This window comes from Lissotriton vulgaris, unplaced genomic scaffold, assembly GCF_964263255.1.
Source record: "Lissotriton vulgaris unplaced genomic scaffold, aLisVul1.2 SCAFFOLD_1003, whole genome shotgun sequence".
Taxonomy (NCBI): Eukaryota; Metazoa; Chordata; class Amphibia; order Caudata; family Salamandridae; genus Lissotriton; species Lissotriton vulgaris.
In genome coordinates, this window is record NW_028249514.1 from 1 (window position 1) to 288,358 (window position 288,358).

The 288,358-nt window shown below is 46.3% G+C and overlaps 1 protein-coding gene across 1 annotated transcript; it reads right to left on the reverse strand.

Annotated features, from left to right (window-relative positions):
- Positions 1 to 2,610: 2,610 nt before the first annotated feature.
- On the reverse strand, positions 2,611 to 152,036 carry LOC147663555 (E3 ubiquitin-protein ligase TRIM39-like; the record flags this gene model as incomplete). Its single annotated transcript, XM_086950362.1, has 6 exons — positions 151,608 to 152,036; positions 104,108 to 104,203; positions 100,262 to 100,492; positions 73,807 to 73,829; positions 61,073 to 61,182; positions 2,611 to 2,637 (listed from the first exon to the last, which is right to left on the reverse strand). Coding segments are annotated over exons 1-6 (901 nt in total), but the record flags the coding sequence as incomplete, so codon positions are not given.
- Between the last annotated feature and the right edge of the window lie 136,322 nt (positions 152,037 to 288,358).

Genomic DNA, 288,358 nt, shown 5'->3' on the forward strand with positions numbered 1-288,358 from the left:
TTCCCAAAAAAAGTGCAGATCTCAGCAGTGGCACAATCAATCAATCAATCAAAGACATTTATAGAGTGCACTACCTACCCGTAGGGTCTCAAGGCGCTTGGGGGGGGTTTGCCGCTACTGCTCGAACAGCCAGGTCTTGAGCTTCTTCCTGAAGGAGAGGTGGTCTTGGGTCAGGCGCAGGTTGGCCGGGAGGGAGTTCCAGGTCTTGGCGGCCAGGTAGGAGAAGGACCTTCCTCCTGTAGTGGCTCTGCGGATGCGTGGGACGGCGGCGAGGGCGTGGCTGGCAGATCGGAGGTGGCGTTTGGGAGCGTAGAAGTTGATGCGGTTGTTGAGGTAGCTCGGGCCTTGATCGTGGAGAGCTTTGTGTGCGTGGGTAAGGAGGCGGAAGGTGATTCTCTTGTTGACCGGGAGCCAGTGCAGGTCTCTTAGGTGTCCGGAGATGTGGCTGTGTCGTGGGATGTCGAGGATGAGTCTGGCTGAGGCGTTCTGGATGCGCTGAAGTCTCTTCTGGATCTTGGCGGTGGTTCCGGCGTAGAGTGCGTTGCCGTAGTCCAGTCGGCTGGTGACGAGGGCCTGGGTGACGGTCTTCCTGGTCTCTGTGGGGATCCACCAGAAGATCTTCCGAAGCATGCGCAGGATGTTGAAGCACGACGAGGAGACGGCGTTGACTTGCCTGGTCATGGAGAGGGAGGAGTCCAGGATGAAACCCAGGTTGCGTGCGTGGTCCGTCGGTTTGGGTGCGGTGCCCAGGGCGGGGGGCCACCAGGAGTCGTCCCAGGCGGAGGGCGAGGAGCCCAGGATGAGGACCTCCGTCTTATCTGAGTTCAGTTTCAGGCGGCTCGTCGTCATCCACTCGGCTACCTCTTTCATCCCTTCGTGCAGGTTGGCTCTGGCGGCGGCGGGGTCGTTGGTCAGGGAGAGGATCAGCTGGGTGTCGTCGGCGTAGGAGATTATGTTGAGGTTGTGTTGGCGTGCGATGGCCGCGAGGGGGCTCATGTAGACGTTGAAGAGAGTAGGGCTCAGCGAGGATCCTTGAGGGACGCCGCAGATGACTTCGGTGGCCTCTGACTTGTACAGTGGAAGGCGGACTCTTTGTGTTCTTCCGTCGAGGAAGGAGACGATCCATTCCAGTGCCTTCTCCTGGATTCCGACGTTGCTGAGGCGCTGCACTAGGGTGCGGTGGCAGACCGTGTCGAAAGCCGCGGAGAGGTCTAGGAGGATGAGGGCCGCTGTTTCTCCATTGTCCATCAGGGCTCGGATGTCGTCAGTGGCGGCGATGAGGGCGGTCTCGGTGCTGTGGTTGGCACGGAATCCGGACTGCGATGGGTCGAGGGATCCATTCGTCTCGAGGAAGGCGGCCAGCTGTTTGTTGACGGTCTTTTCGATGACTTTGGCTGGAAACGGGAGTAGAGAGATGGGGCGGTAATTCTTGAGTTCGGTGGGGTCTGCTGTAGGTTTCTTGAGTAGAGCGCTGAGTTCGGCGTGCTTCCAGCTCTCGGGGAAGGTGGCGGTGTCGAATGAGGTGTTGATGATGTCCCGCAGGTGGGGTGCGATGACAGCGTCGGCTTTGTTGAAGACGTGGTGAGGGCAGGGGTCGGTCGGAGATCCGGAGTGGATGGAGTTCATCATGTGGACGGTGTCTTCGGTGTTGACCGGGGTCCAGGCGCGGAACGTGGTGGTGGGTGGTGTTGCTGCGGTCGTGGCGTGCGTCGGTTGCGTGCTGAAGCTGTTGTGTATGTCCGCGATCTTGTTGTGGAAGTAGGAGCACAGGCCACAGTAGTGCTGCAGAACCCAGCAGCAGTGATTTTTACTTCTGAAGAACTCCTCTATGTTCTGATATGCTGTACTGCCAAACCAGGAACACCCCCAGAACATGCAGAAAGAGCCCCTCTGTCTAACACAGGCTTCTCCAACTAACAGCTCGTGAGCTACTTACAGCTCTCCAGCAACCTATAAGTAGCTCTCCTGGGTGCAGCCCAGTCAAATAAATTAGAACCTTTTAGTTCTATCTCATTAACAAATGTATGCCAAAATTAACAAGCATGCAATTGAGACGAAAATGTGTGTATTTTCAGAACTCATTAGCTGATCTTTGGAGAATATGGCTGCATTTCTAAAATATATTTAAAGCTGATATTTGAGTGATAAAAAATCAATCAGTGTTGGGAGACTTATTACTAATATAATTTACTTGGTGCTCAGGGAATTGCAGCTATGGATTTTGGGTATTACCCACGTACAGGCACTCCACAGTGACACAATATTCTTTCATTACTGGGAGCTACTATGCCTGATGCACTGAAGTGATCACTGCTGGTAATCTTTGCATATGGGGGCACTAATGTGATCTTGCCTGATGTGGCAACTATTACATCTCTAATGCTTGTAGCTCAGGAGGATTTTCATTGAACGCGCTCATCTCAGAAGAGGTTGAAGACCCCTGGTCTAACAGCCGAGACTCTCCAACATGGTGCACATTGTAAATATATGAATGATATCAAAATAATGTGAGCACAGACTCTTAGGTGCAGTTCATTGCAAATACTTGTAGAACATGAAAAAATGATACATAATTAAGGAGTGAGGACTCAAAGGACAGTCTTTAGTTACCTGCAAAACCGCGAGCCCATCTCCAATCTAGAAGAGAAACACAAGAAGGAAAAAAGTATATCAAAAGAGGCAGAAAATACACAAATACAAATCTACAATCAGGGTCTAAAATTAAAAGTCATATTTTTATTGGAAATGTTTGAAATAGAATTTACTAAAAAAGGCAAAATTTCTTATCCCTAACCCATACTCCACCCCCAATGCTAACTGTTCAGCATCCCCTTAGTCAAATCCTAATCACATTCGAGATCCATAAACATAGCCTAGCCTCACTCTGTTTAATACCCCACCCTAAATCCATTCCTTACCATAACCGTACCCTAATTCCTTACCACATAACCATTAACCCAGCCCAAATGTTATCCTAACCATCACCCTTATCACCTAACTCTTAACCTTACGTTGGTCCTAACCCGAACTATTAAGCACAACCCTTCCCTAACCCCATATCATTCCCCAGAATGAACCCTTAACTTAACCCTCCACAATCCATTCAAAAATCACTTACAGTACATTTTTGTACTATTATACAAACTATTTTATTTATACATTAATCTGTTTCATTTGTTAAAAATTAAAATACATCCCCACAAAGGTGGTTTCCTTCTGAAATGTTAAAGATATGTAGCCGAACAATCAGCACAAGTGACATCTATGACATTAGTCCTTGGAAAGCACGCCTCTTACACAAAGGACGACAATGTACCCACAACTAACATGCCCAGGAAAGGAATGTCTTCATTTATTATAAGTATTGTATAGTACTGTTTGATACTTTACTAATACTTCACAGGTGATAGTGTACAAATAATTAAAGTGACAAGGAAGACTGAAATGCAATCTAAAGGGTGGATCTTGTGTCTAATGTTCCTCAATTGAAACTCTTGGTCTGTGATCAGTTCTGTTAGAAATCAAGTCTGAATAGTTCTCTTTTCAAGAGCTTCCTGAACTGTAAATATTGGGAGATGGCCTTCCAACCTAGGCTGCATCCGCTTGAACCACTGTTGACGGATAAGGTCGGCTGATGATAAGCAGAGGTTTCTGCGGGGGTGGAGTGTACGGGCAATTCCTGAAGGTACTCCGGACCTTTGCCCAAGTGGGCATAGGTCGTGGGACTGAGAACATTGTATACCACATTACAAAAAATGTAACCATCTTGCTTCTCTCAAGAGCACCTAGACGTGTTCACTATATGAATAAACAAACATTAACCAAGGTTTCTTTTTATGTTATGTATCCTGGAAAGGATGCTAGTTATATGTTTTTTAGAAATCCTTCGGTACATAAACTCCCAAGTATATGAAACACTTAGTGTCTAGGTTGGCCACAAATGGTCTTTACCCCCTGTGTCACTGCATGCAGCTACACATTACTGCATTACACGTTCCTAGTCCAGCTCACATTAGGTCTAACAAAAGATGCCAAAGAAAACTAGACACTAGCTGCCTTTCAGTGATACTTGTTGGTGCAGCACTGGAGGGTAAGGAAAGCTTCTTAAACTTCCTCAGAGTGTAAGTAAAATGTTACTTACCTTCAACAATGATATTTTTTTGAGATGCTCTATCTACCTGAACATTCCTCACCCCATGAATCTCCCCCAGGCGCCAGACCAAATTCAGGAAATTTGCCACAGCTCTCCCGCAGTGACCAGTGGTGTGATGGATCCAAGCCAGCTCTGGCTCCTCCTCGCTATATACCTCGCACCCAGATCTGATATTATGAAGCTACTATGCTCTCTCACATTAGTTCTCAGCCTTTTTTCCCAGGCTCCTAGAGGCAGCGATAGGTCTAACCAGCTAAAAGAAATCCCCTAAGGTGCAGATAGGCCTAGTGGGCTAAAAGAAATCCTTAAAGGCACAGATATGTTTGATGAGCTAAAAGAAACCTTTAGTGGCGCAGATAGGCCTGACACGCTAAAAGAAATCAGTTAGAGGCAGAGATAGGCCTGAAGAGATAAAAGAAATCCCTTAGAGGTAGAGATAGGCTTGACTAGCTAAAAGGAATAACACAGACGCAGCCTGACGAGCTAAAACAAATGCAGTGCACAATACTAAATCTGTTACTATGAAGCCAGCATAGTATCCAATCATCAGAGGGGCCAGTGTGTGGGTCAGTAAGAAATCAGCAGGTAGGAACAGTAGGCAACAGAAAGATTGTTACAGTGACTGAACAGGAGGGAAAAATTAACATATGGACATCATGCCTGAAGCCTATCTGCCAAGTGCTATACATATTTTTATGAATACGTTACAAGAAGTACAAATGGAGAAATGTGCAGGTCAGACAGTCATAGAGAGAAATATAGGACAACAAAAGCAGTAAGGTAGTTGGACTACGACACCATCTCTGAGGGAAATAGTGGAAAGAGACGGAAAAAAACAGGAATGCGTCCATTACTTACTGATACTGGCATTACTCCTAGTCCTACTCCCTCACCTTCCTTCTTAACACGCGAGGCCCTCTACCCCACGACCCACCCCCAGCCTATAAAATACACCCCGCCCCCAACACCACCTCTCGTACGTAAACAAGCTAAGTCTGGAACTCAGTTGGACGGCACCGGGAGGGACCTAGAAGGAAGGCGAGGGAGTAGGACTAGGAGTAATGCCATTATCAGTGAGTAATGAATGCATTACCTCCCGTCCCTCCCTCGCCCTCCTTCTTAACACATGAGGAAATAGTAAGCAAAAACAGAGACAGACAACTGAGTGAATAAGAACACTAGCCCAAATCACAATACAAACCCTCTATTCTCTCACAGAGGACAAGACCCTGTGGCCCAGGACATTATCCAAACGTTCCAGACCAGCAATCAGATAGTCCCGGACAAAAGTGGTAGGAAAGGACCAAGTCGCCGCCCTACAGATTTCCACCACTGAGGTACCCTGCAATTTAGTCCCAGTAGCCGCCATACTGCACGTAGAGTGCCCCGTCACACCCCCAGGATGATAAGCCCCCTTTCACCTCAAAAGGACCACAGACGGAATACAATGACTCAAAGTAGCCATGGGCGTCTTCTCACCTTTCTTAGCTGGACCAAACTTCACAAAGCGTCCCCCTTCCGGATAAAAGGCACTGAAAAAAATCGAGGCATCAGGTCCCTCATCCTGCAAATTGCGCCAGGAACCTCTAAACGCCTAAATGCCCGCCCGCTGCACCCGCAGCGAAGCCACAGACAGACCAAACTGAGGCCCATCCTGCATGAACTGCATAACCAAAAAGAGGTCAGTTTCAGTAGGATCAACCTCCTTTTGAATTTACCAGGCTGAAAAAGCACTCCAATGCTGACATAAGAGAGAAGCGTAGACGACCTACAAGAAGCCTGCAACTTCACAGCCCCGCGCTCAACTGCCATGCCGTCAAGTGCAACTTCCTTAAGGTGCCCGGAAAAATCAATGGAGACAGGACCATAGGAAGGACCCACTCCTGGTCGCAATTCAACAAGCCCAGAAGAGGAAACCAAATCGAATTAAGCCACCTGGGCACTATCAACACCACCTGCACCCGTTCCCTACAGACCCGAAGCAGAAAAGCACAGACCAGATGGAACAGAGGGAAAGCCTAGAGTTGGCCCTGAGGCCAAGGACAGGTCAAGTCATTGACTCCCCGACCCAGAGAACAAAACTGCCCCACCTTGGCATTCCCCGGGACCGCAAACGGGTCTACCACCGGGAGGCCCTAACAAACCACCAACTGGCTGAACAAACTGGGAAGCAGAGAGAAATCCTTGGATAAGGGAATGTCCCTGCTCAACGGATCGGCACAAACAATCTCAACGCCCCAAATGTACAGAGCAGACAGCCCCAGAACCCAGCCCACAAGAAAATCTCTCTCTCCACTAAGGCCAAATTCTCAGCAGCAAAGGCTTTCTTATGGCCCAAGGCCACTTTCTCTTCGGTGGCATCGGCTGGGGTACAAACCTCCGGCTGAATGGCAGTCTTACCCATCAGAGTAGCCAGAATGGAGTCCAACTGCACAGTGTGGGGCACAGGGCCCTCCCCCTCCAATAGGTATAGTTTCTGGAGAAAGCGAGGGACTGGCCATATCATCTCTCTCCATTCTCTCATCGCCATCTCTCGAACCAGGCCCTAAAAAGGCACGCCATACAGAGAGAGCTTCACATACTGTGAAAAAAGAACACCTACGTCCTCACCTTGGTGGAAAGAAGGAAACCCTATGTTGTCGCGTACATGAGCTAAAACATCCCACATCTCATCCCTGGAGACATATTTTTCTCCAAAGGTGGTAGAACGCTCCTCCCCATCCGAAGGGGACAACTCCACTCCGGGATCCACTGTCCAAGGCTGGGAAGGACCAACAGGCAATTCAGGATGAGCCTGCAGGGCTTTGGAGATGGCCGCCTCATGCCCTGAACCTCCTCCCTGGAAATGAACGGCACGTCACTCCCATCATGGCCTTGCACCCAAGGCCTTTTCAAGGGTACTACAGACCCATCTGATGAGGAAGAGGAGGATGACACCACATTGTTCCGCTTAAACATCCTCTTGCAACCCATGGTAGCAGAATAACCTCACACAAACACAGCGGCCCAGAAATAGCCAAAGGGAAATACACCGTCAAACCAATTGGGCCATGTGGAAATTGAAGAAATTGATGTACATAAACAGCATTCATTTCCCTTCTTCTCCCACTCCTCTCCCTGTGAGCACCATGAATACCGTAAATTATTGACCGTATCACTCTGCCAGTAAGAGCCCATACCCCTATGCATATGTACAGCCATTCTAGGCACCATGGCCTTTTACCCATTGGAATCCCCGGCTTCCCTCCTGCGCGTATCTTAAACCCCCTCTCTCATGCATAGACCATGAAACCCTCTCCCTCTGCGCGACCCTGCTGTGAAAGGCAACTCTCCTGCTTGACCCGCACAAAACCCCCCCCCCATTCCCTCTTGAAGAGGCATCCTTCGCCTTAGCTGACATACCCCTCCCCAGCTGCACCTGAATGCCCCCGCTTTCTCATGTACGGGTCATACGATCTCTCTCTCTCTATGTGACTCTGTCCCCGTGTCCACCCTGGCTCCCCCTCCCTTCTCCTCACATGGGCAAGCCGTAAACCTTCTTCTTCTGCAAGACCCTGTCCTTGAGAGCCACGGCCGCGCCTGACCAACACCTCCTTTCCTTCCATGAATGCCCCTCTGTTGACATGCCTTCCCTCCGCGCTCGATTGTCCACACAGCATGAATACCACTCCTTTGATGACCCCTTCCCCCGAGTCCGGCTGACCACACATGTCCGAGGCCATCGCCTAAGCCAGGAGATACCATTTACTGCCCTTATTGTATGAAGTCACTCCTCTTCAAAGGACCCACTATTGATCCTAGCCACCCCACCCCCTGGGCTATGATCAGGCGCACACATCCTAAACAGTTGACGGAACACTCAGCTGCGTGATTGCCCTCCCCATTTATCAGCAGGTCAAGGGTCCCTATTGTGAACATATGTGGGGTAGGATTGACACGAGGATTATAGGGATGTCTTTTCCTTTGCGTCACACTGTCCTGATTGTACTATCAAATGTTTTGTAAGGTATAAAAGAAAGAGTCTCAGCTCACTTGTTAGAGCACCTCCTGAAAGACACCGTGTTTCGTGTCCGAAATGACTGGCTCTCCTCATGAGAATTAAACTCTGTTCTTGATTCCTGCTTCCAGCGCCCGTCTCTTTATTTGGTAACTATTCAACATGGGAACTAAGAGGCGGTTTGCGCCAGCGGCCTGGGCATCGGTAGTAATCTGGGCTCCTGTTTCACAATTGGCGTCCCAACGCGGGGTCCATCAGTGACATAAGGTTCGGTAAGAGAGATCCAGACGAAGAAGTGAACATCTAAAATGATCGGAGTATACCTGCCTTGAGAGGGCCCTAGCCCGGCTGCCGATCAAAAGAACTTCACCAATTCTGAACGGACCTCTCTTGAGTGACCTATTGTCCTGACTGGAATCCCACAGGAATGCTACATGGAGTAAGAGAACGATCGGGCGCTGGAGGAGGAAGTCGAAGAACTGTCCGTATGGTCCGGTCCGGGTAAGATTAAGTAGGGTGTTTTTACGCCTGATTGGTAGGGTGGTTCTATCCACCTGATTGATTGATTGATTGTATTGGAATCGGTATTTGTATACTGATATTGTTGGTATTGGCTCATTTAGCTTTGAAGGCTACTTGACATATTGGTTCTCTTCTGGAGAACGAGACATTCTCTGTTTGCAAACAGCGGCGAATAGGAACGTCGTCCCTCTTTGCAGATCGAGAAGGGTAGGTAATGCAGACTTTTGTCCCCGTTGTAATCCGTCATGCCTACTTTTCTCCCCACTGATTGTTTGAAATCGATTAATAATCGATTGTTGCTCTTTGAGATCTTCCCTGTCTACAAACTGAGACAAGTAGAAATATTCTGTCTTCCTTTCTGGATAGCGAAGGGCAGGTAATGCAGACGTTTGTCCCCGTTGTAATCCGTCATGCCTGTTTTTCTCCCCACTGATTGGTTGGTTGCCTGGACATTGTTGTTCCAGGAATTGTTTCGTTTGAGGTATTTTCTACTTGCAAACAACGTGGAATAGAAATATTCTGTCTAGTCTTTGCAAGTAGTAAAGGGTAGGTTATGCCCCTTTGTGAATTCGTCAGTCCTACCCACTCCCCACTGTTTGGTTATTTGGGGGGTAGCTCGCATGGTCCGCCCAGGAGACTACCCTTGTGGAGGACATATGCTCCCCGCTCATGGGCCATTTAGTGGAAGTAGCAATCATGGGGGACGGGATGCACTCCTGTATTTCACACTTTCCTCATTGTAATCCAAAACTTTTTCCATTTCCATCTTTTTGCGTGCAGACTTCTTAAGTGTGATGCCCAACCACACTTTATTGAACATGACACCATTTTGAAGCGCTTTTTCGCACCCATCCGTCGCACAGCATTTCCAAGCCTCTTCTGGCAATTTATCCAACAGTTATACCATCATTTTTTACATCTTCTCATCCTTATCACATTATCCATTCATACTAATTTCATGTATTTGCATATTTCCTCAAACTGCAACTCTCCACATTTGTAATGTGAAGAGTTGCAGCCACGAGAAAGAGGAACAGATTGTTTTAAATAGTTCAGCGCAGTGACCCCTGAAGAAGTGCATATAATGCACGAAATGCATTTGGTTTTTTACAAATAAACACTGCCTGAACGAAGAATGTTTTACTCGTGTTTTTACCAAGAGGTCCGGATGGACACGGTGACAACATAAGAAACCTGGAAAATGACTTTAACATCCCGTTTGAGGAAATATGCAAATACATGAAATTAGTATGAATGGATAATGTGATAAGGATGAGAAGATGTAAAAAATGATGGTATAACTGTTGGATAAATTGCCAGAAGAGGCTTGGAAATGCTGTGCGACGGATGGGTGCGAAAAAGCGCTTCAAAATGGTGCCATTTAGTGGAAGTAGACCATCTGGTCCGTCCAGGAGGCTACCCTAGTAAGTGGAAGTACATCGCTCGGTCTGTCCAGGATGATACCCTAATGAAGGAATATATGTTCCCCTTTTGATCGATAATCTCGTTCCACCCCGGACCATTTATTGGAGGGAACTCGTCTGGTCCGTCCAGAAGTACCCCCTAGTGAAAAGGACACATAAAAATATGAAGTGATCACCGTTCCCTACTAACAGAAAGCTTTAGCTCGAAACACGCTAAGGAAGAGAAAGAAAAATAAAAAGAAAAATCAGGCTAAGTCAGTAACCCCCTGATGAGCTTTCGACTTCACTAAAAATAAGAAACATTAGAAACAGTTCGTAATAAGAAATATAAAATGGCGAAAAGTTTGACAGCAAAAATAGCCACAAGGTAGCTAGGCTCTACTGCCTATTCCTGCTCCAAACATGTCTGCCTCATTGCCCGCCACGCCCAAATAACGGTCACATGAAATAGAAACAATTCAATAGGTACCTACCCCCATTCCGGAAGCTCCCGAAGTGCAACAGGTCCGCGGTTACGCCCATCCGGAAGGCGAGGCCTCGAGGCACAAGCGGCTCGCCTGGCCGCGGTCAGTAGGAGATGATGTTGGGCAGGCGGTCCAAAGAATGACAGGGACCTCTCCATCCCTCCTCTTCTGCCGCCCTGCAGGCCGCGGGGAGAGAGGGGGCTGTCTTGCCTCGGCCACCGACCACCCCTCTCTCTCACCCGATCCAGCTTTCGTCGAAGGCCGAAGCCAAAGCGAGGATGGCGGCATTTCTTTGTGCTATAATGGCCGCAACTACACCCAACGCCTGACAGTTGCAAGTAGTCCCGCCACATGCCATCGCCTGGATAGTTACAGGTAGTCCCGCCACATGCCGACGTCTGGACAAGCGCAAGTAGCCCCGCCACATGTCCACCCCTGGAGAGTTGGAGGTAGTCCCGCCACCTGTCAAAAAGGAAGGGGGGGGGCTGTCTTGCCTCAGCCGCCGACCACCCCCCCCCATCTTCAATAGCCAGCACGGCCAATATCGAAGCGACGGAGCCGAGGAACGGCGCGGGGTCGCTGGAAGGGGGAGGTGACGCGAACGAGCCTCCCCCACCTCCCTCCAGGTGGAGGCTTCCAGCGACACCCCAATGCTCTTACTTAAAGAGGGTCAACATCAAAAAGCGCTCTTTTGCCCAGGACGGGCACGCACCCCATGCCTTCTCTCCTCAACCTTGAAGATTCTATGAGAGCCGGGGGGCACCCCGATCCCTCCGCATGGGCGCCCCCGCCCCCCTCACTGGGAACCACGACATCGGTGCAACTCCTGCCGGCGCCAGCCTCGGATGGGAAATGGCTAAAATGCAGCCACGGCACAGACTTGTTCAGTTCCGGTGGAACACCAGAATGACCCGGTAGGAAAATTGTTGCCGCCCTCCCCACTCTTTGACTAATGGTCCATATTGTTAGAACTGTTAACCACCTGATTCAAAACTTTTTGAACTTCCAACGGAAGGTTCTGGTCCAACCACGAGTCATTGGAGATATTCTGACTGTGCTGGAACTCGCCTGACCCCACCCAAAATGGCGCCGACACAAAATGAGACTTTTTGAATAAACTTTGTTGCACCCTGACCACGCAGCTTTTTGCCCCGAGATATGTATGTAGTTTTCTTGGATAATGAAAGTAGATACGAAGGATATTGAGTATGTGCTTGGACAATGAACTGACTTAGGGTGGGTACTGATTATGATTTGGAAAATGAATTGGTGTAATTTAGGTAATGAATGAACATTGGATAATGAATTTATGAATTTATTAAAGATGAATTACTGACATGCATCATGCTTGCTCTGTAGGGAAGTTTAATACGATTTTATTGCACTGCTGCACTTTATGCAATGAACTGCCACCAACTTCGTTCTTCTTATGTGCAGTTTCAATCTGCTTCGTAGCCGGCCCACCGAGTTGTAGGCCTGTATTTGTACCTCAACACTTTTTATTAAAAGTATTTTGAAAAAGAAAGCATGGTTGTAGCAGTTGCATTAATGAGTTTTGGATGTCTTACTACTGTGAGCAAAGAATAAGTATGATGAAAGATGTAGATCAAAAAGGATCAGATATTTAGCAGCTACATTATGTGTCACAGGCAGCCAGAAAAGTGTTTTAGACACCCTTAAAACAACACCACAGAAATGCCACCTGACCGTCACCCTTGCACCCGACAAAGAGGGTTACGACCAAGTAACTCATGTAGATACGCAGATCGTCAATGATTATCTATCTGACCACTGGTCCCTCTGGGCTTAAACGCCGAGATGGTAAAGAAATGCAGTACGTGGAGATAGGTCGAGTATGTGGTAGGTAAAAACATTTTCGGACTACTGCATGCTGATGTACTTTGAATGCTGCCCCCCACCCCTTCTTTCTCCTCCCTTCTGCAGGTCACGTCAGAACGTCGGCTGAAGTATGGGAGAGCGATGGTCGAACCACCGACGAAAAGGGAAGGAGGGAATATGTGCATAGTCCTTATAACGATAAGTTTTTAAAAGACGTCGACTTAAACATGACTGTTCCTCCTTAGAACATAGCGACTGGGAGGATGGACTGACATAGAAACTGGACAGGTACTGAATGACGAAAAATTGACTAGAAATGACGCGTTAAATAATGTAACTGGACGTTTGACTAGGTAGGGAAAGGACAAAGAAAAATATACGGGTAAGGGTTACCACGGCACCACCCGTCTGGGAAGTTAGAAATGTTGCTGATGTTCAAAATGCACTGCCCCCTTTCTCACACTCTTATAGATATAGCCAAGCTGTCCGACTGTTCTCCCGATCAATACTTGCCGTTGCCTCAGCCTGGAGAACTTCCCACCAAAGGAAGGAACTGAAAAATGGTTTAAGATCCAACCATGGGTAAATAGCACGACCAGGTTAATTTCTGATCGACCAACCGAGGTGTAAGTATTGGCAATTGAGAACGCTCGCAGACATAACAAGCGAGAAGGAAAAGGAGGGAAGGGTAGAAAGAGCTAAGCACATAGATAAATAGGATAGTAAAAGATACGTAGGATATAATATGGATTTTGTTGGCCACCTGTTGTTTTCTGTTTTGTCGTGAATGTCTTATATATGTGTAGTACATGTGCTGTCTTCCCTGTCTGAGTGTGTGTGTATGTAATGTACGGATTTATGTCTTCCCTCTGCCTGTATTTACGTGTTACCTGACCTTTGCTGTTCTGTGTTGTGAGCGCACTAAATGACCTATTTTCGTACACGTCTCTCTCTCTCTCTCTCTCTCTCTCTCTCTATCTCTCTCTCTCTCTCTACATGTCATACGTGTACCGAATGGCTCGTTTAGATTGCGGACGACTCTCACTCTCTATGAGAGTCTCCCTATCTTCTCTCCCTCTTTGTGGTAAAATTGTGCCCCACCGGCACCAGTCTGATTTGATACATATTGAACGCGAAGGTGTTCAGCGAAATTGACCGAAACTAAAATGATTGTATCTCGCCATATTACTGCCTCTCCTTTCTGCAAAATGAATGAACTTGAATTGGCTGAGAAGGAAAGGACAGGTAAGACGACTAAAGTCCCCCAAATCTGGCCATTTATAGGGGAACTGTATGTCAATGGCACCTTATGTCTGTTCTTCAGAGACGAACGCCAACGTCTAGATTGACCCCCAATGCCCAGGTTGCCCCCCGCCCCTTTTTGCACCCAAGCGCGAGCGCCCGAAGCATCCCCGCCCCATTTTGATAGACCCCAGTTGCTGTCCCGGATATAAACATGGTGACCATGAGTAACTGTTGACCCTCGAGAAAACCTTGTTTTGCCTGACTCTCGATGATGGCACCCCCGCCCTGTTTGACAAGGTTAGCCAGCCTTGAAGGGAAATGTTAGACTGTTAAGACTCAGGTTAGAAAGACGAGTCTCCCTGGAGGCTCCGAAATGTTGAGTTTGATGACATACGCAGTCAATAAGAGTCTGACTTTCCTCCATATGTGACCTGTGTAGACAATGAATAAAGCTTGGCTTGAATTCAGTAGGAATGCCGACATATGCACTGCTTGGTAAATGAACGTCTGACTGTGACCAATGAGCGTATCTCCCAAATGCGTAGAATTGAGGGAGGAATTCACATGCGTAGATATCTTCTTCTGCCATTTCTCTAAAACCTTGTCTTGTACCTATTCAAAGATTCACGATCACCGAAGGAGATGGGTCAGATGTGACGTACAGCCTGACTGCAGATCTTGGGACACGTGTGACCTCGACCAAAGGTGGAGCTGCAGAGCAACAAGATACGGGACGAGACCGCAATTTCAACGTGGAAAATGAAAAATGACGGGTCGCCTTGAAGCCCTCCGTCTGCTAACCCACGTGTGCCTGGAGTCTCCGTCCCCCTTCTTTGGGCCCGATTGATGGGCCTGCCTGCTTGTTATCCTCTGCTCCCTTGGTCCCTTTTGTGTGTCCCAGGAACTCTGACCCAACTCCGCCCTCTCTCCTATCGACTATTTGAACCACACTCACCCTCTTTTCCACGTGACTTTTTTGCCAAAAGGAAGAACTGCATTCATATGGGAATAGGGTGTTGCCACGGAAAATATAGGTGCCGAGCATAAGGCGCCGCCAAACGGATTGTTTAGGGAACAGGACTGTGGTCTAACAGCAGAGGACTGACCGCACCCTGCAACGCGTAAGGATAGAACCGAGCTGGACCTATAGCTCCACCGCCGGTGCTCAACAGCGCCAACGAAAGTACACGGACTAGAGCCTACCAGTGATGGCTCACTGATAAAAAGACACTGTGACGAAGAAATCTTGTGTATTGAACTGAATTCCGCTCCCAACTACCTGGTCAAAACTGTTCATTGGTCACATTTTTAAGTCAGAAACCTTTATGCTGTGTAGTGCGCTTAATTGTCAGGAACTCAACGAAAAGCAATTTCCTATGTGCTGCATTCTGCCCATCACCTCAACTGTCTATGATTGTACGCCAAATGTTAGTATCGACAAAATGCTAATTCATCAACGATGCCTGTCTACCTGTAACCCCATCAATTACAAAAATGACTGCTGTAATGTAAAAAGGGGCGACTGTGGAAATTGAAGAAATTGATGTACATAAACAGCATTCATTTCCCTTCTTCTCCCACTCTTCTCCCTGTGAGCACCATGAATACCGTAAATTATTGACCGTATCACTCTGCCAGTAAGAGCCCATACCCCTATGCATATGTACAGCCATTCTAGGCACCATGGCCTTTTACCCATTGGAATCCCCGGCTTCCCTCCTGCGCGTATCTTAAACCCCCTCTCTCATGCATAGACCATGAAACCCTCTCCCTCTGCGCGACCCTGCTGTGAAAGGCAACTCTCCTGCTTGACCCGCACAAAACCCCCCCCCCATTCCCTCTTGAAGAGGCATCCTTCGCCTTAGCTGACATAGCCCTCCCCAGCTGCACCTGACTGCCCCCGCTCTCTCATGTACGGGTCATACGATCTCTCTCTCTCTATGTGACTCTGTCCCCGTGTCCACCCTGGCTCCCCCTCCCTTCTCCTCACATGGGCAAGCCGTAAACCTTCTTCTTCTGCAAGACCCTGTCCTTGAGAGCCACGGCCGCGCCTGACCAACACCTCCTTTCCTTCCATGAATGCCCCTCTGTTGACAAGCCTTCCCTCCGCGCTCGATTGTCCACACAGCATGAATACCACTCCTTTGATGACCCCTTCCCCGAGTCCGGCTGACCACACATGTCCGAGGCCATCGCCTAAGCCAGGAGATACCATTTACTGCCCTTATTGTATGAAGTCACTCCTCTTCAAAAGACCCACTATTGATCCTAGCCACCCCACCCCCTGGGCTATGATCAGGCGCACACATCCTAAACAGTTGACGGAACACTCAGCTGCGTGATTGCCCTCCCCTCTTATCAGCAGGTCAAGGGTCCCTATTGTGAACATATGTGGGGTAGGATTGACACGAGGATTATAGGGATGTCTTTTCCTTTGCGTCACACTGTCCTGATTGTACTATCAAATGTTTTGTAAGGTATAAAAGAAAGAGTCTCAGCTCACTTGTTAGAGCACCTCCTGAAAGACACCGTGTTTCGTGTCCGAAATGACTGGCTCTCCTCATGAGAATTAAACTCTGTTCTTGATTCCTGCTTCCAGCGCCCGTCTCTTTATTTGGTAACTATTCAACATGGGAACTAAGAGGCGGTTTGCGCCAGCGGCCTGGGCATCGGTAGTAATCTGGGCTCCTGTTTCACAGCCAAGCCACGATTCCCCCATCCAACCAGTACATTTTTTTCTCTCAAATAAATACATTAAAAAATGGGAACCAACCCGTCCTACCAACTCTCCAAGATGCTCCAGTTCTAGTCGATCCGGCCGCACCGCGACTGTGACCCGGAAATACAGCCCCATCCACACATGGACAGATGGACTCCATCACAGCGTCCATAAACCTGCCAGTGTTGCCAGATTGGGCCATTTCCCGCACATTTGGGCGACATTTTTCCCAATTGTGCGGGAAAAAACCCATGTCTGGCGGGGGGCTACTTTTTGGGCTGGTATTAAGCTTGTGCGAGCTGTTTTCTGGCTTGGGCTGGCCCCGACCGCGATGAGGTTGTGGTGTGTGCCTATCACAGTAGCGCAGAAGGTCCGGTGACAAATAAGCCCGCAGCCCGCGCGGACATCAGAGCAGCACAATGCTAATCATTGGAGGAGAACCCAAGACCACACCCACACTCGTTTGAATTGTGAAGTGCAGCCAAGATACACCTTGCTGGGTAGTATCAATGTGAGTCCCCAGGGCTGTCAATCTTGTAGCGCGCGAAAGCGCTACCAATGATTGACAGCCCTGCGCTGCATGTTCCTCAAAATGCGGGCTGGGGTGACACATGCGCTCTCTCTCGGAGTTTTGGCGCATGTCGGGGCAACACTTCAGTCGGTGCTCTCCAATTTCCTGGAGTCCCATGAGATCTTACATGACTCCCAGTCGGGCTTCCGTTCACATCGCAGCACCGAGACCGCGCTCCTTGAGGTTTCTGAAACCATTAAAGGGGTGTTGGATACCGGGGGCAAAGTCATGCTGGTGTTGTTGGACTTGTCGGCGGCTTTCGACACCGTCCCCCATGAGGGCCTGCTCGCAAGACTCTTTGAGATTGGTCTGCGGGGGACGGTGCTCAAATGGTTTTCTTCTTTTTTGGCCGGCCGCCGGCAAACGATCTGGACATCATCTGACACCGCCGTAATGCCGCCTCTGGGAGTCGGGGTCCCTCAGGGCTCTATATTGAGCCCGACCCTTTTTAACATCTTTATGTCCCCTTTGGCGGCGGTGGCGGAGTCATTTGGTGCCCGGATCGTGTCGTATGCCGACGACACCCAGCTCCTCTTCTCTTGCGAGAGAGGGGCTGACTTTGACGGGGAGAGTATCCAGAATTGCCTTGGGGCTGTGTTCGCATGGTTCCAACTGAACAGCCTCAAGTGCAATTCCGATAAATCGGAGGTACTCTTCTTCGGGTGCGATACGGAGCCGAGCTGGCAGGCCTGGTGGCCTATCGACATGTTCCCTCCGTCCGGCTCTTCTCCCATGGCTAAAAAAATGGGGGTTAAGATGGACAAGGGGCTGACGATGAAAGCCCAGATCTTGGGGGTAACCGGCACTTGCTTTGGCCTGTTAAAAATGCTGCGGAGGTTCTTGCCTCTCTTGTCCGAGGAGCACAGGAGGCTGACGGTGCAGGCTCTGATTGGCTCCAGGTTGGATTATGCCAACATTCTTTACCTGGGCCTGCCAGAGTATCTGCTACAAAGGCTTCAAGTTGTACAGAACGCGGCGGCCAGGGCCATCTTCGGCCTAAGTAGACGGGCTAGCGCCTCTGGGTTGTTGGTGACGTTACACTGGCTACCCATCCGCAAACGGATTGCCTTTAAGGCTCTGACCTTGGCCTACAAAGCGCTCCATGCTGTGGGAGCTAAACATCTCCAAAAGAGACTGACCTTTTACCATCCGACTCGCTCGCTGAGGTCAGAATCTCTACTTTTGGCGGCTGTTCCGCGTGTGAAGAAGGCTCGCCTTGGGGGCCGCTCTTTCAGTCTGTTGGCCCCACAGATGTGGAATGCACTACCGCTCCCTTTGCGGGGGGCGTCTACTCTCCTTGATTTTAGAGAGGTCTCAAAACCTGGCTGTTTTCCCAATAGGTCTGCCAGCAGTTTCGCTTTCTTCTGTTTATCTTTTAACCTCTTTTAGCTGTGTTGTGTTATTCTGAAATCTGTTGCCCTTTCCTAAAAGCGCCGGGACACTCTTTTTGAGTAACCGTTGCGCTATACAAAAGAATAAATAACATAACATAACATAACATAACATAACATAACAACCCTGGATGACTGCAACGAGGCACAGGGTTGGAGGCACAAGCTGACGTGGAAAACCGGGCTTCCCGACCTCTGCAGCTGGACATAGGGCAGTGCTCGGCTGAGGGATACATCGGGCAAGATGAGCAGTGTCCCATGCTAGTGCACGGACACTTCGCACTGCCTCCTTTTGTGTCCTTTGACTGTGCGTCTGGGCACCTCAGGCACCGCGCTGCTGGTCATCAACAACCCTAACGCTGAACCTGTGGATGTTCAGTGGGAGCGTGTACCAGAGGAGCGAGACTTCAGTCTGGAAGAGCGCAGGTAAGAGCACACCAGCACAACGCCGGGCGGTGCTCTGCACGGTACGTCCTTGCTGCACATCTAGTTGTCACAGGATGACTTCCCAACTGGTTCTCAGGACTCCAACACAGACTTCTCGGGTGCTGCGTCACTGTTTTGAAACTCGCTAACAGCAGACCTGAGAGCAAAACCCACTCCAGCATCCTTACAAAAACACAAAAAATCCCATCTATTCGAGCTGTGTTTGTCTAAGGATACCAGCCGTTCACTGCCAAATTCTAATACTTGGGGCTCTTCTCTTCTCCTCCAATGAATACCTGCCTGTTGATTATTACTTTACGATTCAGAAGTTGTCCTTTTCATTGTGCTTAATGATAAAACTGGTCACCATGTTAATCTATCCTAGGATGATGTTAGTGTTCACTATATACTTAATTGTTCCATATATAACTTTTGATGCTTTGCGCTATATAAAAATTGACAAATACATTACTAATTATTTTAAGCATTAGAGTACCTATGCAAAATGACTGAAAAACACACAGTTAAAAGTTCAGTTATGGTTCTGGCTCCAGTGCGTTAAACCCATCAGGGGTAACAACAAGTGCTATATGAATGCAAACCTTTCTTCCCCTTTTTCCCCCTGCTATCCTTCTCACTACAAATAACTGACTAATATCCAGCACTGAAATTACTTTCACATTTCACCATATTAAATTACCACTAATCCTTTAAGGGCTTCCGGAGTAGAGTGCTTTAACACCCCAACAGGGGTAACAAGCGCTATATAAATACAAACCTTTTTTCCTCATCTATCCTTCTGCTATCCTTCTGAATCCAAATAACTGACTAACCTATCCACCACTTAAAATGTACTTGCATGTTTAACTATACTAATTCACCACTAATCCTCTATGGGTCCCTGAGTATTGTGCTACTCGCCGAAAAAGCGCTTCAACGCCTCGTCAGGGGTAGTAAACACTATATAAATGCAATTACAATTACAATCCCTTATCATAGATACCCTGTCGGATGCCTCTCATATCCCTGCCAAAGAGACCCTTACTTAAGCATCTCTCTTCCTCACACTCTGTCATTGCTAGATTCCCTTCTCCAAGAGTCATCCTCCTCTTCCAACGTCCCCTACTGTTTGTTAGTTCTAGTGTTGATCCATGCTTGAAATGGTCCACAAAGTGATGAATGAAATGCTTGAATTAATCCAGTCACTCGTTTTTTTGCTTACTGTGCCACCTCAGTTTTGACCCGACCATATGCAAATCCATGTTTCACACTGATCCTCATGGGAACAGTCCAGCCCAAACTGTCTGGCCAGTTCCTCCTTGAACCCGAACCCAAGCAACCTAGGAGGCGTCTCAGCCTAGTTAGGGCTCTTCAGCCGGGTATTGCGTGATTCAAGTGAGCCTGGGTTGAGCATCATACCTTTTAGTTAGCAAATATTGGAAGTCTTGTGATATACTGTTGATTTATTGTTCCATACACATGTGGCAGGTTTATGTATGCCTATGTCTGGCACTGCTGGGCTTACAGTATGCCAAGGTGTGGTATTTGAATTTTTCTAGTTTTTACGGTTTCTGTCCACTTGAAATGGGCAATATGATGGTGGACAATCTATTTGTTGTTTGCACTTAGGCATACAGATTTTGTAATGCAATTACAAGATGAAAATGGCAACTTAAAAAAACAGTAATAATATAATCTGCTGTCTGATTCACTCACACCAGCAGTTGGAAAAACTGAACACATTAAGCTCTTTGATTTTTCTGGAACAGTGTCAAAATAAATTTGAAACGATTATCAGTTTCTTCTTACATATCCAGAGTATGTATATTTATATGTTTTGGTAATCATACACTACTGTCTCTAGAGGCAAATACACTTCATAAATAATATTGTAAAGTGTAAGAAATTGGGTTATTAGTTGAGAGCAGTGAAAGTCCCACTCAAATAATAAACACAGTCCCTGTCCGGGTGAACCACAAAAGGCAATTAATACATTTGTGATTATCCCACTGGTAGATTGGCATAAAAGCCATCAGGCTTAACTTGAAAGCAATGTGTAAAATAATTATGCAGCACTCCAGCAGTAATAAAGTGAAACACAATTCCAATTCCAAATCGATTTACAAAATGGAGCGAATTTGAATTAATAAAATGACAAAATCCAATTAGAACCTATGATGGGTCTATGGTTCACATAACAAAGTCACAGTGAGGACTGGTCTTTAAAATGAGTAGCGTTAAGGCAGGTGCCCAGTTAATCTCCCTCTTTCTGTATATTCAATAGAATATATATTTGTCCTTAAAATTGTTTCTGATGACAATTTGTGCTTAATTTGAGACTTGCTAATTTGGGCTGAAATTGGTCTGATTGGGCTTATTTTGGACTTATATTTGAGCGGCTTTGGGCTTGGGGCGGGTCTAAAAACATGGCAACACTGACACCTGCGCTGCTCCCCCTTGAGAACGACGAGACCCAGGAAGCAACTGCATCGCTGGAGGACTGCCGCCCACTGTTCCGCAGAGGCGAAGACCCGCATCTTGAAGACTTCCCGGGACCGCCACGGAGAGGAAACCAGAAGGTAAGTCTCACTAATGGAGACAAAAAAAGAACATGAGGTGGTGGGGGGTGTTTTTTATAGGCTGGGGGGTGTGTCGGGGGGAGGCAGAAGGCCTCACGTGTTAAGAAGGAAGGCGAGGGAGGGACGGGAGGTAATGATGCTAAACCAGCCTATTCAGCTTTTCTATCATGCACCAGCATCCCTGTCTGCCAATCTCATATTGTTGTTTCAAATTCTTGCCGTCCCAATACAACTCTCTTCCACAAGGAGAGGTGCATGGTATGTAGGGGAGTTAAAAAAAAATTGAAAACCTATCCCAAATTGAGAAACAATCAACCAATAATAATAGGAAACAAAATAACATGTAAGAGGATGTGGCCCAACAGCAGGGGCAGTCGACCTCCAATCTTGGGAACTGGATTCAAGTCTCGGCAAGGACGCGCAACGTCATGTGATTCTGGGCAAATCACTTAATCTCCCCGTGCCTAATAAAAATGAATGTGTCCTCATGTAACGCAACTGGTGCTCGTGTAAAGCGCTCCGATGGCTTCGGGTCAAGTTTGCACAATATAAAACTCTTTAAAAAAAAAAACATATAAAGCTGCATTTGAATCAAACTACAGGTCCAGGAGCAAGTCTCTGTACTTACTCTGCCTAACGTTACAGTGACTGGCAGCCGCCATCAATTAGCATTTCCAGGTTTCACAGAGGAAAGACCAGAAGTCATAATAATATCTTTAGAGAGACCAGATGTTAGAAATCTGAAGCAAGCCCAGAACAGACAAGCAGCTTGACACAGAACCAATTGGAAATGACACTGTGCATCCCCTGCTACAGCCAGACAGAATATGCGGAAGAATAAAACAAGTAGTACTGGGAACGCAATGAAAGAGCAGCACTAAACTTAGAAGTGGAATTATCTGCCTGATTGTAGGATTTAACATCGAATAGAAACCCTGGGTAAAAACCGGGACTTTAAATGGGACCTAAGAATACTAACTGTTAATACAAGGGTACCCTCAAGAAGGCGGCACAGCACACGATGCCCGGGGAAAAAAAGTACAAGGAATAAGCTGAAACTCAACCAGCCCAAGCAGAATTGATCTACAACAGGAACTCGCATCAGAATTAGAAGGCGGCTGGTGAGGACAGTGTCCTTAGCATCACCACAAGCAACTGCAGATTCACTAGATCAGTGCAAATGAAAAGTTGAACCCAGATGGGCCTCTGAGGCTGTTCAGACAGTCACAAAATATGTCACTGCCCACAGGCAGTGAAATGCGGAGTAGGGACAGCTTTCTAAATGATTAACAGTTCATCTCTTATTCCCAGTTCTCCAACTTCCAGCAGCCGGCCCATGCATCCTCCATAATTGATGCATAGGAGAAGCCAGCCATATACACCAGGAATGAATATGGGCATGCCCGGCCTCCTATCGTAATCGCTCAGCTCTTGATTTGAAAGGATGAGAGCCCTTGGAGGGTCAGCCTTGGCACCCCTCAGTGCACATTAGGCACAAAAACCTAGAAGAGATGCAGGGGAGCCGGTGGACCTGGCTGAGTCCACTGTGCCATTACCAGAGCTAAGGATGCGTTCAGCAGCTCCAAAACGATCGCACTCTCAAATGAACAGGAACTATCATCTGGTCAAGGAGCATAGGAGGAGCAGACCAACAGGAATATAGCATTTCAAAAGGGGAGGGCCATACCTCCGGAGAAAACCAGTTTCCCCGACAGAGCAGTTCAAGAAGAATAATGGAGTTGTTTTCTAGGTAGATGTAAGTAGTAAATAGGGAGACCTTTACTCATCAACTAACAGTGACGGTTACCGTGCCCGTAAATTACGTAGAAATGAAGTAGATGAGTGTGAGAACCCTCCCCGGAACTGACATAGGTGGCTTGGTCACCTGTGTTGTGAGATTATGTGTGCACATATAGAGGCTTGTGTTAGGTTCATAGCATCATGTGATTAGGGTTGTGTAAAATTGGAGACATAGAAGTGTGCGCAAAACTGTCTGAATCAAAGAAGGGCATGGCAGGGTATGTTCACGCCAGGACAAAATGAGCTGCGACTGATGTGTCACATCACGAGGAGTTGAGAAATGATCAGGCAACCACAGACCCCAGCCTCTTGGATGACCATCCCAAAAGGGGTGGTTAAATGTGACATTTAAAAAAGAAAAGTAGAAGAGTCTATTCTTTAGAGGTAGAGAGGTAATTTTTAAATGGAATTAAAAACAGATGCTGCTGATGCAAACTACCCTAGAGGTGAAGTCAATCTCGATTAGCAGATGGTTGAGTATAAACATCTCATCCATAGAAGCATCATAAAGTCATGAAATGTAATTAAGCACAGATGCAGAGTCAAACTCCCCCCCCCCCCCGCCCAAAAAAGAGGAGACAATCCTGACTAGCAGAAGGCAAAGGATAAATTGCCCACAACAGGAAGTGCCCTAGACCATGAAAGTACATTAAATACAGATACTGCTGCTAACTTCCTCAGAGGTGATGTCAATCATGATCAGCAAAGGGTTAAGTATAATCATCTCACACAAGGAAGAGTCTTAAAGTCATGAAATGTAATTAAACGCAGATGCTGAGTCAAACTTCAAACCGCCACCCCCTGCCCCCCCAAAAGAGGTGACAATCCTGACTAGTAGATCCCAAAGGATAAGTTGTCCACAACAGGAAGCGCCCTAAGCTAAGAAATGAAAAGTTGCACACAGAGGTAAGCGCTTCAATGGTTGTGAAGTTAAACCCCCAAACCAAAGCACTATCGCCTATTAAGAGCCCACCCTCCACAAGGAGAGGCCTGTGCATAATTAGCATACCATACAAAGTATAAAAAAACAACCACATGACTCAAGCCTTTAACACATACAAAAGCCACCCCTTTTGGAACTATGTATTGTGGATTACGTTGCACAGAACTGACCACAGGCCCCTGAGGAGATACAGAATGGCACTGAATAACAAGGCCCAATGTGCTGCTGTAAACCAGCTTGTGTTGCAGGTAAATAACTAAGGGTTGGAGCTGTTGTATATTTACAAGGCTTTAAAAGTGTTTTAGAGCATTGGGGAAAGCATTTAATGTGAAAAGTGCTACTTTTTTTAGGTCTCGCCTACACAGCGCGCATGTGTTGCATAGGAAAAAGACCTCTTGGAATCGATTCCGTTTTGCAGTCAAAAACGTGCACACATTGCATTGCTTTGAATGGCAACACGTGCACGTTTGGCGATTTCCTTGCTGGAGCGAGCTTTCACACCATCTGTTTGTAATTAACAGATGGTTCCTGCTCGCTCCCGCAAGGGAAACAGGCGCAGGCCCCCTCCTCTCTCCCCTCCCCCTGCTGCCTCCTCTCATCAAACTTGCTGTGTGCATTACTATGAATGATCGCCATGTATTATGTTCGCATGTTTACTCAAACAATTCCTTTTAACGTCATCCTGCCTCTTTAACACAGCAGAGCACGCAGCGTCTATTTAACCTTTCATTTTTTGACTAACTTAACTAACACTGATGGCGCAGCAGCGCGATTGTCAGCAGCAATCCAGTAAGGGTCCCCAAGCTCTCGCGGCTACACATTTTCTCACTGTGCATTTAACTTTAAATATCAAATGTCACACTCGGATATGTTGCACACTGTTGCTAAGGAATATTTGGAAAGTGGAGAGTGACTGTCTCTCGGCATAAGCTCACGCAGTCTTTCAAGCATAGAACGGCATGATTCTGCTCAACACACTCACAGCTTTTGTGCACGTATAACTCAGGTCGTGCGGCTGCGCTTGTCTTTCAGTGCTTGAATCATCGTGTGGTGATAATTTTGTGGAAATACCACACACACTGATCTTTTAAGCGCACGGACACCTAACATGAAATTAAAAGCTTGGTGACGGCATTCTAGTCAGTTAAATGATGTTTTAGGAAAATTACAGTATGCATAGTCCATTTTGTCTCCCCTGACACTGAAAAATAAGCCTTGCCTTGTTTGCGGGCCCCTTCGTTCCAGCCTGTCATTCCATGCGTGCCCCCTCCTGCAACAAAAATCCACAACGTCTGCCCCCCACCCCGCACACTGGAGCGCCATAGTCTCAGCACTGCCTTTCTCCACTGCATGCTCCGTCGTGTAGCAAGAGCCTCAGACCTGCCTCGCTCACCAGTGCAGTAGGGAAAAATAGCTGGCAACTCTACATATCGGGAACATTTTCTACTCATTACTGATCTCATTCTTATGGTGAAGGATAGCATTTCCCACAATGACAGGCCTTTGAGGCTAGGGATGATTCTAATATGGCCAGTGACGTTAGGGTAGTTTCTAATATGGAATGACTACCAGCGGCGAATGGTCTGTCAGGGATAAAAAGTTAAGGGGGTGTTAGGAGGAGGCAGCTATCAGCGGAAAAGGTGCAGAGCTTTATTTGTAAAATAAAAAATGCACTGAGGTTTTGGTGTTAACCTGGTCTGTAAGTGAGAGTACAAGTATTTTCCATAGTTCCAACCTGTACATTTTTATCATAACTGCGGTGCATATTTTTTACTTTTTTATTGCATTGGCACCGAATTCAAAAGGGTTTGTTGTGTCAGTGCTAGCTTTGCTGAGCTGCAGCCCTCTGAGACACGCTGCCACATCTTTTTTTTGGATCAAATTTGTTTTTATTGGGTTCAGCCAAGCAATACAGTACAGTATGTAATTCAATATGACCCTTCACTCCATTCCCCTTCTGTTGCAGCTCATATACCCCAGAGTCCTGGGCTTTGGGGACGGCTGTCTGGTGTCCATGTAAGCTCGTATGATGGGAACCCGAATAAACATTGCAAGCTAGAACCTCTATATCCATGTCCCTCCCTTGGCCCTCCCTAACCCCAACTGCCCCTTTTCTCCCGTTCCCATCCACCCCCCACCCCCCTCCCGTCGGGGTGTCCAACCTTAGCCCGTGCCTGAGGGGATCCAGTCTAGGCCTTTTGTGTCTCCTCTTTTGTCCTATTGTGGAAGTCATCTGAGAGTCTGAGAACCCTTAGGTATTTAGGGCATGTGAGCTCGGTAAATTCCTGGGTGAGCAGGTTGAGTATTGGCTGCCATATTTCTTTGAATGTGTCGGATGTTTGTGTGAGTGAAGCTTGGATCCTCTCCATCCCCATTATGTACCATAGTCGATGCAGCCACCCTGTGTGTGTGGGTTTCCTGGACATTCCCCATAAGGAGAGGATGTGTTGTGTTGCAGCTCCTAATGCCAGTCCCATCTGTTTTCCTCTGATGGATTTGAGTGGGAACATGAGTCTGTTGGGGAGGCCGAGGATCGTGTATGCCGGGAAACGGGGAAGTTCCATCTCAAAATGTGCGTCTATGTCTTTGAGTACTCCCTCCCAGTATTCCTGCACTTCCACGCATTCCCACAGTATGTGTATCATGGTCCCTGTTTGTTCGCACCCTCTCCAACATGTGGGATCTCTCCGCGGGTTACCTTGATGTAGGCGTTCCGGTGTCAGGTGCCAGTAATAGGCCACTTTCACCTCTGATTCTTTGCTGGCTGTGTTTCTAGCAGTATGGTGTGCCCGGTAATATATGACCTGCCACTCCTTGTCGGAGAGCGTTCGTCCTAATTCTATGTCAGGACCGGAGGCTTCAGATTATGCTATATCTTCCTTCGCTTTATTAACATAAAGAAACCACAGCAGCTCAGGAAAAGATATAATAAGAACACAAGATGCTTTAAACATAAAGCATTGACGTAATGTTCAACAAAAAATCAACAACAACTCCCAAGAGTCTCTTTGCTTATAATAATAGTCCACAGTCCTTTGTCTCTGTCCATCGTCCCTATATAACCGGACTTCCCATCATCTTCCTCCTCTTTCTTCGCTGCTCCCGCAGCCAGATAAGTGCTTTTCTATTTTGTCTTCTTTTATTGTGATTGACTGTCTTGCGGTCTTTGGGGACTCCTTGCATGGTTTATTCCCTTTCAGAGTCCCTTGTTGCGGGAACGTTCTGTCGTTCCTACGCGACTTTATTCCCACTTGTGTGCGGTGTGTACATAGACCGCAAGGGGGCGGCCTGTCGCCTCGCCGACCCTCCGGCGCGCCTCCGCAGTACGAGGAGCCGCGCCGTGGGGTCTGCTTGCGCGTGGGCCGATCCTCGCGTACCCCTCTGACACCTGGTGATCCGGGTCTGTACTTTCACAATTTTGACGCCCTCTGGGGTCTGTATAGCGGTTTTGACCGCGTGAATCGCCTTCGGGCGAGATCTGTGCACCTCTTTAACAGTGTGTGGCCTAGCGCGCTTGAGGGGTACGTAGACCCGGTCCCGGCGAGGAGGGTCTGCGCGCTTGGGGGTTGGTGCAGCCCACCTGCCACGTCAGCTGGCCCAAAACGTGATCGCAGCCGCTGGGCCTGCCCACATTCGAGAACTTTCTCGGTTGCCGCCCTCTTGGGTGCCCCGCATTTGCCCCTTGGTTCCGAGATGGAAGGGGAGTACGAGGAGGAGGCCTGCCCCTATCTGCAGGATGATGAGTTTTACCAAGCGGTGGACAACTCCATCTATCGTTGTGTGACGGAGGTGGTAGGGCCCATGGAGGACCGCCTTTCGGCCCGCATCGTGGAGGAGTGTGCGAAGCTGGCAGCGGCGCAGGTGCCGCCGTCCCCCGAACTCCCGGGGACGTCCGGCGGGCTGCCGCCCGCTCCGAAGAGACCCCGAGGTGAAGGGCCTTCATTGGAGGCCCAAGGCGTGGATAAGGGCGCTTTCGAGCGTCTTCGTGACGCCTTCCTGGCCAAGGCGACGGCGGTGCCTCCGACGCCCTTGGTGGAACCTGGCACTTCGGGCGGCCTGTCGACGGCGCCCGCCTCCCCGATCTACGACTCTCCGGACACGGATGACGACGGGGAGTCGACCCGTTCTTGGCTCCCGGTGCCTTCAGGGAAGGAGATGCCCCGAGATGAGTCGGGCATGCTGGACCCGGACGAGATCGTCCACCCCCGATCCGCGGCCTGGGCCCCGGGGGAGACGGTGGCGAAGTTTGTCGCGGGCAGGTTGCGCAAGCCCCTGGAGAAGGAGGCGAGGGGTTGCCTGCGCGGGGAATGCCCTCGGCCTACTTTGGAGGGGAAAGTGGCCATGACACCAGAATTGGACCCCAAGATGGCCACCTTCCTGGCGAAATTCATGAAGGACCCCAGGAAGGGGATCGACCGGTCCTGGCGGGCCTGCCAGGACAAGCTGTTGGATGCGGTCGGGCCCGCCACGAAGATCCTCGATATGGCGGAGGAAGCTCGAGCGAATGGCACCGCCATTTCACCGGAGGTGCTCTCCAACTGGGCCCAGAGGGTGATCGTATTCTTGGGCAACGCCAACTGTGCTCTGTCCACGGAGCGGCGGCGGTCGCTCCTTATCAAGCTGGACCCGAAGCTGGGGGACCTGGCCTCGTCGGAGGCAGGTGCCGTGGCCCAGGGTGGCCTCTTCGGTGAGCCTTTTATCCGCGAGCTTGGAAAGTTCGTGAACACGTTCACGTCGCTGGACAAGGCCCAGTCCAGCATCAAGAGGGTGTTCCACCAGCGTTTTTCTGGAGGGGCCGGTCGTGGCAGGGGCCGCGCGATCGGCCGTGGTCAGCAGACCAACAACCGTGGACAAGGCTCCGGAAGAGGTCAGTACCAGACCTCGGCCAACTACACCAATTTCTACCCCACGAGGGGACAGCGCTATGGTGGCAGAGGATTCAAGAAGAACTCCGGACAAGGAAATGCCCCCGGTGAGTGTACTTTGCTTGGATCAAGTTCCGATTGGGGGGCGGCTGGCAAGCTTTTACGGGGAGTGGGAATTGCTCACTGCCGATGCTTGGGTTTTGCAAACTGTGAGAGGTTTCCATATAGAGTTTCACGACCAACCAACTCAGGTGGGGCCCCCGCGCCCGATGGTTTTCTCAGAATCCGACGCGCGATTGATAGACGGGGAGGTCTCAGACTTGCTGCGCAAAGGAGCCATCTGTCTATCAACGCGCCACCCACATGGGTTCCTCAGCAACGTCTTCCTGGTAGACAAGACGGATGGGGGCAAGAGGCCTGTGATCAATCTCAAGGAATTCAATGGGTGGTTGGTCTACCGTCACTTCAAGATGGAGGGGATCCACCTCCTTCGGGACGTGCTCCTCCCTCGGGATTGGATGGTGCGACTGGATCTCAAGGATACCTACTTGGTCGTTCCCATCCACCCCCCTCATCGTCGTTTCCTACAATTCCTGTGGGACGGCAAGGTGTTCGAATTCACCGCCCTGCCGTTCGGTCTTTCTTCGGCCCCGTGGTGCTTCACGAAGGTCCTTCACCCGGTGGTGGAGTTTCTCAGAAGCCAGGGGGTCCGTATGATAGTATACCTAGACGACATCCTCCTCATGGGACAGTGCCCAGAGGTGCTGGCAGGACAGCTGCGTCAGGCTGTCGGCCTGCTTCAGAGACTGGGGTTCGTTGTCAACGGCTCCAAGTCGGTCTTGGTTCCCACTCAGCAGATCACCTTTTTAGGTTTCGTGGTGGACTCGGTACAGGCGGTCTTGAGCCTACCGGGTCGGAAGGTCGCAAAGATACGACACCTGCTTCGGCAGACGATCGCGAGGGATCGTACGTCACTGCGCCATGTCGCCAAGGTGGTGGGTCTTCTATCGTCCTCCATCCAGGCGATTTTCCCAGGCCCGCTGCACTACAGGGCTCTTCAGCGCCTGAAGGCGCAGCATTTGCGCCGTGGGATGTGTTACGACCAGTGGGTTCCCCTCACGGACGAAGTGAAGGAGGAGATGTCATGGTGGCTGTCTCACATGGAGGCATGGAATGGGCGAGCGATCTTCGGGTCGGCTCCGGACTTGATCATAGAGTCCGACGCAAGCAGGTCGGGCTGGGGCGCCCGGTGCGGGGATTTTTCCACCGGCGGCGCCTGGTCGTCCGCAGAACAACAATTGCATGTCAATTGTTTGGAGCTCCTTGCGGGCTCCTTCGCGGTTCGCTGTTGGACCAAGGATTCGGTCAAGGCTTGTGTCCTGCTACGGATGGACAATATTTCGGCGGTCCGATATGTGAACCACCTGGGAGGTCCTCGGTCCCGCGCTTTGGCGGATCTAGCAAAGGACTTCTGGGATTATTGCCTGTCTCGTCACATTGCGGTGACGGCAGAGTATCTGCCAGGCCAGTCCAATCAAGTAGCGGATTGGCACTCTCGACATCTCAGGGATGCCAGCCAGTGGAAACTGGATCCGGGAGTCTTCCGGTGGCTACTTTCCCTTTGGGGCCCCTTCTCGGTGGACCTCTTCGCGTCCCGTCTCGACCACCAGCTGCCGCGGTTCTACAGCTGGAGGCCGGACCCTCTGGCGGAGGCCACGGACGCGTTCTTACAGGATTGGAGTCGGGAACAACCGTTTGCGTTACCCCCGTTCTCCATGATCATGCGAACGGCGGCTCAAATACGCCGCCAGGGTGCGGACCTGGTGTTGGTTACACTGCTGTGGAGGTCTCAAGTATGGTTTCCGGTTCTTCTGGAACTTTCCTGGGATTTTCCAATCCTACTCCCCCTGTTTCCTCTGCTCCTGACGAGCCCGGATCAGGAACCTCACCCTCTTGTCGTGCAGAACACTCTCCGCCTCGTGGCGTGGAGGCTCTCAGGAGACGCTGGACGCTCCCGGGCCTTTCGGGGTCAGCTGAGCACTTGCTCTCCAAAGCATGGGCCGATAGTACGACGAAGCGTTACAGATCCGCTTGGCTTAAGTGGATGCGTTGGTGTTTACGAAGGGATCTGGATCCCGTGGTCGCAGGCCTCGTTCCCGTGCTGAATTTCCTAGCGCATTTGGCCGACAAGGGTCTAGCGTATAGGACGATCAATGCTATTCGATCGGCGATTTCTGCTGGCCATGATAACATCGATGGCCATCCGGTAGGGGAACATCCTTTTGTGTGCCGGCTTCTGCGAGCTGTTCGCCTCGCGCTGCCGCCAGAGCCCAGGTACTCCGTCCTTTGGGACGTCAATTTGGTTCTGAATTTGTTCCTGTCGTGGCCGGCCAATTCCTATCTGTCTCTTAAAGAGCTGTCGGCGAAGTTAGCCATGTTGTTATGTCTTGTCTCTTGTAGGCGCGTCTCGGACGTGCGCGCGCTGGATGTTTCTGCACGCATTTTTTCCCCGGATGGGGTTACCTTTACGGTGGGCCGACGCACTAAGACGTCGTCGCGTTCCATTTCTTATCCAGCCTTTACTGACACTCCTAAGTTGTGTGTCGTGCAATGCCTCAAAGCTTATGAGGACCTGACCTTGGATCTGCGCCCTCCGGGCGAGCGTCAGTTGTTGATTGCCCTGCGGAAGCCACACAAAGCTGTCTCTTCCCCCACTATTGCTCGGTGGGTGCGTTGGGTCATGCAGGAAGCGGGCATCAATACTTCTCTCTTTGGAGCACACTCCGCCAGGGGAGCCATGGCCTCTAAGGCATTCTCGGTGGGTGCTCGTCTGGAGGACCTTATGCGAGCTGCGGACTGGTCCTCGGATTCCACCTTCAAGAGGTTTTATTTTAAGCCGGTGGTGGATTTGGCTCAGTTGGTGGTAAGTAAGCTTTAAACTAGCATAATCTGAAGCCTCCGGTCCTGACATAGAATCGAAATTTGCCTAGCTTACGTAACGGTAAGTTTCAATTCTATTAAGGACACGGAGGCGAGGATTATCCCACCCGGACTACGGTGGTGTCTCTACCCACCCGTATGGCAGTAAGTAAAGCGTTTTCCTTTACGTTGTCAGTACTGTGTTGTTCTCTGCATGCTCCTCGCCTTGTTGTTGCATTTCCTGGGCCACCTCGCTGATGCTGTTCCTTTTTTGGCAGGCAACGACTGTGCTAAACAGGACCAATGAGGCTTAAGCGTGATCTGCGCGAAGAAAGAGCAGGAAGATGATGGGAAGTCCGGTTATATAGGGACGATGGACAGAGACAAAGGACTGTGGACTATTATTATAAGCAAAGAGACTCTTGGGAGTTGTTGTTGATTTTTTGTTGAACATTACGTCAATGCTTTATGTTTAAAGCATCTTGTGTTCTTATTATATCTTTTCCTGAGCTGCTGTGGTTTCTTTATGTTAATAAAGCGAAGGAAGATATAGCATAATCCTCGCCTCCGTGTCCTTAATAGAATTGAAACTTACCGTTACGTAAGCTAGGCAAATTTCGATTCCTTCTCCCACCTCTTCTGACCCGCTGATCTTGTTGTGGGCGGAGGGGGGGCTAGTAGTTTGTATAGTTCTGTAATGGCCTTTGAGTCTTTGGATTTAGTGAGGAGCCATTTTCTCATATGGGGTGAGGGGGCGGCGTACGAGGGGTTCTACGTCTTTATGTGTGAGCCAGTGCCTCAACTGAAAATACTGAAATCGGTGCTGCCTGTCAAGTCCATATGTCTCCTTCATCGTGTCTAATGTCATAAAGCCCTGCAGGTCGAATAAGTGTCCTGCGGAACAGCATTCAATTTGCCGCCATTGGGGAAAGGAGCCGGGGAGCACCCTAGGGGGAAACGCCGGGTTGTCCAGCAGGGGCGTCATTGGTGATGGAAAGGATGTCAGACCTTTAGGGAACGCTAACGCGTCCCATACCTGGAGAAGTGTTTTAGTGATGGGCGACTTTTTAAGGTAGGCTGGTCTGTCTGCCCGTGCCAGAAAGGGGACTCTCCACAGCGGCGTACCCGCCATTGCCCTGTCTTGGAAAAGCCAGCGCTTTTCGGAGAGTGGTCCGGACCATTCCAGAAGATATCTCATCTGTGCAGCTTGAAAATAGCGCTTCATGTCAGGCACCCCCAGTCCACCCTCCTCCGTCGTTCTAGTGACCAAGTCGCGTCGGAGTCTGGAGCGTTTATTAGCCCAGATGAACCGTAGTATGGTATCCTGCCAATTTTCTAAGCATGCCCAGGGGGGGAGTGACCAGGATGGTCAAGAACAGGTAGAGCACTTTTGGTAACAGGGTCATTTTGACTGCGGAAACTCGGCCCAACCACGAGAGCGGTTGTTGTTGCCATCTTGATATATCTCCCTGTATGCGTGTCAGGAGTTTGGAGTAGTTGAGTTCAACCGTCTGGGCTGTGGAGGGAGTTAATTCAATTCCTTGATATGGCAGTGCAGTTTGCACAGCCAGCCCCCATATGTGGAGTGTTCCTCTGTGGGCCTGGCGGGTGTTGCTGCCCAGGGGGAGAATAACGGACTTTCCAATGTTCATCTTAAATCCAGAGACCGCCCCAAATCGCTCCATCTCTGTCAGGTATAGACATTCTGGGGTTATCTACCGCGACTAGAATGTCGTCTGCATAGAGACTAATGGTCTGCTTCTCCCCTCCGAATTTGATGCCTGTGATGTCTCTGTTATTCCGAATGTGTTGGGCAAATGGCTCTATATAGAGGGCGAACAGCAGTGGCGATAGCGGGCAACCCTACCGGGTGCCCCGCTGAATTTCGAATGGCTTGCAACATGTCCCATTGACTTTGATCGTCGCCTGGGGAGACGCGTAGCAGCAAGCTACCCAGGCTCGGAACCTATCCCCTAGGCCGAATCTCGCCAGGGTGTTATCCATATATTGCCAATCCGCTTTTTCAGAGTCAACTGACAACACAGCCGCATCCAAGCATTGAAGTGTGCCTTATCTATTATGTGCATCAGGCGTTTAGTATTGTCCGCACTCTGCCTGGTGGGTACAAAGCCCGCCTGGTCCGATTCTATAACTCCCGGCAAGCGGGGGCCGAGTCGTGCAGCCAAGATCCCGGTGAACAGAGTATCTGACAGAGAGAGTATCTGAATTAAGCAGAACACTCCTACCCAGACAACAGATCAGGGCTTGATCCATCAAGACGGCTGTAATGTCAGAAACCGGTCCCCGGAAGCTTGTTTCCTTTCCAGTAAAAGAATTGGCTGGTAGTTTTGTCTGCCCTGTTCCCATGATGCACTGGGCCAGGGACAGACTCATTTGCATGTAGCCAGGTTCTGAGCTGCGATGGTGTAGTTAGCTAAAAAACGGTGATGGATCAAGCCCTGATCTGTTGACTGGGTAGGAGTGTTCTGCTTAAATCAGAGACTCTGTCCATCACCACCCCCTTTTCTGAATCGTTTTGTCCACCATAAGCGTGGAAGGGTATGCTCAGATGTGAGTCCCTTGCTCACTGCACCATCAGGATTCAAGCAAGCCGGGCCGAAGACGGCTGTAATGCCAGAAACCGGTCCCCGGAAGCTTGTTTCCTTTCCAGTAAAAGAATTGGCTTGGTAGTTTGGTTTTCCCTGTTCCCATGATGCACTGGGCCAGGGACAGACTAATTTGCATGTAGCCAGGTTCTGAGCTGGGATGGTGCAGTGAGCTAAAAAACGGTGATGGATCAAGCCCTGATCTGTTGACTGGGTAGGAGTGTTCTGCTTAATTCAGAGACTCTGTCCATCACCACCCCCTTTTCTGAATCGCTACTAGGATGGCCACCCCTGCCTTTTTCTCAGTTGTGGAGGAGTAGTATTGGTGCGGGAAGGCCCTGGATTTCATATGATGCCAGTCTTTAGCCAGCAAATGTGTCTCTTGGAGAAGACACATATCCGCCCCAGAATGTTCCAAGAAAGAGATGATCGCCCTCCTTTTAACTGGGTTGTTTAGCCCCTTTACGTTAAGGGTGAGAATCTGGATGAGTTCCTCAGCCATTGGGAGATGTATGCACTACCCGCTGAAGTCTTGACTTAGCTCTGCCCCATACATTCTTGTTTACCGCCTGATCAAACCGAACACACCGAGTCCCCCGTCCCCCTTCCACCCACCCCTCCCCCCCATGCCCCAACCCCAACTTTGAAACCCCAACTGGTGAACATTGTCCCAGGCCTCTCCAACAGCAGTCCAGGCCTGTGGTATATTGTCTGTAGGCTGTGGGGTTTTAGGTTTAAATCTATAATAACTGATAAAACCCCACTGAAAGAAAAATAGCCCTCACCGGTGAAAAGATATAAACACTGAAAAAACACCTGCACAACCACAAACTAAATGCCATTCAAAGAAAGGAAACAGAAAGTGAAAGAGTCCTTTTGCTCTTACTGAAGGGGTCAATAAAATGTAACTTTGTTGTACAAGCTAGCAGTAAGAATCACTGGCTAACATTATTCTACTTGAGTTTTGTTCTTTAGGGAGAATCAGGACATATCAATCCCACATTTGATATTTTGGCTGCATTTGATTCTTTCACTGATAGGTAAAATGGCTAGTTTCATAAAAATCTTTCCTAATGTGTCATCACATTTACCCACAGAGAATGGGTAAAAACCCTTAATACATTAGACCATAGTTTCTAGTGGGTCAGTATTGATAGTAGATGAATTGCCAACACCTCAAGGTATAGTGACAAGTATATATATCACCAAGCATCTGGGATAGTGATGAAAACGTGACACCAGACTTTTGGAAAACATGGAACGCAGTGTCACTTGTTACTGCTCTGCAAAAAAGGTTCTTTCCAAGTTCAACAAAGATTGGAGTGATATTGTTTGTATTTGTAGTGATTCAGCTACGTATATAAAAAATGTGTGTGATTACCTGTCAAAATTGATACCCGAGCTGAAGTGATTCCCTGTAGGAGATCCTTGCCACTTGTTACATGGTATGCTGAAAGCATCTTTACAATCTTCTGAGTTAATGAGGGATGCTATTGACTTTTTAGTCCCTCTGGTGCACTGTTTTCCTATGCCCAGGAACTAAAATGCAAATATTTATCATTTCGTGCTTTATGTGGCATCAAAGAAAGAGTCATCCCAACTGTGTCCCTTAGCTGACGGTTCTCAGCCCAAGGGGCTATGAATGCTGAGAGGGCCTTTTCACAGAAGTTTACATGGGAAGGAAAGCGTGAGCCCACATGACCAAAGTCTCACCTAAGAAGTATTGTATGGTGTACTACAATAAGATGAATTTGCAAAAATCTCTTTGGACCTCATATACACTATACGTACAGTGTCTATATACCATGTTCAATCAGTGCAGAAAGAAAGCAATGATAAAAGCAAAAGTTCCATAAACACCGGAAAAACATTTTTTCTGTTGTTTTGAGTCCCGTGAAAATGTGTAACCACTGATAACTGTTTTTTAAGATATTGAAAACACTGAAAAATCCCCACCAGAATTTACCAAAAATAGAAACTGAAAACAGGACAGCCTAATTGTCTGATAGTGGGAAAGCGTGTCCATGGCGAGCCCGAAGCCCCCGGTCCCGCCCCCCCGGCAATGCTACTGAGAGGCGAATATGCACCCCTACTCTGATGTGCTCATGATCCAGCATTGGTGTCTTTGGAGACCTCCAGTATAGCTGCTTCATGTTCGTGCGCCAGGGTCTCGGGATCCGGCCTGAACTCTTTCTTGGGTGAGCGTCTGCGTCTCACTTGTTGCCATTCGTCGCTCATCTGTTGTGAGGTGTTTGGGTGGGAGGACCATCGTCCTGAATCATCGTCTGGAGCGTCCCCTTCATGGGGGATGCCCAGAACTTTGCACGTGTCCCATAGTGATCTGAGCTGGTGGAGGGCCCCTTTCCACTTGAAAATCAGTCTAAAAGGGTGGCCCCAGGCGTGCGGGACCCCATTGTCCCTTAGGAAGTTAGTTTCCACCTTGAATGTCCGCCGCTTCTGCAGTGTAATCGCAGACAGGTCCTGGAATAGCTCAGGCGTGTGATCTCGAAAGTTAATGGGTCGCTTTTGACGTGCTGCCTTCAAGATGCGTTCCTTGAGGGGGTAATCCGGTAGAAAAGCCAAAATGTCTGGTGGAGGGGCAGGTGATCGGCGTGCTAGGCCCACCCTGCGGGCTCTATCAATTTGAATGTCAAAGTCCTCGCCTTCTCCCAGTATCTTGCGGAACAGATCTTGCAAGTACGCCGTGATGTCCCCCCCTTCTGCTTTGGATGGCAGGTTTCGGACCCGTATGTTTCGTCTGGAGCGTTTCTCCAGGTCTTCTGTGTGTACCTGTAGGTCCGTTTGCTGTTCATGGAGCCTGATGATTTCTTGTTGCAGGAGTTCCACCTCCCCACTCCTGGACTGCTCCGAGTTTTCGACTGCCGCTACCCTTTCCCCCATGTCATCTATGTCTCGCCGTAGTTCTTTATAGCATCCTGCCATATCCTGCCTTAGCGTTTGAATGTCCTCTCTCAGAGACGCGAATAGGTTTTCCATGAACGATTTCGTTGCGGGAGCTTCTCCTTCGTCCATGTCTTTGTCTTGTGGTTGAGTCAGTAGCGTTGGTTTGCCAGGGCTTTTCTCCCTCTTGTGTGATCTTTAAGGGGCATTTCGGGGATGGTGCGCCCTCCTCTACGATTCGTGGAGGACATGTTTGGCGGTCTTCTGTTTTAGGGCAGCTCCGCCGTCCTCGATGACCTTCAGCAGGTCTGCGAATGAGCAGCAGAATCGATGCAAATGGCGGCTGCTCGTTGGATATGTGGCTCTGGACCCGTTGGTTCTCGGCGTGTGCTCAGCAGCAGGATCTTGTATCTAAATGCTATGCCCCAGCCGTTCGGGTCATTTTGGGTCTGACTGCCGCCTCTCTGCCGTGTCCCTGTCGCGGTGCCGTGTCGGCCCCGGCCCCAACGGGGGTGTTCTGTGTTATGTCGGGGGTCTGTGTGGGGGATACACTTTGAATCGGTTTGCTGTCGTGGCCGATCGTGCGGCCTCTCTCATGTGTAGTATCACCTGCCTACCGGCCTCTGCTGCGCCACACTATGTCCTTGCAAGTACCTTGTCGGGGTATACTCGGCCTCCCTCTGGCCGCGCTGTCTTAGTGTTTACCGCCGGGGGCTCGGTGTGTGCCCCCCGAAGCCGGTCTCTTGGCGCCCCGCTCTCCCTTCTTCGTCTGCCGCCCAGCAGCGCTGGTTAGGCCACCCAGGCCTTCGATCTCGTCTCCGGTTCACTGCGCAGCCTAGGCATTCCTCGCACCCCAAAGGCACCTTCCCCCCTCGTGGGGGCCACGCCGCCGCACCGTCAACCGCCGGGAGCTCGGTGTATGCCTCCTGTTTCTGTCCGCCGAGCCCATGGGCCTGTCGCTTACAGTGCCGCTAAATTTCTCCTGCACCCGCCCTGCAATCTCAATCTTCGGCCGCCTGGGCCTCCGCCGCCTCCTACTGCCCGCCTCTGTCTCGCCATCCGGGCCTCCACCACCAGGCCCCGCGGTGTGCCGCTATAGCTGGGCGGACCCTGTCCGCTCCGGGGGCTCGTTGGCCGCCCCCCGAGTTGCCTCCCACACGTGCTTTGGCAGCCCGCACCTCACCTCGTTTTCCCTGGATCGGCGACGGGCTGCAGCGGTTGTCTCGTTCCGGGCCTCTGGCAGTGCGTCTCGCCACCGGGCGCTGTCCTCCGCTCCGCTGGCCACCGGGATGGTTGTCTCGGATCTCTAGCCCTGGTCTTTGCTTAGCCCCTGCAGCCTGCCCGGGCCACTGCTCTCTGGCCCGGCCTCCGGCTGGCAGCGATGCGGGTTTCCGGCTGCTCTTGTGGCCGCGTGGGAATGCCTGTACTTTTCTCCTCCGGCTGCCGATGACGGCGGTCGGCGTCCGCGGGACTGTTTCTCTGCCCTCGACTCTTGCAATTCTGGTCAGGGTCGAAGCCGGATCGCCTCCCGCAGCTTATGATCGCCTGCAGATGTGGGAAAGTGCATCGAAAATATCACCGTGGGGGTTTGGGACGAGAAGCCTCTGCCGGTTGAAACTGCTCAGGCCGCCATCTTGGCCACGCCTCCCACGCTGCCACATCTTGAGTGCACTTGTGTTGGGCGCTCAGCTGCCCGTTCCCTAAAGAGCCCGAGTGACAATGGCCTATTGTCTGCCCAGCTGTGAAGCAGCAGCCGGGAACGCGTCTACTCTCAGCCTGGAGGATACTGGAGCATCAACTCTTTGTGGGTTGGTCTACTCTATTCCTTTGAAAGGCAGATCCTCATCAGGGGCAGCGTTTCTATGACTGTGGCCATCACCACTGCTACACACCACAACACATATGTAAAAAATGAAATGCCGGGGTCTCTCGTCAGGGAGCAGCATGCACTAGTTCATTTATCCTGTTAGCGCCACCTAAAACAGAACCAACTTCTAAACATGAACGCAGGAAGAGGATGTGGCGTTATGGGCAGAGCAGCAGACTTCAGAGCTGAGGAGCCTCGTCTCAACATCCTGTCATTCTAGGCAAATCACCTAATCTCCCTGTAAATTAATTTGTCCTTAACTGGTGCTCATGAAAAAGCACAGGGTTCTGAGCACCAGAAACCACTGGCTCAAATTAAGCACTGCTCCCCCTACACACACAGCTCAGTCACATCGGTGTGCATGCCTGTACACTTGTGACCACTGAAGGCGATTATTGGTGGTACTGAGGGTGATTAATGGTGGAATATGACTACTGTACTGCAGTTGTAAACAGCACTGAACATGTGTCAATGTACAATAAAAAATGTAGCTTTTAGGTCTGGTAGAAACAGCGTGGGCTGCCCAGCCAGCCTCATATAATAAACAAGCATTGGCATGGCCAATAGGTATCGCCTTTGGCACCTTATAAGTGTTTAGCCATGCAACAGTTGTTGAACGAAGGATATTGTGCTGGATAACTAAACACTTATAAGGTCCCAAAGGCGAGACCTATTGGCTATGCCAATGCTTGTTTTTCAGGCTTATGTTTTAAAGCACAGTGGTTCGGAATTCAATGTGAATTAAAGGGTGACGGTTTTGGGGTGCCACATGGCTATAGTCTTATAGTTTTAAAAGCTATTCAATGCAATGTGGGACTGCATTTAATGTGCCTAATGATAACGTTTTAAGGGCCCTACAGGGTTGCAACCCTAAGGCTTTTAAAGGGATGTTTAACACACGGAGTCTGGATTTAAGGGTAGTAATGAGGATGGCTTTGGAGAATAAAACATGGTTGTAAGTTAGGGCCAGATGTAGGTGGCCAAATACCGGTCGGTAACACCGAAATTTGGTAAATTTCAGCGTTACTGACCAGTATTTAGCCATTCCTAATGTAGGTAAGGAATCGCTAAATAAGGAATCGGTAAATACTGATTCGTTACTACCGATTCCTTATTGCTCTTGCATTTGAGGAATCGTTAATACCAATTCCTTAAATGCAATGTAGGAAGCACATTAAAGAGTGCTTTTGAGCCTTAAGAATTCAGTAATTACCACCAACTTCAAGTTGGTGGTAATAACCGATTTCCTTTCAAAAAGCACTTTTTTGATTTTTTTAAAGTGCCATGTGGCACACATCCATGCCCATAGGGCATGGATGTGCGCCACATGTGCACACAGGCACATTTCAGGGGTGCACCAGGGTGTCCTTTGGACACCCTGGCACCCTTGAAATACCTCCCGATATTACCGATTATCGCTAATACTGAATGTCTTCACATTCATTCCTATGGGCCTCCAAGCCCATAGAAATGAATGGGTAGGTATTCCATATTACCGAATCTCAATTACCGATTTGGTAATAAAGAATATTAAGGATTCAGTATTTTTTACCGAATCTTTACCTACATCGGAAATACCGATTTCTTAATAGCGAATCGGTAAAATTCGCTATTAAGAAATCGGTATATCACATTTACCTACATCTGGCCCTTAGTGTTTTAAAGGTACTTAAAGCACTGTGGGTTTTGCATGGAATTGGATAATGGGAATGCTTTTGAGGATGTACGAGGCGGCAACCGAAGACTTTTTAAAAGCAGGTATAATGCATTAAAGGTTTTCATTGAGTCAATATTGGTGCCTGTTTTAGGGCCGTGTATGGCTGCGGTCTTAAGATTTCTAAAGTACATTTTACGCGCTGGCTGATTAATGCAGGAAGGAATGTATTTAGGGTAAATAATAAGAGGGGTGTTTAGCGGTGTCACAACCCTGTAACATAAGGTTTTTACAGTTCCTACAAACCTTTCACCTTGCGGTATGTGGTTTTCTAATGGGCCAGAGAGTGGAAAAATGCTAAATAAATTTCAAAATAAAAACAACAAGTGCCTCCACTCACCCATATGTGTCCTTTGTAGGGTCTAGCAGCTGAGGATCATTTGTGGTATGATTCTCCGGGGTGGTTCGTGGATCCTGGCAGTCCCATTCTAACTAACCCAGAGCACCCTTGTCCCTGGTTCTGTCGAAGGGTTTTTCTCTAGGGTTTTTGTGCCTGTCATAGTGCTTGAGCCACGAACGCCAATGCGCCAAAGCTGGTCCTCTGGGGCCTGTTGTGTGGGCTGGGCCTTGGATGGGGCACAGTGGTCCAAAGCTCTGGGGCGGTTGTATCAGGGTCAGGTGTGGGGCTTGTGCTCCCTATTGATATAAATAAGCCCCTAGAGCTCGCATACCCAGTGCAGTGCTTTGGGGCTAAGGGCCGTTGCAGGCTGGCTGTTGGACCCCCTTGGGGTCAAGATGGTGGGTAAAATGGGTGCGGTCAGTCCTCATTGTCACTATGTCCCCGCAAGAGCTCTTCGGTCTGCAGGGTCTAATTTGGCCATTGTTCCCCGTTTTAAAAAGTCCAGAATGGGTGGACGCTCTTTTTCGGTGATGGCGGCTACTCTATGGAACTCTTTGCCTGCCTCCCTTCGTTCCATCCACGACTTGTTTCAGTTCAGGAAACAATTAAAAACCCACTTATTCTCTGCTGTATAGCACTGTGCTGGGTCTTCTCTGTTGTGTTATGTCTTCTATCTCCAAAAGCGCCGGGACGCCTCTTGGCTGCGGCATCTGCGCGCTATACAAAAAGTTATAACATAACATAACATAACATTGTCCTCAGCGAAGGCCGGCCTCAGCAGCCATGGCATTGCGATAATACCCCCAGAGTCTACGGCGTGAAGCTGGCGTGTACACCCCCAGAGCTCACTACCACAAGGCTGGGGTCTCTGTGGCGCGTGCGCCATGTTCCGGTGTGGGGCTTGAAGGCCGATGGATTTCATTAGAGCTCCGCTGCATTCCGTTCCTGGTGCTCTGGGGTCATGGTCCGATGTGGGACCATCGGCCCTCAGCTGATGCAGCCAACCCAGAGCCCACTTCCACAGTACTGGGGCTCTGGGTAGTGTCCTGCTATGGCGGTGGTAATGTGTGCTGTTGGCCCGCAGTGTGAAACTGCTATGGTTGTCCCCAGAACCCTCATACCCATACCCATACCGGGGTTCTGGGAGCCGTCCGTGCATTCGGTGCAGGCTGTGCTGGAACCAGAGCTGCTGGTTCTCGCCCCAGGGACCGTGTACATAGTGCGTGGCTCCGGGACCTATGCAGACTGGATCGCTGGGCCCTACAGAGGTCATGCTGGTGGAGCAATGGCTGCAGGATAGGCTAACACAGTCATTGCGAAGGCAGGACCGTCCTCCTTGTGATGTCATCACTGGGGACACCCCCAAAGTCACAGGGGAGATGCCCTGCCTTCTCAACATTGTGGGAAAGCTCCCAGTACACATACATTTTTTGGTAGGCTCGGGGAGGTTAAGGGGTGAGCCCTAAATCACTGGATGCTGAGCCGTCGCCAAAAGATTGAACCTGGTTCCACTGCTCCAAGGTCGGCAGATCTAACGCGGAGACTACAGGAACTCTATGCAGGGATTCCCCACATAAGGAGTTGGTATTTTCTTTTATAGACATGGGCATCGTTAACAGAGCCCTTGGCTGTAAAATTATAATCTGGGTCCAGAGTGCATGCAGCCCCAATAGGGAAAGGGAGAGCACTTCTAGTGTTTTAGAGCTCCTCTATGCAACACACACACGCAGGATTGTGTCTTCCAGTGGATCCGTCTTTGTATGTGTATTTATTTTTCTTTTCTAAAAGCACACGAGGCGACCTACCTTACCACCATCAGTTTTGCCTATATGTCTTATGCATAGATTGTATGCCCTGCAGCCCACACTGTGTATATAATGTAATTGAGGCCAAGATTCCTGTTTTTCAGAGAGATATCATTTTGTCACTTGCACTTTATAAGTTAAAATCCCTGACATACAACACCGAATTATTAACTCTACTCAACGAATCACATGCGCCCTGCATGGTGTAGATTAGATCATCGATTAATATTATATAAAGGTGCAATATTGTTAGAAATCAATGCTTATTATTAAAGAGTACCCCACAACGAAGGTGTTCAGATGTCGTCTCTGAGTCTGTGCTTCACAGACTTTAACGATGTTGTTTACCCGTAGGGATGACAGGTTGTTCTAACAACTTGTAGACCTAGGACTTATTGAACATTTTCTAGACGCTGATTTACATTTGTCACAGGTATGGGTTATTGTCTCTATGTAATATGTATGTGTTGCAAAATGCCCCAACACATCCTGAGGCTGTATGAGTGTCATTATATAACTATTTAAATACAAAAATGAAAGATATTGGTAGTTGAAATGTCTCTTATGTATAACCGGGGCCACAACTATTTACAAACTGTGTATGTCCTTGTAGACATGGTTCTAGGCAATATGTATTAGGATTTTCTAAGGTGAATGTAACAAGCTGTGATGCTTTGTTTATTAGAGTTAATTTTGAAAACAACACTGCTTGATCTACCCCACTGGACCTCCCAGAAAGAACTATCAGCGATGAAGAATTGGCTGCATATCAGCAAGGTATAGGTATTTAGAGTTCTATAGTTCTGAGCCGTTCTGGTTACCAGGGTGTCTCAGAACCTCAGCTTTTCTATTTGTATTCTCATGTATGAGTGGTTTTACAGGTTATGACAACAGCTCCTGGAAGGTCAAGACATGCAGCTCAGCGTAGAACATAATACTGTTCTTAGAAATAAATTAAAAAAAGGCCCCGCTCTAAGCGATGTGTAAGCCTGACGCTGGGATAGTCCAACACCCCATAGACGAACTGAAGGAGGACTCCTCAGAAGGACTGCTAAGGGCTTGTTTTATATTGTAAATGTGATTTGTTTTCCCGTTTTCAGCAAGAGGCATCGCCGCGAGTAAAAGAAGGGCTGCTAAAAAAGAAGGCTTCAGCGTCTAAACAGGGACCGGTGACGAAGAAAGGAGCTGTGAAAAGACCTCTAATAGGTGTGTGTTTTTTAAACCGGTGTCAAAAAGAACTTGAAGGTTTTATTCTCTAAAACAGAAGTAAGGGTTTATAAAACTGTGTGTAGAGGTTATTGTGCCAGGGGGCTGTCTGTGGTTAGTGTAATCAGTTGTACAGGATTCTTATTTTTTTAGATGCATACTTTTACGTTAAAATCCTAGAAGTCCCTCGAAAGCGCTCTGGAGAAGGTCAGTGTAAGGCTAAGAGGACGACAGCCCTTTTAAGCGGCATCACGAAGATCGTGTAGAACATCGAGCCTACAGCAAAATGTGTTAATAGGTGTGTATGCCAGGACAATCTATGCTTTGACTATGTACACAGACCCCAGAGGTCCAACACTACCATGACTTTTCAAGTCAAGCCACCATCCATCATGTTGAACACTCCTACAGGAATGCTAATTCTGCAAGGTTTTGGAGACCCTGGAGGCTGCCTGCTTACAGCCCTAGACAGGCCACGGCAGAGTTTGTGTAAAAGCGATGCTGCGGATCTGAAGCAGCTCCAGACCTCAAAAGTGAATTACCTCTCAAATAAAAACCTCAAGAAGAAATAAGTGGTCCTAGAACCCCAAACCGTTCATTTAGACTGTAGAAAACGAGCGTATAATCCTATCGATGCCCAGGCCGCTGGCGCAAACCGCCTCTTAGTTCCCATGTTGAATAATTACCAAATAAAGAGACGGGCGCTGGTAGCAGGAATCAAGAACAGAGTTTATTTCTCATGAGGAGAGCCAGTCATTTCGGACACGAAACACAGTGTCTTTCGGGAGGTGCTCTAACAAGTGAGCTGAGACTCTTGTTTTTATACCTTACAGAACACTCGATAACACAATCAGGACTGTATGACGCAAAAGAAAGACATCCCTATAATCCTCGTGGTGATCCTATAATTCTCGTGGTGATCCTACCCACATACATTCACAATGGGGACCCTTGACCTGCTGATAAGAGGGGAGGGCAATCACGCAGCTGAGTGTTTCGTAGGATGTGTACGCCTGATCATAGCCCAGGGGGTGGGGTGGCTAAGACCAATAGAGGATCCTTTGAAGAGGAGTGACTTCATACAATAAGGGCAGTAAATGGTATCTCCTGGCTCAGGCGATGGCCTCGGACATGTGTGGTCAGCCGGACTCGGGGGAAAGGGTCATCAAAGGAGTGGTATTCATGCCGCGTGGACAATCGAGCGCGGAGGGAAGGCTTGTCAACAGAGGGGCATTCATGGAAGGGAAGGAGGTGTTGGTCAGGCGCGGCCGTGACTCTCAAGGACAGGGTCTTGCAGAAGAAGAAGAAGGTTTATGACTTGCTCATGTGAGGAGAAGGGAGGGGTAGCCAGGGTGGACACAGGGACAGAGTCACGCAGAGAGAGAGAGAGAGAGAGAGAGAGAGATCTTATGACCCGTATATGAGAGAGCGGGGGCAGTCAGGTGCAGCTGGGGAGGGCTACGTCAGCTAAGGCGAAGGATGCCTTTTCAAGAAGGAATGGGGGGGTTTTGTGCGAGTCAAGTGGGAGAGTTGCCTTTCACAGCAGGGTCGCGCAGAGGGAGAGGGTTTCATGGTCTATGCATGAGAGAGGGGGGGGGGGTTAAGATACGCGCAGGAGGGAAACCGGGGATCTCAATGGGTAAAAGGCCATGGTGCCTAAACTGGCTGTACATACGTATAGGGGTAGGGGCTCTCACTGGCAGAGTGATACGGCCAATAGTTTACAGTATTCATGGTGCTCACAGGGAGAGGAGTGGGAGAAGAAGGGGAATGAATGCTGTCTATGTACATCAATTTCTTCAACTTTCACAGTCGCCCCTTTTTACATAGCAGCAGTCATATTTGCAATTGATGGGTTTACAGGTAGACAGGCATCGTTGATGAATTAGCATTTTGTCGATACTAACATTTGGCGTACAATCATAGACAGTTAAGGTGATGGGCAGAACGCAGTACATAGAAAATTGCTTTTTCATTGAGTTCCTAGCAATTAAACGCACTACATAGCAAAAATCTTTCTGACTTAAAAAATGTGACCAATGAACAGTTTTGACCAGGTAGTTGAGAGCGGAATTCAGTCCAATACACAATATTTCTTCGCCACAGTGTCTTTTTGTCAGTGAGCCATCACTGGTAGGCTCTAGTCCGAGTACTTTCGTTGGCGCTGTTGAGCACCGGCGGTGGAGCTATAGGTCCAGCTCTGTTCTTATCCTTACGCGTTGCAGGGTGCGGTCAGTCCTCTGCTGTTAGACCACAGTCCTGTTCCCTAAACAATCCGGTTGGTGGCGCCTTATGCTCGGCACCCATAGTTCTATGGCAGCACCCTATTCCCAGTGGAATGCGGTTCTTTCCCTTTGGCAAAAAGTCACGTGGAAAAGAGGGTGAGTGTCGTTCAAATAGTCGATAGGTGAGAGGGCGGAGTTGGGTCAGAGTTCCCGGGACACACAAAAGGGACCAAGGGAGCAAAGGATAACAAGCAGGCAGGCCCATCAATCAGGCCCAAGGAAGGGGGACGGAGACTCCAGGCACACGTGGGTTAGCAGGCGGGGGGCTTCGAGGCGGCCCACCGTTTTTCATTTTCCACGTTGAAATTGCGGTCTCGTCCCGTATCCTGTTGCTCTGCGGCTCCACCTTTGGTCGAGGTCACACGAGTCCCAAGATCCGCAGTCAGGCTGTACGTCACATCTGACCCATCTCCTTCGGTGATCGTGAATCTTTGAATAGGTACAAGACAAGGTTTCAGTGAAATGGCAAAAGAAGATATCTACGCATGTGAATTCCTCCCTCAATTCTACGCATTTGGGAGATACGCTTATTGGTCACAGTCAGAGGTCCATTACCAAGCAGTGCATGTGTCAGTATTCCTACTGGGTTCATGGCAGGTCTATTCATCGTCTTATTTATAAATCAAGTGAGGTAAATGAGATTCCCATCAACTGTGCATTACATCATATTCAGCATAACAGAGCATTTCCCATCAGGACTGGCTAACCTTTTCGAACAGGGCGGGGGTGCCATTATCGAGAGTCAGGCAAAGCAGGGTTTTCTCGGGGGTCAACAGCTACTCATGGTCATCATATTTATATTCGGGACAGCAATTGGGGTTTATCAAAAATGGGGCGGGGATGCTTCGGGCGCTTGCACTTGGGTGCAAAAAGGGGGGTGGGGCAATCTGGGCATTGGGGGTTCAATCTAGACGTTGGCGTTCGTCTCTGAAGAACAGACATAAGGTGCCATTGACATACAGTTCCCCTATAAATGGCCAGATTTGGGGGACTTTAGTCGTCTTACCTGTCCTTTCCTTCTCAGCCAATTCAGGTTCATTCATTTTGCAGAAAGGAGAGGCAGTAATATGGCGAGATACAATCATTTTAGTTTCGGTCAATTTCGCTGAACACCTTCGCGTTCAATATGTATCAAATCAGACTGGTGCCGGTGGGGCACAATTTTACCAAAAAGAGGGAGAGAACATAGGGAGACTCTCATAGAGAGTGAGAGTCGTCCGCAATCTAAATGAGCCATTCGGTACACGTATGACATGTAGGGAGAGAGAGAGAGAGAGAGAGAGATAGAGAGAGAGAGAGAGAGAGAGAGAGAGAGAGAGAGAGAGAGAGAGAGAGAGAGAGAGAGAGAGAGAGAGAGAGAGACGTGTACAAAAATAGGTCATTTAGTGCGCTCACAACACGGAACAGCAAAGGTCAGGTGACACGCAGATACAGACAGAGGGAAGACATAAATTCGTACATTACACACACACAAACTCAGACAGGGAAGACGGCACATGTATTACACATATACAAGACATTCACGACAAGACAGGAAACAATTGTTAGCCTACAGGATCTGTTTTTATATATATATCCTACGTATCTTTACTATCCTATTTTATCTACGTGCTTAGTTCTTTCTACCCTTCCCCCCTTTCCCTTTTTGCTTGTCACGCCTGCGAGCGTTCCCAATTACCAATACTCACACCTCGGTTGGTCGATCAGTAATTAACCTGGTCGTGCTAGTTACCCATGGCTGGATCTTAAACCATTTTCAGTTCCTTCCTTTGGTGGGAAGTTCTCCAGGCTGAGGCAACGGCAAGTATTGATCGGGAGAACAGTCGGACAGCTTGGCTATATCTATAAGAGTGTGAGAAAGGGGGTAGTGCATTTTGAACATCAGCAACATTTCTAACTTCCTAGACGGGTGGCGCCGTGGCAACCCTTACCCGTATAATTTTTCTTTGTCCTTTCCCTACCTAGTCAAACGTCCAGTTACATTATTTAACACGTCATTTCCAGTCAATTTTTCGTCATTCAGTACCTGTCCAGTTTCTATGTCAGTCCATCCTCTCAGTCGCTATGTCCTAAGGAGGAACAGTCATGTTAGGTCTACGTCATTTAAAAATTTATCGTTATAACGACTACACACATATTCCCTCTTTCCCTTTTTTCGTCGGTGGTCCGATCGTCGCTCTTCCACACTTCAGCCGACGTTCTGACGTGACCTGCAGAAGGGAGGAAAAGAAGGGGTGGGGGGGGCAGCATTCAAAGCACATCATCATGCAGTAGTTCGAAAATGTTTTTACCTACCACATACTCGCCCTATCTCCTCGTACTGCATTCCCTTGCCATCTCGGCGTTTAAGCCCAGAGGGACCAGTGGTGTCAGATAGATAATCATTGACGATCTGCGTATCTACATGAGCTACTTGGTCGTAACCCTCTTTATCGGGTGCAAGGGTGTCAGTCAGGTGGCATTTCTGTGGTGTCATTTTAAGGGTGTCTGAAACACTTTTCCGGCTGCTTGTGGCACATAATGTAGCTGCTAAATATCTGATCCCTTGTGATCTACATCCTTCATCATACTTACTCTTCGCTCACAGTAGTAAGGCATCCAAAACTCATTAATGCAGCTGCTACGACCATGCTTTCTTCTTCAAAATACTTTTAATAAACGAAATTGGTGGCAGTTCATTACATAAAGTGCAGCAGTGCAATAAAATCGTATTAAAAATTCCTTACAGAGCAAGCATGATGCATGTCAAGAATTCATTTTTAATTAATTCATAAATTCATTATCCAATACTCATTCTTTATCTAAATTACACCAATTCATTTTCCAAACCATAATCAGTACCCACCCTAAGTCAATTCATTATCCAAGCACATACTCAACGTCCTTCATATCTACTTTCATTATCCAAAAACTGCATATAGATCTCGGGGCAACAAGCTGCGCAATCAGGGTGCAACAAAGTTTATTCAAATACGTTTCATTTTGTGGCAGCGCCATTTTGGGTGGGGTCAGGCAAGTTCCAGCACAGTCAGAGTGTCTCTAGTCTCGTATGGTTGGCCCAGAACTTTCCGTTGGCAGTTCAAAAAGTTTTGTGTTATGTGGTTAACAGTCTAACAAATATGGACCATGAGTCAAAGAGTGGGGAGGGCGGCAACAATTTTCCTACCGGGTCATCCTGGCGTTCCTCCGGAACTGAACAAGTCCGTGCCGCGGCTGCATTTTAGCCATTTCCAATCCGAGGCTGGTGCCAGCAGGAGTTGCACCGGAGTCGTGGTTCCCAGTGAAGGGGGCGGGGGCACCCATGCGGAGGGATCGGGGCCCCCCGGCTCTTATAGAATCTTCAAGGATGAGGGGAGAAGGCATGGAACGTGTGCCCGTCCTGGGCAGAGGACCGCTTTATGATGTTGACCCTCTTTAAGTAAGAGCATTGGGGTGTCGCTGGAAGCCTCCACCTGGAGGGAGGTGGGGGAGGCTCGTTCGCGTCACCTCCCCCTTCCAGCGACCCCGCGCCGTTCCTCGGCTCCGTCGCTTCGATATTGGCCGTGCTGGCTATTGAAGATGGGGGGGGTGGTCGTTGGCTGAGGCAAGACAGCCCCCCCTTTTCTCTTGACATGTGGCGGGACTATCTGGAACTGTCCAGGCGTCGACATGTGGCGGCACTACCTGTAACTATCCAAGAATTTGACGTGTGGCGGGACTACTTGATTTGCCGCCATTCTCGCCTTTGGCTTCGGCCTTCTTCGTGGGTCGGACCAGGCGAGAGACAGAAGGGGGGGCGTGGTCGGTGGCTGAGGCAAGACAGCCCCCCCCCCCCCGTGGCCTGCAGGGCAGCGGAAGAGGAGAGAAGGAGAGGACTCTGCCATTCTTTGGACCGCCTGCCCAACATCATCTCCTCCCGACCGTGGTCAGGCGAGCCCCTCGTGCCTCGAGGCCTCGCCTTCCGGATGGGCGTAACCGCGGACCTGTTGCACTTCGGGAGCTTCCGGAATGGGGGTAGGTACCTATTGGATTGTTTCTATTTCATGTGACCGTTATTTGGGCGTGGCGGGCAATGAGGCAGACATGTTGGGAGCAGGAACAGGCAGTAGAGCCTAGCTACCTCGTGGCTATTTTTTGCTGTCAAAACGTTTCGCCATTTCATATTTCTTATTACGAACTATTTCTAATGTTTCTTATTTTTAGTGAAGTCAAAAGCTCATCAGGGGGTTACTGACTTAGCCTGATTTCTTTTTATTTTTCTTTCTCTTCCTTAGCGTGTTTCGAGCTAAAGTTTTCTGTTAGTAGGGAACGGTGATCACTTCATATTTTTTATGTGTCCTTTTCACTAGGGGGTACTTCTGGACGGACCAGACGAGTTCCCTCCAATAAATGGTCCGGGGTGGAACGAGATTATCGATCAAAAAGGGGAACATATATTCCTTCATTAGGGTATCATCCTGGACGGACCGAGCGATGTACTTCCATTTACTAGGGTAGCCTCCTGGACGGACCAGATGGTCTACTTCCACTAAATGGCCCATGAGCGGGGAGCATATGTCCTCCATAAGGGTAGTCTCCTGGGCGGACCATGCGAGCTACCCCCCAAACAGTGGGGAGTGGGTAGGACTGACGAATTCACAAAGGGGCATAACCTACCCTTTACTACTTGCAAAGACTAGATAGAATATTCCTATTCCACGTTGTTTGCAAGTAGAAAATACCTCAAACGAAACAATTCCTGGAACAACAATGTCCAGGCAACCAACCAATCAGTGGGGAGAAAAACAGGCATGACGGATTACAACGGGGACAAATGTCTGCATTACCTGCCCTTCGCTATCCAAAAAGGAAGACAGAATATTTCTACTCGCCTCAGTTTGTAGACAGGGAAAATCTCAAAGAACAACAATCGATTATTAATCGACTTCAAACAATTCTCAAAGAACAACAATCGATTTTTAATCGACTACAAACAATTCAGTGGGGAGAAAAGTAGGCACGACGGATTAATACCGGGGACAAAAGTCTGCATTACCTACCCTTCTCTATCTGCAAAGAGGGACGACGTTCCTATTCGCCGCTGTTTGCAAACAGAGAATGTCTCGTTCTCAGAAGAGAACCAATATGTCAAGTAGCCTTTAAAGCTAAATGAACCAATACCAACAATTTCGGTATACAAATACCGATTTTCAATACAAACAATCAATCAATCAGGTGGATAGAACCACCCTACCAATCAGGCGTAAGAACGCCCTACTTAATCTTACCCGGACCGGACCATACGGACAGTTCTTTGAGTTCCTTCTCCAGCGCCCGATCGTTCTCTTACTCCATGTAGCATTCCTGTGGGATTCCAGTCAGGACAATAGGTCACTCAAGAGAGGTCCGTTCAGAATTGGTGAAGTTCTGTCTATCGGCAGCCGGGCGAGGGCCCTCTCAAGGCAGGCATGCCCCGATCATTTAGATGTTCACTTCTTCGTCTGGATCTCTCTTACCGAACCCTATGTCACTGATGGACCCCGCGTTGGGACGCCAATTGTAGAAAACGAGCGTATAATCCTATCGATGCCCAGGCCGCTGGCGCAAACCGCCTCTTAGTTCCCATGTTGAATAATTACCAAATAAAGAGACGGGCGCTGGTAGCAGGAATCAAGAACAGAGTTTATTTCTCATGAGGAGAGCCAGTCATTTCGGACACGAAACACAGTGTCTTTCGGGAGGTGCTCTAACAAGTGAGCTGAGACTCTTGTTTTTATACCTTACAGAACACTCGATAACACAATCAGGACTGTATGACGCAAAAGAAAGACATCCCTATAATCCTCGTGGTGATCCTATAATCCTCGTGGTGATCCTACCCACATACATTCACAATGGGGACCCTTGACCTGCTGATAAGAGGGGAGGGCAATCACGCAGCTGAGTGTTTCGTAGGATGTGTACGCCTGATCATAGCCCAGGGGGTGGGGTGGCTAAGACCAATAGAGGATCCTTTGAAGAGGAGTGACTTCATACAATAAGGGCAGTAAATGGTATCTCCTGGCTCAGGCGATGGCCTCGGACATGTGTGGTCAGCCGGACTCGGGGGAAAGGGTCATCAAAGGAGTGGTATTCATGCCGCGTGGACAATCGAGCGCGGAGGGAAGGCTTGTCAACAGAGGGGCATTCATGGAAGGGAAGGAGGTGTTGGTCAGGCGCGGCCGTGACTCTCAAGGACAGGGTCTTGCAGAAGAAGAAGAAGGTTTATGACTTGCTCATGTGAGGAGAAGGGAGGGGTAGCCAGGGTGGACACAGGGACAGAGTCACGCAGAGAGAGAGAGAGAGAGAGAGAGAGAGAGAGATCTTATGACCCGTATATGAGAGAGCGGGGGCAGTCAGGTGCAGCTGGGGAGGGCTACGTCAGCTAAGGCGAAGGATGCCTTTTCAAGAAGGAATGGGGGGGTTTTGTGCGAGTCAAGTGGGAGAGTTGCCTTTCACAGCAGGGTCGCGCAGAGGGAGAGGGTTTCATGGTCTATGCATGAGAGAGAGGGGGGGGGGGGGGGGTTAAGATACGCGCAGGAGGGAAACCGGGGATCTCAATGGGTAAAAGGCCATGGTGCCTAAACTGGCTGTACATACGTATAGGGGTAGGGGCTCTCACTGGCAGAGTGATACGGCCAATAGTTTACAGTATTCATGGTGCTCACAGGGAGAGGAGTGGGAGAAGAAGGGGAATGAATGCTGTCTATGTACATCAATTTCTTCAACTTTCACAAGACCTCTCCTTAAAAAAGGTTGTTAAACCGCAGAATGTACCCATTACACCCCAGATCTCTAAATGTCCAACAGCTACGGCGTCTAATGTAGAAGCTCTGAAGCCACTCCAGACCCCAAAAGTAAATCATCTCTCAAGAAAAAAACCTTAAGAAGCAGCACATGGTATGCACCGTAAATGACACTAGATGGCACCGTAAGCAAGGCCGTTACACCACAGCCACCTTCCAATACCCAGAAGGACTCTATAGGTTCAAAGAATGTGATGGCCTTTGTAAATCCCACAACCAGCTATAAACACTCCTAACAGGCTTAGAGACTCCCTGATTGTAAATGATCAACCCTTTGAAGTCCCTTACTCTGAGTGCATAGGGCTTCTCAAGGCCTGGGCAGGGTTGGTCGACAGTATCTATAGACCCACAGAAGCCGTGCACACTGGCCCTTCTAATGTGGACAATAGAGGGGGGGGCATCTGTTAGACACACACCTGACTTCAATCCCGACGATTCCTACAAAGCTGACGCACTTGATTATTTCGACCAGCATTTAAACTCCCCGTACCCATGTCACATATATTGCCTCCAGGAGCGTATGGCCCAACCAGCCCTGCGGACAGTGTAAACCACCCATCACCCGCATCAACACACCCCTATAGCAATACAGGTTGGAAAGGATGTCAAAATCAAAAGTTTGGATGTCATATCGAGTAAAGATCCGTCCTCATGAGTCCCATGGGTGTTCACATTGGGACCATCTTTCTTTGATCCAGTCATGCCCCATAATGCAGAATGGGGTTGAGGAGAGTTGTAAGAGAGCAAACCAGGGGGTGCTTCTGGGTGATATACACCCCATCCCTGTGTTCATCCCTAATGCCAACAATATGACTCTCTAGGCGTGAAAGCAGTACTAGGGACTCACATCAACAGCTGGGGGTCCCAAAACTAAAACGTCAGGAGAATTCTACGACCATTAAACTGGGGAAGGCAGGAAGCAGTGACAGGGTCATGACTGACGCACATCTGAAAATACTTCAAAGGGTTGAACTGTGTAAAAGTATGCTCCTACAAGCATGTCAATCCGCTGCGACAGACATAGGTGTAATACCGACGTGACTAGGCCGAAGACATCCCTAAAGAGCCCCCATTCCACAAGTATTAATAAAACTACACATAATTCAAAATATAGCAATAGGGTCTACACTTTATTGACTAAATCGTACGCTACCCCAAGAGCAAAAAGTACATAAAACTCCTCAAACAAAGTCTTGAATTATCACTCCCACGACAGAAACATGTAAATCAATACCCAATAGATGACAATTCATAAGTTCAAGAAAGAATATCCCGAGAGTAGGCCGTTTGAAGCATTCAAGGGGTAGACAATACTCCAAAACTCGGAACACCCAGAAGGGTCATATGCAGGGTCTTTAGCAGATGCCGGTGCAAGTACGGTGCTCACAAATATAAACCAGATTGTTCAACTAGGCTGGGGGCGGTTACCTAAAAAAGAATGGTCCAGTCAAAAGCAAAAGTATGATAAAATCATTAAGCAGTGCAGGCTTTTGTTAAGTACACTAAAGAAAGCCAGAATATGGGCTACATGGTGGCTTAAAAACAATGTGCTAAACCCAAACCCCCAAAATGATGCAGCTGCGAGATCCACAACAAGCCCAATTTAAGCTGAGGATTCAGAGCCAGTGTTTTTAGAGAGCATTAGAGAGCATGAGAGAGATTTAATGCTACAGAACATTATGAGGAATTTAGGTTTGTTAACCTCCAACCCAAAGTCCTCTGATCATTGGGTTTTAGCCATCAGGCCGTGCAAATGCTTATAGAAGGGTTGTTACACAATGTGGGTCCTAATGATTTCTTCCAACTACGCTTCCAGGGGAAAGGTCTTGAGAGCCCTTTGTTCACCAAACAAAGTGGAATTTCTAGAAAACCTCGAGGCTTCTACAGCGTAAGGCTGAAATAGATGCCTATGGCACTTTCAGAGTCGTAGCCCTCATTGTATGGGGTTGTGATGGTGGTGTTTCCCGGCCTATATAGAGTGTACTGTACAGTAAAATCATTGGTAAAACACTGCTCAATTTTAACAGTGGAGCAGTGGAGCGGCCAGCACCTGTGGCGGCCAGCATCGTGGGGTTGCTGATGGATCACAGAACCTAGATGCTGCCATCATGTCTAGAGGGTTTAAGCCCATGAGGTGCTTGATATAGCTCCAGACCGCAGGATCTGCTTTGGTGACATGGGTCTGTTTGAGAACCATTTCATCCTTACGGTGAAAGTTCTTTATCACAACAGTTCGCTCCAAGAGGTCAAACTGGCTCTTTTTACAGAGCCCTGATTCTTCAAAATCCAGCTCCTTATTTCAAACTGTGCGTACGTATCCTTGTAGAAGAGACCTGCTGAAAGGTGCATGTCAAGGGCGTTGCTGCTGTAATTTAGAATATTCTCCAGGTAGGCCCTGTAGGTGTACATGTTATCGCTCTGTGTGATGGACCGTTTGCCCAGGGTAATGTCCACTTGATTAAACATGGTTACTAGGGGGTAAGTGATTGTTGCCACTTTAGCTTCTGCTGCTATGTTGGGACCATCCACATTTACTATTTTACACACAAGATGCAACATAGTGTTGTTGAGATCCAAATACATATCCGTGGACCCTGACATAAAATCTATAGGAGCCAGCGACTTCAAAGCAGCTTAAGGTAATACCTCCATGAAAAAGCTGTTTTTGATGCTGGTCTGCGTGGGTTTTAGAGTAAACAAGTCTAATTCTGATTTGGTGTATTCGCTTAAAGCAAAATGTACAAAGGCCATGCTCTAGTCTGCGATGCTTTTAAAAAATATTTACTTTAGAGGCAGTTCTCTTCTTCTTGGAAGCTCTCTTCCATCTTAGGGTTCTTTTACTGTGAATGCCTTTTGAACAACTTTTTTTTATAGGAGACTGGCACCCCCCTACGTCTCAAAGAGCATTGCTTCCTTTTAACACTTGTGTGTGGTCTGTATACCAGCCCCGCACCTTCTTGCGGCTGCTTTTTCAGGCGCTCTACGACAGCCGACATAACAGACCAAATCACATCATGGGCTATGTTCATAGGCGCTGCGTTAACATGGGGCTTTGCAATTTCATAACCTCTTCTCAAGAATGGCATAGCTCTTCTAAACCGACTACAGGAGAAACCACCCAGGCTGGCCCAGTACATTACGGGGGACCCTTGAAAGCACAGTGGGCCTTCATATCCGGCCTGGTTTCTGTAATAATCCCTATAAATAGACGGGTCCCATATGTTTTCACAACCACCATGATGTCTTCTTAATAGTCCCTGTCGCGTCTCAGTCTTAAATGAAGCTTAACAATAACAGTCCCATATTTAAAGGCCACGAGCTCCGACTGGTCGTCAAAGATCATCATTGAAATAGTGTCAAAATGTTTTTTAGAAACTGCTACGTAGTCAGTCTTGTTAAATTGCATATTGACCATCATGTTATTTTCCCCCTGCACATGGACCCATCTTAACAACGGTGAATAACTATCGCCGATCCTCTGTGCCTCTACAATATTGTTATACACAGAGTGTGTAGAACGCCCCATTAATATCAGGGCATGTGTGATCCGGTTAGACCTGCTTCTCGTATGTTGCACAGTGCCTAAAACTCACCTTAATTTACCAGAGCAGTTAAACACAGCATTACGATTTGGGGCTTTAAGAAAGACCTTCCTTCTAGCATCAGGTGAAAATTCGTATATGTTTCAATGTTGGAAATGGATTGGTTGATGCCGCCAGCGACACTTGTAACGGTTGGCTAGTAGCCGTATGGAAAGCCTGCATGTATGCTCAACAGGTCATGTTCACGCTTTATGTTAAATTTGGCTTTGATCGGTGCACAGGTATTCCAGGTTATCGGGTATTGGATTTCTGTAAGGTCCACAGATTTAGTCAATTTCACGGTGTAATTTGAAATCTGGTTGTCGGGGAACATGTCCTTGGAGGTGCTGGACGGCAGGGTGATGCAAAAAGGGAGATGTCTCCAGCTTATCAACAGCTTTAGCCAGGCCAAAAACTCACATACCCTTCAGGGAGCTGGTCAACATCCAACTGTTAAATTTCCCCAGCCAGCCCCGCCATTTGACATATGCTTGGCTGTTAGCTCCGCTACCTTTCCTTTTCAGAACCTTTTCAACCCTATACACCCTGTCTGGACCGTTCCTTGTAAAAGACTCCAGACACTGCTTCCCCATCGTAGCCCTTTAACCTGTAAATATACAACACCTCTTAAAGCTCCACACCTTCCACTATAGAGATCTTGTCACTAAAAGTCTATTGTCACTCACTTTTCACCCTTTCCACTTTACACTGCTTTTTTTCAGTCGCCACTAAATCATGTGATACTCTCCTCTCACATCTCCATTTCGGTAACGGTAACATCTGACCGGCCGTCTTGTTTTGTCTCCTGGGCAAGGAGATCCCAAATGATGCAAAAGAGGGCAGTACAGTATGGCTTCTGATGGGAATTTTTCCTAACGTCCTTGAGCCCTGACTTGGCCAATTCTACACTTAATGGTGTGTTCCTATGGGTGTTATTTGTATTGCACTTGCTTTGTGATTCCAGACGATTAACTTACTCTTTTGACTACTAGGTACCACGTGGTGTTTAGACATTGTTTTTTCGGGGCATGTACCTGGGTAGTCGTTAAACTTGCCCTTGGGCCCTCTACTAAAATGTTGTTGTGTATGTGGCCATAAAATATCTCCACATCCTAGACTTTAAAGTTCTGTTAAACCATTCTACAACTGCTGCTTTTACTTCCGTGTGTGTTACAAAATGCTGAACCGCGTGCTGCTTTAATAATTTCTAAAACGCCTTGTTTACGAATTCTTTCCCCGCGTCTGTTTGTAATTTTTTGAGGGATTCCCCCTTCTTGAAGATGGCTTTAAAAGCAGCTGTGACGCAAGCACCACTTTTATCGCTTAGAGATTCTGCAAAAGCATACTTGGACAACATGTCTATGATGGTTAGTATATAACGAGCTCCGTTATTAAGTTTCGCTAAATCTTAAAGGCCGATTATGTCCGCCTGCCATTGATAATCTACTTGCGCATTAACAATTGTAGGTCGCCTCTTAAAACACCTTTTGGCGGGCTTGTGTAGCGATTATGATAACCAAGTCTTCAGCCTTGATCTGTTTACCGGTTCATTTTCAACTACGGCCCTTCTATACAGAGTTCGGTGCTTCCAAATCCCTTTGTATCATAAAAATGTTTTCGTAACCAGTCCCCCGATGGGACATAAGCCAATTTACCACAAATATTTCAATGCTGCCCTCCGCTAAATAAGGCCATAAAAATATCTGCGAGATCCATTACAATGCTCTTATTATTTAGTAAAACTGTAGTTGTGCACAACTTGTTAATGTCAGAACGCTGGGTCTCTACTATGACTAACCTGAACTTTTAACAGATTCATGTCAACTAAATAGATTTCAACATGTCACTGGTCAAGCAACAGATCCACTCTGACACTTAGCCTTATGAGGTGGACAATCTGCATACCCCAACACTGGATGAACACATATATAAGCATTTTTCAGAGTTTTTTGGACCTGGCCCTCTCTACAGGATTACCCCAGATTGTTGCCTTCCTTTACCAACCTTTGCTGAATTATTTTTTATTGGCTTTTAGGACCCTGTACACTTATTCCCTACTAACCACTGTTAAGCTGCTTGTACTGCACCCAAGTGGTATATTTAAGTTACTTAAAAGTCCCTAGTATATGGTGCTGCATGATCCAGTGCCTGCAAATTAAATGCTACTTGTGGGCTGCTACACGCACTGTGCCACCCACTAATGTAGCACTGTAAAACATGGCTCAGGCCTGCCACTGCAGCCTGCAGAGCAGTTTTAAATGTCAATGAATAGCCCTTATCCCAGGCCCAAAGCTTCCCTTTTAGTACTTATAAATCATCCAAAAGTTAGGCTTACCACCCCTAGGGCAGGGTGCATGGAATTGAAAAAGTAGGACATATGAGGTTAAGTTCTACATTTCCTGGCGGTGAAAAACTCCTAAAGTTGTGTTTCAGTACTTTAAGGCTGTCTCTCACATAGACGAACATTTGGTTGCCATAATACACTTAAGTATTAGCTTCAGTTTGGGAACAGATAACAAAATGATGTTCCCTCTAATGAATTGTAACTTTAAATCCTCTTCAAAGGTAAGGACGGTTATTAAGTTAAAATGTAAAAAATGCCACTTTTATAAAGTTGCCGAAACCAACTGTCCCTTTCTGGGTCAAAGGTAGGTCAATGGCTCTCATGTTGTGGGTTGTGTATTGCTTCCATTCATTTAGACAAAAGAGGCCTATGTGTGAGGGGAGTGGGTCTTCCTTATAGGTTGGCTGCTGCAGGGTTATACCCTGCCTTGACAACACGTCAAAGGAACCTGCGTGAAGGACACATAAAAAATATGACACCAGGCCTGCCCTGGCCTTCATCCCCCTACAGGGTGTGAATCCAGGGCAGGAGGAAGGAGAAGAACTGTCCAGAACCAGCTTGGGGGCAGGACATGGAATTCTTCAACACAATGGCTGGCACCAAGGATAAAAAGTGGCACCTTCAGAACTTTGTATCAAAACACACCTGGACCTGTATAAATTCAGAAAAAGGACTGACTGCCCTGCTGTCTGAAGAAAAAGATGGACAGTTCCTCCCTTGAACCCTGACTCTCCAGAAGTGACTCACAGAGTCCGTTGGCTGGTCACCTGTTTGAGCTATAGGGACACAACAAGCTTCCAGAGGACTGCAGTGCTTTCCAGCTGACCAAACCCAACTGGACGTGACCTGGTCCTCTCCGCTGAACTCTGTGGGAGTGAGCCCTGACTCCCCAAAGTGCTGTCCTTAAGATCCAGGGCCCTTGACGAGAGTCAGAGTTTACTCATCTCTACGTGACAAAAGGTCTCACCAGAGCCAAAGCAGCGCTGCGCAGAACGTCATAGAACCTCATATCACAGCACCTGGTAGACAGCTTCACTTGAACTATCACAGGAGACCAACGCAGGATTGCGCATTGCAGGACCTTGCATTGCAGCCCATGCAGCCCTGGATCAGCAGCCTCAATAGGATAGATGCAGCGCAGCAGAGAACGACACAGGACCTCGCAGAGCCGCACCATGGACAAAAAGATACAACTCTTAGCAGGCCGAACTGGGTCCTGTACCCGGCCCATGCTCCATCGCGGTCAGCCTGAACTTGTGACTTTGTCCCAGTTCAGCGCAACCAGATCACTGCAGTTGGCGCTTTGTGCTTTTTGGCAGCAATTGCACCTTAAACTTTAAAAACTCATACCTCTGGCTCTACGGATTGGATGTTTGTTGTTTTAGTATCATTTTATTTATTGATATTTATTCTACTTGTCTAAATTGGTTTGCAATTTTCTTGAGTTGTGTTTTCACTTTTGTTTTACTGGTTGAGTGCTGCATAACTACTTTACATATTGCCTCCAAGTTAAGCCTAACTGCTTTATATCAATCTACCAATCTACTTTTCTACCCCTCTCATTTAATAACCCCATTTCTTACAGAGCTGTATTTTATTACTGCATTCATTTTATCATCAGCTTAGATCCACTGAAGCTCTTTCATATGTTGGTATTTAAGTTTCTTAGAAACAAAACATCTGCCGACTGAATACATTGGGGATCTCATAAGTGAAGATATATACTGCATACGGGACATCCTTTAGAGTATCTGGTTCCTCACCCAGTGATTCAAATATTTTCTGCAGATCCACTCCCTTTGCCTTGTCTGACTCCTCTTCGGTCTCCTTAATGGTACTGTAGGTCGCATGCTGAGCGTTCGCATGGTCATTCCTTGAAAAGAGAGAAGTGTGGATACTATTAAATGCTAATCTAGTAGTAATGCTACTCGAGTAATCCTGTACTGTATCTGAAGAGAGGACGTTAAACATAGTACATTGGTAGGAAGTGTGCAGACAGCATTCACCATGAGAAAAATGAGGAAAGGAACAGTGAGTTTTGAAAGGGAGCCGTTTGCCATTAGATACCTGATAAATCAGACTTCCCACAATTATGGAAGCATTGGGTCCGCTATTGTGAGATAAGTAAGGAATATAAGACCTCAGAGAGTAAAGGACCGGACAAAGGTGCACCTACTCGGATACATTACTGGAGAGACTTCCCAAAGGAAAGTATACAGCTGGGAATCTGGACTGTAGAATGAATAAATGAAAAGCAGCTTAAAGATTAGAACGGTCGAAGGAACATATGCAGTGAGGAAAAACCAACTGTTAGTTGTACTGCATAATACAGAATATGTTAATGGTTTAAATAGGATTATTTACTGTCATACAAGGCAATAATACACCAGTCTTTAATGTGAAAAAATACATAAAAAGTCAATTTTAGAAAAGTGACTGATAAGAACTTGTTTTTGAATAGCACATTATATCGCACTCCCACTGTTTCAAAATTCTGTAAAAAATTAGCACTATAACCCACATTATTGATACTCAATATACCAATCTCAGAAGGATGAAAGCCTGAATCTGCCTTGTTGGGATTCAGACTTGCGACCTTCTGAACACCACATGCTTCAACTCATTAAACCATACTGTTCCAATGAAATAAAAATACAACTTATTGCAATACAATTTGCAAATTAAAATAAAAACCGATACCAAGAAATGAACATAAATGGAGAAAAAAGAAAAATATAAAGAAAGCGTTAAAGAAAGATACATCATTATGGTCACCGGTAACCTCCTCAGATTGATTAGGTTCCTTTACGCATCCTTCATCTTCATCAAGTTCTTGATGATCTTTCATTCCTTTCAAACCTTTACAATGGGATACACTATTTGTTACAGACCCTGATGGCTTAAACGACATCCCCGTATGCCTTTAAATTGAGTGATCTTCAAAGGGCTATATCTGAACAGAACCTCTATTGTACCCACTTGCAGCCGTTTCACCAGTACCCAATCTTTCTGCCAAATATCAAAGTCTATGATGAGGATTCAGGTAAATTTACTTGTTTATCTTTTGCTTCTCTGTCTTGTTTACAGATACTTTCATGTTTAGATTTATCTACCATATTTTGAGGCAAACTAGTGTTAATTATCCTCCAAAATGTTGACTCAGACGGTGAACTTTCTGTAGTAGACTGTGGAGGTAACCCGGCTGTCACTCAACACTTGGCAGATTGGTTGATGTAGTCATATCTGTAATAACTTTGCTTTTCAGTAGCCTTTTAATTGTGGACATGAATCTTTTTACAATATCATTTGCTTGAGGACATATCTGGGTGATCGTTTCCTGGTCTCTCCCTAGATTATGTATAAAGTGAAGACATTCACTACCTTGAAAAGGTGGCTCATTGCCCGATTTGAGTACTGTTGATATTTTCCCATTCTGTAGGTATTTCATCCAGTACTGGAAGTGCTGCAGTTGCAGAAGTAACAAGTCTAACTGTGGGAAAACGGAAATATTAATATTAATCTAATATCACATACAAGTAATGGCTAGACTCTTAGGGACCATAAAAATCAACAGCCACACTTGACCGCACATTGTATGGGAGTTCGGACATCTTCAATTTTTCTAGTTGTTTCTCACACAGAATAATCTGGCACAAATGAAAGGAATTTATGATCTGTTCAAACCACAAAACAATTTTCTTTCAATTGTTTTGTGGACCTGTGGCATCAAAGTTTTGTTTCAACTTAATAACAACCCATTTTCGGTAATCGTTAGCTCTGCTTGTACCCAATTAATACTTAAAAAGTCTACATTCACTACCACTTCCACTTATTTTGATACTTAATTTATAGGGTTCCCCTTATTGGCTGCTATTTTCGCAATGTTGCAATTTCTCTAGTTTTTTTGCTCAATTTGTTTTATTGTTATCTCTCAGGCACAGACTCTCTGACAATGAACTTGATCGATTCCACTGCCAACAATTCACTTTGGTTAGCAGTGGGCAGTGGATAATGAGAAATAGGTTTTTTATCTAGTCTTGTACTATTTTGCCCCATTTCTAGATCTTAGGTGGGATCTTTTTTTGGATTCCCATAAAGTGCAATATCTACTTGTTAGTCCGTTAGAATTGTAAAAGGGCTTCCAAATATGAACAAATGATGGTGCTCAAAAGCCCACACAACTAACAGACTTTCCATTTCCTCCTCTGAACATGCTTTTTCTACATCTGTGAGGCTTTGAGTATCTTGCTATTTGTCCAGGCATAAGCTTTACAATTGTACGTTGTACATATTTTGTTCCAGGAACAATAGGGCAAACCCCGCAGTCAAGCACAATTTTGGTTCAAAATAGGGCACATTTCCAGCAGAATACACTTTTTCTATTATTTTCTTCAATGCATTGTCACATTCTGATGCCTACTAGAAGCTGAGTATCTTTCCAGATAGTTCTCGTAATGTAGTGCAAAATGGAGTATGTACTGAGCACTATAACCTGCCATTTCCAAAAGGAATGCACATTTGACAACTTGTGCGACCCTTTTTTTGTTAATTGTGTTAATATTAGTAGGATCTGGTCAAACCCACCACTGATAGTCCTTTAGCATGCTCTTCCACATACTAATATGTCATCACTATAATTTAAGTGGTTTCTTACAGGCCTTATGCATTTTCTGATAATGTCCTTCGTTCAGCTAATAAGGATATTTCACAATTGAGCCTTTTATACTAAAATACCCATTGGTGAGTTGAGAAGACGGTCGTATATTGTGACTGTTCACCCAATTCAAGTTGGTGAGACCCTTTATATAATTAAAACTTTAGGAAAACAACAGCACCATTTATACAGCTTTACATATTTGTTAAGAGGCACCCAGAAGGTCTCTCTCTCTCTATATATATATATATATAGCGGAATATGACATATAGATGTTGTCACAGATGCAAATCTTGTTGGTTTCTTTTTTGGGCCCTGTTGCAATTTGGGACACCTATGCAGTTGGTCTCAATATTGGTTCTATAATGTCTTATTCTAGCAAGCTTTGCATCTAATCAACTTTCTGCTGGAAATGTACTGGTACTCTTCTACGATTTTGTGCTACAGGTTTTATTATGTGAAGAGTTACCTGCACACCTTTTCATTCTTGCAGGCCTTTGAATAAATTGTTGCATTATTTGCTGATCATCTGTCATTTTCTATGGCAACAAGGCCCACTAATTGTATTGTAATGCTGCTAAGTAGACAAGTAGTAGGAGTTCTAACTTTGTGGGCATATTCCCCAACAAAAGTTACATTACTCTTACAATGTTAATAGATTTTCCATGGGATTAAATGCTCTCCACTGGAATATACTAAAATTTGATGGCTTGAGGGGTAGTTTTGTTTTTCATCTTATCATATTCAGTTACACACGTTATATTGCAGCTTGCCCCGCTGTCTAATACAAATATTCCTAAATGCTGTCCTAACTTTTTACAGAAGCTGAAAAACTTTTTAAACTTGCGTCAATCCAGACAGTTAATTTCTGCATGTTTTATGTCTTCATCTTATAAAAATGTTTTACATATTTTCTTTTAGGTGATTTGTCTTCACTTCAGTTAACTTCAATGTCCTCCATGTGTTTGATGTATTGTTTGGTTCATTTAATATCTTTTTCATAGAGCATTTATCCTTGTTTTTGATGGAGTGTTTTTCACTCTTGAAAACAATGCATAGCAATTGTATTTTCCACATTTGTAGCATTTTTTACATTGGGCTGGGCACAGTCCTTGATTCAGATATGCTAACTCACATTTGTAACACATTTTATTTTTAGATCCATTGTCTTGCCAGGGTATTTGCATTGTTTCTGTGTTTTTTTTACTATGCTCAGAAATTTTGTTTTCCAGCTTCCGTGCCCAGTGCATGTGGCTCTGCCCTAACTTCTGTCTACAATAGCTTTAATATTTCTGTTAAGCTCAATGGTTCCTTGATTAGCTTAGCTATAACATTAGTGAAGTAGCAGCCCTCAACTGCCTTATCATTGTTGAACTAAAGAAACATAGCAATAAATTACTAATTTACATTAGCATGTTACAAAATCGTCCATCATCTCATCTTCTCTTTGACATGCCATGCTGAATGTATATCTTTCATAGTCAATGTGCCTTTGTGGGTGAAATAGTTATTTTAGACATTTTATTATTCCAACTTAAGTACTTGTTTGAACATCAGGACATGTGGCTACTACTTCTCCAAAATCGTCTCCCACAAGGTTTAGGAACATACATGATGCTTGGTCCTCTGCTGTTTGTCTTGTGTGTGTCACTTGGAAATAATGCTCAAACCTGCACATCCATTTTTACCATCATGGGCCTAATGTTTGTGCCTAAGTATTGTACTTACTATATTTTTCTGTAGATCCTATTGCCTTTTGCTCATCTGACTCAGACTCCGTGTTAATGCTAGGTTATCATTTATTATGTATTAGTGAGGAATTACTTTTACTTTATATCTATTTTGTTTTAGGTCTTTGAGAAAAAAAAATGTATCCTCATTCGCCTGGTAAACTGGTAATCTGCAGGTCGCCACTGTTGCTCACTTTGGAGAGGTAGTTTTTAGGTTTCGTAACCTGGCGAGGGGCGAAGCCCCTCCCAGATCGAAATCTGTTGTTATTAATAGTGAGGTTAGGACAGCCTCTGTTTCCAATTGGATAGCTCCATAAATGGAGACTAGCCATTGGGAGACAGAGGATGTCAATCGCGCTTTCTCTCGAAAACGCGATTCGGGGGCGTTCCTGGTGCTTTTTTTAAGCCCCGCCCATTTGTCCCGGGCCGCGCTGCGATTGGCTGCCGGCCCGGGACACCCCGTGACGTCATTCCCGGGCCGCGCTGTGATTGGCTGCCGCCCGGGACACCCCCGTGACGTCAGCCAATCACAGCGCGGCCCGGGACCTGACTTGTTCAGTTTTGCGTTGTGTAGAAAATTAAATCATAATAGTTTAGTTGTCTCTTGGATATGCTGCACAAAATAAACGTTAGCGTAATCTCATTTCACAATATTGAGCAGCAGTTATGTCAATGCATTGGCATTAGTACAGCGAGTATTCTGTTAGGTCGAGAGGGGGGTCTAGTCGAGACCAGCGCCCTTGGAAACCCTTGGAAACCCTTTGCCGCCAAATGACCACCGCGGCCCGGGGCCAGGAAACCCCCCCGCAACTTGCTCCGAGGTCCAGGAGCTGCCGCGCCGAAGAACGAAGCCGCCGCGACCCCATTGGCTGAGGGAGCCGAGCCCCCTCACTAACGCCGCGACGGGATTGGCCCGTGCGGCGCAGCGTCATCAGCTGTGGTGTGCCGTGATTGGCTGAGCCTGCGGAGCGTCATCGGCGAGGCCGCGCTGCCATTGGTTGGCGGCCTCGCGCTCAGAGGGGCTCGACTAGAGGGCCGCGACAGGATAGGCTGCCTCCACTGAAGGTGCGGGAGGTGCCGAAGAATTGTCGTAATCACCGCCGGGACCGGGGACGAGATCTGACCCCGCCGAGGGACTTGGAAGCGTCCCGCACCCCCGGCCAGCCGTCCCCCCACCAGGTGAGCCTCACCGCCTCCCCCGCCGCTCGTTGGATTGTCGAGAGCGGGCGGGAGAGGAAAGGGGACCGGCCGGGGCGGGGACGCGTGCAATCTGCACGGCGGGTGTGCTTTGGTGCGCCTGAATCCCAGGAAGACGCGAGGCGGCCCCGGGGACGAGAAAGAGTCCCTGGGCCTCGCGAGGGAGTGGAATCAGCGCTTGAAGCCCATAGCTACAAGTACACGTGGGCCTTGTGTTTACTGCTCGTCTTGGGAGCGGTGGGAATAGAAATCGGGGGCATATTTTTTTTTTTTAGGCCTGATTTAAGAGACTAGAGACTATTTTTGTTTGGAACCTGAGACTATTGTTTTGAATGACCAGAACTGCCTATTTACTATTAGGTTGAGTTTATGCAACCGGCTAATATGTGTTTTTAGTTTGTTTGTTACACCTTTGCTTGAGTGAATGCGGCGCTTGTTCAGGATGCATGTTGGTGGGGGTGCCTCTGAAATAACCCGGACGTGGTTGGAAAAGGTGTGGTTGGTTGATCTTGTATGAGTTTATTTCTGATTCTGGTGCTCTGTGGCGTGACTTGTACAGTCAGTTGATTCGAGAGAGGAAGAACCAGGTCTTTTCTGCCTTCCTAAATGTCAGGTGAGCTTCAACGCACCCTTCATCCACTGGGAGTGAGCACCATCGTTTTGCTGCTTGCACAGAGAAAGATGTGCAACCAATGTTTTTTTTTTGTAAGTCTGAAAAACCAGTTGTGGTGTCATTCTACAGCGAGGTAATCTTTTCAGGTATGTGTGTTGATCTTTTGATGGAAGGTTGGTGCTGTTCTATTCATGGCTTTGTGTGGCATAAACAGGGTTTTGAAGGTGGCTCCCTTTGTAATGGGCAACCAGTGAAAGGCCTTCAAAGCAGCAAGATGTTCTCTTATAGGTTTATGTGCAGGAGCTGTTCTACGGGCTAACTTCTGGATTCTTTGTAAACACCTCAAGACACAGAATCTTTGGTTAGGCTGGTGACATAGTTGTCATGGATGTGCTCTACATTATGAAGTCAGGAGTATTGCTGACATGCCATATATTTTCAAAAGCTAATTTTGCTGGGGCAAAGTCAGACACTTATAGGAGTACTTCTGGGAAAGTTATGTTGGCTCTTAAAGGCCAGGGCTGCAGAGGGGGGGAATTGACCCTCTTGTCAGGCAGCCTGGACAATTCCTTTATAAATGATAATTTGGTCATGATATTTCTGGCAAACAGTATTGTTACTAATGACCACTGTCTATGAGGTCGCCCGAGTGGGCGAAGCAAAGGTATGCAGTCCCAGAGTGCGGCTGGAGAGTCATGGGGCATTGCATCTACTTTGACTCTCATGGCGTCGGCTGACCAAGTTTTCCCCTGTCAGTTAAATACTAAACCCTCTCGCCCACCATAACAATGCAGGATGGGAGAGGAGTGGGGAGTGGCCAGAGCAGGTGGATTAATTTACAAATATATTCGAAATTCTCCCTTCTTTATTGATGTGAGCACAAACACGCATACACTCACCGCAATGCATATTGAAAAAGAAGAACTACTCAACATATGAGCTCTTACACCTGTTTTTTCGATTATCAGCCCTCATGTCTAACAAGTAGCGGGATCTTAGGTGAGAACGATGGCAGCACATTCCTGGGAGAGAATAAAAGTGACACGTGGAAATGCTTGAATTACTCTAAATCACTAGCAGTGCATTCCATGCTATCGTTTTAGCTCATCACTATCATTTCAGAAAGAACCAATCACTTGGGCCTTGGTTTTGCTCCTCGTCCCCCCCCCCCCCCATTTCTGTGTGTGTGTTTGTGCTCTGTGAATGTGTGCAAATGCAATAGGTCTCGCATTTGTGAGAGATTAAGCTATTGGCATTGTAAATGACAATGCCATTTATTTATCTGTTTTCAAAACCATCACATAAATACAAAATTTGTCATTTACAATGCCAATAGCTCTAACTTTTACAAAAGGCGAAACCGTTGCATTGTAAATGCTTGTTTAAATTGTTTTTATTATTTTTTATGGGGTACTGCCCCATGCCCATATCGCCCGTCTACCAGTGGTTCACCTACATCCTACATGTTGCTGACCTCTCGCTGTTTATGAGAGGGTGGTCAGGCTCTCCACCGATTTCAAGAAACCAAAGGCTGTAGTTGGAAATAGAACCCACCTTGGATCACTATTATCTGATGACCCAGTAATACCAAGGGGATCCATCTCAGTCTGAGAGCTTCCCATGAGGCCTAATCATAGAACAAAGAGAAGGTTTTCCTTACAACGTACAGAGACACGTTAGTTATATCTCTGTCTGAACTGGAGACCAATTTAACAGGCAATCTCAAATTGCTCTCTTCTTGCTATTTTTTTAGCCTGGCCAGGTCGGGTCTAGATGTTTTGTACACCGATGAAAGCGATTCCGAATGTGTAGGAGGCAAGGCCTCAGCCCATTTCTTGCAAATTTCTCGTCTGGCCAACAGAATAGCAAAGAAGAGGAAACCCCTACTATGGCCAGTAATTTCAGTTTGAATATCAAAAATTATTAAGCTGAGGGTAATGTGTACTGGATATCCTAAAATAGACTTTATAGTGGAAACCACTTTTTACCAGAAATCTGAAATAGCAGGGCAAGTCCGAAACATGTGCATATCGGGGGCCCCTTCCATGCTACATTTTTTACATCTAGCTGGTGGACCATTGGTCATCTTAGAGAGTCTAGCTGGGGACAGGTAAGCCCTGTGCGTAGTGAAAAAATGACTTCTTCTCAGCCAGGCTGGCTTCACAACTGAGAACAAAGTATTAAATGAGAGCTGCCATAACTCAGTACAATCTCCCTCCAGAATCAATTCTTCCCATAATTCTCCGGCTAGTCTGAAATCTCAGTCTATAGCCTACTCAATTGCCCAATAGAAAGAAGCTACCTCCTTCTTGCCTGCTGGCTTTTTAACAAGATGTTCTTCAAGATCATTCCCCAATCCGATCGTTTTTTTATGATTTTGGGACCAACTTTTTAACTGAATATACTTAAATCTCGACATGCCCCCTTCCAATTTCTCATCAAGTGTTGCCCAAGAAAGGATAGAACCGTCTTCAGTTAAGTCTCCCCATGTTACTAAACCTGCTGTTTTTAATGGTGTAGCCAGCATATCCTTACGGCAACTAGGAGACCCCGGACTATCCCACCATGGAGCTAATCCTGAGTAATACTCCAGACCCGTTGATGTTTAAATTCTGGCCCATATTTGGGCTGCTCCCCATAGAACTTTCAGCCTAACTTTTTTGAAAACAATTTTGTCTCCATATTTAAAGAGAAAACCTTCCTGGGGAAGCCCCGCCTGATCAAGCACTGCTTTAAACATTTTCTCTCTATCTGAAGAAACTGGGGATTTTAACAGAATTCTGGAGTGGGTTAATTGAACTGCCCACGCATAGTACTGAACATCTGGGAGTGCAAGACCACACTTTTCCCTTCTCCTTCTTAGTTTTTTCCAGGAGATCCTGGTTGTTTTGTAGGCCCAAACAAAAGAATTACTTGCCTGCTGAAATCTGTTGATCAATTGTTTGTCGAAATGTAGTGGAATGGTATTGAAGAGAAAAGTTAATCTTGGTAAAATTACCATTTTTATCAGGTTTACTCTGCCTAAGATGGTCAAGGAAAGATGGGCCCAAGATCTCATTTGGTTTTGACTCTCTTTAAGGATATTTGAAAGATTCACCTTTGCTGTCTCCTCAATGCTAGGGACGATTTTTACTCCCAAGTACCTCATCTCATTTTTAGAGTGATATCGGCCCTTTGGCAGGTTCCAGGTCATGATTTTGGTCTTTCCTGCGTTAACTTCGTAGCCGGAAACTCAGCCACACTCCTCTGCTAACCTGATGACTCGAGGAAATTATGTCTCTAGATCCGACAACAGGATTAAAATGTCGTCCACGTACAGGGCTAGCTTCCTCTGCCATGTGCCGCTCTTGAATGGTACTATGGCTGGCTCCTCCCTAGGACTCTGAGCAAATGGCTCTATGTACAAATCAAAGAGGAGGGGAGAAAGAGGGCAGCCTTGTCTCGTTCCTCTCTTAATGCTGAAGGGCTTGGTCAGATTACCATTAACTACCAGCCTTGCGGACGGGTCACTATATAAGAGTTTAATAGTTCGGCAGAACTTTGGGCCTAAATTGAATTTCTCCAGTACGGCAGCGAGATAATTCCAATTTACCCTGTCAAATGCTTTTGTTGCATCAAGCGTCATGGCAACCAGCGTAAGGGTAACATTCGAGGAAAAATCAATCGCACCTATCAGATCGTGCGTGAAATCAAAAAGATTTCTGCCTTTTAAAAACCCCTTTTGGTCAGTATGCAGCAAATCTCCTACAACTGCTCCTAACCTATCGGCCAGAATCCTAGTAAAGACCTTATAATCAGAGTTGAGAATAGAAATGGGTCTATACGACCCACAGTTGGTAGAGGATTTACCTGGTGTTTTAGGTCTTTGTTGCTTTACATGTGGTAGCCTGTTTTTACATGCAGTTGGGCTTGTTTTGCGCCATACTGAATGTTTAAGTGTGCATTTGGGATTGTATTTCTTTTCTTAGTCTCTTGTGTGCATCAGTCTATTTTCTATGTGCATTTGAGGTTGTCTTCCACTAGCATGTTTTTTTTAGCAGCAGTTGTTTCCGAGGTTCCTCGGTTACAGATTATAGTGGAGCAGCATAATTGTAGGGTCTGGCTCATATACTACATTTATATGCATATATGTGACTTCTATATTTAATGTGTTTAACTTCATTAACCAGTATGCTCTATTATAATTATATAGCGACCATCAGTTATTACAGCTGTTAAGAGTTCACATATACTTATATAATGATGATTAATAAATCAGTGGACTCATTTTTATTACATATTCACATTCGAACAATGATTTCTGTTTGCCAATGGTTAAACAATACTGTTACTTGCATCTATTTTGATTCCAGAGTTAACTTAGCTTGACATTATGCCTTAGTTGAACATGTTTGTTTAAATGCTGCCAGTATGCTGTTTTCTCTCCTCTGCAGGTGTGTTATTGTGTTCCTCGTTAGCGTGAGAAAGGCTTATTGTTGTCTATTAGTGCGGTAGAAGAAAAGGGAGTAGTTAGCAGGCGTGGAGGGTGACCCTGAAAGGAGCCTTCTGTACTCGGCATAGCAGAAGTATGCAACACTCCGGGACAAGCAGATATATACCCAATTGAGAGAAGATGAGAATTTAGGGGTTATGCTGACTCCCCTTAAATGCAGTTATGTGATTGGCTCCTGATAGTTTGAATGAGACACAAATGTCCTGGAGCCTTCAATGGTGTTTTTATTGACGTTTCTCGGCTAGTTATAGCAGGTTTTATTATGACTTTGAGGGAGAGCAGATTTCTCTTCCCATTAGGTTTCCGTGAGTGGAAATCTTCATACTGAAAATTCTTTCATTTCTTCAAATTTCTACTGAACATCAAAGCTATGCTGACACCTTCTATGCTTCCTCCTTACAAATTTCCCATGCACTCTTAACCTTAAAATAGGTAGGGAAAGTTTCCTTATAGAAGATCTGATTTAGATAATCGGTTTCCTATTTATAGTGGTTTTACTATTTTGTATTTCATTATACTGAGACTTCGACTACTGGAACATTTGAATGTTTTGGCTGCATTGATATACTTCTTAAACCTTTTTGTATTTTGCTTATTTACAGGTTGGATCAATATCTTTTTTTTAAAAAACCTTATAGTGGGCATAATGGTTTCTTTGTCATCATTGTGAAGGTGCAGTAGTTTTACAGGAGTGAAAACAAATTTTCAAGTCGAAAATCAAAGGTCCACACAACTTGTATGGGATATTATTTGACAATAAGACTTAAAGATTGATCTGTAGAAATCCTTGCTCCATCATTGTCTGGTTACGTTAATTAATTCATTTAAACTTTTTAAATCTTATACGTTTCAGATCCTTCCCCAAATTAGCACAAATTATAGTGGTACTCATGTTTTCTATGTTTTTGGAGTGGTGAATAACTGGTTTTCATTCAACTATAAATCTTTCTCCAGTGCTTTGGAGTGTTTCCAAGATGCCGAGCGTAGCTAATTTGTGATTGTTCCCACTGTCAGATTCAGTCAAACATACACTGTGTTTGTATGCAATAATGTGTTTATAAACATTTTTAAAAAAATTAGAAGGAGAATAAAAACAAATAAGGTAAAAATGTCAAATAGAAAGCAAAAAAAAAACAAAAACTAAGCTAATAAAATGAAACGTAAAGGAGACTCTAAAACAAAATGAAAACTAGTGCAGGAAAGTGTAGAAAAACTACAATCAAATGAAAGATAAAAAATTACAGAAAGCAGGAGAAAGAAAGATGTAGATAAGGTATAAAATCCAACAAGAAATAGATAAAGAGACAATAAAAATAATGTGATTAAATAAAGACATATGGCAAACTAAAAAAGAAAGATTATATTGAAACACAATAGTAAGAAAAAGTGAAAATATAGAATTAAATGACAGAAAATGAAAAGAGGAAATGGAAGAAAAACAAAAAACAGACTAAAGAAAAAATAAAAAAATGGTAGAAAGAAAATTAACAAGAAAGAAAAGCAAACAAAAATCTATTGAAATAGACAAAATTTAAGTAAAAACAGTTTACAAAGTAAAATAAAATACCACCTCTACCCGTTGAGTAGTTCCCTAGGATGAATGGTCTCTCACGTTTACACATTTCTAAATAGCTAGGACAAACCAGTAATTCGACTAGTACAAGGGCTGCAGAAGCTACTGCTAATTAGAAGATGATGAGCTATCAAATTGGCTCACCCAAAGGGCAAAAAGCACAAAAATGTGATAAAATAAATGTAATGGCTGCCCATTACATTTATATATGGCACTCTGTAAAAGAAGATAATCGTACCTGTTTAATATGCTCTTCACATCCTGGGGAGAGAAACATAAACATATTGATATGGATTAATTGTGTTTACATTGGCAGAACAAATATTTTCAACAGGGTATTCAGTATTTACAAATAACTATATACAAATTAATATATTAAAAATGAATACACACATTTTATTACTGATCTCTGCAGATGAAGGCTCAGGCACATATTTAATTACCCTATGAATGCATTCAATCTCATGGGACTAAAACCATACTAAAGAGGAGCAGCACAAAGTAAACAAATAGGTTAATGAACTTGACCTTTCCTTTCGTAAAGTTTTGTGAAAATTCTTAAAGGCTACACAAATTTGGGTTGGGGACTTTTATGCACACTTATACCCAAGTAATTCAGATGAAGTGTCGCAGGAGGTCTTTGAGTATTATAATGTACCTGCTGCTTCCTTTCCAATTAAGAACAAGGTAAGGGTGTTACATCATTGGTTGGTAAATATTAGGCTTCTAAGTCTGAATGGTTGTTTTGAGAAGGATAACCCGGCAGCCCAAACTTTCCACCTTGGCTACCATGGTTGCACTACTGACTATATCGTTGTTCCTGCCTGGCAGTTTGGATTCAATGTGGAGTTTAAAGTAATGGACTGTCACAGAGAGAACCATTGGGCAATCTCTGCCATTCTATGTGTAAGCTTACCACGGAGATTTACAACAAGTTGAGATCCACAATTCTTACAGCTTTGGCCATGTACCAAGTTTCAGACTGCATCGATATAATGGCTGGGACAAATGTACAAATAATTGTCTGGTAGAATATAGTTTTAGAAAATGTGCTGTATACTTGTGAATCGTAATAATCATGTGGTGTAGGAGAAAGACCAAGATAGAGTTGAAGGGTGGTTCAAAACCACTTGTCAGACCATGGAATCCCATCTGAGGGAGGTAAGTAGACTGCATAGGCTAGGGTCTAATAAAACTTCCAGTGAAGATCTGAAGTGTTTATATAGTCAGTATAGTCAAGTATTCAGAAAGAAAAAAAAATACTTTTTTCATGAGCATTGGAGTGAAATGTTAGAGCACGTGTCTCCAACCAGTCGATTGTGAGCTACCAGTAGCTCACAAACACCTTTAGAGTAGCTGTAGGAAGGTACCTCCTGACTATGGTTGCCCCCAACTTTTTGCCCTGTGTTTTAGCTGGTTTTGGACATAGTCGACCTGGGACCCTGCCAATCAGGACCCCAGGCCTACTGCTCTCTCTGTAAAATGGATTCCATGTACCTTAGGTACATTTCCAATTGGTACTGGGCCACCTTATCAGACCCTGTAAATCAGGGCATAGGTGTACCCAGGGGCTACCAGGGGCTGAAGCATGTATTATGCCACCCCTGGCTGGCCTCCTAAATTTGACATAACTGGCTGCATGACAGCTGGGGCAAAGTCGTGTAATCACCCTTTGCTGTAGATATAGTATACCTATATCTAACCCTAAAAATGGACACACAGATTCCTATCAGTCACTCCTATGGCAGGCCTTGACAATCCTGAAGGCAGAGTGCTTGGAATTATGTGAGAGGGTGCTCTGGCATGAGCTGAGCCTGTCTGCAGCTTGCGGAACCAAGTCCTAATAGCTGTTCCATGATAACGCATACCATATACTCTTAAGTGCATTATAAACCTCGCGGTTAAATGCTATCTTTGGTATTGCTTTATCAAAACATGTCGAGTAAGGTGTCATACGAATTGGAATACTAACCCCTCGCCAATTCTGGCGACGGGGTTAGCATTCCACCCTTCTAGAGGGACACGACATGTATGTAACTGTGAACCCCGGTTAAAGTTAAACGAAGCCTCAGCTCCACAAAATGGATGCTGCCACCACAGACACAAGTCTGACCCCCTGCAGCTGGGAGTCCTTCCAGCGAGGGAAGCCTGGACAAAGGGTTTCCTGTCAGGGGCGGTGCTAGCACCATCCCAGACAGGGTTTTGTGTATCCTGGGTAGGCAGGGCTTTACAGGAAGGTGACTGCTGAGTGGCACCCCGGTGCTCACTACGCATAGGCCGGTCAGAACCAGTTCCAGGGGCACACCAGCCCCTGGCCTGGGGAATGTCCGGCATGGGAAAGGGGTGTAACCACCCCCCTCCTAGTCCCACCCATAGGCAGGACCTAGTCACCGGGTCAGCCCCTTTTCTTAGTATAAAGATAGGAGCGGGCCCCCTGTTCAAATTAGATCATCTTTGGAATCAAGACACGACTTTCTACGAAAGGACTTCAAGATTTCTTCTTCAAGATTCTCCCTTGTGACTAAAGAGTAGTCACCCTGCATCCGCAGGCAACATCTTAAGAACACTGCGGTCTGCTGCAAGTCCTTCCTCAGGAATCCGACGACACAGCTCGACGAGACCCGGCTTCCCTGGCACCTCTGACCTCTACTCACCTCTACAGCCAAGCTGAGAACCGTGAGTGCGACGAGACCTCGAGGGACCGGCTATCGCCAAGACTGCACGACTTCTTTCCAGCAAGCCCGCCGAATGACCCTCTGGTGAGTGCTTTGGGGTCCGAGAAGCCCCGACCCTGAGCAGCTCCAGCACCGAAGTACAGCCTCCCAGCATCTCCACGATCTGCGTGGGGCCCTTCTGCTTTTTGCTGCTCACCGCGTTGTTTGGCTACTAGCCCGCTGGCTTGTGGCCTTCTGAACGACGCCCGACGACATCACTGCTGCTGGTCTGGTTGCTCCAGACTGGCCCTCGCTCCCTTCCAAGAGAGGAGCACCCCGGACCCTCCTGGTCCACTCCAGACGCCATTTTGAGTCCACCGCGTGTGCTTGAATTAGCCAAGGCTTTGTTGCCCAATCCTGGGTCCAGCGACGCCGACAGCTTCATCCATCGTGGGACAGCTCGCTCCTCCATCCTGGTCGCCGACAACGCCTCCTGGTCCGTGAGATCTGCAGAGCACAGCGTCACCCACTCACCTAGTCGAGGTGACTACCATCCGGTGCCCTCCTGGTGCCACCTGACTACTGGCTAGTAGTCACGAACTTGGTCCCCTCTGCTTTCAGGTGTCATCTATCTTCAAGATCCAGGCTTGGATCACTTCAAACTCTCTTCACTGGTCGCCTGCCAGCATCTTCCTTCCAGGCTCCTGGTCCGTCTACGAGGATTCCCAACGTCTTTTGAGACCTATGCAGCTGCAGCCCCTGGGCTAGGTAACTTCGGCATTTCGGTGCCCCAGCATAGCCTCACTATCCAAGGGTCAGAATCCACTTTCGTTTTCCTCCTACCAGGTCGGGTTCGCCCGAGAACACTAACTTTGCATTTACTAGCTACCATAGACTTTGTCCTGCATCACGCGTGAGAGTGCACACTCTGCACCCGAGTCCCCTACACAGACTTTCATCTAAAGCTCCAGACTATCATCAACTCACTTTCGCTGAGTTGAATGCAAAGGTAAAAATACTCCACCTTTTAGAGAGAGAGTGTGCTTATCCATGTAATGTGAACACTACCGATTACTCTAAACTCAGCACTTCCTTCACATGATATCCCGCTGTTATGAACTTGTCACTCTCACTCCCCCACTTTAGCCTCACCACAGACGACCCATACTGGCATGGTATGTCACCACTTATCACTTTCGACGCAAAGCAGGATCACCGTGTACTTGCAAAATATCTAGCACATTTACTGTCACTCTTATATCACTTCCAGTGCACTGCCACTCAAGGGTAACCACTCACATCCTTAGAGTGGTACAACCCTAATACATATAAAGCCATCACTATTCACACCCACAAATGTGTGACTATAACTGCTCGTCACTACTGCTTGTGTGATGCACTTTTGTCACCAGATGCAGTATGTTCAATCGACAACTGGCGCAACTGAATATGTACATGTGATTTTTGTATCATCAGCCCTGAAGAGTCGTGTTGACTCATCTGCACACGACGAAACACGTGTCGGCTTATTTTGACTGTGCCTCAAGTCTGGACATATTAAACCGTCCTTGTGACAAGATACACACCAAAGGATCTGCTTCTTTTTATTGTTTTTCTATTGTCATTGTACTGAATGTTGATACCCTTAAGTAGTTGCGAGAGCACAGCTGTTTAAATCTTTTGAGAATCAGCCTGTCCACCGGTTTGAATGGCATATTATCAATGGGGCAAAAGACTTCCATCAGTAGATGGTCGGTCCAACCAACCGAGATCGGGTTAGACACTTTCATCCTCTCCAAAGTGGAGAAGAAAGGATCAAGAATGTGCCCCCCCCATATGGGTGGGAAGTGTTATAAGTTGGACAAGTTGCAGTGCTTCAAGATCTGCAAGCAGAGTGTCTATGGCTGTGGATGATGTGCGGTCAAAGTGGATGTTAAGGTCACCAGTGATGTTAAAGTTTGCACAGCTTGGTGCTAGAGAACTTACCATCTCGGCAAGGGCGGTCTTGAAGACTGTATCATTGCCTGGTGGGCCGTAGATAAGAATGCCGCTCAGCGTAAAATGATGACTAAAGGACACTTTAAAAAGGGCGCTCTCACAGGCTGGCAGGCCAAGGGCTTTCCATTCCGCGGGAAAGCACGATTTTACCGCCATAGCAATGCCACCGCCTCTCGTAGCACGATTTAATGTGAAAACCGAATATTCCGGAGGAAAGGTAAGATTGAGAATGGCGGCATCCAAATCCTGGAGCCAGGTTTCAGTGAGGAGAAGTAAGTCAGGAGAGTCTTTTTCAATGAGGTCATATATAAACTGGTGATGTTTGACCAATGACCTCACATTCAGGTTCCATATCAGAAGTACACGGGCCGCGATGTTATTGCGCGTGACGGGATCACTCCCTTCCAAGGATCGAATCCTAAGCGGTCTGTCTAGGGACCAGCCCCTACAGCCACAGACGAACGGGCCGGATAAGGGGTCCACTGAGCCGCATGAGCCAACATCGACCCTATTCCTAATAGACAACAGTTCAGCCCGAGTGTAGCTGAGTGGGGGTGGAGCAGGCATGATGGTAATCAGAGCACGTGACCAGAGCCCTGCCGCGACTCGCGCTTCCTCGTCGCTGACGGGTGCAGACGGGCAGGACTCTGGCACGACTCAGGGGCAGGGAAGGCGCGGACGCTGCGCGTCAACGCTGCGCGCTAGAGGGAAGGTTTAAGAAGGGCGGGCGAATGAGGTCCGCGAAACTAGAGCGCTCGGTCCTGCGTCTCTAGCGTGGCACATCCACACCTAAAATGGCGGCCAAAATACAAGCTAAAGGTTGAAGCCCTCAGACCCGGACCCGCTAAGCAGCGGTGATAATACCAATTAATGTGCAGGTAGGGGCCAGGAACCCTCTTAAAATCAGGGGATAAGGAAACAAAAATAACAAAAATGAGAAAAAGGGCTTTAAAAGCACAAAGCGCAGCTTGCAGTCAGCGTGCAGGTCGCCAGCATGTGGGTGTCTCAGTAGTTGTTCTAACTGACCCACTAGAGGCCAGCCTTAAGAAGGGCGGGCGAATGAGGTCCGCGAAACTAGAGCGCTCGGTCCTGCGTCTCTAGTGTGGCACATCCACACCTAAGATGGCGGCCAAAATACAAGCTAAAGGTTGAAGCCCTCAGACCCGGACCCGCTAAGCAGCGGTGATAATACCAATTAATGTGCAGGTAGGGGCCAGGAACCCTCTTAAAATCAGGGGATAAGGAAACAAAAATAACCAAAATGAGAAAAACGGGCTTTAAAAGCACAAAGCGCAGCTTGTAGTCAGCGTGCAGGTTGCCAGCATGTGGGTGTCTCAGTAGTTGTTCGTGTTGTTAGTGTTGTAAAGATCAACTTCTTTACCTGGGTGGCGGTACTGTTCTGGGCTCTTCACGACTGACCGAATTTGTGCAAATGGCAACATTAAAAAGGATAGAAACAAATGCATCAGACTAAACTAGATAAGTGCGCGCAGTCTAGGATGGAACAAGCAGGGGAGAAACATGAAGCACAGGTTGGGAAGCAACAGGTTGGAGGAGATGCCCGACTCTTCAGGACATCATGGAGGCAATACAAGGGATACGCACAACCCTGGAAAATAAGATAGACATGGTCACTACAGAGGTAACATTGATGTGGGCAGACCTGCGCAACATGGGGGACAGTGTGAGAGCCATGGAAGGTTCAGTTTCCACCCTTCAATCCACCACAAAGGAGTTGGAGCGTACAGTGAAGAAACTACAGGTGACAACGACAGACCTTGAAAATAAGCTGGAAGATTATGAAGGGCGTGTCCGTAGAAATAATGTCCGCATTTTGGGGGTACCGGAACGAGCAGAGGGGCAGGCCACGGATCTCTTGTTGAAGATTTGGTCCAGAACCACCTCAAGCCTGCTCACTCTCTCAATATTTTTCTGTCGAACGGGGGGACCTCCGAAATCTGGTCCGCCTCCAGGTGCCATCCTAGCCAGGATATTCAATTGTAGGTACAGATACATCATTCTTTAGACGGCACGAGCAGCGCCCCGGCTAAAATTTAAAGACTCCATAATTAGCTTTTTTCCGGACTTTACAGCCAAGGTCCAAAAAATGAGAAGATCGTTTTTAGAGGTAAAGCGGGCTCTGTGCAAGAAAAACAAAATATGCAATGCTTTTTCCAGCCAAGCTAAGGGGGATGGCCGAGGGGAAGTCCTGGTTTTTCCTGTCCCCAGAAGAGACTTGGGAATGGTTAGAGGGGTGGCAAACCTCTGGAGCCCCAGAATCGACCTCACAACGGTCAACGCAGATACAGAACTCTTGACTAGATGCTTGACAATCCAAAGAAGGCCTTAAGTAGTACTTGGGATTGGGAGGCGCTGTTTAACAGAGGAAAGGGCATGAAAGTTTGACCATGATGGGGAGGTTTGGGGGGCTGGAGTGGAGATAGGAGTGGGTATTCCAGGATGTGAGGCGTAACTGTGGAATATTCTATTTGCAGCTGGGGTGTGAAACTTATTGATCCTGGCCTATTCAACCCCTAGTGTACTACGAGGTGTCCTGGGTCCGGCCGAATCGTGTCTCAACGGTCTGGTGTGCGAGGCCCAATATATTTGCTTATGGGCTTACAGTATACTGGTTTGGGGGGGATTTGGGTTCACATTTGCTTCTCCTTCCACAGGGAGAGGCCTTAATTGGGGGAGGATTGTAATGTGGCCCTGAAAGGGGACTTAGATAGACAACGGCCGAAGCAGGGGGAGACGGCCGGCAGTGCATTGGGAGAGTTTTTAAAAACAGTGGAGCTGGTCGACATCTGGAGAGAACCTTCTCTAGATTTTAACAATATTTTGTACTGCTTTTTGCTTGCTTTGTTTTCAATGGAAGTCTGTTCACACTCTTGAAAAGGTCCAAGTGGTACCTTCTCTGTATTCAAAGAAGGAATACCATATCTCTTCTTTCTGCTCTTATGATCTTCATGCCTATTAACTACCCACCCTTTCTTTTTTTTAAACTTTTTTGAATGCCTCTCTACGTCAGGTGTGTATAATGTAGGCACTGTTATCCTGCACATTTAAACTGCAGACTTGCAGCTCCCATCTCTTACAATGTCTAATACAGATGGAAAAATGTCTCTTTATTGAGTAATGAAGAGCTAGAGGAACAATTGCCATCTGCAGCTAATAAGATAAAATCAGTAATAGGTGTAACGACTTTGTGAACAGTTGTTCAGATATTAACTTGAAGTATTTGAAAGCACTTTCTGATTTTCTAAACGTATTGTTTTTGTCCTCAAATTCCATTTTTTGTGTGGTGAATAACTTTCTTTTGTTAGTAAATGTCCTCCATATAAAAGTGTATCATTTTCAATGAGGGCTCTCAAATGCCCAAGATCTGCTATTGCTTTTCATGCCCATGTGTTACTAGTACGTAGCAGGAAGCTCAGTATATCCTAAGAGTAGCATTGCTCATTGTTACTACGTATGTATACTCACTCTACCTTTTTCCCCCCATCTTCACAATTTGACTGTTTTGCTGCTCATTGATGGATGTGCTGCATCCTCTGCACTCCATTTTCTTATCCAACTGCATTTTCCCTTAACCCTATGTCCTTATTGTTTATCTCGACCCAACATGCAACTATGTAGCTAGGTTCTAATAACTATGTAACCTTTGTAACAATGTAAACTGCAACTATTGTCTGACACTCATGTAAAGCGATCTGATACCTCCGGGTCTAGCTAGCGCTATATAAAACCTTTCAAATAAATAAATAAATAAATATAACCCGTCATCTCACCAATACACCTTTCACTCGGGAGTACATGGGAGTCTGTCTAGAATTGACTATATCTTTGGCAGGGCCGGTCAACTCACTATGTTCAGTGACGTGGAAAGTCTACCTAGAGGCATTTCTGACCTGTCATGGTCACTTATGGGGGTAGCCCCTTGGTTAAAAGGTACAAGATGGCACTTAACCCCTGGTATCTGCGGATACCAGCCATACGGGACAGACTTATTGAGGCGACGGACCTTTACTGAGAACAAAGGTTCTGTGGATTCATCCTCGTACAAGGTAGTGAATACAAGGTAGTGAATAGCGGGCATGGAGTGGCAGCGATAGCGGGATACAAGAAAGAAAAGCGTAAATAGCTCCAAGAAATAGAGGAAGAGATATCTCACATCTGGAACGCGAGTTGGAGACCCAGCCAACTCCGGATACCAAGCATGAATTGCTCTTAAAACAAAAAGACCATAGAGATATCGCTGGAGCGGCGGCCAGGGCCCACTACCGGGCAACGTAATATCAAGTCTATGAGGCTGGAGATAAGGCCAGAAAACTATTGGTATGGTTAGATAAATGGGAGCAGGCTTCCAGATGGGTTTTTGAACTTGTAACAAAGGGGGGGGGGTAGGAGGGGGACAGACTTAAAGATAGACAGAGTTTAGCAGAGGCTTTTGCTACGCACCTGCAATCGATATAAGAGTCCTTTCAGAAGTCCAATTGCGAGGAAGCACATGAGCTGCTGGCCACTCTTAATCTTCCGGTCTTAGATGACTTGGAAGTAAAATAATTAGATCTTCTCAATAACAAAGTGATTAAAGAAATTTGTGCCTTAAGGTCCGGGAAAGCAATGGGCCCAAGTGCTCTCCCAATTGAACTATTTGAAACAAATGCATCCACGATTGTCCCTTACAGAATAGACAAGTATGACGGAAGTGTGTCTTGGGGAATTCTCCCGGATACACAAAGGTTGGCAAGTGTGGTGTTGATCCATAAAGCCAGAAAACCACCAGAGAACTGTGAATCGGACCTGCCGATCTCGTTATTAAACCCGAAAATCAAAATTTTTTTAAACTCCTGGCCGGGAGGCTATCGCCCCTGCTCCATAAATTGATTCATCCGAATCAGTCCAGTTTCATTCCGGGCAGAAATATCACATTAAATGTGTGGCGTCTCAAAGGAGTGTTAGGCAGGGCAAGGACTATAAGGGAAGAAGAAGTCATTATGTCGCTGGATGCCAAAATGGCTTTTGACATGATTGAGTGGCCATACTTGTTTGAGACTCTTAAACGTTACAGATTTGGGCCAAAGTTTTTGGCATGGGTGCGACTCTTTTACTCGGACCCTCTGGCCAGGGTCAGAAGTAAACGGGGCCCGCTCGGCGACCTTGTTACGTTATGTTAATTGATTTTTGTATAGCGCTAATCACCGGCAGGTCTCTAAGTGCTTTTGAGAGAGCTGCCAAAGGTCGTAAACGGATGCATGGCCGCACAGGGAGGTAAGTTAAACAGTATCCAAGGCCTCCCTGAACAGGATTGCTTTGAGCTGTTCCCTGAAGGAGAGGAGTGCTGGTTCCTTGTGCAGGTAATCGGGTAGTTGGTTCTATAGTTGTAGGAGCAAGATGGAGAAGGCTCTGTCCCCTTTAGATGCGGTATTGCATCCTGGAGTGGCCAAGCGTCAGGCCTCAGAAGACCGCAATGTGCGGCCCGGATCACAGTTCTTCAGGCGTTCTTTAATGTAGGCTGGGGCTTTGCCGTAAATTGTTTTATGGGTAATGCAGGAACCCTTAAATTTTGCTCTTTGCTTGATAGGAAGCCAGTGCAGTTTGCACAGTAGAGGGGAGGTGTGGGACTGTCTTGGCAGCCTAAAGATCAGCCTGGGGAAGGCTGATGTATAAGGCATTGCTGTAGTCTACCACAATTTTGGCCAATACAATAACTTGTAGAGAGGCAGTTGAAAAGAGAGGGACAATTTTCCGTATCGGTCTCATGAGCCCTATATAAGTTCCAAACACTGTGGTGACTTGGTTGGCCATGGAGAGCTCAGAGTAAATCTTTATGCCTAGGCTTTTCATGGCAGATAATGGTGTGAGGGTGGCACCCAACTCCTGGGGCCAGAAGCAATCACTCCAGGGGTTGTCTTTTGTGAGGATGACAAGGACTTCAGGATTGATTTTTAGTGAATTGGCAGTCTTCCAATTCACTGTGAATCGGAGGATGGTTTGCGCCAACTCCTGGGCATGGGTGGAGTTGTCAATCTGGAGGACGAGTTGGGTGTTGTCCGCATAGTTGAAAACTCAGCAATCCATATGGACTAGAGCTGTCACCAAAGGCTGTAGGTAAATGTTGAAGAGGAGCGGGTACAATGCGGGTACAATGCGGAGCCTTGGGTGATGCTGCAGGTGAGGGTGCCTCTGTCTGATACTTTCACCTTACAGAAGGGTACGAGACAGGGCTGCCCACTTTCCAACTTGATTTTCACGTTGGTTCTGGAACCTCTGGAGGTTTGGATTAAAGGCTATCCCCTGATATGGAGGCTAAATTGGGCACCGGATTGGGAGGACAGAATCTCCCTCTACGGAGACAATATTTTACTTTATTTGGCCTAACGCCATAGAACTTTACATATCTTTGCAAAAACATTTTGGATACACCATTAATTGGGCTAAATCATATATATCTCCACAAAACAAGATTGCCCATTTAGGAGAAGCCACACAACAGAAGGTTAACTCCTTTTAATTGAGGCAAACACAGTTCGGCAAAAGTGCAGTCTCCCCCTCAGTAAATGCAGAGCCCGACGAGTTTCGAACACTCCTGTGCTCTTGGTCACGGGCGAAGTGAAGACAAGCGAAACAGTAGTTCAAAAGGAGCCATTGATAAATATTCCTGCTCTAGTGGGTGTATGCCAACAGGCATGCTGGAAGCTGTGGTTCCTTTGTCAAAATAATATCCCAAGTGGGTGCCGTGTTGTCCAAAAATTACTTGAAAGTGTTGCCCAAGTGGGTTGGGCTGGAGCTGCACATCTCGCAAAGCTGTTCTTTTAAAAGCCACTCAATGTGGCTCTCCTGTTCCTCCGTGTTTGAATCTTCAAAGCACCAGGTCTGTACCACTCGCAGCAGGGCGTCTCCGCGACCTAGGCCAGGTTGCATCACATCCACAAAACAAGATTGCCCATTGAGGAGACGGCACACAACAGAAGGTTAACTCCTTTTCATTGAGGCAAACACAGTTTGGCAAAAGTACAGTCTCCCACTCAGTAAGTGCAGAGCCCTACGCGTTTTGAACACTCCTGTGCTCTTGGTCACGGGTGAAGTGAAGACAAGCGAAACAGCAGTTTCTGGCAATAAGTTGTGGTCGACCGTGTCAAATGCGGCCGAGAGGTCTAACAGCACCAGGGCCTGGGGAGTGGCTCTGTCTGCCTTTTCTCATACGGAGTCCATTACCGCCAGTGAAGAACCTGGGTTTCCTTCTTGGCGAAAAAACTTTATGAAGCCCCAGGTTGCGAAGGCCCCTGCCACCTGCTTCGCTGTACTGGAATGGCTGCTGAAAATCTTCTGGATTCTCCCATTCCCACCCAAAGGACGATTATCAAGGCCCTCATCTTCTATAGACTGGATTATGGTAATGTCCTGTATTTGGTAACTGACAAAGCTTCCATAAAAAAGATGCACGTTATTTAAAATTCGGTCGCAAGATTGCTTTCAAGCTCCCTAAAATGACATCGGCCTCCTCTCTTTTGCCGGAGCTGCACTGGCTTAGGGTTGAGAAAAGGATTCAATTTAAGCTCTGTGCAGAAGGCCACATCAGGACTTGCCCTCAATATCTCCACAGTATTATGAGACCTTACCAACAGGTTTGCACTCTAAGATCCAGGGATCTCACCCTATGTTCTGGTTCAAAAGTTAAACGGACCAGTATGGGTGGTCAGTATTTGGCTTACATTGGCCCTAAGCTCTGGAATGAGCTACCACCCAACTTGAGAAGATGTACCTCACTGACCACTTTTCGGAAACAGTATACTCCGGTTTGGACTTTATCTGGTTTCATGCGCCGTGTGGGTAGCTGTCAGCTATATAAGCTTAAATTATAATAATAAGGTGGAAAACTGATTGCCTACAGTCGAATGACTGCTATTATACTTATGAGCATTTATTATCTTGTAGTTTAGGATAAAGCTGACTTGAACATAATTCGAACCAGAGAGTGTTCATAGAACACAGAAGTTAGTTGTCTGCAGTAAGAACTGGTACTTCCTGGCCCTCGGCTTGGGGGGCGTCCGCCTGAATCGTTTTGAGGACTGAGTCGACTTCATTAATAAACAGAGTAAAAAGTAAAGGTGCTAGGACGGAGCACTGACGGATACCCCGTTTTACTTTAAAATTAGGTCTACTCTCCCCCCTTTGGGCCTCAAAACCTTTGCTGTCCGCATCAGAAGAATGGTGCGAAGAACTTTCAGAGTTTTTCGTTGAAAAAATTGCCAAAATTCAGGTGGACCTGCAAAATGTACGTAATGGCCCCTCTTCTCTCTTGACAACTTCGCTTCCTATAATGCCCAGTCGCACTGCCAAACTGGCCAACTTTACCCCTCAACTAGATTCTGATATCACTACCATTGTTGCTGCCCTAAAATCCGGATCTCCCTCGGACCCATGCCCGGCCAGAGTACTTGCGGGTGTTGCGGAATCGGTGGGAAATGAGGTAACCCAAATTATTAACCTCTCGCTCCACTCAGCTACTGTTCCGGACTGTTGGAAACAGGCAAAACTGCTCCCACTACTAAAAAAAAATGGACTTGACCCGGCCACCCCGTCCAATTTTCGACCAATATCTTTGTTGCCAGCGCTTGCAAAAGTATGCGAAAAGATTGTTTTTAATCATCTTGAGAAATTTGTGGAATCTACGGAGGCCCTTCATCCAGCTCAGTCTGGCTTTAGGGCAGCCTACAGTACAGAGACGGCTTTAGTCGAAATTTCGGAGGCTATTCGGGAGTGTCTTGACGGGGGCGGCAGAGCGGCTCTGATTTTATTGGACCTCTCTGCCGCCTTCGATACGGTGCCCCACTCTCTTCTACTCTCCAGACTGGCCGATATAGGTATTACTGGCTCCGTATTTGACTGGTTGACCTCTTTTTTAAACAATCGCACGCAACAAGTTTGGCTGCCCCCCTTTGCTTCCACTCCTAAATTGCTTTCTACTGGTGTCCCTCAGGGGTCTATGTTAAGCCCTCTGCTTTTCAATATTTATCTTACCCCTCTGATCTACCTGGCGGAACAGTTAGGGGCAAAAATTATGGCGTACGCCGACGATACGCAATTGTTGTTTACCTGGCCCAAAGACAACCTAGATACGTCGGCGGCCCAACTTTGCCTATCTTCTGTCTTCCAATGGTTAGCTAATGCCCAGCTAAAATGTAACGAAAGCAAATCCGAGATCTTGCTATATGGCTCTTTCCCTGAGGACTTTAGTGACCGTCTTTGGCCACCCGACCTACCCCCTCCAAAAGCTGCGTCAGGCCCAGTGAAGAATTTGGGGGTTTGCTTCGGTAAGAATCTTAAGTTTGAAGACCATATAAACAAAGTCACTGGAGTCTGCTTTTTCACCCTAAAAACTGTGCGCAGGTTTTTCCCTCTATTACCAAAAGAAGCCAAAGAGACTGTTATTCGGGCATTGATACTCTCTCGGTTAGACTACGCTAATGGACTGTTCTCTGGCCTTCCGGCTTACCTGATTCACCGCCTTCAGGTTATTCAGAACGCCGCGGCCAGACTCCTGTTCAATGTCCCAAGGCGTTCCAGTGCTCGACCTCTTCTCCGTGCATTGCACTGGCTTCCTGTTGCCCACAGGATCTTGTTTAAAATCCTAGTGCTGGCGTATCGAGCTATTCATCACACTGGGCCTGTCTACTTGAGAAAGAGGTTCTCCCTGTACATCCCCAATCGCCCTTTGCGCTCGGCCAATTTGTGCCTAATGACTGTCCCCAAATTCAAATTTTGCAGACTTGGCGGTCAATCGATATCAGTGAGAGCAGCGAATTCTTGGAATACTTTACCTCTTCATTTAAAAACTGCCCCGACTCTCTGCTCCTTTAAGAAGAGTCTAAAAACCCATCTTTTTAATATTATAGCCTAATCCTCCCCACACCCTGTATTCCTTGATACTTATGCCCACCTAGTCTGCCCAGCCTTCAACGCGCCAGGATACTATTTTTTTAGTAATAGAGCGCGATATAAAAGCCTTTAATAATAATAATAATAATAATAATACCGTACTCTGGTCATTAATTTCTCGTATAGCCTACCTAAAAAGTAAATGATGGGCTCTGGGGCTCCTAGATGAAATAAAACTTGTCAAAGTATATTGTGGTCCAAAAGGTCAAAGGCACTGCTAAGATCAGCGAAACATAAAAAAAGCTGTCCTTGTTTAGCATAAGTATATTTACCAATTAAAAGTTCCAAATTAAAACATTGTTCAATCGTGCCCAACCCCTTTCTAGAACCATATTGTACCTGTGTCAATATCCCATTTTCTGCGATCCACTCTTCCAGTCTTACTAATAGAACCCTACTCATGACCTTAATAGAGGAGTCCAATAGGGAAATCGGCCTGTAATTCTTGGCTTCCGATTTGTTCCCCTTTTTAAAAATGGGAATAATAATGGATTCACCCCAAATAATAGGGGCTCCTTCAGTTACATCCGCATTAAAAACCCTGGTAAGCATTGGGCCCCACAGGTCCAACACAGTTTTATATATATCTATGGGTGACCCACCCGGGCCCTGAGCTTTACTCCCGTTACTACTTGTAATACCTAACTCTACCTCATCTAGAATGATATTTAGAGGCATAACTGGCCATTTACTTAGATTAGAAGGGCTCACAGGGTTACAATCGCATGGATTAAATATAGTAGAGAAATATTCTACCCATTCCCCACTACTGACGTGACATAAAAGTTCCGGGTATGTATCATTTTTTAGAAATGTCGAATTGACTGTTTCCCAGAAAAATTTGTTATTAGAAGTATCTGCGGCAAGTGCGACGTTATCCCACGCCTCCTCCTGGAGCTCCATCTTCCTCCGTTTTAAATTTACATTATATTCTAATCTTAATTTGTGAAGTAGCACCTTATCCCTAGGTCTACTAGAAAGTGCTTGTTTCAGCTGGTTCAATGAATTGGTAAAGGAATGATTGAACCAGCCCTTATTCAGCAAATATTACCTATGTGGAGGTGCAGTAAATATTTTATTAATAGAGTCAATAATTTTGCAGAAATCACTTATTATCTTGTCTGGTTCAACCTAGTTTTCTAAACTATCATAGATCTCATTGCCACAATCTAAAATAATATATTTAAGTATTTTAGCCGAATTAACACCATTCCACCTTATTCCTGTCCCATTTGGTCTGTATGGGGCAATATTATTAATAACTGTTTGTTCTGTTGGCGTTTTAATTCCCCACACAAACAATGGCACACCAATACAGTTATGGTCACTCAATAACAATTCATAAATTCATGGGGTGGAACATAAATGCACAATATTAGCAGAGACTATTACATGGTCGATAATACTAGTTGCGTTTCTTCCTATAAAAGTTGGTATATCTTTCCCAAATCCATTCTGCGCCATTGCATGACCTCAAGGTCAAATTTAGCCAAGACGGTATTTAGGGAATCTCCGTAGCGGTTATGCGGAAAATGAATACAGAAGTCCCCTTCATTACTGCTAAACCCGCAGACTTTGGTCTTGGCAAGAGTACAGGTTGGGATGTTAAAATCTCCGACCCAGATGATAACAACATTTTTGTTATCTACCATGGTCAAATTATCTACCTCTTTCTCTAATTCGAGGACTATTTTATGACGGGTTAAGTCAAATACGTTGTTATAAAAATTAATCAATAAAACATCCCAACCGTCTTTGTGGTGTAACCACAATTTCTGTGAGTGGTCACCTACATTAATAACCTTTTTGATTTTTAGAGGCAGAGTATTTTTCAGAAGGATTAATAACCCACCCTTTCCTCTTCCGGACGTGGAGGGGATAGCAGGTATATTATAGGAGGCAAATCCTTCAAGATATACATAATTGATACTCCACGTTTCCTGTGGGCAAATTATATCATGGTTATTAACAAAGTCCATCCAACCCAGCGCATTCTTTTAATTTGCTAATCCCGCTATATTCCAGGTGGCAATAGTATAACCACTGGCTGTGGTGATTCCTATAGTTTCAATGGGTTGGTCATTTGTTAAATTACTGTCTACTCCCGATCCACGGCGGGGGCGCAGTATCAGTGGTTCGATGACCTCTTCTATTACTTGCCCTTTATATTCGAGTGGGTACCCCCCCTATATGGGCGTCTGTCTCCTTGTTTTAAGTGTTTAATGCGGGCAGATTCGTGTCCCTAGATGGGTCCTCAGGAATAATTGTATTGGGCACAAACCTGATCCTATTACATTCATAGTCTACAGACAGTTCAACGGGTAGACAGACGGTGCCCTGTCAATCGTTGGTATCAAGTGAACTAAGAGGTAAAAATCTATTAGACTTGGGTGATCCATAGTACGGCTGAGACAACACAACTGGATTACTTCTGCACATTTCCCATTCCCCCTCCTTATTGGGTACAGGCCTTAAATGTCTATAAAAGAACCCTAAAGGCAGAAGTGATACATTGAAAGCACTATGCAAAGATGTAGCCGCTCTTTCAAAAGAGGTCCTGGCCCAGTTAGAGTTCCTAAAATTAATGATAACACAGTCCCCATGCAGTGCTTTCCTTAAAGGCCCAATCCAGTTCACTCTTTTCGTCAAGAATATCTGTTTGGCACGATTCGCAGGGAAAACGATATTTTGTTTAAGCCAATATACTACTTTGTTTTTTAATGAGTCATGTGTTTCCTTTTTACCAGGCTCTAATGGGGGTACATTCACCAAAACTGCCACATGAGGGCAGCATTCTGATGGAAGATTATTCGACATGCGTGTACTTTCATCCAATTTCGCGCTCTCCCTGAACATGATAGGGGTTTTAGTTGTCTCTATACGTTCATTTATTACGGGGTGTCTGGGGCCTATTCAAATGTTATTTGCACCAGTTTTAAGCGCTGGGGGGTTAGGACCTCGATCCGCAAATTCCTTATTATTCGTACTAGAGGTATTTAAGGTATTAATTGAGGTTGTAACAATATTTATACCTTGCTTAGAGGGCTCATATTGGCCCACCTGGGACCCATTTACAATTTCCTGAGGGCTTTTACTAATATGTCTAATCAAGTTACTCAGTTTATCAACTTCTCTATTAAGTGTATTAAGTTTATCATATAAAGGTTTAATACTTGCTTCTAATTTTAGTGTTAAAAGCGTTACAAGGTGATGAGTTTGCTCATCAGACAGATACCCTGGGTCAGAGAGTTGATTTAACAGCAGTGTTAACTGGAAGCTCTTTTTTTATTTTTAGGAGTAGTCCCTGCTTTTGGTTGGCTTTTCCTGCAGCTCCTTTTCTTTTTTGGTGTAGTTGAGTCGCTATGAGATTGAACTAATAGAGCCTCAGGTGATAGAGATCGATCTGGGACTAGATCAGTGATCACAGTATTAACATTGTGTAGTGTAGTTCCTATATTCCCAATTGGCTCTGCGCATTGGAATAACATATACTTAGGCTTTCCTGTTTTCAGTTTCTATTCTTGGGAAATTCTGGTGGTGTTTTTTCAGTGTTTTCCAGTGATTTCAATACCTCAAAAAAACAGTGCTTTTCAGTGGTTATTCATTTTCGCGCCATAAAAAATAACTGAAATAGTGTTTTACCGGTGTTTATGGAACACTTTGCTTTTATTGCTTTTTCAATTTTTCTTCAGAAATTGTATACTGCTCTACATTTGAGAAGCTTAATACAGTCATGAAATACTTTCCATTGTCCTTTAAGTCTGCAGCTCAGATTTAACAAGCATTTGCAATGCAATAGGTCTCGCATTTATGCAAGTTTAAGCTATTCGTGTTGTAAATGACAAAGCCTTTTATTTATGTTTTAAAAACGAAAAAAAAATACAAGGCATTGTTAGTTGCAATAGCTCAAACTCACGTAAATGCGAGACCTATTGCATTACAAATGCTTGTTTTGAATTAAAGCGTAAATTGGTCACTCAGCAAGTTGGAAGTTACAGTCTGTGTTCCAGAGTCGCTACCCCTCTCCTGCTCAGAGAGTGTTTCATTGCATTATATCATCGAGGGGGTAAAGGCATGAGAAAGAAAAAGAGAAGGAAGAAGAGAAAAAAACTGAAGGAGGAGAGACAGAGAAGGAGGGAGACAATGGGAGTAGGGAGAGGGGAGGAGGTAAACAAAAGGAGGAGAGAGGGAAAGAGATAAAAAAGGGGTATCAGTGAGATTGGAGGAGAGAGAGATGGCCAAAAGCAGAAATGTAAGGGGAAATGCAAATGTGAGGCACTTGACTTGGCTATTGCAGCAAGTAAATATAGCCAGACATGCACTAGACAGCTCAGTTGAATTAAAGAGAAGATCTCAGTTAAGAAATAGAACATGGATGTGGTCTGCTGTGAATTACTGTACTGCTTCCTGGGAGCTGGCGAGCTCCCTGCACCTTCTGAGTACAGTGATAAGTAGTGTCAGTGGGCCCCCAAATGTGAGTTAAGACGTGCTCCATCTTTGTTGAGGGTCCCCGTCTTTATGTGCCCCACAGGTTCCACTGTGCATGCTAAACTAGTACACCCATGCTAGGATAAACTAAATGCTTCTGCACATTGAGGTTGCCAGGGAATGGTGAGCAGTAATGGTTCAGGTGTGACAAGTAATCCTTTATATGTTTGCTTTCTGTTCTACATTTAAAGAGGCAGAAGGAATTCTGAGTTTCAGACTCTTCTCCTTCGAGCCAGTGGAAATTGCCCTCCCACTGAGCTCTTTCCCAGATTCTGAGAGATTAATCCAAGGTCACCAGATCACAGAATGCTGATTCTTTTGAAAAGCATGCTGCGTGCATTAAAATAAAATAAAACTTTCAGAGCCCTGTGGGGTTTGCAGGAGGCAATAGCAGGATGACAGGTGAGCATTGTGCAGGCATCAGTTGGCACGCCTCGGAAGACACATAACCTCAGACTCAACCCTGAGTCTCTGCTTCTCCAGTTATTATATTTTTTAGCAGAAGGAAAACAGCCAGGAGGCTTCCAGTACAGCTGCTGGCAATTCTAGGCCTGTGACAGGCAACCCAGGGACCTAAATGCAGCCTGATCGGTTCTGCGCCTGCGAAGCAGAACGGGGGTGGAACACAGAAAGGGTGCTCGGGGATGGGCGGAAGGTACAGGTCTTCTCACCGAGCCTCCCCTGGGCATGGGAAACCTAGTGATAAGGGAAAGTCTTTCAGTCGTGTGTGGCAGCCAGGGTGAGACAGCTTTTCTGGCACACACACAGTACTTCCAGGTCTTTAAAAGACCATTTGCTTCTTAATGAGGCATTGTTGTGTCTCACCCCTTCTTAGAGCCCCTGCAGCTCCACTCTGCCTATTTCTGGAAAAATCAGCCGTTCCCCCTCCCCTAAAAAAAATCTTAGCCCCCTCAAGCCTGACCCCAACCCCCGAAATTTGGCTCTAGCTGTGCTACTGTGTGTAAATACACAGTGGCACATTTTCCGTCGTGGAGGAGAGTAAAATTAACCTTATTTACATAGTGAAGGTTTTCAACATCATTGCCATACCATCAACGCATTTCTTTTTTCACTCCTACGTTTGTAATTGAAAGAGGCCCACTTCACCTTTCATCCCGATTAGACAAACAAAAGCACAGTTCAAACATGGTAAATATATGCTAAATTAGCAACAGTGGAACATGCAGCCATGCCAGGACACTACAAAACTTCTGAGTTACAGTGAGTTTTGTACACGACCGGCACCCACTGACTGTGGCAGCTGCCGATCGCGCGCTGTCTCATGGAATTAATTAATCACATGCAAACAGTCAGTGGCTGCATTGCAGCACCGCTCTCTCACTTACTTCTTTAAATTGCAGTATCTCGAGCTCGAGCCACTGCAGGAATAACAGATTGCCGCGTGCCTCTTCAGAGAATCCTGCACTGAGATGTTGCCAGAAAAAATAAAGCCTGTCTTCCACCTCGTGGGTTTTGAGGTAGCTTATAAATGTACACAATACGGGAAACTAACAAGTTCCTTAAACACCTGAAGCCTCATGGTGGAATTAATGTAATCGTGGCGAGCATTTTTTTTAATGCTATACCCACAGAAGTGCCCAATTAGAAGGAGCTTAGTTTTGCGGTGCGCTAATCCCGATTGTTGGTGCTTCCTACTATCCTTCTGAATGTACAGCGGAGGATTTAACATCAGCCATTTACTCATCGCTTTTCCTAAGTTTTCGACGTGGTTCTGCTCACCATTTTGAGTTTGCAAGTCATGATTTCTTCTGTTTATGGGTTCGGCGGGGTATGACAGTATTTAGGCTGACGGGCTGGATAGTAGTGTCTTCTGCAACAGAAAAGTCCGTCAACCATGATCCGGCTGGGCACGTCATCATTCCCTGCACTTTTTATTAGCTTTAGAAAGAAAACTATCTACTCGTAAAGTAATGGTCTTTTTAAAGGGCTGTGAAGTGCTCAGTTGCGGCCGCAGTAAGACAGACTGCAGACCACAACAGCTCCTCTCCCTCCCACTTGAGCAAGGCAGGGGGCCTGGTGTTGATCTGGCCCTTGGGCCATTCACACCTCGGCTCCCCATGTGCAGACTCGGTGTTTTCCCCTGACACCTCTGCGCCAGGCCACCACAGGCAGGCCAATGGAATGCTTTGGCTCCACCAAGTGACCAAAAGGTGCAACAATGATGAAAATCAGTGACACTCGGTTTCAATCAAGTCAGCTGATTTTCATTCGGTAGGGTTTTCTCGGTTACAGTCGTTTTAAACCGAATTCCGGACAGCCTACATATACTATAGTTTTGACCTAGGACTTGTGTCTACTAGGTCTCTATTGAATATATTAAACTTAATTGTGAGTGCTAGCTAGCTCAGAGGGCACTAGGAACTTTCTCGAATTCACAAGAAGGGATTAGTTTCTGACAACCACATAAACATAACAACTTTGTTTCCTCAAGATAAAACGTATCTCTAGAGTTGTGGAAACAATAGATATATATTTCACTCAGTCAATCGTGCATGCTTCGTTTCACCAGAGGTGCAGAGAAATAGAGAGACAGGCGTTTTCAATAAAAGTATTTATTGAACAGTCTTCTTTCTCAAGCAGAAGAAATTAACTGCTACAATCGTTATATTGGCTGTTAAGTATAATGCGTACAGCAAGAATAGTATTATGAAATAATACTGTAAAAGCATGATATGTTTCTAAGCCATAGATTACATACATAAAATAATAAATTCTAAAAGTACTCAACTGGAGCTTCTTAAATACGCATACCCGATGTACCTAACCTGAGCCTAGTACGAGGGAAGAAGTAACTGAGGTGTAGCCTAAGTTTAGTATTTTTGCCAAAATCTATCCAAGATTTCTCTTAGGGTCTGATCAGCTCTGTACCTTGGTTTTAGAAAGAAGGAGGTCTGGTATCTCTCTCTCAGAGGACTCGATTTCCCAACAACCTGCAAGGGTAGCTTGGAAACACTGGAGCTGGATTTCTCGGCCAGAGAAAAGACCGAGTCTCTCTCAGTGTGTCTGCTGGAGGGTCGGCTTCCTTCGGCAGTTGCTGCAGCGAGCGGTGTCAGGAGAGTAGATAGTCGAACTGCTCCAAACCACCATGTGCTTGCTAGGGCAAGTGTGGGCATATTTATACCTTGAAGGTGCAGAGTTTGACATAAGGTTGGACATAATAGCGTCATCAAAGAGTCTCAGTTCTTTGAAAACTCCATGAGTTCTTGGACAAATCAATATTCGAACAAGGGGAGGTCCCTGACTGCTCAAGGTGAGTTTTTCCAAGAAATCGTTGTGGATTTTCGGAACTAGTGGAAGTAGCCAAGCCGTATTATGACTGCACGGGCTAAGTCTAAATATGGTTATGATTTCTATGCCTATATAAAGGGTCGAGTGATTTATACCTATATATGGGCATGAATCAGGAAAATTACACTAGGGTCCTAAAATGCTACACAACGATTGCTTAGGGCCAACTCTTCAACCCGCCCTACTACTTCTCCTATCACCGCACCTACTCCTACTGATAGAAAACGTCCTGCCCTATCTATTTCTACGTTAATGGCACTTACTGCCCTTACTAAATAGGAATCAATAGTAGAACGAGAGGGGTCAACATCAGGTTTGGGGGTTTTTGATTTTTTTTACAATTTTGTTTCAACATCATAAATGAACATATATATATAGTCGGGCAAATTCAACAGCTACGGTCTAGTTGGTTTTCTACACTACAGAAAGTTGTTAAATAACTATCTACATAAAACAAATAATCAGCCAGGTAAAATCTAAATCTAAGGTGCTAAGCGATAATTGTAAACAGTATAGGGTGCAAACACTTTTACCAAAGGCCCAAGATCAGTTAAGAAATGCTATTAGTAAAAAAGAAGGACTGAAGGTGCTTCGGTGCTTAGGTATGCAAAATATACAAAGTGCAGGTAATGGACCCCACAGGGCCGAGAGTACTATACGCTGGGCGCGGTTTATACAAAATTAAGATACCTACAATAGGACCTATAAAATCGAGCGTATAAAAGAAGACTGATCAATTAGTGCTAATCAAGACACAATCTTATGTAAAGAGGACCATCCCACTGCCACTTTAAGGGGTGATGTACATTAATGGTCTCACCCTCTTAAAGTTCTCTGGAATCGTGGGGGGGGGGAATAAATAGGCAATCACTTGGTTAGTTCTGGGGATTGTTTCCAAACAGTGCCCAATTCCAGGGCCAGGCTGGAGCCGCCCGGGTACAATTTCCTGAGGCCAAATGGGGTGGGGTGGCCCTGCCCTGCCAAGTTTTTGCTCGGATGGGCGCAGACTGGCCCGCTCTTGGCCCGGGCTTTGCCCGCGCGCGTCCCACAGTGCATAGGTGGTGCGCTCGTTATGAGGGCTTCAGGCGCCCTCCGATGACAAGACTCTCCTGCATGGGCCTCCTGGATGTTGAAGTCCTTCAGCATGGCTGTTCCCTTCATGGCGGTGCAGCAGTTCGGCAATGCAGGTGGCCCCCACAGGGTTGACAAAGGCGTAAAGCAAAGAGGGTGAGTTTGGCCGTTCCCCTCATGGTTGAAGGTATATCATGTGCCTTAATAGGAATCAGGTGATGTAGCAACGCCGATAAAATGACTCAAGACTTCCTCTTGTCTTCAGATAGCAACGCTTGCCCAGCTGAAGACTAAGCCAAGCTGTGTGACCAGCAGAGTAACTATCTCCTGAGTTTCTGCTATTGCTCTCATTCTAGACCCCTTTCCATAGCTTTATTTCTAACTAACATATTACTTATATATTTTGCAGTGGGTTCAGAGAGGTGTGGGCGCATACATGGTTCCCATTGGATCCGGTTTACAAGGTTGGTACTTCCAGGCACTAAGGGGTCGATTAGGATCGCGGACGGACTTGCGTCCGTCCGCGACCCCAGAGCAGGAGGGAACCTCCGCATGGCATGCGGAGTTCCCTCCTGTGCAATTAGGATGTGACCGCCACCCTGGCGGTCACATCCTCTATTTTTAACATTGCAGCGGGTGCAGCTTCAAGCTGCACCCGCGGCAATGTTAGAAATGCACGCATTGCATTTGCATGCAGAAAGAGGCAGGCACCGCGCGGTGCCTGCTGCTTTCTGCATGCAAATGCAGGGGGGTACCATAGGTACCCCCCATGTGCACCCCCCACCCCCCTTCACCTAGGGGGCCCGCAACGGGCCCCCGCAGTGAAGATCCGTATGCTTTTCCACGGCGGAAAACCCGCCGCGGAAAAGCACTTTTCAAAGCCCATCCTGATATGGTGGACGGTGTCTGAGAGACACCGTCACCATATCAGAGCTTTTCCGCCACGGTTGTAAGCCGACCGTGGCGGAAAAGCTGCGGACGGAAACCCGGACCCACCAGCCATCCTAATGTGGCGGTGGGTCCTTGGTCAGTCCGCTGCGGTTTTTCCGCATCCTCTGGGCCGGCAGTGGCTTCCGCCGGCCCCGAGGATGCGGAAAAACCGCAATCATAATCAGCCCTTAAATGAGGACATTGAGCAAGCCTCACTTACGGTCTTGGGCTCAATAATTCCATGGACTCGATAATTCTCGCTCCAGTGCCTTCTCGACTCATGGGTTCACACTCTGAGACTCTGGGCAATAGCTTGCTTAATCTCCACATCGGCCCCTCGCAGTGGGATGCCTGGCTTTCACCTTGTGGATACCCTGCCAGGGTTATCTCACAGGGAAATACCAGGACGGGTTCCCTAAGCAAGCGCGGAGATGCCCCAGGGTAAGGCATGCGCTATAGAAGCTTCATACATTTAAATTCATGGATTAGTGGGGCGATCTCACAAGTAGCAGCATGTGAAAACAGAACAAGCCACCGTAAAACACCTTCGTGCCTTGGTTCTCTTCAGAACTTAGGGAGCTAAAGAAAAAGTGCAGGAATCAGGAAAGGATTTGGAGAGCAAGATACAGTACGCAAGAAAAAGAAAATAACTAACTGTTATTAAATGATTACAAAACACTTATTAAAGAAACTAAAATAAATTTCTCCACTAATAAAATAAAAGTAGCCAGTAATTCCCAAAGGAATTATTTTGAAAAGTTCAAACTCTAACCACTTTTGAAGTAAACAAAGACAAAACTCCAGCCAGCCAAGATTTCTGTACAAACATGGCATAATTATTTTTTAGCAAGGTTAACAATATATTTATAGAGTTTAATAATCACACCACTGAGCCCCTTTCCATTTCCGGTATGATAAAATCACAGAGTTATATTTGGTCAGAGTCCTCACAAATGTTGAACTCATTTACATCTCTCACAGCTGAGCAAGTTGCCTCTGGGCTGAAAAAGATAAAATGGAACCCTGTCCCCCAAAGGTGCTCTATGATGTCTCGGATACAATTGCATTTTACCTTACTCCCCTCATCAACAGGATTCTAGAAACGGGAAGTTTTCCAACTAGTTGGAAAAAAGCTTTCCTACTGTCACTGATCAAAATAACATCTTGGGATCCCACTGAAGAAAAAAAAACTATAGACCGATCTCACACTGGCCACTTGCAATCAAGATGCTGGGAAAGTCAATGAACCACAATATCACTATCTACCTTGACACCAACATCTGTCTACATCCGCCACGACACAGGTTTAGGCCATGGCATAGCACTGAATCACTCCTTTTTGCTGCCACCGAGGATATCAGATGCATCAGGAACAATGAAGATAGATTGGTATTCGTCCTGTTGGACCTATCGGTTGCATTTGATACGGTGGATCACGCCACTCTGATCAAGCGCCTGGACAGAATTTGTAGAAGAGGTTCAGCCCCGGAATTAGTCCGCTCACTCCTCCAGAGAGATAGCAGGTAGTGTCATTAGAAGGTTTTACCTCCACGCCTTTTTTCTACCCTGCAGGGTTCCTCAGGGGTCGTCCCTGAACCCAACTAGTGCAGAAAGTTAGAAATCTAGGTGTGGTGTTCGAAAACAAACTAACTTTTAACTAACTCTCCAATCAGGTAGCATCCTCTTGTTTATTAATGCTAAAGATTCTAAACAAAAAAATCTTTTGATTATTGTAATGCTTCCTGGTGGGAGCCGAATCTAGACTCTCCAAAATCCAGCCACCAGAGTTTTACTAAACCTCCCCAAATTCTGATCAGGTTAAAAATCCATTAGAGAACTCCATTGGCTCCCTGTCAGGGCACAAGTTCAATTCAAAGCTTTATGCTGGATTCATAAGGGATTCATACTGGGACTACTTCATAATGGTCCAGGTTTTCTCCACGTTTCCTTCAAATGGCAACAACCTAAAAGAATTATATAGTCAAGTACAGCTAACAAACTGCAAGTCCCGAGAATATGGAAAGAAAACTTGAGGAGAAGGGGGGAGGGGTGAGCAGGGGGAGGGAAATGGTCCTACTACGCGTCTAAATGGCGCAATGAGTTACCGGTCCATCTTCGGTCTCAGCCCACCCTTTTGAGATTAGGAAATCAATTAACCGCCAATTCACTGCTGTTAAGGTTTTGGGGAGACTAGCGCCAAGGCCAATTGGCATCAGCGCGCTCTAGAAGTCCTTAAAAAATAAAATAAAAAAAGGTATGCTGATAATCTCATTCTCTAGATTCATAGCCTTTTCTTACCTTCAGTAACTCCACATCCTGCTGCTGAGACTTTGAGTCGATCTCTGTGATCAGGCTCCTGAGGACAGATTGCTGTTCTTCCAAATTGGTCACTGTCTCCTTGATTTTCTGCAAACTCTTCTTCTTTTCATCCTCCAGACTTCTAAGGTGACAAGATTTCTCTTTTTTCAAAAATGTCTGGAGCTTTGCAAACTCATTAGTGATCCTCGCTCTCTGGCTCTTGAACTTGGCCTGCAACATAAAAATGAATCACATATTCACAATGCCGCAACCTCAGAAACATGTGATGAATCGACTACGAGCCAGACCCTATATGACACAGGTTTTCTTATCACTCAACATGTGACTTAGGGCAGTCACGTATGTCACACCACAGAAAAGGACTTACAGTAGTAGATCAGAAGGCAGAGCACGTTGTTCGTTCCTTCGCATGGTCCTTTCCCACACTACTATTTAATGCTTTGGTGGGAGAGCGGTGGGGTTTTATTGTGTAAGAAAAGAAGTGGATTGAATGACTGTATTTCAAGCTTTGGTAGAAATGTGTGTGAGTAAACTGTAATTCTGCCACAGCACTGACCATTTATCATGAACTTCATTGTGTCACATTTTACATTGGGGTAGGGTGTCTAACTTGGTGAAGAGGTTCTTGAAGTGGGAAGATGCTGCATCATTGTTGTAGGACATACATTAAGCACCAAGCCAAAGTCTCTGCTCCACAAGAAGCCAGGGGAGGGCCCAGGTCTGGAGACAGCAGATATCTCGAAAGAGAAATGTGCATCATGTGCAGTATATGGGTGTGTTTTTGAGGAGACCCAAGTGCAATGGAATAGAGACTGTTGGTCACAAGCAATCGTAACTGTCTGTTAATGGGAAAGGAAAGAATAGTTTAGTGACTGCACATAGTGAAGGAAAGGTCTATGTAAATGGCAATCCTATGATATGAAACTGGAGCAGCTAGATACTGGCCTACTTTGGGTACAACAACGTGGATGAATAAAGTCTTGAGCACTTTCCTATCCACTCAACCTCTTTCACCTACATACTAAAACAAAGGCAATACTGGTTCATTCTTCAAGAGTAAAAATATTGGAAAATGTATCTTTTCTGGCTGAAGGACATTTCGTTATAATCAGCATACTTGAAGCTCCAGTGTACCCCTCTTTGCACCGCCTTTAAAATACAAAATAAATACTTGCATGAATTGTATTCAATGGGGTGCTCCACATTACAATGTTCTAATAACCAGTAATAACCAGATTCCGATCAATGGAATATACAGATCAATTAGTTTTTCTAGTTGTCTTGTGAAACAGGGCCAAACACTGTTTGCAGTCAATATAAGAAGTGTAATACAAGGGGCTATCCTGTGCAGTGTCATCCTCTACACAGTGTAGGACTAAGCACTTTAATTTTCTGTTAATCTTGTTATTGGTTTGGTTGTGCCTTTATACCAATAATACTCTGATCATACTTGTTTGCTTGGTCCTTGTTTTCCAAAGAATCTTCCTTTTGATGGAGGAGTTTAATCTTGAGACTAAAATAGTTTCAAAAATTAGATTTTTTATTTAAAGATATCTTCAGTATGTTTCAAGTGTCTCTCGCCCTTCATCATGAAAAATGTTTAGGCATTAGATATAAACCTACAAAAAAGTAGTGAAAAAGAATACATTTTTCAAAACCCATTTGTATATTTGCATCGGAGAAACTATTAACAGACATAACTATCTGACACTATTTGTATCATCTCGAGAACGAGTGTGGACACATGCTTTAGTGTTTGAAAATTCTGTAAGAATGGAGCAGCCAATGGACCTCATGGTACCAGTGCCTACCGAGTCATAAGTCTTGCTGTTCTCTTATGTCAGGTTCCAGAAAATAAGGGGAGTAAAGGGGATTGTGGAAGACACCAATATCAATGGAATGGGATGTACTACTGAAATAATTTAAGGCTCTAGGAGTCTAGATGCACCGATAACCTGAACGGTATTAACCCTGCCCCTAACTCAATAATGCAGACTACGAACACCAGGTTGACACTTTTAGTTAACACTGCAGTTAGACAATGCCCAAGAAGCATTGCAACAATATTTTAAAGTATTTTTCCAAGAAACTATAGCCATTCCTCACGATTACTCAAAATGAGGACACAGACCTTAGCTGTCGTGATGCGGCGTTTTGCCGTTCATTGGAGGCTGCTGGGCACATACGATAGACCGGGATACTCACTTCCGGCAGAAGTCGAGTCCCGTTCCAGTCTTTCTCTACACAGACTAGGAAAGCGCTTCCGGGGGAAAACGCTTAATACAGTGTTTTCCCGCCAGGTCTGCGCTTTGGATTCTTGAGAGTTCCCGAACGCCAGTCCCCGCCTGCTGTATCATTGCAGCATCAGAGCGCAGGAGTGCTAAGACTTGGTTCCTTGTTTCGCCCGCATTTCAGCATTTCAGCCACGCCGGAGCGCTGCTGGTTCTCTCCGCATTCCCTGGCTGGGAGTGCCGTTGCTTTAGACACTAACGCCGCGCTGGAGCGCTGTTGGTGTGATCCTCGTTTGCCGCACTGAGGGAGCGGCCGTTTCCTTATGGTTTCCCGCGCTGCAGCGCAATTAACTTTCCTTACCTTTGTTCCTCAAACCTGTTCACAGCGCAGGAGCGCTATAACTGATTTACTTTGCCAGCGGGAATGCCACGTGTTGGATGCTCTTCGCCAGGGATGTATTAACGTGCAGGAGCGCTATATTTGGGTTTTGTACACGTGCAGGAGCACATTGCTTAGGGGTTGTTCTATGCGCAGGAGCGCAGCACCTTGTGTTTGTACAATACGCGCAGGAGCGCTATTTATTGGTTTTCTTTCCTTTGGAGCGTCAAACCATACTTGGGTACGGCAGACTGCGCTACGCTCGTGAGTTTGTGAGTGTACGGGCTTTCTGTGTGTGCCTAGAGGTCTGTAATGAAAGGGGGGAGGTGAGGTCTTTCCCTAATTTAGTCTCCTTTGTCTTACAGCTGTCTGCCAGTTGGCGTCAAGACCCTACCCGAACTCCACTCAGCCCAGGCCTTTTGTTTCTTTTTTGCTCCCTTCCCTGTTCCCATCTCATCCTTACCGTGTTTTACATTCTGTGCGGGTCAGCTGGGTACAGGGGCGGTGGCTCCTGTCGTCTGCAGAATCGCTTCAGAAGCAGAGGTAAGACTTGTGGGGCTCTGACCTTAGCTGACCCATTGGAAAACCATTAAACTTGCAATCAAATTTACCTGCATCTAGTGTACAGCAAACAACAGAGCATTAAGTAAAGGGGGTAAAGGGGAAATATGCACAAGTTCACATATAACGACTACATGAGATGGCACACTTGAATGACGTTTGGTATAACCAATGCATGTAGAAGTGACACATCTTCATGGAAATATTTCTAGTTATGAGAAATGGATTGAATGTAACCAATGATTATATGATTACGAAAAATGTTTTATGATACCACATGTACTATTACAAAACCAATAAGGTTTGTGGGAAAAAAAGTCCGGTTTCGAAAAATGAGCCTCTGAAGAGAAGGTCATGCACTTCCCATACATAGAAGGTAGCTATACATAGATCAGGGATACCGTTAAAACAGGCCTTGGGAGTTAATCATCTTTGCACACATCCAAACAATAAGTCTGGCAAACCTCTGGGTCCTTAGAGTGACTTTATGTTCAAGGAAGATGCAGGTAATAGTTGCAAAGCAGAGTCAGGATGCCCTTGACCCAGGTATGACCAACCCCCGAGATTAACGCAAGGGTCGCACTTAAAACAGATAAAGTGAGAATGTTTGGAGTCCTCACTCCCTGATGCTGCTATATCAATTACTGTTCTTACCTCTAGTTGTGTCACTTTCATCTCTTCTTTGCGATGCAGTTCAAGAATATCCTGAAGCTTTTTCTTCAAACAGACTAGATAGTCCTGAAACTTCTCCTAAAAGAAGAAAGTCAATATTTTAAAAACCATAAAGACATTGTGCAACTATCCTTCAAGAGGTTGAGACCCTTACACAGAGGTGTGGAATTTTATAAAATATGTACTTTTTCAATGGACGAGATGCTTCCAAAATCTACCTATACCGTAAGAAGTAAAAAGAAAAAAAGAAAACGTGCCCTTTTCGGCTTAATGCTGAGAAGTGACAATGTATGGCACCAGTCTTATTATTTAAAAGCTCCGATGTTGCGTCTCTGATTATGTTAGGGCTCATATTATATGAGGGTTTGGACTTTAGCAAGGTTTTGATCTTGCCACCATTCTGAAAATCTACATAGGCATTGATTAGGAGTTGATGGCAAATCCCATATGGAATTCTGTTCCGCTCAAACATGAGGGGGCTGTTTCTGCATTCGTATTTTCCTGCTCAATGATCAAAGGACCCCATTTTAGCAACCGAAAAATCTGTCCAGTAAAACCTGGGGTCTAACCCCACCACAATGCAGCCTGGACTCGTTTTTCGGCTGCCATCCAACTCTCAGCCATGCACAAGTGGAGCATGAAATGCCTCCCAACCCTCCCTGCCCCCCTGCTTGACGATAGTCTACCGTCGCCTCGCCAAGTGGCCCTTCCTTCTCCCCCCTACCACTTGCTCCAAAGCAGCCCCGCTCACATTTGCCACCTGTTAAAACAGGTGGTAAATGTGAGAAACTCGCCACAGAGAAGAAAATGCCATGCAGTATAACTGGGACTGCACAGTTATTCCTCATTCTATTTGGATAAACTCATAACTAACTGGTAAACAAGACTGTTTTTAGGAGTGCAGATATTCACCCCAGCCAGTACCAAGTAACTCGTAATCAGGGTCATAGAGTCTGGAAATAGGAGAGAAGTGGTAGGGGAAGGTCCTGCGAGTCTACGCACATCTACAAACGCACGTCTATGGGTATTCACTAATAAGGGTGGGCATAAAATCCGTTTCGCAGGCGAATTTGCGGATTTTCCGCGATTTCGCGATCCGCGAATCTCGCGAAATCGCGGTAAAATCCGCGAATCAGCTGGGTCGAATTTTCAGCCAAGCAAGGGTTACAGCAGCGGGTGCAAAAGTTGAACCTAATTTCTTTGTAACCTTTTACAAAAGGGTTACAAACAAATTAACTTCAACTTGGACACCTGCTGCTAATTGATCCTGGCGCCTCGTTGCCTACTTGCAACTATTCTCTGACCCTGCTCTGACCCTTGAAGCAGGGTCAAAAATAGTTACAAGTAGGCAACGAGGCACCTGTCCAAGGAATTAAACCTCATCAGGAAGCACTTACAGATATAAAAAACAGGAAGAAGGGAGAGGATGGCAAATACACCCATTTTGAGTTGTCAGGAGGGGTTAAACTAAAAGAGACCTTTACAGCACAATTTTCATATGCATTTTGCTCAAAATAAAAAGCTGTATGTTCTGTAGGGGCAACTCAGGAATCTGGCCCTTCAGAGATCCGGCCTCTCTTTCTTTCTCTCGTTCTCTCTCTCCCTCTCTCTTTCCCTCTCTTTCTATCTATCTATATCTACCTATCTATCTCTTTTTCCCTCTCCCATAAACGACTGCATGGGTAACTTCGCTATGCAAGCGGCTTGCGAAGATGCAAAAATCCCCGCAAACACGCAAAAAACCCCGCGAACACGCAAAAAACTAAAAATCCGCAAATTCGTGGATCGCAAATTCGCAAAATTCGCCCATGCTTATTCACTAACTCTCCTACGATCTTTCCCATATGGGAGAAGGTTGGATATGTAACGCTGACACAGGCAGAAGTATACTTCTTTCATAGTGGGAAATAGCGGGTGAAGGGAAAGTGAATTTGCAACTGCTCAGCAGATTTTCGCATAAGCAAATATACATGGAAAACAAAAAAGTTCCTAGGAGTAGTGTTCAGGCCTACATCTGTAAACTCTTGTGAATTCCTGAAAGTAATACATCTGAACTAATGCAAGGACAGCAGGTGCATTTAGTTCACTTTCAAAAAATTAAAACATATATTAGCTGCAAATACAGTTAACTAAAAAAATTCTTGAGAAATATTTAAAGATGTGCAACAATTTTTGTTTCTAAGATGCAATTGTTTGTGTACATTTTATTTTGAAAGTAATCCCCAGTGTTGCTTTCATGCTTCCGAATGCATTTGCATATAATCAGGGAGAAATCTGGGAGCATTGTATGTAGTTTATTGTTACATTTTTCAAGCATATGCACAGGTTCTTATACTGAAAATACTGTCATTAATGCAAGCTGAGCTCACTGCTGGCTCCACTTCCTTAGAGCACTCACATCAACAGTAAAAGCTTTTGCATTTATTTTTCATATATACAAGTTTGAGCACATTATACAAATAAATACAAACATGGTAGCCTGGCAATACGAATTCTATACTCTTTCTACTCTCCGTTTCTTAACCTCCTAGGTGCGACCGTCATGGCCAATGGCCCCACTCCCACCCCATTGAGGGTGTCAGCCACTGGCCAACACTGGGGAGGGTTATAAAGGCCCCTTTGGTTATTTTTTTCATCAGGTTGCCAGGAAGTAGCTTCCCAAGCAGCTTTTTTTTTATTTTTACTTAAATGACGATTGGCACGCAGGGCACACTGAGGTCATTGCAGTACAAGTGAAATTAAAACAAGCTGATAGGCTGGTTTTACTTTCACTGAATCAGTGCTATATCTCAGCCAAACAAGCACTGATTCCCATGAGGGAGGTATCATTAGAAAGGGCAGAACCTCCTCTTTCCAAAAGTACCTCTGCCCAGGGATCCCTGCTTGGGAATTGCCACATGAGAGTGATCCTCAAGAAAGCATCCGCCCACTAGCCTCAAGGAATAGGGGGAAGCAGCTCCTTGAGCAAGGGCTTGTGCTCCTGGTTGGCAATGTTTATATTTCAGCCTTACAGCCACCCTTGGAGGCAATTATCTCCCCCCCCCTTCCCGGCAGCAGAGAGCCCACTAGACACCAGATATTTATTTAACTGTATAGGTACAGGGTTGAGGGTTGCCCAACATGGGCATGGCCATGCCCTCATCCCAAGTAAATAGAGAAACAGTCTTGCTTCCCCCCCTTGTGGTGCATATGGGGTTAATTACCCCCAATCTGACCCCCAGGGCATTAAGCCCACTAGGAGCCAGGGAAATGTATTTTTAAATATAGGGGGGGGGGGGGATACCCTCGATCATGCCCCCCACCCCAAATAAATGAGGCAACAGTCTTTGTGCTCCCCCATTGGGCAGATTAGGGTAATTACCATGGACCTGCCCCCCCAGGTATGAAAGCCATTAGATGCCAGGGAATGTTTATTTTATGAATTTATAGGGGTGGGGGCCACACAGCATGGGCAGGACCACCCCCGCGCCCCAAGTAAATAGGGCAACAGTCTTTCTTTCCTCCCTGGGAGGTGTATGGGATATTTACTCCTAATCTATCCCCCCCCCCCCCCTCAGGGAGGGCTAAAACCCACTAGACAACAGGAATGTTGTTACTGTATGTATATATATATATACACACATACACACACACACACACACACACACACAGTTTTATTGTTTTAGTTGAACAGTGAAATATCTGCAAACAGGTCAAAAAGACGAAGGAAAAGGGTTAAGGGGAGGAAAATCGAGAGAAGGGGGGAACAAAGGGTGGGGAATGGAAGGACAGCACGATTCTTCACAGTACGGTAGTTTACATCAGGTTCTGCATAATGTCCCCAGCTCCCCAAGCAGGGCAAATATCAGAGTAACAACCAATAGAACGACATAATACAAAATACGACGGAGACCTAGTTGCTGGCTTGGCAAGCATGAGGTGTTAGGAGACACCAGTTGCACTATCATTCTTTCAGTAAGTGGGGGGACATAACGGGCCCATCTCGGAGTGTGTTTCATTAGACAGAGATGGGATGGAAGATCTCTGGCACATGCAAGTTAAGAACGGTTAACATACATCTATGGGACGGAAGTGCAAGGGCATCAGTTAACAGAAGTGGGAAAGCTGCTCTTGGCAGTATGCGGCATCCTGTAACCAAACTTTGACTGTGGGCGCAGGTCACTGATCCCAGTTAATGGCCACTCTCCATTTGGCCAGAAGAAAGACCATAGGTGGTGAGCCGGCATGCACATGATGGAGTGTCTTTAACGTAGCCCAGTAAACCCACCAGCAGGCAAAAGGGGGGGAAGATAACCAGTGACAGCAAAAATGATGGAGAAGACTTCCTTTCAGAAGTCCACAACCTTGGGTAAATGCCAGGCTAGGTGTATAAAAGGGGCTTGTGAAGAAGAACACCTAAGGCAGTGCTGGTCTGCAACTAACCCCATTCAAGAGAGCTGTGAAGGGGTACGATACAAGCGATGGAGAAACTTGAAGTGTATCAATCTCAGTCTTTAGTTGGGTGAGAGTGCTTCCATCTGTGCTCAGCAGAAGTACTGGATTTCTGTAATTGGGGCTCAGTGTCAGTGTGCATTCGAGGTTGTGATAGTCGAAGAGTTTTGCATAATGGTGTAGACGCAATGACCAATTTACGTTGTGATGGAGTAGTGAGCATGTGTTCCAGAGCCTCAAGTGGGGCAGGGGGAAGTTGGGAATGTTTCATACAGGGTGCGGCAAGTCACACAGATTTGATAATAGCAAAGTGTGTCCAACGGGGTCGGGGGAGTAGATTCTGAGCTCTCAAATATCGGTATACAAATATCCACTGGGAAAAGGTCTGAAAAAGTGATAAGGCTGCGTCAACGGGTGCACGCCCTGGTACCCACATCCTGCAGTGGTGGTAACTAGAGGTTCCATCAAAGGGGCTTACAGGGAACATATAGGCAGGAGAGTCATGTGCAAGATCAGTCTATCCCAAGCCCAGCACATACATTCCACAGTGTTGATCTCTGCCAGAGGCTTGCACAGAGCAGTGGAAAGGGGCCATGGCAATGAGGGGTCAGTTTTGATGGCAGTGTGAGGCTAGAAAGGTGTCGGATATAGCCAGTAGTGTAGCTACTACACCTGAGCGCAGAATGTGTAAAGTGGCTTGTCTGGGTTGCCCAGACCACCCTGAGCGAGTGGCCAGGTAAAGAGTTCCTGCTAGACATGTGGTTGTTTGAAAGCTCATAACAGCGCTCTGAGATATCGCAGAAATGTGTCAGCAAGGGAAATGGGAACATTAAGAAACAGATAGAGAAACTTAAGTAGAAAGATCATTTTTGCTATCGCAATCTGACCCAACAGTGGCAACCAAGAACAAATCCGCACTCTGTCCTCCAACCATGTGATAGTGCAGCCAAAGTTTGCTTTCCGGAGTTCATCTGGATCTCGACTGAGCCAAATGCCCAAATATCGCACTGGTTCAGATGCCCACTGCAGCGGGTATTGCTTGGTGATTGGCAGGGTGCCATCAATGAGGGCAAATTGGATGGATTTGAAACCAATTCACCTGAATGCCAGTAAAATCTCCAAATCCTATGACCTCACGGATAACTGCCACAAATTTCTCTTTGGGTCTTCAGATATAAAGGGTGAAATCATTGGCATACTTTGAGACTATTAGTTCCCTGGTGGGGAAGCCAAGACCTCGATGAACATGGCGTTGTCGGAGACGCGCCGACATGGGTTTCATTGCTACGGTTAACAATATGGGAGACAGTGGACAAGCCTGGTGTGTACAATGGGTAATCAGGAAAGGGTCGGATAACATGTCGTTCAGAGGTGACTGGGCAGTAGGGAAGGTATACAGCAATCGGATTTGCTGAAGAAAAGGAGAAAAGAGCCAGAAATGTGTAAGAAGAGGGAAAAGGTAAGGGCACTACAGCGAGTCAAACGCCTTTGTGGCATGGAAAAGGGCAGCAGCTGCCGAAACCTGGGGATGGAGATGGTGTAGACCCGCTAATAAGGTGCAGAGATTATGGGATGTGGACCGGCCAGGAATAAACCCAAATTGGTCATGCCTTACAAGCGTGGGTATGAGGGGGAGGAGGCCGCTCGTCAGGAGCTTCGCAAAGATCTTGTTGTCTACGTTGATCATAGATAGTGTCCTACATGAATCGCAGTGGGATGCGGGTTTATCCAGCTTGAACAGCGTAACAATGATTGCCTCTGCGAAAAAAGGTGGCTGGGAGACACGATCAAAAGATTCTTCAAACCTAGCAAGCATATGGGATGCACTGATGGGGACGCATTCTTTATAAAATGCAGTGGTCAGGCCATCAAGGCATGCACTTTGTGGCCTGGAAGACTTTGGATGACTTGCCTCATCTCTTCCACCATAAATGGGGCATCCAGATGGGCCTGATGAACACAATCCAGCCACAATAACTTAACAGTTTCCTGATATTCAAGCAGCTCGCTCTTGCTGTCAACAGAAGTAGTAGAATAAAGTTTAGTGTAGAAGGAGTTCATCGTGTCCAGGAGCCCGGATAGGATAGACTGGAGACTCAGGGTGTCATGTAACAGTTCCACCACGTAAGTGGACGCATGTGGCTTGTGAAGCATGGCGGCTAGTGTCGTTCCGGTGCGGTCACCCTCCCCGTGTAAACGGGCCTGCCCATCACAATTCAAAAAATTAGTCTTCACATTTGCTTCAGGAATATATATTTATAATAAAATAATGGGGCGAGTCTGGCCCATCCTAAATTCAATCCTCAAACTCACCCCTAAAAACCCATTCCTTCTGCTTCCTTGCGGTTTACAGCATGCCATCCCATTGGCAATCAAGAGGACATTTGATTCTTTTTGGGCATTTTTAGGTTTTGCCCTGGCTGTAGCACCTGCGAAGCAGGTGCTCCGCCCAGGGCGAAATCTATTGACCCTACAGTATGGGGCTTCTCCTGCCTCTGTCTTCCATTGGCTAGCTCCATAAATGGAGGCTAGCCATTGGAAGAGATTGGCTGTCAATCACGCTTTCCCCTGAAAACGCGTTTCGGGGGTGTTTCTAACTCTTTTTTCAAGTCCCGCCCCTTGTTGCTGTGTGTCTCAGGCTGCGCTGTGATTGGCTGCTGGCCCGGGACACCCCCGTGACGTCATTCCCCGGCCGCGCTGTGATTGGCTGTCGGCCCGGATACCCCCGTGACATCATTCTCCGGGCCGCGCTGTGATTGGCTGCCGGCCCGGGACCGGACTTGTTAATTTTTCTGTTGACTTTTTGGTTTTGTTTATTCACTGAAATGCAAGTATTGACACAAAAGATCTCCACCTCCTGACTCTTCCTTTCGCACGTACAACCAGCCCGAGACATCACACCACCCGTTCCCCTTATCGGTGCCCTCCTACCAAGGCCGCCACTTGCGCTCTCCTTCCTTTGAAGCTGACATGGAGGTCTCCTTTCCAAGGCATCCTGGACCCCTCGAAGGCTGCTGGATTATTTACAGTGAGCTGTTTTCCCTCGTCGACCAGTCTGAGGCAGTGGTACCTTATGACAACCCTCCGTGCCCTTTCCATGGACTTCGGTAGAATGCATGCTCCTGGGTGCGGCTGATTCCGCCATTGGCGGGAGTGGGTGTGGCCCCGAGATCCGGGGGTAACGCTGGACTCGGTGAAGACCAGGATTGTCAACTGCAAGTCTTGGCGTGTCCGATCCCCCTCGATTTTTCAAGAGGGCCATTGACTATTTGCACGTTTAATTTAGATGAATGGTTTTCAAGTATCGTATCCTGCTATCTCCTGGACCTAGGCCAGGCACCCCCACCCTGGGGGCTTTTAGAAGCTGCCATTAATATGCATTTTGTTTCAAATGTAGACGAGGGTTAGTCTTCCTTTGTACAGGGGAGGTTTACTACACGTGAGCAGCTGCATTGCTTGCTTCACAGCGATACTGGTAATGGCGGCCTTCTCTTTCAGGCGCCTCTGAGCGCGTCCTGCCGTTGCAGGATACGGGAAGGCAGCAGGAATGAGACATTGTGGCATGAACAGCCATTTCCCTCACCCCGCTGTCCCCGAGGCGCGGAACTGAGGCAGACCTCGCATTGTTTAACTTGTGTTCTTTGAGGGGTGCGGCGCAGCGACAGTCATATTTTTCACTTACTTATAGTGACATATTGTTCCCTCTTTACTGCCCCATTTACGTTTTATGTGGAATGTTTTTATCTCTTGGTCGTCTTTGGGATGGCTCCTGTTCCTCTGTATCTAGTTTCTTCTCTGTGCTATCCATTTTCACTTCCTGTTCTCTGATGTTCGATGGCAAAGACCCAATTAAATCATTCAGATAATTATAGCTTTACGAACCTTCATTGGACACGTGTGGTTAATGCAATACACTGATTTTAAAGCTGTAAATATTATGTTTTGGGTTAAGACCAACCACCCCTCAAACTTAATTTAACCCTTCGAGTGCACTGGTGGGCAGGTTGAAAAGGCAGAAAATTGCTTCTGATGTACTGGTACAGCAGAAGTACTTGACATTGGGAGAAATTACCCCACACTACCCCTGCTTTTTTTTTTAGCACCCAGGAGATAAGTGGTGGGGGATGGAAGAAGGCCAAATGGCTTTATGTAGGTGAACAATTTGGTGGCCAGCCCCTCCCCTTCATTCCTCCATCCCCTCCCCTTCATTCCCCCATCCCTACAAGAACTAGAAAGATGGAAGGTGAGTCAGGACGGGTGCCCATCTCACTAGACACCTGGGTGCTTGGGAGTCCAGTAGCTACAATGAAGTTTTCAAGAAGTGCTGGGTGGTTTTTGCTGGTCGTCTGTGCGTTGAACGCCTGCTCTGCCTGAGATGATACTGCCTGTGAGTGAGTGTGGCGGTGGCGTGTGTGGCTCTGTCTGTGATGTTACCGTCTGTGGGTGTTGGGGGGGTGATTGTGATTTATTGTGCGGCTATCACCCGATCTGGCAGTGTCGATGGGGATCTGTGGGTGTTGGGGTGATTTAATAATTCTCTATTTCAATAAGACTACTCTTGGCGTCACAATATCTTTCTGGGAATTAAGATGGCTTTTTTAGTTTAGTTGGCTGTGAAAACTCTGATAAGAAGCTCCTTGCATTTTCTGGTTTATGGACACACATGTCCTCAGTACTTGCACAAATTGTCCGTTCTACGTGGATTACTGTGAATACCCAAATAAGGGGCACTGTTTCAGAGTTACAAATAATTTTGCAATCGGGACTGTTGTGTGCATTTAAATTTGTCAAACATCCCACCAGAGAGACCTCACCCGTAAATTGGCTTAAACGTGTCGGGCGGCCGGTATTGAATCTTCATATCTACACCTGAACGCATCACTGAATGGTAATCTGGCGCGGTGGAGTGATGCAACCGTTAGAGAGCTGTGTGTAACTGGAGGGGGGGCTCTGTGTGTGTGTGGGGGGGGCTGTGTGTGTGTGGGGGGGGGCTCTGTGTGTGTGTGGGGGGCTCTGTGTGTGTGTGTGGGAGGCTCTGTGTGTGTGGGGGGGGGGGCTCTGAGTGTGTGTGGGGGGGCTCTGTGTGTGTGTGGGGGGGCTCTGTGTGTGTGGGGGGGGGCTCTGTGTGTGTGGGGGGGGCTCTGTGTGTGTGGGGGGGGCTCTGTGTGTGTGTGGCTGTGTGTGTGTCTGGGGGGCTCTGTGTGTGTGGGGGGGCTCGGTTTGTGTGTGTGGGGCTGTGTGTGTGTGTGGCATTTGCGAGAGATTATGCTATTGGCATTGTAAATGACAATGCCATTTATTTATCTGTTTTCAAAACGAACACATAAATAAAAATGTTGTCATTTACAATGCCAACAGCTCTAACTTTTGCAAAGGCGAGACCGTTGCATTGTAAACGCTTGTTTTATACATACGGTACAGGAGAGGGTTGCTAACTCCCAATATTGTCCCACTTGCAATGGTCAACAGCAGAACTTTTTGGGCTCTGGCAGGCTGCCACCTGGAAAAGCCTACCAGACTCAGACAGTTCAGAAAACTAGACATCCGGGGAAGTCCATGGTGGTGTGCTGCTCATGCATCCTGCACCATTTTCTAACCCACAATGCCCTGCAACCCTTAAACCTTGACATAAACACACATATTCCTCACATTTCTATGAGGAAAACTTCTGGAATCTGTAGTGAGCCACAGATTCCTACAATACAGCATTCCTCCAAGGCTCCCGATAAAAATGGTACCTTACTTGTGTGATTGGGTCAAGTGACCTGGGCACAAAAGACCCTGAAGTGCTTTGTGGAGAGATCCGCAATAGGGGTAGCTGTGGGAGTTGGGGCTGTGCTCAGCTGCCACTCATGGAAACCTATCAACCAGAGACCTTTTTAACAAGTAGGCAACCAGGGAATTCCAGAGTGGTGTTCCCTGCATGAATTCCACAAGGCTTTCTTACCCACAATAAACTGCAAACCACAAACTTTAACTAAAATTACAAATTGTCCTTACAGTTCTGTGATATAAACTTCTGGAAACCACAGTTATCCACAAAATTCCTAACGTCCAGCATTGCCCTACTTGTACTGATAAAAATACTGCACCACTTGTGTGGTTGGGCCTAGGGATAAATAGGGGTTATAATGGGAATATGCCGGTGAGCACACTGGCCAAACAATACACAGATTGTTTCCCCCTACTGATATAGTATTCTTCAATAAGAAAAGTTGGTTATTCATTAAGGGGGGTTGTTAGCCCTTCTTAAGCATGCATGGCAATCCTTGTATGGGCGAACCAGTAAAGTCCCTAAATTAATCTCTTAATGTAAAGTATTTATGTAGCACACAATCAGTAATAACATTAACACACAACACAAGAAAAATCCCAAACAGAGTTAGAAAACCAGATTATGATTTGATAAATTATTGGACAGCAAAATGACAAATATCCAATTGTTAGAACTTGGAGATATGGAGTCTTAAAGATTTGGGAAAAGTAGCACCTATAACCACAAAGCATAAGCTGGGTTTATCTGGTCACCCTAGACTGGGGCAAAGTCAAATGTTCAAGCCTACTGTGATGGAGTGCAGGCTGTGTACAGGATCAGGTTTGGCCCACAGAGAGTTGTACCTTATGTCCTTGGTGCGAGGGCTGTGCAGAGTCGCATTGTGTAGCTTCGTGCTGCTTGGCGTCCATTCTGATAAAGCTTTCAGTGGTGCAGCAAGGCTTGGAGGGGCTTTGCATCACTCTCAGCCGGTTCCAATTGAGCTCTCAGCTGGGTGGCGCGGCTTTGCCTCATTGGTGCCAGTTCTGATGAAGCTTTAAGCTGTCTGTGGAGGCTTAGCGGAACTATGCCGGGTTCAGATAAAGCTTGCAGTTGTGCGGCAAGGCTTTGCATCGCTTCATGCCAGATTTGATGAAACCTTCAGTTAGGAAAGGAGGAGCTCTCTCTGATGCCAGCCAATTGTCCAGGACATATGGAAGCACCACTTGGGCATCAGGCACTCACTCCAGCAGAGGTCAGCAGGGCTCAGGCAGGTCAAGTTGCAGGACCAGTGCAGCAGATTGGTTAGGAAGTTGCAGGGAGGCCATTGGAGCTTGCTGTGTCCCTGTGACTCAGAACAAAAGGACAGCAAACTGACCCTTGGAGTCATTCAGGCAGCCTGGGATGAAGAGAGCAGGTCTAGTCTTCCTTCTCAGACATCAAGACTGTCCTCAAGCAGCAGGGAAGTCCTCTGGCAGCCTAGAAGTCGTTCTTCTCTAGTGTCCACAAGGATATTGAAAAGTTGGTCTGAGGGACCAATATATGTACACCTGGTGACAGTGTTGAAGTGGGAGAAACTTATAGACTTCCCTCCACAAATGGTTCTGCAATTTCCTTCCTTCCCCAAAATGTCTGGGGTGACAAAAGCTCGGTGGCAAGTTATATGCAAGTGTGCTGCGGCAGCCCCTTTGAAATGTAAGTTGGGCAGGGAACGACTCAGCCCCTCTCATCCTGGCAGAATCGCCTTTCCTGCCAAAATGTAGCTCTACTGTGTTACAGTGTTTGGGAGAAATACACAAAGGCTAACTGCCTAACACCTATGACCCAACACAGACTGTAGGAGCCAAAAGGTTAGGGAAAAAATGGGAACTTTCTAAAAGTGTCCTTTATAGAAATGTGACTTAAAATACAACTCTACCATTAAAAAGAGTTTTAAATTGCAATCCATTTGAGTGTAAATATGGCATTCCTAACTGCTCCCAATCAAAAGTGATCACTTATTAAATGTAATAAGGTAACCCAAGGTTATCCTATGGGAGATGTCTTGCAGTAGTGAAAAACGCATTTGTGAGTTTTTCACTATGAGGGCACATGAAACTTAAAAGTACTTATCCAATATTAAAAAAATTCTGGGCCCTGCCCTATGGGCTGCTTAGGGCCAACCTTAGAAGTGACTTATAGGTGTTGTAAAAGGTTTAGGCTCGGCAAAAGGTCTATTTTACCAAGTCATATTTGCAGTTTACAACTGCACACAGGCTGGAATGGCAGGCCTCAGACATATTTTTAAGAGCCACTTAAGTGTGTGGCAGAATAAGTGCCGCAGGCATACTGGTCATTTAAAAAAAATGGGGTTTCCCCAATTGTGATCATGGACCTGGGTGCTATGGGATACAGAATACAGTGGTCCTAGACCTACTTTCAATAGGATACAAATCCTTAATATTACAATTCAATTGGTCAATTCAGTCGGTGAACCTTAAGAGTACTAAAAATAGTGGAGTTCACAGTGCTTAATACATTTTTCATACATTAAATGAAAAACGGGGTGCAAAAAAACAAGACCAAGATCAATGTTTCATTTATTTTGCTTTTAGATAATCTTACCGTTGATGTATAATATTTAAATTTGTAGTGCATCAATATTTTAGACAGAAAAAGGGTTGTTCCAAGGGAGAAAGTGCATAAGTAAGTAGTGCTCAGTGTTAATTGGTGGGTATGAAGGTAATGAAAGAAAAGAAAAAAAAGTAAAGGAAGGGGTATTTTACACATTCTGTTACAGTAGGTCAGGTTGTAAATCACCTGCCTAGTTGGCCTAGCCACGTTTATAGTATATAATAGTGTTCATTATGTTCATTCAAATACACATTAGATAATTTAGGCACGGTATGGGGTACAAAAAATGTGGTCTAGGCTCTTCAATAGGGCGTCGACGTTTCGACCCGCTTAGGGCTCAGGGATGCTTTGGGCCTCGGCCATGAGGGTCTTCATCAGGACTGGGGCAGGGTGGGGGAGAACAACCTTAAACAAGGGGGCTGAGTCACTGTTACGGGTTCTGGATGAATAGGCAATACGTGAATTTTAGTCTTAGGTTTTATTTTACTACACAGTATATCAGAGCTTTTCTTTCCTCTGGTTACAGTTCCCCGTGGTGATCCGCTTCTCGCGGTTCTTTTAACACAGGACTCGGCGGTTGCTGTTAGACGGCCTCTCTCGGGTGTCCGTCGAGGTGATGTCTCGTCTGGCTCCGTCTTGTCTCTTGACCCAAACAGAAGGAGAAATACAATGTATGAGTCGGATGTCCAGGCGAGTTACTATTCTAAGGGGAAGGGAGTGAGGGAATAACCACCCGTGCCACACCACACGTCTAGTAAAAGTGCCGATGTGAAGGATCAGTGCTCAGGATAGGGACACGATACCAGGGAGGTGGGGATACTGGGGTTATTCGAAGATCCTTCCTTTACGACTGACCCAGCCCTTGATTTTGTCATGTACCTGTGTAAGCCATACACCTCCCGCGGGTGTATGGCTGGGCGATCCGCTGTGTCGTTGGCCTCCTGGCTTCTCTCCCTTCGCTTCGTCCTCTCCGCTTCTTGTCTCCGCTGTCTCGAACTCCGCCAAACTCCTCTCCTCTCCGCTATCGCTCTCCTCTCCGCTCCCACCGGGTGAACAAGCACACCTGTGATTCGTCGTTCCGGGTATATGACGTCTCTCCCTCTTGTCGTGACTCCTCCCACTCTTGGTTCCAGTCTGCATTAAAGGACCAGTGATCCGTCTCCTTTTCTTGTATACCAAAATCACTGTTGACGTTCTGTGGGGGGGTATAATGAATGAGAGGTGGTATCGGACCTTTGGTTAAGCGAACTCTGTATCCACCCCTGCTGTTGTGACTGTCCCAGGTCGCTACACACCTCCCCCCCAGGACACTCACGAACAGCGAGTGGGTGACGAGATAGAAAGTGAAGCCAGCGGACAAAGGGGGTGGGATCATTCTGCAGAATAAAACTGATTATGATAAGGAGGTCCTTTGCCAACTTAACAACCCCATACACTATAGAAAACTTAGAGCTGATCCCACAATGAGAATACGAAAAGAGATCTTAGCACTTACAACCATAGGCCGGGATGGACTTTGGTTAAGTACTAAAGAATTTGACTATATGAACAAAAAGGACTTCATGATACCAGCGTTTTATACGCTTCCTAAGATCCACAAGGACAGTCAAAACCCCCCCGGTAGGCCTATCGTGGCGGGATGCCAGTCCATACTCCAACCCTTAGCGGAATATGTTGATTTTTTCCTGAAACCTTTTGTTCCCTTGACTAAGTCATATACACAAGACAGCAGAGACGTGATCACTAAACTTGAAGGACAACCATTTGACTCAACCAGCGATATCCTAGTAACTATGGATATTAATAGTTTGTATACAAACATTCCTCAAGCAGATGCACTTTCTATAATCAGTGACATTTTAGAGACACGTACACGACCACACCAGGTTCCCACTGATTTTATAGTTCAATGTGCGAAAATTGCTCTAAATGAGAATTATTTCATCTTTGACTCTGATTTCTATTGCCAAGTTAAGGGCGTGGCAATGGGCGCGATTTTCGCGCCTGACATAGCAAATCTCTATGTGGCAACCTTTGAGGATAGGGTAATATATAACAACAATCCCTATGCCAATAATCTACGTCATTATTTACGTTACATTGATGACGTTTGTCTAATCTGGAATGGCACTGAGTCCGGATTGCAAGAATTCCATCAATGGCTTAACAGACAAGACAACAACTTACAATTCACATTAGAGAGTGATAGCTCTACTATCAATTTTCTGGACCTATCTATTTACAATGATAACAACATCTTAGCTATGAGGTTGTATACTAAACCCACAGCGAGAAATACCCTCCTTAGATATGAGAGTCATCATCCGCGTAGCTTACGCGATAATCTGCCCTTTGGGCAGTTTTTACGTCTTCGACGCAACTGCACTAAGAAAGCAGATTATTTTCGCGAGGCAAGAATACTACAACTAAAATTAACAATGCGATCTTATCCATGTAGACTAGTGAAACGGGCTATGAAGCGGGCCTGGTATTATGATCGAGAGGCCTTACTGACAAAAAAAGAGGAAAAGACTAGCCTATCTGAGATCAACACAAGGCCTTTGACCTGTGTTACTACGTTTGGTTCTGAATCCCATCAAATCAAAACCATTATAAAAAAGAATTGGCACCTTATTTGTAAGGTTGAACCGCAATTGGAGTTACCTCGTTTTGCCTTCAAAAGAGGTAGAAACTTGAGAGATTATCTGGTGAGGGCTTATAATGAACCCTCACCCAACACTATCCAGTCCCAATGGGGGTTGCCACCTGTGATCGGGCATTTCCCATGCGGCTCATGTGCAGCGTGTGGGACTACTAAAACACTAAAAAACTGTATTGTGAATGGCAAAAATATTACATTGTATCACCATTCAAACTGTAACACTAAGAACGTTATTTATTGCATACAATGTCCGTGCATGCTATCATACATCGGTAAAACCACACAGCAAGTAAAGAAACGAGTGTTACAGCATCAATCAAGAATAAGATGCAATGTCTTAACTGCCCCTTTAGTAGAACACTACCAGAAAAAATTGCATAAGCCTCATGAAATGCAGTGGTTTGTAATTGATGTCATCAAATGCACCAAACGTTGCCAGAATGTTGATCGTTTACTAACTTTGAGGGAGAACAAATGGATCTGGACCTGTGACACTGTAGAAAGAGGTTTAAATTCCCTGATTGAATGGCATACTGTGGCCATGATGTGAGTCAGTGAAGGATTTTGTTGACCTCATTTTATGCCCTTGTCTCCGTGCACCCTCTGAGTGGGGTTTGGTCCTCCGTAAGTGTTTGGGTATATGTATTGCTACATTCAGTAGATGACCCTTGGAGATCACCAATACCAAATAGTGCTCTTAGGCGAAGTATGGGTAGTTCATTTATTATTGTTTTTAAACTTAGCTCTTTATTGTTTGTTGTATGTTGAGTTTTGTTATAGTGGTATACAATTCAGTTTGGTTTCCCAAAAATACTCTTGTATGGGACATTAACATAAGATGTTTCCACTTCGGAAGTGGAACGCCGATGTTTATTCACACTCGATTTATTGGTGATTTATATCATTCATTTTTCACATATTGAGCCCTACACTATCGCTATGGTACGTGTTTTGCGCAGATTTTACCTACATTTCACCTACTACCGCTCCAAGATGGTCCTCGGCACACGGGACGTCCCGGCGTCTTTGACGCGGACATTAAAGCATATCCCTGCCCCTTGCGTGTGACGTCATTACGTGCTTCGCGCATATATGCGGAAGTAGCCACTTCTTCGGTTGTGTTGCCGGTACGAAGTTGTTAACGACGGCTCCCTCACCACCGCCATTAAGTAAGTTGACTGCCAGCGATGGAGGTTAGATTACCTAGCCTGCTTACACTTATGCTGTCTTCCATGCAATGCGGGGCAAATTTATGATACTTGTGGGTTTTCTTTTACAAATTCGTAGGTGTTGCGAGTGACTCGGATTAAAGCCAATATCCCGCCCTTAACTATTACATGAATTATTGGAGTTGGATTCTGCATTTTGGGAGTAACATCCACATTGCTGGGTAGGTGGAGTGTCATGTCGATGTTTGATGTTCTTTGAAAGTAAGATTAGCTCGTGATACTTATGGTGATTTTTCTGTTCAGACAGGAGGTTTATACAGTATATAACCTTTCGATCATTTTGACTTCCGGCTGGAGGTCTTGGGTAAGCCCCCCCGTTTTGTGTATGTAATGTTGTCTATTTAGTTAGTTTTTAGGTGTTGGCACATGGGCTAATGGTTTATATTGGTGTTGGGTGTCTTCTTATGTATCACACCTCAAGCATGTGTCACAGGTTCAGTCACATTTTTTGTTGGACTGGGTGGATGATGCTTCAAGGGCAAGGTTCTGATACTGCTATGTACATTTGGTTTTTAGATTAATATGTGCAGCGCATAGTCCTGAAGATGGTCCTGTGGATTATTTCAACCAAATAAGGACCGAAACGTCGACGCCTGGCAACGTTTTGCTTACTGTTGTCACATTAATTTGAATATCAAATAATTGTATTTTGGAAAATACTGGTTTCGACATGATATGTGGTTTTTCATGTGTATAGCAAAAGTTGCCTGATACTACTGAGAACTTTCGTCATCTGGATAGTAGTATTTTTGTTGCCATATTTTAGATTTGTGTATAAAAGAGAAAAATCCATAAAGTGATAATTTTGAGTAATAAAAAACAGTTTAAATTTGTTCTTTTTTCCTTGCTCTACTTTCAATTGTTGACCACTTTTGTGGCAAGATTTTGAATTGATTGAATAGTATTGGAATAATTCCTTCAGGGACACCCTTTTGATTGTTAGAGATAGAAAGTCAGCACCCACGTTATCAACGCCTTTTCGTGATGAATCGAAAATACGTAAGGCTGTAAGGATAGGAACCAGCGCAGGACCCTAGCATTATTAGCCTTGTTGCGGGCCATCCATAGTAGCGGGGCATGATCCGTAAAGAGGTCAAACCGTTGTCCTTCTAGATAGTAAGCCAGTTTGTCAATAGCCCATTTTATTGCGAGGCATTCCTTCTCAATTGTAGCATATTTTAACTCCAGAGGGAACAGTTTCCTGCTGACATACAGTATCGGATGGTCGTGACCGTCGCTACCTACTTGGGATAGCACAGCCCTGATACCGTAATCAGATGCATCCGTATGTAATGAAAAAGGGCGAGAAAAGTACAGGGAGGAGAGTACCGGAGTAGATGTTATAATCAACTTCAGTATTCTAAAGGCTTCCAGCATTCTTACTGAAGGATGTACCGGCGTGGATGATTTCCCGGTGTCTCTCAGAGCATCTGTAAGGGGGGTGGCTATGTCCGCAAATTGTGGAATAAACCGCCGGTAATAACCGACAAGTCCTAGGAAAGACCTCAGTTCTTTTCTAGTCGAGGGAAAAGAAGTGTCGGCAATTGCACGAACCTTCTCAATTTGCGGTTCAATCAACCCGTGGTCCAGAACATAGCCAAGATATTTCACCTTTTGAAAAGCCATTTTGCATTTCTTCGCGTTAACTGCGAGTCCCGCTTTCTGGAGAGCCATCAGTACCTCGCTCAAGTGCTCTAGGTGAGTCTGCCAATCCGGACTGTAGAATACAATGTCGTCCAGATAGGCTGACGTGAATCCGGACAATCCCGCTAAAACAGTGTTCATTAGGCGTTGGAACGTCGCAGGCGCCCCATGGAGCCCAAAGGGGAGTACAGTGAACTCAAAATGTCCTTCATCTGTCGAAAACGCCATTTTTTTCGCATCTTCCGGTCTTAGGGGAACTTGCCAATATCCCTTAGTTAAATCCAGGGTAGTGATGTATTTTGAGTTGCTCAGTTTCTCAATTAATTCATCCACTCTAGGGATGGGATAGGCGTCAAAGAGTGAGATATCATTAAGGGCACGAAAGTCCATACAAAACCTCCTGCTACCATCAGGCTTAGGGACCATGACGATGGGGCTAGACCAATCACTCTTAGAAGGTCGGATAACCCCAAGGCGAAGCATCTCGTCAATTTCAGCCTTAATAGTGGCCCTCCTTGCCTCCGGGACTCGGTATGGTCTAATTCTAATCTTTTTGTCAGGGGGGGGTCACAATACAATGTTCAGCTAGGGAAGTACGCCCTGGTCGGTTAGAAAAGACACCAGCGTAACGATCTAGAGTCTGTTTCAGTTCTTTTTGTTGCCCCATAGTCAGTTCCTCATTATGGACAAGCTGTTCGCACGTAGACCCCAGAGGCGAGGCGGTATCAGTCAAGTTTACTTGGGCTGGTGGGGGACCCAACCACTTTTTCAAAAGGTTGATGTGATAAGACTGTTGCTTGTTGTGAGTGACTTGCAATTTATAACTAGTGCGACCAATCACCCCAACTACTTTATATGGACCTGTCCATGCGGCTTTGATTTTCTGAGATGAGGAGGGTATGAGAACCAATGCCCAGTCATTGATCTGGAGCGGTCTCCACTTCTTCCCCCGGTCATACGCAACCTTCTGTCTATGTTGGCTGTTCTCAAGGTGGGCCACCGCTAGTTCTCTCAATTTACCAATTTTTGACTTCAGACTCTGAGCATAGTCAAGAGTTGATGATGTTTCCTCCGAGGCTTCATTAACCCAAGCATCCTTAGTCATCTCCAAAAGGGAGCGGGGTTGACGCCCGTAGAGGAGCTCAAAGGGCGATACACCCAGGCTGGATTGTCTCTGAGCCCGTATAGCGTACAACTCTAGTGGCAACATCTTGTCCCAATCAGCCCCGCTGACTTCCATCATTTTACGGAGGGTGGCCTTCAGGGTACGATTGTAACGTTCCACCAGTCCGTCCGTCTGAGGATGGTAAACAGAGGTACGGATCTGGTGGATGTGCAACGTGTGGCATATCTCCTTCATTAACTTAGACACGAATGGAGTGCCCTGGTCTGTCAGAATTTCTTTTGGAAATCCCACCCGACTAAATAGTTCGACCATCTTATCACCCACCTGTTTGGAATTAGCCGTAGATAAGGGAAATGCCTCAGGGAACCTTGTGGCATAATCGACCACGACCAATATGTGCTGGAAACCTTTTCGAGTTTTAGGCAATGGCCCAATAAGGTCCATTCCGACACGTTCGAAGGGTTTCCCAATGACTGGCAACGGTTGAAGAGGGACAGCCGGGGGTCTTCTCATGTTTAATCTCTGACATATCACGCAAGTTCTACAATATATTTCAGTGTCCTTATATATCCCGGGCCAAAAAAACAATTCTGTGGATATTTTGGGTAGTTTTTTCTGCGCCGCTATGTCCGGCAACTAGATGGCTATGCCCAAAAAAAAGGACCTGCTCTCTGAAAGACGCGGGCACCAGGAGTTGAGGAGAGTCTCCCTCCTTTCCTACCCTATACAGTAACCCCTCTTGAATTACGAAGGCTGGGTATGCATTAGACTCAGCGGTTCTTTGGTGGGCCTGTTCCCACGCATTGAAAAGAGTGGTGTCACTTATTTGTGCAAATTTAAAACTCTTATCGAGAACCCAAGGGTCGGGTGAAAGAACTGCGTGTATTGTTTCACCTGGTTTCCCAGTGGACCCAAACCCCTTGGAGCCCCGATCTGTAATGTCCAATTCATCTAACTCTTGCAGAGTAGGGGAAGCTATGCTCTTGCATATCAATTGTGCCACTCTATCTCCTTTGTGTACTAGAAACGTTTCTGTTCCAAGGTTAAATAGGAGAACCATTACATTACCCCTGTAATCTTCGTCAATGACGCCAGCTCCTATGTCTATGAAGTGCTTCGCGGCCAGTCCGGAACGGGGAGCTATCCTGCCATAGCAGCCCGTTGGTACTGCGATTTGCAGGTCGGTTTTAAGTAATGCTTTTGCTTTGGCCGGTATTTCATAGTCGTATGCGCTACATAAATCATATCCGGCTGCTTTAGCCGAACCCTTGGTGGGGGACGTTGCATATTTAGACAATTTTACAAACTTAAGAGTGACCTTCCGGTGTTGTACAGATGGGTCCCTGCCTTCCTCCCTTGTGGTGTGTAGTTCCTTAAGTCTATCTTTATGACCAGATTCTAAGGTTTTTTTTAACATATGCAAGAAATCGGGATTATCGGTCCCAATGATTAAATCCTCAGGCAGCTTTGATATTACTCCCACCCTCACTGTGTGTGGATTCCCTGCTGTGGGTTCTATAGCGATGTTGGCTATAGGGTATAGTTTGACATCACCGTGGACACACTTAATAATAACAGTCCCCTTAGGAATGTATTGATTTGTGGTTACGTATTGAGATTGTATAACAGATTGGCGGCAGCCGGAGTCTAACAAGGCTAGCAGAGATTGCCCATTAACTTTCACACTTACTCGAAAAGATCCGCCCAGCTCTGCTGAGTAAAGCACAGATTTAGGGAGATACCCAACTTCCATAGGTTCCTCTTCCAGTCTCTTTTTCGGACACAATCTAGCAATTTGTCCCCAATGTCCACAATCAAAACACTGCGGTCCTGATGTTCCTGGGTTCTCTGTTCTCCATGTACGAGGTCGTGTTGGTTCCCTTCCTTTAGGAAAATTTCTTTCCGGTCGGATTACCATTTTTTTCTCTTTCTCCAAATCAAATGGAAAATTTTTCGGTTGTGCTCTGGAAAATGAAGAGGCCATCTCAACTGCTTGAGCAGTGGTTAGACTATGATGTTGTCGAAGCCACTTTTGTGTGGCGTAGGGGAGTGCCTCTAGAAATTGCTCTAAATATATTCGGTCGAGTATTTCTTCTTTACTGCTAGTAGAAGGTGTAAGCCACTTATCGGCGGCCATTTTTAACCTTACAAACAAGGTTTTGGGGTTTTCTCCCACTGCGCCGCTCTCTTTGCGAAAGCGCAGACGATATGCTTCTGGATCTAAACCTAAATGGTCCAGTATAATTCTTTTTATTTCGGCGTAAGCAGTATTTCCGTTTGGATTGGCCACTTGATAAGCGGCCTGAGCCTCTCCTCCCAATAGCGGTGCTAAAAAGAAAGGCCATTTAGCTACTGGCCAGCGACAAGCTCGGGCTGCTCTTTCAAAATTTAATAAAAAAGCATCAGGATGTTCTCCGCTTCTATATTTTTGTAGAGAGATGGCTGGTGTTCCATGTGACATGGTTCTTTCCGTTGATCCACTCCTAACCACGGGGTCAACCCAGGGTTGTTCGCTTTTGTCCTCAAATACTTTTTTTATTACCTCTCTTTCTGCCTGGGCAGATACAAGATGTTGCTCTAATGCCCATTCGAGTATTTCTTGACCTTTTACGAGTTGTTCAACTACCATTTCCATCTTTTTTCCAGAGATGGTGCCTATGCCCGCATTCTCCACCACTGTTACGGGTTCGGGATGAATAGGCAATACGTGAATTTTAGTCTTCTTAGGTTTTATTTTACTAAACAGTATATCAGAGCTTTTCTTTCCTCTGGTTACAGTTCCTCGTGGTGACCGGCTTCTCGCGGTTCTTTTAACACAGGACTCGGCGGTTGCTGTTCGACGGCCTCTCTCGGGTGTCCGGCGAGGTGATGTCTCGTCTGGCTCCGTCTTGTCTCTCGACCCAAACAGAAGGAGAAATACAATGTATGAGTCGGATGTCCAGGCGAGTTACTATTCTAAGGGGAAGGGAGTGAGGGAATAACCACCCGTGCCACACGTCTAGTAAAAGTGCCAATGTGAAGGATCAGTGCTCAGGATAGGGACACGATACCAGGGAGGTGGGGATACTGGGGTTATTCGAAGATCCCTCCTTTACGACTGACCCAGCCCTTGATTTTGTTGCGTACCTGTGTAAGCCATACACCTCCCGCGGGTGTATGGCTGGGCGATCCGCTGTGTCGGTGGCCTCCTGGCTTCTCTCCTTTCGCTTCGTCCTCTCCGCTTCTCGTCTGCGCTGTCTCGAACTCCGCCAAACTCCTCTCCTCTCCGCTCTCGCTCTCCTCTCCGCTCCGCTCCCTCCGGGTGAACAAGCACACCTGTGATTCGTCGTTCCGGGTATATGACATCTCTCCCTCTTGTCGTGACTCCTCCCACTCTTGGTTCCAGTCTGCATTAAAGGGCCAGTGATCCGTGTCCTTTTCTTGTATACCAAAATCACTGTTGACGTTCTGTGGGGGGTATAATGAATGAGAGGTGGTATCGGACCTTTGGTTAAGCGAACTCTGTATCCACCCCTGCTGTTGTGACTGTCACATGTCGCTACAGTCACCTATAAGAATAAAATAGGGTGGTCAGGTTTGTTGCGAGTGAATTAACTTAAAGAAAAGGGGGGGCTCCAGGCATGGGCCTTGGCTTACCCTTCCTGTGGTTACTAAACGATTAGGCCCCAATGCAGCGGGGATGGCGTGCACACCCTTGGTGTGCGCAGCGCGGCAATCCCGAACGGTGATTGCAGGCTGTCTGCAAAAATGTAGCCAGAAAAAGGAGATTCAGTGAAATACACAATGGAGGTTAAACATGTGCTAGATTCTAACAGTCACTGAGAAGAGAGGCATACCTCCATTTAATTATTCACACGCTGTAACCAGGAACCGTCATTGGCATATGTTCAAAGGTTGCGAGTAAATCTGCAACTGGAAAGTGAAAGGATCATTACTTTTCACTTAAATCACCCCCTTCCCTGGTCTCACCCATAGGCGGGACATTGCAGGTAATCCAGCCCCTCAGAGTAGTATATAGGTAGGAGTAAAGAGACTTTAGATGGATCCTGAACTGAAACTTGAAACAAAACTCTGGACTTTCGACATTCTACTGAACCTAGAAGACTGAAGAATCTCCCTTGTGGTCAAGCAGTGACCACCCTGTGCAAACAGGCACCATACAGCGATCTGCGGTTTACTTTGTCGACGCTCCCGCCAGAGCCAGAGCACAGAGTCCGACAAGAGCCAGACTTCCAGACTTCTTTGACCCGATCAACAGCCACAGCAAAGCTGAGACCCGTGGAGGCGACGAGAGACGTGGGACCGGCCATCTTGAAAAGCCTGCTCTTTGCTACTTGTGCAGCTTCTGAGGCACCCTCGAAGTTGTGCATTGGGGATTGAGAAGCCCCAACCCCGAGCACCTTCTGCACCGACGCACAGCCCTCCACACTCCACGAGTGTCGCGTGGGGCCTGATGGTGTTTTTGTGCTTGACGCGTCTGTCCGGTTACTTGGCCGTTGACTAGTGGGCTCTGTGATGACGAACCTTTGAATCTGAACTGCCTGCCTGGTTGCTCCAGGTGGGCCCCTGCTTCCCTGCAAAGGAGAAGCCCAATAGATCTTGCTGGTCTAACTCGAAGCGAATATTCGATTCTTGTGTGGGTTGCATTTGCCAAGGCCTGTTGACTCCAATTCGGAAGCCGACACCGCCAACAGCGAGATCCTTTGTGGGACAGTCCGTATCCAGCTCCTGGTCGTCGTCGACGCCTCCTGGTCCACGTGGCTGCAGAGACAAGCTTCACAACATCACCTGATTGCTTCCCGACATCGCCTGGTTCCTTCCTGGTTCCTTCCTGGTCACTGGCTAGTGACCAAGACTCTGTCCCCTCTGCTTTCAGGTACTCTTCATCCTCGATCCACCCTTGGATCCAACCGGACACTTCTCTCCTGGTCGCCTGCAGCATCTTTTTACAGGTCTCCATAGGAATCAGCGACGAAACCTGACACATCTTGACACCGATGCACCCGGCTCCTGTGGGTGAGGTAACGAGAGTACTCCGGTGCTCCTGTGGGTATTGACTATCCAAGTGTCCCTGTTTTTAGTAGCTTTCTCCTAGTACATCCGGAAGTGTCCTAAAAGAACTAGTATCCAATTCTTTCGTTCCCATTGTATCCCTATGAGAACCCACGTGTGTGTTTAGACACTGGACACGCATCCCGTGGGCCTCCTGCTTCTTAACTCTTGTTAGCTCAGCATAGCCCCAGTGATTCCCTAGGTCCTAGGCCTATCCTGTGTTCGTGACGTGGTTCTTATACCACTATTTTAGTATATGATTTTACGTGCCCCTAGGGCCCTACTGTATATTGTGCAACTTATTGTATGATAATTGAGTAACTTGTTATGTGCTTTAGCCTCTGACCTCATAAAGAGTTCAGAGGGGTTGTGTTTATAATAAATACATATATATTTTATATACAACCTGTGTGGTGTCCTTTCATTTGGTATTCAGGGGGTTACAAATGGTAAAACAGCTTGCTTCACATGCTCTCTGAAGTTTTAGCCTAAGACTGCTTTGTCCATGCTACCACTAGGATAGCTGGTCTATAAGGTTGACTTTACAACCATCACCATAAGGGTTGTTTGGACTGGTGCAAGGTGCTCACTAGAATAGTGAACATCATATACCAGGCTAACTTCTCACAGTAGCTTTATTTGTCTTGATTAAAATATTGATGTGCTGCATCTTCATCACTTGCACAAATAAGGAAACGGTTCAGACATTTTTGCTTGCCATCTTTGAGGATGATGAGGACAATGATAATGATGATGTAAAGAATGAAGCTTTGAGATTGCTTGCAATTGAATTGCTGTGAAGGAGTTTTGCATCTCGGCAAAAAATAGGGTCTGAAAATGAATAAAAATTAATGTCCCATGTTTTCTTTGATGAACATTTGCTACATGTGTCTCAGCCAAAGTCACAACATCCACCCATATTACATATTCCTCAATTTGTAGTTTGTTTTATACTTTTTGTAGAGTTTAGGGGTTTCATTTTGCATGAAAAGCTTTATGACGCTACTAGGCCCAGAAGCCATTTTATTTTTGTGTCATATAGTGAACATTTCCGCTCTAACCATGAAGTGCAGCATCACATTGGAACTTGGCTTTCCTAAGCATGAATTTCAAAATGTTCTACAGTCATTATCCTTTTAATTTGGGTATTGCTAGTCCTAGCATCCTCACATTTTTTTCTGAGTTAGAGCCTGCCTTCTGCTCATAAGTGTGTTGCAATCACAGTAACAGTTTCCATCACGTATTTCTGTTTTATTCATTTGCATTGAGAGCACATTGTAGAAAGGTGGAATCTTATTGCATGGTTACCCCCCACTTTTTGCCTGGTGTTTTGCTGGTTTCGACTTAATTGGACTGGGACCTTGCCATTCAGGGTCCAGTCTATCTGCTTTCTCTATAAAATGTATTTCATGTACTTTAGGTATATACCAGATCGGTTACTGGGTCACCCTTGTGAGCCCGTGTATATGGTACCTTAGGTACCCAGTGGCCTACCAGGGGATGCAGCAAGTATTATGCCACCTCTGGTTAGCCTTCCAAACTGACACCACAGGTCTGCACCTGCAGCCTGGGTAAGGCTTACTTTAGAAAAAAAAAAAAAAATTATATTATATATATATATATATATTATTGTCCACCAAGCACAGCAGCCGCTGTGCCAATGCACTCCAACCAGTAAATTCAAGGAAACCATGAAACAGTGCGTGTGCTCAAAAGATTTAATTCTCCATTCGCAGTTCCAGCATACAATACACGGCAAGTATAGAACAAAAAACCCAAGGCGTTTCGGCGATGACTCTCGCCTTGCTCACGGGTAACTCGTGTATGCAAAACAAACAATTAAATAAAGTTTTACCCAAAGTGCACATGTGATCAGTGACTCGGTCATGAACATAAATGATGGACATAGTTAATGATCACTATGGTGGCCATCTTAGCATGGTGAAATAACAGTGTGCCGAAGTAGATAGTATCATTATACACAGTTATCAATCACTGTAAATCAAAGAATTCTGGCACATTCAAAGTTCATATGCTATATATATACATGTATCCACAATAAGCCCAGTGGCTTAATTACGACGGCCATACGCAATGTATCAGTAACCTGTACTCTTAATATAGTAACATTGTCGACTGCCACTGTAGAGTGGATGCCTGTGTTTACATGCTCTGGTTTGGGTAAAACTTTATTTAATTGTTTGTTTTGCATACACGAGTTACCCGTGAGCAAGGCGAGAGTCATCGCCGAAACGCGTTGGGTTTTTTGTTCTATACTTGCCGTGTATTGTATGCTGGAACTGCGAATGGAGAATTAAATCTTTCGAGCACACGCACTGTTTCATGGTTTCCTTGAATTTACTGGTTGGAGTGCATTGGCACAGCGGCTGCTGTGCTTGGTGGACAATAATATATACAGGGCGACCTCCGCCCCTGGATTGCACCGCAGTTTTAAGGTCCCGGTGTAAACGGAGGAAGTGGGTCGATTTATATATATATATATATATATATATATATATATATATATATCTATATATATATATATATAGATATATATATATATATTCTAAAGTAAGCCTTACCCAGGCTGCAGGTGCAGACCTGTGATATATATATATATACCACAGGTAGGCCTTGACAATCCTGAAGGCAGAGTGCTTGGTTTTGTGTGAGAGGGGGCTTTAGCATTAGCTGGGCCCCTCTGCAGCTTTCGGAACCATCTCCTTATAGCAGTTTTATGATATAGCTATACCATATACTCTTAAGTGAATTATAATCCTTGCAGTTAATGCTAACTTTGGTTTGGCTTTATCAAAACATGTTGTGTAAGGTGTCAAACACTTTGGAATACTAGCACCCCCCCCCCATACTAGCACCCCCCCCCCGCCAGTTCTGGCGGCGGGGGTGGCATACCACCCTTCTAGAGGGAGAATACATGCTGGAAAACCCGGTTATAGTTAAACAAAGCAACAGTATCACAAAATAGATGCTGCTGCCACAGACACCAGTCTGCGCTCCTGCTCCTGGACGAAACTCTGGCAGGGAAGGCCTGGGCAATAGGTTTCCTGTCCAGGTGCTGGCACCTCCCCAGACAGGCTTTAGTGTATTGGGGCATGGTGAGTTGCATTCAGTGAATGCTTTTCAGACACTGCCTAGGGCACACAAGGTGCTCCATGCATTTCCCAGTTCAAACCGGTTGCTGGGGCACTCAGCCCCAGCTCTGGCGTGAAACTCGACAAAGGGGAAGGGGTGTAATCACCCCCACCCCAGGTCCTCCCATAGGTGGGACCCTAGAGTTAGTTCAACCCCAAAACTTGCTATAAGAGTAGGATCCCAGTCCCTGGGACTTTAGATTACCCTGGACGAAGCTCTGATACATACATCTTGGACCTTCGAGATTCCATATCGACTGGAAGACTGAAGAAATCTCCCTTGTGGGCAAGGAGTGACCACCCTGTCCAAACAGGCACCAACTGCATCTTTGCCGGTCTGCATTTTCGAGGCTCCCGCTGGATCCCGAAGAATCTGCAACACAGGACATGGACTTCCAGACATCTCTGAAGCAGACCCGAGATCCCAGCAAAGCTGAGAGCCGTAGCTGACACGAGAGACGTGGGACCGGAACTCCTGGATATCCTGCATCTTTGCAACTGCATCTACTTCACAAGGTATCCCGAAGTTGTGCAATAGAGTATTTGAAGCCCCTGCCCCGAGCACCTTTGTCGTAATTGGCCCGTTCGGATTAGCGATTAGCTGAACCTACACGTTGTCCTCCTTAACCTGGCTATATACGATAACGCCATTTTGAATGTTGCAGCGGCCATCTTAGACCATGAGCGGCCTCGTGGCCGACGTGCCCTTTAGTCCTTTGTCCGTTCCACTGACCACTCTTGTCTGCCCAGCAACAGGCTATTTTTAGCCCTGGTCAAGCCACACATGCGCAGTTCCCACTGACCCGTAAACCTTCAGGAATGTGCCGCTAACTGACCAGTGGGTTTGAAACCCTCCAATGAGCTGGCAGTATTCCAAAAGATGACCATATACGTCTCTAAAACTGCGTCTTTACTTGTGCCGCCTATCTTTTATTGCCCCAAAATTGTATATAACCGGGGTCACACCGGTGTTCGGGGTGATACCTCTTGCATTACCGAAGGGTGCTGTTTGAGTGTACCACCACCCCATGGGGTCTTAATAAACTTGTTCTTTGCCTTTTACAGTTTCCGTGCCAACAGTTCTTGTGTGTAAGTGGGTAATCTCTGGAGCGTGTAGGCCTTGGGAACCCCGAAATACTTCAATTGGCGACCACGAAGGGACTCATCGGCGACTCGGATGCCCGAAGGAGAGGTCGTGACGAAGGCTTGGAAACCCGCCATGGGCGCGCGCTGCCACGAGTGACCCGAGTCTTGGCTGCCACGGTGTTTTTCCTTTCCTTCCGATCTGACCTTCCAGGTGGCGCCGGTCTCCGACTGAGTCTTTGAAGTGTCTGCATCGCTGCGAAAGTGCCGTTTGGCTGATTTGGCTTATAAGACCTTGGCAGTTGGAACCTGGACATTTGAGAATTTGGTAAGCTTTGTGTTCGGTAAGGTAGTCTTCGGACGCTTACTGAAGTTCTGCGATTTGTGTTCGGTAAGGTAGTCTTCGGACGCTTACTGAAATTTTGTGATCGGTGAGGTAGTCTTTGGACGCTTGCCGAGTTCTAGGAACTTTGATTTGAGTTAGCTAACATTGTGAATTTGTGATCTTTGAACTTATATGTGTAGTGCACTTCACATAGGCAGGCATGTAGAGATGTTTCTCTAACTTTGTTTTTTTTCCTTTGAGCGGCACAATCGTGTGGAGAACTGTAAGTGCCATTTTTGTCTGGTGTCACGCTTTCGTGATACTTTTTGAACATGCCTGTTTTCAGCACACTCCGAGGAATGTGTTGTTTTGGAGAAGGTACCTCAATTAGGTTAGCGGAATCACAGCCGGCTCCCCCAGAGGGAACACCAAATAGGGACATGTATATCAAATTCGGCCTTCCACCTATTATGTACAGTAAAATATGGCATAAGTACACCAAGGCCGATCCTGAATTGCAATGGCCCCTACACGGGTCGTACGATTTGAGTAAAATCCAATTTGTAGAGCAATGTATGTTTCAACGCAGGTCTAGACAAAACATGTTTGATTGCGTGCGAATGTGGGAGAAAGCGGCGCGTGAGCGAATGAAGCGTGAGGTTGCCTTGGCGGACAAAGAGCAGCGCAAGGCTGCTCGGGATAAGGCTTTACAGCTTGAGGAAAAGGAGGCTCAGGAGAAGAAAGAAAGGGAGGAAAGGGAACGTAATTTGCAAACGACTGGTCAGTTTCCTATTCGCCGACCACTTTATCCTGTCCTTAATAATGAAATCGATGATTTTTCTCTGTTAGATCGGTCACCGCCCCCGTACGTTTCGCCGACGGCTCCGGCTGCGGACCTTGAGGATGATGGACAGGATCAGTCGAGCCAGAAGGGGGTATCGGCTCTCAGGTTTACTGCGGATAGGTCCGCTCATTTACGCAGTTGGGCTCGTAAAGTGAATAAGCATTGTGTTACTCAGGAGCAGTTGTTAACGGAAAAGAAAGGGTGGTCGGATCTTGAATTAATGTATTTTCTGTCCAGTCTGGCGGATGAAGTTGTGAACGCATATCGTGAACTTTCTGATACGCTTGAGCCTAAAGTGTTGTCGGTGTATCGTGAGAATTTAGCTAAAGGTGATTTTGATCTTTCAGATGTTGATGACCTGTTCAAGCAATTGATCAAGCTGCGGGATGAGACAACCCATTTGCGACAGGAACGGAAAAGGAGGCAAAAGGAGTCCGAATTGGAGAATAATGGGCAGGCTAAAGAGTGTTCTCTCCGTGGTTCAGATAAGAGTTCTGCGTTGCATGTTATGCCTATGCGTGAAGCTGCGCCTTTGTATGTTCCACCAAAAGGGGAAGGTACGGATGATGATAAGTTGTCGAAGGATGCGAAAGGGTATTTTGTGTATAATTGGGTATATACGCCATGGAATAGAGCAGATGTTATGGCATTGAAAAATTCTTTACCTGATCTTCGGAAGAAACCAGCGGCATTTTATGAAGGGGTGGAGGGGGCTATATCGTCTTGTGTGATGACTCTTGTAGACATAGATTTGTTTTTTGGGCTAATTCTACCACCCGATATGTGGAGGCAAATTCGTAAAACTAATGATGAAACGATTTTGGGGGGGACATGGAAAGAAATAAATGCTGCAGACTTAGATAGGGAACCAGCATGTAAGCCTTGTCAGTTAATACTAGATCTCCCAGCAGCTATCTTGCATAAATTAAAAACGCTTGTTCCCTCCAAAAAGATTGATTGGACCATGTTAACGTCGTGCAAACAGAAACCCGATGAAACGGTTTCAGATTTCTTTACGCGCTTCGAGGAGGCCTTTCATGATTCCAGTGGTCAATCTTTGACAGACGATACGGGTCGGCATTTGTTTGTAGATAAGTATGTGGCTAATCTCCTACCAGAGATTGCAAAGCGATTGAAGTCGAGCGAAAGTTCCTGGGCCACGGCGACCCCTGCGTCCTTGTTAACTATGGCTCAGTATTATGAGCGGCAGGAAGTGGAGGCTAAAGAAAGTGTAGAGAAGAAGACGAAGGAATTGAAAACGAAGGTGATGTTGGCACAGGTTCGGGGAACACAGGGTAGAGGGAATGATAGAGGTAGACGAGGTGGAGGAAACGCATCGTATGGTCGTACGGATATTGCGGAGGATCAGTGTGCCTATTGTAAGGAGTTTGGGCATTGGGCCGAAGATTGTCCGGTACTTCGTGAACAGCGTAGTCAGCGTGGTCGAGGCAGTGGAAGGTCAAGAGGAGGTTATACTGGAATGAGAGGTGGCGGAGGTGATCGTAGACAGGTTGAGGAGAGGGGCCGTGGCCAGGACGAACGAAATACGTTTGATAGACGGAATCAATATCAGATTTCGGAAGGAGAGAATGTGGAACATCAGGATTATGTGCATGCATAGGATTGCGTAGGATGGGGTAAGGAATCAGTTGAAGTGCCTGTAGATCAGCAAGGTCCATATGTAACAGCGGGTATTTTGGGTTCTACTGATCAATTTCTAGTCGACACCGGAGCTACTCGTAGCGCGCTGTCGAAAAACTTGGTTCCGAGGGCTCCCCTGTCTGGCGAAATGATTACGTGTGTAGGGTTTGATGGCACACCCTCCCCCAGCCCATTGTCCAAGCCCCTTGCACTATGCATTGACAAATACTTTAGTTTTGGGCAATTTTTGTTATCACCTCATACCCCAGACAATATCCTGGGCATTGATTTGCTTAAATATTTCCGAGCGACGATACGCTGCGCTCCAGAGGGAGTGCGGGTTATCCTGAACGACAATTACCCTGACCCTGATGATTGCCCTGACCCTGACAGATTTTATGCCATTTTCGATATTCCTGCTTTGGCCCCTCTGCCGCACACGTTGTGGGCGACATCAGACACGGATGTGGGAGAGATGCGCATTCCACCAATACACATTACTGTTAAGGAGGGGGCCCCTCTACCACGAGTGCCACAGTATAAGATCTCGAAGGAAGGTGAAATTGCACTGACACATATTGTTCAGGATTTGATTTCTGCAGGGGTAGTGGAGGAGGTCCCTTATAATGTTTGTAACAGCCCTATTCTACCGATTCTTAAAAGAGACTCAGATGGCAAGATCTACCGATTTATTATTGATTTGCGTGAAATAAACAAAATTGTCATTCCCCAATATCCAGTGGTGTCCGATATTACGACTTTACTTACTTTGGTTCCACCGACGGCCACCACTTTTAGCGTTATTGACTTAAAGAATGCGTTCTTTTCGATCCCTGTTCACCCAGATAGTAGATATCGGTTTGGTTTTACGCTCAATAATAAATCGTATAGATTTTGTCGTGTTCCCCAAGGATATACTGAAAGCCCTAGCATCTACAGCCAGGCTTTGAAAAGGCAGCTAGATTCGTTTAAATTACAGTCTGGCGTTGCTCTCATCCAGTACGTGGATGACCTTTTGCTTGCCGCCGACTCCTATGCACAATGTGAACAGAGTACACTTGCATTACTTTCCTTTTTGGCACAACATAATCACAAGGTTTCCAAGAAAAAGCTTCAATACTGTAGACCCCCGGTGACCTACCTCGGTCATCTGTTGTCTAAGGAGGGGCGGGCATTAACATCTGATCGAATTCAAGCAATTTTAGATACACCAGTCCCCCGCACGCAGAGAGATGTGCGTGCCTTTATAGGGTTGACATCCTTTTGTAGACAATGGATCATGGGTTTTTCACATATCATAAAACCTTTGCTAGCATTACTGTCCAAAGCTACACCGATGCCGCTTGAGTGGACAGATGAATGTCAGAAAGCTTTTGAACAGTTGAGACAGGCCCTTTGTTCCGCACCCGTGTTAGGAACACCAGACTACACGAAACTTTTCACATTATACGTGCACGAGAATGATGGGTGTGCGTTGTCAGTGCTAGTGCAGTTACACGGGGATAAGCAGAGACCATGTGCATACTTCTCTGCCATTTTGGATCCTGTAGCACGAGGGCTGCCTGGGTGTTTTCGAGCAGTAGCGGCAACAGCAGTAGCCATACGACAGAGTGAGGGCATAGTGTTATCACACAAATTGTTGGTGTTAGTTCCTCATGCAGTAGATGCCCTGTTAAACCAAACAAAGACCCAATACCTCACGAGTGCACGACTTACAGGATACGAGCTGACACTCTTAGCGCCACACATAACATTGAAAAGATGCGCTACTTTGAACCCCGCGACTTTATTGCCCTATCCGGCCGAGGAGGGTCAGGAAGAAAAACATCACGACTGTGTTTTCCTGACTGAGGAACAGACAAAGGGTCGTATTGACTTACAGGATGTGCCACTTCCTGATGTGGATGGGGAACTGTGGGTTGATGGATCGTGTTTGAGGCTGCCAGATGGTACGACTTCCGCAGCATATGCGATCACGACTCTTAAGACGGTGGTTGAAACAGCTAGAATACCACAAAAATCGGCTCAGGCAGCAGAGCTGATAGCTTTAACAAGAGCCTGCGAATTGAGTGCTGGCCTATGTGTGAACATATACACGGACAGCCGGTATGCCTTTGGAGTGGCCCATGACTTCGGGCTTCTCTGGAGGGAACGCGGGTTCTTGACGTCACACGGGGAGCACATTATGCACGGAGAGCTAGTGCGTGATCTCCTGAATGCGTTGCTCAGCCCTAAAAAAGTAGCGATAGTGAAGTGCAGTGCCCATAAGAAGATTACGGATAAAGTGGGTCAAGGAAATGCCTTTGCAGACAGCATAGCAAGGCAGACGGCTATGTCCCGAACTAGCTCCCCTATGTACGTGGTACAATCACAGGCTGAGAGATGGAGTGACGCTAGAGCAGAGATACGGGATATTCAAAAATCAGCTACAGAATCTGAACTTGCGGCTTGGGCAGCAGATGGGGTACTAGATGACGAAGGTTGTTGGAGAAGCAAAGACATGGAGAAGTGGAAATTGCCTGCGGCTTACTTACAGGCGATGGTCCAGATGACTCATGGACTGGCCCATGTCGGAGCCCTTGCAATCACTCGTCTTTTAACACGAGTTTGGGAACATCCGGAGATTGCAAATACTGCAAAGAGAGTAGTGCAGACCTGCCTGGTGTGTTTGCAACACAATCCTGGGAAGGGGACCCATACTCCGAAAGGAGGGTTCGTTCCACCTTCTGCACCGTTTGAAATGCTTCAAATGGATTACATCCAACTCGAGCGCTGCAATAACCTGAAGTACGTCCTTGTGGTGGTGTGTGCTTTTAGCAAATGGGTTGAGGCCTACCCCACGAAAGACAATACGGCTTTGACAACAGCTAAGGTGTTGCTTAAGGAATTCTTTCCTCGCTTTGGAGTTTGCAAGTTTTTGTGGAGCGATAATGGGCCCCATTTTGTTGGAAAGATTGTGGAATATGTACTGAAGGGGTTAGGGATTCAGCAAAAGTTCCACGCTGTATTCCACCCTCAGTCAGCAGGTTTGGTCGAGCGGTACAATGCCACGTTGAAGCTTAAGCTGGCCAAAATTGTGGCGTCTACATCGTTGAAGTGGCCAGATGCGTTGCCGCTAGCACTACTATCTCTCAGATCAGTACCCCACTCACGAACCGGCCTTACGCCCTATGAGGTGGTGTTTGGCCGCCCTATGAATATCTGGGGGGTGCCCAAGCCGCGATTAATACATGATGTGCCTTGTGTTATGATGAATGATTATTTGGCACGATTAACAAATGATTTGCTCTCTATTCATCAACAGGTTCGAGAAGCGCTCCCTGATAACTCCGCTGGAGAGGGCCACGATCTTCGTCCTGGGGACCATGTAATGGTCCGTTCGTTTGAAAGAGCAAGCAGTTTGGAGCCCAGGTGGAAGGGCCCTGAGCAGGTCCTCCTGGCAACCCGCACCGCAGTACGAGTGACGAACAGGAAGCGGTGGGTGCATTCGACACATTGTCGCCGTGTCTCTCCGGATCTGGTGACTCCTGCTGTGTTGACTGACTATAAGGAGATCTTGGAGAAAGAAAAGAGCCCAGCTGTGACGTCGGCCGAAGTGGAGGGAGCCTTCCCGGACCAATCTGCTACCGGAAGAGAGCGCTACGATCTGCGTCCACGATAGGAAGATTTTTATTCTTTTTGTTAATGACTGGTTGGTTACCGCTCCAGGTTTGTGAAACGGAAACCGGGAATTCCAAGGGGGGGGGGATCAGTTCTGCCAGAGTAGCGACACCCGTCTTGGCCCGGAGAAGAAAACAACGGCTACCTCGGAGTTCAGCACCGCATTTTTCCTTTTTTTTTTTAGGTATACACGCACGTGTATCTGAGACAATCTGTGAACAATTTGTGAACAATTTGTGCCACTTGAGACTTTGCACAAACTTTCTTGAACTATGGCATCAACGGCATCCCGTGATAAGAAAATATTGGGTGCCTTTCTCTTTGTTCTAACTATTGTGGTGATAGCTGTTATGGCCTGGGTAGTCGAACTTGTGGTGCCTGTACGTGAACATTTGCTGCCGACTACCCCGGCACCGTCTGAACACTTTCATTTTACATTGCCTTTCCATGAAGAGCGCCATCGCCAAACGTACTTAAATAACAGCTTCATTCAGATTCTTCACCACACGCATAATATGACCAATACCTCTAATTGCTGGGTGTGGGGAATGTTGCCTGGGCACCAGAAGAGAGGGGGCACCCCACTTATTCCACTCCCGTTTTCACACAATGGGTCATGCAATGCCTGGTACACCCTCCTCTTTACTCTGAGATGGCCAACTAAAGGGGGGGTGCTTTTCCGTTTGAATAAAGTATGTTCTCATGACAAGGATGGGTTTCCCCGGGCTGAGGGCACACGTTTCGAATGGGAAGAATATAGGCCTGACAATGTATCTGCTCCACGTGTATATAGCAATCAGCGAAATGTGAATGTATCCAGTGCTCATGTCATAAATGTCATTGCCACAAAAGCCGATTTATGCATTAGAAACAAGGGCACGATTGCGGTGGGGAAAAGCGAATGTAATATTACTCTCACGTTTGATAGCCCGAATGGCATTTCATTTGTTGCATCTCGAAACACCTACTTTATCTGTGGAACGAAGGGGTACCATCAGCTTCCAGTGGGGTGGTTGGGCACGTGCTACGTATCGTTTGTGCAACCAGTGTATTCATTGCCCCTCCAATGTACCACAACGATTACACTTTGTACCACGATTTCGTTTTGAACAGGGTTAAACGAACTGTTGCCCTAGAGGACATTGATCAAACGGACACTACGTTACAACAGTATGTGGATTTTAATCTGGGACTATTTTCCTTTGTGGGGGCTGCATTGAACAGCCGGAAAATAAGACGGCTGACACGCGTTGTTGAGGCTGTTGCGAATGACACCGCCGTTGCCCTGGGGAATATTACTGAGGAACTACAGATTTCCAGAATTGTTACCCTCCAAAATCGGATGGTTTTGGACGTGGTTTTGGCAGATCGTGGGGGCGCATGTAGAATTATCGGAAGCAGCTGTTGTGTTTATGTCCCGGACAATTCTCCCTCTGTGTATGATGCTATTTCCAAGCTGCATAAAATAGCTGCCGAAATACACCCGGACAATGGAACTTGGACACTTTCTGGATGGTTCTGGTCCATGATTGCAACTTGGGGCTGGAAACTGTTGACAATTCTCTGTATACTTGTGGGAGCAATGTTCTTTATATGCTTGTGTATTCAATGTGGCCCTGCCTTATGTTCAATGTGTCTATCAGCTTGCTTGCCATCGAGGCGGGCTCTTGCCCATGACCAAATAATGCTACACAAAGAGGTGACACAAATTATGTTAATAGACATCGAGGACGAACATCCAGACTATGTTCATTATGAGGTAGATTCAGCTAATCGCTAAAAGGGTCGTCTGTCGTAATTGGCCCGTTCGGATTAGCGATTAGCTGAACCTACACGTTGTCCTCCTTAACCTGGCTATATACGATAACGCCATTTTGAATGTTGCAGCGGCCATCTTAGACCATGAGCGGCCTCGTGGCCGACGTGCCCTTTAGTCCTTTGTCCGTTCCACTGACCACTCTTGTCTGCCCAGCAACAGGCTATTTTTAGCCCTGGTCAAGCCACACATGCGCAGTTCCCACTGACCCGTAAACCTTCAGGAATGTGCCGCTAACTGACCAGTGGGTTTGAAACCCTCCAATGAGCTGGCAGTATTCCAAAAGATGACCATATATGTCTCTAAAACTGTGTCTTTACTTGTGCCGCCTATCTTTTATTGCCCCAAAATTGTATATAACCGGGGTCACACCGGTGTTCGGGGTGATACCTCTTGCATTACCGAAGGGTGCTGTTTGAGTGTACCACCACCCCATGGGGTCTTAATAAACTTGTTCTTTGCCTTTTACAGTTTCCGTGCCAACAGTTCTTGTGTGTAAGTGGGTAATCTCTGGAGCGTGTAGGCCTTGGGAACCCCGAAATACTTCACCTTTTGCACTGAAGCTCAGATGCCTACACTCTACGAGTGTTCCGTGGGTCCGCTTTGTACATTTCAGCTCAAGGCGTCTTCGCGGTTCCTAGTCTGTTGGCTAGTGAACCCCCACGAAGGGAATACCATTGTTTCTTGAGCTTTCCTGGTTGCTCTAGACATGCTCTCACTCCTCTCCAAAGGAGGAGTCGCCCAGACCTTGCTGATCTGAACTGAAGCCAACCTTGTCATCTTGCGTGGATTGCTGTTGCCACGGCTTGTTGGGTCCAATCCGGATTCCGACACTACAGCACTCGAGATCCTTCATGGGACAGCTTGAATCCATCTCTTGGTCATCGTCGACACCTCCTAGACCTCGTGGCTGAAGACTCAAGCTTCACCTCTTTCACCTGAAAAAAACCCGATATTGGTTGGCATCTTCTCCTCGCCATCCTGGTCACTGGCTGGTGACTAAGACTCTGTCCCCTCTGCTTTCAGGTTCTTCAGATCTCCGATCCACCCGGACACTTTCCCCCTGGTCACCTGCAGCATTTCTTCGCAGCTCTCCATTGGAATAGACGACAAAACCCGACACCAAAAAACACCCATGCACCCGGCTTCCGTGGGTGAGGTAACTCGAGTACTCCGGTGCTCCCATGGGTCTTGACTCTCGAAGTGTCTAAGTCTAAAAGGGTTCCATCGTAGTTCACCTCCAAGTGTCCTTAATCTTTAAAATTGTAACTTGTTCTTTCTCCATAGAAAGTCAATGGTGATCCGCGGCTGTGTTTAGACACCGCACGCTTCCCCGTGGGCCTCCGGTGTCACTACCTTGGGTGGTTTCTGGTAGCGCAAGCGGTTCTACAGGCCCACTTTCTATCCCTCACGTGGTTCTTATACCACTATTTTAGTATATGGTTTGTGAGGCCCCTAGGGCATAACGTATACTGCGCAACTTATCGTATGCTAATTAAGTTCCTTGTATTGTACTTTTACCTCTGACCTCATAACGAGTTCAGAGGGGTTGTGTTTAGAATAAATACATATATATTTGATATATACCTTGTGTGGTGTGCTTTCATTTGATAATTCAAGAGATTATTACTGGTAAAACAACTTGCTTAACTCGCCTCCAAGTCTTATCCTGAAGGCTGCTCTCCATACGCTTTGGAATACTACCCCCCCCTGCCAGTCCTGGCGGCGGGGGTAGCATTCCACCCTTCTAGGGGGAGAAGACATGTAGTTATAGCTTTACCCAGTTAAAGTTAAACAGAGCCCCAGCATCACAAAATGGATGCTGCTGCCACAGACACAAGTCTGACCTCCTGCAGCTGGGACCCCTTCCAGTGAGGGATGCCTGGACAATAGATTTCCTGCCTTGGGAGGTGCTAGCACCTTCCCAGACAGGCTATAGTGTGTTGCTCTCCACAGCTACCACTAGGATAGCTTTCTATAAGGTTGACGTTACAACCTACCATCAATAAGAGTCGTTTGGACTGGTATAAGGTGCCCATTAGAATAGTGGACATCATATGCCAAGCCAACCTCTCACATAAATTACATACATTATCAGCACTTGCTGCTCTAACTGCTAGTTTAGAGTGGACGCTTTGGTCATTTGAAATGAACATTGTCGAATTGTATTTTTGTTTACCTATTGCTGTTGATAGAGTGCTTACAACACTCTAAATTGTGAATGAATGAATGAATGAATTTACATTTATTCAGTGCATGGCTACCAAAAGGCTTCCCAGCGCTAAAAACAAGTCATCACCGAACTATAGTCGAGCAATCAAGGGAACAGAAGGGTTTTCAGGAGCTTGCAATAGTTCATCACCGAACTACAGTTGAGCAATCAAGGGAACAGAAGGGTTTTCAGGAGCTTGCGATAGTTGGCTTTAAGCCGAATATAGTCTGGTAGCTGGTTCCAGCATTTCGCCGCGATGAATGCACACAGGCGTCCACCACTCCGAACTCGGTTTATCCTAGGGACAGCTGCAAGATGTTTCTTCCCAGAGCGCAAAGATCTTTTAGGGAGGCAGGGAGAGGTGATGGTTCAGAGAATCAGTGGGGCTTTAGCAGAAAGAGTTGTATGGGCAATGCACAGTGCCTTATGCTGAATTCTTTCAGCAACCAGAAGCCAATGCAGGGAGATGATGTGAGATTCAGCAGATGGGCCTGCATAAGGAGTCATGCAGCACAATTTTGAACGGTTTGCAATTTTTTATTGGTGGAACATAAAGAGCCTAAATAAAGCACGTTGGCGTAATCAAGCCAAGAGAGAATCAAGGCTTGCCCTAATAGTCTCCTAGCATTGAAGGGCAGCAGGGGGAGAATTTTCCTAATCTTTTCAGGATACCGTAACAGGTACCTGCCACCCTTCGTGCTTCCTCCTTAAAATTCAAGTTGTGATCAAGCCATACACCAAGGCTTTTTATCTGCTCTTTGGGAGGGAAGGGGGGCATAACACCCAGACATCTGGGCCAGAGTACGCTGGCATCCAGGTTAGTAGTCTTACCCAAAAACATCAGCTCTGTTTTAGCTGCATTAAGTTTTAGGAAAGAGCCAACGATCCATGCGGAAACCCTTTCCAAGCAGTTGGCCAGGTTAATCTCCGTATTGTCCATTTGATTAAGAGACACAATCAGCTGCGTGTCACGAGTATAATGCGTTTATGGGTGCATTATACTCGTAGTTCAAATGCACTTGCATATATTTTTTCGCTTGAAGTGTTTCATGACTATTAAGATGCATTTATTCAAGTCATAAGCATTAAAATGTCATATGCACATTTCAGTAAGATGTGTATGTATTAGTAAAGTCTATAATTCCTGTATGCATAATGTGCAGGATGAAATTATACTCATACAATACAATTGTGTATCGTTTAAGTTGCCTGCATTGTAGGCCCAACACTGCAGGTTGTTTTTAGTTTCATTTCTCCTTGCTTGCTCAAGAAATAATTAAATGAATCCTTTTTGTCTTCGAAGATGATATGTTCTCATCCTACTGCAGGTACAGGAATTCGACCTCGTTATTCTTAGAATTGAGGAGATACCCGGAATGTCTTTGAAGAAGACTAGAAAGCGAAAAGGGAGGACGCCTTTCGTGTCTGGCTGATCTGAGAACCAAGGCCACTGGAGAGGAGCTGAACAACATGGCTCCTGTGGAAAAGTACAGAAATGTTGCAATTGAAAAGTTTATTCTGTGACGTATTGGGGGCTGAACATTGTCTTTTTGTAGGATGCGCAGGGACAGATTCAGGAGACTTCTGCATCTTCGGAGAAGGAGCATCTTAGAGCCAGCTCCATAGCATTAAACTATCAGACCCATTTGACGTGAGTACTTTACAGGAAGTCAACACGTGCTGACTCCTTTGGGGTATGATACAAGGGAGATAGGCAGAATCCTCATTGAGAGCAGGGTAGGGAAAGATAACTTTTGTGTTCTTCTCAATGAAAAGAGAATGGTACTCAGTTTTTATTCTGTGTTGCATCTTGATTTTGGAGTTCATCACATTATGCCTTTTATGCCGAAAGAATTATATTCGTAGACTCAGCTCTGTATTGATTTTTATGTACCTATATACTCTGATATTAAGGTGTGTTTATATTCAATTAGTCTTAGCCTTATAATAAATCCACATAACTGGAGATCGGAGTCTGTGGTCTTTTAAGCATGACTATATTGTAAGTATAATCTTGAATTGTTTTGCTCCCCTTAACCACTTTCAGCAGGCAATTAAAAGAGCATCTGTATTGTACCTAATCGGGACGGCAAGGAGTAAATATAGCACAATCACTGTTTTGTATTAAATGTAGTTTAGCCCTTTGGTTTCCGATGTGTATTGTGTTTTATTTTGCCACCTTCACAGACTTCTCATTTCACAGAACACTAAACAAATACATTACCAGTGCTCCACTGATTCTGTAGTGACTTGCAGAATTGAATTGATTGGTTCATGACTGACAACCAAGTGAGAAGTCTGGTTGAGGTGTAAAAACAACACTCACAGTAGAGCAAGTTACAGACATGATGGCGACTGTGGCTTGGTGCAGACAGCTGGTGATCCTCCATGCGTGCAGTTGCACAGGTGATCCACTTTGGGAAGAGCAAGGGGATGATCTAGAGCTGGCTCTGTCTCTTGCTCTGAGGAAGTACTGATCCATTCCTTATGAATCCACCAAGGTTGTTCCAGCTGCCTCTCTGCCGAGCTGATCTGTTGTGGGGATGGACCCTATTAATCTGTTGTAAACTCCGTGCCCTTGGATGTGGGAATGTGCTGTCATGTGCCAATGGTGGATTGACAAAATGATTGTACAAGTCCAGAGAGACCTCCAGGAAGGCGGTCTGATCCTGGTTAAGGACTGGACCAGGTAGCAATTTTCTCATGCTGCGGAGAGCGACTTACAGTAGATCACGTAACGGCACCTGGTGACTGCGACCAGAACCAACCCCAGCACTGCTCAAAATATCCCTACCTTCAAGAAGACTACTGTGATGCAGGTTCAGGCTAAGAGAATCAACCTTGAATCTCACAGCCAAGGAAGAAAGGCCCAGATTGAGACTGCTTTCCCAGGTTAACTCTCCTCGAGGCCTCAGCAGCAGGGGTGTTCCTTGGGGTATGGGGGTCTCTGGTGCTCCATATATCTGAGGCGTTAGGGCTCAATACCGGCTTTGCCCTAAACCTCACCTCGACATAGAGACGATTCCATTTAGACATCTGCCTCCAGGACTCCTCGCAATGAAGTGCATGTTTTTGTTCTAATCGCATCTTCAGGATTGTGGAGGGACGTTATGTTGCGTATTTATCAGGGGACGTTAACCCTTTCACTAGAGCACTGTGCCCCCCTCTTGGTGTGTGATTGCACTGGTAACATGAGACCTACTACAGTGGGAGTTAAAAGGGATGTGTTTGAGTTAATTAGTATACAGAAACAGCAGATTCAGCCTCAACATTAAGAACTTTATTTCAAGAAATGTAACTGGCAATCTAGGAAGTTCCTGTACTCGGCCCTTCCCTATCGACGACTGTTCTCTTCTCTGCGCGGGCCCTTACTATGCCTCTATTATGGTACAAAAGAACAACTGAAGAGTGACGCACAACAGAACAGACATGATTCGCTCAGTCCAAACCTATAGTCTGTACCTGCCCCGCATGCCAAGGGCCACACAGCTTTACCGGGAACCTGGACATAATCTAATAACACCACCAATCAGAAAGCCACTATGCAATAGCACAATGAAGCATTCAATTCATATTCCTCAAAGTGCAGTCTTTTTTCAGCGATATAACCTTTGTGTTTTATGGCTCTAATGCACACAACAGCCAAACCGTATATTATTATTCTAGCCCTCAGAATGACTGGCTACAAGAAAGTGTCAAAGCGGTCTCAGGGTCTCATTTGTATATTTTGGTCTAAGAACCCCTTTCCTCCACCATCAAAAGTATGCCAGCATCACCATATCCGTGACTTTAGCACACATCCCTAGAACACATTATTTAACTCCAAACCCTATATTTCTAATGCGTTCCATAAGGTATTACATTTTGCTCTACCGTGTGAGTATGACTCGTGAAAAAACTCTGTAGTTTTTCTTTTGTATTTACGTTACTTTATATGTGTAGTTTAGGGCAATTGTCCAAAGCAGGTCCCTAAAGCACTAGTCTATATTTTCAAAAGTATTCTTATCATGTTAAATACTATAAGCAAGCTAACAAGTTTAGCAGGTTGATAGGAAACTCCTCTAAAAAATACAAAAATAACGTATTTGCAGTAGTGATTTTAAATTAAGCATACTAACTATATGCAGTGCAGTGAAAAACATACCAATCAAGACAAACATTCCTGCAGGGTACAGGGTGATATTAAACGAATTATCCAAGAGTGCATAGATGAGTGAAAGGGAGGGTGAAGAGCTTGAAGAAAGGATAGTTGGAGGAGTGAAATGGCGAATGGATGGATGAATGGACGGATGAGGGATTTGCTGAATGGATGGATGAGTAAGTGAAAGGATGGCTGGATGGGTGAAATGGCGAATGGATGGATGAGGGATTGGCTGAATGGATGGATGAGTAAGTGAAAGGATGGCTGGATGGGTGAAAGGGTAAATGGTTAATTGGATGAGTGAATGAATGGATGGAAAGAAGTGTGGATGGATGAATGAAAGGATGGATGGGGTAAATGGATGAATGGAGGATGGAGGGATCGATGAGTGAAATGATGGATGGAAGGATAGCTGATGGAAAGGTTTAGAAATGGTTGAATAGATTTGGATATGGATTGGCACATAGACGGAAGGATAGAATGAATGATGAAAGACTGAATGACTGAATGACTGAATGGATGCCAAATCCCCAGGCTTCAAATGCTCCTTCTGCATGCCAAAAAGCAGAAAGTAATTCCTAGTACGGTGCTGTGGTACCACAAGAGATGTGCTGCTGTTGTGCCGCTGGGTGGCGCTGCTCCCATGCCACCGGGAAGCAGTGCAATCAGCCTTCCACTTGCCCCGAGGCCATGAGAAATGCATGAGGGCACAGCTCCCTGCAGCCCTTCTGCGGGGAAAGGTAGGCAAGACAACATAACCTTCACTTGCAGACAACAGCACTGACGTGACTCGAGTCCCTTCCACCACAATTGCCCCTGTGGCCCCGCCCACGCTACACATTTATGAGTCAATGTCTCTATATAATGTGTGTGTGATGGAATGCACGCCAACACCCTTTCGAACATACTTTGGATAGCACTATAAAAGAAATTAAATACACATGAGAGAGGGTCTATGTGAAGATGAGGGGCACCATTGGAGGGTGGTAGCAAACCTGGATTGGCCGTATCTGGTATTGGGTGTGTTCCTGGGAGGCTGGTAGGTTGGGCAGGCAGTTTTGTTACTGGGGGCTGGCACGGCAAAGTTCCTTGTATATCCAGCATTTTCAGGCAACAATAAAAGCGTCACAATAACTCTGGTGACTAATGTGCCCACTGGAGAGAGATGGGAGTTTTGTTTAATGGCAGTTTTTAATCATCTAAGGTAGCACAGAGGGTTAATATGGCTGCTGCAAAGAATGTGTACAATGCACATCAAAGAACAGTATTTTATGTACAGAGCTTAGTGGGATAGTGCTTTTGTCACTGAGATTCTTTTGTTACTGTGCAGTTCATAAGTTACATATGTAATCTAGCACAGTGAGCTATGAACTGCCATCAAAGGGTTGCATGGTACAGGTTACAAAGTTATGTTTTTTCCTGTTTTTCATTATCCTGATGTTGCTAAAAAGGGTGTGTTTGGGTACAAATAAGCTCTTATCATTAAAGTCAACGTTAACTACTGTGTTGTGTTCTGGATCCTGCGTTTGGGCTTCTTCAGACGAAGCACTCTTACAAAATGCTTACCAGTATGGGTGACGTGCATCCTACACCTTGTAGTCTCCATTGCATTATGTAATATTTTCAATACAATGATTTACACATGTATGATTCATTGTCTCTGCATGAGTGTGCAATGTAAAGTGGTCTGACACCCTACACTGGTATGAGAGGCGCTTTAAAACAAATGAAACACATGTGAGAGAGGCCCTGTAGGTGATAGTGAGGAAAGCATTGAAGAGCCCCATCAAACATTGTCGTACTATGGTGAAGGGTAAAGTCATCATTTACTATGCTTTTGAAGTCAATACAATTGAATACAGAATGACAAAGGCATTGTAGAATGCACCATCTTTACACAAATGATCTAGGGAGTGCAAAAACAAAGGCTGTATGTAAAACACAACTTCTAAATATCTACAAATGAACTTTGCAAATGTTTTAAAACATATCAGCAGTTCTGAAACCACGAATGGACCACTTGTTTGTCATTCAGAAGTGTGCTGGAAACAGGATCGAAACAATCAAGACACTTTAATTGGTGATGTTCAAATGATACAAATTTGCCGAAACCACATTTCCACACATTCGCATTTATGCGCTGTATAGTTTTAGCAATAAAACTGCATGTTGGCATTTTGCTTCCATTCCCGGGGAAACGAACCAGCTGTTCCGCGCTACCGACAGGGCGCCTTGGGTGGGGGTAGGTTTACGTACCCAGGCTGCTCACACTACAGGTACCTTACCTTAACGAGCAGCCCCACGGGAACAGACTGCGGGGCCCACTAGTGATACTCCTAGGGTCACCCCACTAGAGCAGGACCACTTGGTCTGCTCCCTGATTGACCCAGTGAGGTTGTATCTCTCTCCTTTATTTTATGTGTCTTTTTACTGTGTAGTACAAGCACCCGTGGTCCTGAAGAATTGCCAGTTGGGCAAGAAACATGCCAACCTATTTAGAGGGTTGAGTTAGCCCACTGTGCCCCTCACAGTCCCTATCTCCCCTGCCACCCCTTTTAACTAAGGGAGTCAGCCACGTGAATAAAGAGCCTTGTGGACTGACCCACCTTCTTTTAATCTCACTATTCCCTCACGACTACACTTTCACCAGACCCCACTCACGCACTCAACCATTGGCTGGAACAAAAGAACTCCAACAAAGAGCGCCTACGGCGCCCGTCGGACATTGCAGCGCCAGTCTGACGAGGAGCAGGAGACCAATGATGAAGCATGACACATAGGTTTCTGGGTGTGTGAGGTCTTCTAGTTCTAACAAGGGAACACCCTGTTCCCTGCTTCTTCTCTACTCCCATACACACACATACCTCTTAGTTGTTAGTTTTCCCGGGGAACTTAGTACTCTTTTGATAATTAGTTGACTGGACAAGTACACTGGACCCCGTTGTCCACAGGTGGTTCCCACTTTTGTATTGAATTTTGCTTCCCTTCAACAGAAAATGTTCTGTGTGTTAAAGACAGTGCCTCCTCCTGACCTACAATAATGCCTCAACAAGGTATACAGTTTCTAGTCTGTAGCACACTTCTATGCATCAATGAATGTAAATGTAAATGTAAATGTAAATGTAAAGTCCATTTATATCGCGCTAACAATCGCTCCAGGGAGCATCTCGGCGCCAATAAAGGGACAACCAGATGAAAAGGTTGCCTTACTGCTTAAGGAGACCAAAACCAGAGTCACACCAGTGAATCTGCAGTATACAGCTCACAGAAATTAAACCGCCCAAGCAGTATACTATTTCCCATATATAGGTAAAATAAGGAGGGCTGATATATGGCTAGCCAGGGTATGATATAGCAATGTCAACTCCTATCTAACCGTTCCAACCCACAATAATACCATAACGCACAGCAGTGTGCAGCCAACTATAGCTCATGCAGGCTGGTTAATGACTCCTTTTTCCTGCTTCATGCTCTTACCCTCACACAAGACCTGTCCGCTATGGGTCTTATCCATCACTCAGAACTGTACCGGCCCCTATGCAAGTCATCACCAGCTCAACAGGCATGGAATACCTGAAGCGATCTGACACATAAAGCTGGCCACTCGGAGGACTGCACTCTAGGGGCGGCTCTAGGCTCATGGCGGCCCTGGGCAGGGAGTGTAGGTAGGGGGCCCCGGAAGAGGGGGTCTGGGCGGAGCGCGGAGCCCAGTAAAGAGGGGGGGGGGGGTCAGGGTGTTTGGAAGTGGAACAGCGCCGGAGGCCACTAAATCCCTGCCGGGGGCCACCACGCAAATATGTATCCATCCTCAGAGGATTATTATATTAAGGATATATATTGGCGTGGTGGCCCCTGGGGTTTGGTTGCCCTGTGCAGGTGCACAGCTTGCACATGCCTAAGGCCGCCCCTGCCAGCATTGCAGGTCCCATTTAAGCAACATCCCATGTGGGACGCTTTAAATGTCACAATGGCGCTGATGTGTCTGTAAAACTGACCTTTTGTTGCTAAGTTTTGTCCTGAATTTTTACAATCACCGTCCTGAATGTGCACCACTGTCAGTTGGTCACCCTATTCCCCACCTCTATAGCAGCACACATACCTTGTGCTCCTGGGCAGCCTCTCTAATGGGGAGCATCTTGTGAGTCTTATGGTCACGTGAGATGCTGCAGACCACACAGATGGGCTCCTGGTCGTCTTCACAGAACACTTTCAGTTTCTCTTCGTGTTCTCTGCACATATTCCCCTCCTCGGGTGTTGCACTCGGTATCTGAAGCTGTTTAAGGATTTCCACCATGTTCGCCAGGTGCCTGTTGGGCCGGAGGGCTTTGTTTTGAGAGATTTCTCTGCACTGAGGACAGGGGAAGTCTGTCTGCAGCCCCTCCCAGCACCGAGTGATACAAGACAGACAGAAAGTGTGTCCACACTTCGCAACCACGGGGTCCGTGAAATATCCCAGACATATGGAGCACGTGGCCTCCTCCTTCAGGCTCTGGACAGGAGCGGCTGCAGCCATGTTCTTGCCGGAGAGGAAGAGGTGAAGTTAAGTTTCGTTTCTCCCAGTTTGTGAAGTGGGAGTGTCTGTCTCTCCTTCCGTAGACACCTCCCACCTCACTAGCTTCTACACAAATGCAAACAGCTGCCCGTACACGAGTGTCTGCAGCTCAGAGGGGAGTGTCAGGGGTCAGGGATGAGCTGAGATCGAGTGCAGCTGAGCTGGTGTCGGTCTCTCACCTGACACTGTTTGCAGCAGAGCAGGGGAGGTCTGCATCTGAGCTGGGAATGAACGAATCTGCACTCGAGGTGCCTTTCTGCAGATGGCCCTAGGGTCCTTGAACCTGTATTGGAGGTTCACGCACTTGGAGTGTCGAGGTCTGTGCTGTGAGTGAAAGGGAATGGGCAACATTTGTAAAACGTAATGTTCACCCAAGAGGGCATTTTGGTACTAGAAAAAAACAATAATTTAACAGAAGACTGAGGCGTCATGAGGACTGAGCAGTTGCAGCAGATCAAGGAAAGTCTACCTGTGCGCCGGGAGTGTCTCAATGTTTGCTGTGAGCGCCACCGTCACGAGGCCTGCACCAGATCTGATTAGTGACACCATGTCATGTTTTTACAGTCTTGGCTTTTTACTGGACCGTACCCTGGGATTGAATGGTAAAAGCAAAACTACACGTCCCAGAATGCAAACCACAGTAAGCTAGAAAGTCAGGACTGGCTGAAAGTGCCATGGTTGGCATGGGGTCTCCTCTCGGCTCTGGTTCACAATACCTGACCCAGTAGTCTTGAGTGTCTTAATCTTGGGTGTCAGTGTGGGCAGAGTGAGCTGGGAGCCTCTGCACTGCCATAGCAGTGTCTGCCACTGAGATGGGAGGTTTATCTGGGTGTATGGACGGCTTACCTTGCTGTGTCTGCAACTTGAAAATGGGAAACTAATAAAGCACTGCCAGTGCCAATAGGTTAGGCCTATAACTGATGCTGCGATTCACTAAGACACTCATCCATTAAAATACACTAAGTCACTCATGCATGTATGCATCCACCTATTGCCTCGTTCTTGCATTCACCCACTTGCCCATCAACAACAGCACTTACAAACCTCATTCAATCAAGAGGCCTAGTTTTCTGTGCTGCTGGTTTGTGAGAAGTTTGAGTGATTTGGGTAGTGTCTGCCTGCTATTCTGTGAGGGCTGTGAGAGTGCTCCCAATTCGGTGTGACTCCAAGCCTGAGGAGTGTTAGACTGCTACTAACCTGTTAGGGGGGTGTGAGAGTGCCCCCATTACGGTGTGACTCCAAGTCTCTGGAGCTTTAGACCGCTACCCTGTGAGGGGTGTGAGAGTGCTCCCATTACGGTGTGACTCCAAGTATCGGGAGCTTTAGACCTCTACCCTGTGAGGGGTGTGAGAGTGCTCCCATTACGGTGTGACTCCAAGTCTCAGGAGCTTTAGACCGCTACCCTGTGAGGGCTGTGAGAGTGCCCCCATTACGGTGTGACTCCAAGTCTCTGGAGCTTTAGACCGCTACCCTGTGAGGGGTGTAAGAGTGCTCCCATTATGGTGTGACTCCAAGTCTCAGGAGCTTTAGACCTCTACCCTGTGAGGGGTGTGAGAGTACTCCCATTACGGTGTGACTCCAAGTATCGGGAGCTTTAGACCTCTACCCTGTGAGGGCTGTGAGAGTGCCCCCATTACGGTGTGACTCCAAGTCTTTGGAGCTTTAGACCGCTACCCTGTGAGGGGTGTGAGAGTGCTCCCATTACGGTGTGACTCCAAGTCTCGGGAGCTTTAGACCGCTACCCTGTGAGGGGTGTGAGAGTGCTGTCATTACAGTGTGACTCCAAGTCTAAGATTGTTAGTCTGCTACCCTGCCAGGGCGTAAGAGTGCTGTCAGCACTGTGAAATTTTGACACAGTTTTCATGTCAAAGGAGGGAGCTAGGGGCTACCACTTGCATCACAGTGTGTCCACTCCATGCTTGGTGATGGTAACCAGCCAGCACCCACCAGGGGAAAGCCACGTGCCCCAGCAAAACAGTATCAAGTGCAAAAAGAACAGCTGATGGACAGAATGCAAAACAATGTCATACATTCACCCCAGTACAGAGATCTGGGCCGAAATCTATCGTTTTTTTGCTCACCATGCCATTCCAGTTTGAACCCAGCCATATGCAAATCAGTCTTGACTCTGCGCGCAATGGGAACAGTCCAGCCCAAACTGCCAGGCCAGGTCCTCCCTAGACCGGAAACAAGCATCCTGGGACCGGTTTCAGGGTTTCACCCCTCTACAGCCAGGATAGCTTGACTCCAGTGGCAAGGAGAGCACGGGACCACGTCTGGGCATACCAGTCCCACTCGGGGTGATAAATGCAAAAAGAACAGTTGATGGACAGAATGCAGAACAACAAAACAATATATCACATGCACCAGAGACAGTAAACTACTGGGCCCACTCCAAAGAACAATAAGGGGACAGGATCAATAAGTCTGCTTGCTTGAGTGCATGTCAGCAATGCTACATGGCACTGGAAGTGCAGCAGCTCCTCGGCTGATTTATCAGCAACTTCAGTGGCAACTGCGAGTCTTGCTGGACCTCCCAGAGGACTCTCAAACCTTAACATTCATTTTTGCAACATCAATATCAATCAATCAGGATTTATAAAGCGTGGCTGGTCAACCAACAGGGTATCCAGGCACTTGCAGGCCCCGGAGGCTTATTCAAACTGCCAGGTCTTGAGGGCCTTTCCGTATTCCGGAAGTGAGGTGATGGTCCGGAGGTGCGTGGGGAGGCTGTTCCTGGTCTTTACTGCAATGTGGGAAACGGAGCGTCCTCCACTTCTGCTTCGGTAGATGCGGGGAGTATGGGCAAGTGAAAGGGCGGCGAGGCGTAGTCTTCTGGATGGTGGGTGGAAGTTCAGGCGGTGGCTAAAATCAACAGTTACTTGGGTGTGTGGAGCCTTCTGTGCGTGGGTCAGAAGTTTGAATTGGCAGCTCTTCTGTACGGTGAGCCAGTGAAGTTTCCTGAAGTGGGTTGGGATGTGTGTTCATCGGGTAAGGTGAGAACGAGTCTGGCTATGGTGTTATGCATTGTCTGAAGTCTCTGTAGAAGGTGTGTGGTGATTCCTACATAGAGGAGTATAACTGCCCTACTAGCCTCATACCATGCTTCGGAACAATAGCACAAACCCAAGAAGACGCACAGATCAGATCTGACATACCTCTGAAAAGGTGAAGTCAGGCATTTACATAGGTGATTGAATTGGCGGTGGTAAAAAAAAAGGCAGTGATGAGGGTTGATAAGTTCATACCTCCCTTAGTACTGAGAAAATAACTTGTGAGGCAAGGCCATGATGGACATTTAAGTATATAGAATGGTTGTGAAGAAACTGTTCTGGTGGCCTGGAATCGATATATAGCCAGTATAGGATGTCAGATACATCTTTGAAAACTCACAAACCACCTCTTTGCTAGTGTATGGTCCCTGATAACCCTTGGAAATCGGTGGTTATTGACATTAGGGGACCAGCTGGGGTTTCTGAAAAGGATGTGCAGCTGTTATTGGCAGATTTATTTTTTTCGCCTGCCTTCAAAATTGTGCGAGGACTGTTACTGATTCAGTTATAAGCTTCTTATATGAGGTATTCATACAAATGAAGTGCTGCTAAGTTTCTGCAGTGTTGCAAAGCGACAATGGTGTTCAGTGTTTTTCACCTGAGTTGAAAGCGTATTTAGTAGCTGTGGATGAGCAGTCAAAGGCTCCCTCGAGGGGGGGGGGGAGTGTAGATACAGGGAAGTGTCAAATACTTGCTTATATAAGAAAAATAAGTATTTATTTTCTAACTCTACACAGGCAAAGGAATAATGATACTCATTTGCAACAACACACTCCCTTTGTGGTCGGGGCTTTAGTAGTTGTCCCACCCTCTACCTTGTAACGTGTGTAGGGTTATTCCCTGTTCACTGGTAGCCGCATCCTGGGATGCAAAATAATATGGTGTACTCAAGAGTTCCCATTAGACTCTTTAGTTCTTAGCCAGCGGTATCTAGGGTGCCGCAGCACCTTTAGCAGCTAGTCCTCCAGGGCCCCACAGGTCTTACCAGCAGTATGGAAGTGTTGAGCAGTGCAGCGAGTGCCCTCTCATGGGTGCTCCTGAGTCCCCATCCTGTTCAGCGTAGACAGGCCGCACGCAGTTCACATGGCAGCACCTGGCAGAGGCAGGCTTTCTCCAATCAACACTGCTGGATCACCTGTGGCATACGGGGTCACGGCGGTGCGGGCCTGAAGCTTCCCACACTGAGATTTTCACGCGTCTGAGATCATGGTGGACCTCTCCTGGAATTCGTCGCCTTCAGAGCTTTCAATGAATCCGGTCCAAAATACCTGCACAGAAGATTTCCCCACTACACCCCCAGGCGATCTCTCCGTTCGTCCCAGGACAACCTCATCCTTCCTGCAAAGTATAATCTGAAGACGAAGGGAGGTAAAACCTTAAGCTACCTGGCCACCAAAGCATGGAACAATCTGCCCAAACACCTCAGGCAACAAACCCAAGAAAAACCATTCAGAAAGTTTCTGAAGACTTGGATCTTCAGCCTCCCCGATGACCTCACTAAAGCAGCCATCTAACCCCTCTCTGTCTCCGGACCGGTCATCAAGGATTCTTAGCGCCAAGATGCTCCTTCCGGAGCGAACGCTGCGCTCTACAAATACCCCTACCAAATACCAAAATTCTGAAATCCTGAAATACAACCTGAAGTCCAACATCCATCACCACATATATATTCTGATGAAACCCAATTGTACTCGAAAGTCTCCTCCGCAGAGGACATAAGGTCCCTCAACTCAACTCTTCAGGAAACACAAAGCTGGTTGACTCTCAATCACTTGAAACTAAACGCCCTCAAAACAGAATTTCTCCTCCTCACCTCAGCCAATCACTTCCCAGGCATCGAAAATGGATGCATCAACTCACAGCTCTAGACTGCACTCCAAACCTCATAAATTCCGCAAGCTCTCTGGGAATAACGCTAGACAAACATCTGAACATGCAAAAGCATATTAGAGCCCTCACCAAAGTTGCGACCCTCCAGGTTCGCATCTTCCTCAAGACCTCAGGTCTTGAGGAAAATAAAACCGTTCCTACCCCATAATGACTTCAAAAATGCGGTGCAAGTCCTAGTGATTTCTAAACTGGATAATGGTAGTGCTACCCTCTGAGGCCTTCCTAGACCGAAGACAGTGCCCCTTAGGGCCTCTCTCAACATCTCATTACAGGTTCCAAACACTATCATCATATCACGCCTGAGTTGAAATCTCTTAAATTGCTCCCGTATGAACCAAGGATTCATCTGAAAACTGCATGCATGATGCATAAAGCTTTATACTTCAACACCCCAATTTATCTTGCACAAAAACTTGAGCTTTCTGGGGACTCTCGTTCCTCTAGAGGCTCTAGCACCTTAGTGCTTAAGCCACCAAAATTCCATGAAAAGAAAGCGTGCAATCGAGCATTCTCGGGTAGTGCACCAAGAATTTGGAACACCTTGCCACCTGAAATAATACGTATTAATTCCACAGCTTCCTTCAAAAAGGAAGTCTAAGAGTTACTGATTAAGTCATTTTTGGGCTAGTTCCCAATCACCTCAAGATGCATTTGCTTTAATTTATTCCCTATAGATCTGTTATGTTTGGCATGATCTACTATGTTTGTTTCTTGATCAGGTTGTGTTATGATTACGACGGGGTGTACCCACTGAACTGCCAAGAAGTGAAGCGCTCTGTTACCCATATATGGTCTTGTTTGCACTATACAAAACTCTTTAAATAAAAAATAAATACTGGGGTTGATCGATCTGTTCCTGCACATGGGTAACAAACCAATCGGTGCACAGCTGTTCTCCTCACACCTCGCACAGGGAGTCCTCTCTGTAGGGATCACTGACACAATATTGAGGTAAACAAAAGCATCTGACACAAATATCTTGTCAATAATATCATTTACCAAAATATTGTGTCAATATACTTATAATGATAAGTACAATAATATCGGAAATAAAATATTGTTTAACACTTATATAGTACAGCAGTTGCCAGTTAGTAGTTATAGTTAAGACCTAGTTTCCAAATGAAAAGGGTTTTTTGTTTTGCCACAAACTTTAGTGCCATTTAACGAATACTCATGAAATTGTCAAAACTAGTTTGCTGCTCACTTCAGCTGCTGTCTTGAAAGTTTCAGGGTGAATTGTCAAGCGAGGGCCGAGAAAAAGGGGGGTTCCAAATCGCGTTTCTCCCATGTTAATTGGCATTGAGATTTTAGAAACGACTACAGCCCGAAGTGCGGGATGAAATTACTCCAAATTTAGCCGAAAACTAGGTCTTGATCAGTATTTTTTTAGATGTTAAAAGAAAACCCGATTTGTATATCTAGAGACGTGGACACTCAACGAATCGTACCAGTCTCATGCAGAGAACTGATTGGCTGCCAACACTTCAACCAGGAAGTGTTGGCAGCCATCTTGGGACTCGCATTCGGACGTGCCCCAAACAAAAATATTAAAAAAAGAGAAGGGGCAGAGTAGGAATATGCTGACTGCCTATGCCTGGTGGTGGGGTTCCCCAAGGCCCCAGCCAGGACCAAAATGCATTATATAGAAATAGCTTGGCAGGGAAAATCTCAAAGATACGTGTTTCTGGCGCAATTCTTGGTGGTCCCCACAAAAGGTTTTACAAAAAACAATCGCAGTCTCCTGCACTTCTTTAAACAATGGTCCCTGGGTGGGCCAGGTTCCGGGGGCAAGAGTATATTCAACACAAGGTGAGGGGGACGCATGCGGACCTCCTCCCCAAGGGCAGTTTGCCTAGTGGAGATAGGTGTCCGAGGCTTAGCTTTCAATAACCAGTACTCTTGCCTTAGTGATAGAGTGCCATCAGTTTCCTTGGGAGACTTTACCTCCAAACCCTTTTTCTTATCTTGTGGTGTTCCGCAGAGTCTCTTCATTGAGTCACACACTATTTAAGATTTTTGTGGCTCCCCTTGCAAAATAGAAGAGATCCTTTGGCTTATCAACTATTTGCTACGCGGACGACACGCAGATATTTGTGTTGATTATAAGTAGTGTGCAGGAAGTTGCTCTAAGCGTTAATAACTCCATGAGAGCTGTTGTCTGTTGGATGAATAGCCAGTGTCCTAAACTGAACTCAGAGAAGACTGAAGTGCTCCTCTTTGGGAAGGATACGTGTTTCTGGCGCAATTCTTGGTGGCCACTGACTCATAGCCCTATTTGGCCTCGAAAGTGAAAAAGCTGGGAGTTATATTTGACTCGAAACCAGACTAATCAGATCATCTCCTCTTGTTTTTTTCTTGTAAAAACTCTGAAGAAAATTCTACCATATATTTCCTATGAACTCCAAAAACAGTCATTGTCTTGCTGGTTTTGTTAAGGTTGGTCTACTGCAATTCCATGTTTTTGGGCAAGCAGCAAGACCTTTAAAAAAAGTTTCAGAGGCTACAGAATGTTGCAGTTTGCCTCCTTAAAAATATCAGGAAGTTTTATTCAGCATTTTATGACGCGACACGCAAGGACGTGAGAGCTAAGGAGGTGCGCATGCGCGAGACGTGATGTGCGCATGTGTGAGGGACCGGATCGCGAAGAGAGTAAGATGCTCGGCGCTCTTCTTGCGATGTGTATTAGATTTAAATAAATAGATTTCCCACGACCTACAGCGTATGTCTCCTCATTCATAGAGGTGAAATCACACAACTTCACAGTGGTGACGAGGAGTGGGATTCCCCACAAAGAAAAAAAAAAGAACTAAATACACGGAGGAACAGCAGGAACCTAGGAACGCCGCACTGCACAAGTTAGCTGACAGGGGGAGCAGAAGTACGGTGGCAGTGAGATCGCAAGAGGAGTGTGGCAGAGGCGCAAGAAGCGGGAAGCTCCCACCACGTGCACCAGAGCCAGAAACCGAGGCGACCAAGGAGGAGGAACACGGTAGGAGGGTGTCACTACCCCCACAGAGGCCCTGGCGGAACGTGAAGACCGCAGAGAAGGGGGAGAAGGAGAACCCCGACCCAACACAGCACAAGGCGGGAACGCTAGCGCGCCAGGCAGCCCTAGAAGCCAAGGACGGGAACCGAAAGAACAGGCCAGAATGAGCGCCCAAGCATCGTCGCTCACTGCGCCGATTCCATTCCTACCCAAGCCAGGCGAACCCCAGATGAAGTGGGAAGACTGGAGGGAATATTAAAAAAATTATCTCGAAGCCTTGGAGGATGAAACTGGGGAAGCCTTTCCCAGCGCGAGGAGGAGAAGGATACTCTTACATAATCTAGGCTCGGAGGGGATAAGAGTGTTCACAAATCTAGTGCCCATGACCAGACCGGCGGCGGACGACGACGTCTTCAAGCACGCCTTAGAGGACCTGGACAATCACTACCGTCCAGCGGTGTGTGTCTCCATTGATCGTTTCAACTTCCAGCAGAGAAAGCAAGAAGAGGGAGAATCCATAGACGACTTTGTCGCAGCATTGAGAAGATTGGCCATTACATGCAAGTACGGGGCACTTCAAGAATACTTCATTAAGGACCAAATTGTTATGCACACCACCAACAATACCGTACAGGATAAGCTGTGGGCACACGGAGAAGCGACGCTGAAAGAAGTTATAGCAATGGTAAAGATGGCGGAGCTGTCGAAACGATGTGCCGACGCAGCGAAAAGGGAGAACACCCAGAGAGCCATGGTGAACAGGGTGGATGATGCAGAGCACTCAGGCAGAAATAGAAAAATGCCCGGAGATAATAAAGGAACCAACAGATGGGTAGGAAAGCCAGGACAACCAGGGAAACAATCGGTGGATAGCAAAACCACGTACTACAGGTGCGGAAGTGCAACGTCGCGACTCAAGACAAACGCTGCCCGGCATTCCAGGCGAAATGCATGTTCTGTGGCCTAATAGGATACTACGTGAAAATATGTTGCAGGAAAGGGAAGAGGTCGGTAGTGAAGTACATAGCACAAGACCAACCAGGAGGAGAAGAAGAGGAACTGGATGAAGAGAACCTAGTGTTGTGCATCGAGGAGCAAGCGCTCTAGTAAACCACAAGCTGACATACTGATAGGGGGAGTGAAGATCAGGATTGCGATAGACTCAGGATCCCCGTACACCATAGTCCAAAGATCAGTGTGGGAAGAAGAGTTCAAGCCCAGCCTAGGATCCAAATTGGAACCACCAGACATACGGCCGGTGTTGTACACGAGCAATCCGATCCCCATGGTAGGCTACAGGACCCTGAAGTTTGAATTCAGGGGAAGAACAGCGGAGTGCAAACTGTATGTGGCGGAGAAGGGCCCCTCGGTGTTGAGGTGGATGGACCAAGGAGACCTAGGGGTAAAACTGGACCCAGGAGGTAATGTGCAAGGGCTGCTGACGTACTGCGAGTGCTGGCCAGACCCGGAGATAGTAAAAAAAATGCTTCCCGAAATTGTTCGGTGGAAAGGTTGGCAAACTGGAGAAATTCACGCACAAAATCCTACTCAAAGAAAACTCCCATCCAGTGTCCCACAAGGTCCAGAATGTACCCATAGCGGTGAAGGAAGTAGTACAGCAGGAATTACACAGATTGGAAGAGCAAGGAATAATTGAACCCATAGACAGCTCGGAGTGGCTGGCGCCCTTAGTTGTGGCAAGTACCGCCTGTTCAAGGATGTGGAAGGCATCCAATATTTTCAAGACGACATCTTAGTGATGGGGATGAACCGAGAGGACCACGACAGGAAACTGAACAAAGTGCTGAGCGTGCTACAAGAGAAGAGCCTGACTGCTGAATGGGATAAATGTCGGCTGGGCATGTCATCCGTCACCTACCTCGGACATGAGATAGGAGGATAAGGGATCACTCCTAAGAGAGAGAACGTGAAGGCTATCTGCGATGCCAGAGCTCCCGTCAGCAAAGAGGAGGTTAGACCCTTCCTGGGGATTATAGCAAGTTCGTTCAGAACTTTGCCACAAAGACACATCAATTGAGACAGCTCATAAGGGACAAGACTGCGTTCCATTGGGATGAAAAAGCACAAAGAGAATTCGAAGAGTTGAAGAGAGACATAAGACAAGCCGTGCCGTTGCATGGAGTTGCAGTAGTGTGGCTCACTGGTTAGAGGCGGCAGACCCGAGAGCAGAGGACGGCCCGGGACCAGGGTTCGATTCCCGGCACGGCAGGTTTCTGGGCCAGGGTCAGCGGACTCGATAATTCTCTCGCCTCGGTGCCCACTCTGATCAGCGATCACACTCGGCAACTCTGGGCATTAGCTTGCCTCATCTTCACTAACGGCCCCACCAGACCGCCGGGGATGCCTGGTCTCACCCTGGAGATACCCATTAAGGGACCATCTCTCAGGGAAGCCAGGAAGGGTTTCGCAGCGGTCGAAGCGCCTTGGGACCCTCCGGGTAAGTAGTGCGCTATATAAATGCCTATACATTTACATTTACAGGGACAGATCATACTGACCACGGATGCCAGCGAGAAGGGGCTGGGAGCAGTCCTCGCGCAAGAAAGGGAGGATGGGACTGTGGAGATTCTCAGCTTCGCATCCAGAGTGTTATCTCCCACAGAACAAAAGTTCAGTGTGATTGAGAAGGAAATGCTGGCGGCGGTATGGGCCATGGGGAAGTTCAGACAGTTCCTGTGGGGTACGAGATTTCGTCTACAGACAGACCACAAACCGCTGGTCAAGGTACTCACCTCGAGTGGGCATGCGACCGCCACCCCACGCATAGCCAAGATGACGCTGAAACTGTTGGAGTACACGTATGATGTAGAATACATACCGGGGACGCGCAACAAAGTGGCTGACAACCTCAGTCGAGCCTCAGCCTTGGAAAAAGCACCCACTCCATTGTTGGAGAATGAAGAGATGGTAGCAATAATGGAGGACTCAGAAAGAGTGATCAGCAAGCAAGAATGGGCACAGGCGTATGAGGAGGACGAGGACATAAAAGAAGTCAAAGAATGCCTAATCAGCGGTTGGCCCGAGAAGAGGCGGTTGAAAGAGGTGCTCAGGAAATTTTACGAAGTGCGGGAGGAACTATCGATGAGCGACTCCGGAATCTTTTTGTATCGAGGTGACAAAGTGGTGCCCGCCACGAGATTGATCCCGCTCCTGCTGAGCCAGCTACACGAAGGACACCTCGGCATTGTGAAAACCAAACTGCGGGTGAAGCAAATGTACTGGTGGCCGGGACTGGACAGTCAAGTGGAAAGGCACGTGAGAGACTGTGACCAGTGCCAAGGAGCAGACAAGATATTGAAACCGCTAAGGCCAGCGTTGGGAAGATTCGAGGAGCCTTGCAACCCCTGGGAGGATGTATCAGTTGATATTCTGGGACCGGTATTGGATAACCAAGGGATGCCAAAGTACTTGTGCGTTTTGGTGGATAAATACTCTAAATGGCCGGAAGTTCATGTGCAGGAAGAAATGGACTCCGAAACAGTGATAAAGTTTCTCACCTCGGTGTTCCTGAGGGAAGGGATCCCGAGAACAATCCTGAGTGACAATGGACCGCAATTTACGTCCGAGAAGTGGTGCAAGTATACAGAGAGGAATGGAATCAAAACTAAACACACCTCAGTGTACCACCCATCGAGCAATGGACAGGTGGAAATATTCAATCCGGTCCTCATGGGGTCCATACAAGCTGCCATCATGAAGGGCAAGGACTGGGAGAAGGAAGTCCAGAGTGTGATATGGGCATACAGGATTACCCCTACCTCTACAGGGTACAGCCCATTCCAGATCTTAAGAGGCAGGCACCCATTTACTAAGGACAACATGGTCTGGAGGGAAAAGACTGTCACCAGCAAATGGTCACCTGCAGTTGTCCTGCATAACCTTGAGAAGGCCCAGAGAGTATATACAGAATACTATGACAAGAGGAGAAACGTGAAGGAGACAGCCCTTGAAAGAGGGGAATGGGTGAGAGTCAAGCTGGCAGTGCTGAGAAGGAAAGGAGAAAGAAAGTACAGCCCGCCCATGCAAGTGGAAGAAGTATATGATAGAGCTGCGTTACTCAGTGATGGAAATGTGTGGTCCCAAGACCGCATGGCTAAAATTAACAAGATCCTACAATGGCCCGTGGAGGAAGAGAAAGACCGACAAGATCAAGGACCGAGAGGCAGCGAAGAACGGATGAGTGAAAGAGGCGAAAGCCAAGTGGAAGGTGAATTACACGTAGAAGGGGAAGATCTGGAAGTGACGGGTGTGGAGGAAGCGCAGCCGAGAAGGGCATGACACTCAAGAAATATGAACTGAATCAGCAGTGGGACAGAATGGTGAGCCCTTCAGAAGATGGTGCTCGAGAGGCTTCCACACCGGTAAGACGTACACGTGCTGGAAGAGCGGTGATCAGGCCTGCTCATTTCAGAGACTTTGAAATGGGGGGATGTTAAACCTGTGGACTCCAAGCATCCTTTTGTATATGTATAAAAAGGGGAGATATGTAGTGTTGAGCTCTAGTCCTTGCAGTTGCGTATGACGCGACATGCAAGGACGTGAGAGCAAAGGAGATGAGCATGCGCGAGACGCGATGTGCGCATGTGTGAGCGACCGGAGCGCGAAGAGAGTAAGACGCTCGGCGCTCTTCTTGCGATGTGTATTAGATTTAAATAAATAGATTTCCCGCGACCTACAGAGTATGTTTCCTCATTCATAGAGGTGAAATCACACAACTTCACAGGGGCAGTGCGGCCCTCCTCCTGGGGCTATTAATGGCCCTGGGCTGCCTCCCTATCTCCTGAGGTGCCCACCCGCGGGCAATAAGAGTTTGCTTTTGCTTGTAAGTCCTCTCTCGGCAGGCAGGAGCAGGAAATCTGCTCCAGCTCGTTGGGAGCTGATGTTTCATATGTTTTCCTGCCCTTGCAGTCTCCAACGCTGCAGACTGGGTGCCCTTGGTGGGCTCCAGGGCATCCAGGATCAAGAGGCCGGGAATAGGGTTCCAAGCCTAAAAACACAAAGGACCTTAACTTCTTGTGCTTAGCGGAGGCAAAGCAAATGTTTCCTCTCATATTCATGTTGAAAAATGAATGAGCATCGAGCACAGTAGCTGGTCGGGCTGCCGGGCCGGAGCGCACGGAGCACGGAGCGTCTGGCATAGAGCCTCAGTGAGCCACGGTGAGGCCAGGCTGACGGCCCCAGTGTGCCACAGGAAGCGAAGGGCATATGGCAAGAGCTACGGTGAGGCTGCTGTGAGGCCGGGCTACCGGCCCCAGAGTGCCGCAGGAAGCGAGGGGCATATTGTAATTGTAATTGTAATTGTAAAGACTCTTCTATAGCGCATGGCTACTCGGAAGCATCCCAGGGCTTAGGACTGACCAGAGGGAGATGGATTGCAAAAGATGCAGAGGCCTGTGTTATCTAGATTTTAGGGAACAGGACAGATTTGAGCTTTTTTCGAAAAGCGAGTAGGTTAGGTTCTTGTCGGAGAGATGGAGGAAGAGCATTCCACAACCTAGCCGCATTATGTGAAAAAAGACGACCCCCTGTGCGGGCCCTGTTAATCCTGGGAGTTACCAGAAGATTTTGTTGATTCGAGCGAAGGTTCCTGGATGGTTTATATGGCCTGATCATGTCGTCTAAAATGGGGGGGCCTCTCCCGTAAAGTGTTTTATGGACCGTGCAAAGGGTTTTGAAGTGAACCCGCTCCTTTATGGGAAGCCAATGCAAGGCGCGTAGCGCGGGTCTGGCTGATGTGCGATGGCTGATACCCGTAAGTAGCCTTGCTGCAGAGTTCTGGGAAACCTGGAGTTGTCGGGTAACCGAGACAGGGGCTCCAAGATAGAGCGCATTTCCATAGTCCAGCCTAGATAGAATAAGGGACTGGACTATGGTTTTCTTAGCTGTTTCGGGTAGCTGAGGGAGGATTTTACGAATTGTCTTCAGCAATCCGAAACAGGTGGCCACTGTCTTTCTTGCCTGGGTCTTAAATGACAACTCTGCATCCAACCAGAAACCGAGACTTTTAATCTCTGTCTTTGGAGTGGGCCCAGAGCCATATGGCATATGGCAACAGCTACGGTGAGGCTGCTGTGAGGCCGGGCTACCGGCCCCAGAGTGCCGCAGGATGCGAGGGGCATATGGCGAAGAGCTACGGTGAGGCCGCTGTGAGGTGGAAAATCAGCGGGTGATTAAGACACTCGCAGTTCCTATATTTGACTCGGACAAGGGAAAGTGTCCTTTGCATCTCTGCCACTTTTGGGAGCCAGCTGCCTGTGAAGGGAAATACTCGCCTCGGATTGTTTGACGAGCACAGCACAGGGGGCCAGGACTGCGAGACCGAGGGTTCAGCGCATTGCAATCCAGCGCACCTGGAGTCTCTTCCCGCCCCCTGCTCCTCCTTCCTCCAGCGCCTACATCTTCTTGTGGCCCCCGCTTCGCAGGAGCCACTCGCAGTTCCTACATTTGACTCGGACAAGGGAAAGTGTCCTTTGCATCTCTGCCGCTTTTGGGAGCCAGCTGCTTGTGAAGGGAAATACTCGCCTCGGATTGTTTGACGAGCACAGCACAGGGGGCCAGGACTGCGAGACCCAGGGTTCAGCGCATTGCAATCCAGCGCACCTGGAGTCTCTTCCCGCCCCCTGCTCCTCCTTCCTCCAGCGCCTACAACTTCTCGTGGCCCCCGCTTCGCGGGAGCCACTCGCAGTTCCTACATTTGACTCGGACAAGGGAAAGTGTCCTTTGCATCTCTGCCGCTTTTGGGAGCCAGCTGCCTGTGAAGGGAAATACTCGCCTCAGATTGTTTGACGAGCACAGCACAGGGGGCCAGGACTGCGAGACCCAGGGTTCAGCGCATTGCAATCCAGCGCACCTGGAGTCTCTTCCCGCCCCCTACTCCTCCTACTCTCCCTACATAGCAACGCCCCAACGCGTAGCGGGACGCGAGCGGGACGCCCAAGCGAAGCCCGGGCAAAGGGCGGGCCCTCTGAGGCCCTCAGAGAACCGAAGAGACCGGACTGGACATTAAGCCCTGGTACTTTTTTATTTTTAGTCATTGGTAACATATTGTTGTGCTTCTGTAACCCTCGCTTTGTGCCTTCTGTTTAGTGTATTCATCATGTCTGAGAAGCAGGGAGGATTGTTAAACAAAACTCTTGATAATTACTTCACTAAGGCTTCCCCAGACATTCCCTTGGAAACTGCTTTGGCAGAGCGCCGTGCTGAACGCCGCCGCTCTGTGGAAAGCTTAAAAAATCGGCCCTTGTTTCCATTATCCCTAGCTCCGCCTCACACAAGTGAAAACTCCCAGTTAGCTGACGTTATTGTACACATATCTGACAGTCAGCTAGTAGAAGTAAACACCACTACACCATCCATAATCACCTCCCCTCAATTGGTTATGAATGATACTCTTGTAATTACGCACATGAGTACACCTAATGTCTCAAAGCCCCCTGCCCTTATACCATCTAAAACAGTTCGCAGTAGAGCCAAGAAAATTATGCCAGCCCCAAGGATACATGGGCCACCTCCATGCAAGAAGAGGCGAAAAGGGGGGAATCTACAACAACCAAAACTAAGTCACTCTGACTTTGGGAAAAAGGCGAAGACTCCTGTAGTTAGCACTGATAATCCTTTAGTGGCTACGGCAGGGTCTATTATTACATTTCCGTCACCCCCCAATTTGCCTACAGATATAGAGGATAATATGGAAGCCTCTATGACGGCCAAAGCGCCCCTTACTGACTGTGACTCTGCCACCCTTGATTCCATAGAAAGTTTAATTAAAACCTATTCTTCATCGATCTTGGAGAGGCTGATCGAAGTGGAACTTACACTAAGCTCAATTGAGCGTGCACTGGGAAACAAGGGTGAAGATAACACAAAAATACCCAACACAGTAACTGTCGTAAATATTTAATTTACCGTCTTAATTTCTATGCAGGTAAGTACTTAATCTATAATAACTCAATCGGAAAGAAAGAAACAGAGTCTGTGGTGTTAGAGTTCTTAGGGGTTTTATTCCTTAAAAAGGAATCGTTCCGGAACTGGATATCAGGTTCCTGCAACCACAAAGGGTTCAGGAAGGGATAGAGCAATATTTTATTGACAATACATAGCTTATATACTTAATTTACACCATAGAAACCAATATAGGAGGCGTAACAGCTGAGAGAAGACAAGATAACAGCATCCAAGTGTTACTAGTACGTAATCAGAAGGCGTGGACTAGGCGTGAACTAGAGGTGTGCGCTTAGAAACGTCACAGGTAGGTGTCATATGGGGGTGGCACTAAACGGAAATGTTGCAATGTCAGCAGAAATCGGAGGCTTGGATGCGCGCGCAGCTGCATGACGTGTGATTGACGTGAAACTGGAGGGTGCAGGGGGCTTGACATTTACACTGACGGAAAGAGACAGAAGTCTGGCATGTCAGATCAGCTTGTACTTCTATCATATCTGATATCTGATGTTTGGGAACCATATTATCTGAACGGAAAAGGTCTCTGGGGCAGAAGCTATTCTATACTGACTGTGAGTGCGTGTATAAGCGCCTAAGTGTCTGCATGAGAAGCGTGGGGGCATGGGCCTTCCATGGGAGCATGGTAACAGAGGCTATGAATTACTTGCACGGAGACAGGCCGGCCCTTCGGCTCTGCAGCTGGGGGATGTTTACTTAAACTAGTAGGCAGGAATGTATTTTCGAGGAGCGGAACAGATAATTTGAAGGTTGTAGTCAGTCTTGGCAGGCAGCAGGCTGAGCTAAGCGCGGTGGGCCGCGCTGGAAGTAAGTCAGAGTTCACGGGTACAGAGACAGCCTGGGCTGAAGCTTTCAGAGTCAGAAGCCAGAAAAAGGCTTGATGGCAGAAATTCAGGGCCTACTTTGCCAGAGCTGAAAAACGTGTAAAGTGCACTACAAAAAGACGTTGGCATAGCATACTTAGGAACGGACTATTCAACCCATTCAGGGTGGGTCTGAAAGAGGACATGTTAACGTTGGACGCAAATGTATTTGCGTCTTCATAGCTGGCACAGGAGGGAAGTTACATGCACTTTAAGCTGGTACATGGAGACGGTGGGGTACACGCTAGGGAACACAACTTGACCATAAAATTTATATTTCCTCATTCCCTCCTTGTTCCCTACGGACCCTTCATGATATATCGATCCTCATGAATCGATCAGTTTGTTCTTGTAACATCATTTGCTCTTCTTTCTTTCTTTCACGTCTTGAAAGAAAACTGGAATGTTCAATGCATGATGTGGCACACAGTCCACAAATCGCTGGCCCACACTGTAAGCACAGGCAGCAACTGAATACTAGGACTAGGCCAATGCCTAGGAAGGATAGGATCTTCCATCCCCAAGCGGTTAACGTTGTCCAGAACCAACCGGACCAAGTCCAGGTGCCTGGATTCTGATGTATCAGATTAGCAATTTTATGAAGACGTGTAATAGCTTTGTATACAGATGGCGCGTTTTCTGGAATGAAAACACAGCAACTTGACCCGATGACCTTACAGGCTCCACCTCTATCTGCCAAGATGACGTCAATAACAAGACGATTCTGAAGGACAACAACCCGCATGGCGGACTGCTCTTCGGTTAGGTTGCCTAGGGCGGAGGCAGTTTCATTCACTACTGCTTCAAGTGTTCTAGTTAATCTGCGTATTAGTTTACTATTTTGGACGGGGCCTAAAAAGAAAAAGAATCCTTTATTAAAATCGGTGTATTGTTCCCATGCCGTTTCTGTGTAGTCGACAAGCGGGAGATCTCTTCTGAGTCTATTCTTTACTAGATTTGTATTTCTGTGATAATCAGGAGGAGCTAGAAAAACAGGTGGCAGAAGGAATGCAATATAACAGGTACCATCCCAATCTGGAGGTAAGCGTATGTATGCGGTATGACCACAAACAAAATAGGAATGACGGATAGCTTTAAAGGACGATTTACCATGATCACTGAATTCGACCACAGTAGTACATTTACTATGACCTAAGTGTACTGAACCTTTCTTCCTGACACATAATTTACCAGTGACTGGTAATACTGACATAGCGGGCAGAACTGGTGCAGCTTCGGATTCAACAGTAAGAATCATAAGGTTAATTGTGTAATTACTTAATCCATATACTTCATTTTCTAGATCAGTTCCTATTCTAGTGGGGAGTCCCTCCTTATCAGGGTAACAGACGTCGAGCAGGACTAAGTTCAAGTTTCCCCAAACCCAGCTCCCTTCGAAAACAGCAATATCAGGATCTAAGGAATTAATTATTTTAAACCATGCACCACAGGAGCCGTTGTGAGTGAACGGGTACGGAAAGAGGGGCAGAGCTCCCTTGTAATTCTGGTAGGGAGGGAGTCGGCCACATATCCAGCAATTAGTAGCATTATTAGTCTGATGGGAATGATGTAGCATACTAATGAATGTGTTGTTGCGCAGCGCAAGTCTGTAAGAAAGTTCATGTGGAGGTAACTCGCTAAAAGAATGTTCAGCAGAAACATTGTAAGCAGATTGTTCACGCTTGAAAATAGGGTAATAGATAGGAAGTAGTATACTTGCAACAATAATCAGAAGACTTAGAAAAAACATGATTAACAATGTCACTATACAGTGACTACGCAGTGATTTGCAATATGTACGTTTCTTGAATTGTCTCTCTCTCTCTCTATCTCGATCTAGGGGATACATGTCAGAAACTATTTAACCGATTCACCTAGGGGAGGACTTAAACAATTAAACTGTCTTACTTGCTAGATCGGAGCTTTAATCTATACTCCTCTTGGGGAGTTTTCTCTCGTTCGGAAACTTTAAAGTCACTAGGCTCGATACAGTCTTTGGAAGAGGTGGACGAGCCTGGGTCTGGTTTCAGTTCATTGCATAGTTTGATATGGCTCGTGTGGATCCACCCCTTTCTGCCCTCCACTTTCACTGCTGTCCTCGTAGTAAGAAGGACGGTCTTCGGCGCTTTCCAGCGGGGCTCCAGCGGACTTTTCCTGTCAAAGTTCCTAATTAAAACCAGGTCGCCAGGACGGACATCATGCGGCTTTACATCAGTGTTGTCAGGGAAGGCTGCGGCAACCTGTGAACGACATGATTGGAGTGCAGACATCAAGGAGGCAAGGTAATCTGTCAACATATTGCAATCAACATCAGTAATTTTCTTAGGAATGGGCGTCCCCCACATATTCGGTGGTCTACCAAAGACCACTTCGTACGGGGATAGTCCTGATCTCGAGTGGGCAACCATTCTCATATAGAACAGTGCAACTGGCAGGGCGACTATCCAGTCGACCCCTTTCTCTTGACATATTTTACCAAGGCGGGTCTTTAATGTCTGGTTATGCCTCTCTACAAGGCCTGCGGCTTCGGGATGTCGGACACAATGGAATTTCCACTGATATCCTAGCAGCAAGGAAACTTGTTTCATTAATTCAGATGAGAATGGCTGTCCGTTATCTGAGTACACGACACGAGGCATGCCGTACCGTGGGAAGAATTCACGAACCAGCTGCCTGGCAGTGGTCGGAGCAGTGTAATCTGGGACTGGATATGCTTCGGTCCAACGGGAAAGTGCACAAACAATTACGAGGACATATTTGAATCCTCGACAACGGTTCATCTGGATATAATCCATCTGGAGTACTTCAAAAGGGTGATCGGGAGGATGAAATCCACCTTGCTCTACAGGGACGCTTTTACCTGGATTGAACTGACAACAGATCATGCAAGTACGCACTTTCTGTTTTGCTGCTGCTCGTAAGTGTTTATTGCTCCAAAGATTTTGTAAACTGTCTAACATCGCTTTCTCTCCTAGATGTGCTGGACTATGTGCTGTATTGATCATGACTTGAACCATAGAATCAGGGAGAAACCATGTAGATTTTCCCTTCGTCATCCAACCTTGATCCGTCTGGATCCCTCCTAGTTCAGTCCATTTCTTTATTTCATCTGGGGTAGCATGTGTCTGAATATCGATTACATCTAGTGTGGGATCCCTGACTGTCATACAATTTGTCGGTCCTATTGTCTTTGTCATGTCAGTTGTCTGAGTGTGAGTCAATGCTGTATGTTTTGCTGTCTGGTCTGCCAGGTCGTTACCCTGGGAAACAGAATCTGTAACTTTAGTATGTGCTTTACACTTCATGACGGATATGCCTGAAGGCAGATGTATTGCTTCTAACAGTGCTTGAATGAGGGGACCGTGTTGGATCTTGGCACCATGAGAGGTCAAAAAACCTCGTTCTTGCCATAACATTCCGAAGTCGTGTACAACTCCGAACGCATAACGGGAATCAGTGTATATGTTGACATTTCTGTTCTTGGCTAGTATACAGGCTCGGGTCAGAGCAATAAGCTCTGCCGCTTGAGCGGACAGTGTGTCAATACGATGTGTTTCTTTTACTTCGGTTTCAGTGGTCACTGCATACGCGGCCACTAATTCTCCTGTACTTGTTCTCATACATGAACCATCCACATAAAGTGTCAGGTCTGGATTTGTCAGTGGAACATCTGTTAAGTCTCGTCGGGGCTTTGTTACTGCATTAATGATCTCTATACAATCATGCGGGGCTGGATCTGTCATAATTGAAGGTAACAGTGTTGCGGGGTTCAGAATGCTGCAGCGTCTGATTTCTATGTGTGGCTGGAATAGCGTTAATTCGTAACCTGTCAGTCGTGCTATAGTCAAGTGCTGAGTCTGGGTTCTGTTTAAAAGAACCTCTACAGCATGTGGAACTTGTACTGTTAACTGATGGCCTAAAACAATTGAATCGCTCTGTCTGATTGCTAATGCTGTTGCTGGTACTGACTTTAAGCATGCAGGGAGTGCCTGGGCTACTGAATCCAATGTACTTGAAAAATAAGCGCAAGGCTTATGTGATCCTGCTTGGTCTTGAGTGAGGACAGACAATGCTGTGCCATCACGTTCTGTAACAAAAAGTGTAAACGGTTTACTGTAGCATGGTGTCGCTAAAACTGGTGCTCGACATAATGCTTTCTTTAATTCCTCAAAGGCTTGTGTGTGTTCCTGAGTCCAAGGGAGGACAGTCGAAATCGCTGCCTCCTGTGTCGTTAACTGGATGAGTGGTTTAGCTAGAAATGCATATTGAGGAATCCATTGTCTGCAGTACGAGGTGAGGCCTATAAAGGCCCGCACTTCCTTTTGTGTCTGGGGTAGTGGCATATTTACAATTAACTGAATGCGATCGGGAGTGAGCTGTCTCCCCACTTTGGACAGCAAGTGACCCAAGTACACAACTTGCTGAACACAGAATTGTAGCTTCGAAGGAGACACCTTGTGTCCCTTGTCGGCCAGGAAATGTAAAACTGTCTGTGATGCTTGTTCACATTCGGGCTCACTTCGTGCGGTGATCAGCAGATCATCGACGTATTGCAGTAAAGCGGTGTTAACTGGCATTTGAATACAATCTAGTTGTCTTTTCAGTGCTTGACTATAGATGCTGGGGCTTTCTGTGAATCCTTGAGGTGCGCGGGAAAATTTGAAACTTCGTCCATTTAAACTGAATCCGAAGAGGTATTGGCTCTCTGGATCAATAGGTACACTAAAGAAAGCGTTCTTGAGGTCAATTACAGTGAAGAACGTTGCTTCTGAATCAATAGCAGTCAATAAGGAAGAGATATCAGGGACCACAGGGTACTGTGGTACAATGCATTTATTCAGCTCTCGCAGATCAATCACCAGCCGATATACTGGCGGTGCATTGGGATCAGTACGTTTAAGAATTGGAATGATGGGTGAATTACAGATATTGGAGTCGGTCTCTACGGCCACTCTTTGGGCAATGAGCTCTTCAATGATTTCCAGTAAAGCCACTACAGCATCGGGTGGTAACTTGTATTGTCTGATTCGTGGTAAAACAACTCCTGTCTTGAGTGTAACACGGTATGGTGTGATATGCATACAACCTACATCAGTTGGGCCTTTTGCCCACAAGTGATCTGGTACATTTTTCAATCTGACATCAAACTCTCGTAATACATAATGACCCTTGAAATCCCGCAGAAAGAGTCTAACTCCCTCCGGGGAACAGCATATTATGGCTCCTAGAGCCTTCAATGTTTTTATTCCTAACAGATTTTCTGGACATGATTTCGTAAGTAACAAGTCTGTAACTCGTGATAATGGACCCACAGCCAGGGGGACTGGTTCTGATACTTCATTTACAATGGGCTGTCCTGAAAAACCAAGGGAAACATTCTGTGAGCCTGAGAGGGGTGCCCCTGGGACTTCGTCATGGCTTATTGTGGTGCGGCTTGCCCCTGTGTCAATTAAAAACTTTCTGTCTTTTCCCAATACTTGACTGTGTACATAAGGACCTTCTTGATCTACAGGAATTTCAATAAGAGGCAAACCCAACTCCCTCTCTAGGCTGTTTCATGCGTATCGTTGGTAATCGGGGTAAGCAGCTTGGGCATACTGGTACATCTGTTGGGAAACTTGTTGAGTCACGGCAATGGGCTGTGGCTGTGATACCGCTACTGTCTGTGCTGTATGAGATGAAGCATGCATAGGCTGCGTGTTCTGCATGGGCTGTACGTTCTGTGAGGTCTGTTGCTGGGCCTGATCTTGTCTTGGTGGATGCGGTCTCTCTTTAGTTTTACCTGTTGATATGTTATGTTTCAGAACTGGACATTCATGTACGTAGTGACCTGGCTGCTTGCAATAGTTGCATGTCCCTTTAACGGGAGCTGCGGCGTGACCTGTCTGGGTCGTACCCTTTCTGTGGCCGTCGGTTGGGACCGACTGGGCTACTAGCATTTTCATTTTCGTGTCTTTCATACGTTTCTGTTCCTGATCCTGTTCTTCTCTAATTCTGTTCTGATGGTATTGTAACATTTGTAACATCTGTGATGGCGTATTTGCTTGCCATGTACTCTCCACCTTGTATACACGGTTTTTAACTGCTAACAGGGAATTCTCAACTAACTTTGATACAAAAAGATGCGGGTACGACTCGCTACTTGGTTTAAGACCACTATTAATAATAAAACATTTCTCGAATCTTGAATAGAAGTCACTAGTATCTTCGTCGGGTTTCTGTTTACATGCTGAGATTGCATCCCAGTCTTCCTTTCTTGTTGTCAGTAATCTTGGCAGAACCTGTACTATCAAACCTGGTAATGCTTTAGTTTTCTCCCCAAGGCCTACCCCTGGGACACGTTTGTTCTCTTCGTCTTCTATTTCTGCCCATACAATCTTTTTCTCTCCCACCTCCCATTCTTTTTCCTTGAGTTTCTCGTAGATGCCCGTGGGCAGCAGTACCTTTAACATTTTCATGATATCTTCATATGTGTAATCCCCCATTAGTAACATGTCTTTAAGCTCTCTGTGAAAACCTGCAGGGTCTTTATCATGGCACGGGACTAGTTTCTTCATTTCTAACAGTTCTAACTTGGTCAGAGGCGTGTGTACATACACACGTTTCAAGGTATGATCCTCACCCATAACTGGGTGCACTTCTCGTAAGGGGTTCTGACTTTCAATGCCATGCAGACGTTCCATATGATAAATTTTTCTTTCTGGGGGCGGAGCGGGAACATATTCGGAGCTTATGAAAGTGTTATATCTATGTCGTTGTTCTAGAATTATTTGTATTAACTTGGTACTTAGACCTCTCCATCTATCCATGAGTAGTGCTTCTAATGTTTTGTGTAAGGGACCTGGATCAGAATGTTGGTTTCTGTATTTCGTGAGGAGGTGCTGAATCATGTATACACCTGCTAATTTCTGCTCGTCTGGGGAAAGGTTCAGGAATGTCTGCGCTACGGTGTCATCATTGTATATATCCGGATTGTCAGTCCATAATATGGCTGACCGGGCTAGTTCTTGTTCATCCATAGAATTGAGTACATGGTACCCCATTCGTTCTCGGAGCCTTTTATCAGTCTCCTGGAACTGATGTTCAGGAGAATTCGGGTTTGTTAAGGCAGAGAGAAAAACTCTCTTGCTTTCTGGACGAATGCCTTTCCTAAGGTAAGTTCCCTTACCTACATACGCTATAGTATCTGTAGTCTTTTCTGGTTCTTCAGGTTCTTCTTCCCCCTCGGAGGAAGCCTTTTCTTTCTCTTCTTTGTGTATGTCTATCACTGCTTTTCTTATTTTCTTGTACATACTGGCTATGCAAGTCCCCTTGTCGTGTTTTCCTTCAGATATATTTTGACCCCACCTGTTGAGTGCATCTAATTCATCCTGATCTGTCTCAGGCCTGTCTCGTTCTCTTATTAGGCAAATTATGAAAAAACGTAGTATCTGTGCTTGAATGTCAACTTTCTGATGCTCCATGGCATCCTTAATACTGTCAGGGTCTTTCCCAGTCTGAACAAACTGATATATTCTATCTAGGCGCTCCTTCATTCCTGCAAATAACAGCAGGAAATCAGTAGCAGATCGTAACCGTAGTGATGCCATCATCATTCTATCGTCTTTGCCGGGTACTGGATCATATCTGCAACTGTAATGTTTTCTTTGAGTATGTCGAGGCGGGGTGATTTGAACGTGAAAGGACTCTGCTTATCCTTAAGGTTTAATCTGTGTGTTAATGGCGGGGTCCGAAAACCCCCGGTCGCACCTCCTGAGGCGGAAGCTTGGACATTATCTCTCTGTGGAGTCTGTATCTGAACTTGAATTTGTCTTTTAGTAGGGTCAGGTAGACGTGGTTTCGGTAGATCAACTTTAGGTGCGGGAAGTGGTGGAGGTGGAGGAATGGCCGATCGAACGGGGAAACCTGGTTGCAGTTGTGGCAGAATTTGGTCTGGAGGCGGGTTGACACCCCCGTCCCCGTCAGTAGGCGGGGCGCGAACAGGCAGATTGGTGTAAGCGGGTGCTACATCCTCTAGATAGGAATTCAGGAATATGTCTTTAGTGGTCCTATGAGTTACTTTAGTTGGAACCAATGGTGGCGGCAGATTTTTCGGTATTTCTGAAATGGCCTCAGGCGAACCCTCGGCCGCGAGATACATACCGTTTACGAGATTGTTTCGTGCACGGTCTACTTGCTCTGATTTTACTCGGATCCCTTCAGTAACTAATTCGTTTTCTTGGGCTTTATCTGATTCTTTAAGTCTGTCTTCTCTACGTAGTTCTTTTTCAGCACGCTTATGTGATTCCTTACGCCAAAACTCTATGGCGTCTTTCTGAGATTGTCTGACTTTCTTTTTCCATAGTGCTTCCTCTACCTTCATGATGCACTCGGCATCCCATGTTCCGGTAACAGGCCATCTGTGTCTTTCGTCTAGATGTTTAGTATAATCGGCCCATAAATCTAGATATAATATGGCATCTATGCCATGCTTATGGTACATAAAATTTCCAGGAGTGTCCCTAGGGGGGATAGGAATTTCTTCCTCTAGTATCCCTTTCCTAGTTCCTATCTGCTTTAATTTGTTGAAAAACGGCATCTTGTTTACTTAGTACTGAATGCTCAATCCTTGCTACTTAATACTGAATACAGCTAGTTATACAAGAACACAATAATGCACATTAAAAACAGTCACACTCATACCACGACATTAATCACATGAAAAGACATTTGAGACATATATGACTACCCCCTATACTCGATGTACTGCTAAACAGCACAGATACACTGCTAAGAACAGTGCAAAAACTTGAAATAACGGATGTACTGCTAAACAGTACAGATACACTGTCTAAAAACAGTGCAGACCGGACTTGTGTACCCAAACCCGTCTAGATACGTCCCAGCAATGGTACTCACCGGGAAGCACGGAAACAGAAGGCCTCGGAAAACTCGACTGGACAGGACTCGACTCGACACGTGGATACATCGGAAAACTTCGGAAAAACTGGTGGGCCTCTTGACACCTCGGACCTTGCTTCTTTCGGCTAGGCTCTGGTCGGGATCCTCCGCACTCCTCACCGCCTCGTCTGGGTGCTGATCGCAGTCTTCGTCACCTCCGTGGGCCAGAGGGAGATACAGGAAATCCTGCCGGTACGCGTAGTTTCCTTCTAACTGATGGCAGGGGACAGAGCTTGCAACGCACCAACCGGCGCGTGGGGTGGGGGAGGGGTCCCTATTCGGGCGCCAAAATGTCGTAAATATTTAATTTACCGTCTTAATTTCTATGCAGGTAAGTACTTAATCTATAATAACTCAATCGGAAAGAAAGAAACAGAGTCCGTGGTGTTAGAGTTCTTAGGGGTTTTATTCCTTAAAAAGGAATCGTTCCGGAACTGGATATCAGGTTCCTGCAACCACAAAGGGGTCAGGAAGGGATAGAGCAATATTTTATTGACAATACATAGCTTATATACTTAATTTACACCATAGAAACCAATATAGGAGGCGTAACAGCTGAGAGAAGACAAGATAACAGCATCCACGTGTTACTAGTACGTAATCAGAAGGCGTGGACTAGGCGTGAACTAGAGGTGTGCGCTTAGAAACGTCACAGGTAGGTGTCATATGGGGGTGGCACTAAACGGAAATATTGCAATGTCAGCAGAAATCGGAGGCTTGGATGCGCGCGCAGCTGCATGACGTGTGATTGACGTGAAACTGGAGGGTGCAGGGGGCTTGACATTTACACTGACGGAAAGAGACAGAAGTCTGGCATGTCAGATCAGCTTGTACTTCTATCATATCTGATATCTGATGTTTGGGAACCATATTATCTGAACGGAAAAGGTCTCTGGGGCAGAAGCTATTCTATACTGACTGTGAGTGCGTGTATAAGCGCCTAAGTGTCTGCATGAGAAGCGTGGGGGCATGGGCCTTCCATGGGAGCATGGTAACAGAGGCTATGAATTACTTGCACGGAGACAGGCCGGCCCTTCGGCTCTGCAGCTGGGGGATGTTTACTTAAACTAGTAGGCAGGAATGTATTTTCGAGGAGCGGAACAGATAATTTGAAGGTTGTAGTCAGTCTTGGCAGGCAGCAGGCTGAGCTAAGCGCGGTGGGCCGCGCTGGAAGTAAGTCAGAGTTCACGGGTACAGAGACAGCCTGGGCTGAAGCTTTCAGAGTCAGAAGCCAGAAAAAGGCTCGATGGCAGAAATTCAGGGCCTACTTTGCCAGAGCTGAAAAACGTGTAAAGTGCACTACAAAAAGACGTTGGAATAGCATACTTAGGAACGGACTATTCAACCCATTCAGGGTGGGTCTGAAAGAGGACATGTTAACGTTGGACGCAAATGTATTTGCGTCTTCATAGCTGGCACAGGAGGGAAGTTACATGCACTTTAAGCTGGTACATGGAGACGGTGGGGTACACGCTAGGGAACACGACTTGACCATAAAATTTATATTTCCATCGTCCACCTCTTCCAAAGACTGTATCGAGCCTAGTGACTTTAAAGTTTCCGAACGAGAGAAAACTCCCCAAGAGGAGTATAGATTAAAGCTCCGATCTAGCAAGTCAGACAGTTTAATTGTTTAAGTCCTCCCCTAGGTGAATCGGTTAAATAGTTTCTGACATGTATCCCCTAGATCGAGATAGAGAGAGAGAGAGACAATTCAAGAAACGTACATATTGCAAATCACTGCGTAGTCACTGTATAGTGACATTGTTAATCATGTTTTTTCTAAGTCTTCTGATTATTGTTGCAAGTATACTACTTCCTATCTATTACCCTATTTTCAAGCGTGAACAATCTGCTTACAATGTTTCTGCTGAACATTCTTTTAGCGAGTTACCTCCACATGAACTTTCTTACAGACTTGCGCTGCGCAACAACACATTCATTAGTATGCTACATCATTCCCATCAGACTAATAATGCTACTAATTGCTGGATATGTGGCCGACTCCCTCCCTACCAGAATTACAAGGGAGCTCTGCCCCTCTTTCCGTACCCGTTCACTCACAACGGCTCCTGTGGTGCATGGTTTAAAATAATTAATTCCTTAGATCCTGATATTGCTGTTTTCGAAGGGAGCTGGGTTTGGGGAAACTTGAACTTAGTCCTGCTCGACGTCTGTTACCCTGATAAGGAGGGACTCCCCACTAGAATAGGAACTGATCTAGAAAATGAAGTATATGGATTAAGTAATTACACAATTAACCTTATGATTCTTACTGTTGAATCCGAAGCTGCACCAGTTCTGCCCGCTATGTCAGTATTACCAGTCACTGGTAAATTATGTGTCAGGAAGAAAGATTCAGTACACTTAGGTCATAGTAAATGTACTACTGTGGTCGAATTCAGTGATCATGGTAAATCGTCCTTTAAAGCTATCCGTCATTCCTATTTTGTTTGTGGTCATACCGCATACATACGCTTACCTCCAGATTGGGATGGTACCTGTTATATTGCATTCCTTCTGCCACCTGTTTTTCTAGCTCCTCCTGATTATCACAGAAATACAAATCTAGTAAAGAATAGACTCAGAAGAGATCTCCCGCTTGTCGACTACACAGAAACGGCATGGGAACAATACACCGATTTTAATAAAGGATTCTTTTTCTTTTTAGGCCCCGTCCAAAATAGTAAACTAATACGCAGATTAACTAGAACACTTGAAGCAGTAGTGAATGAAACTGCCTCCGCCCTAGGTAACCTAACCGAAGTACAGTCCGCCATGCGGGTTGTTGTCCTTCAGAATCGTCTTGTTATTGACGTCATCTTGGCAGATAGAGGTGGAGCCTGTAAGGTCATCGGGTCAAGTTGCTGTGTTTTCATTCCAGAAAACGCGCCATCTGTATACAAAGCTATTACACGTCTTCATAAAATTGCTAATCTGATACATCAGAATCCAGGCACCTGGACTTGGTCCGGTTGGTTCTGGACAACGTTAACCGCTTGGGGATGGAAGATCCTATCCTTCCTAGGCATTGGCCTAGTCCTAGTATTCAGTTGCTGCCTGTGCTTACAGTGTGGGCCAGCGATTTGTGGACTGTGTGCCACATCATGCATTGAACATTCCAGTTTTCTTTCAAGACGTGAAAGAAAGAAAGAAGAGCAAATGATGTTACAAGAACAAACTGATCGATTCATGAGGATCGATATATCATGAAGGGTCCGTAGGGAACAAGGAGGGAATGAGGAAATATAAATTTTATGGTCAAGTTGTGTTCCCTAGCGTGTACCCCACCGTCTCCATGTACCAGCTTAAAGTGCATGTAACTTCCCTCCTGTGCCAGCTATGAAGACGCAAATACATTTGCGTCCAACGTTAACATGTCCTCTTTCAGACCCACCCTGAATGGGTTGAATAGTCCGTTCCTAAGTATGCTATGCCAACGTCTTTTTGTAGTGCACTTTACACGTTTTTCAGCTCTGGCAAAGTAGGCCCTGAATTTCTGCCATCGAGCCTTTTTCTGGCTTCTGACTCTGAAAGCTTCAGCCCAGGCTGTCTCTGTACCCGTGAACTCTGACTTACTTCCAGCGCGGCCCACCGCGCTTAGCTCAGCCTGCTGCCTGCCAAGACTGACTACAACCTTCAAATTATCTGTTCCGCTCCTCGAAAATACATTCCTGCCTACTAGTTTAAGTAAACATCCCCCAGCTGCAGAGCCGAAGGGCCGGCCTGTCTCCGTGCAAGTAATTCATAGCCTCTGTTACCATGATCCCATGGAAGGCCCATGCCCCCACGCTTCTCATGCAGACACTTAGGCGCTTATACACGCACTCACAGTCAGTATAGAATAGCTTCTGCCCCAGAGACCTTTTCCGTTCAGATAATATGGTTCCCAAACATCAGATATCAGATATGATAGAAGTACAAGCTGATCTGACATGCCAGACTTCTGTCTCTTTCCGTCAGTGTAAATGTCAAGCCCCCTGCACCCTCCAGTTTCACGTCAATCACACGTCATGCAGCTGCGCGCGCATCCAAGCCTCCGATTTCTGCTGACATTGCAACATTTCCGTTTAGTGCCACCCCCATATGACACCTACCTGTGACGTTTCTAGCGCACACCTCTAGTTCACGCCTAGTCCACGCCTTCTGATTACGTACTAGTAACACGTGGATGCTGTTATCTTGTCTTCTCTCAGCTGTTACGCCTCCTATATTGGTTTCTATGGTGTAAATTAAGTATATAAGCTATGTATTGTCAATAAAATATTGCTCTATCCCTTCCTGAACCCTTTGTGGTTGCAGGAACCTGATATCCAGTTCCGGAACGATTCCTTTTTAAGGAATAAAACCCCTAAGAACTCTAACACTACGGACTCTGTTTCTTTCTTTCCGATTGAGTTATTATAGATTAAGTACTTACCTGCATAGAAATTAAGACGGTAAATTAAATATTTACGACATTTAGCGCCCGAACAGGGACCCCTCCCCCACCCCACGCGCCGGTTGGTGCGTTGCAAGCTCTGTCCCCTGCCATCAGTTAGAAGGAAACTACGCGTACCGGCAGGATTTCCTGTATCTCCCTCTGGCCCACGGAGGTGACGAAGACTGCGATCAGCACCCAGACGAGGCGGTGAGGAGTGCGGAGGATCCCGACCAGAGCCTAGCCGAAAGAAGCAAGGTCCGAGGTGTCAAGAGGCCCACCAGTGTTTCCGAAGTTTTCCGAAGTATCCACGTGTCGAGTCGAGTCCTGTCCAGTCGAGTTTTCCGAGGCCTTCTGTTTCCGTGCTTCCCGGTGAGTACCATTGCTGGGACGTATCTAGACGGGTTTGGGTACACAAGTCCGGTCTGCACTGTTTTTAGACAGTGTATCTGTACTGTTTAGCAGTACATCCGTTATTTCAAGTTTTTGCACTGTTCTTAGCAGTGTATCTGTGCTGTTTAGCAGTACATCGAGTATAGGGGGTAGTCATATATGTCTCAAATGTCTTTTCATGTGATTAATGTCGTGGTATGAGTGTGACTGTTTTTAATGTGCATTATTGTGTTCTTGTATAACTAGCTGTATTCAGTATTAAGTAGCAAGGATTGAGCATTAAGTACTAAGTAAACAAGATGCCGTTTTTCAACAAATTAAAGCAGATAGGAACTAGGAAAGGGATACTAGAGGAAGAAATTCCTATCCCCCCTAGGGACACTCCTGGAAATTTTATGTACCATAAGCATGGCATAGATGCCATATTATATCTAGATTTATGGGCCGATTATACTAAACATCTAGACGAAAGACACAGATGGCCTGTTACCGGAACATGGGATGCCGAGTGCATCATGAAGGTAGAGGAAGCACTATGGAAAAAGAAAGTCAGACAATCTCAGAAAGACGCCATAGAGTTTTGGCGTAAGGAATCACATAAGCGTGCTGAAAAAGAACTACGTAGAGAAGACAGACTTAAAGAATCAGATAAAGCCCAAGAAAACGAATTAGTTACTGAAGGGATCCGAGTAAAATCAGAGCAAGTAGACCGTGCACGAAACAATCTCGTAAACGGTATGTATCTCGCGGCCGAGGGTTCGCCTGAGGCCATTTCAGAAATACCGAAAAATCTGCCGCCACCATTGGTTCCAACTAAAGTAACTCATAGGACCACTAAAGACATATTCCTGAATTCCTATCTAGAGGATGTAGCACCCGCTTACACCAATCTGCCTGTTCGCGCCCGCCTACTGACGGGGACGGGGGTGTCAACCCGCCTCCAGACCAAATTCTGCCACAACTGCAACCAGGTTTCCCCGTTCGATCAGCCATTCCTCCACCTCCACCACTTCCCGCACCTAAAGTTGATCTACCGAAACCACGTCTACCTGACCCTACTAAAAGACAAATTCAAGTTCAGATACAGACTCCACAGAGAGATAATGTCCAAGCTTCCGCCTCAGGAGGTGCGACCGGGGGTTTTCGGACCCCGCCATTAACACACAGATTAAACCTTAAGGATATGCAGAGTCCTTTCACGTTCAAATCACCCCGCCTCGACATACTCAAAGAAAACATTACAGTTTGCAGATATGATCCAGTACCCGGCAAAGACGATAGAATGATGATGGCATCACTACGGTTACGATCTGCTACTGATTTCCTGCTGTTATTTGCAGGAATGAAGGAGCGCCTAGATAGAATATATCAGTTTGTTCAGACTGGGAAAGACCCTGACAGTATTAAGGATGCCATGGAGCATCAGAAAGTTGACATTCAAGCACAGATACTACGTTTTTTCATAAATTGCCTAATAAGAGAACGAGACAGGCCTGAGACAGATCAGGATGAATTCGATGCACTCAACAGGTGGGGTCAAAATATATCTGAAGGAAAACACGACAAGGGGACTTGCATAGCCAGTATGTACAAGAAAATAAGAAAAGCAGTGATAGACATACACAAAGAAGAGAAAGAAAAGGCTTCCTCCGAGGGGGAAGAAGAACCTGAAGAACCAGAAAAGACTACAGATACTATAGCGTATGTAGGTAAGGGAACTTACCTTAGGAAAGGCATTCGTCCAGAAAGCAAGAGAGTTTTTCTCTCTGCCTTAACAAACCCGAATTCTCCTGAACATCAGTTCCAGGAGACTGATAAAAGGCTCCGAGAACGAATGGGGTACCATGTACTCAATTCTATGGATGAACAAGAACTAGCCCGGTCAGCCATATTATGGACTGACAATCCGGATATATACAATGATGACACCGTAGCGCAGACATTCCTGAACCTTTCCCCAGACGAGCAGAAATTAGCAGGTGTATACATGATTCAGCACCTCCTCACGAAATACAGAAACCAACATTCTGATCCAGGTCCCTTACACGAAACATTAGAAGCACTACTCATGGATAGATGGAGAGGTCTAAGTACCAAGTTAATACAAATAATTCTAGAACAACGACATAGATATAACACTTTCATAAGCTCCGAATATGTTCCCGCTCCGCCCCCAGAAAGAAAAATGTATCATATGGAACGTCTGCATGGCATTGAAAGTCAGAACCCCTTACGAGAAGTGCACCCAGTTATGGGTGAGGATCATACCTTGAAACGTGTGTATGTACACACGCCTCTGACCAAGTTAGAACTGTTAGAAATGAAGAAACTAGTCCCGTGCCATGATAAAGACCCTGCAGATTTTCACAGAGAGCTTAAAGACATGTTACTAATGGGGGATTACACATATGAAGATATCATGAAAATGTTAAAGGTACTGCTGCCCACGGGCATCTACGAGAAACTCAAGGAAAAAGAATGGGAGGTGGGAGAGAAAAAGATTCTATGGGCAGAAATAGAAGACGAAGAGAACAAACGTGTCCCAGGGGTAGGCCTTGGGGAGAAAACTAAAGCATTACCAGGTTTGATAGTACAGGTTCTGCCAAGATTACTGACAACAAGAAAGGAAGACTGGGATGCAATCTCAGCATGTAAACAGAAACCCGACGAAGATACTAGTGACTTCTATTCAAGATTCGAGAAATGTTTTATTATTAATAGTGGTCTTAAACCAAGTAGCGAGTCGTACCCGCATCTTTTTGTATCAAAGTTAGTTGAGAATTCCCTGTTAGCAGTTAAAAAACGTGTATACAAGGTGGAGAGTACATGGCAAGCAAATACGCCATCACAGATGTTACAAATGTTACAATACCATCAGAACAGAATTAGAGAAGAACAGGATCAGGAACAGAAACGTATGAAAGACACGAAAATGAAAATGCTAGTAGCCCAGTCGGTCCCAACCGACGGCCACAGAAAGGGTACGACCCAGACAGGTCACGCCGCAGCTCCCGTTAAAGGGACATGCAACTATTGCAAGCAGCCAGGTCACTACGTACATGAATGTCCAGTTCTGAAACATAACATATCAACAGGTAAAACTAAAGAGAGACCGCATCCACCAAGACAAGTTCAGGCCCAGCAACAGACCTCACAGAACGTACAGCCCATGCAGAACACGCAGCCTATGCATGCTTCATCTCATACAGCACAGACAGTAGCGGTATCACAGCCACAGCCCATTGCCGCGGCTCAACAAGTTTCCCAACAGATGTACCAGTATGCCCAAGCTGCTTACCCCGATTACCAACGATACGCATGAAACAGCCTAGAGAGGGAGTTGGGTTTGCCTCTTATTGAAATTCCTGTAGATCAAGAAGGTCCTTATGTACACAGTCAAGTATTGGGAAAAGACAGAAAGTTTTTAATTGACACAGGGGCAAGCCGCACCACAATAAGCCATGACGAAGTCCCAGGGGCACCCCTCTCAGGCTCACAGAATGTTTCCCTTGGTTTTTCAGGACAGCCCATTGTAAATGAAGTATCAGAACCAGTCCCCCTGGCTGTGGGTCCATTATCACGAGTTACAGACTTGTTACTTACGAAATCATGTCCAGAAAATCTGTTAGGAATAAAAACATTGAAGGCTCTAGGAGCCATAATATGCTGTTCCCCGGAGGGAGTTAGACTCTTTCTGCGGGATTTCAAGGGTCATTATGTATTACGAGAGTTTGATGTCAGATTGAAAAATGTACCAGATCACTTGTGGGCAAAAGGCCCAACTGATGTAGGTTGTATGCATATCACACCATACCGTGTTACACTCAAGACAGGAGTTGTTTTACCACGAATCAGACAATACAAGTTACCACCCGATGCTGTAGTGGCTTTACTGGAAATCATTGAAGAGCTCATTGCCCAAGGAGTGGTCGTAGAGACCGACTCCAATATCTGTAATTCACCCATCATTCCAATTCTTAAACGTACTGATCCCAATGCACCGCCAGTATATCGGCTGGTGATTGATCTGCGAGAGCTGAATAAATGCATTGTACCACAGTACCCTGTGGTCCCTGATATCTCTTCCTTATTGACTGCTATTGATTCAGAAGCAACGTTCTTCACTGTAATTGACCTCAAGAACGCTTTCTTTAGTGTACCTATTGATCCAGAGAGCCAATACCTCTTCGGATTCAGTTTAAATGGACGAAGTTTCAAATTTTCCCGCGCACCTCAAGGATTCACAGAAAGCCCCAGCATCTATAGTCAAGCACTGAAAAGACAACTAGATTGTATTCAAATGCCAGTTAACACCGCTTTACTGCAATACGTCGATGATCTGCTGATCACCGCACGAAGTGAGCCCGAATGTGAACAAGCATCACAGACAGTTTTACATTTCCTGGCCGACAAGGGACACAAGGTGTCTCCTTCGAAGCTACAATTCTGTGTTCAGCAAGTTGTGTACTTGGGTCACTTGCTGTCCAAAGTGGGGAGACAGCTCACTCCCGATCGCATTCAGTTAATTGTAAATATGCCACTACCCCAGACACAAAAGGAAGTGCGGGCCTTTATAGGCCTCACCTCGTACTGCAGACAATGGATTCCTCAATATGCATTTCTAGCTAAACCACTCATCCAGTTAACGACACAGGAGGCAGCGATTTCGACTGTCCTCCCTTGGACTCAGGAACACACACAAGCCTTTGAGGAATTAAAGAAAGCATTATGTCGAGCACCAGTTTTAGCGACACCATGTTACAGTAAACCGTTTACACTTTTTGTTACAGAACGTGATGGCACAGCATTGTCTGTCCTCACTCAAGACCAAGCAGGATCACATAAGCCTTGCGCTTATTTTTCAAGTACATTGGATTCAGTAGCCCAGGCACTCCCTGCATGCTTAAAGTCAGTAGCAGCAACAGCATTAGCAATCAGACAGAGCGATTCAATTGTTTTAGGCCATCAGTTAACAGTACAAGTTCCACATGCTGTAGAGGTTCTTTTAAACAGAACCCAGACTCAGCACTTGACTATAGCACGACTGACAGGTTACGAATTAACGCTATTCCAGCCACACATAGAAATCAGACGCTGCAGCATTCTGAACCCCGCAACACTGTTACCTTCAATTATGACAGATCCAGCCCCGCATGATTGTATAGAGATCATTAATGCAGTAACAAAGCCCCGACGAGACTTAACAGATGTTCCACTGACAAATCCAGACCTGACACTTTATGTGGATGGTTCATGTATGAGAACAAGTACAGGAGAATTAGTGGCCGCGTATGCAGTGACCACTGAAACCGAAGTAAAAGAAACACATCGTATTGACACACTGTCCGCTCAAGCGGCAGAGCTTATTGCTCTGACCCGAGCCTGTATACTAGCCAAGAACAGAAATGTCAACATATACACTGATTCCCGTTATGCGTTCGGAGTTGTACACGACTTCGGAATGTTATGGCAAGAACGAGGTTTTTTGACCTCTCATGGTGCCAAGATCCAACACGGTCCCCTCATTCAAGCACTGTTAGAAGCAATACATCTGCCTTCAGGCATATCCGTCATGAAGTGTAAAGCACATACTAAAGTTACAGATTCTGTTTCCCAGGGTAACGACCTGGCAGACCAGACAGCAAAACATACAGCATTGACTCACACTCAGACAACTGACATGACAAAGACAATAGGACCGACAAATTGTATGACAGTCAGGGATCCCACACTAGATGTAATCGATATTCAGACACATGCTACCCCAGATGAAATAAAGAAATGGACTGAACTAGGAGGGATCCAGACGGATCAAGGTTGGATGACGAAGGGAAAATCTACATGGTTTCTCCCTGATTCTATGGTTCAAGTCATGATCAATACAGCACATAGTCCAGCACATCTAGGAGAGAAAGCGATGTTAGACAGTTTACAAAATCTTTGGAGCAATAAACACTTACGAGCAGCAGCAAAACAGAAAGTGCGTACTTGCATGATCTGTTGTCAGTTCAATCCAGGTAAAAGCGTCCCTGTAGAGCAAGGTGGATTTCATCCTCCCGATCACCCTTTTGAAGTACTCCAGATGGATTATATCCAGATGAACCGTTGTCGAGGATTCAAATATGTCCTCGTAATTGTTTGTGCACTTTCCCGTTGGACCGAAGCATATCCAGTCCCAGATTACACTGCTCCGACCACTGCCAGGCAGCTGGTTCGTGAATTCTTCCCACGGTACGGCATGCCTCGTGTCGTGTACTCAGATAACGGACAGCCATTCTCATCTGAATTAATGAAACAAGTTTCCTTGCTGCTAGGATATCAGTGGAAATTCCATTGTGTCCGACATCCCGAAGCCGCAGGCCTTGTAGAGAGGCATAACCAGACATTAAAGACCCGCCTTGGTAAAATATGTCAAGAGAAAGGGGTCGACTGGATAGTCGCCCTGCCAGTTGCACTGTTCTATATGAGAATGGTTGCCCACTCGAGATCAGGACTATCCCCGTACGAAGTGGTCTTTGGTAGACCACCGAATATGTGGGGGACGCCCATTCCTAAGAAAATTACTGATGTTGATTGCAATATGTTGACAGATTACCTTGCCTCCTTGATGTCTGCACTCCAATCATGTCGTTCACAGGTTGCCGCAGCCTTCCCTGACAACACTGATGTAAAGCCGCATGATGTCCGTCCTGGCGACCTGGTTTTAATTAGGAACTTTGACAGGAAAAGTCCGCTGGAGCCCCGCTGGAAAGCGCCGAAGACCGTCCTTCTTACTACGAGGACAGCAGTGAAAGTGGAGGGCAGAAAGGGGTGGATCCACACGAGCCATATCAAACTATGCAATGAACTGAAACCAGACCCAGGCTCGTCCACCTCTTCCAAAGACTGTATCGAGCCTAGTGACTTTAAAGTTTCCGAACGAGAGAAAACTCCCCAAGAGGAGTATAGATTAAAGCTCCGATCTAGCAAGTCAGACAGTTTAATTGTTTAAGTCCTCCCCTAGGTGAATCGGTTAAATAGTTTCTGACATGTATCCCCTAGATCGAGATAGAGAGAGAGAGAGACAATTCAAGAAACGTACATATTGCAAATCACTGCGTAGTCACTGTATAGTGACATTGTTATTCATGTTTTTTCTAAGTCTTCTGATTATTGTTGCAAGTATACTACTTCCTATCTATTACCCTATTTTCAAGCGTGAACAATCTGCTTACAATGTTTCTGCTGAACATTCTTTTAGCGAGTTACCTCCACATGAACTTTCTTACAGACTTGCGCTGCGCAACAACACATTCATTAGTATGCTACATCATTCCCATCAGACTAATAATGCTACTAATTGCTGGATATGTGGCCGACTCCCTCCCTACCAGAATTACAAGGGAGCTCTGCCCCTCTTTCCGTACCCGTTCACTCACAACGGCTCCTGTGGTGCATGGTTTAAAATAATTAATTCCTTAGATCCTGATATTGCTGTTTTCGAAGGGAGCTGGGTTTGGGGAAATTTGAACTTAGTCCTGCTCGACGTCTGTTACCCTGATAAGGAGGGACTCCCCACTAGAATAGGAACTGATCTAGAAAATGAAGTATATGGATTAAGTAATTACACAATTAACATTATGATTCTTACTGTTGAATCCGAAGCTGCACCAGTTCTGCCCGCTATGTCAGTATTACCAGTCACTGGTAAATTATGTGTCAGGAAGAAAGGTTCAGTACACTTAGGTCATAGTAAATGTACTACTGTGGTCGAATTCAGTGATCATGGTAAATAGTCCTTTAAAGTTATCCGTCATTCCTATTTTGTTTGTGGTCATACCGCATACATACGCTTACCTCCAGATTGGGATGGTACCTGTTATATTGCATTCCTTCTGCCACCTGTTTTTCTAGCTCCTCCTGATTATCACAGAAATACAAATCTAGTAAAGAATAGACTCAGAAGAGATCTCCCGCTTGTCGACTACACAGAAACGGCATGGGAACAATACACCGATTTTAATAAAGGATTCTTTTTCTTTTTAGGCCCCGTCCAAAATAGTAAACTAAATTGCAGATTAACTAGAACACTTGAAGCAGTAGTGAATGAAAATGCCTCCGCCCTAGGTAACTATGTGACTTAATTCCAGCGCGGCCCAGGTAATTCATAGCCTCTGTTACAATGCTCCCATGGAAGGCCCATGCCCCCACGCTTCTCATGCAGACACTTAGGCGCTTATACACGCACTCACAGTCAGTATAGAATAGCTTCTGCCCCAGAGACCTTTTCCGTTCAGATAATATGGTTCCCAAACATCAGATATCAGATATGATAGAAGTACAAGCTGATCTGACATGCCAGACTTCTGTCTCTTTCCGTCAGTGTAAATGTCAAGCCCCCTGCACCCTCCAGTTTCACGTCAATCACACGTCATGCAGCTGCGCGCGCATCCAAGCCTCCGATTTCTGCTGACATTGCAACATTTCCGTTTAGTGCCACCCCCATATGACACCTACCTGTGACGTTTCTAAGCGCACACCTCTAGTTCACGCCTAGTCCACGCCTTCTGATTACGTACTAGTAACACGTGGATGCTGTTATCTTGTCTTCTCTCAGCTGTTACGCCTCCTATATTGGTTTCTATGGTGTAAATTAAGTATATAAGCTATGTATTGTCAATAAAATATTGCTCTATCCCTTCCTGAACCCTTTGTGGTTGCAGGAACCTGATATCCAGTTCCGGAACGATTCCTTTTTAAGGAATAAAACACCTAAGAACTCTAACACCACGGACTCTGTTTCTTTCTTTCCGATTGAGTTATTGTAGATTATTGTAGATTAAGTACTTACCTGCATAGAAATTAAGACGGTAAATTAAATATTTAACTCAATCGGAAAGAAAGAAACAGAGTCTGTGGTGTTAGAGTTCTTAGGGGTTTTATTCCTTAAAAAGAAAACGTTCCGGAACTGGATATCATGTTCCTGCAACCACAAATGGTTCAGGAAGGGATAGAGCAATATTTTATTGACAATACATAGCTTATATACTTAATTTACACCATAGAAACCAATATAGGAGGCGTAACAGCTGAGAGAAGACAAGATAACAGCATCCACGTGTTACTAGTACGTAATCAGAAGGCGTGGACTAGGCGTGAACTAGAGGTGTGCGCTTAGAAACGTCACAGGTAGGTGTCATATGGGGGTGGCACTAAACGGAAATGTTGCAATGTCAGCAGAAATCGGAGGCTTGGATGCGCGCGCAGCTGCATGACGTGTGATTGACGTGAAACTGGAGGGTGCAGGGGGCTTGACATTTACACTGACGGAAAGAGACAGAAGTCTGGCATGTCAGATCAGCTTGTACTTCTATCATATCTGATATCTGATGTTTGGGAACCATATTATCTGAACGGAAAAGGGCAGAAGCTATTCTATACTGACTGTGAGTGCGTGTATAAGCGCCTAAGTGTCTGCATGAGAAGCGTGGGGGCATGGGCCTTCCATGGGAGCATGGTAACAGAGGCTATGAATTACTTGCACGGAGACAGGCCGGCCCTTCGGCTCTTCAGCTGGGGGATCTTTACTTAAACTAGTAGGCAGGAATGTATTTTCGAGGAGCGGAACAGATAATTTGAATTTTGTAGTCAGTCTTGGCAGGCAGCAGGCTGAGCTAAGCGCGGTGGGCCGCGCTGGAAGTAAGTCAGAGTTCACGGGTACAGAGACAGCCTGGGCTGAAGCTTTCAGAGTCAGAAGCCAGAAAAAGGCTCGATGGCAGAAATTCAGGGCCTACTTTGCCAGAGCTGAAAAACGTGTAAAGTGCACTACAAAAAGACGTTGGCATAGCATACTTAGGAACGGACTATTCAACCCATTCAGGGTGGGTCTGAAAGAGGACATGTTAACGTTGGACGCAAATGTATTTGCGTCTTCATAGCTGGCACAGGAGGGAAGTTACATGCACTTTAAGCTGGTACATGGAGACGGTGGGGTACACGCTAGGGAACACAACTTGACCATAAAATTTATATTTCCTCATTCCCTCCTTGTTCCCTACGGACCCTTCATGATATATCGATCCTCATGAATCGATCAGTTTGTTCTTGTAACATCATTTGCTCTTCTTTCTTTCTTTCACGTCTTGAAAGAAAACTGGAATCTTCAATGCATGATGTGGCACACAGTCCACAAATCGCTGGCCCACACTGTAAGCACAGGCAGCAACTGAATACTAGGACTAGGCCAATGCCTAGGAAGGATAGGATCTTCCATCCCCAAGCAGTTAACGTTGTCCAGAACCAACCGGACCAAGTCCAGGTGCCTGGATTCTGATGTATCAGATTAGCAATTTTATGAAGACGTGTAATAGCTTTGTATACAATTGGCTCGTTTTCTGGAATGAAAACACAGCAACTTGACCCGATGACCTTACAGGCTCCACCTCTATCTGCCAAGATGACGTCAATAACAAGACGATTCTGAAGGACAACAACCCGCATGGCGGACTGCTCTTCGGTTAGGTTACCTAGGGCGGAGGCAGTTTCATTCACTACTGCTTCAAGTGTTCTAGTTAATCTGCGTATTAGTTCACTATTTTGGACGGGGCCTAAAAAGAAAAAGAATCCTTTATTAAAATCGGTGTATTGTTCCCATGCCGTTTCTGTGTAGTCGACGAGCGGGAGATCTCTTCTGAGTCTATTCTTTACTAGATTTGTATTTCTGTGATAATCAGGAGGAGCTAGAAAAACAGGTGGCAGAAGGAATGCAATATAACAGGTACCATCCCAATCTGGAGGTAAGCGTATGTATGCGGTATGACCACAAACAAAATAGGAATGACGGATAGCTTTAAAGGACGATTTACCATGATCACTGAATTCGACCACAGTAGTACATTTACTATGACCTAAGTGTACTGAATCTTTCTTCCTGACACATAATTTACCAGTGACTGGTAATACTGACATAGCGGGCAGAACTGGTGCAGCTTCGGATTCAACAGTAAGAATCATAAGGTTAATTGTGTAATTACTTAATCCATATACTTCATTTTCTAGATCAGTTCCTATTCTAGTGGGGAGTCCCTCCTTATCAGGGTAACAGACGTCGAGCAGGACTAAGTTCAAGTTTCCCCAAACCCAGCTCCCTTCGAAAACAGCAATATCAGGATCTAAGGAATTAATTATTTTAAACCATGCACCACAGGAGCCGTTGTGAGTGAACGGGTACGGAAAGAGGGGCAGAGCTCCCTTGTAATTCTGGTAATTCTTTGCATCTCTGCCGCTTTTGGGAGCCAGCTGCCTGTGAAGGGAAATACTCGCCTCGGATTGTTTGACGAGCACAGCACAGGGGGCCAGGACTGCGAGACCCAGGGTTCAGCGCATTGCAATCCAGCGCACCTGGAGTCTCTTCCCGCCCCCTGCTCCTCCTTCCTCCAGCGCCTACAACTTCTCGTGGCCCCCGCTTCGCGGGAGCCACTCGCAGTTCCTACATTTGACTCGGACAAGGGAAAGTGTCCTTTGCATCTCTGCCGCTTTTGGGAGCCAGCTGCTTGTGAAGGGAAATACTCGCCTCGGATTGTTTGACGAGCACAGCACAGGGGGCCAGGACTGCGAGACCCAGGGTTCAGCGCATTGCAATCCAGCGCACCTGGAGTCTCTTCCCTCCCCCTGCTCCTCCTTCCTCCAGCGCCTACAACTTCTCGTGGCCCCCGCTTCGCGGGAGCCACTCGCAGTTCCTACATTTGACTCGGACAAGGGAAAGTGTCCTTTGCATCTCTGCCGCTTTTGGGAGCCAGCTGCCTGTGAAGGGAAATACTCGCCTCAGATTGTTTGACGAGCACAGCACAGGGGGCCAGGACTGCGAGACCCAGGGTTCAGCGCATTGCAATCCAGCGCACCTGGAGTCTCTTCCCGCCCCCTACTCCTCCTACTCTCCCTACATAGCAACGCCCCAACGCGTAGCGGGACGCGAGCGGGACGCCCAAGCGAAGCCCGGGCAAAGGGCGGGCCCTCTGAGGCCCTCAGAGAACCGAAGAGACCGGACTGGACATTAAGCCCTGGTACTTTTTTATTTTTAGTCATTGGTAACATATTGTTGTGCTTCTGTAACCCTCGCTTTGTGCCTTCTGTTTAGTGTATTCATCATGTCTGAGAAGCAGGGAGGATTGTTAAACAAAACTCTTGATAATTACTTTACTAAGGCTTCCCCAGACATTCCCTTGGAAACTGCTTTGGCAGAGCGCCGTGCTGAACGCCGCCGCTCTATGGAAAGCTTAAAAAATCGGCCCTTGTTTCCATTATCCCTAGCTCCGCCTCACACAAGTGAAAACTCCCAGTTAGCTGACGTTATTGTACACATATCTAACAGTCAGCTAGTAGAAGTAAACACCACTACACCATCTATAATCACCTCCCCTCAATTGGTTACGAATGATACTCTTGTAATTACGCACATGAGTACACCTAATGTCTCAAAGCCCCCTGCCCTTATACCATCTAAAACAGTTCGCAGTAGAGCCAAGAAAATTATGCCAGCCCCAAGGATACATGGGCCACCTCCATGCAAGAAGAGGCGAAAAGGGGGGAATCTACAACAACCAAAACTAAGTCACTCTGACTTTGGGAAAAAGGCGAAGACTCCTGTAGTTAGCACTGATAATCCTTTAGTGGCTACGGCAGGGTCTATTATTACATTTCCGTCACCCCCCAATTTGCCTACAGATATAGAGGATAATATGGAGGCCTCTATGACGGCCAAAGCGCCCCTTACTGACTGTGACTCTGCCACCCTTGATTCCATAGAAAGTTTAATTAAAACCTATTCTTCATCGATCTTGGAGAGGCTGATCGAAGTGGAACTTACACTAAGCTCAATTGAGCGTGCACTGGGAAACAAGGGTGAAGATAACACAAAAATACCCAACACAGTAACGCATAAAACTGCTAGCGATGCCAAACCTATTACAGTTGCCTCAGCTCCACCAGCTAAATCTACCTTGCTGGAGAACCCCTCTACTTCTGCGCCCAAAGGGAACAAAACAACAACTGTTCAATTAATCCCACCTCCTAAAAATTCACACAAGCAAACAGACTTCACGCCAGTTACCATTACAAGCAAACCACCTAATGGTACGGCTATCACTCCACAGGAAAGCCTAGTGACCGAGGCGAGGGGACAAAAGCCTAGTTGGGAGAGACCCAAACAGGCTCCCATCCCAGAATTACCACCAGAGGCAGTGCCCTTTGTGGTAGTTCTAACAGGGGTCCCCGTGTTACAATCCAGCAAGCGGGAGGGTTTTGCACAACTTAAAAACAAGATCATGCATTGGCTAAGTCTTTACAGGCCAATAGCAAACCATGTAAATGGTGAAATTGTGCACGTCCGTCGCCTCCAATGGCTGGGAAGTAGACCAAAAAACATTGAGGGCGATGTAGTGGTTGTGAATTTCAGGGACCCCAACACAGTCCAATTTATATTAAATTGGCCTCCAGGTACCACAAGTAATTGCATAATTCCTAGACTATTGACATATTTCTATCCCAGGTCCGTGGTATTTCCCTCCCAGCACCAACCACCCTCGCATATAACATCTCAAACCCTTCCCGGTCCTTATCCACCATTTATACAGAGGGCTGGCAAAACTCATTACACACTGCAACCACCTACCAGACAAAATCCTATGGAGCCCTACTACCCACCAAACCCCGTACCTGCACCTGATCCCTTTGGTTGGAACTGTGTTCCTTATAGACATTTCAAATCTAACAACAGAAGAATGGACCATCTAAAGCCTTTCACTCCTCTGGAAACCACCAATAGATTCGATATATTTAGTGGTCTAGATGATTGTGAATGATGCCAAATGTCTGAGGGGACTGTGTGAAATGATTCAGAAAATGACAACTTGCTGGGGGGAGGGGGAATGGGAAGTGAATTATGCTTTTTGAAAGTTGGTGGTACTTCTAATGAAACAAAATCTCTGTGGAACGTATGCCCTTTTCCTGTGGTGGTATCCACAATTGGGGATAGTTTTATATCAAATGGAAGTGTTAGAAACCATAATGATCTGCTGTCCTTACAATTTGATGCAATAAGATCAGAACGGCCTATAGTAGAGCTTGGGGAGGTGGGAAATGTATTGTTGGAAAAGGCCCCGGAAACAAGCCAATCCTTAAAACTGGTCTCTTGGAACATAGCAGGGGTATCAAAAAACCTAAGGGATCCAGAATGGGCAAGTTATATTGACTCTTTTGACTTGTGTATGTTGCAAGAGACCTGGTCAGTCGAAATTATACACAGACTAGGGTACAAATCGTATGGCACTAGTGCCATTCCTTCTAGATGTGGAAGACCCTCGGGCGGTTTGATAACCTGGGTGAAAGTCAATCTAAGAGTGGATATTGAAGTGGTGGATGCCAATTCCCCAGATATATTGGTTTTGAAAATTACCGCACGTGAAGGGAAAAACTCTATCTAGTAAATGTATACAACAGGCCGATACCTACCACAAGAGAATCTCCTATACTAACTCCCCTAGATCTCCTTTTGGGTAATCTGGACACCAGGGAGAACTTTGTTATCGTGGCAGGAGATTTTAATTGTAATTTTGAGCCGATTGTGGGACTCAGCGACATCTTCTTAGAAGAAGATGAGGCTAATAGAATCCCTGCTTTAGATAATACCAAACCAGTTAAATGTTCGCCCCTGGCCCTCCAAATGACGAAATTATGTGCAGAACATTGCATTAGGGCATGCAATGGACGGCTAACGTCGGATAGTTTGAAGAAGCCTACCTTCTTTAGGGGGAATTATAAAAGTAATATAGATTATATCATTGCCTCAATGTCGTCATGGGAATATCTCCTTGACTTCGAGGTAATAGAAAGATTAGAAAGTGATCACTTCCCCCTAGATCTCAAAATTGAGGCTTCCCTATTTGGAGATATAGCTTCTTCCATGACCAAAGAAGTAACTAATGGTGACAATAACGAGATCCACATTAGTAACAACAGACGTTCTCTCAAATGGCCACTTATACTGGATAATGGCGAAATTATCGCAGAAATATACACACTGTTCGCATGCACCTTTGGCCCATATTTAAACAATACATTAGAGGAGGGAAATAACAGCTACTTCAAGGTGTTACACCAAAAAAAATTTAAAGTTGCTAGTCACTAAGATGCCTAAGAAAGGGCAGCAGAAGACACATAATTTGTCTCATAGTAAACCCTGGTACAACAAAGCCTGTAGGGAGTCCAAGAGGGCACTTTTAATTGCGATTAAATCTAAGGCACTTTCGGATATTAAGCTAGCTAGGAACAACTATAAATTGGTGCAAAGGGCATCCAAAATAGCTTGGGAGGAAGAGAAATGGGCAGAGTTGCTGCACGCAACAAAAGCACGTGATAATGTAGTCTTTTGGAGGTTAATAGCGAATGGGAACCACCAAGGGAGAGTGGTCAAGGACGTCTATTTGGACGAACAGACCTGGATAAACCATTTCACTAGCCTCTATAAGGAATATGAGGAATCCCCCACAGATACGGTTATCCCAAGTGATGCTCTCCCAACAGACAATCTGGACTTTACTCTAGGAGAGACAGAATTGGCAATAAGCCAAATTAAATCTGGTAAAGCCCCTGGGTTAGACAAGATTCCGGGAGACTTGTATAAACACGACCTAAAAATATGGGTTCCTTACATTAATCATCTGTGTAATGAGTTATCCCGAAATCTAGACTTCCCAGAGAGTTGGAAGGGGGCTGAAATTGTTTTAATTTTCAAAAAAGGAGACAGGATGGACCCCTCAAATTGCCGGCCGATAAGCTTAATGGATATACTTCAGAAAATCTATGCGCGACATATCCTATTTCGTGTTAATGATTGGCTGGATGAAAAGGCAATTTTGACTAGATACCAAGCGGGATTCAGACCCAAAGTTAGCACAATCGATCAAATTTTCCGTTTCTGCTGCCTTTACTGGAAATATGTTAAGATCAAAAAGGGCCAACTATATGTTGCGTTCGTCGATCTAAGGGCAGCATTCGATCTAGTCCCACGTAAACTATTATGGGAAGCATTGAGTTTAGCAGGGATGCCACCCACCTTGATAGTGCAAATCAAAGAGCTCCACAGAGGCAACTTCGCGAGAGTTCGATGGGGCCCAAAAGGAGAACTAACCCCCAAAATTCCTATTGAGCGTGGTGTGCGCCAGGGGTGCGTATTGCCACCTACACTTTTTTCAATTTTTGTGAATGACATTCCTTTACATCTAGAGGGTTGCAAAAACGATTCCCCCAAGCTAAATGGGGTAAAAGTAACTTCCCTACTATTCGCGGACGACACCATCTTGATTTCCCAGACAAAAAAAGGTCTCCAAGCTCTCTTAAATTCTTTCAATGAGTATTGTAATAAGAAAGGATTGGAGATAAATGGGAAAAAGACTAAGTGTATGGCCCTAAATCCTACCAAATCTGACAAAGGCTGCTTAACTTTAAACGGATTAAAATTGGAATCGGTTCCCTACTTTGCATACTTAGGGGTGACACTGGATTCCAATTTTACATGGAAAGCCCAACTGGAAAAAAGTAAGATGACCTTTTGTCAGAATACAAAACCCATTCTTAGGGAGCAAGGTCTGAGCACCAGCAAAGCCGTATCTCCTGCAGTTGAACTTTTCAAGTTTAAAGTCCAGCCAGCAGTGCTATATGGCTCAGAAATCTGGGGCCCTGGGTCGAAAGACACTTTTAGCGTCCTAGATAACAACTTCTTGAGAAGTCTGGTCAGAGTCCCCAGAAGTACTCCTCTGGTGCCCCTTTAATTGGATTTAAACTTTCGTAGAACGGACCATCATATTATTTTACGCCCTCTACTGCTATGGATTAGGCTATGGCAGGTACCTGAGTTGCAAGATTATAGAGATGGGCTTAAAGAAATTATGGAGCTTGATAGCTTCAAAGTAATATCTTGGTTCAAACATGTTAAATTCTGGCTTAACAATCTAGGTCTGACACACTACTGGGAAAACCCCGATCTATTACCACCTAATTCAAAAACTATGGTAAAAAAGGCCTTTTGGTCTTATATTATAGACATGATCAAAAGTGCTTCATCCAGTGGGACATTAGTAACAAGGTTCCTTACCTTCAAAGACGAACCAACCTTTGAGACCTTTCTGGACGAAATAGAACCACCTCTAGCAAAGACTCTATTTCTGAAATTTAGATATGGCAACCTCCAAACAGGCTCCACATTGGCTCGCTGGACTGGAGGTGCAAATGTTTCAAACCATGTGGAAGATGAACCTTGTCCCATGTGTGGAAGTAACCAAAAAGAAAACGAGTTACATATCCTCTTTTTCTGCCCAGTATATGCTCAGGCTAGGAAAAGATGGATCAAACCAATATGCCTAGCATTAGGTGTAAGATCCTGTTTTCAGGCTTTGAGAGTTCTTTCGACCAACACAAGCCAACCTATTGTATTTAGTGTAAGTAGATTCTTGCATTGTATTTTTTTCCAAAGAAGAAAACTGGGCTATAGATTGTAATTAAGTGGAAATGTCAAAATTGCGGTTCAATCATATAATAGGGGGATAACTGATGAAACTCCATTCCTGTTGTTTGTAACCGTCTCCAATAAGAATGAATTGTCCTTTAATGAAAGGTTTCATGTTCCTTGCCTTTTAATACAAACAAATGTTTTAAAAAAAATGAATTTATGTATCATGTTGTCTATTTATAAACATGTTTTATTGTATGTTGTTCTTTTATGGCATTCATGCCGAAATAAAGATTGAAAATGAAATGAATGATTAAGACAAAGCCCCGCTTCAGCCCTAATGAGCTGCGGTGTGAGCAGGCCAAGGAAGTGCTACTTGGGACGATGCCTTGGAGCTGTCAAAGCTGCAGAACCTTTTGCATGCATTTTGCTTTAACCGCTTTTGTGCTTTTTGTCTGTTTTAATTGTGGTATCTGCAAAAACTTGTCTTTTTAAATATAACATTGTAGGATTGCACTATTGAGTATTGATTATTTGGGGGCATTGTCACTCACCGATTTTTGAACTTGTTGGGTGACAATCGCAGCTAGTAGGCACAGGCACCTCTCCGGTCCACCACGGTCCCTGAACATGACCGCTTGAGTGGAGAGAGGTGGCCTAAAACCAGTGGGACACTTACGGGCACCAAGTTGGGCAGTTAGCGCTCTAGTGCCCCGACACCTTTCAGACATAAATTTGTGGCGTTCGCGCCTAAGGCAAGCCCGTCTGTGCCTGGACGCGCCTGGACGCTGTCAGCTGGCAGAAAACTCTGTCCTTTTATTTTTCGGGAGCATAAATGTCGCCCCTAACATATTCTAGGAGGAGCTGCTGGAGATACAGGCGAACACCTCCAGCGCGAAATGCGAGGAGAAGGGAGACGATACTAGATGCTGTCCCCAGTGTAACTGGGTGACAGCAGATCTCCATTGAAAAGTATGCCCCATGAGCAGCTCCGTTACAGGAGGCCAAGCTATTAGAAATCTGATCCCCAGGGAAGAAACCAATAAAGAGAAGGGCCAGAACGCTATATTTCAAGGGCTGTATATTAATGCTAGGTCCATATTCAAGCATGCCTCAGAAGTCTGGGATTTCCTAGATGACCAGAAACCAGACATTTGTTTTTTTACAGAGACATGGCTACATACATACTCAACTCCCTCTATAGCTATCACATTCCCGGCGGAATATATAATAGCAAGATTGGATAGAACAGGCAAGAGGGGAGGAGGGTTGGCTTTAGCCACTCGCCCATCTCTGAATATAAAAATGTTGGATACTGTCCTATACCCCAGCATGGAGCTGATGAGCTTCTCCATGGATCCCGCTCAAAGCCATAAGGTAATGGGGGCGGTAGTGTATCATCCTCCAGGGGAAAATAAGAAGGCCTTTTGCGCTGCACTATTGAAACTCTCGCCCCTTACGGGCTACAAACAGAACACTTTTTTCTTTAAGGGGATTTTAATTTCCATTTTGATTTGGTCACCAATACTGATACGTTAGACCTGCTAGCAGCAATGGAAATGTTAGATCTCCTTCCCAGAGTATGTAACCCGAGACATATAGCTGGTCATGTATTAGACAGCATCTTCACTAATATGCATAATTTGACAGGTGAACCACCACAAGTAGTAAGTTGTTCTGACCACTTGGCACTGAGTTTTTCATTCACCGCCCCTAAACAGCCTGGTCAACCTCAAGTGTTGGAAGTCACTCGCAGACAATGGAGGAAAATAACCCCAAAAACCTTTGGCACTGTATTCTCTCCTCCGTCGTTTAGCAACTGCAATGACAGTAATCCAGCTCTGAGTAAACTTGAGACAAGGATGATAAGAGCTTGTGATAGCATCGTCCCGATTAAAACAACGATTATTCATGACAGGGCCGCCCCGGCACCATGGTACTCAGAAAGCTTAAAGATGGAGAAAGCCTCTTGTAGAGCTAGAGAACGTAAATGGAGAAAATCAAAACAAGGGAAAGATAGACTATCCTTTAATACAGTACACAGGACTTACCTTAAAAACTGTAATATAGCAAGGCGAACCTATCTTGCCACTCGTATAGAAGAGGCAAAATGCTCCTCAAAGGAGATTTTTATGATCCTGAAAGAGTTTATACCTCCAAGAGCTAACAAGCCATCCTGTCCGCCCACGCAGGAATTATGTGACGAGCTAGCTACATATTTTAAAACCAAAATGTATGACTCCTTCGATCAGGAACTTGAGATTAGGGAAGCAATCCCCAACCCAGATAATCCTCTCCCACCAAGATTAGAGACCTTCGTCATCATCACCACAGAACAAGTTCTACCCCTGTTGAAATAGTTTAAGTCAGGCTCCCTGTCCGATGTTGTTCTTCCCCTACACCATGGCGGACCTGGCAGAGGAGCTAGTAAGTCCCAGCAACCTGTCACTATCAACCTCCTCCTTTCCATCAAAATGGAAGAAGGCTTATATAAAACCCCTGCCCAAGAAACCATCAGTTGACTGTGCCGTTCTGCAAAATTATAGACCCATCTCTCTTCTGCTGAGCTGCTCAAAGATAATGGAGAAGCTAGTTAACCAACAACTATCAGAGTATTTGGAGCAGCATAATCAGCTAGATCCCTCACAATCAGGCTTTTGTGCGGGATATAGCGTGGAGTCTGCCCTGACAAAGGTAAGAGACTCGGTCAGGCTATTGTTAGATGAGGGAACACCTACGATGATAGTTCTCCTAGATCTGTCGACAGCCTTCGACAACATCTCTCATAGAATCCTAAGAGATAGGCTGCAAGAGATTGGTGTCGGAGGGGCGGCATTAGCGTGGATGCAGGGCTTTCTATCTGACAGATCGCAATGTGTACAACTAGACTCTTTCATATCCCAGACTGCAATGGTGGACAAGGCCATAAGAAGAGGGAGCCGGCAGGGATGTCCCCTGTCCCCATTGCTCTTTGCCCATACTATAGAAATAGCGGCATGTGAAATTAGGCAGGAAAAAGAAATAAGTGGGTTTAAAATGAGCAGACGGACACGTATGAGGAAACAATATCGCTGTACGCGGATGACGTCCTTTTGTATGTCACCCACCCAGCCACTACGATCCCGGTGCTATTTACCCTGTCGAGCCGCTATGGCGCCCATGCTGGTTACAAGATAAACTGGCATAAGTCAATCTTATATACCCCTAGACGGGGAGAGGGCTGGTCCCTTGCCCGGTGCTCTTAGGGTCACGGACGAAGGGTTTACGTATCAAGGGATATATATATAACTATGGAAAGAAAACTCTCGTACCAGAGAAATGTCAAGTGGGTGCTCACAAACATTGCCGAGGACGCTGTTAGGTGGAGGACGCTCCCCCTCACGATTTTAGGGTGTGCTGCAATGTTTAAAATGATAACGTTACCGTGGTTCCTGTATGCCATACAAAATTAATATTTCCCACTCCCGGCAGGTTTTTAAATATATAAATGCTGAGCTGCGGTCATTGCTCTGGTTGGGGAGACAATCCAGGATAGCCCTAGGTACCTTGCAAAGTTACCAGTACAATGGGGGGATCTCCCTGTCCAATATCGAAGCTTATTACTGGGCAGAACACTTATCACCGATCAACGATTGGTTTCATGCTCCAGCAGACCACCCCACATACAACCTGGAGAGAAGGACTATGGCACAGCGCACCTGTTTACATTATAAATACGGGTAGAGGGAAGGAAAGATTGCACTCAGCAACACGGGTTACGATAGAGGTATGGGAGAGAGCGACCAGAACGATTAGATGGATTCACCAACCAACGAAACAGACCCTGATATGGCACTGCGCGTGGTTAAAGGAATTGAATAAGCTGAGAGGGTTTTTTAATGATGGGATGACATTGGAATTTCTGTACTGGGGGATCTGGTGAAAAGGGGAAACCTAAAGTCATTTCAGGCCTTGAGAGCGGAATACTGTACTGCACTCAGTATCTGAAGTATGCGCAACTGCGCCACGCTTGGCAGGCGGAGAAGGCACTCGCCTGTTCCCTGCAAGAGTATGCCCCACTTGAGGGTCGTTTATTGCAGGAACGCATCCCGTACGAGGTAGTTTCCCTGACCTATAAAACTCTGATCAATAATACGCCGGACGGGCTAGTGAAGCTTAGGGAGACATGGGAGCAAAATTTGGGGGAGATGGATACAGAGGACTGGGAGACAGCCTTGATGCATCCAAGGGAAGTCGCAATTAAGTCCCGTCTTCGGCTCATCCAATTTAAAATCCTGCATAGGGTATATTACGACAGACTATGGCTGCACCGCATGGGTCGCGCTAGTGACACTAATTGCCTGAAATGTGGTCAGCTGGACTTTTACCATATTGTCTGGACGTGCCTTATAATTCAGACATACTGGGCAGAGATTCTGAAGGAATTGAGTGAGGTGCTGGAGGTGGTTCTCCTGGTGGACCCCAAACTGGTGCTGATGGGCATAACAAACGAAGTAGACTTGAATCGCCCACTCCTGACATTCGTAGCGCTAGCTCTGGTGGTGGCTAAGAGGGAAGTAGCCCGTGAGTTGGGTACTCCCATGCCTCCTCGGATAGACGATTGGAGAAGGGGCATGGACATGTATATGGCAGCAGAGAGGGTCACATACAAAGTGAGGGGTTGCCCTAAGTAATTCAATAGAGTATGGGGGCGATGGAGGCGATATCATGGCCTAGACAGGGGACTGTGAACTGGAGAGGAGGAGGTACCCGGTTAACCAGGTGGCATTAGGGAAGGCTTCAGAATGATCTATGCACTTTACAGAGTTATGGGACAGTAGTATATAACCCTGTCGTGCTGATTTTGGGAGTATGGGTTGGCGGGAGGAGGGAGGAGGGTGGAGGGGAGACGGGGAATGGAGGATGGTTGTATGTGACATGCCTGTTATGTTTAATGCACTTTACAAAAGCAAATACAAATATTTTAAATACAATGGTGGACAAGGGCGTGCCGCAGGGCTCCATCCTAAGCCCCACCCTATTCAATATCTATGTGGAATCTCTGGCCACTGTTATTAAATCTTGTGGGTTCCAAACTATTTCCTATGCGGACGACACTCAGGTGATAGTCCCCATAGAGAAGGACCCCGATGTGACCAGAGATAAATTTAAGACCTGTATGATAAAAATAGCCACATGGAGGAGAAAGCACTTCCTGCAGCTTAATTCCAACAAAATTGAGATCTTATTGTTTGGGAAAGCTGAGGCCTTATGGATGGAGGAGTGGTGGCCGGGTAAGCTAGGAGAAGAGCCCATCCCAAAAAAGTGGGCAAAAAATCTGGGCATTGTAATTGATAACAATCTCTCTATTGAGGAACATGTTAAGACTTTATCAGGCAAGTGCTTCGGAATGCTGCGTATGCTGAAAAGGATTTTTCCTTGGACCACCAGAAGGGCCTTGTTACAGGCGCTCCTAATCAGTAGACTAGATGATGGAAACGCTCTACTGGTAGGTATGAGGAAAGACTTGTTTTCAAGGTTACAAGTTATTCAAAATACGGCGGCATGGTTAGCACTGAACAAGCCAGCTCGAACTCCATCCCTCCCTCTCCTGAGAGAGTTACATTGGCTCCCGATAAAGAAAAGAGCAGTTTTCAAACTTTTATGCTTAGTATTCAAAGCAGTCTATGGACTTGGACCCAGATATCTCACAAAAAAACTAGAATGGTATGTCCCGGCCTGCCAGCTCAGATCCAGTGGGCAAAAGCTGCTTCGAATTCGGAGAATTAAGAAGTTGAAGTCGGGGAGGCCGCGCCTTCTCCTATTTGGCTCCTAAGTATTGGGATTCTCTGCCGGAAGACCTGCGGGCATGCCCTACTCTTACTTTTTTCAAAAAGCACCTTATCTGGCTATTTTAGATGAGTATTTTACACAATGGTCTTGGGGATGATTTGTGCGCCATATAAATATAAATAATAATAAATAATTGACATTGTTAATGGAGATGAAAGCATTGTTGATGTATTAGAGCATACATTGATCTGTAGTGACTGTGACAAGTGGTATCTTTCTTGTCTTGAGAGCAGAGTCCATGGTTCTCCTTTTTAATTACACTGTGCCCGATTCACAGAACTAACTTAAGACAAAATCCTAAACTTACTTTTGGTATTCACATAAGTTAGGATTTTGTCTTAAGTTTGTCTTAAGACAAACTTAAGACAGACTTAAGTTCGGATTTTGTCTTAAGTCTGTCTTAAGTCTGTCTTAAGACAAACTAAAGACAAAATCCTAACTTCTGTGAATACCAAAATTAGTAAGTTTAGGATTTTGTCTTAAGTTAGTTCGGTGAATCGGGCCCCCTGAGTATGCAACTGCCCAAAATCATCTGCAAGGCCCACCCATTTGGCCCCACTCCATTTTCCTTACTAGTATGTAAAGGTCTTACCACCTTTTCCCACGTTGATTAACAGCTTACCAAAAGGCCCCTTAGCGCTTTTCTAAATGATTTTTGGTGATGCATTCTAGATGCCGAGGAATATGAGGACATCTCCAACAAACAAAGAAGCACTTACTTAATATAGTTAAGTGGATGTACTATTGTTTGGTGGAGGTTCACCTCTTTATAGTCTGGTTGTGTTCTCTAAAGGATGATTCATGTTATGACACATTTCGGGATAAAGACGCACAAGGAACTATCACATTACCAAAACACATGCAAGGTCACTGGAGACATTTCCTCATGATTCATTACGATGATGTAGTGTAGAATATGCACCAGACATTTACCCAAAGAGGTAGCACTTAGTAATTAACCAGTAGAAAGTACTCCACATGGGCAGATAGTTCGTACAAAACTGTGGACACTTGTTGGATAAAGGGGCAAGTGAGGTTCCATTGTGGCCCAGTCACTCACACAACTACTGACACCCTCACAAACACCCCCTCAAACACTCAGTCTGTCACTCTCACATCCACTCACAGACCCAGACAGCCACATGCACACCAATACAGTCAATCACACACCCACAAACCTAATCACACGCCCACTCACAGACCCAAACTGTGACTGACAAACCCACTCCTATACCTACATATCCACTCACAGACCCATAACGCCACTGACACCCACAACACCACTCAAACTCACTCACACACCCTTACAGTACTCACACACCTACAGATCCATACAGCCACTCACACACCCATTCACAGACACAGCTATTCACAAACCCACTCACACACCCAAACAGCTGCTCAGACACGCACTTACAGACCCATACATCCACACACACCTATTCACTGACTCACAAATCCACTGACACACCCACTCAGACACCCTCAAAACTACTCACACACCCACTCATATACCCATACAGACACTCACACACCCAGTAGCAGACCCAAACAACCATTTACACACCCAGTCACTGACCCATACAGTGCTCACACACCAACTCTCCAACCTATAAGGTCACTCACACACCCACTCTCAAAGGTTACAGGTTACAGTTAGGAAATAAAATTAAATTGCTGACAAAACCAAAGGTTACAGGGACATTCTAGTTAGGAAATAATATTTAAAAGACTTTAGAAATTCACTGAAAAAACGAAGGTTACAAGGACGTTATAGTTAGGCTCAGATTTCACTCGTACAAAACCACTGAAATCCATCAGTTATAGTTACCTGAGTCAACTATAACTCACGCCCCAGCAATGTACTGCTTATGACCTCACATATTACATCACCCTTGACATGGCCACTCACATTACTGATGGCATCTCAAATGACATCACTGATGCCATCATCCACAGAATCAGTCACACATCCACTCACACAACCACTTGTATACCAAATCACACACCTATACAACAGCTCACACACCCACTCACTAATCATAGAGCCACTCACACACTCACCCATAAATCCACTCACTTACCCATACACCTACTCACACACCTACTCTCCAACCTATAAGGTCACTCACACACCCACTCTCAAAGGTTACAGGTTACAGTTAGGAAATACAATTAAATTGCTGACAAAACCAAAGGTTACAGGGACATTCTAGTTCGGAAATATTATTTAAAAGACTTTAGAAATTCACTGAAAAAACAAAGGTTACAAGGATGTTATATCCATCAGTTATAGTTACCTGAGTCAACTATAACTCACTCCCCAGCAATGTACTGCTTATGACCTCACATATTACATCACCCTTGACATGGCAAGTCACATTACTGATGACATCTCAAATGACATCACTGATGCCATCATCCACAGAATCAGTCACACATCCACTCACACACTCACACAACCACTTGTATACCAAATCCCACACCTATACAACAGCTCACACACCCACTCACTAATCCATAGAGCCCCCCACACACTCACCCATAAAGCCACTCACTTACCCATACACCTACTCACACAGCCATTCGCTCACCTACACAGTCACACACACTGCCAGTCACTCACCCATACAGCTGCTCACACACTCACTCACCCGTACAGCCTCTTAACAGAGCCACTCACTCACCCATACAACCACTCACAGACCCACACACACCCCCATACGAGCACTCACACCTCTACTCACTCACCATTACAGCCACTCACTTTCCAATACAGCCACTCATACACCCACTCATGCACTCACACAGCCACACATTCACCCATACAGCTACTCACACACCCCCTTCTAGACCCATATAGCTACTCACAGACCCACTCGCACACTGATTCACATAGTCACACAATCACTCAGATAATATATATTAGAAATAGTATAACTCATTATTAGTACACAAAGTATATTAATTTAACTGTTGTAGTACCTTAGTAAATATGGTTAACACTCATAAACCTTTAGAACATACTCACAATCACTGGATGATTCCATGAGTGGTGTCATCAGTGATGTCATTTGAGATGTAATCAGTGATTTAATCAGTGATGTCAGTGATAATGTCATGAGTGATCTAATATGAGAGATCATAAGCAGTGAATTGCAGGGGATAATTTATAGTTAGCTTAGGTAACTGGGGGCCAGATGTATTTTTGCGGTCGCAGAGGGGAATTTTAAACCATTTGTGACAGCAAAAACGGTATAATATTGTACCAACCGTATTTTCGAGTCCCCAATGTAATAGAAACTCGCAAAATAGGGTTAGAGACTCACTATTAGGAAGGGGCGTTCCAAGGGCATCCCATCCTAATAGCGACAATGAACCCTATGTATGAATATTTAGCAAACGCATTTGCGGTTGCAAAACACTTGCAGTTTACCACCCTCTTCAAGAGGGTGGTAAACTATTCACAAATAGGACTGGATTCCCAGGGGACCACTTTCCGTTTGTGAAGGGAAGTGCAAACATTTTTTAAGAGCAGGCAGTGGTCCCAGGGACTACTACCTGCCCTTAAAAAAATGAAACAAAAATGTTTCATTTCTTGTTTTTTTAAATGCATCCTGTTTTCCTTTAAGGAAAACGGGCTGCATTAAAAAAAAATGCTTTATTGACAAACAGTCCCAGACATGGTGGTCTGCTGACCCCAGCAGGCCATCATCCCTGGGAGTTCCAGACATTCCCAATCTGGTCGCAAATTGCGACAGCCTCATTAGTATGCATGAGGCAGGCAATTTGCGACCCCATGTGGAATTGCAAACAGTGTCTCTGACACTGTTGTACATTGATATTTGCGACTCGCAATTTAATGCAATAAAGGAGTCGCAAAAATCAATGATCAATACATCTGGCCCTATAACTGCTGAATTTCACTGGTTTTGTACGACTGAAATCTGAGCGATAACTATAACTGCTGAATTTCACTGGTTATGTACGAGTGAAATCTGAGTCTATCACTTACTTACAATACCTTAAAACATATAAAATTCTTACCTGCACTACCCAAAAGAATCATCTGGGCACTATAATGTGTAATCCGTATGAATTTAATCCAAATCCACTCTATGCAAAATGCAAATGTCTATGTCAAATGCACTGGATTTCAATCCTGTTTTGGAGTCCCCCACCCTTTTTTCTTTGTACCCCTTTGACCAAATGGCACAAAACTCAATATATATAACTACATTTTATATAATACTAAATATTCACATTTCTTTATTATGATATATATTTTGGCTTTATTTATGCCAATCCACTCTATAACTGTTCACTTTATGTCACTCCACTTTACGCTATTCAGTCTACACCAGTCTTTTTTACGACACTCTAGTACACTCCACAACTCTGCACACTAATCCACTGTACGTCACTCCACTGTACTCCACACCACTCCAGTCCAAATCACTGTACTCTACGCTGTTATACTGTTCACCACTCTATTCTATTATCCTCCACTATATGCCACTTTACTATATGCACCTACACAGTACGGCTCCCAACTGTACGTTATTCCACTATACGCCACTCCAATCAACAGCCCTCCACTGTACTGAAAGCAGTATACACCAGTCCAGTCTACCCCAATCCACAGTTTACTGTTCCACCTTAGGTCACTACAGTGTACGCTTCTACAGTTAACCCTATTCCACTGGATCACACTGTACTCTACACAACTCCACTGTATGCCACTCCACTATAGGTTACTAGACTTAACCCTGCTAAACTCAACATGATTCCACTCGACTCTACTGCAGTGTACGCTACTCCACTGTACACCACTTCCCTACACCCTATTTCATTTTAACTCACTACACTGTACCTTTCTCCACGCTACACTAGTCCACTGTAGACCACTCCACTTGACACCACTCCACTGTATGCCACTCCACTCTACGCAACTCCAGTGTACGCTATTGAAATTTATGTCACTCTACTTTACCACACTCCATTGTACGCTATTCCAGTATCCGATATTCCAATGCATGCCGGTACACTGTGCAACTCTCCATCCGATGGCACTACACTGTAAGCCCCTACACTGTATGCTAATACACTGTACAATATTCCACTGCATTAGACTCCAGTCTACGCTATTCCACTGTATGCCACAACACTCTTCAGCCCTTCTGTGTACTTAATTAAAGTATACACCATTGCACTCTACCGCAATCCATTGTATGCTATTATACTTTACAGCAGTACAAAGTGCGGCACTCTATCGAACTCCTCTACACTGTACAGAACTACACTGTACGCTTCTACAGTTAACCCTATTCCATTGTACGACACTGCACTCTACTTTACTCCAGTATATGGCACTCCAATTCACGTGTCAAGAATTAACGCCACGAAACTCAACCCTATTACACTCAACACTACTCCACTGTATGGCACTCCACTCTATGCTACTCCACTATACTCACTGCACTGTACCCTATTACACTGTTCCCTGCTCCAGTGTATGCTATTCCACTGTGTGCTACTCCACTGTATGCCAGTCCACTGTATGGCACCCCACTGTACATTATTTTAGTATACAGTATTCCAATACATGTACTCCAGTCTATAGCACTCCACTGTACGCCACTACGGTGTAAGTCAATATACTACAATATTCAGTGGTACAGTAACATTGCTGTACCACACTCTACAGTTTGGTCTACCAATGTATACCACTGGACTGTACGCCACTACACTGTATGCCACTCCTCTGTATGCCACTCTACTCTATCCGAATGGACTCTATGCCAGTCCATTGTATACCACTGCACTCTATACCACTCTGCTGTATGCCATTCTAGTCTAAGCCACTCCAGTCTACCTCATTCCACTCTACTCCACTGTACTGTACAACCCTACACTGTTTCACAGTACACTTTACAACACAATCATCCACTATATTGTACCACACCCCACTTAATGACACTCCACTCGACAAGAGTAAACGGTACAAATATTCAAAATGTTTTATAAACATTATAAAAACCACTGAAATTTCAAAACGAAAACAAAGGTTAAAATAGAGGTTATAGTTAGTAAAACTGTATTTATGTTTGGCATACAAGCCCAAATTAAGCTACACAAACATTTGAAATTCTAAAGTTAGTTATCTTTTAAATTTTTGAACTACGCACCACCTTCACACTTATTTTTTACTGTCACAAACCGAACTTAAACTACACAAACATTAGAAATTCAAAAGTTATAGTTATGTCTTAAATTGATCATTTATACACTTCTTTCTAATTAATATAGTCATACATATAACTCACATTTATACTTACACACCACCTTCAAATTAATGTAACTCATGCTCCTCCGTACACAATCTTGTAACACTACAATAGCTATAACTCGCCCCACGTGCATTAGCTATACCCTTGCATATTCCATAAGTTATAGCATGTGAAATCATTGCATTAATAACAACACTTATAACATCTGAAATTATATGATTTAGCAGGACACAGTTCATCGTCCAGTGGCGATTTTTAGCCCCACTCTCCTTTCTCAGACATTTTGGCTCCTGACTCCCTGCTCTATAATGGCTCGGAGAGAGGGGCTGTGCGCCCTCCTCCCCTTATGGAATGTAGCCTCTGGGGATGGGCTCCCCAGGGCCTGTATGGCTCAAATAGGGGGGCAGCGCGGTCACCTGCTGACATTTATTTTTTACTGCAACACCAGGGAGGTCCACAGGATTAAGGAAAAATTAACTTTTGGGTATTTTGGCCCAAGGAGGGTCCCTTTTAGTCTTTCCATGGGGACTAGGGGGCAGGGTATTCATACCCTGCACCCTTATGTTATTTTTTCTTTTAAGTTCAGGGCAGGGGGCTATGTCCCCGAGTCGAGTCCTGTAATACCTGCCAGCCAAATTGTTTTCATGTTGCTCCCAGCCAATCAGAGCGCTTGCTCATGTGGGAGTCAGACTCCAAGGGAAAAAAAGGTCCCTGAGCCAATCAGAACTCTCAAATTTTCTTGCGGATCCAACCGTTCAGATATACAATTATCTTTGAACCTCCATTTCTCAACAACTACTGAATGTATGTACACCAAATCACAATCCGCAGCCCAAGATCTAGTTTTCTTTCAAATTTGGTGCAATTCCATTCAGCGGTTTTTCCTGTAGCCCTGCCTAAAGAAGTCTATGTTTAATGCATGGTGTTTTTGCATTTTGGGACCCCCCTTTTTCCTTGGCCATTTTTTCAGACTGAGTTCCTCTGTGTACCAGCTGGCCTGTGGTCAGGCTCTTGCCTTTGATTTAATTTAAGGGGAGCCAAGGTGTTCGGGCATGCAGTGAACCAACTGTTGAGGTTTTTGATGGCTTTCAGCAAATTGCTGGTGTGTGTTCAAGCAGATGCTTGGAAAAGGTGGCAGCTCACACCACTTCTGAGATGCTTTTCCAGCTCCAATGGGCATTTCATGTGGTGGTACGTCTGTGATGGTGCATGATGGGTATACTGAAACTGACATGGGTGTGGTCTGCCAGTTCATAGTTGCTAGCTTGTTGACTGTAATGTTGCTGATTGAGTAGAAAATCGGGTCCAACAGGAGTCCAGCAGTGTAGGTGGGTTCTGTAACATGCTGGGTGAGGCCAAACTCCGACTTTGACTGTTCCTGCTGTGCATGCCCCAATTAATATTGGCCTAATGCCCACAACTTCAGGAACAGTAGGTGGAGTAGCTGCAGCAGCATTTATCCCTGGATTGCAAAATTCTCAAAATACTGTTTGGATCCCCCCGCAACATACATAACCCCAAGGATCAGGAGGGAGATTCGTACTAACGACCCCAGTTGGCCAAGGTGGCATGAGATTGCTCAAGTATGGGACTTCGCCTCATGGTTTGAAGAGTCCTGAGAGAGTGGAGGAACAGATAAGATTGAGTCGCCCCGAGCAGGTTAGCTTAAAATCGACCCTTAGATGTCCAAATTGAAGATACAATTGGAGGCACTTACTAAAGGGACCTTGGATCCAACACACCTGAATCAGGATAAAAAACTTGAGTATCTAGGTAAAGAGAATACTATGCGTGCAGCAGGGACACATGAAAAATTGACAGAATTGTTGAAGAAAAATTATGTGGGCCTCTCTCTGAGTCTTCCTTTGCAGAAGAGTTTCCAAGCTCATACTAGATGATGATGCGATTATCGCCCTCAGGTCATCAGAGATAATGTTACATATTACAGAGTTGATCAAGTGCATATGGAAATGAAGTAAATGAAAGGCTACAGGATAAGTGGGTTGAGAGACAAGAAAATAAGAAAGGCCGACACTGAAGGGGTGAATGGAAAATCGCCTCTAGCACTCCCAGATGGAAGTAAAGCTCAGACCTTCTATATGCGAGAGTGTAGGACTTGGCCCTTTCCCCAGAATTTTTCGTTTTTTATTCCTTTAATTTAGGGTGCCCCCCATTGTAACAAAAGTGAATAGGCCTTGTGTAATGGGGAAAGCCCTGTGTAATGTTAAACTAATGTTAAGGTGCAGGTGCTTTCTTCACCTAACATGGCTGCCACTGACCCCTGCTACTGCAGCGCGGTCTTTGTGGGCGCATTCTAGTGGCCAGGAGCTGGCTGGAACCCTTCAAACAATGTATCCATACTAGCCTGCCAGCCTGTCCATAGCCATAATGGTGGAACTTCCTAGAACCTCTTGGAACCTTCTGGAACAGGTGAGGTGGCACCAACTGCCACTGCCAACTGTCAACTGGCACTATAAAAGGAAAGGGAGGGAAACTTTCCTATCTGACTGAGGGAGCGCAGACCTGGGGGAGAACCTACGCAGGAGCTTTAGGCGGTGGGGCCTAGACAGGGGCCTATGACACTGGTAGAGACAGGGCCTAGGTGCTGCCTATCAAGTGTTGAGGTATCCTGAATTTGCCCCTCTGACCTGGCCCGGAGGAAGGGGAACCCCAGGTCTGCTTGAAGGGAACTGGCTGAGGAGACTTGATACCAGCCATCATCCCCAACCCCCCCTCCCCCCCCTTCAAGGAACCCAGAGACTGCAATTTATAAGGGCGCAAGAAATATAAAGCGCCAAGAAGAAACCAAATCACCACAGGACTTTTGAGAAATCAACCAGGTATTGGCGCTGTAACACTCCCTGCGCTCCCTGACGCCACCTGGGATCCTTTTTTCTGGATCGCCACTGTTGTGTGAACTGTCCTGTGGAACCTGCTGATCTGACTCCAACTAATATAAACTGTCTGCTGGCTAAGCGCTTTTATTCCCTGGCGCTAGCACCCTGCACTACCTGTCATCATCGGCTTCCTGCTCCAACGTCAAGCCGGCGCTGCAATGCCTGACGGGTAGCACTAGGTGCTACACTTTTGTGGAGTTCTTTTGTTCCTTGCCATTTGTTGAGTGCGTATGAGGGGCCTAAGGGGGTGAAGTAGTGAGCGTGAACAAGTGTGTTAAAAAGGTTAGTTTAGTCCACTAAGACACTTTATTCATGTGGCTAACTGCCTTGTTAAAATGGTGAAGGGAGGGGTACCGGGACTCGAAGTCAATATAGTTTGGTCTCGTTCAACCCTGACCTGTGGTCAACATGTTTCATGCCTTATGGGCAATTCTTCAGGACCTAAATTGTGCTCATAAACTTATAGAATGCCCAGCGTGGGCTGCAGTGTATGTAATATACCACCTGGAGGGTCAGGAACCAAGACAGGCAGGGGTTCCTGCGTGGAAATCAGCCCTAGAGGGGAATAAACAAACAGCTATTTCTATAGAGTAGTACATGCCGAAAGTTGCATGTCAACACCGTGTGCATATTATGACCCTTAAGCCAAGCGTGAGTTCTCGCCCAGCCGGGTCAAGTGATATAAACGTGAGAGAGAGACTAATCGCATTATTCTAAAACCAAGTGTATCAACATCTTGTGGCTAACCAAGAGAAACCGATAGTCTACATATTATTCGTATGGCTGGTTCAATTGGTTTATTGTGCCAAGATGAGGGGTCACATCCTCCGAAAAAAGGGAAGAGAGAGGGTGGCGCGGGATCCCAAGTGTGGAATATTGAAGAATAGGATCTTATCCTAAAACCCTGGAAAAGGTCCCCACAGACTGTTCTTGTGGGACCTGTGCTTCTAGGTAAGTACCTGTAGAGTGGAGAGAGGAAATAAACAAGGGGGCGGGGTAAACATCACCCAGAAATGGAGCTAAGAGCGGTATAAAACCGTCCAACACCCCGCCGGGAGTCTCGCCCCAGCAACCCGTCGGTGTCCGGTGGACATACCTATCGAGTCAACGGGCGGCGCCGGTAAGGACGCCGCGGGTACCAACCGAGACAGTATGCCCAACCACGAAAGACCATCGCATGAGACTACGGTGCATCTCATCCACGTTGGATCCTTCGGGAATGTGAGATTGGCAACCCCGGGGTGGGATTGGCTAGGTGTCCCACTGACTAGAATCTCAGGGTGGCCCAGTGGTGGCATCTGACATAGAGGCACCGCGTACATCGATCCCGAGCCGCTCCCCCGGATGAGGGCAGTCTCCAGGCACCCTTAGATGGCGGTAGTCCAAGATCCAGACGGGGTTGCTAGAGGGTCCGAGAGCCGGGAAACAAGTTTGACTATCCTACCGCATTGACTTACCCGGTAAGCGCGAGGCCCTTGCATCTAGGCACCTACCCCCACACTTCGGCGTGGTGAATCACGCAGAACAGCCGGCAGCGTGCAGGGGATCCTGCCGCTGTTAAAAACGGAACCTCGATCACGTATTGTGGGGGCGTGTTCCAGAGGACGTCACTGGCGCTGTAGCCAACCGGGTCCCGTTAAGCGTGTAGGATAGGCAAGCGTGGTGTTGTCTGTGGTGACATAGCGCCAAACAAAGCGCCATGTTGGAAAGGGTTTGATCCTTGTGGTACTCTATGAGGAATGGTCATGAAGTCCGCCCCCAGCCCCTCTGCTGGGTTCCTAAAGTCGGACAGGGCTCGATCCACCCCACAATAATAAGTATCATCAAGAGGGGAACCTTGGGTGCGACTGTGTCTTGATTGGGATGGATGGAGGGAGAGGGGGTGTGTTTGGAAGGACACAGGGGAGGTTAGTTGAGACGAGAGGGGAGGTTGGTTGTGTGCCCCAGGCAGTGTTAGTGGGCGCCAATACCTCTCGAAAACCTGATGGGTGAGTACTAGGCCAGGGAGACAGTCAGACTATGTGCAAGAGTGCGTTACAGACGCGCCATGTTGGAAAAGGGATAAGTAACCCAGAATTATCATAGACGGTAGACCTCATCCTGTCTCATCGGCTCCAAGGGTTGTGATATATTAAGCACTAACCTTTAAAATTAGACAGCAATAATTGGGATTATTAGGGTTGTCTGGCTAACGTATTCCAGGGAACTGTGTCATTCAATCCATGGGTGTCTAGTTGTAGACGATGCACTCATCTCTGTTCGATTCTGTGTAGTGTTTGCTGACTAATTGAGGGGTGACATTCCAAGACGACCCAGTGTATGCTTTCTGATATGTGGCCGTGTTGTTTACAATGCTCATACAGGCGTGTATGTGTCTTCGTGCAACGGATATTGCTGTTGTGTTCCATAATGCGCACTTTGACAGTGCGCATCGTCATTCCAATATACTTTAAGCCACAGGGGCAGGTCAACATATAAATGCATTTACTGCTGTTGCAGTTCGTGTGCTTATTCAGGTGCCATTCGAAAGTGTCCGACAGTGTGACGACTTTTGCTTGTGTTGACTGGGGACAGACAGCGCAATTACCACACCGGATATGTCCTACAACTGGGGGTTTATGAGCACAATTTAGGCCCTGAAGAATTGCCCATAAGGCATGAAACATGTTGACCACAGGTGAGGGTTGAACGAGACCAAACTATATTGACTTTGAGTCCCGGTACCCCTCCCTTCACCATTTTAACAAGGCAGTTAGCCACATGAATAAAGTGTCTTAGTGGACTAAACTAACCTTTTTTAACGCACTTGTTCACGCTCACTACTTCACCCCCTTAGGCCCCTCATACGCACTCAACAAACGGCAAGGAACAAAAGAACTCCACAAAAGTGTAGCACCTAGTGCTTCCCGTCAGGCATTGCAGCGCCGGCTTGACGTTGGAGCAGGAAGCCGATGATGAGGCAAGACAACCATCTTGCGGGATGGAAATAATCATCCAGCTAATTAGTTGTGTGAGGCATCCTAAGTTCCGACAAGGGATCGCTTTGGTTCCCTGATTATTTGATCACACATTTATTCAGACAGAGAGAGACTACTCAGCTACACTATCATTTGGGGAACTTTGTACATTACTTGGTTACAGACTGGGAACACTTTCAATGAGCCCCGTGGGTCCTAATTATTTATAGAAGGCCCCCCCTTTTTTGACATGGGCAATAGCCCTTAATGACAGGATAAGAAACCCCAAAATTGCTCATTTCATGACTGGAGTGAGGAGGAAGTAGTCCCTAGCTGTGGAATTACTTCAGTCAGATTGCTTCTCGGCAGGGACTGAGTTTCACAAGGAGAAATCCCCCTGCGGGTTCATTGATTTATCCATGCCTAATGAAATGTTTTGCACTCCTGCCCCAGTGTTCTAACTTCTACCTACCAACAGGGATACTCTTGAATACTGAAATGTTTTATCCCTGCGTCAAGAACTGCAGAGCAAGGAATTGGTTAATTGTGCCTGTCTAACGAAAGGTTTTGTTCCAACCTGAGAAATCCTGCTCATGTGTCATTGTTTTACTGGTTCTTAGGCACAGGGTTTAGATACAATTAATGGAAGGTTGATCCCTGCTTGAGGAGAATGTTATTCTGGGTAAATTAAATGTTTTGTCCTACATAAGGGGCTGTTATTTTTAAGTTGCAGGAGCTAGGAAAACCTTATTACAAGCCCTGCCGATTCGAGAAGCTTGCTGCGCAAAATTGCTAATGGGGCCTGGGTTCTAATGACCTGTTTATTCCTGATTAAGGAGATGGTTACTTCTGCTACTTGAATGTTTTAACCTTTATTGAAATAAGTTATTGCTATTGAGAATATGAATGGCTCTACATGAAATGTTGTTCTCGCCTGCGAACAGGATAATTCCTAATGAAAGGTCCCTACTATATTAAGGGGGTGTTTACCCTGGTATTGGACTGTTTTAGAGGTCCCAAGGCCCACAGTTTACAGGCCTCAATTCATAAAAGGATAACCCCTTATTAGAGGATGTAATAGGATGCCTACAGTACCAGGATGAAGAGTATTAGCAAAGGCTCGGCCCAAACCCAGGGATTATCCATATTTCGCCTAGAGTCCTACTCAGCCTAGGCCTTATGCATGGTTTACCTGTTATTAAATGTTTACTTCTGCTTAGAGAAGTGGTTACTTCCTGGAAGAAATGTTGATGCATTGCCTACCAGTGTAAAATGAAATGCTGATTAGGAAGTAATGAAAGGCTATGCCTTTATTGTATGTGTTGCATTGGTGAATTGCTCCCTTTACTCTAACCCAATGGGATGTTTACCTAAGGGGATGCCTATTCTTGCTCAGGAAATGTTGTGCCTTTTTATGGGGTACTTACCTGATAGAATTTTTGTTTAACAACTAAAATGGAAATGTTTATTCAAGTTACTGACCTGTTTATGAAAGCCCACGAATATCCCCTTGGGTAAATGGTTAATGTGGTCAAGGGAATGACCGCCTCTGCTGAATACGCCAGCTTAATGCCCTGTTGGCTCCTGAGTAAGGGAATTTTATTATCCCTGCCTGATTCCCAGTGGAATGTTTTATTCTGACCTAATGGGATATTCGTGCTCCTGCAAAAGGAGATGTTTCTATTTACATAAGGAAAGGTTTTAAAGGCGTAAACCAAGCCCAGGATGCTCATCTGTTGAAATGTTTAGCCCTACATAGGGATCTGTTATTAATTTCCATAAAGCTGGTCTGAATCTGGATGACATGTTTTACGTTGGCTTCATAGGAAGTTCTTCATCTGCTTAAGGAGAATATTGTTTCTGGTCTACTGAAATGTATTATAACTAAGGAAATGTGTAGCCCTAATCTAGGAAATGCTTACTCTTGCTGAGAGTGATTCTTAAAATGGCTAATCCTGCACAAGGGGATGCTTATTCTTAATGAAATGTTTTTCTCCCACTTAGTGCTACATTTACTGGAAGCCTACAGTTATTTATTGACATGTTTTCTGCTGTAAAACACTCACCCTTGCTTGGTGAGAAGTGGGTAAAATGCCTACAGATCTAATATGATGTAATGTCATTTAGTTGCCTTTTGTGATGTATTCCTTACAGGTGTTGACAAGAAGCAAGGCTACGGTCAGGCCTGTGGTTACCTACATTTGATATTATCTAATATTCAGTATTTATCTTATATTTAATATTTATTCACCTAGTATTTATTGCCAAGTGTTGAAATACATGTATTTGAAAGGAAGGCTAATAAGGTAATAATACTGTGAATTCTTGAATACCCTGACTCTGCTCTATATATAAAAGTTATTTAATTTTTATACATACTCACTGGAGTGGCGTCACTCATTGCGCGCCCAGTCTTCTGTCTCAGTGGTTGCGTGTGCTGTATGGTCGCTTTACACATAAGCTTTCGGATGCCTACCCGCTCGTGCCATGCTACCTTAAGGGAGCTGGTGACCCCAGTTCCAACAGAGAGGTACTAGGTGGAGGGTTTGTTCATGCACCTTGTAGTCAAGGTAATCTTACGACATTCGCAATTTCCACAAGTTGAGGAAGAATCGTGCTCAATGGTATACCGAAGTTGATCTGTTTGTTAAGATCTTGAAATTCTCTTGGGTAGCTTTGAACACCTTTTTCGACATTGTGCTATGGAGTGATATATGTAAAGTATCCATACAGTGGCCCAATGCTGAACCAAAAAGGGAAGCGCGGACTCATGCACAATCTCCTGAGGTGATGAAGACGTATGAGCAGGTGATAACTTTCCTGAATGGAAAAGTTCCGGCATGGGATATTGACTGGCTAAAAATCAATAGAATGACTCAAGAAGCTAAGAAATCAGTGCATGCATATTATGAACAATTGATGCAGGTGTTCAAACAACATAGCAGTGTTTAGAACCCCAAAAGGGGAGATATGGGAAATAATTTGTTGGCAGAATTAGCCATTGGATGATATTTTGAGGTATGCTAAGTATTGTAGTGATAAGAAAAGTTCACTCTGGCTCAAACAAAGTTGGCACCGGAGAGTTAATGAATCAGCAATGTGCGGGAAATATTGATGTAATGCAAGATGTAGTATATCCGTGGGCAGGTGATGCAGGGTGTGAATGGTGTTCCACAAAGTAGAACTTGCAGTGTTCTTATTGATCCAAATTCTGGAGTTGACAGTGTGACATTGAAACAATCTTATCCATCATCATTTCAATCTTTATTTCGATCTTTTAGATCATAAAAGATATACAGACAATAAAAATCATTTAAACAAACCAATAAAACGTTGATTATAAAATTAGACTACTGCACGTCAGTCAATTCATCATCAAATCAGTAATGGGCTTGGGTTATTAAAAAACCACCTCTGCCTTCAAGAGGCGGTTGTGAATAAGCCACATTGCTGTTAGATACTTTGCCACTGCGAACACAATTGGGGGTGACACATCAGTTTTTAGGATTCTGTACGCGGGGAGGAACTGTCTGAAGCCCAGTTTTTTTTAAGGGGGACAAGCCAATGTTTCCTGATTCCTTGGTAAGCTTTACAAAAGAGAACCACATGTAGGTAATTTTCTTTGGAATGTGCACATGCCGGGCAGTGCACAGTGGTCAGGGGAGAGGACCAGGAACTAGTGAATGTTCTAAGAGGAAGTGTGCCTTATCTCCATTGCAGAAATAACTTTCTGGTTAACACAGGGGTCATACCATCCAGAACACATTCCAGGAAGTAGAAGTCTTTACTTTGAATGAATAAGTTCGTTAGGGATCCCTCATGTGTGGTGTCCATGATAGTAGCCAGCTTTCGATCGTAGTAAACTTTCGACAATACTTTGCGTGGAATCCTAGTACTTACGTTTGCCGGATCAGTCCAAAGGTCTGGTAGGTCCAGGCTCTCGCATGAACTTTTTATGTAACTAAGCCATGGGATGTTGGTGGCTTTTGGTAAGGCCAAAAACTCCTGGAGCTCAGTCCTGTAGTTTGTAAGTTCTTGGCTGCTCCATAAACGTCACCAGAAAGTTAGTGGTTTAAGTCCCAGTTCTTCTGCGATTGGCCTAATTCCCAAATCTAACCTCAGGGGGAGTAGCGGAGTACTTGGTGGGAGGGCTACCAGCTGCCTGATGAATTTGTTTTCCGTGATTGTCAGGTTTTTGGCAGAAGTGTGACCCCACAATTCGCCCCCATATGTAACTGCCCCCGTGCCTGAGATTTATAAATTTGGATGACAGGGCCAAGTGGACGATATGTTGATTTATTCACCATCCTGGAAATACCACCCGCTATCTGCACCAGTTTCATATTTGCCCTAGTCTGTTGTGTCCTCCATGTCATGTTCTCGTTAAGGGTTACTCCCAGGTACTCAAATGTAGATACCCTCTCTAACCACGCTGCACCTAGCAAGAGATTAGGACGTGTTGAAGGGGTAGGGTTTAGGATCATATATTTTGTTTTGGAAGCATTGATCTCAAGACCCCTCTACGTACAAAATTTCAGAAAACCATCCAGTACACGTTGTATTCCCATGGGGGATTTCGACAACAGCAGGGTATCATCCGCAAACATGATTGTGGGTACCCTGCTGCCGTTCAATTTGGGGGCGTCAATGTCATCAATCTTGGTCAGGTGGATGATTACCCCGTTCACAGAGAGGCAGAACAGGGTCGGTGCAAGCACACAGCCCTGTCTCACCCCTCTGTCAACGGGGAATCTTTCCGTTAAATTGCCATTTCTGCCACACCTTACCCGCACATAGTTATTCTGGTGCAATTTCATCAGAATGTAAAGAATGTCTAGCGGAACGCCTAGGTTGGTGAGCACACTCCATAGCTTAGATCTTGGCACCAAATCGAATGTGGCGCGCAAGCCCACGAAGACCGTGTACAAGCTGCCCCCCTCGATTAGTGCGGTCCTCCAATAAATAAGGTTAAGGAGGAATATCTGATCAGTTGTGGACACCCCCCTCCTAAATCCTGCCTGATAAGGGCTCAGAGTGGCAGTTTCCTCGAGCCAATTCTGGAGACGATCCAGGATAAGCCTACCAAAGAGCTTCTGGGGGACATCTATTAGGCTGATGGGCCTGTAATTGGCTGGGAGCAGAGGCAAACCCTTCTTGAATATAGGAACAACCTCTGCGCCCAGCCAAGTATTTGGCACCTCCATGCCTTTTAAGATGGCATTAAATATTGTCAATAGATAGGGGGCCCATACGTCAGGCTCTTGTTTAAAAAGGTCGCCTGGGAGGCCATCCAACCCAGGAGCCTTGCCTGACGACAGGCCTGCAATAGCAACTCGTACCTCCTCTTCTGTAAAGGGCTCCCCCTCAGGATGGGCAGATATGTTTGGGGTGAATAGCATATAGCTCCAGTTTCCTCTGTATAGAGGGACTGAGAGTGCTCTTGCCATACCCTGGGCGCAATGTTCGGTTCTATTGCCGATGCTAGATGCTCGGATCCCGTATTGACAATTCGCCAGAACTTACGGTAGTCCCTGATAGCTAGGGAATTTGAGAGATCCTCCCATTTGTCTTGGTCCCATTCAATCTTGGCCTGGTTGACCAGTTTCTTATATTCCCTTCTTTTGGTCTGTATCTCCTGTCTTCCTTTACCCTCCTTAATGCAAGTCAAGAGATCCCCCTTCGCCTTGCGGCATGTGGCATTATACCATGTATTGCGGCGAGACCCACCACCTCTGCTGTGCCCCTTAGAAAAGTGATCTGTCACCAAGGTCCTAATGAGTTCCTCATGTGCCAGGCACAATAGTTTATGAGTTTCCAGGGTGCTGGGTTCTTCACTTAAAATACCCACTTTTTCCAATATCGGAATGAGTCTAGTATAAAGCCTGGGGAGGTTCTCTCTACCGGAGACTAATTTTTCCCACCTTATTCTCCTTCTGTTGTTTTCAAGGAGAAGCCCTGTATTTGTCACCCTCGTGACTTGGTCCCTACCCTCCTGGCCAGGGGGGGCGTAGTCCAATTCAAGGGCGTTGTGGTCGCTGTCAACTCTATTTATCACCCTAAAGTCGATGATATGAGACCACGAAGACAGTTGTACTAGAACATAATCCAGTCTTGACTCCCTGCCTACTCTATTAAAAGTATGTTTGCTGGGAATATCGGATTTAGTGCGCCCATTACACGCTCTGACACCGTGTTTGAGGGTTAGAGCGGTAATCTGTAGGGCAAGGGGGGTCCAAGCTCTGGGCGGAGGAGCCACCATAGGGGGTACTGACCACCTTTATTTATTTATTTATTTATTTATTTATGCATTTTTATATAGCGCGGACTTTACCCGAAGGCGTCAGAGCGCTTCACATTAGGAACAGAAATGAAACATAATGAGAAACATTACAAAAGAGCAGATTACTAAAACATACGTTACTTACATAAGGTAATAGTGACAATTGTGAGCAAACAAAAAAACATGAGGTAGTAAAAATTGTGAGCAACCAAAAATACATGAGGTAATAAAGGTAATAATGACAATTGTGAGCAAACAAAATACTTGAGGTAGTAAAAATTGTGAGCAACCAAAAATACATGAGGTAGTAAAGGTAATAGTGACAATTGTGAGCAAACAAAATACTTGAGGTAGTAAAAATTGTGAACAACCAAAAATACATGAGGTAGTCAAAAGTGCACAAGAGGAAAAGTGACAAGTGTGCAGTTATAAGAGAAAACAGAGTATAATTTGAGGTATAATACTGCAATAAGTGCAGGCACAAGAACAGGCGTTACGTAGGCAAGGTGGCCCTTGTGCAAGTATCAAAGGTAAAAACATGTGAGAGGTAGCAACCGTGTGTTACATGGGCAAAGTGTAGTGTGCATGTTACAACAGGGCACCGAACACAAGTACATGGAGAATACTTCAAAAAGGCAGACACTCCCACCACAGGAAAACACTGGGAAGGCACTCCCATGGTCATGGAAAGTAGAAAATATCCTCTTCCAAGGAGGACCCATCCAAGAGGCCTGCAAGGGGCTCAAAGTGTGAGTTTAGGTCCCCACCCACCACAAATGTGATCCCCTTAGGAATTTCACTGAGGAAGTTTGACAATTCCTCAATAGTGAGTGATTCCCGTGATATGTTTACCGGCCTAGAGTATACATTTATTACGGCTAGTCTACGGGAGTTTGGCCATTCCAGCAACACCGCTAATATGTCCTCAGACACCAAGGGGAGGCGTGCAGCCTGGCATCCCAGGTGGGTAGCCACCCAGGTTGAGAGGCCTCCAGAGGGGCGGCCCCTGCCCCCCCATTTTGCAGGAATGGAGAATGCTGCAAAGCCTTGGGAAGAGTACTCGTCCCTTGCCCAGGTTTCTTGGAACAGGCATATATCTTTGAAGTTAATAAAAGCAATCCATTCCTGTTGTTACAGCTTGTTACCCAGGCCAGCCACATTCCATGATATTATTTTCAGAGGTGGTGGCCTTGGGTTAGAAGCTGGGGCAAGGGAGGGAGCGTTGTCATTTTCACTACCCTGGGACCTTGTTTTTTTGTCCAAGTCTCCTAGTGCTTCCCCTAGTTCCCTGGTAATAGGGAGAGGCAGGTCGGCATTGATCTGGTTATCCTCCAAACTATGCGGTGGAACTTCAGGCTGCCCAGTCTCTACCATCGGAACAGTAGTAGATCTAGGTGGTGTGATGTCTGCTTCCTTACCCTCCCTTGGATAACAGTACTGCTTACTACCATCACGCATGAACTGTCAATCCACCATGTCTAAGTGGCAGTACCTATTTGATGTCGGGAAATATATGGGGTGGTGGACTCTAGGGCGGTGGTGATCTCCTCTCTCTCTACCTCTCCAGTCACCTCCCATCCCGTGACAAATTTCCCAACCCTCCTCCTCGGTATTTGATGTAAAATATGCTTGATGTTGATTTCTAGGGTAGTGGAAGTCTCCTCTCACTCTTGCATCCCACCCACCCGCCCTCTCCGGGGGGCCGCCCCATCTCTCTTCCTCCCATGCGTGTGTCAGCGGGGGGTAGAAGAAAGAAAGGGGTAGGGACTGAATATTACTCTCCTGGTCATCGGGGAACCATCCACAAATCTGGGAGATGGTCCTGGGATCTCTAAAACTAATCAGGACACAGTCTCCGTTGATGGATTTTCTTGTACTACCCACCGATGGAACCCTTCTTACCATGAGGACCTCGCTTGTTATACCTTGTGGGAGAGGTCTGTACACAGATAACCAACTTACCACCTTGTTCTTTAGAGAGGCGGTAGATTCTTTAAAAGTGTTTTTGAACTCCGGGACCCCCGCTAAGATTACTGTATACGGACTCGCCTCCGGCGGCAAGTTCACTACCCTTGCCTTGTTAGCTTTGCCTAATGCCTCATCTGTTGGTACTACTTCTTTCTGAGGCTGGTTGGGGGCAGAAGTGTTATCCTTAGGCTGCTTAGACTTAGTTTGTGAAGGGGATGTATGTGGAGGTCGGGCTGGGGGCCGATTGGGGATAGCAGCGTTAACCTTGGACTGCGTGGTGGTATTTTTGGAGGGGGTTGGTTTGGCCTGTCGGACCAGGGGTGCTGCACTATTGTTCGACTTGGTGATAGCTGGGAGACCCATCTTATTCTTTGTCTCTGCCCCCCCTCTATCGCCCTTGCTGTCTACTTTGCTATCTACTTTTAAGCTATCGGCTAGTTGCACCGTAGATTTCTCTATGGTCACTAGCCTGGCTTCCATCTTGACTAGGCGAGCTTCCAAGGGACTTAATAAGGACCTCAAAAGAGTTCCTATATCAGCAAGAGTGATATCTTCACCTGAGGTCTCAAAGGGGTTCGTGTTAATGTGTTCTGCTGTCTCTACAAATGGGATCTCAATGGGTGTAGCCTCGACTCTATCAATAGGCAAAAACCCCGTTATGCTCAATCCGGGGCTATCAACCTCTGGAGTAGGATTGAGCTTCTGAGTTTTTGCCTTCCTTCCCCCTTTGTTTTTAAGCACCTTTTTTCCTTTTAGGGATAGCTCCTTCCCTTGCCCCCTGCAGCGTGTTACTATCTCTGCCAATGGTGTTATCAACATCGGGAGCGCATTCAGGAGGGGGGGGGGGATAGGGTGGGGTTGGGCCGGTGGCAGATTTAACAAACTCAGGTCGACAAGGTCACTAAGGTCCTTCGCACTAATGTGAGAGGTGGAGTTGGTCAAATCTGGATTCAGAGAAATCTCTCTGACACTAGTTACCCCATTATTAGACTCAGTATGCTCGATGCGCTCATGTCTATTATCTGGGGTCTTGGCCTGAGCCAAGGGGCCCATGGAGGATCTCCTCACCCAATCTATTTCTTGAGAAATTTGCCTCTCTAATATCGTGATTTCATCAATCAATAATGACCCCGCTTTTACAAAATAATTGTCCAAAGTACCTTTGGCAGCTCCCGTTGCTGCCAGCGTGCTTTTGCTCCTTGTTTCCCTTGTGGACATCGTCGGGCACAGTTGTTTTTTGTAATCATAAGAGAAGGGTCTGTGAAAGGAGGGGAGACCAGGGGGGGAGGCCCTGTCCCGGTCTCGACCGTTCTCGAACCACCTCAAACGGCCCGCCCTTTGCCCGGGCTTAGCCTCGGGCTGAGTCCCGCACGCGTCCCACGTCCACGGGGGTAGGAGTGGTTATAAGAAAGGGAGTTGGGAGTGGGAAGAGACACCAGGTGCGCTCTGGTGATGGAGCGTTGTGCACCCTGGGTCTTGCAGTCCCGGCCCCAGTACAGCGGTAAATGCCCGGAGAGTGTAGGGTCCTCGTTGGTCAGGCTCCGCCAACACAGCACTCCGGGAAAAGGAAGAAAACTAAGGCCCAGCAGCAGCTTTCCCAGTTCAATCCTGCTTATCCATGTCACTATTACAATAAGTTGAACAATTGGCAGCAAGAATACAGTCAGGACCCAAACAGGTTAGTTAATGATTGTCAAATGCAAAATGTTAATCTCAGCCAAATGCAAAGTTTTTTGGTGCGGGGAATGCAAATTCCTAATATGCTTCAAGCCCCGATGACGCAAGTCCCACAATCTCCAATGCTACCTTAAATCACGGGCAACCTTAGATTCAATGCATACCAAGCCCAAAGGATTAATCTGAAATATTTCAAAAATTGGAATCTATCTCAAGATTACACCATGTTTGAGTCTGAGGGATTTGACTCTGATCAATCAGAATGACGGTGCCTGAGAGGGGAGTAGATTGTGTGCTGAGCACAGTTTTGGAGGTAGACTAGAGTAGTCCATTCGTAGAAGGCTAGGTGAATGACCACCAAGTGTCCTTTCTAATCAATACTGGTGCTATTCGGTCCACTGTGGGAAAACAGATCCAAGTTGTAGATGGTATGAATGAAAAGCATGTGAATCTTGGTATGAATAAGCAAATAACTAACCCTGCCTCAAAGAAAGTGGTAGTTAAAATAGTTTAATTTGAGGAAGACCATCAATTTTTTGTATGTTATTCTAGTCCTGTTAACCTACTAGGGCACGAACCCTTGTGCAAGTTAAATTGCACTATTTACTACACACCAGACAGTGTTGAGATTCAAACTCATGACGATGTTGAAATTAAAATGGCCTGACAAAGGACCGCAGTTGGACTGCTACCCCTAATGACGGTAGATGACTTGCCTCCCAACTTGAAAGACACAGTGACGCCAGAACTGTGGGCCTTCTCAGGGAAAAACATTGGACTTATCAAAGGTGTAGAACCTGTCAAACCTAATGCTGAGAACCTATGGACGCAACAATATAATCTTACACCATAGACAGTGGCTGGAATTGCCCCAGTGATTAAGTCATTAGTACAGCAAGGTATATTGAAGGAAATCATGTGAAGCCCATGCATGCAACTCAATTTGGGGTTGCAGGAGTCCTATGAGAAATACTGCATAGGGCAGGATCTCAGAAATATTAATAACAATGCTGTTCCATGTTTTCCTATGGAACCGACTCCTGTTGTGATTCTATTTCAGATACCTTGTGAAGCTGAATGTCTCACAGTGGTTGATTAGTATCAAGCGTTCTTTTCCATTCTGTTGCACATGAAGAGCCAGTTTGTCTTCCGAAATAGAATTTTGGCAAGGAGGGGAATGGCTTCGGCGCCACTTAAGATGCCTGCCTAGAGGGAAAGCTCCACCACACTTCGGACCTGTTGTGATTTATTTTCTGCTCTGTCTGCGTCTTTCGTGCTGCGCTGATTCTTTTACAATATGACGTTTTCCTGACCATTTTATTGGCCCTGCGGGGATCTCCTCAATAGTGGCATCCATTTTGACTTTTCTTCGCTGCGATAAGGAATATAATTACCATGTCCTGCGTTTTCCCGGACCTCCAGCAGCTGCTATTATGCAAGTCTGACTGTTTTTTTCTTCTACTTTTTATGTTTTTGGAGCCACTTCTTGCCTTTGAATAAGATGTAGGCTTAACATATTTTATATCAGTGTGCTTATTTTTTCTGTTTCTCTCATCCTGGAAGCAGTGTGAATTTGACCTCCATGAGTTTTTCCCGGTAATACCAAGTGTAACACCTATGGTAGAGTAGTTCTTCAGACTTCTCTCATTTGTATCACACTGTCTGACTGTATTTTTGCTTTTATATGGGAAAACACAGTTTGTTTTTACACCTAAGGTGTTATCTTCTTCCAAATTGTGTGCTGGTTCTGTTTCTAGGTGAGTGTCAACTGACAAGTTGGATTTGCCTATTGTTATGCTGAACTCCAGTACTCCACGTCCTGTTTCATTACAGTCCTCTACAAATAAGGCTCAGTCATCCTCTTCTGGTTCTGAAAGGCTTCGTCCTCTATATCTCTCGAACTGTTGTTGGAGGAAATTCGGGGACAGCGTCCTTGTGTTGAGGAGACTATTAACCAAATCAGCATCTGGGTGATAAATGGTCAGCCATGGAAAGTAATATTTCTGTGGTGGAGCAGCAGATTGTGGACCTGCAGGATGAAACTAAAAAGATTACTTGTTTGGAAAAGGAGTTTTCTGGCTCAAGCAACACACAGAGGTCTTCCTGAAGCATTGGAAGGACGTGACCCCGTCTCCTTTTTTACCTCCTTTATTATAAAATTGCTCAACATGCATTCCTCAACATCACCTAATATTCAGAGGGCCCACAGGCTTGCTCCTCGCTCTTCATCATCATCATCTTCTGTCAAAGCAAGAGGAGTCATCATACTATTTCTGTTGTTTACTGATCTGTTATAAGTTCTTTCTGCGCCTAAAGCTAAGAGGGAAGTCACTTGGCTGGGTCAAAGAATGTTCCTGGCCCCGGACGTTTCCAATGCTACTGCATCCAAAAGAAAGCAGTTCCTTAATCTTCGTGTTCCTCTGCGTTCTTTGTGAGCCAGATATGGTATTTTTAATTCCTGCATTTTTAAAGTGACATTCCAGGCAAACACTATCACATTTGATGATCTTAAAAAGTTTATTCAATGTTATACTTTGGTTAATATGGATACAGCTGGTCCTTCTAACTGTTGATCTTTTTTCCGGGTAAGGTATTTGTCAGCTGATTCAGGAGGATCGTTTCGTTATGTTTAGTATTTGTTATATGTATTATTAGGCAATATTCTTGTAGGTCATACTATTTGTTTCATGCTGTTGTTTCTTGTTTCTCCTTGCAGACTCGTCTTACATATTTGCATTGAGCAGCCATTCCTCCAGAGTGCATATGGGTCTGGTGGGGAATGGATCCCTTCTCCTTTTGGGTGTGTTGTAGTCTTGTGTCATCAACACCCCGTTTCCTTTCCTTTTGTTAATTATTCAAGTACGTTTTCTGCAGTCGCCCGTTTGGATATGTACTGTCTCTTCCTCTTGCTTTCACTTCTCATTTCAATCTTCCTATTTTTTTTACCTTTCCTTCTTTCCTTTGTTCTTTACTAGATTTTTTCCTTTCTTTCGTTTTATCTCTTTTTATCGTTCTGCTTCATCTGGTTTATTCTGATATATTTCTGTGTTCTCAAGTAATATATCTATTATTTGATATACACAATTCCGGGTAATATCTGGTGATATTAAAGTTCTTAAATCCTGTTAAACAACAGTGAATTTGATCCCAGTTGGGTAAGTCCAATCCTGATTTAATTCTTCTTCAAGAAAGCCACCTAAATGAATTGGAAGCTTTAAAGTTTAAACGAACCTGGGTTGAGAATGTGCTTGTTTCTTCATCACTACACAAAAAGAATGGTGTTGTTATGTTGGGCAAAAAAAAAGAATTACTTAATTTTTCTTTGGTCTCACAGGAATCGAATGATAACGGCGGATGGGTTTTTGTTAGTTTTCTTATTGATAATATTCCCTTTACTGTGTTAAATATATATGCTACCACGCTCCCAGATCATACCGTTCGGCCCATTATAGCTCAGAAATGTGCACAATACCAGAATTTACCAATTTCTGTCTCATAAAATGCATAAACAATTTAATTCCGCAATTAATAAAAATGCCCTCGTGGATTCCTGGAGGCTCTCTAATCCTACATCACAAGACTACACTTATTACTAATCCTCTCATGGTACTCTTTCACGATTTGACCATGTTTTTCTTTCCAAATCTCTTTCGCAATATAATATACAATCGCATATTTCTCATATTATAATTTTTGCTTATGCTATGTCTGTTACTGACTTTGATTTGGTTCCTCCCTTTCCCCCTTCGCATAGATGGAAGTTTAATAATTCTCTTTTGCAAGATGCTCAATTTTTAAGTTCTTTTATTTCCTTTACTTCTGAATTCTTTTCTTTTAATGATAATAATTCTATTTCTCCTTCCTTGCAATGGGATGCTTTTGAATCATCGTCGAGAGACTTCATTTTTTGCTATGTTTCCAAGACTAAAAAGAGTTGTGCTATGGAACATGCTGCTCTGCTTTCTTCCATCAAATCATCAGAAAAGCAATACTTCTATTCTAAATTGTCATCTGATCTTTATAATTTGCTTCATTCGAACCTAAATTGAATTATATTTCTACTGATGTGGCAAATTGTATTCTTCTTACAAAAAATGCACGTTATGGTGGGAAAAATAAATCAGGTAAATTATTGGCAAATTTTAAAATTAGAAACGAGAGACGAGTTATTGATTCATTGACAACAACGCAAGGTAGCTCAGTTACTTACACTTAGGACATTTTGGAGGAATTTCTTAAATATTATACATTTCTCGATTCCCCAGAATTACCGGCTTAACGTTCTACCATTATTGACTATTTAAATCAAATTTCTCATTCCGTTCCCTCAGATTTGGATTTTTACTCTTTAGGAAAGGATCTTACTCTAGATGACGTTTCTTAAGCATTACTAGTATTAAAACTGTGGAAAACACTGGGTCTAGATGGTTTTACAGTGGAATTTTATCTTCACTTTTCCAACATTCTACATACAATCCTTATTTCACTTATTTAACTATTTCGTTAATTTCTCTTCCACATCTGGGACCTTTCAAGAGGCTATAATATGTCTCATTCACAAGGATAATACGGATGCCCATGATTGTAAAAATCATATGGCCTATTTCTTTGTTAAATGCTGATTACAAGATCTCTGATAGGCTCCTAGCTATTCATTTTGATTCCCTCCTCCCGTATCTTATATGAAAGGAGCTATCAGGATTCATTAAGGGTAGGCTTATATCTGACAATTTTTGTTTATTGTTTAATGTTCTTAGTAAAGCACCTCTCTTTAAATCCTCGCCTGCAGCCATAACAATAGACACAGAAAAAGCATTTGATAGAATCAGTTGAGGCTTTATGCTCCATTCATTAAGGTTGCATGGTTTCGGGCCTAAATTTATAGCTTAGATTTCTCTTTTGTATCATGCCCCTAAAGCGGCAGTATTGGCGCATGGTATATTGTGTGGCCGGGTTGTCCGCTCTCCCCCTTACACTTGAACCTTTTCTTTCCAGAATTTGTATTAATACCTCTTTCTCAGGCTTTAGTTATGGTGATTATCATTTAAAGTTTGCTGAAATACAGACAATATACTTGTGTCATTTCTTCTCCAGAAAGATCTTTACCTTCTCTCATGCAGGAATTGTCTTTGTTTTCTGAGGTATCTGGATATAAAATGAATAAAAGTAAAACAAAAATTCTTCCACTTACTAAATTCACTTTTAGTCATTCTTATTGTGTTACTGGTTTTCAATGGTCTTCTGCTAAAATTAAGTATCTAGGTATTTGGGTTACTAACTTTATCTCAGAAACTATACAAGTTAATTTTAGTGACTTAACAACAAAGGTGGAAAATATTTTGTCCTTTTGGAAGCCTTTATTGTTTATTTGGGGACGCCTAGATGCGATTAAAATGATGATATCTCCTATTTTGTTATATCTTCTTTCAATGTTACCAATTCACATCCCTAAAACCTTTTTTACAAGGTTTCATTACTTCAAAAAAATTTATGGTGCAATAAGAATTCACGAATAGCCCTTCCTATTTTGCAATGATCAAATGTGGCTGGTGAAGTCAATTTTCCCGATTTTTATTCCTATCATAGAGCTTTTGCAGTACAGCAAGCTGACCTTTGGACATCAGACTCGATTTCATTGTTTTCTCTATTATGGTTAGAATTCAAAAAAGCTTTCCTTATGCCCTTCACTTATAAGGAAGTTTTGTCTCTTTCTTCTGTCAAGTCAATTCTTAAATCTCCTGTTTTATAGCAAACTGTTTCAGTGATCAAGTCGACATTTCTTCCAACTCAAACATCTCCTTCCATATTCTTTAAAATGCTGTTATGATACAATTCTTTCATTCAGATTTATAATAGATCTATTTCTTGGTGTACTTGTTAAGATAAGGGTCTTATGCGATTTATCAGCTCTTTCATGTGACAAAATCTCCGACTACTTTGATGACAAAATCACCTCCATCCACAAAAACTTTCCCCCCCCTCCCCCTGTTCTTTCACCCCCGGACCCGGACCAATCTTACCCGCCTGCCAATATTCTCAAAAGCTTTACTCCAGTCTCCTTGTCTCAGACCAGAGAAGCGATCAACCCCTCCATCAATGCAATAATCAACCAATCCCTCTCATCCGGTTCTGTTCCCCGCTCTTGGAAAAAAGGGGTGGTCAAGCCACTCATGAAAAAGTCGAACAAACCCCCCTCTGACCTGACTAACCTCCGCCCGATTACCCTGCTACCCGCACTAGGTAAAATAACGGAACAGTTGGTCCACAAGGAGCTCAAGACCTTCCTGGATTCACATAACTTACTTCATCCCCAGCAATCCGGTTTCCGGTCGAAACATTCCACTGAGACGGGCCTGATCGAACTGACCGATACCATCAAAATCCTTCAAGATCAAAGGAAGAAGGCTATTTTGATCCTTCTTGACCTCACGGCAGCTTTCGACACCATTTCCCACTCCATTTTGATCAACAGACTCTTGGATATCGGTGTCACCAACTCTGCCCTATCCTGGATTAGTTCTTTCCTCAGTGACAGGTTCCAAACCGTCACCCTTGGCCCCTATCATTCCAATGAGAAAAAGGTGTCCTGTGGTGTCCCCCAGGGTTCCATTCTGAGTCCCCTCCTCTTCAATATCTATCTTATCCCTCTTCTTACCCTCATTGAATCGTTCGGCATAACCGTCACCTCCTATGCCGACGATACTCAGTTGATCATCCCCCTAGACGACAATTCTAACACGGCAGAGCTCAATCTGAAACACTGCCTTACAGCAGTCTTCCAATGGAGGGACACCAATCATCTGCGCTGCAACTCGAATAATACCGAGATTCTTCCCATCGGAAAAAATGCCTCTTTCTGCCCTGCTCTGTGGTGGCCGGACAACTCTGCAGCTCCACCACAAACTGTTTCATCAGCCAGGAACCTCGGGGTCCTCTTCGACTCCGAGCTCTCCTTCGATCTCCATGCTTCGACCACAGCGGGAAAATGCTTCGGCATAATAAAGTCCTTAAGGAAATTCTTTGATTTCCTCCCGCTTGACTCAAGAAAAACGGTGGCGGTAGCCCTCATACTCTCCCGTGTGGACTACTGCAATGGACTCATGGCAGGGACCAAAAAGTCCACTCTCGCCAAACTACAAAGTGTCTTGCACACTGCCGCCCGGCTTGTCTTAAAACTTCCACGAAAATCTTCAATCTCCGCAGCCCTTAAAGCCTTACACTGGCTCCCCTTGCACAAGAGAATCCTCTTCAAGATTCTCATTGTAGCCTTCCGAGCCTTCAACAAATCCGGTCCTTCCTACTTGATTAGACGCTTCCCCCATTATACTCTGTGCCGCTCCCTCAGATCTTCACAAGATAACCTCATGACCCCCTCTAAATTCAACCTGAAATCTAAAGGCGGCAAAACTCTAAGCACCTTAGCTATTAAAGCCTGGAATAGTATGCCAAGGCATCTCAGGCTTCAAACAGTCGAAAAGCCATTCCGGAAGCTCCTCAAAACCTGGATCTTCAAGCTTCCCGACGACTGGTCCAAAGCTGCCATCTAGCCTCCCTCACTTCACTCTGTGACTTGGAAACAGGACTCATAGCGCCATGATGCTCCTTCCGGAGCGACCGTCTGCGCTTTAGAAATACCATTCCAAATTCCAAATTCCAAATTTCATGATGATGTTCCAATTTCTTTTCCTCAGTTCTGTGCCACATATCTTTGTCTCAAGTCCTTTTATTCACTGGTTAGAGCAGGCAGACCCTGAAGCAGAGGTCAGACCCAGGACCAGGGTTCAATTCCCGACGCGGCAGGGTCTTGAGCTCAAATGTCCACGGACTCGATAATTCTGGCTTCGGTGCCTTACCTAATCATGGGTTCACACTCTGCAACTCTGGGCATTAAGCTTGCTTAATCTCTACAACGGCCCCCTGCGGCGGGATGTCTGGCTTTCACCTTGGGGATGCCCTGTAGGGGCTATCTCACAGGGAAAAGCCAGGACGGGTTCCCAAGGCAAGCGCCGAGATACCTCCCCGGTGAACGAGCGCTATATAAGAACATACAAAAAAAAAAAAAAAAAAAGATTCTTGATAAGTATTTTTTCCTTCGGACTTCTTCTTGTAGTGTAATTCCTCTCTCCTCTGGATTTACCGAGTTCCTTAAGACAAGTCCTAGAGCATCGGCTATTTATAAACATCTCTTGCTGCCAGACCCTGCTCAAACCAAGTCTAAGGTTGAACCTTTATAGGAGAAGGATTGGGGGGTGATCTGGGACGAAGCTTTCTGGAATAAGATCTAGACCCATATTTATAAAATCTCTAGATCAGCTAGTAATACTCAATCACAATTTTTTATCTATCATAGACTCTACTTTACTCCTGTACAGTGTGTGTTCTAGGTTCTCCTCAGAGGTTTCTGATAAGTGTTGGTCTTGTGACTTTCTTCGAGCGGATCTTATACATATGTTATTCCAATGCCCCAACACTTTCCTTTCGGCGTAGGGTCTGGTCCCAAATTAGTCAGATTTGTAATTTACAATACTCTTTTAAAACTCTTCATTTATTATTAGGTACATTAACTCAGTCCCTTATTCCCTCGTTTCCTAATGACAAGTTGTTATTTTACTGGCAATTGCATTTCAGCAAATCAATTTTAATTGGAAATCATCAACTAAGTTGTCATACAAAGTGTGGTGGGATTCGGTATGTTCACATCATAAAGTGGATACTATGTATATGATGCAATGTTTACCTTCTCACAATGTTCCAAGATTATGGTTACTGCTTACCGTATTTCTTAAACAGGCTGGCGGTATTTTCTCACATACTGTTTGTATATTATCAGAAAATGTTCAACCCTGTAATAATTTTTTACTCTCGGTCTTCTTTTGCACTTGAATGTAATTTTTCTACTAAGCATATTTTGGTGTATTGCTCACTTATATTAACCCCTTGCGTGCTGTGCTAATTCTCCCGCTGTGCGGGAGAATTAGCGAGTGGGCGGGATTCGGACAACCTGCGACCATCCACCGCACAAGCCCACCATCACGTGGGACGGCCGGGGCCATCCGCAGCGCGAAGTGGTTAAGATATTGATGAGGACATGTATTTTATATTATGCACATATTATATGTATAATTAGGAATACTATATATTCCTTCCCCTCATCATCCTCCTTTCTTCTTCCCCTTAAAAATTTATAAAGACTTTATTATTTTATATAAGGTATTAATTGCTGTCTATTTGCTAATATATTTTTGTCCTTTTTATGTATTGATATATTTTATAGTACTAAATAAAATCTTTTGAACACAGAATTTTGGCAAGGTGCCGAGTCCCAAAAGCAGTCCTGCCAAGTACCACGTGTCAAGCGTTAGACTAAGGCATTTCACTTTGGATGTCTACATCACTGCACTGAAATACAAAGTATGCATTTATAGTACCCTGACCACCATGTGCGTGCCAGGCACGTTGAACAAGGAGGTTTATTTAAGCGCTTAGTGCAGTGCTAATGAGCACTCTCTGTTGGAGCGACCTATGACCCTGCTTGCAGGCAGGTCGCTCCCCAAGCTGCTGCACCGCTCTGTCTGCATTGTTTTTGCCTAATCTTGTATTTTTCCCCTGTGCCTAACTTGCTTTCTTGCCTAGACTTGTTTTTATTCCCCTGTGCCTGTACTTGATTTCTTGACCAGACTTGTTTTTATTCCCCTGTGCCTAACTTGCTCTCTTGCCCAGACTTTTTTTTATTCCTCTGTGCCTGTACTTGTTTTCTTGCCTAAACCTGTTTTTCCTTCCTGTGCCCAGTTCTCCCGCGGCCCCCGCCCGTTTTTCCCGCCGCTGCGTCCCTGCCCACCTGCAATCCCATTCGCCGCCCAGCTCCCGCCTCCCAGCTGCTCCTCCCTCCCACATCCCCTCATATGGAAGCCGCGCAGCGGTGAAAGGAGCGACCTATGACCCTGCTCGCAGGCAGGTTGTTCCCCACGCTGCTGCGCGGCTCTGCCTGCATTGTTTTTGCCTAATCTTGTATTTTTCCCCTGTGCCTAACTTGCTTTCTTGCCTAGACTTGTTTTTATTCCCCTCTGCCTGTACTTGATTTCTTGACCAGACTTGTTTTTATTCCCCTGTGCCTGTACTTGGTTTTTTGCCCAGACTTGTTTTTATTCCCCTGTGCCTGTACTTGCTTTCTTGCCCAGACTTGTTTTTATTCCCCTCTGCCTAATTTGCTCTCTTGCCCAGACTTGTTTTTATTCCTCTGTGCCTGTACTTATTTTCTTGCCTAAACTTGTGTTTCCTTCCTGTGCCCAGTTCTCCCGCGGCCCCCACCCGTTTTTCCCGCCGCTGCGTCCCTGCGGCCCGCCCACCTGCAATTCCATTCGCCGCCCCGCTCCCGCCTCCTAGCTGCTCCTCCCTCCCACATCCCCTCATATGGAAGCCGCTATGCTCAGCGGGGGTGCCGCTGGCGCACCTAAGGCAAGTCCGTCTGTGCCCGTCCACGCTTGGACCGCGCCCAGTGCCAGAAACCCTGGCCCCCACGCCCCCACCGCACCCGACCCAGACTCAGCTACGACGCCGACTCCCTCCACGCTCTCAACACCGGCGGAGACGAACCCTGCAACCAGGCCGCCCCGAAACACACCCACGGACCCTTCTCCTGCCACAGCTGCAGATTCACCTGCGACAGAACCATCAAACCACCAAGAACCAGACCAAACCACCTCCGCTGCATACTCCTCAACACCCGCTCCGCACGCAAACACGCCATCGAGCTCTGGGACTTCGACACCACAGGCCCGGACGTAGCCTTCCTGACCGAGACGTGGTGGAACGACTCCTCTGCACCAGACATCGCCGTAGCCATCCCAGACGGATACAAGATCCCCCGCAGGGACCGCGCCAACGGCATCGGAGGAGGAATAGCCATCGTCCACAATTCCACCCTCAAGGTCACCACCCACGCAGACTCCTCCCTCAACACCGTAGAACACCTGCACTTCCGGATCCACACCGACCCCAACACCACCCTCAGAGGAACTCTCATCTACAGACCTCCCGGATCCGGGCCCGCTTCAGCGACTCCATCGCTGACCTCGCCAGCACCCACGCACTCGCCTCCACGGACTACATCCTCCTCGGGGACCTGAACTTCCACCTCGAGAACAACAACGACGACGCCAACTCCTTCACACTGATGAACAACCTCGCCAACCTCGGCCTCAGACAACTCGTCACCGCGCCCACCCACGCCGCCGGCCACACGCTGGGCGCCATCTTCTCCACAAGCACCCACGTCACCTTCGACCACACAACCGAACCCCACTGGACCGACCACTGCTGCATTCACTTCTCCTTCAAAAAACCAACCTTGCACCATCGCACCCAACAGCTTGTCTCGCCGCTGCTGGAGCAAAGTCACCGAAGATCAGATCACCACCCTCTCCAAGAACCCACCCACCGACCCCACCAACCCAGACTCCGCAGCCCGCAACCTCAGACAGTGGATCAACAACTGTGCCAACACCCTCGCCCACTGAAGAAACCCTCCAACGAACACGCCAGCAAGAGAGCCACCTGGTTCACCGACGAGCTCCTGGCCTCCAAGCGCGCACGCCGGAAACTGGAGAAGAAATTGCTCCTCGAACGCACACCGGTCATCCACACAGCACTCAAGGACGCCACCCGCAGACACCACCACCTCATCAGATCAGCCAAGAGATCCTCCTTCAAAGACCGCCTGGATAACAACGCACACAACAGCAAAGAGCTCATTCGCAATGTAAAAGAACTCTCCAACCCCAGCGCCAACACCAACGACATCCCGCCCTCACAGGAACTGTGCGACTCACTGGCCATCTTCTTCCACCGCAAGATCGCCGACATCCACGAAAGCTTCAACACCACGACCGACCCGACCACGCCAGCCTCCACCCCTCTCCCGAACACCAACAGCACCAACCCCCTGACCTCCTGGTCCAACGTCAGCGACGTTGAGACACGCAAGGTCATGAACTCCATCCACTCAGGATCACCGACAGACCGCGCCCACACCACATATTTAACAAGGCAGACGCAGTCATCGCACCCCAACTACGGAAGATCAGCAACATCTCCTTCGAAACAGCAACATTCCCGAAAAGCTGGAAGCACGCCGAAATCAACGCCCTCCTCAAAAACCCCAAGGCGGACCTCAAGGACCTCAAGAACTTCCGGCCTATCTCCCTGCTCCCGGCAAAGGTCACCGAGATAATCTTCAACATGCATCTGACCCGCCACCTCGAAGACAACAACATCCTGGACCCGTCCCAATCTGGTTTCAGACGAAACCACAGCAGCGAGACAGCCCTCATCGCCGCCACAGACAATTAGATAACGGCGAAACATCTGCCCTCATCCTAATGGACCTCTCGGCCGCCTTCGACACGGTCTGCCATCGCACTCTAAAAACACGCCTCCAAGAAGCCGGTATCCAAGAGAAGGCCCACGACTTGACCACATCCTTCCTCTCCGACAGATCCCAGAGCGTCCACCTCCCACCTTTCCGATTCGAAGCCACCGACATCATCTGCGGCGTCCCCCAGGGCTCCTCCCTCAGGCCGTCGCTGTTCAACATCTACATGGCCCCCCTCGCACAAGTGGCCCGCCACCACAACCTCAACATCATCTGCTACGCTGATGACACTGAGCTCATCCTCTCCCTCACCAAGGACCCACTCACCGCCAAAACCAACATCCATGACGGAATGAAGGCCATCGCCGACTGGATGAGGAGCAGCCGTCTGAAACTGAACTCGGACAAGATGGAGGTCCTCATCCTCGGACCCAACCCCTCAGCTAGGGACGATTCCTGCTAGCCAACCACTCTGGAGACAGCAACGACACCCACCGACCACGCACACAATCTTGAATTCATCCTCGACTCCTCCCTCTCCATGTCCAAACAGGTCAACGCCGTCTCCTCCTCCTGCTACAACACCCTCCGCATGCTCCGCAGGATCTACAAGTGGATCCCTACCGAAACAAGAAGAACGGTGACACAGGCCCTCAGCAGCAGCAGGCTGGACTATGGCAACGCACTCTACGCCGGAATCCCAGCCAAACACCTACGACGACTACAGCACATCCAAAATGCCTCCGCCTGACTGATCATCAACGTCCCCCGCCACAGCCACATCACCCCCCACCTGAGAAACCTACACTGGCTCCCCGTCGACAAGAGGATCACCTTCAAACTCCTCACCCACGCACACAAAGCACTCCACAGCGCCGGACCAGCCTACCTGAACAGCAGACTCAGCTTCTACACCCCTCTCCGCCAGCTCCGCTCCGCCAGCCTCGCCCTTGCCGCATCCAACGAACAACTTCAGGCGGCAGATCCTTCTCCCACCTCGCCACCAAGGCCTGGAACACCCTTCCTACCCACCTACGGCAGACCGAAGACCTACTCGCCTTCAGAAGACTCCTCAAGACCTGACTCTTCGAACAGTAGCAAAGCTTTTACCCCCCCCTCAGCAACTTGAGACCCTCACGGGTAAATAGCGCACTCTACAAATAGATTGATTGATTGACTGATTGTTGTGTCTGTCAGTCTGATGTCTGGAACACACTTCACCTTTAATCTGACCTGCTTGTACAGACTATAGTTATTGATGATGAGCGCCAGCCCTTAGATTTAATCAAGCCCTGCCAAGCCTCATCCTCAAGCATACCACATGGCCTGTTAGCTTCATAAGTGGTTAACAAACATAGCTGCAACAGCGCAGTGTATTCATTGGCCACGGACATTGAGGCAGTGGGCGATAGAATACTTTTCATTGGTGTGCCGCTGCCTGTGCATACAGTTTCGAGGGGTAGCTGTGCAGGTCAGTGTGTGGGCTGATTAATTTTTTGTTTTTTGCCGCCTGCTGGGTCTTGTGCACCGGATTTTACTGGTGATTTCCCGATGTGCTGGCGTTGAGTTAGGCAACAGGAAAGGTGTTTGGTTTAATTTCCTGAATACTGATTGCCAAGTTACAGCACTTTCTCTTGGTGACCACTGTCTGTGCCTGCCTCTCGTTGTTTGTCTGGTGTGATTTTGTTATGAACGTGCCCCGCCCACACTGCATGTAAAGTTAGAATCCCCCTAGTCTTTTGCTATGATGGAAGCGACAGCTGCGTTGTTCCCGCTATAACCACCAAACAACTGCCCATTGTATTGGATGATCACCGCTGAGCCAAATCCAGGCCGCACCAGCATGAAGCATTTAATCTCATGGGTAAGCAATTCAAGTAAGACAACATGTTTTCCTAAAACCTCCATTTTGGGTCACCCCTGGTAGTTTATTCTAGCTCAAAACAGACTAAGAGATTAAACCTTGGTACTTGTGACTGTCTTGACCAGAATGAGACTGTCTGAAGGCCTCTGGGTGTCCGGTTGTGCCCACTACACTGACAGGAATGCAGCTGTTTCAGTCCCTCAGCTGTCTGATGTGTATGCAGACAATACACACGTGCATGGCTGCCAAGTAGCTACATAGCTTATCTGATGCCTGCAGCCAGTTCTGGCCTTTCGTCTCTGTTTGGAGGGCTGCTGCTGACACAGACATCGCCGCATTACCTGGTTGTCTGGCCACTTCGCCACTTCTCTGCCTGGGAACTTTGCTTTTCCTGTCTCCCTTGGCCCCTAAGGACTTTGTTGGAACTCCTTCCCCACACACGGACAGAGGCGGGACTGCGAGGACCAGCCTGCCCAGCGGCGCTGATCGGCCACAGCTGGTCCTCTTCCCGCCCCCTCCTGCTCAAAAGATCGTGCAGTGAGAGTATCCGGTGGGTGCCTTTGGTCTCTGTTTGGAGGGCTGCTGCTGACACAGACATCGCCGCATTACCTGGTTGTCTGGCCACTTCGCCACTTCTCGCGGCCCCCGCTCCGCGGGAGCCGCTCGCCTGCCTGGGAACTTTGCTTTTCCTGTCTCCCTTGGCCCCTGAGGACTTTGTTGGAACTCCTGCCCAACACACGGACAGAGGCGGGACTGCGAGGACCAGCCTGCCCAGCGGCACTGATCGGCCCCAGCTTGTCCTCTTCCCGCCCCCTCCTGCTCAAAAGATCGTGCAGTGAGAGTATCCGGTGGGTGCCTTTGGTCTCTGTTTGGAGGGCTGCTGCTGACACGGATATCGCCGCATTACCTGGTTGTCTGGCCACTTCGCCACTTCTCGCGGCCCCCGCTCCGCGGGAGCCGCTCGCCTGCCTGGGAACTTTGCTTTTCCTGTCTCCCTTGGCCCCTGAGGACTTTGTTGGAACTCCTGCCCCACACACGGACAGAGGCGGGACTGCGAGGACCAGCCTGCCCAGTGGCGCTGATCGGCCGCAGCTGGTCCTCTTCCCGCCCCCTCCTGCTCAAAAGTTCGTGCAGTGAGAGTATCCGGTGGGTGCCTTTGGTCTCTGTTTGGAGGGCTGCTGCTGACACGGACATCGTCGCATTACCTGGTTGTCTGGCCACTTCGCCACTTCTTGCGGCCCCCCCTCCGCGGGAGCCGCTCGCCTGCCTGGGAACTTTGCTTTTCCTGTCTCCCTTGGCCCCTGAGGACTTTGTTGGAACTCCTGCCCCACACACGGACAGAGGCGGGACTGCGAGGACCAGCCTGCCCAGCGGCACTGATCGGCCCCAGCTTGTCCTCTTCCCGCCCCCTCCTGCTCAAAAGATCGTGCAGTGAGAGTATCCGGTGGGTGCCTTTGGTCTCTGTTTGGAGGGCTGCTGCTGACACGAATATCGCCGCATTACCTGGTTGTCTGGCCACTTCGCCACTTCTCGCGGCCCCGCTCCGCGGGAGCCGCTCGCCTGCCTGGGAACTTTGCTTTTCCTGTCTCCCTTGGCCCCTGAGGACTTTGTTGGAACTCCTGCCCCACACACGGACAGAGGCGGGACTGCGAGGACCAGCCTGCCCAGCGGCGCTGATCGGCCGCAGCTGGTCCTCTTCCCGCCCCCTCCTGCTCAAAAGTTCGTGCAGTGAGAGTATCCGGTGGGTGCCTTTGGTCTCTGTTTGGAGGGCTGCTGCTGACACGGACATCGTCGCATTACCTGGTTGTCTGGCCACTTCGCCACTTCTTGCGGCCCCCCCTCCGCGGGAGCCGCTCGCCTGCCTGGGAACTTTGCTTTTCCTGTCTCCCTTGGCCCCTGAGGACTTTGTTGGAACTCCTGCCCCACACACGGACAGAGGCGGGACTGCGAGGACCAGCCTGCCCAGCGGCGCTGATCGGCCGCAGCTGGTCCTCTTCCCGCCCCCTCCTGCTCAAAAGATCGTGCAGTGAGAGTATCCGGTGGGTGCCTTTGGTCTCTGTTTGGAGGGCTGCTGCTGACACGGACATCGCCGCATTACCTGGTTGTCTGGCCACTTCGCCACTTCCGCGCCCCCGCTCCGCGGGAGCCGCTCGCCTGCCTGGGAACTTTGCTTTTCCTGTTTCCCTTGCCCCCTGAGGACTTTGTTGGAACTCCTGCCCCACACACGGACAGAGGCGGGACTGCGAGGATCAGCCTGCCCAGCGGCGCTGGTCAGCCGCAGCTGGTCCTCTTCCCGCCCCCTCCGGTGTCTCCTCGCTCAAAAGGAGCAACTGCAACGCGCACGCGGGACGCGCGCGGGACTTAGCGCGGGGCTAAGCCCGGGCCAACGGCGGGCCCGTTGTAGCCCGTTAGAGTCCGTGTAATGCCGGGCTGGGCCACCCCCCCAACTCCTGATTTGAGACTGGACCCACATGTAGGTGCACGTTTACCATTTTTCTATACATAATCGTTTGCAACCAGGAACATTCTGTTTAATCTTTGTGGTTAGCCATTTACATCTCAAAAATATGTGCACAAGAGGGTCTAGAAGTAAAACGGCAGCGGGGGGTATACCTCAAACCGGCACTTTAGATAATTTCCTACTAAGGGCTAATTCTTTTATAGACCAAGAAATACTATCGATGGAACGAAGGGTATCCCAAGATCTTGCCCTTGCGAAAAGATCCTCTATGGGTCAGTTTGCCACAGCCAAAACCCCCCAACATTCTACGGCTCAGGCCCCCCTAGAAATCTCTACAACAACAAATGCTGACATACATGCCCATAGACAGAGCCTACCTGGTATGGTATACCTATCAGTATCCCACCTCTCATCAGACCCACAACTAAGTATAGACTTGGAAAAAAACCCGGACCTAGTTGCTACTACCTCACCCACTGACTTGAGCAACACCCAGCAGAAGGCTAGGAGGGAGGGAGCCATTCCCAAAAAACCTAAGCAAAAAAACGAAACGGAGAGGGGCAAACAACAACTGAGGAAGGCCCCTGTGGCCCATGTCCAAAATTTAACTATAGCTACTGATCCCCCTAGTAATGCCCCCACTAATGAGGCAACCCTTAGTGTGAATGCAGAAGCCTCTGACACCTTAGACAGGATCAGTGTTAGGGATGATGAGGTAAACATTTCACTCCTACCTAGGAATGCTGAACTTTTTAAACTATACATCACCCCTATTGAGACAAGATTAGCTCGTATTGAAAAACAGATAGCTGACCTGTGTGATGTCCCAAAAAAAGCAAATCAAAGGGGGATTCACAAAGCGGGGGGGACCACCTTAAACACAAACCCAGACAAACCCACTGCTCTTGCCACAAAAAACCATCAGTAACTGTGACTAATCCAAGTTCTAAATCTGACCTTCCCTCTCTAAAGCCTACTGCATCTAAAACTAAAACTTGTGTTACTCCTCCGAGAGAGGGGCCTATTCCCCCGAGGGATCATATGACGCAGTCAAATAAGAATAATTATAACGGTGGGCCACATAGGAGACGACCGGTGAACTTGCCTCCTGAGGCAAGCCCCTATGTGGTGGTCATGACGGGGGTCCCAGAACTGGGTGAGGCTGACGAGGAAGCCAATTGGTCCCTAAAAAACAAAGTCCAACATTGGTCAAACACAAATAGGCCCCTACCTCTGAACCTAACTAGTAAGATCTTGACAGTGTATAGTGGTAATTGGGGTGGCCCCCCGACCACTAACAGATTCATTTGCCTAGAGATGGTGGACTGACAGCTAAATTCTAGTAACCTATCAGTGGGGGGGAGGTTGGACCGTGTAGCCACAAGGGGGGGTATAGACGGGTATTGTGAGCCTAGTACATCCAGGTTGAGTAAGAAACATCCCCCCCATACCATCAAAGGGAGTCTTAGCCCACTTATTCAGAACTATCTGCAGCCCATGCTCGATCCGGCTGACCCAGCAGTAAATGGGCTGACTAACTGTTTAAATGCAGATCTTTGTGATAGGTATTCCATCTCCATTATTTCCTGGAACTTGGCGGGCTTGGCTAACAAACATGACTCCCCTGATTAGGGGGTATTCATAGACTCACAGGATGTCTGCCTTTTTCAAGAGACATGGGCAAGAGAGGATAATGGACGTACAGGGTTTGATACATTTTCAATTTGGGCGAACTGGAAGGGGAAGGGACGCCCGTCTGGCGGACTACTAATTTGGGTGGCTTCCCACCTGGGCTGTAAAGCGAGGGCTCTACCAACTAATTCCCTAGATATTCAATGCGTACTCCTGGAATGGTCTGATGTAATAAAATTGGCACTGATAAATGTCTACTCAAGACCAGTGAGTTTAACAAAAGTTTCTAGTACCATCGAGGAACTAGCGCTGTTCTTGAGTACTTTCCCTCAGGGCATCTCGTATGTGGTTGGGGGAGACTTCAACTGCCAATTTGAGCCCCTCCCATCATTCCTAGAGGGCACAACCAATGAGGAGGATGAACAATGGGGAATTCCGAAATTGGCTGGCTCATCAGTGAAGTCCTGGTCGCCATTAGCAACGCAAAATTACCTGCCTGTCTTTAGCAAATTCTCTAAGGGCCTGTAATGGCCGGGTAAGTGGCGATATCCCACCCAAACCGACTTTTACTAAATTGGGGCATAACTCTCGACTGGATTACATACTTGTGGAAATATGCTGATGACACTCAGCTGATGGTCACCATTGATGGAAATGATGACTCCAAAACTAGACTCACAAACTGTTTGACCGAATTAGCAACCTGGATGCAGGATCACTGTCTTAGACTAAACGCCGACAAATCCGAAATCTTACTGTTCGGCAGAGGCATACAGGCCTGGGACAACAGTTGGTGGCCAAGTGACTTGGGTTTGCCTCCCAACCCCACTGCTAAAGCAAAAAACTTAGGTATAACACTGGATAGGGATTTATCCATGAAATCCCATGTTTCTATAACTTGTGGAAGGAGCTTTGGACTTTTGAAGTTGCTTAGACGTGTCTTCCCCTGGGTGCCAACGGATTGCAGGAAAACCTTAGTCCAGTCACTACTGATGAGTAGGCTGGACTACGGTAACTCTCTGTTTGTAGGAATGGCGGATTATCTCTTTTCTAAATTACAGCTGGTTCAGAATGCCGCTGCTAAAGCCATCTGCAATAAAAGAAAATATGATTCAGCTAAAAGTTGCATGCGTGAGCTTCATTGGCTCCCAATGCGGCAACGAGCCATCTTTAAGCTGTTGTGCATTTCTCATAAGGTACTCCACGGCACAGGCCCCACCATCCTACACGACAGGGTCAGATTCATAAACCCTCTAGACACCTACGATCTATGACGTTAGGAAGAGCAGTCATCACCCGAGCTCGTACTGTCAGGATGGGAGAGCGGGCCTTCTCTCACATTGCGGCAACACAGTGGAACGAGCTACCCCCTAAAATTAGAACAAATGACTGCTTTGTCTCATTTAAGAAACAATTGAAAACATTCCTCTTTCCCAGGCCAGATCAATAATTTTCAATCAGAGCTGATGTCAAATCACTTGCAACTTCCTTCAGCGCCGTGATGTCCTTTCAGGATGAATGTTAGCGCTTTACAAATAAATAAAATACAAATAAATATCCGAATAGGGCAGAATTGTGGATTTCAATGTAATCCCTCGAGCAGACAGCTACCATAATGCGCTGATTTTAAAAATCTCGGTTCAGGGTGTCACTTTCCACTTACAGGGCAGAGATGATCGCATGGATTCGACAACGATCCTATCTACTAACCGGCGGAGAGTTCGCTGGCCCAAAATTGCAGGAAACCCTAAGGATATTCAGAGGCTGTATGCTAAAGCTGCTCTGGTCTTGCAAAAAATTGACAAGCTTATACATCATCCTGTCTCTTCTCAGGAGACCTTTAGAGAACTCAGTCTATTTCCCCTAGAGTTGTGTAGTACTTTAGCTGATGTATTGAATCCTGAGCAGAGGCAACATAAAGGAAAAGGCAGGGGGACATGTGCCCCATGGTACAATGCCGTCTGTAGAAAGGCTAAAACTGATCTACTAGCGGCTATGAAGCAACAGTCCAATATTTCCTTGTTTAGAAACAGGAGGAAGGTGTACAAATATCTCATCTCCAATGCTAAGATCAAATGGGATTATGGTAACTGGGCAGATATGTCCGAAGCTTTAAAGTTTCGAGATGCTAGGAGATTCTGGCAGATTGTTAAAAATGGCTCGGCGGATCCCACCCTGGCAGTTGAGGCCAACATCGCACCCAGTGTGTGGGTGGACCACTTTAGATCCCTGTACACTGAGGCTAACATAGATTTTACTCAGATGGAAGAAAATTCGACGGAGGGCCTGACCTCCACGCCACATCTGTACTCGGACAAATTTACCCTGGCAGAAGTAGGGGCAGCCATTGCCAGATTGGCCTCAGAAAAGGCCCCTGGGCTGGACAAACTCCCTTGTGATTTATTCAAAAACGAACCCACGATCTGGGCCCCATACCTACAGGTTCTATTCAATGCAATTCTGGAGGGGATGCCGGTGCCTGCTACTTGGCTGGGGGCAGAGATTGTTCCCATCTTCAAGAAGGGTTCTTCTCTGCTCCCAGCCAAGTATAGGCCTATCAGTTTAATAGTAAGGGTGAGCGGGAAATCCGTTACGCCCGCGGATTTTGCGAATTTTTGGGAAATCCGCAATCCGCAAATTTTGCGGATTTCCCGCAAAATCTGCAAAAAAAAATTCCGCGGACGTAACGGGTTCAAAAGTTGAACTCCCACTCATGTAACTATTTTACAACGGCGCTGGCAGCTTGCTGGCGCCATTGTAAAATAGTTACAGGCAGCTCACAGCTCACTCAAGGGACCCCTGCGCCCTTCGGGGCGATTGCATAGTAACACACACATGGTCGCTCGAACTAGTTGATGCTCAAATTCAGTGACTTATTCATTAGCCCGAAAACAATCGTGAGCGTCGTAGAGGCTGGACAGGTGTGCCTTCTTCCCAAATCTACTGTGGAAAATCAGCTGTGATGCTGGATAGGCTTTGCATCTTTGACTTTCACGAGCGCAATACCCGTGCTGTTCCTGTGACCAGGAGCTTCTTTCTCTTCATCTGCTGAACTGATCTTTCTCTGACCTTTTATACACACAAGAGGCACATACCCTACTGGGCACATTGTGTTCGCACGGGTTTCTGCAAGGTCGCGAGCGTTTTGTACAATTTCGCAATTTGCGAAATTCTACAAAACCCTCGCGAAACCCGTGCGAACATAAAAAAAAAATCTGCGAGGATTCGCGGATTTTCGCAATCCGCAAATTCGCAAATCCGCAAATTTGCGGATTGCCAATCCGCAAAATCCGCCCATGCCTATTTAATAGACTGTATTGTTTAGCTCTAGTCTTTCTAGAACTCTCCTCTTTGCCTGTTCCTTCCCTTGTCCTCTTAGTTCCATTTAGAATGTATTCTAAATGTCTGTCCACCACAAGTAACAATGTCACTGTTCTAAATGATGATTTTGTCAACAAATTAGTTAAGGAGTTTCCCACTGTTTTTAGCTATAAGTTGGGTGAAGTGAAGGGGTTTAAGCACACCATTCGTGTCAAGGACAATACCATCCCCATTAAACACAAACTGAGGAATGTCCTGTTCAGTGTGAGAGAACAACTGGAGACTGAGTTGTTTGGTCTTTGCAGTAAAGGGATAATTGAACCCATTGAGTCCTCCCTTTGGCTTTCTCCCTTAGTGGTCGCTAAAAAAAAGAATGGGGAGCTTCGTGTCTGTGTCGATTTACGCAGTTTAAATAAGAACATCTGGGTAGATTCTTTTCCACTCCCTAAAATCCCCGATATGTTGTCACTCATTGATGGTTCCAAGTGGTTGAGCAAATTAGATTTAGCATCTGCGTACCACCAGGTGGTTCTTGATCCAGCTTCCAGACACTTCACTGCCTTTGTATCCCCTCTAGGCTCCTTTCAGTACTGTCGTATGCCCTTTGAGTTGGCCTCTGCGGCAGCAGTCTTCCAGAGGATCATGACCAATATTTTGAAGGGTATCAGTGGAGTTGTCGTTTTTCAGGATGACGTGCCGATTCATGGTGTTACTTGTGAGGCTCATGACGAAATTTTGAACAAGGTCTTAAAAGCGTTGTGCGATGCTGGTGTTGTCTTGAAGAAAGAGAAATGTGTTTTCAGGGCACGGAAGGTAGAGTATCTTGGTCATGTTTTGTCTGAGCACGGGGTGGAACCTAGGCCTGGCTTAGTCAAAGCAATAGTCGGTAGCCCTGCACCTAAGGACAAAAGTGGTTTAAAGTCATTCATTGGGCTTTGTGAGTTTTACGCCAGGTTCATACCAGACTATGCCTCTAGGGTACAACCTTTGTCCAACATGCTTAAAAGAGAAGTTCCTTTTTTGTGGGATGCCAGTTGTGAGAGAGTGTTTGCCTGGATTAAGCAAGAATTAGTCAGTTCTAAAGTTTTGAAACCTTTCAATCCCAATGCTATGTGTACCATCACCGTAGATGCTAGTGGGTTAGGTTTGGGGGCCGTCCTCACTCAGGAAGTTGGTGGTGTAGAGCAGACCCTGGGTTATGCTTCGAGAATCCTCCGTGGTGCTGAATCCAATTTTGCGGTGATTGAAAAGGAACTCTTAGCCTGCTGGTGGGCAATAAGAAAATGTAATCCTTACATCTGGGGTAAGCATTTCCGTTTGAGGACCGATCACAGTCCTTTGGTTTCTATTCTGACTGGTGTCCGTATCAAGGAACACTCCCCAAGAATTGCGAGACTTTCTACCAAACTGCTCCAATATGTCTTTGAGGTTACCTACATACAAGGTAGCAAAAACACAAGAGCTGATTATTTTTCAAGGAATCCCATTGACGTTGACTGTGAAGGTGATTGGGAGGAGGATTACGATGAGGAGGATTGTTTTGTTGCTTTTGTTGGTATGGATGATATGCGTTCCATCAGTGAAGCAGAATGGAGGGAGCATTTGTCTAATGACGTACTTCTCAATGAGGTAGTTAGGTATGTCAAAGATGGGTGGCCCAGAGAGAAGAATGTTCATTTTTCACTTCAAACTTTTGTCAAAGTTTCTGATGAACTCTCTATTGAGGGAGGTTTACTCATGCGTGAATCAGGATTGTCAAAGGTGCGCATGAGGGTCATCTGGGTAAGACATTAACTAAGAGAAGGGTTAGAGAACACTATTGGTGGCCTAAAATGGATCAAGAAATTGATACTGTTGTTGAGGAATGTGTGGTGTGTTCAAGTGCTGAGAAATGTTTGAAGGTACGTTCCCCTCCATTGCAACCCATTCCAGACCCTGGGAAAAAGTAGGTATTGATTTAGTGGGTCCTTTCTATTTACTTCCTTCTTCTTCTAGGTTCGCTATAGTTGCTGTCGATTATTACTCAAAATGGCCAGAGGTTCGTTTTGTTAGTGAGGCTAATTCCAAGAATGTGATTGACTTTCTAAAGGACCTGTTTTTACGTGAGGGCTTTCCTTCCTCCAGTGTAAGTGATAACGGGTCCCAATTTATCAGTCAGGAGTTTAACTCTTTTGTGTGCCAAAGTGGTATCGATCATTTGAGGAGTGCTCTTTATCACCCTCAAACGAATGGTCTTGTTGAGCGTATGAACAGGGTTCTCAACAATTGTATTCAGTGGGCTATTGCCCAGCACTGTCATGTACCCAATGCTGTTAGATCTATGTTGTGGTTCTATCGTACCACACCCCAATCCTCTACGAAAGTGTCTCCTTTTGAGTTGTTGCGTGGGAGGAAACCATGTTCCAAAGTTTGTCCTGGGTGGATGTCACGTTGGGTTAAGCTGAACTCCCTCGACAATGTGGATGAGGTTGCTAGGTCTAGCGTGATGAATGCCCAGTCCAAACAAAAAAAGATTTTGATTCCAGGAAGAAAGTTATTTCTCAGGGATTCATGGTTGGTGATAAAATTCGTGTTAAATTACCTGTTCACACCACTAAAGGTAGTCCCAAGTTTTCTGAACCTTTTGTCATCGACAAAGTTTGTGGCAATTCTGTGAGAGTGAATATGAAGCATTGGTGGAATGCTGCCAGAGTTGTCAAAGTTGGTGATCCCATTGTAAATCGCCTTTCATCTGAAGGTGGTTCTGTTTTGCCTTCTACTTCATCTGAAGGTTTGTCTTCTTCTTCTCTTGTTCCTGTTGAACCTCGCAGGAGTGTTTGTACTCGTTTTGTTCCCGCAAGATATCGCTGATGTTTTCTTTTCCTTGCTTTGTTCTTTCTTTTCTTGGCTTGCTTTTTTCCTGTTTTCCTTCTTTCTTGCTAGGTGTTCTTTGTTTCTTTTTGCTCTTTATCTTTGTTTTAAAGGAGAGAGGATGATGTAATGTTTTGCTCTAGTCTTTCTAGAACTCTCCTCTTTGCCTGTTCTTTCCCTTGTCCTCTTAGTTCCATTTAGAATGTATTTTGAATGTATTTTACACAGTTACTATCTGGCTTGCTGTTGAGCTGCTGCGCAGCACCTGTTGTGAATAAATCTTCATTACAACTAACTTGGTTCCGGCTTCATCACTACATAGAAGTCCCCCAAAAGATTTTTGCCAGGTTGACTCTGGACCGTCTACTAGAATGGATGGAAGACCACTCAGTCCTGAGCCCATATAAAGCGGGCTTCAGGAACAAAGTGTCCACTATAGACCAAGTCTTTCGACTCGCCATTATATTCTGGAAAACTGTACAGTTGGAGGGTGGCAGCCTCTATACTGTATTCGTTGACAAACGAGCGGCTTTCAATCTGGTACCTCGTAGGAAACTGTGGTCATTAGATTACATACTGATAACTACGCCCAGGTCAGATGCGGTAGGGATGGGATTTTGTCCAAAAAGTTCCCCGTTGACAGGGGGGTTAGGCAGGGCTGTGTGCTCGCACCGACCCTGTTTTGCCTTTATGTCAACGGGGTAATTGCACACCTGAACGGGGTTGAGAATACTGACGCATCCAAACTTGGAGGCAGCAGGGTGCCCGCGATTATGTTCGCGGATGACACCCTGCTGCTCTCCAAGTCCCCAATGGGGATTCAGCGAGTTCTCAATGGTTTCGCGGCATTCTGTAAAGACCATGGCCTTGAGATCAATGCTCTGAAGACCAAATATATGGTCTTCAACCCTCCATCTAGAGCCCGCCCTAATCCGTACATTGGATCTAATATGTTAGAGAGGGTTCGAACTTTTGAATATCTAGGAATCATCCGAAATGAAAAAATGTCATGGGCGCACCAACGGGAGAAATCACAATTAAAGCTGGCCCAAATAGCAGGTGGAATCATCAAATTGGTCTCTAAAAACAAATCTTTTAAGCCAGTGGGCGCCCCTCTAGTGATTTATAGAGCGCAAGCCAAGGGAGCGGTCATGTATGGAAGTGAACTTTGGGGCCACATGTGCAATCGTGACCTGGTAGTAACTGAGAATAAATTTATCAGACAGCTCCTATCACTTCCTCATAGTACACCCCTGCTGCTTATTAGACTCGACCTGGTCTTGAGACCCCTTGATGAAGATATGGGCCTACGGCCCCTTTTATTCTGGCGTAGGATCTAGTCTGTACCAGAGTTAGCTAATTATAGGCTAGAATTGCAGGAAATTCTTACCCGCCCAAACATCGGGAAAATTCCCTGGCTAAATTACATTAAGAAAGAGCTAGGGAAATTAGGGCTACCCACCCTTTGGTCTGACCCGCTCTCATCATGTCCCAGGGTTACACAAAGGCAGCTTATCACCCGGTATCAGGAAAGCAAATTTGCTACCCACCTACAAGGAAGAGGCTCAGGCACCCTAACGTCTTCTTTTCTAATAACTAAGGACAGCTATAGGTTTGAAACTGTTTTAGATGTCATATCCACAATACTAATTAGGAAACTGTATCTCCAATGGAGGTATGGCAGTTTACCATTGCGGGCCTATACTAGCAAATGGGCCGAAGCTTCCCCGTCCCACTGTCCAGGGTGTAAATCTGAGCTGGAAACTGATTTGCACATTTTATTTTTTTGTAATGCTTATGTGCAGGCGTGGAGGAAATGGATTGTCCCACTATGTAAAAACTTGGGCTTCTCCCACTGTCTCCAAGCATATAGGGTTCTTAAGACTGATTTATCAGGGCATATAGTCTTTGCCTTAGCCAAATATTTGGGGATAGTCTGGCATAAGAGGAGACATCTTCTAGATGGGGATCTATGATAAATTGTTAAATTTATAAACTGTGATGTAGATGCTACAGTTTTTTAAAATGGCTGGTCCTTTTACCTGTACATTGATTTTATATTCTCCCATTTTAATTGATGAATTGTTCGATAATGGATTTCTGTTTAATCCTGTCTTATGGTGTAATAAGTATTGTAATTTTAAATACTGTCTGCATATGCTATGTGATTATATTCACTATTCTATCACTTGTATTGTATGTATTCTAATGAACTTTTATGGTCCTTTGATGCCGAAATAAAGTTATCGAACGAACGAATGGATGATCACCGCTGAGCCAAATCCAGGCTGCATCAGCATGAATCCATTTAATCTCACGCGTAAGCAATTCAAGTAAGACAACATGTTTTCCTAAAACCTGCATTTTGGGTCACCCCTGGTAGTTTATTCTGGCACAAAACAGACTAAGTGATCAAACTTTGGGACTTCTGACTGTCTGGACCAGAATGAGTCTGTCTGAAGGCCTCTGGGTGTCCAGTTGAGCCTACTACGCTGACAGGCATGCAGCTGTTTCAGTCCCTGTATATGCTGTGTATGCAGACAATACACACGTGCATGGCTGCCAAGTGGCTACATAGCTGATGTGATGCCTGCAGCCAGTTCTGGTTTTTAAAATCCATCTTTACAATGGCAAGACTACAAATCCCAGTATGCAGGGTGTTATTGGCTGAAAATGCATGACTGTTTGCAGGTATTGCATGTGAAAAGGAGCTGCACCTCCCAACCCCATAAATGGGGCTAGTTGTGGAACACAGACTGTGTTCCCTTTACATTACAATGAGGATCAACATTTCCCATTTTCTGCTGTGTTTTTAATAACTGAGCAGTTTCTAATTGTACAACTCAGCTCACTGGAGAGTCACCCTCCTGGAATTCACCAACTTCACCTTCCAAATAAGGGAAACACCTCTGCCATAAACTTTGGGCCAGCCAACTCAGAGGTCATGCCTCACTCTTCCTTAGTGAGGCTCACACATTTGGGGTTCGAACTGAGCTTTGGCTCACAGCAGGCTGGTGTCCTGGGCAGGACGCCCACTTCTCCATATTCTGGGCCTCCAAGATGGGTAAATTCAGGTATTTGTGTCAATGGATGACCCCACTGACGTCAATGGAAGCAAATAATATTTTGGGTAGTGAAGGTTTGGGGTGGGTGCGGGGTAAGGGTGATGTCATTGAGGTCTATAGGAAGAACATTGGATGTTGGGAAGGTATAAATGGTCATTAGAAAAGCAAACTATTCTCCCTCGGAGTTCCAATCACTATACCTCCATGTGTTTCTGCTATTAAAATATAAGAGAGGATGTGTTGGAGCCTGAACTACTGATTTGAGAACTGGGGACACAGGTTTGAGTTTCGGCGTTTGCTCAAGATCCTGTGATTCTGAACAAATCACTTAGTGGCAGGTTTACCAGAAAGTGACGCTGTTAAAATGTAAAATCTGATTCTTTCGTTTTTATATTAAGCTGTGCTTCATCCATTTTCACCCCTGCCCTACTTTCAGCCTGGTTCTCTTCTTGACGCCGCATCTGTATAAACATAAGTAAAGAATTACAGGTAGGGACATTGTAAGCTGTGTAAGCATGCAGAGTCGGCTTGCTCAAAGGTTTTCAGGCAATAATTAATCCTCAAGTAAAGTTTACTCAGAATAGCATATCTTTTTGTTCAGCCTTAAAACGCAACAATTGCACAAGACACAGAGATTGTCGATTCTTGCCTTATTTATTTATTTATAAAGTTTTATATAGCGTTGGCTAGACCCGGAGGTATCAGAGCGCTTTATATAAGGATCAGTGCATTACAGGTTACATAGTTACAGGATCAGTGAGTTACAGGTTACATAGTTACAGCAATTAGATCAACGAATAACGGAGGGAGGAGGCGGGAGGGGGGAGGGGAGGAAAAACAACAGGGACGAGGAAAACAATGTCAGATGTCCAGATGGGTAGGTGACTGCCAATGGGTTGAACCAGACCCAGACCCAGACTCCTCTATAGCTGCAAAGAACAGCTCCACTGCGCATCAGCCAAGGTTGCTTGGGCTCCGCAGTAGGTACAAAACAGTTTTGGAATCAGCCCAGGGGGCATCGCCCTACCTCCATCAAGAAGCACAGGTCCCGGTATTCCTGGAGAGTGCCGTCCGCCTCGTCTTTCAGCTTACCCCCAGGACATGAGCGGTGGGTGGAGAGGAGGAAGGGACAGTTCCAAAGTCTGACGAATTCACACAAAGAGCTGACCTGGGAAAAAAGCACAGGGATCCCTGAAACCAACGCCAGTACTCCATAGCTGTAACCAGTCCAGATAAGACCAGGGAAGCAGCGCTGGGATCCCTGAAGCCAATCCATGAACTTGCAAACCCTGGCCTCACTGGAGAGACACTGGCGATCGGCATCTTGAGTCGTGAAATAACTGGTGGATCGACGCCACTTCAGGAACAGCCTTTTGGTTGGGTTGACGATCATGGTAGGAGAGGAAGCTCTAAGGAATATATAGTTAGACAAACAGTAGCAGTTCAGGTCCACCATGAAGATATGGACTCACTTATTGATGGGTTGTTGATAGAACCTCCAGTATCTAGCACAATCAGAATCCTCCACGGTTTTAAACTTGCCACTTCTCCTTCCTCGTTCTTCCCTGGTGATATAACCATCTCCATATACAAAACTGGAAATGTCTTAATCCAAGCCTCTGAACAATACCTTACAATTTTTGAACTCCTCTTCAGCACCCTTTCTAAACAGCTGACACTACCATCTCTCCCTTCAACCCCTCTCAGTCCATCAATCCCTCAGTACACCCCTCAACTGCCAAAAACTCCTAACCCTCTCCCTAACGACAGTCCCCACACAACAACTACTACTCTGGCACCCTCATTTGAACTCTCCCCTACCGTAATACTATCCCCTCCACCGAGACCAGCTTCATGCCCCATCCACGCCCAAATCCCCCTCATCTCCCAGAGAATCACTCTACTACCCCATGACACTGCCTCCCGCTTTAACTCACCCTTCCCATTAACTCCTAGCCCACCCTCCACTCGAACATCATCCCTCCACCACTCCCCTAATACACTCCTCTATATTCCCATACCCCACAACGACCGTCCACCTCCAACAACGAACCACCTCCCCAGTACCCCTCATCCCCTTCTAAACCGGACCATAACGACTAAACCCCCCCACGTCCATGCCCTGGCCCCTTCCTCAACAAATGAGACTTCTATGTCACCCTCACCTGAACCCTCTCCTGACGCACTCCTGTCCCCTCTCCCCACTCTAGCTCCCTTTCACACCTATCCCCAACTCTCCTCCACCTCCCAGAGACTAACACCACCCCCCACGACACTCCCTCCTTAATGACACATCCCCCTCCGCGGCACCGGTTATACCCACTTCTCTGGAAACATCCCCCCCTTCTCCGCTAACCCACTCCTTCAATTTCCCATATCCCCTGATGACCATCCACTTCCAACACCCTATCACCTTCCTAACACCACCCCACCCCTTTTAAACCATCCCCTTATGACCGTTTCCCCCAAGGTTATGACCCCCCTCCTCTAACCTCTCACCATTCAACACCCATCATCGACCTTCTGACCCATCAAGGCTACTCTATTCTCAGAAGAGATAGACCTGAAAAAATAGGGGGTGGCCTAGCAATCATTTTTAAAGAAGAACTTCAACTCTCCCCTAATAATAACACTGACTACACAACCTTCGAATACTTAGGCGTTGAACTCAAAATGAAATGCTCCCCCCAATACGAATGCATAACAGCTATCATCCCCCGGGTGAACACCTACCCTTTGCAGAAGGATTCTCCGACCTCCTAACTAAGTCATTACTTTCTAGTCCCAAAAAGCTTTTCCTAGGAGATCTCAACCTCCACTGGAACGAACATAATGACCCGGCAATCAACCTCATCAATAATCTCCTTGAGATTGGCGACCTCAAGCAACTTTGCCTCTCCCCTACCCACCCCAAAGGAGCTATTCTAGACACAATCATCTCCAACCCAGATCTTACATCCCTATCCAACATCATCCCCATCGACTGGTCTGACCACCATCTCATTCTGTTCACAATATCTCCCCCAGCCCCTCCAGCCCCTATGAAAATAAATAAAGCTACAATTGTAGCTAGAAATTTTAAACAAATCCCTCCTGGAGGTGCTAGACCAACTTGCTCCTCTGAAAACTAAAAAGATAAGCGCGGTGGTGGATCCAGGCCTTCTTAACTGGCAGGGGCTTCCAAGTGAGGCAAGGAGATTACTACTCTAAAAGGGTTCCTTTGGGCCAGGGTGTGCCTCAGGGCTCGTCCCTGAGCCCGACCCTTTTTAACCTGTATGTAGCGCCTGTTGCCTCCATTGTAGAGAACCATGGCCTTCAGATAGTATCCTATGCCGAAGATACGCAGCTGGTCATCTCCCTGTCGCACGCGCCCTGTCTTGCGGCAGATAGTTTCCGGTCGTGTATGAAAGATCTTGCCGACTGGATGGCTATGAACTGTCTGAAACTCAATGGCAGCAAGACAGAGGTGCTTGTGGTGGGGAGAGACCAGTCTGCTTGGTCGTCGGCTTGGTGGCCATCCTGTCTGGAGCCGACCCCCACCCCCTGTCAGGAGGCAAAAAACCTGGGGGTGTGGTTTGATGCGGGTCTCACCTTTGGGTCCCAAATCAACCGTGTGGCGGGTATGTGCTTTGCAGTCTTAAAAAGGCTGAGGAAAATTCTGGAACTGCTGCCCGCGGAGGCCTGTAAAACCCTCGTACATGCACTGGTGACCGCAAGGTTGGATTATGCGAACCAATCAATCAATCAATCAATCAGAGCATTTATACAGCGAGCTACTCACCCGGAGGGTCTCAAGGCGCTGGGGGGGGGGGGGTCCGCTACTGCTCAAACAGCCAGATCTTGAGCTGCTTCCTGAAGGCGAGGTGGTCTTGGGTCATGCGGAGGCGGGTCGGAAGGGAGTTCCAAGACTTGGCGGCCAGGTAGGAGAAGGACCTTTCTCCTGTGGTGGCTCTTCGGATGCGGGGGACGGCGGCGAGGGCGTGGCTGGTCGATCGAAGCTGGCGTTTGGGAGCATAGAAGTTGAGGCGGCTGTTGAGGTATCCTGGGCCTTGGTTGTGTAGGGCTTTGTGTGCGTGGGTGAGGAGCCGGAAGGTGATTCTCTTGTTGACAGGGAGCCAGTGCAGGTCTCTCAGGTGTCCGGAGATGTGGCTGCGGCGGGGGATGTCCAGGATGAGTCGTGCTGAGGTGTTCTGGATCCGCTGGAGTCTCTTCTGGAGTTTGGCGGTGGTTCCGGCATAAAGGGAGTTGCCGTAGTCCAGACGGCTGGTGACGAGGGCCTGGGTGACCGTCTTCCTGGTCTCGGAAGGGATCCATCGGAAGATCTTGCGTAGCATGCGCAGGATGTTGAAGCACGACGAGGAGACGGCGTTGACTTGTCTGGTCATGGAGAGGGAGGAGTCCAGGATGAAGCCCAGGTTGCGTGCGTGGTCTGTTGGTTTGGGTGCGCTGCCCAGGGCGGGGGGCCACCAGGAGTCATCCCAGGCGGAGGGTGAGGATCCTAGGATGAGGACTTCCGTCTTGTCCGAGTTCAGTTTCAGGCGGCTGTTCGACATCCATTTGGCCACGTCTGTCATCCCTTCGTGCAGGTTGGCTCTGGCGGTGGTGGGGTCGTTGGTGAGGGAGAGGATCAGCTGGGTGTCGTCGGCATAGGAGATGATGTTGAGGTTGTGCTGGCATGCGATGGCTGCGAGGGGGCTCATGTAGACGTTGAAGAGTGTTGGGCTGAGCGAGGAGCCTTGAGGAACGCCGCAGATGACTTCGGTGGCCTCCGATCTGAACGGGGGAGGCGGACTCTCTGTGTCCTTCCGGCGAGGAAGGAGAGGATCCACTCCAGTGCCTTCTCCTGGATTCCGATGTTGCTAGGGTACGGTGGCAGACGGTGTCAAAGGCCGCGGAGAGGTCCAGGAGGATGAGGGCCGCCGTTTCTCCGTTGTCGAGCAGGGCTCGGATGTCATCGGTAGCTGCGATCAGGGCGGTCTCGGTGCTGTGGTTGGCCCGGAAGCCAGACTGCGAGAGGTCGAGGGAACCGTTCGTCTCGAGGAAGGTGGCCAGTTGCTTGTTGACGGTTTTCTCGATGACTTTAGCCGGAAACGGGAGACGCGAGATGGGGCGGTAGTTCTTGAGGTCGGCTGATGGTTTCTTGAGTAGAGCGCTGAGTTCGGCGTGCTTCCAGCTCTCCGGGAAGGTGGCGGTGTCGAAGGAGGTGTTGATGATGTCCCGCAGGTGGGGTGCGATGACAGTGTCGGCCTTGTTGAAGACGTGGTGAGGGCAGGGGTCTGTCGGAGATCCGGAGTGGATGGAGTTCATCGTGCGGGTGGTGTCTTCGATGCTGATCGGGGTCCAGGCGCGGAGGGTGGTGGTGGGGGGCGGTGGTTCTGTCGTTGCGTGCGTCGGTTGAGTGCTGAAGCTGTTGTGGATGTCCGCGATCTTGTTGTGGAAGTAGGAGGCGAGGGAGTTGCAGAGGTCTTGCGAAGGGGTGATGTTGTGGTTTCTGGCGTTGGGGTTGGAGAGCTCTTTCACGATGTTAAAGAGTTCCTTGCTGTTGTGTGCGTTGTTGTCCAGTCGTTCCTTGAATGCGGTTTTCTTGGTGGCGCGGATCACTTGGTGGTGTTTTCGGGTGGCGAGCTTTAGGGCAGTCATGTTGTCCGGTGTTGGGTCTCTGCGCCAGGTTTTCTCGAGTGCTCTGCAGTTCTTCTTGGAGCTCTTGAGTTCGTTGTTTAACCATGGGGCTTTCTTGCTGCCGGGTCTGCTCGGCGGGGTCTTCAGCGGGGCGAGGTCGTCTGCGCAGCCGCTGATCCATTTCGTGAGGTTGGTGGCCGCTTGGCTGGGGTTCGTTGTGCTGGTGGGAGGCTTCTTGCTAAGGGAAGTCGCGAGCTGGTCGGCTGTCATCTTGTTCCAGCTTCTGCGGGGAACCTGTTGCTGGTGATGGTGGAGCGTGGTCCTTCTGAAGCTGAAGTGGACGCAGCTGTGGTCCGTCCAGTGGAGTCCCGTGGCGTGGCTGAAGGCGATGTCCTTGCTGGAAGAGAATATCGGGTCGAGTGTGTGTCCGGAGTAGTGGGTGGGGGTGGTCACCAGTTGCTTGAGTCCGAGGTTAGCGAGGTTGTCCAGCAGGGTGGTGGTGTTGCGGTCGTTGTTGTTCTCCAGGTGGAAGTTGAGGAACCTGCTGTACCTGGGGGCACCTGGGAAACGTTTCGGTCGCCTTCAAGTGCTGCAAAACGCGGCAGCACGCCTGATCCTCAGGCTGCCCAAAAGGGCGTCCTCGAGGGAGGCCTTGCAGAGGCTATACTGGCTCCCCGTGATGAGCAGAGTAGAGTACAAGGCCCTTTGCACCTGCCATCGTATCTTGAATGGCAGGGCACGTCGGCCACTGCAGAGCCTGATTGAGCCCTATGAACCTGCTCGAGCACTAAGATCTGCGGGTGGGGGACTGTTAAAAATCCCCAAGGTGAAGAAAGCCCGCATGGGAGGTAGATCGTTTCTGGTATTTAGCGGCAAATCATTGGAACAAACTTCCGGTGGAGCTACGACTAGAACCGGCAGAAACTAGGTTCCGTGCTAAATTAAAAACATACCTATATGTCAGGTAGACTGCCCGCCCCTCAGGTAAAATCCCAGCTTCCGCCTCTCTCACCATAGCGCGGGGACACGCAGGTGTGCGTAACTCAGCGCTTTACAAATGCCCCTATTATTATTATTATATAAAAAATGCCACCTCTAAATCATGGTTCACACTAGACCGTAATAAAGAAAGACGCTCGCTCAGACTGGCGGAAAGAACATGGAGACAACACCCCTCTCATCCCATCTTGCCCTCCTTAGAACTGCAAAAACACATCTTTTCAGACAAAGCGCCATTCTTCCGTCTTCAACTCTCTCATGTCAAAAACAGACCTAGAGAACTGTTCAACATTATTAGAAACGAAACCGCCCCGGCACCCCTTAACCCGGTAGCCTCCACTAACAAATGCGAAGAAATTGCCAACTTTTTGTATGAAAAAAAATCGCAAAAATAGACCGCTCTTTCATCGATACTCTACCCTCGCTCACCCCTCAACCACCCATGATTACTGCACCTCTTCCACCTCTCCCCTTGAACACTTCCCTGACCCCCTCTCCCCCCCTCCCTTCTCTTACCCCTCCAGAACCCATTTCCCTTCTGCTTAAAAATAACACCTCATGGCATAATTTCCACCACGTATCTGAACAGGAGGTCTTGAACATTTTAGCCAAAATAAAACCTTCCTCCCACACCAAAGATCCTCTCCCTTCCGTACTCATCCAAGATCTCAAACATGTCATCGTCCCCTACTAGACCAACATCATCAACGCCTCCCTCTCAACAGGGAGTGTGCCCATCTCCCTTCAACTCGGGCAAATCACTCCCATCCCCAAAAACCCCAAAGCTGACCCCAACAACCCTAATAATCTCCGCCCCATCTCCAACCCCCCCCCCTCTCCAAAGTCCTGGAAAAATGTGCCCTCCTCCAACTGGACAAACACATTGACACATTCAACCTACTTGACCCCCTTCAATCGGCTTCCGCAAAGGGTGCAGCACGGAAACCGCACTTCTCAATATTGTTGATGATATTCACCTAGCCCTGGACAAGGGCGAGACCTACCTACTTATCCTTCTTGACCTTTCTGCGGCATTTGATACTGTTTACCACCCAATCCTACTCAACACACTCAAAGCTGGCTTCGGCCTCGGTGGCACTGTCCTTAATTGGTACACCTCCTACTTTCAACATAGAACCCAACAAATTAAAATTCAAAACTGCCTCTCTAGCCCAACCCCTGTCTCCCTTGGTGTCCCTCAAGGATCCATCCTCTCTCCCGCTCTCTTTAACCTCTTTATGGAACCCCTTACCCGGATACTCAAACAAGAAAAAATCAACTACCACCTACATGCTGACGACACCCTATTGCACTATAAAATAAAATCCCATGCTGATATCCTGCACCTTAACACAACCTTAACCAAGATCCAAACCTGGTTCCACAACAATCATCTGAAACTCAACCCTAACAAAACTGAGATCATCCTCTTCTCTCCCAAAAACAACCCTCTCCCCATCCAAACATGGATCGCCAACCTTAATGCCCTAAACTGCTCTCTCTCCCTGGCCGATTCGGTTAAATCACTCGGCATCACCATCAACAAAAAACTCACACTAAATTCCCATGTCAAGAACTCAGCAAAAAGTGCACTCTTCACTCTCCGGCATCTCAAAAAAATCAAACCTTTTATCCTAGCTGTAGACTTCAAATTAATTATCAAGTCTCTTGTTTTATCCAAAATAGACAATGGTAATGTCCTTCTCTCTGGCACCCCCAAAATTCACCTGGCCCCCATCAAATCCGTTCTCAACCTCGCCGCTAGGCTAATAACAAACTGTAAATGCTTGGACCACATCTCCCCTGCCCTCAAGTCCCTCAAGTGGCTCCCCATTGAAGGCAGATCCTCATATAAAATTGCCTGTATTACTCACAGAGCCCTTTACCAGAAGACACCATCCTACCTCTCAACTAAACTTAAAAAAGCTGGCTGTGCCCGAACACTGAGAAGCACCAACACTCTTCTTCTCATACCCCCTACTCAAAAAAGCTACTTCAAAATCCGGCTCCTTCTCTGGTAAGCCCCCAACCATTTGGAATGCCCTACCCAAAGACCTTTGATGCAACCCCTCTTACTCCAGATTCAAAAAAGACCTTAAAACTCATTTGTGAACTAAATTTTGGGGAAACTAAACCCTGGATCACCTTTCTGACTACCTCTCCTCCTCCCTCCTTAGACTACTACCCATTCCCCCATTCACTCCCCCATTTTTCTCTTGTCGCCTCCCTCGCCCCCCTTTTCTTTACCACTCACTACCTACTATGTCCTTTGAATCCTCCTTGACATACTATTACATTTACTATTTATAATAACATTCTGGTTCCTGCAACTTGCTTCTCTATCTCTTCCTATATGTACCTTTTATCACTATTGTTTTCCCTAAATTATTCCCAGTATTTTTTATTGGTTTGAACACCTGTATAACCCGTTTTGACCAATTACCATATTGTTTTATTGTGTACTTCCATTGCTGATGTAAAGCGCTCTGATACCCTCGGGTGGGGCTAGCGCTATATAAAACTTTCAAAATAAATAAATAAAATACCACCATAATGCATTTTGCTGAAAATGCCATGAAACTAGGAACTTCCCCGGGTACAATTCAGTCCATTTTTTTACTCACATTTTTATTAGAAGCTTTTTCACATTGATTCTAAATACTGCCAATCTTGCCAAATAAGGAGGAATCAGTTAAAAAAAGTTTTGGGCCAAGCGCACACAATTTAGCCAAAATGGAGGCATGGATTAAAAACTATGTCCCCCATTTCCTTAGTTTCCAGCTAGTCCAGTCAAGGACTGCACTGTCAAGTGATCCTTGTTGAAATAATGGTTTCACTTTTGCACCTAGTGATCTGGATGGTATACACCCAGAAATCTGTTTTGTTAAGTCCCCTCTTTCTCTCAGAATCTTCTTGTGCACCAGATCAGCTATTTTAACTTATTACATCAGTGCTTTAAATCGGCCAGTAACCACAGGTACAGAGTACCAGCACTTCTTATTTTTTTCTCTCTGAGTAATGACACTTCTCTACTGCGTAGGAGAGTACCGGACCTCACAAAAGGGTAGGTGAATTGGCTGCTAGTGCTGGTGAGCACGAAACTGTCAGAGTGGAATCTCTCTATGACATCCAAGGCTCTTCTGTTGCCCCTAGCCGCTGCTGAACTATTCAGCGGGGGCTATTTTGCATAATGTCCAGGTGTTCACCATCACGCTGTGTTTGACAAATAAAGGTCCATTCATGACCCTGCGCTGTCAGTCACATCCACACTATTGGTTGCATTTGTGCAAACACAGGAATCGCTGCAGCCCAGTGACAGCATCAAAAACCATGGGACTTTCTTATAGAACTCTAAGGATGCACTATGTATTATATTATCATTGTTTAGGTTTACATATTTTAGATTTTATTAAGACCTATCCTCTCATTTTCACTCAGCTCTCTCCTTTTTCTCCTCCTTTGTTTCTTCTGTTCTTCAAAATTCTTAAAATTCTATTTGCTTGAATCAGATTATTATAGCACCATATATACTGTACTATGTATTTTTGTTACTTATTTCATGTTCAATTATACTTCTATTGTGTGTATATATATATATACATCTATACTACTATTATAAAGGAAGAACTTTGAACCTTTGAGGCGGGTAAACTCGGGAACCACAGCGCCAATCCACACACCCGATACATCGTTGTAATTGTCAGGGTGTGCAGATGGACATAGGCTATATAAATTAAAAAAATATAAGTTATTTAAAAAATTTACGAGAAAAAAAAAGTAGTCCCATGGAAGTAGCTTCGGCCGCGACGTGCGTGCTGACATCAGGAGCGCGGGGAGGAGCGGCGTCCAGGAGCGTGAGGAGGAGCGGCAGACATGAGCATGGGGAGGAGCGGCGGACAGGCGGGGAGGAGAGGTGAGGAGCGGCGGACAGGCTGGGAGGAGCGGCGAGGAGCGGCAGACCGGTGAACTCAGGAGCGCGGGGAGGTGTGGCGGATGAGGTAAGGCTCCGGGGGACCCACGGACAATGTTGGGGCGGGCGGGGGCCCTGAAGCCAAGGTCGGGACGGGCTGCTACTCCGGGGGACCCACGGACAATGTAGGGGCGGGTTGGGGCCGGGGCCCTGAAACCTGATTGCTCCCGGACAAGGTCGGGACGGGCTGCTAGTATACATATATATCCATACTAATATAATAAAGAGAGAGCCCAAACCTTTGAGGTGGGTAATCTCAGGAACGACAGCACCAATCACAACACCCACTACAGCGTTGGAAAGGGCAGTTGCAGCAGAAGGACATGGGCTATGCAGACGCCCACCATATACATTTAAAAGGTAAACAAACCGTGCCAGCAAAGTAGTCCCTTGTGGGCGTGTCTGCGTTTTGCTTGGGTGTGTGCTGTGGGTGTGTGCTGGGGGGCGTGGTGAACGCTGGGGGCGTGTTTTACGTTCCGCCCTTCATGCCATGCCTCACATCGTGTGCTAATCCCACCCTGCTCCCTTTAAATACCCCTGCACCCCATAATCATAACCCACCCTTACTCCTTAAAATAACCCAACACCCTTAAACACTAACCCATCTTAACCCTATAAATATGCCCTGTTCCCCAAAACCCAAACCTAGCCCTGAACCTTTAAAATACCCCTGTACCCCAAATCCCAAACCTATCCCTGAACCCTAAAAATACCCCTATACCCCAAAACCCAAACCTAGCCCTGAACCCTAAAAATACCCCTGTACCCCAAAACCCATACCTATCCCTAAACCCTAAAACTACCCCTGTACCCCATAACCCAAAACTATATCTGAACCCTTAAAATACCCAAACACCCCAAAACATACGCCTCAGTACCCCAAAACTTATACCTCTATACCCATACTTACCTTATCCAAACATTAAAAAAAAAACATGCTTTTACCATTCATGCATTTACAACGAATTTCGTTGTAAATGTATGCGTGGTAAAAGCATATAAAATGTAATGCCATGCGTTATAATGGCATTGCGGAGTCATGGTTCTTCGTAATGAAAGTATGGGAGTGATGGTATGCGGAAAGAAAGAGGCGGAATAATGGGTGTTTACCCTCCCCCGGTAAGTACATTGGTGGCACGGCGGCCCACATCTCCAGCAACATACTCATATTTTTTCACCACCCATTTGAAAAAGGCACAGGTCTCTCTCATTGATGGCCAGCACCAACATACACTTTTAGACACACCTCCCGCCACAAGTTCTAGAATTGCGAACTTTAGAGCTGGGGAGCTATGTTCGAATCTCGGCATCAGCTCAACATCCTGTGATTCCAGGCAAATCGCTTTGTCTCCCCGTGCCTACCACAAATGAATGTGTTCTTCTGTAATGTAAATTGTGCTCATGCCATGTTGTCGAGTTTGCGCTATATAATATTGCAAGGAAAAAACAAGTAGGGAAACTCGAGTTCAGACACTAATGAACGCGCACTCTTAAGTGCATCAGCAGTGCACTGTGAATCGGAGCGTTTCACAGGCCTGTCACACATAAGAAATCTATCAAAACGAAATCCTACAAAACAATATACTACTGGCTGGCAGCAATTCATACCTGGACAACGTCGGACGGGCTGTGTGTGTGTGTGTATATATATATATATATATATATATATATATATATATATATATATATATATATAGGGACGGGAATCTGCTTGCAGATGCCGCTCCGTAATGGATCTGCCCGACGCGTTTCGAAGCTCCATATGCTTCTCTTCAGGAGCTTTAACGTAAGCGGCGTGCGTGACCGCCAGCCCACTTTTCCTTTTTCCATATGCCACACCCACCAATGGGAGGCTCAAATCAGACTGTGTATTATGGGAAGTGTGGTGTGAATGCACAAATGAAGTCCTGTATGGACCCCGCAAGAGTGCCCGTCCTCGATTCCATGTACGGCTGCTGCTTCACTGCCGTAACCCCCAAGGATAGCGGGGTGGTGCATACTCTGCGGCTGGACGGCCGCATGTAAATTGTCGCTCCAAGGTTGTCCACCTTTGAGAAGCACACGAGCAGCAGCTTGATTTATTTGTAGGTGAGGACAGGAATCCGCTTGCAGATGCCGCTCCGTAATGGATCTGCCCGACGCGTTTCTAAGCTCCATATGCTTCTCTTCAGGGGCTTTAGCGTAAGCGGCGTGCGTGACCGCCAACCCACTTCTCCTTTTTTAATATGCCACACCCAACAATGGGAGGCTCAAATGAGACTGTGTATTATGGGAAGTGTGGTGCGGAAAGCACCTAATCAAGTCCTGTTTGGACCCCGCAAGAGTGCCCGTCCTCGATTCCATGTACGGCTGCTGCTTCACTGCCGTGACCCCCAAGGATAGCGGGGTGGTGCATACTCTGCGGCTGGACGGCCGCATGTAAATTGTCGCTCCAAGGTTGTCCACCTTCGAGTAGCACACGAGCAGCAGCTTGATTTATGTGTAGGTGAGGACGGGAATCCGCTTGCAGATGGCGTTCCTTAATGGATCTGCCCGACGCGTTTCGAAGCTCCATATGCTTCTCTTCAGGGGCTTTAACGTAAGCGGCGTGCGTGACCGCCAACCCACTTCTCCTTTTTCCATATGCCACACTCACCAATGGGAGGCTCAAATGAGACTGTGTATTATAGGAAGTATGGTGCGGAAAGCACAAATCAAGTCCTGTATGGACCCCGCAAGAGTCCCCGTCCTCCATTCCATGTACGGCTGCTGCTTCACTGCCGTAACCCCCAAGGATAGCGGGGTGGTGCATACTCTGCGGCTGGACGGCTGCATGTAAATTATCGCTCCAAGTTTGTCCACCTTTGAGTAGCACATGAGCAGCAGCTTGATTTATGTGTAGGTGAGGACAGGAATCCGCTTGCCAGAGAGAAAGAGAGAGAAAATAACATTAAAACTGTGTCGCAGAGTCTGGAGTTTAGATTTTTTCTTGAAAAGTCAGACGTAGATTTACAAGCTCCTTGCATCACTTTACCCATGTTAAAAGTGACTCAAAAGTGGCGTAATAAGGTAGTGGATCTGTTTGTCAGACTGTTGTAACCTATCTGTTGTCACTGCTCATACAGAGAAGCTGCTGTACACTACGCACTCTGGGCCATAATATCAAGCCTGGGCGACAAAATTATCGCCACTTTATCGGCTGGAAAGTGCCGCTAAAGTGGCGCTAATGGGTTTGATAATATGCTCTATGGAATTCCAATCGAAGCTCATGTTAGATGTCCTTCACATCTAACATGAGCTTCGATTGGAATTCCATAGATCATATTATCAAATCCATCATCGCCACTTTAGCGGCACTTTCCTGCCGACAAAGTGGCGAAAATTTTGTCGCCCAGGCTTGATATTATAGCCCTCTCTCCTTTCACAAATAAAGGTAACACTACAGTTTTACGAGTGCAGTGTACCTGGTACATTTAACTTGTTATAGTGCCGCGTTGAAGTGATGTCTATATGGAAGTGCCTACTGCGTTACTGACGCAAAAGTGGCATAACGGCATTCTAAATATGCCGATTTATTTCTGATGCAATGCTATGAAGGCATTGTATATGTAGGCTGCTGTGCTTACCTTGTATAAACGGTGCGGACACCGGAGTTCACCACTCGACTTGAACTCTGCTTATATACGTCAAAGTATATTCAATACGTTGCAGACAATTCCATTGCTGTTGCTCGATAGGCCGTGGTTGCTTCTGAAGGATGTTTGGTGAAGGAAACAAAAGGACATTTTGATTAGTCATCGTAAACTGAGTTGCGTAACTACTGTCAAAAGTGAACTTTAATGTGGGTTCTTAATATTCCGTAGTTAGACTGTTGTAGCTGCGCCACTTTTATCGGCAGGAAACTGCCAATAAAGCGGCGATAATGGGCTTGGTAGTATGCCCTTGTGAATTCCTATAGTATCCCAGGTTAACGCAAGAACCTGGGGTGCTATGGGAATTCACAAGGGCATATTATCAAGCCCATTATCGTTGCTTTATCAGCAGTTTCCTGCCGATAAAACGGCGATAATTTGAACACCGGTCCTTGATAATATGTCTGTTTGTATTGTGAATATATTGCGGACATTTCATCGATTATAAAAACGTTACAGCTATTGGGAAAAAAAATTAAATATGTAAATTAATACATTATATAGGAGTGCGTTCGTCTAAAATATTAAGCCGCATTTTTGTATGTAGTCAGCTACAACCCTTTGACTCCTTCTGATGCGTTCTCAAGTGTCACTGCTCACCTTTTGTGGAAACAAGTTTCTTTATGATGTAGTCATGATCTTCAACAAAGAAGTCTCATACGTGTTGTCAAGTCTTGATACCTCTATGGCTCACGACATACTCGTGCTCCCATCATCATCATCATCGCAGGTTCTTCACCCGCTCAGTGCTTCGGGCACCACTAACTCAGTGACCAAAGAGGCCACTCATGTGGTAGTGGGCCCTTTGTTCGGTGCTTTGGTAACAACTCTAAAATGGCGTACAACATGTGCGCTCCGTCTTTTTTATAGATAGGGTCACGTGTGTAGTGACGGATGCGTTGAATGGGTGTGGTGTGGGTGTATACCAGCCATGAGGGAGTGTGTGTGTTGATCTGACAACTAGAACTGCAACTAAGAAATCACTACAATGGAAGTTTGGGCCTTGTACTTTTGTTGTGCTTTCCTGGTAGCGTAAGAGTGGCCTTCTTTTTTCTATGTGACGTTATAGAGTCACCATGTATGTAACCTATTTCGTGACGCATTTTATTGTACAATGCGTTTGAAAAACTAGTTGTGTAGGGTGTTTTTTAAATTAAACTGTGTACTCTGGTTACGAGTTTGTTGAGTGTAGAGGTATATATATATCTTTTCTATTTTGTATTCTATCATAATTGTGCTGACTTTTCTGCTTTAGCGTGCAGTACTATATTATTTTATAAAATGTATAACAAACTGTTGAAATCATGTTTGAAATTAGAATGGAAGCATGTAAGCTGCTCTCTGTGAGAAATAGCAATGCCGGCTCCCGCAGGAAGTGGGGAGCCGGCTGGGATCTTGGAGGCCTTGCGGCTGTTCCCACAGTCCGCAACGTTAGATTTGAGCCTCGGGGGATGGGGTCCTCGGGAATTATAGAAAATTTGTGATAAAGGCTATTTTTCTTCATGGTAGATTTATCGCACGCGTACCAAGCACGTATGGACGATGTACAGCTGGAATATTGGAAGTCGTATTGTAAGCGTACCTAAGCACGAAAAAAAAAATAATTTGAGATATTTATGAAGTGTATTTGTTTATGTGTTGTGTGGCTCTAAAAAGAGCTGTTGTGTTTATTGGGAGATTTTAGTACCTACAAGTAAGTACCGATGCAGAGTCTTAAGTTTATGAGGAAGACTCTGTTCCCCTCATCTGTAAAATGTACACCGTCTCTCCTATAGATGTCTTGCATATTGTAACGCAGATTGTTGTTGTAAATGGACCCCATTCGATAGTCTCGGAGAAAGGCAGAAACAGATTTATTCACATGTTTCCTAGCTTTTTCCGTTGACAATAGTGGTTGGACCAGTTCCATTTCTGCCTTTGGCATACATTAGAATATACGAAGGCAGTTTTGGAAAACAGTGTCATCAATTGTGCAAAGGTGTCCTTCATAAGCATTTCCAGACCTACCCCTGTCAAAGTGCCTAGGTCATTGCCACCACAGTGCACAATTATGAGGTCAGGGTGTTGGAGATGCAAAAAGGATTTCACCAATGGAATCTGTGGTAAATAAAGTATTACCCTGTCATAATTTCTATACTTAAACAAAGGGTCATGCATTAAATGAGAGGCAGAGTCCGTGGTGTCCGATTCAAAAGGGCTTTATTTCAATAACTCGAGTTAAGGGAGAATCGGTTCCATCACCACTAAGGTTCAGGAAGGGTCTTCTAAACTTTATTCACAGAGTACAATATTTATACATTCAATTGCATAGAGAAGGAGGAGCGCTCCAGGCAGAGCAAGAGAAAGAAAGAGATAAGAGCATGTGGGCGTTCATGAGGGCGTACATGTAGGCGTTCACTTGAGGAGTCATAGGTGAGTCATAGGTGGGTGGATACATGGAGGGGGTCGCATGGCCAGCTGGAACCTTTGCCCTACTTGTGTGCGCAACTTGATCATGACGTGCAATTGACGTGTAACTGGGGGGAGCTGAGTTTCGGTCTGGTAGGGAGGCCTTCAGTGTCAGGGCGACCAGCACGTCTGGTATTATCTGATATCTTAGGTCCGGGGATGTATTATCTGAAGCAAAAGGTCGCTCATCACCAAGAGCCAGTGTGGGCATATATTTCTTCGTTCATTGCGTGGGGGCTTTGGGCTTTCTATGGATGCGAGCTCTGCAAATCACTTAAACGGAGACAGAAAGCTAGGCCCTATCTCTGCAGATGGGTTCTGTTTACCTTCTTCACCAGGCAGGAATGTGATTCTGTAGAGCAAGCAGATAACTGTTGTGCAAAATACTGTCTTGGCCCCCCGGGCTGGGCCCCTCTCGGCTTAGACAAAAGTATGCGAGGCCAGGGATACGTAGCTGCAGCCCTCAGAGTGTCTGGAGGCCTGAAACCTTAATTCGGAGACTGGCTCAGGCTGAGCCACAAAATGGGTCCATCTCGATTTTAAAAGTGCACAATGCAAACACATGGGCAACATGGGCCTCAGTGCAGAATTAACGTTTCTTTCATATAAGACTTGGTGACTGACATTCTAATGTGGGACGTAAATGCAGAGGCCTCATTATTCAGGCCACAAAAGGAAAATGCATGGGCGACATGCACATACACTAAACGTGGGGTACACGCAGGGGACACATTGGCCATGTAAAATTTCATTTTCCTCATTCCCTCCTTGTCCCCTACTGTACCCTTCAGGACACATCTATATTCATGAGACCGTATATCTGATCATACAGCATCATTTGTTCATCTTTGATCTTTTGTATACGTGGATGTGGAACACAGGCAGTGGCACACAGGCCGCAAATCGCCGGGCCACACTGCAGACAGAGACAGCAGCCGAATATCATAAGCAGTATCATTCCTAGGAACGACAACACTTTCCATCCCCATGCCGATATTACACTCCAGAGCCAACTGGACCAAGTCCATGTGCCTGGGTCTTGATGTATATCATGAGCAACTTTGTGGAGCTTTGTTATTGCTGCGTACACAGATGGTGCGTTATTAGGAATGAAAACGCAGCAACTGGAGCCGATCACTCTACAAGCCCCGCACCTATCCGCCAGGATGACGTCAAGAACAAGGCGGTTCTGAAGAACAACAAGTCTCATGGCAGACTGCTCCTGGGTCAAGTTCGCCAGGGCAGATGCAGTCTCATTCACTACTGCTTCCAGAGTTCTTGTTAACCTGCGTATGAGTTTACTGTTTTGGACGGGACCTATGAAGAAAAAGAATCCTCTATTGAAATCTGTATATTGCTCCCAGGCTGTCTCAGTCTGATCAATCACTGGGGAATCGGTCTCTCTCCTGTGTCTAACATGCTCTAGTTGTGAATCTCGATGATAATTGGATGGGGCCAGAAAGACGGGTGGCAGCAGGAACGCTATATAGCATGTCCCTCCCCAGTTTTAGGGCAGATGTACATAGGCTGTCTGACCGCAAATGAAATAGGTATGGCGAGATGTTTTGAAAGAAGATTTTCCTTTATCATTAAACTCGACTACAGCATTACACTTGCTGTGTCCCATATGTACTGATCCTTTCTTTCTAACGCACAAATCACCTTTCACTGGTAGGACTGAAATAGTCGGTGGACCTGCATCTTGCGTGGGCTGAACATTCAGAATCATAAAGCTGAGGGAAGCATTTCCTTGCTCGTACTCTTCATTTTCTAGATCGGTCCCCTTCCTTTGGGGGAGTCCGTCTTCGTCTGGAAAACATGCCTCATTCATTACTTTATTCAAATTTCCCCATATCCAGTCACCCTGGTAAACTGTGGACTTTGTCTAGTGATGACATTAAGGCAAACCATGCTCCGCACGAACCATTGTGGGAGAACGGAAAAGGGACGAGGGGCAGAACTCCCTTCGTCTTCTGATAAGGTGGCAGTCGGCCACATACCCAGCAATCTGTTGCATTGCTGGTCTGATGAGAACGGTGCAACATCCGAATAAAAGTATTGTTGCGCAGGGCCAGTCGATATGACAGTTCATGGGGTGGCAGATCACTAAATGTATGCTCTATGGTGTCATTAGTGGAAGAGTGTATACGTGAGGCAATAGGAGGAAAGAAAGCATGTAGTATTAAGCTGATACAGATTATAGTGATGCACAGAAGAGACAGAAAAATCAGAGTTACTATACATCTACTACGTAATATCTTGCAGTATTTTTCTTTCATTTTGCTCTTTTTACTATTCTGGTCCGCGATCCTATACATGTCAGAAATCCTGTCTAACCGATTCACCACCTAGTGGACTTAAACAATTAAACGCTGTCTGACTTTCTAGATCGTAATTTGGACCTGTACTCTTGCTGTGGAGTCTTTTCTAGCAAAGGGGGCTCAAAGTCTGTAATGTCATTGTTCTTTATCAAAGTTCCAGAGTCTCCAAAGTATTTTTTGCAATGATGGGCATGGAGCCATCCTTTTCTCCCTCCGACCTTGATCGCTGTCCTCGTGGTCAGTAACACTAATTTCGGCGTCTTCCAACGCGGCTCAAGGGGGCTTGATCGATCAAAATTCCGGACGAGGACGAAATCACCAGGGACTATGGCGTGCTCCTTGACCTGGGTGTTGTCAGGGAAGGCGGCGGCAACCTGTGAACGACAAGAGAGTAGTGCAGACATCAAGGAAGCCAGGTAATCTGTCAGCATGTTACTGTCAACTCCAGTTATTTTCTTAGGCATAGGCGTACCCCACATATTCGGTGGTCTACCGAAAACCACTTCATATGGTGATAGGCCTGTTCTGGAATGAGCTACCATACGCATGTAAAAGAGGGCAACCGGCAAGGCTACCATCCAATCCATGCCTTTTTCTGCACAGATCTTTGCTAATTTCGTCTTTATCGTCTGATTATGCCTTTCTACAAGGCCTGCTGCTTCAGGGTGTCGTACACAATGAAACTTCCAACTATATCCTAACAGAAGGGACACTTGTTTCATTAATTCAGAAGAAAAAGGCTGACCATTGTCTGAGTACACGACACGGGGCAATCCGTATCTAGGTAAGAATTCACGCACCAATTGCCTGGCTGTTGTCACAGCAGTATAATCTGGGACTGGATACGCTTTTGTCCATCTAGTCAGTGCACACACAACTACCAGGACATACTTGTAACCTCTACATCTGTCCATTTGGATATAATCCATCTGGAGGACCTCAAAAGGATGGTCAGGAGGATGAAATCCACCTTGTTCCACCGGAATGCCTTTACCTGGATTGAACTGGCAACAGATTATACATGTTCGTACTTTCTGTTTCGCTGCTGCACGCAGGTGCTTGGTAAACCAGATATTCTGTAAGCTGTCTAACATTGCCTTCTCTCCCAAGTGTGCTGGACTATGTGCTATGTTTATGATCACTTGTACCATGGAATCAGGGAGAAACCATGTAGCTTTGTCCTTAGTCATCCAACCTTGGTCAGTCTGGACCCCTCCTTGTTCAGTCCATTTCTTTATTTCATCTGAAGTGGCATGTGTCTGTATGTCGAGTACATCTTGAGAAGGATCCCTGACTGTCATACTTTTTGTCATACTTTTTGTCAGTAATGGTACCTCTGTCTTTGTCGTGTCTGTTGGTGTCTGGGCTGTAAGTTTAGCAGTTCGGTCTGCCAGGTCATTACCCTGGGAAATGGTGTCTGTAACTTTGGTGTGTGCTTTGCATTTCAGGATGGCTATGGCTGCAGGTAAATGTATTGCTTCTAACAGGGCCTGAATAAGCGGACCGTGCTGAATTTTGGCACCATGAGAGGTCAAGAAACCTTTCTCCCTCCACAGTACTCCGAAATCATGAACTACGCCAAAAGCATACTGTGAATCTGTATAAATGTTCACTTTCAAGTGCTTAGCTCTTATGCAGGCTTGTGTCAGAGCGATGAGCTCCGCTGCTTGTGCTGACAGTGTGTCTATTCTTTGTGTCTCTATGACTTCAGTAGCAGTGGTCACGGCATATGCTGCCACTAACTCTCCCGTACTCGTCCTCATGCATGATCCATCTACATAGAGTGTCAGGTCAGGGTCTGGCAGTGCAATATCTGTCAGGTCTTGTCTTGGTTTCGTCACTGCGTTCATTACTTCCACACAGTCATGTGGTGCGGTGTCTACTGTACTTGGGGGCAAAAGTGTAGCAGGGTTCAGAATGTTACATCGTCTAATCTCTATGTGTGGCTGCAATAACGTCAGTTCATATCCTGTCAGTCTCGCTACAGTCAAGTGTTGTGTCTGTGTCCTGTTCAAGAGAACTTCCACTGCATGTGGTACCTGTACTATCAGGGGGTGTCCCAACACTATCAAATCACTTGGTCTTATGGCTAGGGCTGTTGCTGCAACTGATTTCAGGCACGCAGGCAGAGCCTGGGCCACTGGATCCAGTGTACTAGAAAAATAAGCACAAGGCTTGTGTTTTCCTGCTTGATCTTGTGTGAGGACAGATAATGCTGTTCCATCCCGTTCAGTTACGAAAAGCATAAAAGGTTTGCTGTAACTAGGAGTCACTAAAACTGGCGCTTGACATAAGGCTCTTTTTAATTCTTCAAATGCCAAGGTATGTTCTTGTGTCCAAGGGAGGACAGTCGAAGACGCTGCCTCCTGTGTTGTCAACTGTATGAGCGGTTTGGCTAGATAGGCATACTGGGGAATCCACTGTCTGCAGTATGAAGTGAGGCCAATGAAGGCCCGCACTTCCTTTTGTGTCTTGGGCTGTGTAAGGTTAGCAATTAACTGAATACGTTCTTGTGTCAGCTGTCTACCCCTCTTGGACAGCAAGTGTCCAAGGTACACCACTTGCTGTGCACAGAATTGTAACTTTGAAGGAGACACTTTGTGCCCCTTGTCTGCCAGAAAGTGTAAAACTGTCAGTGATGCATCTTCACATTCTGTTTCTGAACGTGCTGTAATTAGGATGTCGTCTACGTACTGGAGCAGTGCAGTGTTGGTAGGCATATTAATACTGTCCAGTTGTCTTTTTAATGCTTGACTGTAAATGCTAGGACTCTCTGTAAAACCTTGGGGAGCTCTCGCAAATTTAAAACTGCGTCCTTTTAGACTGAATCCGAAAAGATACTGGCTGTCTGGATGAATTGGAACGCTGAAGAAAGCATTCTTCAAGTCAATGACTGTAAAGAACGTTGCCTCAGAATCAATAGCAGTCAGTAATGAAGAAATGTCTGGGACCACTGGGTATTGAGGGACTACACATTTATTCAATTCTCGAAGGTCGACAACTAGTCTGTAAACTGATGGTGCATTAGGGTCTGATGGTAACTTGTATTGTCGTATACGTGGTAGTACCACTCCTGCTTTGAGAGTAACACGGTGTGGTGTTATGTTCATGTAACCTACGTCAGTCGGACCTTGTGCCCATAGGTGCTGTGGTACATTCTGGAGTCAGTGGTCAAAATCTGTCAACACATAATGTCCCTTAAAATCACGTAAGAACAGTCATACTCCCTCCGGAGAGCAACATATAACTGCTCCTAATTCTTTTAATGTCTTTATACCAAGTAAGTTTTCTGGACATGATTTAGTAAGTAGCAAGTCTGTGGTACGTGACAGTGGACCGACCCCAAGGGAGACTGGTTTCGATACTTCATTAACAATAGGCTTTCCTGAAAATCCCAGGGAAACATTCTGTGAGCCCGAGAAGGGTGCCCCTGGAACCTCGTCATGGCTGATGGTAGTTCTGCTCGCCCCTGTGTCAATCAGAAATTTTCTGTCTTGTCCCAGTACACGACTATGTACATAAGGACCCTCTTGATCTACAGGAACCTCAATAAGGGGCAAGCCAACTTCCCTCTCTAGGCTGTTTCATGAGAACGATTGGTATTCTGGATAGTCTGACTGTGTGTACTGATACATTTGCTGTGTGGCATGAACAGGCGGTGGTGGGGGTGGAAAAGTCGCTACTGTCTGTTGGGTGTTCTGTTGGGTGCTATTTTGCGTACTATTCTGCCTAGGAATGTGTGGTCATTCTTTTGTCTTGCCTGTAGCTATATTGTGTTTCAGGACAGCACAATCCTTTACAAAGTGACCTTGTTGTTTGCAATAATTACAGTTCCCCTTGACAGGTATCGTGCCATTTTTGTTCGTGTTTGCCGGTACCGTTTGGGCAACCAGCACCTTCATTTTTGTCTCTTTCATGCGTCTGTTTTCCTGATCCTGTTCTTCTCTAATCCTATTCTGGTGATATTGTAGCATTTGCAACATTTGTGAGGGGCTGTTTGCTTGCCAAGTACTCTCAACCTTCAGTACTCTATTCTTGATCTGGGGTAGGGAATTCTCTACTAATTTGCTCATGAAAAGATGAGGATATGATTCGCTACTGGGCTTAAGGCCACTATTAATAGCAAAGCATTTCTCGAATCTAGAATAGAAATCACTTGTGTCCTCTTCTTGTTTTTGTTTACAGGCTAAAATAGCATCCCAATCTTCCTTTTTAGTAATCAATAATCTCGGCAAAACCTGTATTAGGAGTTCAGGCAGTTCTTTAGCTTTGTCCCCAAGACCAACCCCCGGAAGCCTGGCTTTATCTTCTGTTTCCAATTCTGCCCAACTTAACTTTTTCTCTCCCACCTCCCAATCTTTTTCCTTAAGCTTTTCGTAAATACCTGCAGGCAACAGTACTTTCAATAGTTTCAGAATGTCAGCGTACGTGTAATCTCCGATGCGGAGAATGACTTTTAATTCTCGGTGAAACCCCCCGGATCTTTATCATGGCAGGGCAACATCTTTTTCATTTCCAGTATTTCTAATTTCGTCAAGGGGGTGTAAACATACACCCGTTGAAACTCATTGTTTGCATTTTTGACGGGATGTACCTCTCGTAGGGGGTTCTGTCTGTCTATGTATAGGTTCTTTCTGTCGTGGTGTGGGGCGGGAAGCATGCATGTGGTCAGAGAATTTAAGTACTTATGTCGTTGATCCAAGATAACGTTAATTAAGTCAGTACCCAGGGATGTCCATCTTTCTAGAAGTATGTCGTCCAGTAATTTATACAATGGACCAGGATCAGAATATTGATGCTCATACAACGTTATTAAATGTTTGACCATGTAAATACCGGCCAAACGATGTTCGTTCGGCGGAAGGCTCAAGAAAGTCTGGGCCACTATGTCATTGCTATATATGTTAGAATTGGACACCCACTGGGTGGCTGACCGGGCCAATTCCATTTCGTTTGGGGTGTGAGATCGCTCGCTCTCTATCCGTCGTTTCAGGGCTTTTTCAGTAGCTTGAAATAGATTCTCAAGGGAATATCTTTCTTTTATAGCCGACCCCTGTTTACGGTAGTCGAGGCACTTGGGCCTGTCAAACTGTCGTGCATTGCCTACATAATTTATTTTGTCCTTTTCCTCGTTTACCTCTAACTCTTCCGTTGATGACCCATTCTTCTCGTCAGACTCTACTCTGTGTATTGCTAATATTTCCTTTCGTACTTTCTTGTACATGCTATCTGTCTGTCCCTGTTTATCATGCCGACCGGCATCTATGTTATCACTCCATTCTATCAACCCAGGCTTTACATCCCCGTCTCCTTCGTCTTGTTCCCTGATCAGGCAGTTAATAATAAAACGGAGAATGTGATTCTTGACCCCCACCTTTCTGTGTTCCATGGCTTGTTCTATACTCTCGGGTCCCTCCCCCGTCCTAATGAAACGATATATATTATCTAGGTGCTCTTTCATGTCTGGTAGTGTGTCCAAATAATCGACGGCCTGTCTTAGTCTTAGTGAAATCACGAGCATTGAGCCCTTTCCTGGTTCTGGATCGTATTTACAGTGAGGGATTGCTACATCTACAGTAGGCGTTGGCCCCCCTCCCCCTACGGCCCCTTGTCCTACGTCGTCTTTCACGAGCTGCTGGAGCTGATCCGCTGGTGGGGGCGGAGGGAAATCTGCGTTCACGTAGTCCGGTGCGGACTCGTCTAGATAGGAGGAAATAAAAGCCTCAGATGCTGTCGGCTTTATTCTACGTACTCTATAGGGTACAGGTGGTGGCGTTCGCGACCTACGGGGTGTTTCTGAGGGGGTCACTCTAGCTAGTTCTTCTGAGAGGACAGGATAAATACCAGCAACGACGGCATTTCTTTCTCTATCAGCCTGTTCTGCCTTGACCCGTTCCCCCTCCTCCCGCAGTTCTTTTTCTTTGGCTTTTTCCGCTGCTTGTTTACTTCTCTCTGCTTGGTGGAATTCTTTCTCTGTTCTCCTATGTGACTCTTTGCGCCATAACTCAATGGCATCTTTCTGAGAGGGTCTTGATTTCTTTTTCCATAGCGCTTCCTCTACTCTCATAATGCATTCAGAATCCCATGTTCCAGAAGCAGGCCATCTGTACTTCTCCTCTAAATCCTTTGTGTAATCTACCCATAAGTCTAAAAACAATATGGCATCTAGCCCGTGCTTATTATACATATAATGACCAGGTCTGTCTCTAGGCGGGATGTTAACTGACTCTGATTCCTTTCCTGGTCCCTATCTGACGTAACTTTGAAAACAGTGGCATGTTGAAACCAACACAATGAAAACACAAAAAGCGGGGAAAAGCAGGAAAACACAATACACACAAAAACAGACTGACTGAAACAATCATTAACACTAAAACATTACACACTAAAACAGATACAGTTTAACCTGATACATGTAATTGAAAACAGTTAACTTTATGCACTGGAATACAGTACAACCATACCGGTCTCGTAAAGAGACACGTCTTTACCGTGCCCACGTTTACCGTGAACCCGTCTTTACCGTGTTCGTGTGAACGGACACGTCTTTACCGAGTTCAAATAAATGAACCCGTCTTGAACTTTATGCGTTCCCAATAGTGGTACTCGTTGGGAAGCAGAACTTGAAGGCCTCGGAAACTTGATACTGCGCATGCGCCGCGGAACAGGTGGACCTTCGGAAACCTCGGACCTTGCTCTCTCATGGGTTGGGCTCTGGTTGGGATGATCCGCAATCCTCACCGCCTCGTGTGGATGCCTGGTCGCAGTCCGTCCTCCTCGTGGGCCTGAGGGAGTAAGCAGGAAGTCCCGCTGGAGTGTGCACTTTGAAGTCCGTCACGGCTGTAGAAGGGGGCAAGGGCTGGACCTACATCTACGGCGCGTGGGGAAGGAGATTTGTCCCTATTCGGGCGCCAGATTTATGTGGTAAATAAAGTATTACCCTGTCATAATTTCTATACTTAAACAAAGGGTCATGCATTAAATGAGAGGTAGAGTCCGTGGTGTCCGATTCAAAAGGGCTTTATTTCAATAACTCAAGTTAAGGGAGAATCGGTTCCATCACCACTAAGGTTCAGGAAGGGTCTTCTAAACTTTATTCACAGAGTACAATATTTATACATTCAATTGCATAGAGAAGGAGGAGCGCTCCAGGCAGAGCAAGAGAAAGAAAGAGATAAGAGCATGTGGGCGTGCATGAGGGCGTACATGTGGGCGTTCACTTGAGGAGTCATAGGTGAGTCATAGGTGGTGGATACATGGAGGGGGCGCATGGCCAGCTGGAACCTTTGCCCTACTTGTATGCGTAACTTGATCATGACGTGCAATTGACGTGTAACTGGGGGGAGCTGACTTTCGGTCTGGTAGGGAGGCCTTCAGTGTCGGGGCGACCAGCACGTCTGGTATTATCTGATATCTTAGGTCCGGGGATGTATTATCTGAAGCAAAAGGTCGCTCATCACCAAGAGCCAGTGTGGGCATATTTTTCTTCATTCATTGCGTGGGGGCTTTGGGCTTTCTATGGATGCGAGCTCTGCAAATCACTTAAACGGAGACAGAAAGGCTAGGCCCTATCTCTGCAGACGGGTTCTGTTTACCTTCTTCACCAGGCAGGAATGTGATTCTGTAGAGCAAGCAGATAACTGTTGTGCAAAATACTGTCTTGGCACCCCGGGCTGGGCCCCTCTCGGCTTAGACAAAAGTATGCGAGGTCAGGGATACGTAGCTGCAGCCCTCAGAGTGCCTGGAGGCCTGAAACCTTAATTCGGAGACTGGCTCAGGCTGAGCCACAAAATGGGTTCATCTCGATTTTAAAAGTGCACAATGCAAACCCATTGGAAACATGGGCCTCAGTGCAGAATTAACGTTTCTTTCATAAAAGACTTGGTGACTGACATTCTAATGTGGGACGTAAATGCAGAGGCCTCATTATTCAGGCCACAAAAGGAAAATGCATGGGCGACATGCACATACACTAAACGTGGGGTACACGCAGGGAACACATTGGCCATGAAAAAATTTCATTTTCCTCAAATCAACTGGTGCCACTTTAACCCTCTCTTTCCAATCCATTTAATGTCTAAATTTGGTAAATGTAGGTCTTTGTGAATTCCTTCCTGTTCTGCGTACGTTTGACTCCAGAAAATATAGCTGTGTCCCACAATCCACACTGTAAGCATCTTGAAGAGAGGTCTGGATGCACTCTGAAGGTCTCTGTAAATGAAGTGGCAGTTTGAAAAGTGAGATTTTTTCTAAAATGGTGGACAACATACAGTTGTGAAAAAATAAAAGGATTGATTAGTTGTTCGAGAACATTCTGCACTTTGCTACGATGAATGTTTCTGTGTTTTAAAAGGCTGATTTTTATTGGTTAAGAATAAGTGTTAGCAAAGAACGTTACATAAAATAAGCTGGTATATTCTCAAGTGAAGCATACTTGCTGTTTTAATTTGCAACAATGTATGATGAACTTTTCACCTGTGTGCTGAGTTAGATGTTCCCTGAAGTGTTTCAATGGTAACTGGCAGATTATGGAATGGAGGAAGGGTTGAAAGTTGTGTCAGTTGGAAAGGGTGGAAAAGTTCAAGCAATATAAATGTGTGTTTTGTTTTGAATTTAATGAGGGAATAAATGTGATTTTTTATTTATTTGTATATGTGTGTAGATTGAGTGTGTAGTTTGATCGGAAAAGTTTGCTATTTGCTATAGGACTTCCTGGTCCCGTAGGACTGCTTAGGGGGATTTACAATGATGTCCAAGTTCAAAATCTTTGATGGCCTTTGTTGAGCCTTTGATGGCCCTGGGGAGCACCGTCTCCGAGGGTCGGCTCTTGTAGTGTTATAGGGTGCCTATTCGTGGGAGTCTGCTGTTTGCTATGGTTGGTCGAGAGTTCTCTTTGAAGTAGGAAAGTAGATTGTTTTTCGTCTGAGAGAGCAGTATGTAAGGTAGTTTCTCTGATCAAAAGCAATTCCGGCTCCCGAATGATGCAGGGAGCCGGCTGGTCCAGTGGTGGATTTGGGGCTCTACCTACGGTCTTGAAAGTTATATTTGAGGCTTGGTGGATGGGGTGTCTGGTGATTGTAAAAAATGAGTGATGTATGCTATTTTTTTTTTTTACGGTATATTTATTGTGCGCGTACAGTGCGAATTTTGAAAGTTGTTCCATAAGTGTACGTAAGCAAGAAAAATTAATTAAAAATAAATCTTCTACAGATATTTATCAAGTTTATGTGTTTATATCTTTGTTGCTTGTAATGAGATATTTTTGCGTTATTGGTACATATAAGTAAGTGCTTATGCATAGTCTAAATTTGTTGAGGAGCAGTGTTTTATACAGTGCTGTACTTTTGACCTCTGTTGACAGTTGACTTTTGCATGATCTGTTGGAGGTAGGGTGGAAAGTTATGTCAGTTGGAAAGATTTGGAATGTTAAATCAATAGAAATGTGTGTTTTGTTCTGAATTAATGTGCGCAGGATTTTAATTGGTTATTTATATGTATGTATGTGTAAAATGAGAGGGAAAATGTTCCATTTGACGGTTCTGCTGGAAAGACTGAACTAGAGAAATTCTGTACAAGAATATCCACTGTGTGAGTGGTATTCTTCTTAATCTACAAATCAATTTGAAAGGTGAGTTGATAAGTTGTATGGGAGTGGTGCGGTGCATCTTTGTACATTAAGGAATTACGGGGTATATCAAGACAGGCGATAATATTATTGCCGCTTTATGGGTAGAAAACTGCCGATAAAGCGGCGATAATGTTATCGCCTGTCTTGATAATATGCCCCTATATTTGTCCGTTGTTAAACGTTTCATAGACGTAAATGTGTTTTGCTATAATGCATGCTGTTATGTTTTTTTGTTTAATATCAGTTTGTACGTCTCTGTACATTAAGGGATTATGGGCCATATTATTAATACAGGGTGATTCATTATCGCCGCTTTTATCAGCAGGAAACTGCCGGCAAAGCGGTGATAATGGTCTTGATAGTATATCCTTGTGAATTGCCATAGAAGCCCAGGTTAACACTAGAACTTGGGCTGCTATGGGAATTTACGAGGGCCTATTATCAAGCCCATTATCGCCGCTTTAGCAGCAGTTTACTGCTGATAAAAGCGGCAATAATGTATCGCCCTTTACTGATAATATGGCACTGACGGGCATATTATCAAGGACCGGTGTTAAAATTATCGATGTTTTATGGGCAGGAAACTGCCGATAAAACGGCGAAAATGGTCTTGATAATACGCCTGTGAGGAAGGACTTACCGGTATATCACCATGGGCGGAGGTTCCCCGTGGTCAGCCTGCTAATCATGGGAGTCGGGACATCGGAAGGAATCCCGATCCAAAACACTGACGTCCATGCCGTCTTTCTGTGTTTCCACAGAGAGCCGGCGACCAGAACCCGGAAGGGGTTGGGACTAATCCCGGAGGCAGTTGCGAGAGGCCAATGAAAGAACAGGATTGTGAGAAGGACGGGGGTCACTCGGATGGTGCCGAACACGAGGAGAGGACGCCAGAAGGAGAAGCGGTGACGGAGTATCGAGGAGAAAGGACCAGCACGAAGGAATCCAGTCGGAGACGTCGCGGAAGTAGAACCGGACGAGCCGTGGTGTGGGGACTGGTGGAGTCCCCTGGAGGAGGCTGGAGAGTGGCCGTAACTCAGGAGAGTTACGGCAGAGGCGGTGAGTGGGGTGTGCCACGGGACTTGGAGGGAGGGGTTGGGTAAGAACGGGGCACGGGGAGAGGGAAGCCTGAACATTTAGAAAACCTAATCCCGCATATGAAGCTCTGTGTAGTGCAACCCCTTAAGCTGAATGCACCTCTTGTATCCTTTATCCTATTTCTATCGTGAGGTGCCTTGTTTGGTTTGGAAATAACGGAAGGTGTTTTTTCTTTAAACTGAAGCCATTACCTCCTAGTCCTTTACTTTTCTCCCATGCTATACTTCTTCCCCAATCACTGTACACTCCCACAACTAGTTATCCGATACCTCATTCTTTGGAATAAACTTTAGAACACTGCACGGTGTGGTGACGGGTTAGCCTTACTACTTCCCCGAGGAAACCTTTGATCTGTTGGCTCTTCTTTTCCTTCTTTTATGAGCCTCCGGGGAAAACCCTTGGACTCCGACGACGAGGAGCCTGGAACATCGCCCTCCACAAGACCCAAAGAAGAGGAAAGAACAAAAGAAGAACCGTGTGACTCTCGGACATTTGTTTCCCCTGATTTTATACCTATTGCTAATAAACCATCACTTATTCGCACCTATATACAGCCTCCTCGCCTGTATATCAAACCTGCGCTCCCACAACGCCCTTGTTAATTCCCATAGAAGCCTATGTTCTGGTGTTAACATGGGCTTCTATGGGAATTAACAAGGACGTATTATCAAGCCCAGACGTGGCCCGTGGAGGGAGTTGCGGTGGGACAGGCCGGGCAGGGGAGGGGCAGGGTGGGGGGTGATAAACACCGGAATCTGGATGATTGTAGGTAAGTAAACAATTAAAATAATAAAATGAATTTCGGGCCATATTATCAACAAAATAAGGCGATACATTATCGCTGGTTTTATTGGCAGGAAACTGCCGATAAAGCGGTGATAATGGCCTTGATATTATGCCCTTGTGAATTCACATAGCAGCCCAGGAACGACGGTGTGAGCCCGGTGGTCCCTGGACCCATCACACACCACACAGATGGGCTCCTGGTCATCCTCACAGAAGAGCTGCAGCCGCTGCTGGTGTTTCTCGCACACGTTCTCCTGCGGCTTCAGGGAAGGGAGGTGAATTTTTAGCATTTCCACGAGGTTTGCAAGCTGACAAATAGGCTGAAGTTTTTTCTCTTGGGATATTTCTCTGCACTCGGGACAGGCGAGGTTTGTATTGGAGCCCTGCCAGCATGTGTGTGGTCTTTTCCTGCGCACTCACTCTTACTCTGCACTCAGTCTGCACTTACTCTGCACTCAGTCTGCACTTACTCTGCCCTTACTCTGCCCTTACTCTGCCCTTACTCTGCACTTACTCTGCACTTATTTTGCACTTATTCTGCACTTATTCTGCACTTATTCTGCACTCACTCTCATTCTGCACTCATTCAGCACTCACACTCTGCACTCACTCAGACTCTGCACTCACTCACACTCTGCACTCATTCTCACTCTGCACTCACACTCACTCTGCACTCACTTTCACTCTGCACTCACTTTCACTCTGCACTCACTTTCACTCTGCACTCACTCTCACTCTGCACTCACTCTCACTCCGCACTCACTCTCACTCCGCACTCACTCTGCAGCACTCACTCACACTCTGCTGCACTCACTCACACTCTGCAGCACTCACTCACACTCTGCAGCACTCACTCACACTCTGCAGCACTCACACTCTGCAGCACTCACACTCTGCAGCACTCACTCTCACTCTGCACACACTCTGCACTCTCACTCTGAAGCACTCACTCTCACTCTGCACACACTCTGCACTCTCGCTCTGCAGGTTTCAGATAGCTCTCCACCCATCAGCGCGTCGTCACTCTGCACACACTCTGCACTCACTCTGCACTCTTTTTTGTATTTAAAGTTGGCAGTTCTGTGCCACAACCAGTGCTGTGAAGCAAAGTTACAGATGTGGTTGCCACAGACCCTTCTCCTGAGGATGCCGTCTGCCCTTCCAAGAACAGCCATTGCAATCTCTCTGCAGTAGAAAGCCTAGAGAATACAAGCCTCTACCATCTGTTGTCACGCACGTTTTTTAGGTCGAGCTGACCTAGCTTTCAATGCGAAAGCATTGAAAGCTGTCAGCGAAGACAACTAATGTTGCCCGTATTTGGGAATGTGGACAGCAATGTGCCACGCACTTTTCCTTTCCAGATTTCACCGCGGGGGCGCGCCTCTCAGACGCGCTTGCGCAGACACGTACACACAGTCCCTGCTTTCGCTTGGCTTGCATGCAAACACGGCGGACACACACACAGGCAGCCCCCACCCCCTGCACTCACACAGGCGCGCGCGCACATACACACGCTGCCGCCCCCCCTGCACACACACACATACAGACACGCACACACAGACACACACATGAGCACCCATGCACGCACCCATACATACAGAGAACCCACCCCCGCTGTCGCATACACACACACACGCGCCCCCCCCGCAGTCGCATACACACACGCCCCCCCAATACAGTCCCACTTACCGGCAATACGGTGTTCTGTAGCCTCCGCGGGGCTCTCCCTCGGGCATGGGAGCCCCGCGTCACCACTGCTTCTCGGGCCAGGAACTCCTTGGGCGCTGATTCGCGCACAAGACGGAAGTCCCGCCCCCACTCTTTGTTTCGTTTTCATCAGTGCGTGCGCACATCTTATTTGCCTTTTCAATACCACATACTTGTTTCAATAGGGGCTTCCACCGACTGGATGGGGCGGTCGGTCCTGGCCGTAGCAGTTTTCGTTGGAAGTGGCAGGCGCGCACTTCGGTATGCAGGCGAATGGTGAGCCATTAAACCCAGCCATCATAAAGGACCACTTCTTTCCATTACCGTATTTCAAAACAGCCGGGCCCATCTGAAAGGACAACTGTGTTGGAAATCTGAGAAGTGCGATGGAGGAAAAGACAGCACGTAGGTACTGAGGCAACTGACAGTATACAGAGAACAGTCACAGAGCAGCCAGATACGTATATTAATTAATCACAGATCACCCCCCCCCAACAGAACTGCAGCACCGGGCACCAGAACACCCTGAAACCGCAGAGGAGCCATGCACAGTGGTCCCCGAGAGGGTCTGCACACA